A 288,358-nucleotide genomic window follows, 5' to 3' on the forward strand; every position below is an offset into this window, starting at 1 on the left:
GAGAAATGAAAAGACAAAAGAAGAAAAAATAGGAAATAAAAAAGGAAAAAAAATTAAAAAAATAATAAAAAAATTAAAATTAGAAGAAAAAAAATTGTAAAAAAAATTTAAAAAACAACAAGAAAGAAAAATGAAAATGAAAGAAAAACCCAAATCAAAAAAAAAGAGAAAAGAAAAAAAGAAAAAAAAAACTAATAAATGCAGTCTTAGAGTTTGATTAACTTCTCTTCCAGTAGGTGGCGCTGTGCCCACCAGGCCAAATTTCTCCTGTCAATACGCGGGAACCAATCACTGTGCAGCAGCTCCTCCCAGACTGGGTGAGTCTCCAATCCTGAGTGCCTAGGGCCTCCTCTTTTGTCTAGTCACTTCCCACTTTTCCTCTAGCCAGGTCCCTCTCACGGGTGCCGCTCATCACAATACTGGCTACACGCCAGGTCTGCTGCTCCCTGGAGCCCTGTTTTCATGAATGACTGGGCACACTCTTCCAGTTTGCCATTCCCTCAGACCCTAAGTTTGTAGAGCTTGGGGCTGAGAATCCTCAGCGAATTTTACTTGCCCTCCGGTAGCCACTCCCCCGGTAGCTGGTGGAAGAGACCTCAGCAGTCAGCCCTGGTGGGAGCGGTAGTTCCGCGCCACGGGTCCCGCGCTACCTCTGATTCCCTCGGGCTGGCTGTCACGCTCATGGAAGAGCTGGGAGGGGCCCTTATGGGAGAGCTGGGAGGGGCCCTTAAGGTTTCCCCGATGTGTGGAGAGGGAAGGCTAGGGGATTACACACCTGTAGGCGCAGGTTTCAATGAAGTTACAATGAAGTTATCTCCTCCGCTGCAGTCTGATGACGTCAGTTCTCTGCCATAGTGGTGTCTCTTGCAAATGGCGACAGTTTGTTTCCCTTTGCTGAGCCACCAATGCAACGGGTGGGTCCTTACTGTTTCTCCCAAGCCCTGTTTCGAACCTGTGGCCACTACCTATGAAGGCTCGGTAGGCATTTACCTCCGTAGGAACTGAAGGGCCGACCAGTTGTTTCAGCTGGATGGATTAGTGCTGAGTCACAGCTGTTTGTCTGCGGGAAGCAGGTGAATGGGCACTTAAATTCAGCTGATCCGGGCTCAGTGTGTGTTCTGAGAGGCCCAGACTGTTCGCCAAAGATCCACGTCAGCTCAGCATTGCCTAGTGATCCTGAGCAAACAGATTTAGGTTGTTTACGCCTCCCTATGCCCGCACAGCTGAAGAGGTCAGAGACTTGATCTTTCCGAGCCCACCGCCATGTTGGAATCCCCAAGTGGACCTCTTTTAACCCAGAAATAATTTTAACCAGAAAAAAACAAGAATTTTTTTTTAAATTTTGCTTTTACAGACAATAAATGCTAAGCAAGCACCACTAATAAAGTGCCAATAGATCATGGCTAAAATTGAATCAGACCACACTTAACAAAAATAAAGATAATACTATGGGTCTATGACCATGGTATTCACTGTATTATCACCTACAAAAGAAACAACAAGCTGCTGGCCTGGTAGAATTCTGGAACAGGTGATGGTGTTGCTGACACTTCTTAAATTTCTCATCAGTATATCGGGTTGTGCTACCAAGAGATAGACTACATAGATCCAGGAGCTAGAGTGTCAAAGTTGAAGAGTCTTCACTCACGATCACTCCCATTAACCCACTTTGCAATTATTTTTTTTTTTTTACGCCATGCCTCTGCATCCTCGAGTTTCAGAAATCCTAATTATTTAAGAGGACACTTTTCCAACAGGATGTCTAACAAGATTCCAACTAAAATTTAAACTGCACATGAGGACTCTAAACTGAATTCTCTGTACAAAAATAAAAAAAAAAGGAAAGCAAGAGGAGAAATTACAATCCTAGCTAGGTCAATTCACTCTTGTTACCAGAAGGACATTGATTCCATGACGCAATGGAGATAAAAATCAGATGATTCAATTTGCAAACAGATGATCCAATTCTCTACTTTTTAGTACTCACTTGCCCTGCAGGAATTGTAAAAGGACCAGTACAGTAGTTGTGTCTTGAGAAAGTTATGGTGAGGAGGCTCAAATGATTTGGGGATGAGTATGAATTTCACTCCATCAGGTAAGTTGTAGAGACCAAAAGAAGTACATTTAGGGGATCTCAAATGAACAGCAAAGAGACACAAGGTGACCATTAATTTGACATTCAGTCTACAGAGCTGTCAAAACTGTAATTAATTGCACTATTTTCCCTTCTTGTAAGTTTTCTTCAGGAAGAGAGTCTCACCAGTACCATAAACTAAGTACAGAACTTAGACTGAAAAGTGAATTTTTGTGGTGTCACTATAGGGAACTGTGTTTTATGGTACCATTAGGACCAAAGGATTCATTTCCCAGACAATTTCTGAAAGTGGCCTTTTCAAATTTTTTTCATCAGTAGAAGAGAGTGTTTCTGGCTATGACCATTCAAGGCTTTGTACACCCAAGACATTTGAAACGCATGTAAATCACACTCCTTGTCTCAAGTAGGAACAAATATGAGAGTGCAAGACAGCTCCAAAATTTCACTTTCAGTAAGCTGTAGCCTTTTTTGAGATTAGACTACAACCCCAAATTTTGTGTGCCCAAATGTGCTTCCTTCCCTTTATTTCTTTATATATATATATATATATATATATATATATATATATATATTTTTTTTTTTAAGAGAGGGAGAGAATTTTTTAATATTAATTTTTTTTCAGTTTTCGGTGGACACAACATCTTTATTTTATTTTTATGTGGTGCTGAGAATCGAACCCAGCGCCCTGCGCATGCCAGGCGAACACTTAACTGCTTGAACCACATCCCCAGCCCCTCCTTCCCTTTATTTCAATTGTGCTGATCTGAAGCACACTAACTTACAGACATCCAAGATGCCTAGTCATGGTCTTAATCTACCTCCTGGGAATCCCTAATTAGAACTCAAATGCATTCTTCATCTACTTCCATACTTTCTGTTTTCCAGAAGTTCTTTGAAGTCTTTTGTCACTGGAGATCACCTCCTCTTTTTATGTGGATGTTTATCTCATTCTATGCTTCTCTTTGTTCCTTTAATTCACTGTGGGTAAGATAGCCTTGTATATTTGAAGATCCAGATCTCTAAGTAAAATAGTTAGCTTAGTTCATGGGCTGATAATACACAATCAAAAATGTCCAATACATTTTAATATGAATTTAGATCCATGACTAAAATTGGAGGAAATAAAATAGGCTTTATAAGGATGTAATTCTGCACTACAAAGTTATCATTGTTTTTCACAAAGGATAAGAATTTTGGAAGATAACATGGCACCAAGAAAAAGAATCACTATTTTCTATATATAGTTGTGCTTAAAAGAGAATAATAATGTTACTATAAATTGATGATATAATATAAAACAAAAAGCTTTATGACCAAGTTCTGTTTATTTTTAACAAAATATATTTGAAGCAAAAATACCAAATCCATGATTCTCCCCCAAATACTATAAAGATACAGTGAACAGTATTTCTACACAAATCATGTAATTTTTATGATATTATGTAAATTTTCTAGACATAGATGTAGAAGATAAATACACTAATATTCTCTCTCAAGGCACATTTATTTTGAAGCATAGTTCCATAAATCTGCAAATACAAATTTTACTTATTATACACAGATCAGTACCTCAAATGACCAAATTCCTGAAAATAATTTCTTTCAAATATTTCTATTTCCTAGACAATAAGGTCAGCTTTAATATATCTTCTACCTTTTCAGTGACACAGAATTTTAAAATTTTAAATAAACTTCCCCTGTAGGCTCAAAATTCACCATATCACTATGGTACTAATACAATTAGTGTTGGATGTTACAAGAAAAATTCTTAGTACTTTTAAGACAGCTGTTTGAAATGAAACACTAGATCAACACAATCCTTCAAACAAAGTATAATAATGCATGCACAGCAATAAATTTGGAATAAAGAAGGTACCGACATTTATTAGCTACAGGACTTTAAAACCACATGCTTTGGACCTAAAAGACAATAATTTTTCTTTGTAATTACAGCACTTTTCATAGCTGTATGAGGAGTTTTAGGTCCAAGTTTTTGTTTTGTGATCTCACGTGCTTTATTTATTCAGATGTATTAATGTAATATATGCTTATATGAGTACTTTGCAGTTATTTGCCTCCTTCTAATTATAGAATATTTTTTAGAAATTGTTGGTAATCACACAGTTTCTAAATTAAAGAGCAATCACCATGCAAGCTAGAAAATACACAATGGCTTAAATTACTCCTCATCCCAGAATCTAGCCTTAGAGTTTTCACATAGTTGATAGTCAATAAATCTATATGGTTCATAAAGTTAAAATATGTTGAATCTTATCTTGACATTCAAGATGGTCAACATGAAAGCACAACATTTAAGACTGTATGTTCCTTGAATATTATATGAAATACCCAATGAAAGAAGATGAATGGCCAAATAAGAATTTAGCATTTATAGATTTATATTTAAAAAAATCTTCTAGGTTGTATTCTTAAATGAAAACTGATGTTTTAAGCCTATGTTCTATACTGCATGTTTTCACTTAAGTTTTGTCTGTGGTAAAACATGAAAACAGTCATATGAAAAGTAGGCACTTTGCCTATTACTTACCATTTAACCACAAATCACAGTTTGGGACTGTACATACTAATTGAATGGACCAGTGTATGCCAATGTCATATTTCAGGGAAAATGCCTTGTATGGTGTAATAATTGTTAATACTCCTGTCTTTTCCAGGACAGTAATCTGGTAGGTAATATCTCCTACTAAGAATATAATGTTGTCCATAACATTAATTTTCTAGCATATTTTAAATATAGTCTCCAAGGCAAATTTTTATTTAATGTGAACAATTCTTACATTTAAGAAAAGAGAGCTAGGTTAGGGCAGTTATGTAATCCTAAACACTCAAAGGAAAATAAAGTTGAATTTCTAAAGGGTTTCCTTGTTCCCTGGAGAGAGTTCATGCCCTTCTCCTTCCTTCCTTCCCTTCTTCCTTCCTTCCTTCCTTCTCTCTTCCTTCCTTCCCTCTTTCTTTCCTTCCTCCCCTCCTTCCTTCCTTCCTTACAGCTCTGCCTCACACAAACACACAGTGTCTCTGTCTCAACCTCCCTGCCAAAACTGCCCTGCCTTCCCTTGCTTCCTTCCTTAGAGTCTCCTGCACTGAATGGGGAAGACACGTCCCATCTTGAGAAGGATACTCTGCATCTCCCTGTTTGCTCTCTGAATGATGCCACTTCCTGTGATTGTTGGTTTTCCAATTCCAGACTGATATTGATGTTAGGAATTTAGAAACAAAAGACCAGAATTGGCACCCCTAAATACCCACCTAAATCACCAATTGCTGTTAAAATGCTTCTGACACTCTTCGTGTGCTTAACTTGTTATGAGACAGTAAAATTGTGTAATTAGTTTGATACATATGTATGTTTGGTACTATTCACAGAGAGCTGTAGCCTGGGTTGAATATGCAAACATAGGCACACACCTGCAGGTATTGCTGGGTGGTTTTTAACTAATGTAAGGTTTAAACTTTTAGCAGGACTAGCTCTGCACAGAACCCCATGTAGAAATGTCAGGGAAGGGCTTGTTTTGCTTCAGAGCCTGTTATTTCTTGGAGCACCACCATGGAGTGGAGTAAAGAGTGGTATGTGATTAGCACAGCGCTGACTTTGGAAGATGTCACCCTTAGCAGCAGACAGGGCCAATGACATGTGTTTATCATGTGGTCACGGCTGCCCACAACCTCCAAAAGAGCAAGCATGGTGGCCCCTTCTCTCCTGCCCTGGCTGGAACCAGGACACTGACATTCAGTTCTGCCTGTTGGCACCCCCTGCTGTCTTTTCTTCTTGCACAACTGGGTCTCTTTGAGGAGCAACATCTCTGTGTGGAATGGTGCTCTTTTGTTCTCAGTGGAAAACTGTAATTCTTTTTCCTATTTCTCTCACTTCCCAAGCTCAATTTCTTAGGATGTGGGATTCAAAAAATACACCTATATCATTTTCCCAAGAAATGCTGGAAGGAAATCCCCAGCTGGAAGCTAGTATCATCATAAATAGCTATTGCTTTAGCCTAGCCAGGAATTATCTTTCCTACTTTCAGAAGACACACCACGGATTTTGCTTGTGGAACTTTCCCTGTCCTGCTCTGCCAGGGTCGGCCATGGTGCCTGCTTCTCCATGTTTTTTTCCTGTTCTACTCCTGGCTGCATCCTGATTCAGGGGTGTGTGCACAGTGCCACAGCTGACCAGTCAGAGCCACTGTCCTCTCACTAACTGAGGGCACAGAACCCCAGAGAAGGTGCCCAAGATGGTGTCAGAGAGTTGAGTCTTTTCATCAGTACCATTCAGGTTCCAGAGTCTTTCTTTCTTTGTCTCCAGTCTTCCCACAATCCAAAGTTGTAACATTCTAGCAAGTTATTAGTTTTGCATGTTTTATTTATATATGTTTCCTTGGAACCAAGAAAAACTTGATCTAATGACCACATATGTGTATGGACGTAGTAGGCATATGTGTGTGCATGTGCATGTATATATATGCATGTGTGTATATAGACCTATATAATAAATACATATCTATTTATATATTTTATATTTATGCTAATTATATCATTTCATTTACACATTTATACATAAAATATAATATATTTAATATCTATTTTTTATATTTATATGAATAAAGTGTATCTTTTCATCAGTGGCCCACATAGTGCTGCTTCAGACGTTGGGCCAGCTGTCACTTGCTTTGGGGCTTGCACCTTCTTCCTTCCTATCTATTTGCATGTGTCCAGGAACTGACTTATCTTACCAACAAAATCATTACATTAGATGCCTTGTGTTTTAGTATGGGACTTCACAGGGACTCAAAAGAAATCCTACAAATCATAGAGCTTTAGCATAAATTATGTTTTATGCCAAGAGACAGCAAATTTCCCTGAGCCTTTAGGGCCTTATCATGCAGATTTTGTCTATGTGTAGGAGCATGGTGGTGGTGCACACATGAGTCAGAATTCCCCAAAGAATCAGAGTGGATGTGAGAGTGAGGGAGAAAGAGGAGAACGAAGGATGAGAAGGACTAGGGGAGGTGAGAAGGGAGGAGAGACAGCATGAAGCACTGGTTCACATAAATATGCAGTCTGAGAAGAGCCACGGTCAAGCTGGAGGCTTGATGGCAGGTGGTGTGGATCAGAGGCCTGAGAGCTGCAGAGCCAGCAGTGAAGACCCCAGTCCAGACCGTCAGCCTGTGCACTCAAGGAAGGCACAGAGGGATGCAAAACTGCAACATTCTGGGTCCAAGTTGAACTTCAGTGTCTTATCAACCCAACAGGTTATGATCAGGGTAGAAAATAAATTGCAAAACAAAGAAAGTAGGAACACAATAGCAACTAGAAAAGTAGCTGAAACCAACCAGAAGTAGGCTTCTCTTTCTGGAATATTCCAGATGTAGGCACATTGTCCAGGGTGTCAGTAGCTGCCCTCCAAATATTGTGCCAAGCCCCCATACTCCTCCTGCTGCTCCCTGCTGCTCTCTGGCCCTCTAGCAAGGTTCCTGCCAGTGCATGCATGTGGCTCACACTGCTCACCCACATCACCACTCCCAGGAGGAAAAGGAGGGGAGGTACATCTGAGGAGGCCACTCAGAAGCACTTCTTGCCAGTGCTTGCCCCACCATGACAGCTTGTCCCATGGCCTCAGTTGGCTGTGTGAAGCAATTGTAACTGGCAACCATGTGATCCCCCAAAGTAGGAAATTGTCATCACCAAAAGGAGGAAAAAGCCAATGTTCACTGGAGATCAGTGACTGTTCACTGCTCCCTGGGCCATTAAGAGAGGGCTGGGAGACTCCATGGTATTTCTCTTTGGGGACCACATGTGCACACCCCAGCACCACCTGAGCTATGCCAGATGCCTGAAAACCTGGATATGCCCTAGACACCCTTTTAAACAGAGACCACCAGTGAAATAAAGGGGAAATTATCTCCCTCTCAGCTGTGGGTTAGACACCAAACTCTGGCTTTTAGCATCTCTTTAACGTTCTTCCTTTTATTTATCCACCTGACCAATAAGACTTCTTGTTTTGTTAGTGTAGAAATTATATGCTTTCTGAAGTCTACACAGTAGAAGAAACCCTTCTACACCCAATTTTGATTTCAAAGCACTAAAACTTGAAAAAAAGAACTAAACTTCATGTCATGAATAAAACCCTCTGTGTGTGTGTGTGTGTGTGTGTGTGTGTGTGTACATGTGTATACCTTCATGGATGTGCTGTGCCATACTGCCGCAGTCTGGCTGGGCACAGAATCACGAGCCACTCGAGCAGGAACAAAACATTTTTTTTGAAAATGCTGCCAATACCCCGTTCGCCCCGGCAAGCAAGCCGGTCCACCCACGCGGTCCTGTCTACTGGAATCGGAGCCCAGGACCTCCCCTGGAATTCCCTCCTACTATCCTTCCCCATCCAATGGGAACTCTCCAGGAGTCCCGTAACATGAGTCCCGTAGCAGGCCAAGGTGAACAGCAGGAGTCCAATTTCCATATGAATGTAAATCTTAACATAATCATATCATCTCAATGGCTAGCTGGTGTCACCTTACAACCAAAAGTGCCATGCATCATATTATTTGGTTGTGGCTCCTAGCACCATACCCAGTGTTTTTGTGGGCCTTTGCATCACTGTGACCAAAATACCCAAAGAGAACAACTTAAATAAGGGGAAGTTTATCAGGGGCTCATGGTTTCAGAGGTCCCAGTCCATAGATGGCAGACTTCATTTCTCCAGGCCTGAGGTGAGACTGGAGGATATCATGGGGGAAGGATCCCAGAGAAGAAATCTGCTCAGTTTATGGTGGGATCAGGAAGCACAGAGACAGAGAGGGAGGGGAAGAGGCTGCAGGAAGGCCCAGCTCCTTCAGCCATGCCCCACCTGCCAACAGCTACCACCCAGCCTGTCCATTCCAACTGGGATGGACTGATTAGGTACCAACTCTCACAGTCCCATCACTTCACCTCTTAATATTTCTGCATTAACCCAGGAGCTTTGGGGAGACACCTCACATCCAAACCATAACACCCATCATCATATCCATCAGTGCACAGGGTAGAGAGAAAAGGGTGTGGCTGCCTGGTGATCTTGCCCCCCTGGCCCCTTGAAACCTTGGATCAGGGTTGCCTAGAGTGCCTGGAACAGAGGCATCCTCATGCCGAAGAATGCTGTGCCCACCATCTACCTTTAAAGCTGCCCCTGGAGGCTTTAATTCCATTGGGAACATTTTCAGAAACTTTACATTTAAAGTCAATTTCTAAGTTCTACTTTATTATTATTTTTTATCAATTTGTGTAATGGTGCTAGGGACAGAAGCCAGGGCCTTGGGAGTACTGGACCAGTGTCCTACCTGAGCTAAGTCCCTGCCCTCAAATGTCTCTGTTTACTCTTCACAGGGAGAGCCCCCACTTTCACTCTTGGTGAAACATGGTGCCAATCCCAGAAATCTCATTTACAAAGTCCTTGTGGGGCAGACACACGTCCTGGTGTCCTGGAGAGCAGCCTGGAGTTCCAGCCAATGAGCTCCCTGTCACCTATGGCAAAAATCTCTATATCTTTTTGCAGAATCCCTGGTCACTCTTTGAGTACTGTCTGAAAATCACACTCCAGTGTCTCTTTGTTTGGCCTGAGGCTCTGGGGTAGGATAAAGAGAAAAAAACAACCAGAAAATTGTGCAGGTCCTCTCTGTCCTGTCAGTGTGTCTGGCTCTTACTCCATTGGCCCCAGAGAGCAGAAGAGCTCAGCCACCCTGGGCAGTCTCCCGGCAGGGTACTGGCATTAAGAGACTGGCCTAATGTGTGGGGTTGCAAGCAGAGCTGCTGGCCCCATGTGGTCCCAACTGTCCCCCACCCATATCTGTTTGCTCTGGGAAGCAGATGACATGTTGGGATGTAGTAGGATCATCACCTGTTAAAAAACAAGAGACACTGGAGCTGCTGGGTATCCCTCCATAGAAGGGGCCATCTGCTGCTCTCTCTGCCTGGACCTGGGACTCAGTCTCTTGCTCTTTGCCCTCACCAGAGGTCTCTCTGAATACCCTATAGTGTCCACCTTTCCTTCTGCCATTCTCACTTCCCTGGCCTGCTTGGTTTCTACCTACAGGCCTCATGAACACCTGACCTCATGTAAATGCATCTACCATCTCTCTCCTTTACCAGGATGCAACCCATATCAGCAGAGACTTGGATTGATTTTCTTGTTGCTTATGGCCTGAAGCCCAAGAGAGTTTCTGGCATGCAGTAGGTGGGCAATAAAAATAAATGAGCTGCTTAATGAATTATGAGATTGTTGTGAAAAAGAGAGGGAGATGTGTCTGTCAAGGATTTCACAGGGTACCAGGCCTGTGCAGATTCTCCATACAAATTAGCTATTTGTATTGCTGTCATCAGACTCCAGGGGAAAGACTGAGCTGGTGACTCCACTCAAACCTTAGCTCTGTAGGATGCTTCCCAGGTTACAGCAGAGATGCACACACCACCCAAGGCATTTGCCGTGGGTGTAGTCTCAGTATTTCTAAGATCAGCACATGGAGTGGAAAACCAAACACAGTTTGAATTACAAATTCCTGTGGTTCCAATGTGTTCCCCAAGTTTCATGTATAGGGAACTTGGTGACCATTTTCACAATGTTCAGAGTTGTGGCCTTTGGGAAACAGAGCCCTCATGCATGGGTTAATCCATTCCTGAATTAGTGAATTAAACCATTCCTGAATTAATGGTTTAATGGGTTAGCCTTGGAGTGAGCTCTCTCCAGCACCTGTCTTGCCTGGGAAGCCATCTTCCATGTCGTGTTGCAGCCAGAGAGGCACCAGATACCACACCTGGGAATTTCTGGCCCCTGGAACTCTGAGATAAATCAACTACTGTTCTCTATAAAGTGCTCAATCTGCGGTATTCAGTTACAGCCACAGAAAACCAACTCAGTCATGCTTAAAGCATCTTGAAGAAGAACTTACTGAAGACTCACCTGATAATTTTCTCTAGTACCAGCCCAGGTGTTCCTCCATATTAAGATACTGGTGGTTCTTCTGTTGAGTAACAGATGGAGCAGTGGGCCTGTGTTAGGACACGGATGTACCAAAAGTGGTGACAATAGTTGAAGCCATTATCATGGTTATTTTGGTCTGTTTAAGTATCAGAATGGTTCTCAGTTGGGCAAAATGTGGTCTTGGACCCAACGTGGGAGATGAGCAGTCTGTGTCTTCTAAGGCACCTTGGTTGGTGTGCTCTCATAGATGTCAGGCCCAGTGGCCATGGTGGCTTCACTTGTGCTCATTCTGCCTGCTGTGTCCCTCTCCACCCTCCCTACTCTTTCTACCACACATGTGGTTAAAGTGCTTGTGTTTGTGGAGTCATAGCAGTGACATGAGACTGTCCTGCTCAGGTTGTTCCCCAGCTGGAAGAATCGTTAAAGCCTTCCTATCCAACCTTCCTGTTTTGCACCGGGTCTGTAAGGAAAGCAGAGGTGGCTAGTCTCTAGCACGCAGTTAAAAAGCTCCAGGACTAAAACCCAGCAGTGTGGCCCTCTGGTCCAGTGACTTTTCTGACCCTTACTCAGCTGCCTTCCAAGTCTCCAAAGTCACACTGCCATTCTCCTGTCTTCTTATCCTGCTCCTAAGCCAGAGAAGAGGACTGTGTCCTTCAGCCCCCCTACTCTGAGTGTAGGACCCACACATCCTCTGAGGAAGGCAGTGCTGTCCTCCACTCTGGCCCTGCCTCAGTCTCCACCCCAGTGCTTCCCCAGGAGTGGCTAGATTTCCTCATGGCCTGCAGGAACTGCCCCACTGCTCTGTCAAGGAACCTGTGTCCCCCGTTCCCATCCTCCAGCAGCCACCATCATGCTTGGTAGGGAACATTACCCTGGAAGCCCCTGTCATGGGAATCAGGACAACACAGGCCACGGGAGTCTCCTATTTTCTTTTGGAGTGGGGTTGAGCAGGGGCAACTTCATCACAGACCAGGAGACACATCCAGACAGACAGCCCAAGTGGGATAGGAGGAGGACTCTGAGACTCCAGCCATGTAAACACAAGTGCATTTTTAAAATAATCAGCATTCACATGGTAGATGGTAGATGATTGTGGTAGATTAGATTGTGGTAGAATAGAGTGTGGCTAGGAATGGCCTCATATCACAGAGTTGCCCAGAGGAGGCTTCTCACAGGGCAAGACATAATACAGAGCAACAGTGTGTTGCTGGAGAGCCAGCAGAGTTCTAGAAAATGTCTGACCACTGATGAATTGGGTTCTGCTTTTGTGTTTAGACTGGGGCCATTGGACCACTTTTCCATTCCTTCAGGCACAAATCCACCAAGGCCACCACCATCCACCTCACTCCCCCCATTCACAACTGCCACACGCCACACACACACATATGCATGTGTGTGCAAACACACACAAAATCACACACAACAAACACAAGCATTTTCTTTCCTTCTCCTCTGGTTTTGGCCTCTTCAGTCTTCTCAAGGGTTATGACCATGTAGGAAATGACACTAAGAAAGAGACACCAAGAAGTGAGAGCCAGTTGGAACAGGGCTGCTCATGGATTTCCCCAGGTCCTTTGATGGTGCTAGGTGTTAGTTACCCAGCATCCTCTTCCCCCTGAGTTCTTTTTCTTGGGGATCCCATTGGAGACAAGACCTCCACATTTCACTTACAGCTTCCCTGTTTTACCCTGAGAGTCATTCAAGTAGGGAAGCAGGGAGAAGGACAAGGGAACCTTACAAGGTTTGTATCTGTCTGAGTCTTTGCCTTCTAAGGCCTGAGTTGGCTGTTCTCACCACCTTGGGGTTGAAAGTAAAGTCAGTGTGTTTCAGCAGGTCCCTCTCCAGGGTGACTGACAATGACATTTTGTGTTTTGAATCAATCTGGCTCCAGGGGTTTCTTCTCCAGCCATAATATTGGGGAATCTTGATGATAAAGAGCAGGGACACAGACAGCTGTAGGAATCCCCTGTGCATGGTTCTATAAGAGTATCATGATATAATTTGTCTTAGAAGCATTTCTGAGTGTGAGGAGCTGAGGCTCTGCCATGATTTACTGACACCACAGGGGACATATGTGACTTTCTAGTTTTCAAAATGACATGACATAGAAACCCTTGATTATTTCCTCCCCTTTTAGTTACTTACTGGATTCCTGCTTCAAACCAAAAGTCCATCATATATTCTTCCTGGTACCCTGCTGTCCCTGATCAAAGGCTTGGAGCCTGGGGTTTACATGATCTATGCACCAAGGTGCTGTTCTAACAGAAATAAATTAGGCCCCAACATCTGAGAGTCATCAAGTCTATGCATACGTGGCAATTTTCAGGAAAATTACAAGAGGATCAAAAGCAAGATTAAACTACATCTGTTTGGGTTTAAAGGACATTGTCTGTGTAGTTAGTTGTTTCCGTGTGTGTGTGTGTGTGTGTGTGTGTGTGTGTAAACCTGCCCAGCTGTTTTTTTATCTTAAATCTTTAGTCTTTATTAATGAAGTGTTTCCATTGGCTAGCCAGTGTTATTTCTAAAAGTTAAAGTATTTCGGAAAAGGGGCTAAGGAAAAAATCCTATCCCAGGAGTCCTTTCTGGCTTCACAGAAAACTGATACAAAAGTTTCATTGAATTCTAAACAGAAAGGATTTTCTCAACTGTGTGTCTTTGGAGATAAATTAGGTCCTTCCACCTTTTTCTACAATTGACTGATTACAGTTGATGTTGATAAGAAACTCAAAGCAAAAGAATCCCAAAAGACACATATGATATAATAAACAAACATTTATGTGAACGTGTGTGCCATTGAATGGGAATGGGTTACTTTTGAAAACTGCCATCTATCAGTGCATAATCTCATTTAACAGGGGTAGGGGTGTGACTACCCCACACAGTGTTTCTTTTGGACATCTGACACCTCCATCTATTAAGAAATCACATCTGATTACAAAATCCTCTGATTTTTTCCCTCCCTTTTTAGTTTCTTAACTGGAGCTGTACTAGTTGGTTCATTAGACTGACACTCAAAAGCAAAAAGAAAAGAATGAATCAAAGGAATGGGACACAACAACCAGACCCTTCTAATCCCTTGCTCAGCTGCTTCCTGGGAGATGGTCATTTGTGCAGTTTCTAGCCATTTGGAAAAGCCACCAAAATGTTTACACGCATGCATGCACACTCGCCTGTACGCCCACATGACTGCCCGCCTGCACACACATGCAGAAGCTCACACAAACACAGGCATCGACTCTTGTTCTCACCACATGTCAACCAGCAGCAGGCAATGGGAAATCGGATGTTGTCATCAAATAAATAAGTGTTCATTGTGGCGCCTGCAATCGGTTCTTTGTTGGACACAAGCAGGGGGTTCACTTTCTCTTTCAGACAAGGATGTCCTAGAGTTTTGGGGCTTGGTTCATGTGCTTCCCCCTGCTAGGAGGCCAAAAGAAGTGGTTCCACTCCTCCTCACTTTTGATGGCCATAAAATTCTGTGTTTGAAAATAAGTGACTATTAAGTCCATTGCATTTTTAATTCACGGGGTGCTTGTGTGATAACTGTGTCTTTCATGTGTTCAGAAGGCTCTGTGTGGGCAGTGCTGGGCTTGGCCATCCTACCTGCCTCACCTCCAACACTGAGGAACACGGCTGCCTTTGGCTCATTCTCCTGTTCACAGGCTGGGGTTGTGCCGTGGCTAACATCACAATTGTGCAGTCAGGATTAAATGAGAAAGCTCATGGATGTGGCTCACAGTGTGCCTGCCACAGAAGAAGGCTTCAAGAAATATTTGGAATTGCTGTGTTTGGATCTGGAATGTATCTCCAAGGCCCATGTGTTGACAGCTTCATCCTAGTGTAGGGGGATCTGGGAGGGTGGGGGGTAGAGCCAGTTAAAGCTGGGGCTGATGAGAGGCTTTAGGTCAATGAGGCATGCCCCCAAAGAAGATTGTGGGGCCCTGCTGTATTTCTCCCTTGTGATTACCCAGGAGGTGAAAAGATCTTCTGTGCCATGTTCCTGCCATGATGTGCTGTCACCTGCTAGGGGGGGGGGTAAAAGAAAGATTCCAACCACCAGCTGACTAAAAACTTCAAAACTCTATGCTAAACTAAACCCTTCCTCTTTGTAAGTTGATCATCTCAGGTATTTTGTTACACGATGGACCATTGTCTAACACAGATTCTTTGGAGACTGGCCTAAATCTGTCTGCTCCTCACCTGATATTGCTCCATTCTATCCTGTGTGCTTAGGTCAGAGGCCAGGTTTCTTTTCTGAACACGGAATTGAGAGTATCTGGTCTTTCCATCTTGAGATTTCTCACTCAATTCCCTCTCTTTCTCTTTTTTGTCTCCCACTCCTGGAAAAGCCATGGTCTTTCCTTCTGGAACCTATCTCCTCTAGAGAGAGCACATGGGTGGTGCCAAGTGTCAGTCAAAGGCAGTGACCCTTACATGCTCACTCAGTGGAAAAGACTGCAATGACTTGGTCATGCTGCCCTTGTTGGCCCAGGGTAAATTCCCGAGCAGAGTGGGCTGTGGATATATAACAACAAGTCCTGTGTTCTTGGACTGGTCCTTCTGGCCTTGCCTGAGCCTGCACTCCATCACTGTGATCTCTCATGGCCCTTCACATACCTGCCCTTGGGGGTGATTAAAATACTGCTTTTCCTGAGCCTCCTAGCCAGAGCCTCCCCTCCTTGTCTTCCTTTCCCACATTCATCTTGCAGTCACTCCTGTTCAGGAACCTTTATGGCTCTTGTTAGAGCTAGGTTGGGGACAGTCAGAGTGAGTCCACTCTTCTAAAAGCAGAAAGAGAAGATATCAGGATGTTACTATCTATGGAGGAAAAAAAATTTAAATTGTCTTCTAAAATACAGATAAAATTTACAGAGCTTACTGTGTGCCAGACACGGGGCTCAATGCTTTGTCCACATATATCTCTCAGTGTTCCTGAAAATTCCATGAGGTGAGTCCTATTCTTCCCATTTATTAATAAGGAATCAGCTTTAAGAAGTTAACCTTGGGGGCTGGAGTTGTGGCTCAATCAGTAGCGCGCTCGCCTGGCATGCGTGCGGCCTGGGTTCGATCCTCACCACCACATACAAACAAAGATGTTGTGTCCACCGAATACTAAAAAATAAAAAATATTAAAAAAAAGAAGTTAACCTTGCTAAGCACATGTGGTCTGGGTGCGTACCATGGCCTAATCATTTTTCTTGCCCCTTTGTCTGTCTATGAGTTCATTGGCACCAAAACAAGCATGCTAAATGCAGAGTAGGTTCCCTGCTAAATTCCCCCAGAAGCCAATCAGGCCATGCATTGCATACTAATGTCTCTCAGGCCCAAAGTGCAGCCACATAGCTCCCGGGCATACCTTGGTTTTACAAGGATTCCAGTTATGTGGGGTCTCCCACTCATCCCCACAGCCTGTTCTTTGATCCTCAAAACCACCCTAGGATCCCAAACTGCATAAGTCCGAATTTGAAGCTGTAGAATGAGCAGGGGTGTTGCTGGAGCAATTAGCCAAGGCTGTGGGGTGCATATGTGGCTGGACTGAAAAACAGACCCATGTTCTCCCAGTTTCTGAAGGCCTGCAAGCGTCACTCAGAGGCTACAAAACTGGAAAGTCACATTATTTTTTCAGCACACATAGCCATTGAAGATCTAAATCCTGAGCTTATAATGGAACAGTGAGAACTCCATGTTTTGTTTGTCTGCTCACATCTTTCCCAGGAGCTGACTTGAGGACAGAGTCCTGCTTTTAATAAACACAGAATGATGGAAGTTGGAATTGCAATGCCTATGTATATATAATTAGAGGAACCACCCTCATTCTTGTATTTTAGTCAATATTTAGATTCAATATATCTCAGAGCATTTGAGAGCCTTACAGTGACTATTAGAATCAACTGGGACAATGTAACAGAATTAGTCCATTGGGACTTACATGCAAGACAAATTTATAAATGTCTCAACCCTATCATACCACTTTATTTTGACTATATTGTAATTTTAATATCCCTGGGTACATTTCAAACACTTTGGCCTTAACCAGATGTAATTCAACTATGGTCACTACTGGTGATTATGGAACAATGCAACAAACCACAATGAGAAGTGACTTTTGGACATATGTGAAGTCCAGCCTTTGGCCAATGGAATGGATGATTCACAGTGCCAAGCTTAGGCACCACTTCCCCAGGAAGTACAATGTGAATCCGGTGGGTGAATGATGAGAATGGCCTTAGGCCTGAGCCTAAGCAACTCCATTTTAAAAACACCAGTTTGAAACCTGCAGTCTCACCCAGGCACACCCCACAGATCCCTCCAGATGACCTCAGACAATTACTTCCCCTTACTCTGATAAACAGAGTGAAGCCTCTGTCAGGCTGCACTCTCCTGATAAGAGGATAAAGAGAGAAGATAAGGGTGGAGACCACCAGACCAGATGTTTCTGACCCCAGGGTAAATGATATCCTGGAGAAGTCTGGTGGTGGCTGATAAGGATTTCAAGGGGGCTCATAAAGCCCCAAAATTTAGTGTAAAAAATAGAGCTAATGAACAGGGATTCAGCCAACTGAAACAAGGATGCACTCAGGCTGGAAAGCCTGGTGAGGAACTGGACTGACATCTCATTACTTGTCATCATTCTCCTGACCCTCTGTGAGATCCTCCTCACTCTCAAACTCTATAACCTCATCTGGACAGTGAGAGCCTCGACTTCTTTCTATGACCCTCTCCTCAACAGGTCATCCACTCCATGCCAAGAAAAATCTGCCTTGGTTCTGAACCTGATTACTGCTGTTTGAGTGAGTGTGCATCTGCTGGACATAAAGCCTAAGGCTTGAGACTTTTGAACTTAGCATGCAGAGGGAATGTCTGTAACTAGCCTGTCATCATTAAGTGTGTTTTTCAGTTCCTAGAATAAAACTGCAAAATAATCTAGAATTTTTTTCTGTGATTAGTTACTCTGAATTATTTGCTGTGAATTTGATAGACCCAACCTGATTTTCTCTCAAAATTTGGAGCCATCTCGCCACAAAGCCATGAAAAGCTAATTTTGGCTTTACTATAAATTTCTGCAAATCTGAACCTGCTTGGAATGCCTGCCCATGCCTTGAACTCACCCATGCCTGGCTCTCTGACCAGATAGCAGCCTTCTCTGAAACTTTAGTGACTCCTCACAAATCTTGGCCTTCCCTGGCCCGACAACAACCCTTTCTGAGGCTCTAATGACCTTCATAAATTCTGATGTCGAGGCCAGCAAAAATGTAAACTACCGTTTGTGTGATGCTCGTCAGAGTTCTGTTATCTGTAGCCCCCCCTTTGTGTAACTTTCTGGACTATAAAGCTGGGCTGCAGGAAAGCTGGGGTGGCTGTCTTGTTCCCGCGGTTTTGGGAGGGAGAGGCAGCCCCGCCAGTCAAAATAATAAGCTTGCTTTAATTTGATTTTAATTGGAGTCGGTGGTCTTTTCTTGCATCCTGGTCTAACATTTTGGAGTTCCCCAGGAAGATGACTCTGCCAGCCCAGACCACAAGAGCAGACTGCTGGAAATTCTGAAGCCAGCCTTCACTCTAGGGCTCGGGGCTGCAGAGCCACTCTAGGGGGTGCACACCTTGAGACGTTCCAAGGCCTCAGAGTGAGCCTTGGTCCCCGGAACCCTGCAGTGAACTGCTGCACTAAAACTATCAGCAAGCACCTGGTGGAGGAGGCCTCCATAGGTAAGTGGCACCTTTATAACATCTGGTATCCAGTTAAGGGAGATCTCTTCTGATGACAGAGAGGTGTCCTGGCGAGGTTCACATATACTCATGTCTGGACACTAACGAGAAATCGTTCTGTCCTCTGTTCTGTTCTGTAGGAATTCCTCTGGAAGGGTAGAGCAGTGATGATGGGCATTCCGTTTTTTTTTTTTTTTTCACCAATTTTGAATTGGGTAGCCTGGGAAAATGTCACTGTGTGTACCAGTGCATTAATTTGGACAAGGATAGTAAATCATAGTATGGTATTGGTTGGCAAAACAAGATGTAAAGATATAAAATTTTGTGAATTATATCTTAAACTTGTATCATAATTTTCAACATCCAAACCTGAAAATGATGGCTTATGTTTAAAATGCCTTAGGCCTGATGTGTCTGCTCAGAATAGGAGTTTTTCCCTGCTCCTTCCAGACCTCATCCAGGAGTTATGTTGAAATGCAAATGAAAGAAGCCTGCAAGCTCAGTAGGAGACTGATCTGAGGCCCAAGGGGAAAAAAATAAATTTTATGGTATTTACTAATTACTGGCCAGTCATTTTTTCTAGGACTCTTGTTTTTTTCTTAGATTCTGTATTTTCTTGAGCTCATGATTTTGATCTTACAGACCTAGGTTAATTTTTTCTGATCAGTTATATCTTTGATCAATTATGGAGTTTTTAAACATTGAAATGGACATTTCACCTTCAAAAAGCTACAAGGCCTTTACTATTGTGTTATGTGTGCACACTTGTGTTATGTGTTGTATGTCTATATGTCCATATGTCCGTATATCATATATATGATATACAAATTAACATATATAATAGCGCTCATAAAAACAAATTTTTAAAAAATAGATCCAAAGATCTTTAATTCATGTGATTTAAATGGTTCAATACAAATTGGATAAACAGATAAAAATAAATTTCTTTACATTTAATTTTACAAGTTTTTCTAGGTGTTCAAAAACCTAATAAAATATTAATGTCTATAAAATGTGTAATATGTCTTGGTTCTAGGACTTTTCCTTCAACAAAAAAAAATGGCTAGCATTGTTCAATACACTTGTGTAATATTTTGATAAAATAAGTAAAGTAAGTTTAAAATCGGATTACTCATTCATGAGTACTTTTGTTAAATATCTGATTGATTTACTAAGGTCTGTATAAGTTTGTTTTTACAATGAGTCATGTGTTAAATAGACAAAAATTTCTTAAAATGTAAGTTTACTCATAACATTGTGTTTATTAAGTTTTATTTTTTTCTAGAGCAAGCAACCATAAAAATTAAACAACTGGTTAAATAAGAACTGTTATTTTAGAGCATTGTACTGTCATTTCTTTAAAAGCTAAACTTGGTTAATATAAAAACATCAATGTAATTGTGGTGCTATTAATGTGCTCATAACTTCCAGGTATACAAGTCTGTAAGGTAGAAGCTTTAAAAGATCATTATATCAAGCTGGTGTTCTAAAGTTGTATGATAAAAATATATTTTGGGGATTTATTTACCTGTTATCAATAAGATATGTAAAGTTTTATGTTACTTTTTACATTGGGGAACAATTTAAATGTATTTTTAAGTTGATGAGAGCCTAATCTATGTAAAGGTTAATACTGTAAAGCACAAAGTATTTTGCTACTTTTCACAAAAGGTTAAAAACTTTCAGCCTTTCTTTAATTCATGTTTTAAATGTGATATCATATGGTGTTAGCTAGTGTTCTTGTGACCTGAAAAAATTTATGTAAACTTTGTAAAATGATATTTAAAAGGCAAAGATTAGCTTTAGAACTAGAACACTTAAGATTTAAAAGAGCCCTGTCTTACCTGAGATAAGGTTCTGTGTCCCATCTTACTACATGCTAGAATGACTATGAAAGCCGTAGGCCAGATATTAGTTCATTTAAAGTTATGTTCAAAAGTTGTTGGGTTTTTTTTGGTCAAGATTACTAGGATCTCAAACAGGGGATATAATGTATACCATATTCAGGGTACCTATTACACAAACTAAATGTTTTTACTCTTGTTAATTTTATTTTGTAATTTCCTTATAAGTGATCTAAAGATTCCCTGTGTTTACAGAAGTGTTGCTTTAAGAACATAAACTGGGTTAATTTAAGATATTAAGCCATCATCTACAAGACAGATAAGATAATACAGATCCCAATTAATAAAAAAGATATATAATTGTAAAGTTATAGATATTAAAGCCCAATACTCTTAATATAAGGCTGTTAAAATTTATTTGCTGGATGTTTAAGATTAAGTTTTAAAATTAAAGTTAAATTAAAAGGACCAGAAAAACCAATATTTGGCTCTTGCCCTCAGAGTCAGTCTGAATCCAGGGAACAGGGGACTTCTCTAAAGAGCTTTGCAACTCTGGGCTCCATAACCTCCTGATCAGGGAGACTAATGAGACCACTAAAGAGCAGAAAGACAATCAGTGCATTTGCTATGAAGAGGAGAGTCATCAGAGAAGGGAGACATCCCTGATGCTTCCAAGGGAAGCCACATGGTCAAGCAAAACCTGGACCCATCCTAGCGCAAATGGCACTAGCAGAACTGAGAAGGTGCTCTCAAGTTTCCCCAGGAAAGACTCCCATAAAAGCTCAGCTAACTGTTAACAATAGATAGAAACAAAAGTCAGTTTGATTGCTTCATCTTAAACACTTAGCAAAGACATTAAAACCAAAACACAGCCATTCCTGGGCATTTTAAATAATAATAATAATAATAATAATAATAATAACAATAATAATAATTATAAAATAATAATAATAATAATAATTTAAGGTATACACTTTATGTTAGCCTCCCAAAATAAGTAAGACTGGAGACTACAAAGAAGGAATCTCAGACAGAAATGCCTGGTAACTATAAAAAGAGACTATCAAGAGGAGTTGCCAGAGACAGAAGTTTTTAGTTTAAGGCCTACAGATATTCCTAACCTACACAGGTAGACTTAGTGTTTGCTAGTATTATTATCCAGCCCTGAGTAACAGAATTAAAGGTTTATCTATTAGACACTGAGGTCATACTAATAAAAGGGTTTTGCAAGATCAGATGACATTAAATTATTAATCTGTATCTTATGGGGAGGGACAACTGTAACACTAAAAGTTAAATGTTATGATTACAGTCCTGATAATTGGGGATGTTAAAGCCTGGTGAGGGAACTTCTATAGAGTGACATGTTCCAGCTGCTGCAACATTTATTCAGTACTCATGGTTTTTGTTTCTCTCATAGAAGCACCCATCCCCAGATGACTTTACAACCTGTTCTTCCCCAACCAGACTTCAAACTGAACTGACATTAAAGGAAACTCACATCCCTCATGCTATGCCCCCTCAGGTCACCCCCTCTCAGTGCAGAAGAAGCCAAAATGAGCGACAACCCTCTTCTTACAACAATGGAGCCCAAAATAAATAGACTGTCAATATAAATATTTAATTGTCAGGTCAAATCAGGGAGACTGGTTTTGGGTGTGTTCAAAGAAGTTGGAGACTGTTAACTGAGGTATTAAGATTCCCTCAGTGCTCTTCCCCTACCCTATCAAATAATTGAAAGGGACACATAAGAAAAGGGGGAATGATAGACCCAACCTGATCTTTTCTTAAAATTGGGAGCCATCTCACCACAAAGCCATGAAAAGGTAATTTTAGCTTTACTATAAATTACTGCAAATTCTGAACCTGCTTGGAATGCCTGCCCATGCCTTGAACTCACCCATGCCTGGTTCTCTGACCAGATAGCAGCCCTCTCTGAGACTTTAGTGATGCCTCACAAATCTTGGCCTTCCCTGGCCAGATAATGATCCTTTCTGAGGCCCTAATGGTCCTCATAAATTCTGATGTTGGGGCCAGCAAAAAAATGTAAACTACCATTTGTGTGATGCTCGTCAGAGTTCTGTTATCTGTAACCCCCCTTTGTGTAACTTTCTGGACTATAAAGCTGGACTGCAGGAAACCTGGGGTGGCTGTCTTGTTCCTGCGGGTTTGGGTGGGAGAGGTAGAACAGCCGGTCGAAATAATAAGCTTGCTTTAATTTGATTTTAATTGGAGTCAGTGGTCTTTTCTTGCATCCTGGTCTTACAGTTATGTGCCCCTAAATTCAAAGCATTGTTAAAAAAAAGAAAGAAAGAAAGAAAAGAAAAAAAAATAAAGAAGATTGTGTTTTTTTTATATTACATATTACAATTTTAGCATTCATTTTTACCTGTTGTGGAGACTGTGAAAATTCAGTCTCTCACACATATGTCCATGCCCATACCTGACATTTTGCTGTCAGGCTATTGTTTGATGTAAAGGTCTATACTTTACCTGCCACCTCACTTTAATTGGAAATTTTGTCAAATCTTAAATTTATCTGAAGGTAGGGTTCTTCGCCAGCCCTTGTACCTGGACTTCTTCCTTCTGTGCTCATTTAGATTCAAGTATTTTTTGGAGCAGACCCACTTCAAAACTGGGAACAATAAGTCTTGCTAAAAGTCACTTTTCCAATAGCCCATCAGTGCAGGAATTGAGATTGGGACCAGTGTTAGACTGTTGTGGAGACAGTTCTAAGGAGAGCCATGGGAGCCCTGAGATTTTGAACTTGAGTGTTGGTATCAAGAGGAAAGATACTCACTCTCTATGAACATTCTGGGGCAGGTGAGGGATGCTGGAGATGACTCAGGCCTAATTCTGCCCCAAGTGCTCAGATTAGGTACTATAGAGGTTTTGTGTTGTACTTCCATCCCATCCCCTGAGACCTGAAATAGAATTAGTGACAGATGGCTGGTTCTCTTGAAGTACATTGTTCCTGAACCTGACGACAATGAATAGAAAGTAGAACAAGGAGGAAAATCAATGCATCTGTCTTTCCACTAATAGAAAAATATACCCATCAAATACTGAAAAAATTTCCTTTTACTTGAAAATCAAAAAATCCAGTGGTTGGTAGTCTGAGCTTCTATGGCTATCCAGTCATGATATTGTGGCCCAGAACACTTTCTGTTTTTCATTCTGCCATCCTTTTGATACAGCTATCAGGGGAAAGGGAAGAAAAAAAACCAAAGAGCTAGAGGCCCAATGACTTCCACTGATATCTCATTGGCTGGCACAGAATCATAGAGACTTCTACCTACAAAGGATACTGGGGAATGCAGTTTGTTTTTCACTCTTAGTTTGGGTTTGGTTTTCTTTTTGGTTGTGGGGACTAAATGTAGGGTTGCTTAAGCACTTAGCAACCATTGCCAACCCTTTTTATTCTTTAGAGACAGTGTCTCTCTAAAATTTTTAGGGTCTCACCATGTTGCTGAAGCTGTCCTTGGATTTGTGAGCCTCCTGTCTCAGCCTCCATAGCCACTGGGATTATAAGCATGTGCCACCAGGCCTGCCTGGCTTTTTTTTTCTTTTTTAAGGTTCTGGGTTTGGAACCCAGAGCCAGGCACATGTGAAACACTTGTTTACTACTGAGCTGTACCTTCAGCCCTAAACCTGTCATTTTGAAATGTTAGCAACCCATTTAAAAAATATAAGGTCCCAGTGGAATGAATGAAAGATACCTGCACCTGGACCTTAGCAACCAGTTGAGCTGAGGTGACTCTGTGCAGAGCCAGTGCAGGCTCATGGTTGCATGGAAGGATAGGCATCAATTGAGGATAGACACAGATCTGAATGGGTCCTTGTGGACTGTTAAAGGAGAACTGCTGGATAGGTGGCCATGCTGAGACATTGTTCTTTCATATGTGTTGGGTTGGGCATCCCAGGTGGAGAAGAGGTAGAGGGTGAGTGCTGAGAGCCACGGCCGAGTCTGTATGGCCCCTGGCATTTTGCCAACAGTATTGATTGACAGGCGAGGCATTACTATCCACCTCTGCCGCTATTTTGAGTTCTCCCACTATTTTGGAGTTCTCGTGGGGATTTCCAGGGATTCCCCGAGAGTTCCCATTGGTTGGGGAAGTGCAGGAGGAGGGATTTTCGGGAGAGATATTTCTGACTGGGGGTTTCTGGACGAGCCACTTGGCATTCGGGAGAATTCCCCAGGAGCGTGTGTGAGGTTTTTTCTTGCAGTTCAAAAATAAAGTTTGTTCCTGCTTCAGTGGCTCGGGATTTGTGCCCAGCCAGACTGCGGCAATTGGTGGCCTGAACGAGGAACGTCTGAAGCTTTGGGGTAAGTGAAATTGCTTGCCCCTAAGGGAAGGTGAGAGAATGGGTGACCATTTTAAAAAACAATGTGTTCTTGTTTTGATTTGTTTTGTGTTTGTTTCAAGCTGCCTATCCCTAGAATTTTCTCAGGCAGACTGGAAAAGATGGTTGGCTCAAGTTTTGAAGTTGTTTGCCCCTGAGGAAGAGATAGAAATAGACCACAAATGCACATGTCAAGAAAATAGGAAAATTGATACAACGATTTTTTGTTTCATTCTGTTTTGGTTTTGTTTTGTGTTATCTTATTGGGTTGTGTTATCTTTATAACAGATTAGAAATTAGTAAAAAACAAACTGAAAGAGTGTTAAGTAAATTGTTAGAGGTTCAGACCATGGAGAAAGACATTTTAGATCAAGCAAAAGAGAAGGTCTCTCAAGCTAGTCAGACAGAGGAAGAAAATTTAAAGGAAGAAAGCTTAGAGGAGAAACAGCTATTATGGAAAAAGCTACAATAGGAGGCTGCTACTAACACCGTTCTATCACCAGAGGGCGTAATTCAACCAACAGCTCCACCTATGGAGATAGCTGAGTGGCCCTCAACCCCCGTAGTTGATAGATGGGATCCTGAGACAGGACCTCAAAGATTAGCATGCCCTGTACTTGAGCAGGCAGGAGGGCAGCGAATTCACTGTGCTTTAGATTTCAAAACAGTGAAGCAGTTAAAGGAGACTATAACAACCTATGGTCCTCAAGCACCCTTCACTGTAAGCATGGTCGAATCCATTACCAACTTTGACATGACGCCAGCAGATTGGGCTAGTATGTGTAAATCTGTGCTAAATGGAGGACAATATTTGTTATGGAAGGTTGCCAACTAGGAATTTTGCAACTAGGCGAAATGCAGCAGCCAGTTACCCTCAAAGAAATCTAGATATGTTGTTAGGAAAAGTACCTTATGAGGGTCAATGGCAACAAATTGAATATGATCTTGGCGTATACGCACAAATTGCTGTAGATGTGGTTAGGGCATGGAAAACTTTACAGGGGCATGGAGATTTACAATGTCAATTATCTAAGGTAATACAAGGAACTAATAAACCTTACGCTGAATTTGTAGATAGGCTTATTCAAGCAGCTTCCAGAATTTTTGGGGATACAGAACAAGCAATGCCATTTATAAAACAACTGGCTTATGACCAAACAAATCATTGCTGCAGAGAGGTCATTAGACCATGGAGACATGAAGATTTAAACACATATATTAAATTACGTAGAGACATTAATGAACAAGGACAAGTCTTGGCAGAAGTACAACAGGCTTTAGATGCCAGGCCAAAAACATGCTACAATTGTGAACAAACAGGACATTTTAAATGGAGTTACTCAATAGGAGGAGGGTTTCATAAAGCTAGGTATCAAAGGAATAGAATACTGGGTATTTGCCCACAATGCCGTAGAGGGAGACATTGGGCTAATGAATGCCATTCTCAAACCACCATAGAGGGTACTCCGTTATCAAAAAATGGACAAGGACCAGGTGTTTACCCACGATATCGTGGAGAAAGTCATCGGGCTCCATTGCCAAAAAACGAACTGGGGGGCCCTATGTTCCGGGGCCCATGACCACAAATGTATGGGGCACTGGAGGAACCCAGAAACACCATGGAGGAACCCAGCAACACCATCAGGGTAGTGCCCAGGACACATTATCCATCAGATCTCTCTTCAGACGAACCAGAGGGAGCGCAGGGTTGGATATCTGTGCCTCTGCCAGAGCAGTACTAACTCCAGAGATGGGAGTTCAAATCTTTCCCACAGGAGTATAAGGACGTCTTCCCCAAGGAACAGTAGGCTTATTGTTAGGATGCAGTTTTTCTACGCTAAAAGGACTTATGATAAGTCCCAGGGTAATTGATCCCGATTATGAAGGTGAAATAAAAATTATAGCTAGTTCTCCAAAGGGTATATTAGTAATTTCACCAGGAGATAGAATAGCACAGTTATTAATAATACCCAGCCTACATGATAAATTTTCCAGTAGTACTATGGAAAGAGGTTCCAGGGGATTAGGCTCCACAGGTGTAGATTGGGCTATGCGGTCTTTGAGTTTAGATTCTCGCCCAATGCTAAAACTAAATATTCAAGGACATGAATCTAATGGGCAACTGGATACAGGTGCAGATCTTAGCATCATAGCTCGTGAAGAATGGCCAAAACATTGGCCATTACAACAAGCCACTCAAATGCTTCGAGGCCTAGGAGTGGGAACTAATCCCCATAGAAGTGCAATGGTATTAGATTGGAAGGATCCTGAAGGATGTGAAGAAACCATACAGCCATATGTATTGGATAATCTTCCTATACATTTATGGGGATGAGATGTCCTAGATCAATTAGGTTTGACATTAACAAATAACATCAATACAAATGTGCCCACTATTAGGTCTAGACAAGGTTTCAGGAAAGAAAAAAGATTAGGAGAACAAGGTATAGCAGCACCAATTCGAATAGATCAAGGAATAAATACACATGGACTGGGTTTTCAGAAGGGGTCACTGAGGCAATAAAAATTACTTGGAAATCAGATAGACCAGTATGGGTTCCTCAGTGGACCCTGACTAAAGAAAAGATACAAGCAGCCCGTGACCTGGTCAAACAACAATTAGCGGAGGGACATATACAACCTTCTGTATCTCCCTATAATACTCCCATTTTTGTCATTAAAAAGAAATCTGGTAAATGGAGATTATTGCAAGATTTAAGAGCCATTAATAATGAGATGGTTATTATGGGACCTGCTCAATCGGGGATTCCTCAATTATCTCCTTTGCCGAAAACCTGGTACATTTTAGCTATAGATATTAAAGATTGTTTTTTTTCAATTCCAATTCATCCTGAGGATAGTACACGTTTTGCATTTACTATCCCTGCACTGAATCATGAAGGTCCTGATCAGAGATATGAATAGAAAGTACTCCCTCAAGGGATGGATAACAGCCCAACTATGTGTCAAATTTATGTTAACAAAGCAATCCAGACACTTAGAAATCAAAATCCTGAACTACAAATATTTCACTATATGGATGGTGTATTGTTAGCACACAAAGATAAAAACACATTGCTAGAATGTTATGCTACATGTACAAATTTATTAAAAAATTATAATCTAGAGATAGCAATAGATAAAGTACAATTAAATTTTCCAATTAATTATTTAGGAGTTCTATTATCCTCAACCATGGTCCATCCACCAAAAATTCAAATACGAGTAGATCAACTCAAATCACTTAACAACTTTCAAAAGTTATTAGGAGACATAAATTGGATAAGGCCTTATCTAAGCATACCAACAGGAGAGTTGGGACTTTTATTTGATATCCTAAAAGGTCCATCAGATCGAAATTCACCCCGCATGTTAACGCCTGAAGCAAGAAAGGCATTAAAAATTATTGAAACATATATGGAAAATATGCATTTGGATAGAATTGATATAACTTTGCCTTTATTATTTATTGTACTACCAACAAAAAATATTCCTACAGGAGTATTTTGGCAAGAAGGTCCATTATTGTGGATACATGTATCTTATTCTCCTAACACTATTCTTACTAGGTATCCTGAGGCTATAGGACAATTAATACTCAAAGGAATAAAAGCAGCAAAGAGAGTGTTTGGAATTTCTCCCAGTAAAATTATTACTCCATATACTATGGATCAAATTGATGAGTTAGCTAATGAGTTAAATACTTGGGCAATAATCATGTGTAAATCTAATGTTTCATTTGATAATCACTTACCATCTAATCCTTTGTTGTCTTTTTGATCTAAGCATCCTGTAGTTTTTCCAAAAATGACAAGAAAAACCCCTATCATGAATGCTCCAAATATATTCACTGATGGGTCAAATAATGGTACAGCAGCAGTAGTTACCCCTGATCAAACTTTTACATTTTTAGTACCCAAACAATCAGCTCAAAAGGTAGAGCTTAATGCAGTTTTACAAGCTTTTGTGATGTTTACAGATTCTGTATTTAATTTATTTTCTGATAGTCAGTATATAGTTAATGCTACAGTATCCCTTGAAGATGCTGGTAGGATTTCCCCTTCCTCTACTGTTTTCTGCTATACAAAGTCTAATCTGGGACAGAAAAGATCCATTCTTTATAGGACATATCAGAGCACATACAGGATTGCCTGGAGCCCTTAGTTTGGGCAACGATTTAGCAGATAAAACTACACATGACATACATATTTTCTCTACACTAGAAGAAGCTACACATTTTCATAAAAGGTTCCATGTCAATGCTAATACTTTACAAAAGCATTTTAATATAACTAAGGAACAAGCTAGACAAATAATAAAACAGTGTCAAAATTGTGTGACCTTTTTACCACAAGTTACAAAATTTTGCCACTGTGTGCGTTCCAAAACAGTTAAAAACAGATAATGGTCCTGGTTATACTTCTACCTCTTTTAAACAATTTTGCTCATCATTTGGCATTACTCATATAACAGGAATCCCATACAATCCTCAGGGACAAGGCATAGTTGAAAGAGCTCATCAAACTATTAAGATGTACTTATTAAAGCAAAAAGAGGGAATTGGAAAGGGGTATATATCCCCCAAAGATAAACTTAAAAAAAAACCCTTTTTACTCTAAACTTTTTAAATTTGGATTCATCAGGGCTTAGTGCTGTGGAAAGGCATATGTGTCCAAAAAATGTACATAAGCCTAAGGTACTTTGGAAGGATATTCTAACAGGACAATGGAAAGGTCCTGACCCAGTGATTGTCTGGAGTCGGGGTTCTGTTTGTGTGTTTCCACAGGGAGAATAACAGCCGATTTGGATTCCAGAGAAACTAACCAAAGCGAATTCTACGGACCAAAAAAAAAAAAAAAAAGGTGATTTGACTCAAATCCATAACAGCTGATATCCATAGTTCCAGTTTGTCTATTCTTACATCTGTGACAGTGATTAACCAGGATGCTTTTTTCAATATTTATTTTATTATTGACTTTTCCCACATCATAAAGTTCTAATTATTTTTGAGCTCATACAGACCTAGGTTAATGTTTTTCTGATCAGTTTTATTTTTTGAATGTGGAGTTTTTAAACATTGCAATGGAGATTTCACCTAGGTAAAGCTACAAGGCCTTTACTATTGTCTTATGTGTTGTATGTTATGTGTGCACACTTCTGTTTTGTGTTGTATGTCTGTATGTGCGTATGTCCATATATCATATATGAGGAGCACTCATGAATAAATGGATCTGAATTTTTTTTATTCACGTGATTTTAATGGTTTAATTTAGATTGGGTAAACAGCTGTTGAAAATTGTTTTAATATGTGAACAAATAAGGAGGTTAACAGATCTGTTTGTTTACTTTCACCTTTCCTTCTCATTATATTTAATAATTCTGTTCAGGATAATGTAAATTGTTCAAAAATTGTTTTCTTAGTGCCTGTTGGAATGTTACATAATGTTTTTCTTAGCATCATTACCAGAATTCCTATCTTCATCCCAGTGCCGGTGAAGACAAAGATAAAGCCAAACTACAGCTTCTTTGATAGTTATCACAACAAACTGTATAAACTGATGCATCAATGAATAATAACAAGTAATGCTCAATCAAGGAGTCGATTTACTTTGGGGGAAATGGACATATTGACAGATTCCTCTGCTTTGAACTGCTTGCAGAACTTGCCTGGACTATGTATCACTTGTATGCATTGTGAACTATCTGTTGGTGCGCGAATTGTGGTAGTGCTGGAGTATTTTTGCTGATGGCGTCACTGGTGGTACAGTTTTTCAAAGGAGCCCTCATTTGGCTTAGTGTCATGGCATTTTGCATCCTCCTCCCTTCTACTAGTGATGGTCTAAAATTTGGGGGCCAACAGAGGTAAGGCAAAGAACCTCACCCCCCCACTGGCACCAAGGCCAAATTTGGGGGCCAACAGAGGTGAGGCAAAGAACCTCACCCCCCCCCACTGGTGCAAAGGCCTATCCACAAGTATGGCTGTATGCTGGACCAGTAGTCAGTGACGGGTGTGATCCAATTGCAGTGGTACCAACCTAAGACAGGAGGCTGACGCCTAGAGGTCAGTTCATCCGATGACGGGTAAGGACCATATGTTGAATTGGACTACCTAACAGGCACGGTCCCTAAGCCACATTGCTTGTTGTTTAATTAAACAGAAGGGGGGAGATGCTGAGAGCCACGGCCGAGTCTGTATGGCCCCTGGCATTTTGCCAACAGTATTGATTGACAGGCGAGGCATTACTATCCACCTCTGCCGCTACTTTTGAGTTCTCTCACTATTTTGGAGTTCTTGTGGGGATTTCTGGGGATTCCCCGAGAGTTCCCATTGGTTGGGGAAGTGCAGGAGGAGGGATTTCCGGGAGAGATATTTCCAGCTGGGGGTTACTGGACGAGCTGCGTGGCATTTGGGAGAATTCCCCAGGAGCGTGTGTGAGGTTTTTTCTTGCAGTTCAAAAATAAAGTTTGTTCCTGCTTCAGTGGCTCGTGATTTGTGCCCAGCCAGACTGCGGCAGGTGAGTGCATTTGGGTGGTTACCCACTGAGATATATTCCCAGTCTTTTTTTTAAATATTTTTTTCTTTGTTGATAGATCTTTATTTTGTTTATTTATATGTGGTTCTGAGAATCAAACCCAGTGCCTCACGCATGATGCAATTGTGCTACCACTGAACCACAGGCCCAGACTCATCCCCAGCACCTTTTATTTATTTATTTGATTTGGCCCTACTAGGATTGAACTCTTGGATACTCTACCACTAAGCAACATCACCAGCCCTATTTTGTATTTTACTTAGAGACAGAGTCTCACTAATTTGCTTAGCTAATCACCATTGCTGAAGCTGACTATGAACTCATGATCCTTCTGTCTCAGCCTCCTGAGCCACTGGGATTACAGGTGTGTGCCACTGTGTCTGGCTCCCCCTTTTTTTTCTTTCTTTTTTTTTATTCTGATACAGGGTTAAAGTGTTTCTCAGGACCTCACCAAAAATTAATGAGGCTGGTTTTGAACTCCCAATACTCCTGCCTCAGCCTCCACATCCACTGCAATGACAGGCCCATACCACTGTGCCAACTCTCATACAATTTAAAAAGTTATTTATTTCATGGTAAATGGATCTATTTAAACTTACAATACAAAAACATACATATAATATACTTATAAACAAATTTATAAAAATTAGCATATGCCATTTATATAAACATAGATGTCACAAAACTTACTCCTAGTGATCAAATGTGACCCATAAAATCTTGAACACATATGGACATTTGATTTATATCTTTTTATTCTTTTTCTAGACTTATTATTGTAGACAAGTTTAAAACACCGAATGAATGAATGCAACGAATTGTGCCAATTTCCATAGTTATTAATTGAAGATAATATTTTATTTTCCTACTAGTGGCATTAATTTCCCACAAATACTGCATGTGGCTTTTATGTGTTGAAGCTGAAAAGTTGATCACACAGAAACTGAGAACAGAAAAGTTTTCAGATTTATGATAAGAATGAGAAAGAGACTGATTGTGTGTAAGCAGCACCAAAAACAATTAAGACCAGAAAGTAGCTTGTAGGTTTTGTAGCAAAATAAGGTGACTGAATTCTATAATAACTACTTAAACAAATCAAAACATCCAGAAGTTTGCAGGTTTCAAACAAAAATGATAATTTTAATGAGATGAAAATTACCCTGGTCTGATAATTACACACTATATACACATGTTGAGTTATAATAATGGGTCTCATATCCAAGTACAAATAGTAGATTCAAGTTAAAAATTAAAATAAATAGAAATCAACTCTTTGATGTTTTAACCAAATATCTATATCATCTCAGATTTTTAAATGGTATCCTATGTTCATGAATGTTTCACTATTTTGGTTTCTCTTACTGTCATGTCTTTTAGATCTACAAGTTCTAAAGAGTCATGGAATGATTTAGCCTCATCTACATGGTTTTATGATGACTTATTTTTTTCAAAACTTGTTTACACTTTATTTTATTATTTTATTTTTTATGTGGTGTTGAGGATTGAACACATTCCTCACATGTGTGAGGCAAGCACTCTACCACTGAGCCACAATCTTAGCCCTGATGACTGGTATTTTTTAATATGTGACTGGAGACAATTTAAAATGCATACCTACTATTTCAGACACTTGACTTGAAACACAACATGCCTTGTATAAAAAATATTAACATCAAAATTTTTGTATCAAGTTTATGCATGGTTTCTTTACTGTAGAAATACATTGCTTACTTCAAGCAGATGAATATTGGGATTCTTATGGAAGATCGTCTTTTAGGCTTGGGTCTAATTTTTGTTCTTTAATTTAAAAACTTAGAGTGGAATGACTTTGAGTCTATCTGAACTGTGACTTTAATTACCACCTTTATTCCAGATGACTGAGGAGAAAACAATAATAATATATTTCTACTGATATTGAATAGCTGGATTTGGCCACTTAAGATAGTTTTTCTGGTCATGATAATAACATATATGTAAGATGGATAGCTTCATTAGAGATTCAAAGACAGTCCTAAAATACTGCCAAAGAGCTTTCTACACATAATGTTAGAATATTCTAACATCATGGAAAATATTCTGAAACAGCAACACATGTAGCCATTATTAAAACAAGAGATTTAAATCTCCCAAGTCACATATATGAGGAACTGCATAATTAAAACAGAATGACCAACATTTCTATTTAGGACTTTTTATGTCAGAAACACATCTATATTTTATAGTTGTTCTTCTTTCATACATAATAGCTCTAGAGTATAAGTAGTATGACCCCATCTATATCATATGAGATGATCAGATTTAGCATCACAGTAAAACTTGAACTCAATGGACGATCAAAAATACAAATTTAAAAGAACATCTTAGAGAGGATGCTTCTCAGTGTCATCTTAGATGATATATTAAAGACATTAGGTCTGATAATAAATGGTCAAAAATACAGCTCTGAAACAATACACCTATGGGCATACCTACTACATTGAGATTCATTTTGTGAGAAGGTTGCAATTCTTTACTTTTGTGCAATCATCCCATTTCAATTCATCAAAAAATGTAGAGTTCTCAATATGTTTCTAGTGTTTAATCAAGAAGAAAAAGACGAAATCAAAGTAACACACTACCCCAGAAAACCTCTGAGATTATACCAAGATAAAATTATATCAAGAACTATTTTGATAACATATGGTAATTTTGAATCTATAAAAAAGCCAATGTACAGGGGAAGCACAGATACCATTACATAGTCCAGACATGATTTGGTAATAATATGGGAATGGTACCTGGAGAGTGTTAGAAAGACTTGATAACTGAAGTGAAAAAAGGGCATGTTGGTTGAATCCACATCTATCCCTGGTAATAGCATAGGCTGAGATTGATGAAGATGATACTATTTGAAATGAAAACTTCTGCTTCATTTTCTCCTAAAATATATACTATTTATATGGAATATGAAAAAAGATGAAAAATACCAAGTAAACAATATTATTTTATTTGTATAAGAAACATGTTTCTCTGAAGTTCATCTTGAGGTCTCAGCTAACACCATCATTTTCTTCTACAACTTCACATTCCTTTTCTAGAACAAGAACATTACCATTGGTATCTTGGCCCTAATACACCTAGGGGTGCTGATAATGATGGGGTTTATAGCTACAGATGGGTTTTTTTTGTCTCAGAATTTTAGAGGTGACATCAAATGTAAATAAATAATCTACTTCCACAGTTTTTTTGGGGGGGGTTTCTCCATTTGTACCACCTGCCTGCTGAATGTCTTCTATGATACCACCATCAGCCCCAGAAACTCCTGCTTGGAAAAGATTAATCATGAATTCCCACATCAGAGCCTGTGATTCCTTGTTTCCTATGGGTATTCTACATGATCTTGAATGCTTGCTTCTCATCCTCTTCTACTGCCATCACCAATGTGACCTCACATGATCTTATATTTATTACTGTATGCTGAAGAATTGCACCATTGTGTTACTTCCCAAGGCATTTATTTTTTATATTGGGGGTATTCCAGGAAGTCTTCTTTCTAGGGCTCATGTCCTTAGTTCCGTCTAAAGGTCAATAAATAGATAAACCTCTCAGTAAAAAATAAAAGATGTTATCACTATTAATACCTGAACATTAAAATAAATAAACAATGTTTACAACTGTCAGCCCATAGGTATGAGGACTTATATTACATAGATCAATTTGTTAGAAGACACAGACTACCCAAATGCATTGTGTCCTTGGTGATCATCATAATGGGAAGAAATTATTGGTTTCAGCATTGGATCCTCACCAAGCCATGGGTTTATTAAGGGTAGAGTCATGACATGGTATCAATTATATGTCAAACGGAAAAAATAATTAAAATAAATAGAAAATGGTTCCCTCAGAAGAAGACAGAAGAAATTACAAGCACACTGTGGCAGTGCACAGAATATCCAAAATGTTGCCTCTGTCTACTGGGGAATCTACAGAATGCATGAACTCTATACCTGCTGGGAAAAAGAAAAGTCTTGTAATGCTCCAGCTAATTGGGCTTTATAATTTGGTATTATAAAAAAAATTAGCCAATGATAAAGCAATATTTATTGCAGGATTGAATGCTGATGAGGCATTTTCAAGAATATAAAATAGATTTCCAGAGCTATTCAGTACAGAAATGTTGTCCATAAATGAACTTCAGAAATAGCCCAAATGTCCATCATTTGATTAATTTCAACTTTGGTCTATCTACACCATGGAAGGTTAAGATCTTTGCATATGTGGAGTGTTTTCCAGGTTGTTTCATTGAGTAAAAAACAAGGGGCAGACAGAATATTCAGGAGCACTCCCTTTTGGGTAAGAAAGAAATTTACATAATAACATATCATTATTCTTGCCTCCTACCAGAACAAGAAACAGTAAGAATATATAATAGAAACAAATTAAAACAGATATTCATGAGGGGCAAAGGGAGGAGATTATTAGGGATGGGTAGAGGTGAGACTTTAGTGTATTTTAACATGGGTTTATATTTGAGCCACATAAACAATGACCATATTCAAAACATAGAATTAAATTAAAGGACAAAAATCAAGCCTGACAGGTGAAAATCTGACCACCCAAACATGAACATACTGTTCTGTGACTAAATAATTTCTTAAGCTTGCATAATTTCCAGAATCTTTTACTACAATGTGAACAAAATTTTTACCTAAAGTAGCAACCCTGGTTGTGGTGTTACAACTGGTCAGTACTTGGCAATAAATGATGTCAGAATTCATATGCTATGTTTATTGTCAGCACAGCAATGGATCATATGGGTTTCATGCTTTCTTCATGAGACTGTAGTTTACAAGGGCAGGGGCCACTTCTTATCTAGAGTGAGCAGCCTGCTGAATACACAGATGCTACTATTAACATACACTGAAGAATTCTTTAACAGTTTAATGCCAAGAACACAGAGAGGACTTGGCAGTTACTTCCAGGTCCAGATTTCAGAAGCTTGGCTATACACACTTGGCTATACACACTTGGCTATACACACTTGGCTATACACACTTGGCTATACACACTTGAGACTCAGCAGTTTCTCTGCTGCCCTGCCTTTGGTTCCAGAGAGAGCATGTCTTCCTCTAAGCTAAGACAGAAATACAGTCCTGAAGTACCTGGCATTTGATAATTTCCCTTTTGGGGTGGCTTTAGTCCTCAAAGTTGCTCCATTTTCTTGATAACAGCAGCCCTTGCACTGAAGGATCTCACAGAGAGTGCATTTGAATGCCATCTCCTCCCAGCCCTTGTGATACTCTCTTTCCCATCAACCAGGCACAGAAAGTGCAAAAGTGACAACCGAGGACAGAACTGGCAGGTGACAGTATAATGTGGGATTTCACAGATTCCATAATAAATTCCTTTTTACGTATCTATTTGTATATCCTATTGGTTCTGTTTCTCTGGGAAACACTGATACAGCATTGTCAGATTAAATGAGTTAGTGAGTGGACAGCACTTGGAGCTGTTGTAGGCACCATTAGCTGCCCCTTTGATGTGATTTCACCTCCTTACCCACTCCTTCAGCTGGTGGATTGAGTTGTGTTGATATTTAGAAGGGGACCCATATGCTCTGGCTCATACAGTAAAATCATTTCCTGGAGAGTGGACAATTTTGGAGGGTGAGTAGACCAGCATTTGCTAACAGATACAACTGCCTTAGCCCAGGTAGACCCCAACAAAGTGGTAAACTGGACCTTCAAGGCTCATGATTTTACAGAGGCTGACCCAGAAGAAGTAGCCTACACTGTCCTGTGGAACAGGATCAAACTCAGACTCAGGTTCAAATTCTGACTAACTATGAACACTTATGCTAGTTTCTTCATCTCCATGACTGGAAGAATATGTGCCTTCAATAAATGTTAGCCCCTCTTCTTTAGAAACAATTATTAAGATTTCCCCTGGGAAGAGTTCCATGTGTCTTCTCCTAACGTCATGTGTATTCTATATCCTGTATGCCATTCCATCGTACTTTGTATCAGCAAAATATCACCCAAGGAGATTAGAGAATTCAATACAGTCTCATGGTTTTCTGGTTCTTGCCCAAGAAATGGCACAGGGAGGCCTTAGGAAATTCGTGCAATGAAGCTGAAATATTTTATTGATAACAATTTTATCGAGACCAGGGGTATTGTAGCAAATGACCTCCTGGGCCTGTCTCTTTTCACCTTGGTGAACATTGGGGCCAGGGATGGGGTGGGGAGTGATGACTGGGGCTAAGAAGCAGTGCCCCTGGTGCAAGAAGGAACAGGGCCTGGGGGATGTCATGGAGGGTGCTGGTTTGAGCACCAGAGGACCCCAGATTCCAAAGTGGGTTCCTGCCACTTCCTAGCTGTGTGACTCAGAGCCCATTGCTTAACCTTGCCAGGCCATTTTTTTTCCAGTGGAATATGGAGGACGGTAATACCCTCTTAGGGCAGTTGTGAGGACCCAGGGGTGTCATTAAAGTTCTCAGCTGCTATGATCATTACTTTCTCCATGGTCCAAACCTGGGCTGAGGTGCCCGGGTCCAAGGCCCATGCAGCCGCAGGCGCACAAACTCCCACCAGCCAGGCAAGACCCAGACAGCTGCCTAGCCCCTGGATTTTAATCCTTCAGGGTCAAGGGGGTGGGCAGAGTGGATTCAGGGGCAGGAGTAATGATAGAAGGTCGGGAGAACTGCTCGTTCTGACCCTCCAGCCTGGTGGGCTGTGTAAATGGGAGCCCGCCAAGCTGGTTCCAGACCTGGTCTGAGCACCCTGCAGTGAGGGCAGGGGACTGAGAAGAGGAGCGGAGTCTCATGAGCGAGATCTCATGGTGGTCATAGTAGTGTTGGCGGCAGAGGCCCAGTGGCTGGTGAGCGGCCGGCTGTGGTGTTGGTCTTTCGGGGCTGAGGAGGGTGAGAGGCGCTGAAACCAAGGCCCTGGGCGAGGGGAGCGGGCAGGCAGGTGGCCCACATCTTTGGAGGAGCCCAGCACACCCCGTGGCTGCGGTGGCACCACCTGATTTGCCATACCTGGACCTGTGCCCAGCTGGTCAGCCAGGGCTGCGGGCTAGTCCTCCTGGCCAGTCAGACCTCACACTCGGGAGTGACCCCAGGTCCTGCCTCAGTTTCCCGGGTGGAGGGGTGGCGATGCTGGCCATGGCAGCTCCACTTTGCCATGTGCCAGGCACTTAACTTGCGTGCTTCCATGCTCGGACTGCACAGAGAGGTGCAGTGCCCTGCCCAAAGTCACACTGCTGGGACGTGGTGGGATGGGCTTCCAACACCCACGCGGGCCTGCACCCCTTCCTTTCCTCCAGTCCTTCTCCCAGCAGTGCTCACAGCTGGTTCCCTGGGGTCCTGGTGGGCTGCAGAGTGTGTGTCTGGGACCCACTCTGAAGTTGGATGCAGCATGGTATGTGAGTTCCTTGGGACAGGCTTTTTCCACGCCTTTTGTCCGATTCCCGGAAGGTCTTCCTCCCCTAAACTATCTATTGGCCCAGTGTGAGAGGGCAGAGGTGGGCTTAGAGTGACCCTTGTACGCCAGGGGTGGGATCACTAGCCCAACAAAATTGGAATACTGGAGCCGAAGCCTTGCCTCAGGCAAAGGAAAGTTTGATTCCCACTGAAGCACTGATTCTAGTCTGGGACAGTTGGTTGTCAACCCCAGAACCAAAGCCCCTCTCTCTCCTTGGTGTTGAACGTTTATCAAGTCACTTGCACACATCACTGAGGGGGGAGGGGAGGCCAAAGCTAAAGTCAGAGAGAAAATGGGGCCAGCGCTCCCCATCCCTGCAGCTGCCAAAGCCAGAAGGAGGAGAGGACCCCCTCCCAGGTTGGCCGCCCCACAGTGGAGAGGAGGGGCAGACGTCAGCCAGAGGACAATGTCCCCATGCACTACAGCACTGCTGCCCGGCCACCACTGCCTTCTGAGGCACTGCCCAGCGTCCTCCCTGGTCCTCGGGTAGGCGTGGCTCTCAGAAGAGCAGGGTGGTCATGCTGCCCACCTCACTTGGCTCCTTGACGAAGATCTCGAAAGACTGGGAGATGTTGGCGACAGCCAAGAGGATCCCCATCCCCAAGCCGATGGCACCCAGGAAGAGAGCCAGGACTAAGAGGCCCCAAGGCACAGGCCCCCAGAGTGAGGGGACCCAGCGAGGGGACCCAGTGAAGGGACCCAGTGAGGGGACTCCTGGAGTACCAGGTGGTGGCTGCAGGGCCCCCAGCCCCCCATGCTACCCAGGGTGCCCTGAGCTCCCCCAGCAGCTGGCCAGGCTTAAACCAGCTGCCCCCCAGGCTGCGGGCGGCACTTTCGCCCTGATCTTGTACAGTCACGTCAGGGGACTTGGGGGGACCACACAATGCTGCCCATGGGCCTGGGTCATTCCCTCAGATCCCAAGGACAAGGGATCAGCCAGTGGCAAGGACCCACAGGTGGCCTGGTGCTGTGGTCCCCTAGCTCCTGAGACGGGGCTTCTCCATCGAGAGCCACTGAATTCCCCACTGTCCATCGCTCAGCAGCCAGTCTGGGCAAATGGGGGGTCACTACTGGCTCTAGCCGTTCTGAGACACTTGGACCACAGGGTCCTTTTCTGATTCCTACCCCAGCATGCATTCTCGGGGACTCGTCCCCATGGCCCTCGGCTGCTGGTGGGGAAGAGGGCCTCCTGCCACCTGCACTGAGCAGGCCCAGGCCCAGCTCCTGTTCAACCAGGAAGACAGAAAATCCCAAGGACACTACCTGCCCACTTCGGCCACTGGGCCTGAGGGGAGGCTGGGATGCCTCCATCGCAGGGGCCCAGGGAGGGCTCAGGAGCCAAGGAACGTCACCCAGCTGTGGCACAGGTGGCAGGGCCACTGTGCTAAAGATGTGTCCATTCTGCATCTGACCCCCTGTCCCCACGGCCTGGAGCACCTATTCTCAAAGGCAGGTTGAGGCCAGGCAGGAGCCAGAGGCCCCACTGTGTCTCCAGGAAGGTCTTACTGTCCTTACTGGTTTTGTTCCTGGAGAGACCTGCGTTCTCCTCAGTGTTTAGAGCAGCTCAACTCACAGTAGCCAAGCTACAGAACCAGCATAGATGCCCCTCAGCAGATGGACTGATAAAGAAACTGTGGTCCCTATACACAGTGGAATATTACTCAGGCATAAAGAAGAATGAAATGATGGCATCTGAAGGTCAATGGATGGAGCTGGAGAGGATCGTGCTGAGTAAGTAAGCCAATTCCCAAACCAAAGGCTGAGTGTCCTCTCTGACATGCAGATGCTGACTCACCATAGGGGAGAAGAGAAGAGAATTTCATTGGATGAGACAAAGGGAAGGGAGGGGAGGGACTGGGAGAGACAGGGGAATGAATGGACGTCACTTTCCCATGTTCACATAGGAACACAACCAGGGACACCCCACAGCAGGGCCAGCCACAGGAATGAAAATCACACCCCATGGAGGTGACATGGCAGGATGCAGGCTCCTGTCACAGGGAGCTAAGAAGAACAAATTCAGAGACAAACCTGTGTTCCCACCTATGACAAGCGACAAGGCGCGATGTCAATCAGTGTCCTCATCAAAGATGAAGCGGGCTCTGCTGGCCTCTGGGAGCCAGTGTGAGGGAGCTGACACTCAGGTCACCAGAGTGGCCCCACCTCCTCAGGCCTTTGCTCCCCACAGAAATGTCGAGCCTCAGAGGCCCGTGGAGACCCTGCCCAGCAGGGACAGGGCAGCTGTGGCCTTCAGTCCCCCTGCTGTCTCCTCCCAGGGGCAACATGCACTCCCTTCTTCCCATCCTGACTTGTGACATCATGGGTGGGGACAGACCCGGGGAGCAGGGACAGCCAGCAGCACCTACCAGATAACACAGTGGCCTCGGTTGGAGGCAAAAACCACGATGGGGGCGATGGAAGATTTCAGAGCTCAGTGCAGGGAGGTGATGCCCTCGATGGCCAGCATGTGAACCTCGTCCACAAATAGCACGCTGGGGACCAGCTTGGACACTCCCTGGTCGATGTACTTGTTCACCACCTTGTTGATCTCGCCTTGGACAGGGTCCCAGCCAGTGCGGGAAATGTCACCTGCTCTCTTCTCCCCACCTCAATTCCCTCCAGACCCAACCCTGCAGCCTGGTTCTCCTACTGGCTCTCTGACCCCAGGCTGGGTATTGGACCCATTTCAGGTTTGGTGTCATCATTTGAAAACAAGAATCATGCCAGGTGTGGTGGCACACGCATATAACCCCAGCAGCCTGGGAGGTTGAGGCAGGAGGATTGCAAATTGGAGGCCAGCCTCAGCAACTTAGTAAGGCCCTGAGCAATTCAGTTGAGACCCTGTCTCTGAATGAAGTACAGAATTAGGCTGGGGACAGGGCTCAGGGGTCAAGAGCCCCTGAGTTGTATCCCTGTACCCTCATCTAAAAAAAAGAAAACAGGCATCATCGCCCCCAAATCCCACAAAAAGCCTTCTGTGGAGCTGTGTGGGGTGCAGTGTCCAGGAGCTGCCCCATCTAGCCCTGAGCCTGATGCTGAGACACCCCACTTGGGAGCCCCAGGGAGATGCGTTTTCATATGCAGATTCTCCTCTGCTGCACTCAGTCAAGGAGCCCTTGTGAGAATGCTCAGGTTCATGAACTTTCCATCCAGTGCAGTTAGAATCCTCTCTCCGGAAAACCTAAGCAATGAGGGTCAGAGCAGGCCCAGCCTCAGCTCCAGAACCACCAGCCCCTACAGAACGGCAGACCCACCTCAGGTCCCAGCCCTCACCTTCCAAACCAGCGCCCCCTGTCATCAGGATGGAGCTGTTCCCAAAGAACAGGGGTCTGAGGCCTGTCCTCGCCCAGAGCCATGATGCGGGGCTGTCAAAACCAAGTTCAGAGACAGATCTGCTCTTGGCCACTCATGGAGGAGCTTAGGCTGCTGCGAGGCCTCAAGGCAACAGTGGATTCATGTTGGACTTACGTTTTCAGGGAGTAAAGTGGTAATGGGCCCGAGAAGGACATAAAATTGGGGAAGAGCCGGGTGCAGTGGCACACGCCTGTCATCCCAGCAGCCGGGAAGGCTGAGGCAGGAGGATCACAAGTTGGAGGCCAGCCTCAGCAACCTAGCAAGGGCCTAAGCAACTCAGCCAGGCCCTGTCTCTAAATAAAAAATAAAAGTGCTGGGACGGGGCTCAGTGGTCGAGGGCCCCTGAGTTCAATCACCGGCATCAAAAAAAAAAAAAAAAAGTCCACAAAGGAGCAAGGGAGCCCCACTGACTGGTGTCAAAGTCGGCACCTTTCTGAAACCTCAAAGGAAGCTGATGCTGACCTTAGTGGGGCCAGAGCACACAGTGTGGCCATGGCTTCTAAAGGGAGTGAAGACTCAGAGCTGTGCAGTGGGGGGCGCTCAGAGCCCGGAGCATGTCAGAGGCAGGGCCTCAACTTAGCTCCGGGCCCAGGCTTCACCACGCATCCTCCCTGTGATCTCTGTCTTCTTTGGCTTCATCAACTGGCCCATCATGGACAGGATGTCTTGTCCCCCTGTAGGAGACAGAACTCTCTAAGGCTGCTACCAAGGCCCATCCTTCTGTCTCCTGTGGGTCCCTGATGTCACTCAACTTGGAAGCCTGAGGTAGACAGGCCCAGCACAGCTCCTCTGGGAAGGATGAGGGCTCCTGAACTCAGAGGGATCCCCTGGAGGTTTCCTCTGACCTGCAAGAATCAAGCAGAGTCATGCATGGTGGTACATGTCTTTAAAAATCCTGGCAATTTGGGAGGCTGAGCCAGGAGGACCGAAAGTTGGAGGCCAGCCTCAGAAACTTAGTGAGGTCCTGAGCAACTCAGCAAGACCCTGTCTCTAAATAAACATAAAAAGGGCTGCAGACGGGGCTCCATGGGTAAGCACCCCTGGGGTTTAAGCTTCAGTACAAAAAAAAACTCATATTGGTCTAGAAGTTTCTCGGTGGTGACAAGTAGACAGGGGAAGGCCCAGTGGACCATGGGCCCAGCTGGTGGCCAGGAGAGGGGCTGCAGGCACTGTTTCTGGCCATGACAGCACAAAGGACATGGGTTTCATCTGCTGGCTCTGGTATCTAAGTCCCTGACAGGGATCTTTATCACGTCAAGGGAGCAGCACAGACCAGGACAGATGACCCTCTCTCCCTCCTTCTGCAGCTTTGCAGGAATTCAAAGGTGCAGGGACAGAAGGCTCCTGTCTGAGGGGAGGCCACGGCTTGCCCTTTATTCTGTGGCAGGATCTAGAAATGTCTCCTCATCTGTTGCCATCAAAAGCCCCTGCTGTGTCCCCCACCCCCCACCCCAAGGGCAACTCCCATCAAATGTGCCCAGTGACCTCTACTTTTTCAAATTTTAAAGCATTTCAGTTCCCACTGAGCCGTTGAAACACAAGCAACTGTGTGAAGGCCAGTTTTATCAGGTTTTTGTCTCACAAAAATGGGGTTTTTAAAAAAATTTTTTAAGTGGTAAATGGACACAATTCCTTTATTTTTATTTTTTATTTTTTATGTGGTGCTGAGGATTGAACCCAGGGCCCCACACATGTTAGGTGGATGCTCTACCACTGAGCCCCTGCTTCAGCCCAGAAAAATGTTGTTGTTGTTTTTGTTTTTTAATTTAAGTTCTTAAATTAATATTCAGGTATTTGAAAGGTTGTGATATCTTACTGGTCACATTTATTTTTGATTCTTTTTGGTACCAGTAATGGAATTCAGGGGCCCTCAACCCCTGAGCCCCAGCCCCAGCCCCTTTTATATGTTATTTAGAGACAAGGTCTCACTGAGTTGCTCAGGGTCTGGCTAAGTTGCTGAGGCTGGCCTCCAACTTGTGATCCTCCTGCCTCAGCCTCCTGAGCTATTGGAATATGGTTCATATGTTTAATTAATGAGTTAAATAAAATCACTGGCACATATTTAAATAAGGAAAAGTAAGCCAGGCACCATAGCACACATCTGTAGCCATAATTACTCAGCATACTGAGGCAAGAGGATGGTTTTAACCCAGGAGTTCCAGGACTGCTTGGGAAACATAGTGAGACCCTGAAAAATAGAAAATGAAAAGGGAAAAGAAAAGGAGAAATGAAGAAAAAACAATAGAGAGAAAAATTTTAAATGTAAAACCCAGGTTTGGTTGTACACACGTATAATCCCAGCAGCTCAGGAGGCTGAGGCAGGAGGATCGAGAGTTAGAGGCCAGCCTTGGCAACTTGGCAAGACCCTGTCTCTAAATAAAATATAAAATGGGCTGTGGACAGGGCTCAGGGGTGAAGTGCCCCTAGGTTCAATCCCTGGTACCAAAAAATAAAAATAAAAAGCCTAAGTTCAATGTGTAGCTTGTGGACACAAGTTCAGAATTAGAACTCTTCATTTCAGCATTAGTGTCACACAGGGGCTGGGGGTGGCTCAGCGGCCATGGTCCCAAAAGAGGGAGAGACAGAGACAGAGAAAGAGCGACAGGGAGAGAGAGAGCGAGATAAGACAATTGAGACGAAGTCCCTGCTGATGTTGGCCCAGATCACTTGGCTGAGGTGTCTGTCACACATCTCCACTGTAAGTGACTCTTTTATTCCTCCATTGAGCACTGGTATGTCAGGCAGGATGACTGAGGGCAAAGCATTCTTGTGAGAATTCTTTGGCATGGGAATTGGGGCTTTTTCCCACACTTGCCTATTCATTCAGTCATTTGTTTACACCAAAATGGCCTTAAGACTGTTTATTTAGACTCTTGGCTACAATCCACCATAACTTCATTTGTTATTCAATTGCCCAATTGTTCCAGCTTTGGCCAATGGGAGCATGTCCAGTGCCTCCTGTGTTCCAGGGAGCAAGGTTCTTTACTGTGTGCTTTTTCTCTTTAAGCTCTGCCAAGCCCTGGGGAAACTGACGCACTCCAAGACCACTAGTGGATCTCCTGCTGCAGGCCTTTATCCAAGAAGCCCCATTCCTTTGATGTGAGAAAGCTTGTAGGAACCAAGAGCTGGCTCTGGCATCCTCAGGCTCCTTGCTGTGCATTATCACTTCTAGGCCTATCACACTCTAACCCCAAGAGCACACTGATTAACCACATTTTCCAAATGTACCCCATCTGGTGAGAATGAGGCAGATCGGGCATTCATGCTGTCCTCTCCTTCAGTCCTACCACTGGGTCCTTCTGGACTTGGATGACCTATTTGCACAGTAAGGAAGCTTGCTCAATATCCACTTTCCATTGTCCATTTCCAGTGTGCAGAGCCACAGAGCCAGGGTGGCACACAGTCACCACAGGAGCAACCAGGGAGCAGTTGCATGTGGACTCCTTCGGTGCTGCCAACTTGGCTAAGGTCCAGCGATGAGGAGGTCAATGCCTTTAGCTCCTGGCCCTAGATGTTTGGCAGCCCTGCGGTTTAGGGAAAACCTACATAAAAGAAACTCATCTAACGTTGATAGACTTCAGTATTTCTTAAATTTTGCAAACACAATCTTGGTTTTATTCATCTAGTATCAGTGAATATCACATGAACTACAGAGTATAATTTTTTTAGCTATTTGATTTTATACACCCTTTCCAATAGTATATTTTATATGATTTTATACAACCCATTTCCAACTAGTACCAAAACCATAAAATATTCAGAAGCATGAAAATATATTTTTTAATTGTGCAAGCTTTTTCACATATTAAACACAGAACTTCAATTTGTTCTTCAACATGCTGGACTGCTAAAATTTGAAGGTTATGTCACCTTAAAATTTACTTGTATGGACATGACTTTATTATAGCCACTCTCTTTAAGGTAAGAAGATTAAAGAAGTAGATTTTTTATGGTTTGCTTTAGTATATTATATATCTTTCTAAAATAGACTATAAGAAAGCCATTCTAATTCAGTGGAAGAGATGCTGAAAGATTCAAGATTAACATCCATTCTTAGCAATGGAAAACGGAGGGAAAGATCTGTGAATTGTGCTCATAGAATTCTGCCCCCATGGGAGATGGAAGGGCCAAGCCAAAAGCCATCAGTGGGAAAGATGAAGAAAGGTGGGCTTTCAGGGCAGGAGTTTCTGGCTAGAAGCTGTTCCTTGCTCACTGGGTCAATTTTTTCTCCAAGCTCCCTCAGGCTGATTCTCTAGGCTAAGATGGTGGGGATGGTGTTTGCTGTAGGAGAAAGAAAGTGGCAGGCTGAACCCAGGGGTAGGGCTGAAAAGCTTCCCAAGTCACGCTTGGCTCAGGCTTCTCCAGGGAAGATGGACAGAGGGAAAGGAGGTGCTGGCACCAAGCGAGGGCTCTGGTGTCGCGTCTACCCGCCAGCAGGAATGACGACAACAACAGGATTCTTCTTTAACACGCTTTATTGGGAGCATCCATTAGGTATAGATGAGAGGAAAGACCCCGAGCCCGAAAAAACCACCCCTTATATACTTCAACTGCAGCCCTGCTCGTACACCATTGGACAAAGAGCGCATAGCAACACAGCAGCAGCCAATAGAATGATAGACCCAGCACTTGCACACAAGGCAAGAGACACCCAGTTCCAGCTTGTGCTCAAAACAACAAGGACTTCTTGAAAACAGTTTGTTCCAGGAGCTGGACAATTGATACATTCCATTCTAGGGAGTGGCTGAAAACAAAGAGCTGGGTCTCAGCCCTAGAATTAGGCTCACACCCACACAAGGCAGCACAGCAAAATAGCTCACCACACTCTGGCAATTTCAGAGGAGCTGGAGGCCCAGGTGGCAGGACACACCTGGATAGCAAAGAGAGTCTGCAATGCCCATACAAAGGACAGCAGTCCAAACCCTATCATGCATAAGCAGATGGAGTCCGACAAAGACTTGCCCTAACCTGTCTCCCATGTGGGACTGACCTAGCCCTATTAAGCCCTTGGTGGGCAGCCTGGGAAAGTGGGGGTCAGGGTAGCCCAGTGTTGGACAGGACACCATGGGAGACAGACCCCATGTGGTTTCTGGCACACCTCCATCTCTCAAAGGTTTTGGACATGCACACAGATGGAGGAGGTCTCTCTGGCGGAGAGCTTTGGGAAGCTTCCTCTAGTGAGACTGGGCAGGGGTGGCAGGGTGGGGGTGGGGAATGCCTTGAGAAAGCAGCTGAGGAATGGAGGGATCAGGATTTTCCAGAGACTTCAGAGATGATGCCTGGTCTGATAGGAACCGTGATTCAATGCCCCAACTTGGGGCTATTTGCTGAATGAGGTAGCTCCATCCTGACCTCTCTGGGCAGGGTTGGTCAGGGATGACAGAAAACAGGCCTTCCCAAGACCCACGGGGATGAAAAGTGGCCAAGAAAAGCCAGATTTGGGCTCCCAGAAAGCAATGAGAAAAACAGAGAGAGGGCCATAAAGGATTCTAGGTGCAGGCTGAGCTGATGGCACCTTCTATCCAGGATTCTGATCCTGACATTGGCCTGGAGGCAGAGACAGCCCTTCCCTGACCTTCCAAAACCCCGGAGATAAAGGGACCAGCTGGAGGATGGGCTTTGGGGCATCCAAGGGCACAAGTGTGTGATGGCTACCCCTATGGAACTCAGCAGGGACCACAAAGTTCCAGCCTCAGTTTGTTCTGAGAGTAGCAAGCACGGCACGGGGTTTGGGGGTCTTCAGTCTTGGAGACAAGGGCGGGGTTGCAGGTCTGTCTTCTTGGCCTGGGAATATTTGGCATTTCCCAGTTGGGCCATCCAGATCACCCTTCTGGAATTGCCAGCCCTCTCCTCTCTCCTCATTGGACAGGAGAGTGGGTGGGAGGGCAGCTTCATTCAGCGGGAGCCCCCACCCCCTCTCCATGGGACCCCCAACCCCTCTCCTGGGCAGGACCCTGGGGCCGTACAGGCGTGTCTACATCTCCATGTCCACGGGGTGAATGTTGCCGTTTTGTGCTCTCTGACCCACAGCTCTCTGTCTTTGGTCGGGTCCACTTTTCGAAGCAGTTGGTCCACAGGCTCGACTGTGCTTTGGTTGAACATGTCTGTCTCATGCCACAGCTGTGTGTACTGACACAGATGTTGCTGGATCATCTCCACCCTCTCCACCTCCAGCCGCTCCAGCTCCAAAGTGGTGGTCACCATCTCTTCAAACCACTTGGACTGGGCCTGGTTGTAGAGGCCCACACAGCACATGAGGTCATTGCTAGCCTGTGTGGACTTTCTCCATGTCTTCTTGATGTCCTCCTCTGTCTTGCTGCTCAGCTTGATCTCCAGCTGCTGGGTCTTCATCTCCAGGTCTTTCTGCCACTCTGTGAGGGCTTTCTGGGCCTTCTCCACTGATGTGTAGTGGCTCGAGAGCTGCTTACGGAGGTCAGTGATATGGTGGTCACACTTTTTCATGTCTTTCTTGAAGTTCTCACAAAAGTTCATTAGGGGCTTCTCTACCTTGCTGTGAAGCTTGGCAGAGAACTTGAGATGAATGTCTGCTTCATCTGCCAGACTCTTCTTCACCTGGGCCCAGGTTTCTCTCAAGGAGCCTTCCTCTTGTGCAGCCAAGGAGTTCTGAGAGAGCTTAGCCAAGTTCTTTGCATATTTTTCTTCAATCTTTATCCTCTCTTGGGTGAAGTCAGACATTTCTTTCTGCATTTGTTTGCCTTTCAGTTGCTTTTGGAGCAGCAGTTTGAACCCAGCCAACTTGCCATTGCCTTGGGGATCCTTCTTTTCAGCCCAGAAGTAATCACAGTAGCTCCACTCAGTTGGCTTTAGCAGTTGCTATTCAGGCATGGTGTCTGGGTGAGGGAATGTCATGCAATTTATCATCTTCTCTGTGGGGTCAATTTTATTTTCAAGATTATATATTTTGTCTTCATTGTCTGAGGTTCTATCTTCCAAATGGTCTTGTCTGTTGGTGATACTTTCCATTGAACTTTTAAGTTGGTTTAGTGATTCCTTCACTTCAAGGATTTCTTCTTTATTTCTTTTCAGGACCTCTAATATATCTTTACAGAAGTGATCTTTTATCTCCTTAAGCGAATCTGTTATTTTACTGCTTAATTCCTGTGCCTGCTCTCTTATATTATTCTTTACGTTGTAGAACAGTTTTACTAAATACATCCTGAACTCCTTCTCTGACATTTCTTCGATGGATTCTCTTATGGGAGAAGCTTGGTTTGTTTGGAGCACTTTATTCCCTTGTTTTTTCATTTTGTTTGTGTGCCTTTCCATCTAGCCATGTGGATCTGAGGCAGGATAGTTTCTGCTCTGTAGATTTGAAGTGTCCCTGAAGGTTTCCAGAAACTGGCAGATCTAGGCTCTGGTTTCTGCAAGCTCTGCCACACTGCAGGACCCAGAAGGCTCACCAACCAAGGACAATGGATGAACTCTGGGCAAAGAAGTAGATTTTGAATGAGTCAAGAACATAAAGAATTGGGCTGCACAACACCCTGTACTCAAAGCAAGACAGTGAGGAATGTGAAGATTGAAGATCAAGGGTAAGGCAAGCCATGGGACAAATCAAGAAAGTCATCAAGGACAAAAGGAGCCAGTCACTAGAAAGCAAGTTAATGCAATAATAGATCAAATTCCAGAATCCTGGAAAACTATGAACCTAAAATATTAAGCAAGTTGATGGGGAAAGGCAGACATACAAAAGCACCAATATGGGAAAATGGGATTGGAGTACAAATATGAGCCCTAGTAAAAAAGCACTTGCCACAAATGTCTGCTATAATAAATACCTTTACAAATAAAAGTCTTTTTACTGGAACAGGTGGTAATTACAGGCAAGGTTATTCCAAAGTCTAAAGGCTTCACCTAGTAAATTGTTCATCTGAATAGAAAGCTAAATAAAAATGTAACAGTAAATCCACTCTCATATATAATATTAATATACCAATAAAAATCTGAATACATTAAGAAAATCACAAAGGAAGGAAGGAAGGGAAGGAGGAAGAATGTATTTTAGACAAATGCAATAATCATCTCAAAAGGCAGGAAACTTCCAAAAGCTCACTGAAATTTGGGAAAAGAAGGATTCGATTGTTTTGTATGGTGGGATCTCCATTTCCTTTCAATATGCCCATTTAAAATTTTTTTTAAATTTTTTTATTTAGTGTTTCTAAATCAGTAAATTTTGTTTGTGATTATTTTTCTATTCATTATATGTATCTAAAATATATACAGCAGAAACACTATACTTTACACTAAATAATCATGCATTTATTATTATTTATTATTAATATAATTCATAAAAATATTTTAAAAATTATTAGTTGTTGATGGATCTTTATTTTATTCACTTATGTGCAATGTTGAGAATTGAACCCAGTGCCTCACACATTCTAGGCACGTGCTCTATCACTGAGCCACAACCCTAGACCCTGTAAATATAACTTTAATGGTTAAAAATATGCATCAACTTTCAATATTGACCTTGAAAGTGAAATATATTTTCCTGGTAATATAGAGCTTATTTAGTCAATTTTTATATCATGTTTTGTAGTTTTTTAAACTCTAATTTTCACTTCCAATATGATAATAAAATCATTGGTTAAATATTGTGTTATGGCTTCTTTTTCTTTTATATTAAAGGATTGATTTTAAAAAATAGGATTCAAATTAAATAATACACAATAATCACAAATTATGTGGTAGGATCAAAATTATGGCAACTCTATCAGGATTACAAGCTGCTTTTAAAAAGCCAAACAAAATTGGAATAGAAGTTTACTTAACACTTAACTGTAATTCTTGTGAATGTCTTGGTAAAAGAAAGAAACTCATTCATTACTGAAGTGAAGCAGGACTTCGAGGTTGGAGTGTTTGTCCTCACTGGTGACAAGCCAGCTTCGCACTCTCCCTCCACTCATGGTAAGGCATCAGGTTTCCTTGGAGATGCAGCCAGAGTTACACTGCTCTGTGCCCTGACACCATCTGAGTTCACTTTGAAATGAAGAAACACAGAAGCTACAGCCATATGAGGTGGAGCCTCCTGGAGTTCTTGAGAGTTTTCTCTGTCATATACTAATGCATTTATTATGAGTAATTGGAAGTTTTTGAGGAACCATAATAGGAAATGTATTGACTATTGTTCCAGAGCTGTAACAGTGTTTGAAAGCTACCTACCCCTTGAATCCCCTTACTGAAAGACCAAAGTTTTTTTTAAAAAAAAAAATTTCAAATTAATTCTTGATTCTCCTTTCCTTTAACTCAATCTCTATAATTATGACATTCTTTATTATTAATAAAGAATTAAATTGGGCTGAGGTTGTGGCTCAGAGGTAAAGTGCTCTCCTAGCACACGTGAGACATTGGATTCAATACTCAACACTACATAAAGTAAAATAAAGACATTGTGACCATCTGTAACTAAAAAATAAAATATTTTAAAAGAATTAAATCTAATTAATTACAATTAAATCTAAATCTAATTATTTAAGCATATTACATAAAAGTTTTTTAAAAATAATTTTGTATTATATAACAAGAGATGGGAAAAACCTACAGTATGGTTACAGCCAATTTGTTATCCAGCAAAGACAAGTTTCTTCTTCATTCATAATTCTGCTCAAATTCCTTTCAAAGAAAGTAATCTTCAATATCTAATTTCTGGTTGTGATCCAAACTCATGAATACTTGTGAAAGACTGAAAGATTTGTAAGTGCATAAAATAACTATTCAGAGATACAACCTCTATTCAGTGTTCTTCAAATAATTTTAAAAATATCTAGTCACATTTTTTAAGCCTCATCTTTTACTAAGTACTTATCTTCACCAAGAGGGCATAGCATTATGCTTTCTAAAAAATGAAGAGGAAGAGGAGGGGGAGGAGAGGCAGGAGTGTGGACTTCAAAAATTTTGGAACTAGATTGAAAGAGAACATTGAAAAAGAGAAGAAATTATTGTTGAAATTTTGGATACCAATGTAAATAGAGTTTGCTAATAGGAACTATATGAATATAAGTTTTTAAGTGAAAATGTAAAAAGGAACAGAAAGACATGCAAATAATGAAAATCAGTTAGGGATTTCACCAAATTACAGATACAAATACTTTTATGATACATTTTTCAATTAAATTTTTGCTGAGTCTTTTCATGACCTCTGTTAATATTTGAGAATCATGGTTGAAAATGCCAGCTTTTGGCATAAGCATCCTAAATAAATAAATGATGTACAGTTTTATTTATTCTGTTATCAATTAAAGAAAACAATGGTCTTCCTTATGGGAAAACAGCCGCCTTTCCTTGTGTTTTAGTGTATGGTTGTCCCTTTGTATTCATGGAAGGGTGGCTCCAAGCCCATCCCCCCCCATACACAAAAAAATCTGCTGAATTTCAAGGTCCTTATGTACAATAGTGTTATATGTTTATATGACTTACTGCACATCCTCCAGTATACTTTCAGTCATTTTTACATTAATCATAACATCCTGATACATTTTATTGGGATTTTATATTTTATTGGGATGTTCAATATTGTTTAGGAACTAGTGTCTAGAATAAAGGTATGTACATGTATAGTGATTATTGCATTTATTTTCAGATTTCTTCAAACTCATCATTGACTGAATCTACTTGTATATAACCTGAAGGTATTCAGGACTGACTGTACTTCAAACGACATATAGGATTATAATTAAGATATTAAATGTTATAACTTTCTCCATAAATACAGTATTTTAATAATCCCAAGTTACTATATCACATTTTATTATCTTAAATCATACAATGTTTTATTTATCTGATCAGACTACTATAGAGAAAGTTATTAGTACATGGCCAACACTGCTAGATGCTTTGGATATGATGCCATATATTAAAGTTGATGCTAACATCTAACACCCACAGTTAAAGACTAAACAGTCTCTTAGTAAAATTTTATTAATTGTTAATGATACAAATGTACAAACAACTGTCAAGTTATACTTTTAATAAGAATATTAATGAAGAATGCTCAGTGTCAGTTACAGCATAGAATAAATGAAGTCAGAAAGATAAAAAAAACTTACTAGAAAAAATGCAAAGAAATTAAGACTTCATAGATTAGGAAGAACTTTTGGAAAAAAGGGGCAGGAAGGACATTCCATTGAGAGGGAAAAGCAACCTTAAAGGCCTCGGGAGAAAATGAATAAGGATAGATGTCAGGGATTGAAGTCAGCATACCTGCAATAAAGAGCTAGATAAAATGTGTAGAGTTGAGGAGGCTGGAGAATTCAGTAGGCAGGAGCCCAGTGAGGACACCATGCTAGAGTCCTTGAAACAGGGCGATTATAGGATGAGACTGAGATGAGGAAAAATAGAATCACATAAATGTTTCCACTTAAACAGATAGAACAAACCAGAGAGGAGGAAAGTTCCCCAACTCAGCAGCAGGAAGCTGTTGCAAAGCTGAGAGAGAGGTGCTGATGGTTCTGAAAGAGATAAAGAAAATACTGGATTCTGGGGTGATTCAGGAAATGAAAGGTTTTTGTTTGTTTGTTTTGTTTTGTTTTAACTTGTCATTATTTGGATATAGTATGTGAGAGGGAAAGTAAAATAAAAGCTAACCCTTTAGCTTTCAGTTGATTGTTTGGATTGTGGAATATAATATTCAGTGACAGAGGGATTTGGGAATAATCGTAATAATTTGGGGAAATAGAAATAATCCTCCAAATGTGACCCTCTCTCTCTCTCTCTTTGTCCCCCACCTTTCTCTCTCATTTGTAATCAAGAATTAAATCTACAATGATGCTACAGACACTATGGAAATTCACAGTAACCCTACATAAATTTTTTAAAAAAATTCTGTTTACTATACATGTCCCATTCTTGTTTTGTTTTTCACCTTGACACTTTTGAATTTGGGACACGTCTAACATCAGATAATCAACAGTATTATCCTAATATTTTTTTCTGTTGTAGTCATTGTTTTCTTCATTCCCCTGCTTTTTTTCCTGAAAAATTGACATCAAAGGATAAAATATCTTAAAAAAATGTGTCAATTGGGAACCAAGAAAATATGTTATTCATCAAATCATTCAAATAAGAACTGTTGGCAATAGAAATTTCCAACTATATTTTTTCGATGACATTTTGAAAAATAAATTTAATATTAACATCTATAGTATTACAAAATACATGTTATTGTAAGCTATGGTGATATTTGGAAAATTTAGAAAACTACCCATATGTTCATTACTGTACACTGTATTTAGGAATATGTTTTAAAATATTTTAATCTCAAGAAACTGGTTCTACATTTTTTCTTCTATTCGGGTAATGTCCAACTTCTTTAAATTTTTCTGATAAGTAATAATTCTACAGAGGTTAGACCCAATGCTTCTCTACTAACATACTTTTAATGCAGATGTGGTCCTGTAGCCAGACTGTTTTGTTTTGCTTTGCTTTTATTTCTATGCTCAGAATGCCTTGGTCTTGTAGAGTTATTTTCTTTGATATTATATATTGACTAATGATTATAGAGAAGTTCTATGTGTCAGGGATCAACCTAAGTGTTTTCCATTAATTAGGTCATTTAAAATACAGCATCCCTATTTTTCTTACTCCTGCCTTATAGAACCAAGGCAGAGGGAAGTCAAGAAATGATTTCATTTTTGTGTAGATAATAATACCAGAGTCAAGTAAGAGAAAAGAAAAAAAATCTCCTGTAGATGTAGCTTATTTCTTGACATATGCAGGAATTCTAATGTTCACTGTTTTTTTCTCTAAATTAGTAATTTGTGCAATATTCTTGAGCAGATTTTCTTCCACAACAAATCATGTCCCATTAACCTGCATCTTGTCTTTCCAACTTTCTATCAGTATCAGTAGTCAGCCCAATAAATAACACTTCCTCTGCATTCTCCACAATATAGCTCTTCCAAAGTGAATTCAAGCTTATTCAATGAAATCTCATCCTCACCCATTTTAAAACAGAGGAGTAAGTAAAAGTAAATGAAACAATGTTTTAGAGTTACAACTGCTCTCTGTTATCCAGTTTTGTCCCATGGCTTCAGTAAATATTCTTTGTATTTGCATTCTTAAGTTTCCAATGTTTCATTAGCTTTGGAAATTGTTTAAATCTGCTTTCTTTCTTCTGTATTTAACATTTATGCTAGAATTGCTTCCGATTTTTATGAACATGTTGTATTCTATTTTTCTTGGCCTGTCTCTAACATTTACATTTGCAGGTCACTTTTTCTTTCCAAGACATACATTATCCTCTGACCTTTTGCTGAGGGCCATTGCCAAGTAGGAATGACGCATCGAAATTTCCTTGCCAGCGTACCCCATGTTAAATGGCCTTGCCTTGGAATTTCGCTGTTGACATTGCATGTGTGTTTGAGAAAGGTGACCCTGCTCAAGGATGAGGGTGGATCGAGGATTAGGGTGTATCCTGCAGTTTCAGGAAGTATCCCGGTCCTTGGGTTTAGGGCGTTCCGGGTTTAAGACAATAGGGGTTTTAGGGAAGTTGGAGGTTGAAGATTATTGCTGCCTGGATTAGGGTGTTCCTGCTGCTTGTTCCCGTGGAGTTCTCGTGAGATTCAAAAAGTATTGGAGAAAAAAGCCTCATGGAGTAGGTGAATTGGGTGGCAGCAGAACGGGATTGCCCCAGAGCGTGTGTAGAGGCCGGTGTGAGTTCGGGAATAAAGAATTGCTGTTTGAATCTACAAAGCTGTGTGGTGGCTCATGATTCTGTGCCAAGCCAAGACATTGGCACCTTTGTTCCCATAATGTTCACTGTTGTAATCCAAAGTGCCATCACTACTTTCTGCAATGGCTTTGTAACTGGTCTCCTTTCCATTACATGAGATCACTGTTTTATAATTTTTTCCTAAAATTGCTGGATAAAGTTCTTTTTACCCAACATCTCAGAATGCCTCCTATCTCTTCAAAAGCCACTTGGATATATGTACCATTCTTAGTTTAAAACTAAGCAAGTGTTCTGAGTTCCCCCTGCCTCTGGAAGGTGATTATGTCAATAAATCCTTTCCTAAAAGGTCTTCTAGCAACCTGTTGTTGACATTTATACACTGAGAGAATTTCTAGCTTTTCTCTCAAGAATGCATAGTAGATTTAGTGATTCACTTCTAAAGAACAGTAAGTTGTGAAAGAAGAGTGGCTGGTTTATAAGACTGGGTTATAAAAGGCAAAACATACTTCTAAGTGCCTTCTTCCCATAGCCCCCAATTTGCACTAGAATTCCATTCTTTTACCTTAACGTTAAATATAACTCATGCTGTATTAATATGAAAATAGATTAATGGTCTGTAAGTATAGTTTATGCAATTAACACATACAATCTACTAAAATATGATCACCAAAGTAATGTAATGTATTTATTAAGAAAACTAAGAAAAGTCACCCTTGAAAACTTAAATTTAAAACTTAAAGTCAAATTTAATTCTTGCATTTCTCTGTCTGTGTGTGTGTGTGTGTGTGTGTGTGTGTGTGTATTCTCAATTTCACAGTGCTGGGAATTAAACCCAAGTCTCACACATGCTAGACAGGCATTCTACCAATGAGGTAAATATCCAGCCCTTTTAAAATCTTGAGACAGGGTCTGAGCTTGAACTTGAACTTGCAACCCACCTTGCTCAGCCTCCTGATAAGTGGGAGTATAGGAATGTGCCCCCATGTACTGATTATGTCCCAGTTTTAAAAATTTGTTTTAATTAGTTAAATGTGTCTAATTATTAACTATTTTTTTTTTACTTTTAATAATTAATGTGTGAAATCATATATAAAAATAACCTCATTAATATTGATTTATATGAACAAGCATACTAAAAAGTCCCTGTAAGTGAAAGGTGAATTTTCTGCTTCTCTTGGCGAGTGGGTTCCTAGTAAGTGGCAGGCCTCAGCAGCCAAGGTGCTCTTGATAGGAGCCTCTACTCACTGGCATTCCAGCAGACCACAGAAGCTCACCACCAACTTTTTTCCCCAGGAGTCCCAGCTTCTGATTTACAAAATGCCAACTACCTCCAAGCATTTCACAACAATTCTCCAGTTGAGTGTGCTCAGCTAGTGGTATATATACCTGTTGGGTCAATGCTGTTGGTTCATGTTTATGCTAACAAGGGTTTGGACATTGGTGGAAACTTAAGAATTGCTCATGGCCCCAAGCCCCCTGAGGGAAAAGCAGAAGGCAGGGCAGAGAACTTGTGCTTATCCAACAGTGAGTCCTCCAGTCCACGCTGCAGCTAGAGGTGGTGGGGGGGAAGGAGGTGGGGGGGAAGGAGGTGGGGGGGGAGGAGGTGGGGGGGGAGGAGGTGGGCGGAGGAGGTGGGGGGAGGAGGTAGGGGGGAGGAGGTGGGGGGAGGAGGTGGGAGGAGGAGGAGGGGGGAGGAGGTAGGGGGAGGAGGGGGGGGAGGTGGAGGGGAGGTGGTGGGGAAGAGGTGGGGGAGAGGAGGTGGAGGGGAGGAGCCGGGGGAGGAGCCGCGGCTGCCTCCCAGAAGGAGAATCCAAAATGGAGCCAGAGTAGCCAGAAGAGCCCGAGCAGCTGGAGGAGCCAGAGTAGCTACCGCTGCATCCCAGAAGGAGCGGCCATAGTGTCTAAGACAAAGCTGCAGCTGGAGCACGGGAGCCCTTGGAGCGCAGGTACCGCTGCGAAGCAGGAGCTAAAGCCGCCGCCGCCAGGAAAAGGGAGCCACCAGAGCACGCAAGCGTTGGAGTGCGGGAGCCGCCGCCACCTGCTGCCACGGCCCGCAAAGCCTTGAATTCGCTCCAATGCAGGAGGCGACTTTGCTGCTGTAGTGTAGGAGCCAATGACGCTGCCACCAGAGCGCGGTACCCAACATCACCTGGTTGGTGGCGTCCAGAATTCAGGATCCCACAGTGCCGCCAGCAGAGGACCAGAGATGTCGGAGGGCAGGAGCCAAGGCTGTTGCAGCTGGAAGGCAGGAGCTGCTGCCTCCGGAGCTCAGAGCCGCCCCCAGGGGACCCAGCCCAAGGACCCAAGCTGGGAGCCCCTAGGGAAAGGTGCAGGCACCGTGGGTCGGAGGACTGCAGCTTCTGGGGAGGTCCTCTTGGGCGAAGGGAGTCGCCACGTTGGAGGAGGTCTGACCCAGGGTGGGCGTCTTTCTCTGCTGGAAGTGTGACTGTGAGTCCCGGGGTTGCGGGGCTGGAGGTAAGCGGTACCTCTGGTGCATTAAACAGAGTCATGAGGTGGGAGGGAAAGGGAGAAAAAAAGGGAAATCACATGGACATGGAGGGAGCCCCTCATTGTTATGCAAAATTACATATAAGAGGTTATGGGGGGAATGGGATAACAAACATGGAGGGAAATGAATTACAGTAGATGGGGTAGAGAGAGAAGATGGGAGGGGAGGGGAGGGGGGATAGTAGAGGATAGGAAAGGTAGCAGAATACAACAGTCACTAATATGGCAGTATGTCAAAATGTGATGTGTAACTGATGTGATTCTGCAATCTGTATTTGGGGTAAAAATGGGAGTTCATAACCCACTTGATTCTAATGTATGAAATATGATATGTCAAGAGCTTTGTAATGTTGTGAACAACCAATTAAAAAAAAAAGAATAGACTTTGTGCAAGAGTAACAACAACAAAAAAAGAGTGTGTAGGGGTAGCTGAGCATGAGGATCCCTCAGGTGGGGGCATACCTTGTGGTGTCTGGGTGGGATCCCATTTTGTGGAGGTACAGGTCTCAGTGAGGAGATCTTAAAGGAAAGTCAAGCTCCTGGGGACAGGAAGGCCTGTTGTGGGGGGTGATGTGGAAAGGGGATGCCCAAGGGAGCCCAGCCTTCAGCAAAAAGGAGAGGCTCAATTTGGGGCCATGAAGACTTCCTCCCACAACCCAACATTCTCATTCCTGGGAGACAACTCTAGGAGTCTGAGGGCCCCTTCACTTAGTGTTCCAGGCCAGAGGGTATGGACTGCTCCTTTGGCATATGGGTCTCCCCACCCCTGGCTTTCTATGACAGGAAGATGACAGGTTTTTGCTTGCACTCTCCCTTGGGCCAACCTCGAGCTTATTCAGGCCTCTGGATTCATAGCTCAGTCCAGGTCCCTGTAGAGGTTGGGGATGTTTACGGTTGTGGAGACTAAGGATAGCATTTCCATGTCTGGACTGTGAATGTGTGGGTCCATGAATATGGCTGTGTGTGCATGAGTATATGTGACTGGAGTATGTGCATATGAGAATGTGTGTGCACCTGTCTGGAGATGTCCAAGTGTATATCTAGGTATTGTGTGTATGTGTATCTGTCTGTGTGCATGAACAGTTTTCGTGAGTCTGTGCTTGTATGATACATGAGTTCGTGGGAGTGAATAAGGCTATGACTGTGTGTGTGCTTGTGTGGTCACTGTGTATTACCCTTCCCTTGTCAGTGCCGCCATCACTCAGCCTGGTGCCACATTGCAGCTATGTTTGCATCTTGCAAGTTTTCAGCCCAAGATAAAGGGAATACAAAATAAAAGACACAGAATAGAGAAGTAAAAAAAAAGGCAGAGGGCAGAGTGTGGGGTAAAGGTGTGAACAGAAAGGGCCAGAGCATGCTCTTCCCAGCCCTCAGTGCTTCCATTTGGGAAGGTGCTGCAGCCACTGCCCAGAGGCAGCATATGACATGAGGCCACAGCTGCCTGCTGTCAGAGCACTCTTGGAGCTGGGAGTGTGCACATAGGGGCAAGTTGGTGCCATCTTGGATTCTGAGTTCTTCTTTGGTTTGCAAAGGTGGTAGTAGTGCCGCTGTAAAGACAGGTGATGCACAGAGGTGTGGCTTCCATCAGGAAGGACAGTGGCTAGCTGAACATGACCAAGAGATGGTGGAGCACATGACCTCAGCATTTTTGATAAGGCACACAGTACCTGTGTGAAGGCCACCTGGAGCTCACCTGCCAGGTAAGGGCTGCACTAATTACCTGATGCTCAGTCAAGTGAGTGGCAGTAGTGGATGACCTGGTTCTAAAGCTCCTTGCTAAAGGAGGAAAATATTTTAAGTGCTATAGGAAATGTTTTTGCTAGAGGAGTTGAAAGAAGGAAATTTGGAGGGAACAAAAGAGGTTGTTCTGTCAATTTGGGACTGGGGTCGGTTTGAACCTGAGAAGGCAGTCTGCTGCCTACAAGATTAGAAAATCCTCATGCTTGCTAACATTGAAAGAGATTGGCATGCCCACATTTTACCATTGTTTTCCTTTTCTATAGTTTATGTTCACTTAAATAGCTTAATTCTAATCTAATTACTAATGTAAAAAAGCACAAGGTACAGCTAAGAGATTGCATTAGGAAACTTTAATATTTAACATGGGATTTAAAAAAAATTCTATTTATCCAAAACCTGATTTATTTTGTGTAATGCCTTAAAGTCTGATGATTGATGTTGGTGGTGTGTTATACATGAACTGTCTTCTATAGTATTTTTGGTAATTTTGAAACATTCAGAGTTAACATATTGGTCAGAAAATGAGTCTTTCAATCAAGACTTTTATATTGTAGTTGTATGTCAATATTAATTAGTTTGATATTGCATCTTTTAACCAAGTTCAAATTCTTGCAGATTATACTTTGAGCAATTATTTATCTGCAGCAGATGGAAAAAAAATATTCTATGTTACTATTTTAGAAATGTATGTTAAGTAAAAATATACTGAAATGCATTGAGAAGTCTATCCAAGATTTTTTAGAATTTTACAAAATCTTGTCAAATTCATAAAGTGTAGCTTTAAAAACAAATTTTATGAGATATAACAAAACATTCTTTTAAAGTACTAGTCACAATCCTTTTATTTTGGTAGATGAAAGAGTGAAGGAAAGCTGGCACTTTTAAAAAAACAAAATTGGTGCAAGAAAATCTTTTTAGTAAAAAAAATATATAAAAATCTCATATATATATATATATATAGAGAGAGAGAGGGGGGGGGGAGGAGAAAGTGTTCACTTTAAAATATTTTCCAGATGGAAAAAATGCAAGAATTTTTCCTGCTTTATGTAAATTTTTGGTCTGGTGAGTTGCCAATTTTAACTTGTTTTTGTTTTATGTGAGATTCAGATACACAGTGATATCTATATGGTTCTTTGAAAGACCTTCAGCTGCTGAGGAAGTGTATTTATGCTTTCGGTTCAAAAGAAAGCACTGAAAAAAAAATGAGGACATTTCAGAATTATTTTCAGATTATTTTTCATATTCCTTTTTGATACCATAGGTTATTTTATCTGTTATAGGTGTTAAGTACTTTTTTATAAAGTAAAAATTTAGACTATATTTGGAAAAAATACCTAGCTATATTTGATATTTAAAAGATGTTTTGTCAAAAGCATAAATTAACAAAGGTGACAAGTTAATGGAGGTGGACAAGTTAATTGAACTCTTTCTCATTATTTGAGAAAATAGCATACGTTTGCTGACTTTAGGAATCATGGCTGGTGAGAAATCACTAAAGATTTACCAGAGGCGACTTTATCATAAACAAAATCTACTAAAATCTGCAGGTTCAAATTCATAATGGTTATAAATGTTTCTAGTATTCATACTGTCCAAAAGTTCTCCAATAGCAGCTGATTTGTTAGTTTTTAGGGATGGTTAAATATATGCCCATATTTTATTAATTCATACTATCCACAAGTCCAGATACAATGTAATAAAACATTTTCAGTGAATCACTTTCTTCCTTTTAAGTATTTACCTCTTTGACCTGGTCAAATTAGTGAACTGACTTAGAAGATAAAATCTAGAAAATACCACAGGTCTTACAATGTCAAATATTGATCATTGGTGGTACACATAGGTAGCTTTTGTTTTTGTTTTATGGAAAAATATGTTAGAAGTGTTGATGGGAGGCTAAACTATTTGATTCAAATCAACCTATATATTTTTAAGTTCTACATATTTTTAATTTCTTTACAAATATTTTAATACTTATTGTTAAGTACATATACACCAAGAGAAAATATTAAATAAAGGGAAACACTTGCTTGGGGAGTTTAAATTAGCTTAAAATATATATATATAGTGTAGTTTTTGACTATTTTAGATCATAGTTCATTGCCTCACTTGGCATGAAATAAAAACAACATATTTAACATGTTCCTATCAGTATTTCTTTATATTTTATAAACATCCTACATGCAAAATTGGTATTAACATAAAATTTCACTCAAAAATTATAAAGACTAAGTTAGATTACCAACTCAAGTAGTGTATGTGCTCTCACAACTGTTTGGCTGCCAAACATAGGTTAAAAAAAATTTCTTTACCGAAACTCTTTGCATTGTAATGAAATAAATTCTGACTGCTTGAAAAATCATGATCTACTGGAAATTTGCCTGTAAAATAATTCGTAAACATTAAATATTTTGAATATAGGATTCTTCACAATTGATATAAATAATTTTGTATGTACATTTTATAACATCAGTGTTGATTTTTAATGTTTATCATTATTTTCTGTGATATGTGTAATATATATTTGGTGATTTTTATTAAAGTATCGGGTACTTTCTTGTGGCGAGCCGCTTCTGCGGACTGTGGTCGCCATTACAAGATGGCGCTGGCCTTGTGGTGGTCTGTGATAAACAACTCCTTCTTTGGGAGAGTTGGCACATGGTTCTTTGACACCCTACGAGAAAGCTCCACGTGGCAGCTTCGCATTGGGTGTTTGGATACTTTATTAAGGCTGGGAGGGGCTTCTGGGAGATTAGAAGAACTCTCGAGAGCTTGAATAAACAGCTGTAAGAAGATTCCCGGTGTTGCGTCTTCCTTGCGGGCAAGGGGGTCGCGACAAGTGGTGCCGAGACCCGGGAAAATCAAAACTTGCAAGTCGTCAGAGGTGGTGCACTGAACAGTCCCGGTAAGTGGGACCCCATAGTCCCCGTGGGTGGGACCCGACAGTCCCGGTGAGTGGGACACGATAGTCCCGGTGGGCGGGACCTGATAGTCCCGGTTAGTGGGACCCGCAATCAAAGCGGAGTCAGCTCCTCTACAAAGACAGAGAGAGCCTCATATTTTATTGCAGCTGCACTGTGTACTTTTCTTTTGTTTCTGTGTACTTTCGTTTTGTCCTCTGTATCTGTTCTGTTGCTGTGTCATGGGTGTCACATCTTCAAGCCCGCTTCTTCTGGCACTAGACGGCCTGTTACGTTCCAAAGGCCTGAAAGTGAAACATAGTATCTTACAGAGATTTTTGCAGAAAGTAGATGTTGCTGCACCGTGGTTTGCATATTCGGGCAGCCTTACTATGCCTTGTTGGGATAAATTGGGCAAGGATCTTGACTTTGCTTGTGAGCAGGGCATATTGGAGGGTGGGGTGATTCCCCTTTGGAAGATAGTCCGTAGTTGCCTCACAGATGGCAGATGTCATGACGCACTTGCTAAAGGACAGGAGGTTTTAGAAAAGTTACATGAGGAGAAATCGGAGACAGCAGGCAGTGAGATATCTCAGGAGGATGGGAGTGTGCGGAGCGTGAAACAGGGGAGGAGACGATTATCTCTGACAAAAGGTGAGGTATCTCGGGAGGATGGGAGCGTGCGGAGCGAGAAGCAGGGGAGGAAACGCTTGTATCCAGATCTCAGTGCGCTGCGCACACCCCCATGTGGAAGCGGGTCAGAAGAAGAGGAGGATGAGGAGGAGGAGCTTGGGAGGCTGTCTCGCCAGCTAGGGAGTTTAGCTGCTGGAGAAGGGAACGAAGATAGACCAGGGCTCAAAAAATGTGATCCTCCGGACCCACCGCCGTATGGTGGGGGTGTTTCGGGGAGAGCTTTCCATGCTCAAACATGGAAGGCTGTTAACGCTGAGATGGGTCTTGCTTATCCAGTTTTTCAGGATGAGAATAGGGGAAGATTTTCGGAGCCTTTAGATTTCAAAATTGTGAAGACCCTGGCAGAGTCTGTACGCACTTATGGGGTGGATGCCGCCTTCACATTAACTCAGGTGGAGAGTCTGTCTAGATTCTGTATGACTCCCTCTGATTGGGCTAGCCTTGTTCGGGCTTGTGTTTCTCCGGGCAAGTATTTGGACTGGAGAGCATTTATGCTAGAGGGCGCAATAGAGCAGGCTGCCCAAAACCATGCAGCAGGACATCCTCATTGGGATAAGGACATGCTTTTGGGGCAAGGTAGATTTGCTAATCAACAGACAGGATTCCCTCCTGAGGTATATGATCAAATTAATAACATTTGCATTCGGGCATGGAAGTCACTTCCAAATAGATGAGAAGTGTCTGGTAATTTGACCAAGATTTTACAAGGCCCTACAGAACCCTTTTCAGATTTCGTAGCAAGGATGGTGGATGCTGCTGGAAAGATTTTTGGGGATCCTGATAGAGCCATGCCCCTTGTTAAGCAATTGGTCTTTGAGCAATGCACCAAGGAATGTAAAGCAGCAATCGCTCCTTATAAGAACAAAGGCATAGAAGTATGGATGAAAGTGTGTAGAGAGATTGGAGGGCCTTTAACTAATGCAGGTCTTGCAGCTGCTGTCCTTCGGATTGCAAAAGGGGGCAATCCTGCCGCCAGAACATGCTTCCATTGTGGTCAACCCGGTCATATCAGACGTGAGTGTCCCAAAAATGTCAATTTTACTGGACCTCCTCACGGTGGCCCTTCCACTGGCCTTCGATCACCGGGATTGTGTCCAAGGTGCAAAAGGGGGAAGCATTGGGCAAAAGAGTGTACATCAGTGAGGGACATCCATGGACAGCTTATTTCAGCTGGGCCAAAAAACGGCCGACGGGGCCCCCGACCCCAGGGCCCGCAAATATATGGGGCAGTGGAGAATGTCACACCCGAACCCGAGACATGGCCATCTCTACGCCATCCCATGAAACGCGGAGAGCCACTACAGGTGCCGCGGGATTGGACCTCTGTTCCACCTCCAGACTCGTGTTAACACCTAAGATGGGAGTCCAATTGGTGGAAACTGAGTTCAAAGGGCCTCTACCACCTGGCACTGTAGGTTTGCTAATTGGACGTGCATCTTCCATTTTGCAAGGTCTTCATGTTTTCCCTGGAGTCATAAGTCCTGATACTGTAGGGATAGTAAAGGTTATGGTGGAAGCTCCAAAAGGCATTGTGTCCATCTCCCCAGGAGATCGGATTGCTCAATTACTGGTTTTGCCTAGTTTACATGATCATTTCCCTGCAGACTCAAAGTCACGGACAGGGAATGAGATTGGTACCACCGGAGGGAATTGTGCTTATTTGTCACTAGATATGAGTAATCGCCCTACTTTGGAATTAAGCATAGAAGGTAAATCAATTGTGGGCTTACTTGATACAGGTGCAGATCGTAGCATCATTGCACTTAAGGACTGGTCTAAGGGATGGCCAGTGCAGACTTCTGATCAATCTCTGAGAGGACTTGGATATGCCCAGGCTCCTCAGGTTAGCTGTAGACATCTTTCCTGGAAGGACCCGGAAGGACATCATGGTACTTTTCAGCCTTATGTACTTAATTTACCTATCTCTTTATGGGGCCGTGACCTGATGAAAGACATGGGGTTCACTCTTAGTAATGACTATTCCCCAGTGTCCCAACAAATTATGCACAATATGGGGTATAGGCCAGGTTTAGGACTAGGAAAACATTTACAGGGACGTAAGCATCCTGTACAAGGTCATCAAAAGCTTGACAGATTTGGTCTGGGTTTTTCCTAGGGGCCGCTGAGGCTCAAATACCCATAACATGGCTCACCGAGGAGCCTGTTTGGGTGCCTCAGTGGCCTCTTCCCTCGGTTAAACTGGCAGCAGCCCATGCTCTAGTTAAAGAACAACTTGACTTGGGTCACATCCAACCCTCTACTTCTCCATGGAATACTCCCATATTTGTCATTAGGAAAAAATCAGGGAAGTGGCGCCTACTGCATGATCTATGAGCGGTTAATGCTCAAATGCAACCTATGGGGCCCATTCAGAGAGGGCTGCCTCTGCTCTCTTCTGTTCCTCAAGGCTGGCACATTATTGTTATTGACATTAAAGACTGTTTCTTTTCTATTCCTTTACATCCTAAAGACTCGCAGCGTTTTGCCTTTACCCTTCCCTCGTGTAACCACGAGGAACCAGATCAAAGGTTTGAGTGGATAGTGTTGCCGCAGGGAATGGCTAATAGTCCCACAATGTGTCAGATGTATGTAGGGAAGACACTTGTGCCCCTCAGACAAAAGTACTCCTCCATCAAGATCATTCATTATATGGATGATGTATTATTGGCTGCTAAATCAGAACAAACAGTTCATGAGGCCTATGACGACCTCGTGAAGTTGTTAGCACAATGTGGGCTGCATATAGCACCTGAAAAGGTTCAAACAGGAGATTCTATTAAGTATTTGGGAGCAACAATTGGGTATGACAAATTACAACCACAAAAAATCACCATACGAACTCAGGATCTTCAAACTCTAAATGATTTTCAGAAACTGCTGGGAGATATTAATTGGATACGAGGATATTTACATATTTCTAATGTTGTACTACAGCCTTTGTATGCTACTCTTAGAGGTGATCCAGATCTTACTTCCCCTCGTAGCCTCACCAAAGAGGCTAGAGCGGCCCTTATGACAGTAGAAGAAGCTATACAACATGCCACTTTATGCAGGCTCCAGAGTGATAAACCTTTTCAATTATGTGTGCTTGCCACTATGCGGCAGCCTACTGGAGTACTATGGCAAGATGGACCTTTGCTATGGATACACCCACATGTATCCCCAGGAAAATCCTTAGAATATTATCCTGATGCTGTTGCAGCATTAGCACTTAAAGGGATTCAACAAAGCATTCAATTTTTCGGACAATCACCTTCTTCTCTTATTATACCCTATACTAAAGCTCAACTTAATGTTTTGTGTGCTACTCTAGATAACTGGGCTATTCTATGTTGTTCGTTTCAAGGGGATATTGATAATCATTACCCTTCTCATCCGTTACTCCATTTTGTTAAGGAACATCCTATTATTTTCCCTAAAGTAACTTCATCCAGTCCAATTCCGGGGGCTGTTAATATTTTTCCTGATGGTTCCAAGTCTGGAATGGGAGCTTATGTCATTAATGATTCTCCCCCTGTCCAGCATCAATTTGCTCCTGGAAATCCACAATGGGTAGAACTGCAAATTGTTATTGAGGTGTTTAAACAGTGTTCTTTTCCTTTTAATCTCATTTCGGACTCCATCTATGTGGTGCAAGCGCTAAAAATCCTAGAGGCTGTGGGAGCTATTAGTGATGCCCGTAATGTATCTGCTTACTTTAATCAGCTTCGACAGCTTATCTGTAGCCGCACTGCTCCCTTTTATCCAATGCACATCCGGGCTCACACCTCTCTCCCTGGTCCATTATCACAGGGTAATGCCTGTGCGGACTCAGCCACTCGAGGTCAGTTGATCTGTTTGGCTTCCTCCTTAGAAGAGGCTAAATTGTTTCACCAAAATTTCCATGTTAATGCTTTAACACTGCGCAGGCGTTTTTCCATTTCTAGAGCAGATGCTCGGCAGATAGTATTGCACTGTCCCCATTGTGTCACATTTCTTCATCCCCCTACTTATGGAGTGAACCCACGGGGGTTGAAGCCACTGGTTGTCTGGCAAATGGATGTGACACATATACCTGACTTTGGTAACCTCAAGTATGTCCATGTTTCTGTTGATACGTACTCTGGAGTTATTCATGCTTCTGCGTTATCAGGAGAAAAGGCACGTAATGTCATCACTCATTGCCTGGAAGCCTGGGCGGCGTGGGGTGCGCCCACGTCCCTTAAGACTGACAATGGACCTGCTTATACTGGCAGACAATTCACGTCCTTTTGTTCTACTATGGGAGTGCAACTTACTCATGGTCTGCCTTACAATCCTCAAGGACAAGGCATTGTTGAGCGTGCTCATCGCACCTTAAAGGAAACTTTACAAAAACAAAAAGGGGGAATAGGAGCTGGACATACTCCTAAAGAATGCTTGTCCTTAGCTCTCTTTACTATTAATTTTTTGAATTTGGATATTCATGGTCGCTCTGCGGCCGATAGACATGTGTTCCCTCAGCCCTCTGTGATTGGCTATGTTAAGTGGAAAGATGTTCTTACGGGCCAATGGAACGGCCCCGACCCCGTGCTGACATGGGCACGAGGATCCGTATGTGTTTTTCCCCAGGATCGCACGGAACCATTGTGGGTCCCTGAACGCCTGACAAGAAGAGTCCTGACGCCAGCTACTCAGCAACAAGAATTACCACAGCAATCCCGTGATGAGGATCTTCATTCTGCTGAGTGCTCTGGCTCTGGTGCTGATGCCGATGACACAGACGACACCAATGCAATGGTGGGCGGTGGCACGGGCTTGGCCAATGCCGATGCCGGTTCACGGTAATTCCAGTGTCCTTCCCACTCTTTTCTCTACCTCGTGTGAGATGTCTGCGCCCTGTGCCTCTCCTAGAGGGGACGTGGAACGCATTTACAATCAATCTCAAGTTAATCTCACAGGAGTGTTTTGTTTTAGCCTTGGGAACGCTCATTGTATCCGTCTTAAGACCAAGAATTTGACTAACTGGGACAATCCATTGCAGTCCAGTCAAGTCTCAGGGAGCATTCTCAGTACTGTATTGGGCCAAGTAGTCTCAGGGGAACAATCAGGCTCAGGAACCTCCGTAAATAGCTCTGCTTTAACCATAACTACCTTGGCTAGTATCTCCGAGGTACTAATTCCAATGCCCCCATATTCTAGTGGACTTCCTTATGCCACTCATTTTAAGGCTTCTCCTTACTGTACCCCTAATCTTGGTTTCCCCCCAACATTCACGCCTTGTCAGGATTATTCTTGGGAGAAACGTCAAGTTGCTAAAGGTTTCTCCCTTTCCCCCTCTCTTAAGAGGTATGTTTATGACTTTAGCAACAGTGCCAACTCCTCTACAGGAGTGGGTTGGTCCTGGTTTCAATGGCTGATTTCCAACACAAAGGGGGCTTCAGCTGATATTTCTGCACTGGCTCAATTGCTGGGAGCCAAAAGTTGGTTGGCTAATGTTTCTGGCACTGTTTACGAGAGTGAGCGAGGTAGTAGACTCACATCTGTTTCGTTCAACTCTCTGTTGGATAATGCCACATTGCCCCCTGCAGCGGTTTGTGTTCAATCTCCGTTCTTACTCCTTTTGGCTAATGACACCTCGTCAGAAATGCTGGATTGTTTTAATGTTAATTGTTTCTTATCTGAATGTTGGGATGGTTCTTCGGCTGTAGCAGTGGTTATGAAAATTCCAACCTTTGTTCCAATCCCAGTTATTGCGGACCCTGATAAATTCCCCATTGTTGAGCTACTTAGAGTCCGCAGGGATTTTGGAATCACAGCTGCTATAGTGACAGCCGTGGCGGTATCTGCTGCTGCAGCGGTCGCGGCCGGAGTGGCCATGGCCAATCAAGTGCAGACTGCTGCCTCCGTTAATCAAGTTGTTCAACAAACTTCTATGATACTTGAGTCCCAAAATGCAATTAATCAACATATTTTGTCAGGGATCTTAGCTGCCAACCAAAGAATAGATTTACTCCAAGCTCAGGTAGAAGAATTGGCTGATTTGGTGCTTTTGGGCTGTGTTGATCAACGTGCACATTTATGCATAACCTCTGTCAGATTTAATGATTCCAGGAATGCCTCCCGTATCATCGGAGAATACTTGGCCGGAAATTGGTCCATGGCAGCGGAAGACATGATCCAGTCTCAACTAACCCAGATAGCTGTCTTGAATAGTACCCACGTTGATCCCATAACGTTGGGTCAATTCACTGATTGGATATCTTCTGCCTTTTCCTTTTTTAAAGAGTGGGTGGGGGTAGGCATTTTTGGCGCAATGTGTTGCTTCGGTATGGTTCTCTGCTTGTGGTTTCTCTGCCGCCTTAAGGCCCGCAATGCTCGCGATAAAGCTATGATTATACAAGCACTTGCAGCTTTGGAAACTGGCAACTCACCTCAAGTTTGGCTTGCACAAATTAAACAGTAAACCTTTGACATGGTCGTTGCACCCCAAGTTTTACGGACATTGCACTGGGACCGACATGTCCTTCCTTGTTATTCTCCTAGTGTTGGAAAGCCCTTGCACTCTGCCGGCTTTACTGCCATTGCACACAGATGGGTTTCCACGCTAGTACTTTTCTATCGCTCTATGACCCGTGCCTTTCTTTTAGGGTGTTGCCAACTTGTTTGTCGTTGTATTTCTATACAGCCACAGTTCAGCCTCAGAGACCTAATCATGACTGGCTGAGTAGATACCATTAAACGCCTTGGCAACAACGAGCTGATCTTGTAGTACCCAGAGACGGGCAACTTTCACGCTTGCACTGCAACCTAAGACAGGGGAATGGGGCCTCCCCAAAGACGGGTAAGCAATGTAAGGGCAGTGAACGACCTAAGACAGGGGCTACTTGATTCCCTTTGACGTGCTATAAACAGAAGGAAAAAACTGCTGGCAGTGGATTCCCCCCGGCCCCCAGGGCTTGGATCCAGCCCTGATTTGTATGCACGTCAAGGAGGCCAGCTCACAGGGCCTTAACAGCTTTGTGGTGTCTGTTTTCATATTCAGCCAATAACGGTCATGTGGGAACGTCCTGACCTGCTTGGGTCTGATGAGGTTCCTGGTTGAAGGCTTCGTATGAGTAATGGCGATTCACCTCTACTCTTGCCTGTTTTGTTTTTAGTAAACGAAAGGGGGAACTGTGGCGAGCCGCTTCTGCGGACTGTGGTCGCCATTACAAGATGGCGCTGGCCTTGTGGTGGTCTGTGATAAACAACTCCTTCTTTGGGAGAGTTGGCACATGGTTCTTTGACACCCTACGAGAAAGCTCCACGTGGCAGCTTCGCATTGGGTGTTTGGATACTTTATTAAGGCTGGGAGGGGCTTCTGGGAGATTAGAAGAACTCTCGAGAGCTTGAATAAACAGCTGTAAGAAGATTCCCGGTGTTGCGTCTTCCTTGCGGGCAAGGGGGTCGCGACACTTTCTCCAAGACTGAAATGTCAATATAAAGTGTACTTGATTGTATTAAAAATGTGTTGCAGGAATTGAGCAAGCAAAGAAAATTATAAAGGCCTTTTATGGTCTTTTTCTAAACCTAGTGTAGGTTCTGCTTATCTGTAGCTCTTTATTGATGCTATAGATAAGATGGTGCTGCTATGTTAGTGAAAGATAAAATACAAAACATTTCACTTACTTCAAAACTTGAACAGAAAGGCTATTTTATTTTTTTATTTATGCATTTAAAGTCCAAGTTTGTTTTCTCTTTTTTAAAATCCTGAGTGACACTTGAAATGTCTCAACAATTTTCAGACTTCTTGATGATGGACTATTTGTGGCAATTTTAAGGAAAATCTGTTTTATAGGTAGCATAAAACACCTTTAAGATTGTGTCTCTAGCACAATTTGTGATACTGGAGGAGTATCTTAAAGACAAAAGACTTAGGATAATACAGACCTTACTGGGTAGATATAATCTACTTTCAACTTCAGATTTTAACACTTGCAGTGTGGTATATCATAAATGTGGGTTTCTTAAGAGATTTTCTTACTAGAAATCAAATCCTTGGTGACACACATTTGTGTTAGTCTTTTCAACAGTGGCCGTAGCCTGAGGGAGAATCTCCTGATCATTGTAAACTGCAATAGTGAAGACTCTGTTTTTGACAGGTGCAAACCATAAAAATTACCCTGTCATTTTTCCTAACTTAATAAAGCTTAAAGACCAATCACATCTAAGTTGTCTTTTGGTGTTTTATTATTTACCATTTTAAAACAGAAAATGGTTCCTTTGGGCCAATTTTATGGGGTTAATGCATTGTCAGATTCTAAGAACTCACTTAAATAAACAAGATTAGCACTAGCAATCTTATTATTTTTTTTCACAAGCAGTAATTCTGACAATAATAGTATGTCTATCAGTTAGGTAAGAACTAGCCAGTGCAGCACCACTGTGAATTCTAGCAAGAAAGATAATGTGAGATGTTTTGGTTTTATGTTTCTCAAGCTAAAAGACAAAAAGGAGTGTTAGTGAACTAAACTTGGACTCCTTTAGCCCTGACACTTGTATTCAGTGAGCTTCCAGTATACAATTATTTGGTTTAATATCTAAAGTATATTTTCATATAAGTGCCAATAGCACAGTATTTTATAGTAATTGCTTTCAATTATTTCATCAATAAAGCTAAGTCCCTAGATATCCTGGAAAAAAATTGTGTATACTTTATAAATTCTTGTTTGTGGATGATTCAAAAGATAGACATTATAAAACTGTGTTTTCTAATTTCTACATTTTATTCTCATAAGATTGTCTTTTTTCTAATTTATTGAATATATCAAGATTTGTTTACAAAAACTTATCTAGTAAAATAATTTTTTTTAAATTGATAATTTCAAATTAGAAAGAATGTCTAGTTTCTCTCACAGTCACCACAAACGTTTACTTGTGAGTCTGCTTAATCTGTTTTTACTACATATGCACACTCTAATAAAATCGTGTCAAGAAATAATATAGCTAACACCTATGAACAATTTTTTGGCAGTTTGTAACTTTTGTAGCATGTTCTTTGGGAATGTACCTTGTCTGCACTTCCACAAAGGCTAATTTGTCATTTATTAATGGAAAAAAAATCATAGAGATACAAGGGTACTTTGAAATCATTTGGAGAACTTATACCCCCTTAAATTAATAAAGGAGTTGCTTTGTGATACCTCTCAGAGATAGCAATACATGTCCTGCTTGAACATGGAAAGTGACAAGAGTACACTATCTCACCAAGATAGCAACTTTAATTCATGAACATCTCTTCTTTTGTTGAGCAAAATTAATTCTTTATATATATATTTTAAATCTCCTGATACCAATGTGGCTATATAGAATTTTTTTATCTATTACATTTGAGCTTGAAAATCTCATGTGCCTTGGTTTCCAAACCCTAAACTCTCCCAGTTCCCCTCACCTAAATAGTTTTTCCATGTTAATCTTTATGTGTGGTATGCATCTGAATGTGATCCACTTTACGGTCTTACTATGAAAAGACATCTCTCTCTTTTAAACAGATGTTCCGCTTGTCTAAAAGATTTCAGGATTATACTATTTTTAATATGGAATTTACACTTGTCTTTTATGAATTTAGATCTTGCACACTTCTCTTTTTGAGGTTTATGATTGGTTAACTTGCTCCTTGCTGTCAGTGTTCATTCTTTTAGCTGCTTAAGATTTTCTAATCTAAGGAAGCCTGGCATGTGCAAGTACAAGTTAAAAATTTTGTCTTCAGCCCTATTGCATATACATTTTTAAACATTTATTTATCTATCTATCTATTTATTTATTTATATGTGGTACTGTGGATTGAACCCAGTGCCTCACACATGAGTGGCGAGTGCACTACCACTGATCTACAACCCTAGCCCACATATATTTTAAAGACCTCTTGACACCATTTAATGTAATTGAAAAACACTATCAAACAACAAAAACAACAAAACACTATTAAACAAATCTTAAAAATAGCTAGTGTTCTTGTTGCTTTTAGATATTTTGAATAATTTTGCTCATCAATAATTTATGTAGATTCATTATTTTTATGCTTAAATGAGTCTTGCTTCTAAATAGCCTCCCACTTTTCCAAACACCACACCCTTCTCCCAGAGGGAAGAAATGCATAATTGCAAATTTTCATACCACAATGGGAAATCCAGAGTTACTGAGAATTCCAAGCATTCAACTTGACATTTAGCATATTTAGGTGAGACCTATGTAGAGCCATATTTGGGGCAGGATTAGGAATAAGAAAGAACTTAGTTATTTGTGTCATCTTTATTGCAGGTGAAGAGTTAAGAATTATATGCATTGTGCATTATATATAAAATTGAAGTGGCAGCCATAGTGTATTGCTATGTATTGTATTATAGATCTTCAAATCTGTGAGAAATAGGTGGTATAAACCTGATATTCTTGAGGAATCCATACATAAAGGTGCTCCTGAGTAATTAAGTTTCAAAAGTACTCAATTAATTTCCAATCACCTTGAAAGTTGAAAATATCATAAGTCAAAAATGCATTTAGTACACCTACTCAACAGTCCAGCCTACCAGTGCAGTACAATGTAGAATGTTGGTTGTTTATTCTTATGAGGATGTGGTTCACTGGGATCTGTACTTTTGCTGCCACTGGACAAAAAGATTATCATACCACATATGATTAATCTTGGAAAAGGATAAAATTCAGAATCGGAAGTTTGTTTACTACTGAATGCATATCACTTTCACACTAATGTAAAGTTTAAAAACAAGTCAAACTATCATTATGTCAGTGCCCATGTATATATTAATTTTTTTTTGAGCACCAGGGATTAAACTCAGGGAACTTGAACACTGAGCCACATCCCCAGCACCTATCTTTTTAAAAATATTTTTTAGTTGTTGTTGGACATTTATTTATTTATTTGTATGTGGTTCTGGGAATTGAATGCAGTGCCTCACACATGCTAGGCAAGCATGCTACCACTGAATCACAACCCCAGCCCCCCAGCCCTATCTTAGATTTTATTTAGAGACAAAGCTTCACTGATTTGCTTAGTGCCTCACTTTTGCTGAGGCTGGCTTTGAACTCAAGATCCTCCTGCCTCAGCCTCCAGAACAGCAGGGATTAGAAGTGCATGCCACTGCATTCAGCTTATATTAAGTTTAAAATGTTCAGCAGTTACTCACTATTATATGTCAGGCATAATTCTTGTGAGTATGAGGAATATAGACTTGCATCCATTCAGAAAGACTCTTATTTATCTCCCATACAATTTTTATTCATAAATAATTATATTGTTTATTTTATTGTTGTGAAAATCTACAACCAAGAAATATAAGTTAAATTAAATTTTGTTTATTGTAATTTTAGTATGGATGATGGATGTAAGGGCAATGAAAACATTACAGAAGAAAAACATATCTGGAATAAATGAGGAGAAATAAGTTGGAGATAAGTACCAAATTTCAAAGTGCGTATCATACAGCATGGAAAAAGAAGTTTATGCTTTAAACTTAATGGTATTCTTTTGAACAAAGATACAACAGCATGCTTAATGCTGGACAAGGAACAATTTATTATTTAGAGGCTTTATATCATATAAGGGTTTACATATTGATTTCCAAAAAAGCAATAAATTGGTCCCAGACCACAGGATGAAATCTTACTTTAAAATAAAATGATTTTGCTTCCACTTAACACTGAAATATTTTTTGCTGGAATAACTTTCTACGATGAAGGTACCTATTATTCTTATCCACTTTTTTTACATTTATCATATGCTAAGACAAGAACATAGCCAACTTATTTTGAGAGTGTTTCTTAGAATATTGGTTGAGACGTGAAAAAAAAATCCTTCAAGAAGGAAAATGTAAATAAAACTAATTTAAAACTTTATATCATGTATCAGATACTCTCAATTTCACATGAGAAATATTTTAATTTAAAAATTTGCTGGTTTAGCTTAGTTAAATATAATACTATTTAATGAGTGCACTGTGAAAGTGCTAAGCACCTTGCATGATGTTTTCCCAAAACTCTATAAAATAAAGTCTTCTTCCTGTTTACACATAAGTACATCCAGGATCAGAAAAGTTAGTTAACTTGCTCAGTTTAATGTATCAAGTAATAAGTGAAGTCTACATTCAAACTCAGGGACACCTGATTTCAAAGCACTTAACTTCTCTAATTCATTTTTATTTTTATTTGTACTGATTTTTGGCTATTTTATGCTATTGATTAGGTAATATTTTACTAGGGATAGAAGAAACAGAAAGATGATAGATGTGAAAGCTCTTTTGGATTAAGTGGTGGTAGTACAGGAAGAAATTGGACATCTTGTATGCTGTCAAGTGGTGGAGTTTTAGGGAAATATTGGGAAATTTTTGTTTACTTGCTGATATAACATTGGTATTACCTTCTGATGTTTTCATACTTTCTTAAAGCATTATTCCACCTTCAATGGTTACCTTCCTGTTTCCCTCATGGCAATTATCCACCATGGACATTGCTGGAGCTGCTGTGCTCCCTTCAGCACATCCCCACTCAGTATGTTTAGTACTTTCTTGTGACACTATTATCTCATTGCTTAACTGTGTGCAAGAAATCAAAGGAAAAAAACTCTCAATTTAGTAGTTTTTTTTATTGCTGCCCTAGCAATTTATTGCAAATGAATGGCTAAAACATCACAAATGTATTACATTTTTTAGTCATAAGTTTGGTGTTGGTCTCAGCAGTCTAAAATCAACGTGTCTGCAGGGCTGAGACTGTATGGGGGAATCTGTTTTCTGCTCATTACTATAATTGACCACATTCAGTGCTCTCTGACTGTAGTACTGAGGTCCCTTTCTTCTTGCTAACTGTAAGCTGAGGAACAGTCTCAGCTTCCAGAAGCAGTCTGCATTCCTTGGCTTGTGGTTCTCTTCTTCCTTCTTTAAAGCCAATAACAGCTCAATGAATCCTTTTCAGATTTTCTTCTGACCCATTCTTCTTTCAATTTTATGGATTCAGGTGATTAGATGGATCCATTTGCATAACATAAGGTACTCTCCCCAAATCAAGATCCTTAACCTTAATCAAATATGCAATATCTCCTTTGCCATGTAACAACATATCCATAGTTTCCTGGGATTAAGATATGGGTATCTTTGGGAGGCCATTATTCTGTTTAATGCATCTTCATCAAACAGAATCATTTTAGGCTTACACAAGCACTTTAAGAAATTGTTCCAATTAATCGAAGCAGTTCTATAAATTTTACTTTCTTATAATTAAACTGTATTTATTAATCTCTTGGCCTCTAGTTTTGTTCTTGCAAATCAAAGTAGTTTAACTATTAAAAAGGCATTTCTCAAACCCTTGCAACAATGATTTCCTGGAAAACCTTTTATTAGTTCATTGAAGTTATACATAATATTAGAGTTAATTTTGACATAAAGATAGAAGCATGGAATATAATTTGCTCCAGTGCAGTCCACAGAATTTCCCTTTCCCTCCCTTCCTTTCTCCCTCTTTTCCCTTTCCTCTACTGCATGGGATCTTTTTTCTATTTATTTATAGTTGTTTTTTAAAAGTTTTAAATCCTTGTAAATATATATAAAGGTGATATGATCCAAGTCTTTTTAAGTTAATAAGTTGTAGTACCACATTTTTAATATAATCATGGAATTCTTTTTCTTAATACACTGTGGTATGTTCACATATGTACATAGGATAGTTTGGTCAGCTTCATTCCACCATTCTTTTCTTTTTCTGTCTCTTTCCTCTTCCTCTCTCCCTCAATCCCTTTCCTCTACTCTACTGATCTCTCTTGTATTTTACTGGTACTCCCCCATCACTTTTACTTTTTTGAGGGGGTAGGAGTACCAGGGATTGAATTCAGGGGCACTTAAACCTTGAGCCACATCCTCAGCCCTTTATACATTTTAGTTTGAGACAGGGTCTCACTGAGTTGCTTAGGGACCCGCTAAGTTGCTGAGGCTGGCTTTGATCTTGTGATCATACTGCCTCTGGTCTCCTGAGCTGCTGAGAGTAAAGGCATGCACCACTTACTTGTTCCCAGGAAGTACATTGATTTTGCATAATCACATAAAATGCAGATATAAGTAAATACTATGATGCTAGTCATTTAAAAAAGGTTTCTTATTTCTTTGCTTTTTAAAATGTAGATTGTTTTATGATAATTTGTATGATCCAAATCTTTTTTAAGTTAATAATTAGTAGTGTCACATTTTTAATAAAATCATGGAATTCTTTTTCTTAATAAAATTTGATGTAAAAAATAGAATTTAAAATGACTCCATTGACATCAGAACTGTTAAAAAGTACAAAAGTGGGCTGGGGATGCGGCTCAAGCAGTAACACACTCGCCTGGCATGCGCAGGGCGCTGGGTTCGATCCTCAGCACCACATAAAAATAAAATAAAAGATGTTGTGTCCACCAAAACTGAAAAATAAATATTAAAAAGAATTTTCTCTCTTCTCTCTCTCTCTCTCAAAAAAAAATGTATAAAAGTGAGTGCATAATATAAGTTGGTCGGTGTTAATTACATTGAACAATTGAAGGACTCAGCTGGGTGTAGTGGAACACACAAGTTATCCTAGTGACTCAGGAGTTAGGAAGATCAAAGTTTAAGGCCTACCTCAGCAACTTAGTGAGTCCCTGTGTCAAAATAAAGATGGATGGTGGTGATGGGGATGTAGCTCAATGATAGAGTACCCCTCTCTTCACTTTTGGTTTTTATCTTAAAACATTTTCAGTTTGTTCAAAGGAGTTCAAAATCAGATAAAATATAAAGGCTGCTATGTAAATTACAATAGCCAAATTATGGAACCAGCACAGGTGCCCATCAATGGAAGAATGGATAAAAATATATAGTATATATACACAATAGAATTCTTTTCAACCATACAGAAAAATGAAATTATGATATTTGTTGGCAAAGGACTGGAACTGGAGAACATCAGGCTCAACACAATAAGCCAGACTCATGAAGTCAAGTGTTGGATATTTTCTTTTATGATGAGCTAGAGAGAGGAAAAAAGGAATTAGAAAAGAGGGATATTATGAAAATAGAAGTGAGACCAATAGATGAAGGTTCTTGAGAGGGAGGGAGAAGGAGAGAGTATGGGGAAATACTGGTGAACAAAATCTACAAAATTTTTCTTTGTTTGTATAAATGTACCACAGTAAGGGCTGGAGTTGTGGCTCAGTGGTAGAGCACTTGCCTAGCACGTGGAAGGCATTGGGTTCCAGCCTCAGTACCACATAAAAATAAAGAAATAAAATGAGTATTTTTAAAAGGTATCATAGTAAATCCTGCATGTATACATGAAATTGGTGCATTATATATGCATATATAATGCCTACATATATTTATAATGTATTGATTTAAATAATAATGATAGAAGGGACATCAATAGGGGAGAGCAAGCAGATCAGGGGTACTTGGGAATGAGATTGATCAATTTATGAAAGTATGAATGTGGCATAATGAATTCCACTATTATACATAATTATAATGCATCAATAAATAATTGTAAAGAAACAAAGGCCACCATAAAATAACACTTTACAACTGGAAGGTCCTCAAATGTCTCTGTAAAGTCAAATGGCATAAATTGTTGAGAACCCTTTAAAAATCTTCATATGTGTCAGTTTAAAAATAAGTTTAATTTGAAAATAAAAGAAATTCAATAACCTTAAAAATATTGCAGAATTAGGGGCTGGGGTATTGCTTAGAGGTACAGTGCTCACCTAGCGTGTGTGAGACACTGGGTTCAATCCTGAGCACCACATAAAAATAAAATACAATATTGTGTCCACCTATAACTAAAAAATAAATTATTAATAAAGAAAATTGGCTTTTTAAAAAATTATACAATTAGGTAACAGTGGCAGACAACTATGTGGTTTTTGGCTTTGCTAATGCTGTTCAATACTTGATCTTTGGCAGATGAGTGGAGAGAATATTAAAATTTGGGTTGTTACTTAGTTAATGTTGAATAAAATAGGAGCTGTAAAATAACAAGTGATGAGCGACTGTGCTACTGTTGTTGAGCTTTAAACCTGATTCACCAGGAAGTGACTCTAGCCTTAAAAGTGGCATTTCTAAACTTGGAGTTGAATGTAGGAAAGTTCTGAACTCAGTTTGCATTACCTACCTCCAAACACTGTTTCTAATTGTGGAAAGTGCATGGGTTGATTACAATCGAAAAAAGTTCAAATACTGTATTTTTGAGCACCAAGTTTAAGAACCAAACATGAGGAGAATGATGGATGGAGTGGAAGCGGAGTCTAGGGCATGTGGACAGTTGTGCTCAACTTGTGCTTATGCTCTCCCTCAGTCTCTTCTCTCCCTTCTTCCTTCCCACATTTAAATTCCTCACTGCAGGTGTTTCAAAACTTTTAGATGTTATTTTTAATCATGATTTCTTGTATCATATCCTATTTTAAATTTTTATTTTTCTGGTTTAAAAAATGGAGTGTTTCACTGATCAGTAAGACCTTGAAATCTTGAAAAGTTCATAATAATCTTGTTAAGAGTTCCTTGAATCCCAAGAGCTCAAAGAGACTTTAGAAACCACTTTTTTAGTTGTCTCATGTACTTTGAAATACCTCATCACTTTTCCTCCACGTAGGTACAATCTTCGTTTATATTTTCTTAGTTTATATTTTCTTAAAAAAAAACCTTCTATTTCATCAACTGTATTACAAATTAATGTTAAATATCAGTTTACTGTAAGATTCAACTATGTCTCTCTCCAAGGTGTGATTACATCAGAACTTTCCTCATGTTCTATGGTGAAACATGTTCCTAAATAATAGGTTGATCTAGCTAAAGATACAAAATATTCAAAATGGAAATTTGAAAATTCTGTGGATGGAATAGGTTGCTAATAGATAATACAGTAGATAATTCCTTAGCATCACCTGCATTAATCAATTTTTATTTATTATTGACATTTTTCCTACAGAGAGGATGTGTGCCTAATCATTTCTGAATGATTCACAGATAAACAGAAATATGGGTAACTGGAACCAAAATATTGGTATTAAGCAGACCAGAGACCTGGCTCATTAACATATTTTTCATAGATATGTTGCTGAAGTATATAAATAGATGCAATTAAACATTGCTTTTTTTGGAATCATCATAAATTTTGTCTATCTTTAATATAAGTGTAGTTGCAGTTTAATTTTTGAATCGTAGATATTGTTTGATTGCTGATCCAAACTTACAGATAGCCTGATCCAGATGAAAATAATCCTTTAATACTATAGTAAGGGAAATCTGTGACTTTGTTGCTTAATGTTCTGTAAGGGTCCGGCGAAGCGTCGGAGAAGGAGAGACCACACGAGACTAGCTCCATGCAATGGCAAGGGGGATTTATTAGGGATCCGTTCCAGGGCGCTGGGGCTCCATGCTCACTCAATAAGGGAGAGCAGCCCAGAGTGCAGAGCAGAGGTCAAGCAGAGCTTAAGTACACTTTTTGGAGAGGGTGGGGGGCTCAGAACAAATCATCATGAGGTGCGGGAAAATTGAACAACAACTCTGATACATGATTAGTCCATTCATTGGCGGGAACAGGCTGGGCAGGGGTGATTGGTCACTTCTAAACTGGGTACACATTCAAACTGATTGGTTCGGGCTCTGTGACAAACTGCACAGGGCCCTAGGCTGAATGGCCAGTAGGGCGTTGTCTTAACTATCTCAGGAATCTGGGTGTAACAGAGGAACTTAATACCTAATCTTTTACATTTTAATTCAAGCTTTCCAGCTTAGAAACTTTACCCTTTCATTCCCCACTCCTTTTTCTGACTACTTTTAATCTTAAAAGTAATGAATCATAATTATTGGGGAGTCTCATTTTTCATCTCTGTCGGTGGAGCATATTGCCTTCTGATTACCATGGGTTGTCCTGTGTTTCCTGGAATCATTTTTAGCATGGCCTCCATTTTAGATTTCACTCGGTATTAGACCCCGATTTATCTAACTACACTGACTACCTAACTTTAAATCTGGCTTCATTCCCCCCTCTAATTTGGGAACTCCTTACTGCTGTGAGGAAGGGGGACGAAGAGGATCTCTCTGGCTACTTCAGGCTGAAAAGGGACGGTGTGGGGCAAGCAGTTTGGAGTCCCCCTTAAAAATATCGGGTCTATCGAGTGGTCCATGCTAAAAGTCCAATTGAGAAGTAATAGGCTGGTGGGCCATTTGAGTGATAGGTGGTCTATAAGAGAAACAAGAATTCATTAGTACTGGAACCAGATTGATGCAGCAAGAAATGCCACAGCACAGAAATATGCCAATGAGTATAATGGCCAAGACAAAGATCAACAATGTTTTCTATCAGGCAGTACCAGGAACTAGGAGTTAAGATACTGTCTCCACGACAATGTTGCTGAGGACATGGCTTCTATCTGAGCATGTAAATCTTTAAGGATATTTGTCACATTGTCAGAAATGTCAGGGATGTCAACACAACATTTAGGGTTACAGATGTCTTTTCCTTTAAGATATAGTCTAATAATTTAATGCCATCTGGTCCTGCAAAATCCTTTTACTAGTATGACCTCTGTGTCTAATAGAAAAATCTTTAATTCTGCTACACAGGGCTGGATAACCACACTAGCAAACATCAAGCCTACCTGCGTTGGTTAGAAATAAAGGCCTTAGACTAAAACTACTCTAGCAGTCCCTTTGACAGTTATCAGGCATTTCTGTCTAAGAATCTCTTTTGTAGCCTCCAGTCTACTTATTTATGGAAGTTACATTTAACTATTATCATTTAAGATGTCCAGGAACAGCTGTGTTTTGGCTTTGACTGTCTTTGCTAAGTGTTTAAGATGAAGCAAGTCAAACTGACTTCTGTTTCTACCTATTGTTAACAGTCAGCTGAGTCCCCTGGGAGTCCTCGGGAACTTCACAGCAGCTTCTCAGTTCTGCTAGTGCCATTTGCGCTGGGATGGGTCCAGGCCTTGCTTGACCATATGGCTTCCCTCAGAAGCATCAGGGATGTCTCCCTTCTCTGATGACCCTCCTCTTTATAGCAAATGCACTGATTGGCCTTCTGCCCTCCACTGGTCTCATTAATCTCCCTGCTCAGGAAGTTATGTGGCCTAGAGTTGCAGAGCCCTTTGAAAAAGTTTCCTATTCCCTGATTCAGACTGACTCAGAGGGCAAGAGCCAAATTTTTAATTTTAAAACTTAATCTTAAACATCTAGCAAATAAGTTAATAGCCTTATATTAAGAGTACTGAACTTTAATGTCTATCTCTCTATCCTGTAGGTGGCAGCTCCCTATAACTCATTATCTTAAATTAACCCAGGTTGTGAGTTCTTAAAGCAGTACCTCTTTAAAACATTAACAGGCAATTCTTAAACCATCTATAGGCAAACTACAAAACAAAACTAACTAGGGTAAAAACATATTTAGTCTATGTGATAGCTACCTAGAATTTTGGCAGAGTACATCCCCTGTTCGGTATCCTGGCAATCGTGACAAAAACCAACTTTTGGGCACAACTTTAAATGCACTGAAATCTGGCCTACTTCTTTCATAGTCACTTTCACATGCAGTGAGTTGGGACATAGAGCCTTATCTCAAGTAAGGTGGGGCTCTTCATAAATCTTAAATACTATAGTTCTAAAGCTGATCTTTGTTTTATTAGACATCATTTTACAAAGCCTATATAAATTGTTGCTCAAGTTTACATGAATATTAGCTAACACAACATAATATCACATCTAAAACATGAATTAAAGGAAGGCTAGAAGCTTCTAACCTTTTGTTGGAAAGTAGCAAAGTATTTCTGTGTTTTACAATAAAACTTTCACCCAGATTAGGCTCTCATTAACTTAAAAATACATTTAAATTGTGTCTCATAGAACTTTACATCTTACTGATAACAAGTCCAGTTATAGAACACAAATGATATAATTGAATCTCCAACATGTTTTTTTTTCTTTGAACCTAAAATTACCATACAACTTTAGAACACCAGCTTGTAAAGCTTCTACTTTACAGACTTGTATACCTGGAAGATATGAACACATTAGTAACATCACAATTACATTGATGATTTTATGCTAACCAAGTTTGGCTTTTAAAGAAATAACATAGCACAATTCTCTAAAACAACAGCACTTGTTTAACCAGCTGCTTAATTTCTTTAAGATTACTTGCTCAAAAACTTACTTATAACCAACTTGCACAGACCTTTTTTATCACTTACTTAAACCCTCTTAATTACTTAATCACATAGACTCTCTTATCCAGAAACACATTTTCCCTCTATTAAATCCATACCTAGAACCTTCTAGTTTCTCTATCTGTTAACCTCCTTCTGTTCACATCTTGAAACAATACTTGTAAACTTTTTAATTTAAGCAGATTTAACATTTTATTAGGGCCTTTTTGAACACCTAGAAAAACTTATAAGCTTAATTTAAGACCTCTTTTTTATCTATTTACCAAATTTAAATTGAGCCATTTGAATTACGTGAATCAAAGATATTTGGATCCATTTTTAATTTTTTTTTTTCATGAGCGCTCCTCATCTGTCAATTGTTATATCACTGCAGGATATATGGACACACACACATACAGACATACCGACATACAACACATAACAAGAGTAACACATAACACAAAAGGCCTTGGAAATCTCATTGCAATGTTTAAAAAAAAAAACTCCAGTTGATCAAAAATAGAACTTATCAGAAAAACATTAGCTTGTCTGTAGAATAAAAATCATGAGCTCAAAAAAACATAGAATCTAAGAAAAGGCAAAAGTCCTAGAAAAAATTGACCGGCCAGTAATTAGTAAATGCCATACAATTTACTCTTTGGTTTAATCTAGTTTGAGTTCAGGTAAAAGACACCTTTATTTTTTTTCCCTTGGGCCTCAGATCTGTCTCCTACTGAGTGCTCCAGGCTTCTTCTATTTGCATATCAATTTAAGTCCTGGCTGAGGTCTGGAAGGAACTGGGAAAACTGGAATTTTGAGCAGAAACTTCATGCCTAAGGCATTTCAACCATAAGTCACAATTTTCAGGTTTGGGAGTTGAAAATATGGTAAAAGTTTAAGATACAATTTACAAAATTTCACATCTTTGTACCTTCCCATACTAGAAAAAACTTGCTCACACAAAACTGAAAATAGGATCTTTCTTGATAATATAAAAGCCACCATCAGAAGAAGTTCCTTCAGGATCATTAAGCTACATTCTTTGTTCTGAAGTTTCTAAAGTAGCATTAAGTTACATTAAATTTGCCCACACACTACCATGTATATCTGAAATTAAGCTTTGAGAATTTCCAAGACTGTTGTTATTTAATTATTTAAGGTTATTTTAATGAGCCAGACCAACGTTTTAATTTAACACGTTTTTCTTCCCTGAATCTTACACGCTGAGGGAAACAGATATCATATCATAATTTATTATTTTTATCCCAGTTAATGTACTGGTACACCTTAGTGAAATCTTCTCAGGCTACCCAATTTAAAATTGAAACTCTTTAGAACTATCTGAAATCAAACTAAACAATTGCTTAAACCCAACTTTTAACTGCAAGATAGTGCAATGCTTTAGAAACCCATTCAGATACCAGATTGTTACAATAAGAAATTATTTTTTTAGACACACATTTAACCTAGTTTATCTTTAAGAAACAATCAGACAACCAGATAAGAATATATCCCTCCAGGTTTTGAACTTTCATTTAATTATGACTCCCATCAGTGGCACCATAGACTTTCCCACGAGTGGACCAGATGTTTCCACATAGGGGCAACTATAGGTATAAAATCAAGGGTCTCAGTGTGACTGGCTTTATTGCATTCAGTGTCCCTTCTTTTTAAGTAAACAAAGGTGGAGTAATCCTTAAGTGCAGGGAGAGGAAATTTCCCCAAAGCGAAAATGGCTTTGGCAGCTGCTGGGAATTCCTCAGTTTCCCTTTCACTTGCAAGATTAGCTCCTCCAGTTTGGTTTGACCTTAGGCACTAGGCATTTTTTTTTTCTAACTTTTTAGTAGCCAGCTCCCAAAAAGCTCATCCTCTGCTTACAGTTGTTTCCAGTGCTAGGCTTCCCCAAGAAAGCTGAGTGGAGACTCCTTAGAAGTCTCCTCGGGAGTGTTAAAATTTGTGACTGAAAATTTGGTTCCCATCTCTAAAACCAATTAACACCAATTTAATAATGAGGACAGGGCTTTGAGAAAAGTCAAAGCGAGATGTCAAAGTTGTTAAATCCCCAGCAGGCATCTCTATTTGCATTCAAGCTGATTAAGGGAGGGAAAGAAAACATTGCTTTCCTAGTCTCAGTATTTAGCCTTAGATGGAATTTATCATCCGCCTTGGGACCCGTTCGCTTCTTCAGCCCCGTGATCACTGTGGCCGGGAGGGCTGTAACACTCGGGGGGTTTGGGGACCCGGTCCCTTCTACCCCCACGAAGGAGGAAGAGGGCCGGGTACTCCAGAGCCGCTTTTTCTGCTCGCCGGGAGCACGGAAGGGGGGGGCAATCCCCCGCCAACTCCGCCCGCTCTGCTGTGGTGCGAATGCGCCCAGTGGCAACTGGTTACCGGCAGAGGAGGGGGAGGAGGGGCGGTCCCCCGCGAACCTCACCCCTGATTCCGTCCGCCCGTCCCCCAAACCTGCGGGAGCATTTCTCCCCCCCCCCCCGGGAGGGGAGACGGCCACGGGCGGAGAGGACAGATGGGTGGAGGGGCCAGGAGGAACAGGGACAGGACAGATCCGCCATGCCGCGGGTGGAATCCTCCCGGCAGACTGCGCGGACCCCACCCATACAGGAGGAGATTCGCAGAGGTCCTGAAAGGTTAGATCACCATGATCTGGATGGCCATGTGGCCCGGCTGAAACGGGAGGGACTCTCCTGGGGGCCATTCAACTCTGAGGGTGGGCCACTCTGAAGCGCAGGGAGACAACACAAACGTGACGCAAACGCGGACACACAGTAAACGTTTAACACAAATTCAGAAGCAAAAATTAAAGACAGACAGTGAATTCAACAGAAAGAGTTGCCGGCAAAACCAGACGGGTTGGCAGCAAAATACACCGACGAGGGTTCATCCGCCCCTCTACCTGATGGGGGGCACCTCCGTCCCCCGAGTCCCCCAAAGCGTCCCTTGGGGGCTGGCCTGTGGCTCCCTAGACAAGTCTGCCTGCCACCGCCAGGGGGAGCTTACGCTCTCCACTGACAGCCACACACACACACTGCCAACCCCACCCGAGGCTCTGAGAGCTTATGCCCTCTTCTGGGGACTTACGCCCACCATTGAGCCGCCAGAGACCAAACCTGAGCGATCACACCTGAGAGAAGAAGGAGGGGAGAGAGAGAGAAAGAGAGAGAAAGAGAGAGAGAAAGGCGCCTTACTTACCCCCGAAGCAGTTCGTTGGGTCTCCCTGTCCGGAGATGCGCAGTTCCCGGCCAACGCACCAAATGTAAGGGTCCGGCGAAGCGTCGGAGAAGGAGAGACCACACGAGACTAGCTCCATGCAATGGCAAGGGGGATTTATTAGGGATCCGTTCCAGGGCGCTGGGGCTCCGTGCTCACTCAAGAAGGGAGAGCAGCCCAGAGTGCAGAGCAGAGGTCAAGCAGAGCTTAAGTACACTTTTTGGAGAGGGTGGGGGGCCCAGAACAAATCATCATGAGGTGCGGGAAAATTGAACAACAACTCTGATACATGATTAGTCCATTCATTGGCGGGAACAGGCTGGGCAGGGGTGATTGGTCACTTCTAAACTGGGTACACATTCAAACTGATTGGTTCAGGCTCTGTGACAAACTGCACAGGGCCCTAGGCTGAATGGCCAGTAGGGCGTTGTCTTAACTATCTCAGGAATCTGGGTGTAACAGAGGAACTTAATACCTAATCTTTTACATTTTAATTCAAGCTTTCCAGCTTAGAAACTTTACCCTTTCAGTTCTGCCCAAAACCATCAGTAAACTTCTAAGATGGCACACCAAAATGAGTTTTTCTAGTATCATTCCCCTTTCCACATGGTGGGAATTCTATTTCTTCTTGCTTAAATAAATAAATTTTATTTTTCAAAATTTCTGTGACAAGCATCCAGATACAATTGGTAAAGTGAGAAATTTTGTTTCATCTCAAAATTCCACTTTCAACATAATCAATTATTTTTACCCCATGTTTCTTAAAAATAGGCTTCGGAAAAAGCATCCTATCATATGGATTCACTTTCATTCTTTCTGGAATCACCCCAGGAACAAAGGACTTTGTTGGAGGTGTTCTCCCAAATGGGTTTCAAGGGTCTTTACATTTGAAATAGGCCTTAATGGTGCTCATTAACTAATCTTCCAGTTAGCCTTGAGGTGTGGTACAATGAAGCCCATTATCCTCATTACAGGGTCATTTCACTATCTATTCTATTTTATACTTATTCACTGTGAACAGAGAAAAACACTACAAACAGATATGTGAACAAAGATCTAGAAAACTTGGGGTTTATTCTCAGACCTATGAAGACCTCAGCTGAAGTTCTGGATTTCAAATTTTTGTTTTGGATTTGAGATAAAGCTTCCCTTTCATTTAAAAAGCTCTGGCGTCCTGAGGAGCATGAGTTAAAAGCCAGCATCAGCAATTTAGTAAGGACCTAAAAATCTCAAAGGGACCCTGTCTGTAAATAAAAATACATAAAAGGGCTGGGGATGTAAATCAGTGGATAAACACTTCTGGGTTGCATTTTTAGTACCAAAAAGAAAACAAAAAACAAAACACAAAACAAAACAAAAACTCATGACTAACAAGCCCTAAAATCTACAGTCTCTCTCATGCATGAATACATCAAATGGAGTTGGGATTCTCTCCTGATAATTATCCCAGGCTTCACCACTGGGATAATAATCTGGGGACATGCCAGACTTGTGGCACATGGATGCCCACAAAGGGTTTCAGAAAGAAGCTGAAAAATCCATACAATCATGGAACAAAATCCCCAGGTTGTCAACTGCTGACCTAAGCTTCACTAGGACTAGTCAGAGGCGGTGAACCCTGAGCTGCCTCCAAGAGTCCCTCTGGCCCCAGAGTCTGGAGAGAACGATGAGGAGCCCCTAGCCACAATCTCCAGTTTCTACCATTGCCTCTTCCACCAGCTTCAAACAACCTTTCTACCCAGTCCCAGGATAACAAGCACACTTACATTTCCTGGCTTTCAGGTCTCTTAACGTTTTCCCTGTGATTTGTTTTCAGCTTCTGTGTAGCAAAGAAACCTAGGCTCCTGATCCAGGACAGAAAGACTACAAAAAGATTGAAAGAATGGTGGGCTCCAGACAGGAAGAGAACACAAGATTGTGGAATCCCGCCCCCTCATCACTGGTCGTGTGAGGATGGACAGTCCTCACCTAAGAGACTGGTTGGAAAAGGCTTCAGCACTTCCCCATTTTCATTGTTGAAAGATTAAGGATCAGAGTTGGGGATATAGCTTAGTCAGTAGAGTGCTTGTTTTGCTTATTTAAGGCCATGGATTCAATTTCCTGCAACACACACACACACACACACACACACACACACACACACATATGTCTTCAGAGAGGGTATAAATTTTTCCTGTAATGCCTTTTCAAGTAACATATTATAGGTGTGCTTCACAAACCTAGAATCCCCCTACCCTTCTTCTTATTATTATTTTGAGTGGCTGTGAATTGCATTAAATGCCTTGGGTGTAGTTACTTTGAGGGAGAATTTCCTTCCAATAATAGGACCTAACCCAGACAGAAGTGCATTGACACTTATCACTGTATATAAGGTTAAAGCAATTTGTGATAAATATGTATATATTTTTATTTATGGAAATGATATCACAGTTAGTTTAAATTTTTATTTAACTTTTTCTGTTCTCTGATCCTATGAAAAACAGCTTGAGGTTTAAACTCATTAGCAATTTCCTTAGGCATCAATGTCCCCATATCTCTCACCCCTAAAAGAGACTCACAAGTATAATTTTAAAGTTTTTACTATTCAAATTAAAAATGAAAAACAAAAGTCAGGCCCAGTGACATACACCTGTAATCCAAGTGGCTCAGGAGGTGGATGCAGGAGAACTGTGAGTTCAATGTAACCTTCAGCAAAAAGTAAGGCACTAAGAAACTCAGTAAGACCCTGTCCTTAAATGAAAAAGAAGGAGGAGGAGGAGGAAAAAGAAAGGGAAAGAGGAGAAGAAAATAAGATCTTAAACAAATTGTAACTAAAAACACTATATTCAATATATTATCATTGGTTGACATTATGAATTTATTAATACATACATGCACTTTTGAAAACCATCTTAATATTCACTATTTACCTGAAGTCTCAGGCATATCTCAGTTTACTGTATCCAAATTTCACATTGAGAGGTATGGATTCATTGACATCAGCAAGATGAAAGGCCTGAACCACTCATTTTTATGTCCTAGGTGATGGAATACACTTCCTGGACATATTCTCAACAGGGCCAAAGAACAGGAGAGACAGTGCACATTGAGACCGCTGGCAGCTGCAACCCAGAACTGTACAAATGTGGGCATTGTTTCTCACTAGATTCTAAGAACAGATTCATTCCCATTTCAGATCCCACATGGTCATAAAGAATTGGTTTCCCAGGAGGTGGATGGTGCCAGGTCTTCAGATTTTTCAGTAGCCCAGACTCTACAATATTAATTAAAGGGAAACTTATTTGCAATTTTACCTTGACCCTAGAGGCAGGATTGAGATATTTGGCTTTTATAATTGTGCTAATATTCATACCAAATTTATAAGGTACTGGGAGAATATTTTTACAATTAAAGGCATATATGTCTATGAATATTTTTCTTAGTTCAATTCAGTTTATTAAGAGAGTCAACAAAATTTTAATGAAGAAAAAATAAATCACTATCTATAAGATGACTGCTGTTCTTCATACAACCTCTGCACATCATGTGATTGAATCCTGGCATCCAGCCTATAGTGAATAAATTAATTATCTGTCACTAGTTAACTCATTCTAAAACTTATTAGCTCATATTTGGGATGGTCGTCAATTTAGGCTTGGTTCACCTGGAATCTTTGCTGCATATGATTAGCTGATGGTTGGTAACTTTAGAGTGTAATCTGGATGCCAATAAAACACCCTGATATTTTTTCCCAAAATAACTCATGATTAAAAAAGTATTGTGGGCTTGTTCTCATGGAGGTAACAGTGTTCTGAAAGCAAAACAAACACATTCAAATGTTTCTTGACCAGATACCTAATACTCTTTCATAGCCACAGCATTATATAATCCATAAAAAATAATAAAAGACCATATTCAAAGCTTTGGAAACACATTCTACATTTTTCTAGAGAAGGAGTAAAAGCATATCATCTACTTTCTGTATGTAGATGAAGCTGAAGAATTGTTACATGTTGGCATTTTATGATTATTGTATCTTTTATAATAGATGAGGTTCACATAGGTGTACAGTGTGAAAGAATATTTACTAAGTCTCACAACTACTAAGTAACTTTACTGGAATTCAGGTTCAACTCTACCTTATCTCAAAGCCAAAACTCACCTCTTCTAGGCTACATGAGTTATCAATATTTTCATATTCTCTTGGATGTTAGATAGTGACACTTATTCAAAAGAGCAGAATTTTTGTTTCTTTTGTACCAGAGATCTTACCCAGGGGCATTTAAGCACAAAGTCACACCTCCAGCCCCATTTTATTTTATTTTATTTTATTGTACCAGGGATTGAAGCCAGGGGCACTTGACCCTGGGCCACATCCCCAGCCCTATTTTGTATTATACGGTAGAGACAAGAGTCTCATTGAGTTGTCTAGGGTCTCACTTTGGCTGAGGGTGACTTTGAATTTACCATCTTCTTGCCTCATTTTCCCATCCTTCTGGGATTACGGTTGTGTGCACCTTGCCCAACACAATCGTGGTTATTTTTGTTTGTTTCTTTGTTTTTTTGCTTTAGTATTTACTCAGTTGCTGAAGCTGGCCTTGAATGTGAAATCTCCCTGCCTAAATCTCCTGAGTCACTGAAATTATAGAAACACATCACCATACTGGTTCTTTTCAGTTCATACAAAGGCAGAATTGGGATGTCAAACAGAGAGAGAGAGAGCTGTTAAAATCACCCCATCTTAAATGGTGTCTTATTTCCTAATATTTAAACATTGGACTTGTTTTGACACATAATGAGGAAATATTATTTTAATCAGGAGTCTGTTCATTCTCATTTTATCTATACAATTTCTTACAGTTCAAAACTTGATTTAATTTGAAAATATAATTCATCCTGTAAAATTTCTGTGCTTTCTCTGCTTTCTGTTAGAACACTGGTTTCAATGCCTGTGCAAAATTATGATGAATTTACAGCTAGACAGAAGTCTATATAATAAAATATCAATAGTATTAATTTTAATCATACTTTTGTTTCATATTTCTAACTTAGTTAGCAATATGAAGAATTGAACTCATAACTCCTCTATCACTGAGTTATACTCCCAGTTCTTTTTCTTCTTTGTTTTATGACAGGGTTTTTCTCAGTTGTCAAGGCTAATCTCAAACTTTTGATTCTTAAGCATCAGAAACCTGTATCACTGGTATTGAAGTGCATGACCCTGTACATGGCTATTTTGTAACATTCTTAAAGTTGAGTATACAAACTCACCTAATGGTGCATTCCTGTAAGTCTAGTTACTCCCAATGATGAAGTACTTTCTTTTTTTTTCTTTTTTTAAATTCATCTATGGTGACTAAGATTCAGATAATTGCTTTGAGAGAGCATACAACACAAACCTTAAGTCATAGACTAAAGGATCTATTTCTAGTGAATGAAAAAAATTTCAGATATATAATATCGTGTTGCATAATCACAAGACATTTTGTTTGTTAACAGCAGCACTTTGTTGAGTATGTAACATATTTAGTTGCATATGTATTCTAGATGATTAAAATAATATTAGTATGGCTTCAGCACATGTGCTTTCTGAAGTTGCAGCCACAAAGCAACTGACCAATGATCATTTGCATGAATGATGAGCTTGTCTGGGTACCATCTGGAGGTGGCTTTTAGTAATCCTAGGCAGGGATCTTGTGTTCTGGTCACATGAATTTGCAGCATATGTTGTTTTGGTCTGGGGATGCAGAACTCTGGCCTTCTTACTAAGGGATTATTACAGAAGACTTCAGATGTTTGGATTTCATGATGAGGGATCCTAAAACTGTGGATTGTTGGTCAGGCCCAAGATGGCTATAGATATGCTGTCTTGCTGATGCTTCCAGCAGGTTGGTTTCTATTATGTATTTGTGGGGAGCCATTCTGACACGTGATTGGGTGACTCCCGTTAAGGGCCTGAGGCACTCTGGCTGTGTCGGAGTTATCCCGACCCTTTCCTGATGAGAGAGCCCATCCGTGTGGGGGTGTGCGTAACCACTGACCCTGGAGACCCAATCACTGACCCTGACCTTGGAGTACAGCCCCCCCTCAACCTTCATTGGATGGAATTCTCCCCTGAATCTCTTGTTTCCCCCAAATAAAAGGCTGATCCCCGGCGTGTTCGCTCTCTCTCTCTCCTGCTAGCCCAGAGTAATCCTCGCTGCCCTGCTGAGCGGCTGGAGGCAGGGAAACAGGGAGACCGAGCCGTCTCGGACCTAGCATTAAAATAAGGTACTGTCTGTGTGTTTTATTTTGATCTCTTCTAACTAACTGAATGCCAGAACCTCATTAATGAAACCACTGCGCAGGCCGCGTGGTAGAATTGGCGCCCAAGAGGGGGGCATTCTGAATTAGTTAGATTGAGTGGGAGCGCGCGCTAAAAAGATTAAGGAAATAGAAATAAAGAAATAAAGAGAAAATAGAGGAAATAAGGAAGATAAAGAAATAAGAGAAAGGAAGAAGTGACATTTGGGTCACAAAAGTAATAAAGAGAATAAAGAAAATAAGAAATAAGAGAAAGGAAGAAGTGACATTTGAGTCACAAAAGTACCGGAAAATATTGAAGGAAAGAGACGTTAATTTACTTAAAATGGGAAATTCTACTTCTTCGGATAAGGAAATGTATCTAACTATTTTAGACAGTATAATTAATCAGAAAGGAAAACAGATAAAGAAAACTCAGTTATTGCAATTCTTAAAGATTGTAGGTGAATATTGTCCTTGGTTTTGTGACCAAGAGTCTCCAAATTTACTTACTTGGGAGAAATTAGGAAGAAAGTTACAGAGAGTTTGTCTTTCTACTGAAATACCTGGAGGCATAGAGAATATACAGAAAACTTGGACGGCCCTAGAAATTTGTCTCTTTGAATACATGGACCAGAGTCCGTGGCCACCAGAAGAGCTTCTGAGAGGTATTCAAAGAGCCATTAAGTCTATTCAAATGGAAAATCAGCCTGAGGCTAAATTAATTTCCTTTCCTTTGAGCCGTTTTAAAACAAAAGCGCTAGGAGCTAAAACAAAGGTTAGAAATGTGCAAGCTAGCCCGCAGACAGATTATACAGAACAGCATGATAAAGAAGAAGCATCTCTAATCTTGGAGAGCCCTCCAGAAGTGGTAACCAATCTTCCTGGAGAGGAAAATACAAAGGAAACTCCTAGCGGGGCTCAGGTTTCTTCTCAGCCACGTGAGTTAGAAACCCAAATTCCAAATGGCGATAGTACAGAGTCTGATAGCAGCTCGCAGTCTGAGGAAGAAGAATTAGACATAGAAACTCAGGACTTAGAGAGAAATTTTAATAGATTGCATTTAACACCACCTGCCCAAGCCCTAAAAATTCAGCCGATACCTGCTAGAAGAACCAAATTTAACAGGTGTGCTAAATTAAAGATGACTTTTCTTACCCCAGTTCAGCAAGGTATTAAGAAGGCTCAAGAAATGGGGGAGGATACTACTGGTTTTCACCTCTTTCCAGTTTTTGAGCAAACTGATGAGCAAAATCAGAGAGTTAGAATTCATGCTGTAATTCCATTTAAAACTATCAAGGAATTAAAAAATGCATGTGAAACGTACGGCCCAAATTCGCCTTTTGTTCAGAGTCTGATAGAAAATATCTGCTCACAACCCCTTCCTCCTAGTGACTGGGTTTTTTTAGCCAGATCTTGTTTGAGCGGGGGAAATTACTTACTTTGGAAAACTTACTGGACTGATTTTTGTAATGAACAGGCAGAAAGAAACAGAAGACAGGGCATAGAAACGCCAGTAGCGATGTTTTTAGGGACTGAAGATTTTGCTGATTTAGAAAGACAGTTAAATTATGATTTTGTAGTGTACAATCAAATAACTGATTGTGCAAAACGTGCCTGGAGGCAAATTGTCCCCAAGGACCAGTCCAATTTAGTTCTTACCAAAATCAGACAAGGTGCCAGTGAGACTTATTCAGATTTCGTAGCCCGACTATATCAGGCTGCGAACAGGTCCATCGGAGACCCAGGAGCTAGCGAATTTATTGTTAGACAATTGGCTTTTGAGAACGCAAACAAAATTTGCCAAGATGTTCTCCGCCCCCATCGTAAGAAAGGAACAATTTCTGAGTATATTCGCTTGTGTTCTGACTTAGATTCCACTCAGTTGCAAACGGTAGCCTTAGCAACAGTATTAAAGGAAACTTTGGGGCCACAAAATTCAGTTCAGAAGTCCCGCAGCAAGTGTTACGTTTGCGGAAAACCCGGTCATTTCGCCTACGAATGTCGCCAACGCAAATTTAGGTTTAGGGCTCCATCTACTGGCGATAATAGATATTGCAGGACTCGGCGCCACGTGGTTGATTCGGGTGGCGCGGATGAGCCCGCCTTCTCGCCACAAGTATTTCCTCCTAGCGAGGGGACAAAAAACTTCCGTTCGGCCCCTCCCCGGGCCCAGAAACAATATGGGGAGACGTCGCACAGTGTGACGTCACTAGCGGCGCCGACCAGGACAGTCCGCGATTTTTACCAGAGCAGAGACATAAATCACAGACAGTTTTCTTAGGACCTTCAGAGACAGTTGAATTAGATCCTGAAACGGGACCAACACAAATCCCTACTGGGATTTTCGGGCCGCTTCCTGAAAATACTGTAGGTTTAATTTTGGGGCGTAATAATTTAAAGGGAGCTATTGAAGTAATACCTGGTGTGATAGATTCAGAATTTAAAGGGCAATTATATGTTACTGTAAGATCCAATTATGCCCTAAGACTCACCCCAAAGGATATTTTTGCTCAATTAATATTATTGCCTTGTGTCTCAGAAAGGCACCTGCCGGCAGATTCAGTTTCTAAACCGCCGGACAGAGTATATTGGTCCCAGTTAGTGCGACAAGAACGCCCTTTATTAAAACTTAGAATTAATAATAAAAATTTCCTAGGAATAATTGACACAGGGGCTGATAGCTCAATATTATCCAGCCGGTTTTGGCCCAGGCAATGGCCTCTACATACAGCCTCAGCTAATCTAGAAGGAATAGGAAAAATTTCACAGCCTGCTCAAAGTGCCAACTATCTCCGTTGGGAAGATTCTGATGGGAACAGTGGAATATTTAAGCCTTATGTGTTAGAGTCTTTACCAGCTAATCTATGGGGAAGAGATATACTAGCCAAAATGGGACTGCTACTAGTCACCCCAAATTCTATAAGGTCAGTTGAAGAAATTAATCAAAGGTATTTTCCTGGAGATGATAGGAAAAACTTTCAGGAGAAATATCTGTTTACAAGCCAGTCTACACGGCAAGGATTAGTAAATACTTCAGGACAAAATTTTTATTAGGGGCACTGAGTACTTCCCCGATCCTTAAAACAGCTGAAAAAATTACGTGGCTCACAGAAGAGCCTATTTGGATTTCTCAGTGGCCCATCTCAGGGGAAAAACTTAAAATAATTCATAGATTAGTTGAGGAACAACTTCAGGCTGGTCATATTGAACCAACACTTAGCCCTTGGAATACACCTATTTTTGTTATTAAGAAAAAGTCAGGAAATTGGAGATTATTACAGGATTTAAGGGCAATAAACCAGGCAATTCGGCCTATGGGATCATTACAGCCAGGACTTCCCTCCCCCACAGCCATTCCTTTAGATTACAGCTTGATGGTAATAGATTTAAAAGACTGTTTTTTCTCTATAAGGTTACATCCTGAAGATTGTGAAAAATTTGCTTTCACTGTCCCAGCAGTTAATTTTAAGGAACCTGTTAAAAGATACTGCTGGAAAGTCCTCCCTCAGGGAATGCGTAATAGCCCTACCCTGTGTCAAAAATATGTTGATCAGGCAATAGATCCCATTAGAAATAGCTTCCCTGATGCATACATTATTCATTTTATGGATGATATATTATTGGCCCATGCTAATTCAGAAGTACTTTCAGAAATTTTTACTCAGTTAGAGACCTCACTTACAATTATGGGTTTAAGTGTAGCTCCTCAAAAAATTCAAAAGGTATCTCCTTTTCAATATCTAGGTCAGATAATTCAAGGGAGTACAATCCGTCCTCAAAATCTTCAGATAAGAGTTAAGGAGTTACGTACCCTTAATGATTTTCAAAAACTATTAGGAGATATTAACTGGCTAAGACCATCCTTAAAATTAACTACTTCTGAGTTAAGTCCTTTATTTCAGATATTACAAGGAAATCCTTCTCCAACCTCTCCACGTCAACTAACTTTGGAGGCCAAAGCAGCCTTAAGGAAAGTGGAAATTGCAATTAAAAATGCACAGCTTACTAGAATAGATCCTAAAGAAATAATATATTTATTAATATTTCCAACTGAACATACCCCAACAGGAGCCATATGGCAAAAATTAGGAGTTATTGAATGGATTTACTTATCTCATTCCCCTCAAAAGACATTAACACTTTTTCATGATTCTACAGCTCAATTAGTGATTAAGGGTAGAACTAGGATTTTACAATTAATTGGATCTGAGCCTGATATCATAATTATTCCATTTTCTGTTCAACAGACTAATTGGCTTTTTCAAACTTCTAGTTCATGGCAGATAGCTTTTGCAGATTTCCCTGGCCAGATAGATAGCCATTATCCTCGTGATAAGATTGTACAATTTGCATCATTAACATCACTTATTTTTCCAAAGATTGTACTTTCCCATCCAATAGAGGGAGCTTTATCGGTGTTCACAGATGGTTCCAGCTCTGGTAAGGCAGGTTTCTTCAGCCGTGTTCACACAGAGGTAATACAAACTTCTTATACTTCAGCTCAAAGGGCAGAACTTCAAGCCCTGATTTTGGCCTTAGATTATTTTTCAAATGAGCCTATTAATATCTATTCTGACAGCTTATATGCAGTCAGAGTTACCAAAAATATTGAAACCTCAGTTATTGGGTTTACTTCATCACAGGAGTTATTTGAATTATTTCATAATTTACAAAAGACAGTGCTAATGAGGAAGTACCCATATTTTATTGGACATATCCGAGCACATTCTAGCCTCCCTGGACCTTTGGTTGCAGGTAATGATAATATTGATAAATTAGTAGCTTTTTGTCAACAGATGTCTTCATATGACTGTGCCCTAGCTTCCCATTCCTTGCATCATCAAAATGCTTCTAGCTTACGTAAAAAATTTAGTATTACCAGAGAACAGGCTCGTCAGATTGTAAGCCAATGTCCTAAGTGTGTTATTTACACTCCATCTCTGCCATCAGGGGTAAATCCCCGTGGATTAAAACCAAATCAAATATGGCAAATGGATGTAACTCATATTCCTCAATTTGGTAAGCAATGTTATGTGCATGTCATAGTGGACACTTATTCTAGATTTATTTTTGCCACAGCACGTACTAAGGAAAATACTCAACATGTAATTTCTCATTGCTTAGCAGCTTTTTCTGTTTTAGGGTGTCCTATGCAGATTAAAACAGATAATGCTCCAGCTTATGTAAGCTCTGCTTTTCAACAATTTTGCCAAGAGTTTCAAATTAATCATAAAACAGGAATTCCTTATAACCCCCAAGGTCAAGCCATTGTAGAACGAGCTCATTTATCTATTAAACTTCAATTACAAAAATTAAAAAGGGGGAATAAGATAATGACTCCCCAAAATAGCCTTAATCATGCCTTATTTGTTTTAAATTTTTTAAACTGTGACACAGAAGGTCACACTGCTGCTGAGAGGCAAATGTCTCCCTCGGTGACAGGCCCTTTAGGCAGAGTTCTATGGAAAGATTTACAGACTGGTCAGTGGAAGGGCCCAGATCCGGTAATATCATGGGGCCGAGGGCATGCTTGTGTTTTTCCAGAAGGTGCTTTCCGTCCCATCTGGGTGCCTGAACGTGCCATCAGACATGGAGGAAATAGAACCCAGACTCAAGCGACTGAGGATAGACACGGAGGAGCCACAACCCAGAAGGAGGAGATACCGGAAAAAGATGAAGAAAGACCAGATTGAACCAGCTGAGAAGCTGATTTCATGGAAAGATGTGAAGAAATTGACAACCCAGGCTTCCCAAATACTTCGACGCCTAGGAAAGAACAGGACACCAGTCTTGATGGTAGCGACAGTAATTGCCCTACTGGGCTGTCAGGTAAAAGGGAATCAAATAGACACTTATTGGACATATTTCCCAGATCCACCCCTGGTACACCCAGCTGTGTGGACTGGAGAATCTATTCCAGTATTTACTAATGACTCATTCATGATGGGAGGATTTACAGATACTCATATTACTCCCAGTCATGTGACTAGATTTAATTATTCTGGCTACAGTGCCCAATTACCTTTATGTTGGTCACATGATAAACATGCTGGCTGTCTGAAAGTATCATTTGAAGAAAAGACAGCGATTGGTAAACCTAGACTGACAAATAATTCTATTTATGGAGACTTAAAACCTAATACTAGATCAGTAATTAAGATGGGACTTTCCCATAACAAGCCAGTCATTTCTGCAAAACCTCCACCGGTACCCCACTGTCCAAATAGTTCTATAATTGAAGTTGGCACCTTTCCTAAATGGATGGATTGTGTAAATACCTTTCCTGTACAACATAAGGTGTCTAAAGCTAGTGGGTATATTTTAGATTGGTCTCCAAAAATTGATAAGAGACAATTACGAAGAAATTCTGCTATGACACCTGCAGGATTTGTTAGTAATATTTTGACTTATAGTGAAGGAGGCATTCAAAGAGATATTTGGCGTTTAATTGCTGCCTCAGAGTATTTACATTTTTCAGACAAACCTTTACCAAAATTTGTCGGCAAGAACTGTAAAGAGGGATCTTGCTATGGCCTAAGAGCCTGTGTCCAATCTCCTTATGTTTTAATTATTGGAAATGTAAAAGTTAGATGGATAGATGATAGATATTTTGTTACTTGTAATAAGTGCAACCTAACCAATTGTATTTCTAGGTATAATGGAGGAAAAGGAGTGCTGATACTTCATCAGCCCTCTTTTGTTTTATTACCTGCTAATATTTCAGAGCCATGGTATGCTGATGCTGGTTTACAAGTTTTACAGCAAATTCATGCCCAGCTAACAAGACCTAAACGTGCTATTGGAGTCATAATTGTTGGTGTCTTAGCACTGGTCTCATTTATTGCCTCAACCGTCTCTGCATCTCTGACATTGTCTCAGAATATTCAGCATGCAAAATTTCTTAATAATTTAGCTCAAAATACTTCCAAGGCTCTGCGTAATCAAGTAAATATTGATGAAAGGATTGAAACTAAATTAAACGCCTTAGAGGCGACTGTTATTAACATTGGTAATGAACTTTCAGCCTTAAAATTTAAGGAAAGGCTTAAATGCCATGCTAATTATAAGTATGTATGTGTTACAGCTGCCAAGTACAATGCTTCTCTCTGGGATTGGGAGAAGGTTAAAAACCATTTATTAGGTATATGGCAAAATAGTAATAATAGCTTGGATATTCTGGAACTTCATCACCATATCCAAGACATTCAAAATAATAGAGCTGATTTTTCAGATCCTTCTTCTTTGGCTAACCAAATATTGAAGGAGTTAAATGGATTCAACCCTGGAAATATTCTTAAACACTCCGCTTGGTACATTATTGGATTATTCTCTTTGCTGTTAATTCTCTTTTGTATTGTAACTATAGGATGGCGAGTCCTCCAATCAAGAATCCGGGGACTCCAGAGAGTGAACCGCCGCCTCATTGTTAAGAATAAAAAGGGGGAATATGTGGGGAGCCATTCTGACACGTGATTGGGTGACTCCCGTTAAGGGCCTGAGGCACTCTGGCTGTGTCGGAGTTATCCCGACCCTTTCCTGATGAGAGAGCCCATCCGTGTGGGGGTGTGCGTAACCACTGACCCTGGAGACCCAATCACTGACCCTGACCTTGGAGTACAGCCCCCCCTCAACCTTCATTGGATGGAATTCTCCCCTGAATCTCTTGTTTCCCCCAAATAAAAGGCTGATCCCCGGCGTGTTCGCTCTCTCTCTCTCCTGCTAGCCCAGAGTAATCCTCGCTGCCCTGCTGAGCGGCTGGAGGCAGGGAAACAGGGAGACCGAGCCGTCTCGGACCTAGCATTAAAATAAGGTACTGTCTGTGTGTTTTATTTTGATCTCTTCTAACTAACTGAATGCCAGAACCTCATTAATGAAACCACTGCGCAGGCCGCATGGTAGATGTATTCAAGGTAATAAACATCCTGATTCAGTATATGGATTCAAAGTCATAAATATTTGTTTTTCAGCATGTATTCACTATGTAAAAGTTTTGAATTTGGCCTTCTTTTATATAGGATATATATATATCCTATATAATGATGCAGGAGGCTATGTCCACCTGCATAAGCATGACTACTATGCCTACTGTGCCTGATATATTTCAACTGCTAGAGACCCAACCCTTGCTTCCTGGATCTGATCTGCCACAAAGCAACTGGCATAGTCTTTAGGATCTTTTGCAGGTGAGGGATACCTGAGTCCTGATATATTAGTGGTGATGGTTTGGGGAGCAGGGAGCATATATGGCAATCAAGAAACATATAGCACTCAGTGTCCACAATCCTATTAGAATGTACCTCTATGGAGAGTTAAGATATGATGGGATGCATTTCTTGTAAACTTAAGGAAGGCTTCTGATTGCACTGTGTGTTTACAAGAACCCAGCAAGTTTAACTGTCAAGAACTAGATTAAGCAAAGGCCTTAGTCACTGGTGATGGAAAAAAGTGGCAGGAGTAGTGCTGATGACTTGTAGAAATAGCCTAAGGACCATATGCAGGTGCTAGGGCCACAGTATGAGTGATTTCTATTTATGTGACAGAAAAAACTGACACAAAGCTAGATGTGGTGGTTCACACCTGTAATCCCACCTGCTCAGAAGGCTGAGGCAGGAGGAACCCAAGTTCAAAGCCACCCACAGTAAAAGTGAAGTGCTAAGCAACTCAGTGAGACCACACTTCTATATAAAATACAAACCAGGGCTGGGGATATGGCATAGGGGTTAAGTGCCTGAGTCCAATCCCCATTACCAACAAAACAAAACAAAAGAAAACAAATGAACAACAACAAAGAAAAAAAGCTGACAAAAATGTATGAGAGATTGACACAATTAAAAAATCATAAGACAAACAAGAAGCCTATAAAGCCAGAGCACAATCAGTAGAGGAGGATCTCTGTACTTTGAAAATAACCATCAACTTTCCCCATAGTGTTGATTGAGTCAGGGAAGGAGAGGGAGGATAAAGGCCAGCAAATCCAGTCAGTGGTGATGCATAAAATGAAACAAGAGCAGCCAATGGCTCCAGTGAACTACTGGCAGGGCCGTCCCAGGTATCCAATTTCATCACATTTTACCAATCAAGTGGAATTTGTGGACTTATGAAAATAAGTTAAACATGGGGCAAGAGACCCCCTGACTCTTTTGTTTTTATGTCTGTATGGTTTAGAGATGAATAGCATTCTGTGTAGTGCCTTGCAAATGGAGAAGTTAGCACTGCTCTTTACAGCAGAAGTTGTAAAATACTCAATGCCATGAGGTTTTTATAGGGCCAAGTGTGACTGAGTGTGTTACAAGGTGGCAGGGCTTTCAGAGGGCTATGATTTTAGTAGATAGCAAAGGTCATAAACACATTTGTTCACTGTATAAACTCAAGGCCATAAACATTTGCTTGAGTTTATGTACTTACTTTGGTAAAGTATTGGCAATATGCCTTCTTTGACCAGCAGTTAAAAAAAAAAATGTTCTATGGAATAATGTAGGGGACTGAGGTCTAGAAGCTAGAGTCTGGCTAGAGACAACTGTTGCCTTCAAATAAAGCAACCCTACTATATCACACCTTCTCCTTACATCTTTTTTTAAATTTCTGGAGCCCTAAACCTTGTTTACTGGGTCTCAGCCCCTGCACAGCAGCCAAAGACCTGAAAACAATTTGTAATTTGAGGCTAATACAAATCCTCTGATTTAAAGCAAGTTCCAAAAAAGTATCACGTTTTTTTTGTATTTTTGTTGTTGTTGTTATACTCCCAGATGATATTCTTATAGTGAAGATTTGTGTATCATTTGTTTTATAGATCACAAACATTGCCGTATTTACTTCTCCCTTTCATTTTCTTATGTGGAATTTCATATTTTCAACTTGAAAAACTCTTTTTTTTTGGACCATGGATTTAACTCAGAGGCACTTGAACTCTGAGTCATATCTGAAGACCAATTTTGTATTTTATTTAGAGACAGATTCTCAATGCATTTCTTAGCACCTCACTCTTGCTGAGACTGGCTTCGAATTCACAATTCTGTTGCCTCAGCCTCCAGAGCCACTGGGATTGCAAGCATGTGCCACTGCACCCAACTTCAATTTACAAGAATGTTGTGATACAGATACAATTTTCTGGTTGAAGTATCCATAGCATGTTGCATTATTAATATGTGTGTAATAAAACATATCCATTTTAAAATTTCTTCTCTGATGAGAAATTAAAAATATATTTTGTTTCTTAATTTCTATAATTCAGTTCTCAGCCTTTTTTCTAGTTTACTTCAACTTCATGCTAGAAGTTTTGTAAATCTTTGCTCAAACATATTATTCCAATGGGGGGGGTCAAACAGTATGAAATGAATGAAAATTCTGCTTTTAACTTATTTATTTTTTTAATAATATTGAGTATTTAATTCAGGGGTGCTTAACTACTGAGCTATATTTCCAGCTTTTGTGTATTTGTGTGAGTGTGTGTGTGTGTGTGTGTGTGTGTGTGTGTGTGTTTGAATGTGTGCTTCTTCTGGGTATTGAGCCCAGTGTCCTGTGCACATGAGGCAAGCACTATACTAATGTAGCTTTATTCTCACCCCTTTTTCTCTTTTCATAAGTTTTTAAATTTCTTTCTTTTTTAGATTTGTGATTTCTTTATTCTGTGTTGGATAACATGTGCATGCACTCCTGTGCCTCTTTTTTTAATTAATTTTGAGACGAGATTTTGCTGAGGTTCTTAGAGTCTTTGTAAGCTGATAAGACCAGAGAAAATGCCACCAAACTGTAGCTTTGTGTTTTGTTTTGTTTTTCTTTTTGAACCCTGCCCTAACATTAGTAGGGGCCACTCTTTGTTCTTGAGTGAGCCCTGGCCAGTAATAAAGGCTTCCTATTGGAATACTGCTGACCATGTGTAGACTATTTTATTATTCAGGGATTTACTCAACTGGCGGGATATAACAGAACATAATTGATGTCATCATAGCCTGATGGTAAAATATCTTTAGGTACATTCAAATATATCTGATTTCTATGCAAGTGGAGGCCCCCAAAGGTATCAGAGACTGAGAATAAGGTAGAGGTTCAGGGTGCTGTAAAGAAGAAAAGTAAGGACTCCACACCTCATCTCCATTCATCCAAGGAAAAGGAATCACAGGAAGCAAGAAGTCTGAAGGCCTCCCATGTTTAATTAGGGCAAAGAGAACCTGGAAGCATTTTAGTAAATTAGTAAGAGTCCTGATAGATTTATTTATTGTCAAGTCTATAGAGTTTTTTTGCAAAATGAGAAAATCTGGGATCAGCTTTCTTGATCTCACAATGAATGCCATTTTTTTTTCTTGAAGAGAGAGACCGTTGAGTCAGTCTCTCTCTCTCTCTCTCTCTCTCTCTCTCTCTCTCTCTCTCTCCACAAATCTTTCTATATATAATTTCTTTTTGTCTTATGTAATAATAGCCAACATTTATTGACTTTTTACTAGATGGCCAGTTGTTTTATGTGCATCATTTTATTTAATAATCAAAACAACTCTGTGGGAAGTTACTATTATTACCCATGGTTTACAGATGAAGAAAGAGTTTCAGAGAGTTGAAGTAACTTTCCCAAAGTTACATAATAATGGAGAATAACAGAACTGTATTTGGACCCCAGAAGACTAATCTCAAAGTTCTCTTTTTTAACATTTTACTTTCTTGCCTCTCTTCTGTGTTTAAAATGTAATATACCATTATAACTCACTGAGCAACTTATCAAAGTGGATCTCTAATGAGAATGTTTAAAAGAAAAAAAAATCTAACATTACACATGCTAAATTCTGTTATTGTAAGCAGTATCTCATCCAAGAAGGATATATTTACTGCAAAGTTATAAACATCCATAATTTTATACTATTTTCACTTTTTAATGAGCCTAAACTAAAAGACTAACCCTTTTTCTTGAACCATGAAATGTCCTTTATTCTTGAGATAAACATGAAATAAAATATCTGTACAAATAGTCCTCCTTTGCAAGCACTTTGTATTCTTTTATTAGATCTCTCAGTGAAATCATAATCCTATGTTTTATACAAAGAGCTCTCTGGGGACAACCACACACTTTAACATCAGAATTTCACTGCTATTTTTGGTAAAGACTGAATATTTTCATGGGTATTTAAGAAAAGATAACTTAATTTGGAGGGGGTGGTGTAGAGTAAGCAAAGAAATTTGTAGAGGGGAGAAGCATAAACACAGGAAAATGCAAAAAATGAATCTTCTTTGCAGCTTTTTTTCTTTTTCTTTTTTTTTTTTTAAAGAATGGACTATTCTGAAAAAAAATGGAAGTTATTTTGTTAATCATAAGACTGTGTTCTCCTTCCAACCTAAAATGTTAACTTTATGAGCTATCAAAATATTACCCAACAATATTATCCCCAAACTCCCCAAATGTTCATCAGCTGAATGGATAAATAAATTAGGTATATTCAACCAAACAAATAAAAAAGAATTGTTGCTATTTTTATCAATTCGGACATATTAGGTGGCATTATATTGAGTTAAAGAAGACACCAAAAATGACATCTTATGTTTGATTGAATTTAAATTCAGTCCAACAACAGATTAACCTATGACATTAGCAGTCAGAATGGTAGTTAACCTTGGGACAAGGACTGTGACAATACAGTGAGGTTTTTTGTTCCTTGACTTGGATGCTAATTACCCAAATGTAATCACTTTGTGCTGAATGCTTCTGATTTGTGGATTTTCCTGGCTATATGTAATAATTGAAGAACAAATTTGAAGAAATAACATAAGGAGTCCCCACCCTCACAAAGAAGGAGGAGGAGGAGGCAGGGCAGGAGGAGGAGGACATCTACTGAGATGATATACCACAAGTGCTGCCACCTGTGGGGAGAAAATTCATTATGTATCATTTAATGTGACCAGAAAGAGAACCACTTAGAAAGCTAAAAATGCAACTTCAATCCATTTCTTAAAATCTTCTTCCAGAATTCATTCTTGCAATGAATTCTTCTCTCACATAAAACTATGGCTATCAATTAATATAAGGTGTTGTTTTATATAAAATTTAAAAAAAAACCAGGAAAACATCTGAAAATACCTGGAATACTAAGGGTCTAAAAATCATCCCAACTATCACCACATTAATGCAAGGACCTCAGTAATGACCCAATCTCTACCAAGTTTTCTGCTGTAGAGATTGAACTCTACTGTAAGCCCACAGGTGGGGAAAAACATTCAAGAAAATGCTATAAAACTCAAAGAAATGTCCAGAAAAGCACTGCCTTCTCCTTAGGTATATAGTGGGTTCATCTAGGAATTTGTTTAGGAGATTTTTATCTTGATAAGGTAATAGGATCAATTGTCAGATCAATTAATTATTTGTCATTCTCAGTATTCTGTAGTCCCTTTTTGATCAATATGGTATACTGCATGATTGCTCAATATGATTCATATAAAAAGTGAGAGTATACAAACTTCCATCAGAAATAAATATACCCTAAATTACATAAGATGATGAGAAATACAGATTGCTCATTTTTACTCAAAACTTTATAATAACTTCACCTGTTACTGCTGTAGAGTCCCTTTGGTCCCAGAGCATAGGAGGGAGGAGGCATTGGCAGCTTCTCCAAATGCTGGGGGACTAATTAAATATTGGTATTTATTTCATCATTAGCTCTTAGACAAAATATGTTCCCAATCTTTGAAACAGAAACTGACTTTTGGTAGAGGTAGGGGACAGAAATAAACACCCAGTCTCTGTATATTATTTAACATCAAACTAGTGATTCAACACAACACTGAGGCAGACAAGGTTTCCAAGGCAAATATCAACCAGAGACATATTCCATGCTTATAGGCAGCTCAATTCCAATCATTTAGTCCTTTTTACTCAACTAAAGAAGACCTCAATCTTTAATTCCCACATCTAAATTAAAAGTTCTCCCTACCTCAGCCTTGTTTTAAATACTTATCCTTCTAAGTTTAAATTTTCCTTTCAACCCAATGCCCAGTATTCTACTTCCTCCTTCATCTCAAATTATCTCTTTAACTTGTTTTTACTTATTGTTATAGCCCCCTCCCAAGTCTCTACCCCAGGATAAGGTAAAATTTAAAGAGACTACACCCTACCTTGAAGTTTAACCACAGAGGCCCACAATACCATTTTCCTTGCTTAGGTTTAGGAAGGATATATTTTAACTAAAATTTCATTATCATAAATTTCTTTCCAATATTTCTCCAATTCCTCCTTCTGTTTTACACACAACCACAATGTAGCTCTCAAAATGTGTGTGTATATCTATATATATCTATATATATCTATATCTGTATATATATATATATATATATATATATATATATATATATATATATATTCATACAAAGACTTCCTAAAAGTATATAACTGTAAGTATGCCACAAATACCATTTAGAATTCCAATGTTAGGGACACAGATTAAAAAATACACTGAAGTTTTCTTATGTTCTCTTTGTTGTTTGTTTTCAGGGGTAAGAAGGCCATAGAGGAATGAGGGCCTTCATACAAGAACCAATTGCTTCACCTGAAGCTACAAACTGTATTGCAGCAAAATTCCTTTGAAGACTAAAACCTTTTTTATCTGTAAAAGAAAAAAGTTGAAATTGCATAAATAAAAAATAAAGTCTCCATACCTTGCCCATAAAGATACAAAATGTTAAATAACTCATTTTTCCACTTGAGAAACAGGCTTCATGTACCAAACTAGAGCATTATGAAGTAGGTCTTAATAAATATTAGAAAAAAAAAATCTTCACTTTCTACATTTTAAAGACTTAAAATCATGGTAAAATGGTTTTAGAAAATGCCCATAAATTTGGTTATCAATTCAGAATACAACCTAAGGAATAATTTGTGAGTGTCATCTGGGATCCAGGCAGCCTCATCAACAAAAATAAAAATTGTTGAGATCATCCAAATTTAAAATTCACATATATTTTTACATCTGGATTGAATTATTTTTCTTGGTAGTGGCTTCCATGAAATAAAGAATTGTTTTGCAGGTTTTATTTAAAAAAACCCACATCTTTAGAAATTAAAATGTGCAATATTCCAATTGAAAATCACAAAAAGAATTCCTTTATCAAAAAAGTTGTGAGACAGGATTCATTTGCATTAAACTTTAAAACTGACAGCTCAGTCAAAAACAATTCTGTTTGAAACTCTCATTCCAAGTATCTGCCACAAAAGTGTACAGAGTCTATTATGTCATAAGTTCTGAAATCCAAAAGCTTTATAAACATAGTTAAAGGTGGAATTAGGATCCAGAATCTAGAAAAAGCTTTAATTCACCCCTAATTCAGCTAGCCCAGTCTAATGATAATTTTAAGAAACCTGGAGCTAAAAACTGTTACCTGGCACACTGGAATTTGTCTTCAAAAGCAGTGTCTGTATCATAGCCCACGTTGTTTTCAGGCATTTTCCTGTAGAACCAGCAGCATCTTAAATTTGCAAGTTCAAATTGTGTACTTACTCCTGATACCCACCAAAAGGAGAGATGGGATATAAAGAAAGATTTCCTGTCCCCTAAAATGTTTTGAGCACTGCAAGAACTGCTGCTTACTGTGTCCTATCAATGTCAAATCTCAGGGATTCTTACAAGCAATTCAAAGGAGCATATGGCAGAGTGGGTTAGTTCATATTATACCCAGTCTGCTTTCTGAAGAAGATATCCTGCAGATAACCTGATATGAGATATCCCCTAAGGGACCCTTTACATCTAATAATCCTACCAAAAGTCCATTTTAATATGAAATATGAATCCAATATATTCACAAACATACTCAAAAGGCCTTCAAATGTCAATTGTCTCATATTGTGAAGTATTCTCTTTTAAACATAAAACTTTTATTTCCCAAAACTAAACCCAAAGAAAATGATAAGTGCTACAAGTTTTTTACTACAAAGGACAAAAGCAAAGTCATCTGTTTTCCTGCCCTTTTCTGGTCTTCTCCCCTCCCCCACTCTACATCTTTTTTTTTTTTTAAAGAGAGAGAGGGAGGAGAGAAAGAATTTTAATATTTATTTTTTAGTTTTCGGCAGACACGACATCTTTGTTTGTATGTGGTGCTGAGGATCGAACCCGGGCCACACGCATGCCAGGCGAGCGTGCTACCGCTTGAGCCACATCTTCAGCCCCCCCACTCTACATCTTGCAGACCATTTGTAGGTCTTGGTTGTTAAAATTTATTTCTACAGTAGTCTTATAATGCTCTAGATGCTGAAAAACTTCTTATCCTTTAACATTGCTTGGCTTAAATTTATGCACTGCTCTTAGGAAGAAAACCCAAAAGCCTTTTTAATGACCGATGTATTATGGAAAATTTTCCCCACAAAGTTCTTATGCTGTGAAATATCAACTCCCTGAAATCACAGAAAGGAAATGACTTACATTCTTGGAAAATGAAGCCACTAGCAGCTTTCTCCAAAAACATTTTCTAATCCCCAAACTACAGTCTGTGGCAACTGGGAGTATTTCATACAAAAACTACATTTAAATACATGCTTATAAAACCAATAAACAAATATCACTGGGTCCTTGAAGATAAGGGAAGGAATCATACATAACATACAGCAAGAAATGATTTTCCTCTACATTTAGAAGTGCTAGAGCACAGACTTGAAGTCAAAAGCAACCTGAGAATTGTAAGTTTGTCTTCCCTGCTGTGGGTAATGCTCAGCTCCTGAGGAAAATGCTGGCAAAACAGATTCTTTGCTAAAATTAAAAAAAAAAAAAAAAACTAAACGGGTAGAAGGGAGTCAATGACCGAACATTTCTTTAGGCACAAGGTACACAAGTGTAGGGTCCCAAAATTTTGCAAGCTTTCATTTCAACTTTAGAATATACTAGTTTTGACCATCTTCCATCTCTTCATATCTTTTAGAAAATGCCCCTCTCTTAGGCTCTGCCATCCCGGGACTGGAGGTGTTGTTTTCATCCTTTTGACCTCCCATGGGTGGCCCAGGTGTCCCTACCTGACAGTGCCTGGCCGGCCAGCCCAGAGGGTAAACTGGGGTCTTCTTTGCTGTTGCCTGGCCTAAGGCCGCATACTCCTCCCCAAACCCACATTCTGCAGGCCGCGCCCCACCTCACATGTTCCCTGAGATCCCTTAAGGTGCCCAGGAGCTCCACACTGGAGTCGGTTTCCCCAATGAGGCACTTTCAGGGTCGTGGAGCAGAGGCTGCGCTCAGGTCCTTTCTGAAAGCCTGGCAGCCTGGCCTCACAGGGCACACAGCAGGTGGCACCCACAGCCCCCAGGAATGCGGCTCCAATGCTGGTCCCTTCATAGTGACAGAAAGTGACAGACCAGAGCCCTAGAACAGAGTGCCAGAGACACCACCAAGCCTGGAACCTGCAGAGCTCAGCGATCTGGGAGATGAGGCCTGGTGCATGGAGCCCGGAGCGCAGCCCGCAGTCACTACAGGCCTCCCGCCCTGGCCACAGAGGTGGCCCGGGAGCTCCGGCCCTAGACCCCAGTGAGCTAGATGAAGAAGAAAGACCGAGAGGGGCACACTGCCTTCACAGGCTGGCAGGGGACCCAGACGGCACCAGGACACGGTTCCCAGGGAGGCGCTGGGTTCCTTTTCTTCCCTCTAGAAAGTCCTGAGCGCCAGGAGTCAGACCCTCCTCAGCTGTGGACTTCTTCCTGCTGGCACCCCCTGCCGGCCCCTTCCTTGAGTCTCTCTTAATGATAAGGCTTCTCTGGATTATGTGACTTTTTGCACCACTGATCTGGGGGAGCAAGACAGAACACTTAGCCTCTTTTTTAAAAATAATTTTTAGTTGTGGATGAACACAATACATTTACTTATTTATCTAATGTGATGCTGAGGATCAAAACCAGGACCTCACACATGCTAGGTAAGTGCTCTACCACTGAGCCTCAATCCCAGCCCCACTTAGAACAAGCAGGCTGGGGTGAGCAGTCATCTTTGCCGCAGTCTGGCTGCAGCAAAATAACTGGGGGTGACGAGCAACTTGTGTACATTGATACAGCAGGAGTGGGAGCCCTTTATTGTAGGACAGGAGGGGTATTTATACATTCCACACAGCTTATCTTAATTAGCATAAACTAGATACATCAGTCAACCAATAAGGAATCTCCACACTTAATGGCTCGCTGGCCTTACTTCACAAACCACTCCCTCTGGCAATATGCCAGGTGCCATCCAGACTTGTTTACAGACTCTAACATTTCTCTGGCAAAATGCCAGGTGCCATCCTGACTTGTTTACAGACTCTAACATACCTTGGAGAAGGAAGCAGCTCGCTACCATTCAGAAGACCCGCCACCTCTCAGGACCCTGCCACACCTCCCTCCTACATCCCTCCTGCCTTTTGTGCTCCAGCCCTTCAGGGGCCAACTGCCCCCTCAGATATTTTTTCTCCACTTCCCTTGCCTAACCTGGTTCCCTTGTGAGAGTCTCTCCAACATAGATGGGAACAGATCCAACTCTTAAAAGAATTAAGATCCCTTGATTCTGATCTTTGCTCATTAGCCTTAGGCACGGAGTCAACCCGAGCTGGCCCAAGGCGGTCTACTACAAAGGCTAAGCCCTGCCATCAGCCTGTTCTCTCCTTCCCAGTCACCCAAAGTCAGACAGATAAGCCCGCCCTGGCTGAGGACAAAGAGGAGGGTCAAGAGGAGGAAGTGGGGGAATGGCAAGAGGAAGATCAGGACTCAGAGGATGAGGAGTTCACCCTTAGGCAGGAAGGAACCCAGAGTGTTTACAAAAAATTAAGCCTGAGTTTTCTTGAAAAACTTAAAAAGGCTTGTGCTCACTATGGCTCACTGCACCTTACACATTGGCTTTAGTAGAGAGTTACAGCGCACAATGGCTTACTCCTAATGATTGGAAATTTTTAGCCTGAGCTACCCTCAGTGCCGGAGACTTCCTGTTATGGAATGCAGATTTCAAAGAGCACTGCTGGTAGCAGGCCTTCCCTGGCCCCCGGGGCCCAGCCCCCAGTTCCTTGTTCTGCATGTCTAAGTGGCCAGCTCACAGGGTTGTGATGCAGGCTTGCGGTTTCATGATTATCTGCCTCAGACATATGTGCCTTTTTGGGAACATCTTGGCCTTCTCGGAGCTTCCTGATAAGGGACGGTCACGGTAACCCAAGAGTAGCAGGTGTTATTCCTCCCCTGTTTTGGCTAAATTTCCACTGCAGTTATAGAAAGTATATAAGGGAACAAACTTTGATAATAAAGCGCGCGCACGCTTCCTCCTGGATGAAGAACCTTGGTGTCCTGTGTATTTTTTAACCTCTACGTCCCTCGCCGGACTCGGTTCCTGAGGCCGTACGCGGCATCTGGAGGTTCCCACCGAGGTCCAGAAAGCAGGGGTAAGCGGATGGGGCTCACCTTCTAAGGAAGAAGGGGGAGGATTGGTTTAAAGATAATTTAAAGAGACAGGGTACATACCATGGGTAACTCAACAGTGAAGCTTCGTCTGGCCAACGAAGTTAAAGAACTGTTAAGCAAACAAGGAACAGGAATAAAAACCAAGACAGCAACCGAATTCGTTGAAATTATAGCCCAGGCTTGTCCTTGGTTTCTGACAGGAGGCTTTCTCAATAACAGTGATTGGCAACAGCTTTGCAGGGCTGTGTTGTCCGGAGGGGAATTTTTGTTGTGGAAAAGTGAAAATCAAGAGAGGTGTCGTGAGCTAGCCTGAGTCAATCAGGATGCCGGCTTCCCATGGTGTAACCTTGAAATGTTAACAGGCTCGGGACAATATGCTGTCATAAATCAGCAGATTAATTATGATCCTGGGATCTATGCTCAGATAGCCACAGCAGCTGGGAAATGGGAACAGGGGCCCGCCCCGGGCCCTGGAAGCCAAGGTGTACGGGGCAATCCAGGGATGGAATGGTGCCCCCGGGAGTGGGCGACTTTGTCACCTCCCACGGACCAACCCCTTTCTATCTGTAGACTCCCCAGGGGAACGCCAGGAAATGCAGGATGTACACGAGCTGCAACCGCAGGTCGCAGAGACAGAACAAGCTGCTACCGCAGTAAGATCTTGGCCAGGTGGGGGAAAATGCAGACAAAATCAAACAAAATGCAATCGGCTAGGAAAACTTGGGGAACTTTTGCCCCGAAAATGGGCAGGGACTCCATGTTGTTTACATCACCATGGTAACCATGGGGTGCCTGGCCGGAAGAGCGGCTTCCTGGTCCCACCTCCCACACTTTTGCGGGCTTCCGATTGGTTCTTCCACAGTCACTCAGACAGGACTTCTAGTCCCGCCTTCCAGCCACTAACCTGTACTACTGTGTTTCAGATTTCTACCGGAGCTGCTCAGAGCCTGTATTTTAAAAAATGCCTACCTGTAAATGTTAACGAAAGATATCGTTTTCAGACAAAATTTAATTCCACAGGTTTCTATGTTACAGTCCCAAATTTAAGTTAGTTCTAAGTTAAATAACCTGACTTTTCTCTATAGTTGTGTTACTAAATAATGTTCTATTGATGAGAGATATCAAATATGCTTCTTTATATTTTACTTTTAATTTTGGAGGTTATGAGGATGCATTTGCTCGCCACAGGAACAAGCCAGCAAAGTTCCTGTGATGACCAAAAAATCCTTATTCTCATTGTTAACTATAAAAATAAAAATGTATACTCAAGGATCTTATTTCAGTTACTTCAAGTGACGTCACATAGAAGAGTGCACTCCTAGTTAAAAATAAATTAAAATGGATCCAAATATTCTAAGACCATGTGGTTACATAAAGTTAATACAATTATAAATTAAGTTCTTATTCTTAATATTTTTTTAGATATTTAGATAACCTATATTTGTTAATCTATAAATTAATTAGCACATGCCTAATTGATTAGTTAATATATATTTGCCTAATTGTTTTTCTTCAACAGAAAACCCATAATTTATGTTTTATATTTACATTTATCAGATACTCTGCCTTTTCAGTTACAGATATTTGAGATAAATGTGTTTACTATAAATTTGCTTTTAAGTGAAAATACAATCAAGTAGTTTCTAATTCTCAAAGTTACTGTTTAAACTCATAAGATGATAAATAATTATAATTATTTCTACAAAATATCTAAGGGTTTTAACTATATTTTCATTGATATTTCTTATCAAAGTATAATAATTTGTTTATAGATTCTAAGGTTTTCAGAAATTGTTCCAAAGTATAAGCAAAAAAAATATCTACAAAAGAGTTTAATGTAGATAAACTTCCACTTTTCATGTTGCCCCGTTTTACTTGGCCATTGTCTGAAAAAATCAGCACTCCAGGTGCTGGACACCCCCTTACTAGTTTTTCACAAAAATATGTAAACAAGGCCTCTGGCCTTGAGTTGGGCTTCACAGTGCTGACTACATTTCTAAGATAAGGGAGTTACTAACTGGGCTCCATGGTAACAGCTGGCAGAAAAAAAAAAAGGAAGAAAAAGCTCTCCCCCTCTCAAGTGTCCTTGAAGGGTTAACTTGCCCAGAACAAAAAAAAAAAAACTGCCTTTTGTGAACTTCTGCAGACTGTGAACTTCTAAGCCCCTCCCTTTTACATGCTAAGTGCAAAATTCTGAAACTATCTAAATTTGGGATTCAGGGAATTGGAATCAGGCCCCCAGTAGCTGGATCCAGACTGCCAATTGTGTAACCAGGGTAGCCTACTTCCGGGCTGAAGTTCATCAACAAATTGGGGGATTTCACCACCCTGAGTGGGTATGCATGAACAAACCAAAGATTAACCCCCCTGGTCCCGAAAAAACCCTCAGTAACTGCTCCACAACTTGCACTTATACTTCAGCAGTTCATGTCTCTTGCTATGAGACGGCCTCGATTTGTGTACACAAGGGATGACAGTATTTTGAGGCCAGATTGACAGAGACCGGTCAGGGGAAGGGGTGGGAGTGACTTTTCACTTCACTCCATTTCTTTTTGGCCAAGGGGGAGTTGAATCTAAACTTCGGTCGGCTGGGTGCCAGGGTCAAGTCGGTAAGCCCTCCTGTTGGCCCACTGAAGCCCCCACAGGGATCTCTGACGGGGGGGGGCACGGATTCTGTTAAACATCTTCAAGTTATCAAGCTTTTGAAACCACAGGTCCCTGACCTCATATACTACCCCTTGGTGCTGCCTAAGTCTCAGCTCCCAGATCTGGATGCCAATACGTGGGATATCTTAAAAACCACCCTTTTCTTACTTAACAACTCTGACCCCACGCTTGCTAGTGACTGCTGGCTCTGCATGACAACTGGGGTGGTCATGCCCGTGGCGGTTCCTATCAATGCCACCATATCTGATGATGAGACCTGCCAGCCCGGGCTGCCTTTCAAGGTCCAACCTATGGGCACTTTTACAGAATGTCTCCTGGGTATGATAAAAAACAACATCTATGATGTTGATGTTGGAGTTACTTCCTTTGGAAATTGCTCAACAGTAAAAAATTATTCCCCACCCATTCCAGCTCTCTGTCCCCCTAATGGCACTGTTTTTATGTGTGGTGGGAACTCTGCCTTCCCCCAACTCCCTGCCAACTGGACAGGTGGCTGTGTTCTCGCCTTGCTCCTCCCTGATATAACCATTGTCCCTGGGGATGAGCCCTTACCTATTCCCAGTCTAGACACCCTAGTAAAAAGGCACAGGCAAGCTATACAGGCTTTACCACTACTCGCCACACTGGGGATAATGGCTGCTGTGGGCACAGGCACAGCTGGACTGGCTACAGCGATACATTCTTATCGCCGTCTATCTCAGCAGCTTATAGATGATGTGCAGACCCTATCTGGCACTATTGGGGACCTACAAGACCAAATTGACTCTTTGGCAGAAGTAGTCCTTCAGAATAGGCGAGGCCTAGATCTGCTGACTGCCAATCAGGGAGGGATTTGCTTAGCTTTGGGAGAAAGGTGCTGCTTCTATGCCAATAAATCGGGCATAGTTTGCACTAAAATCAAGGAGCTTCAAGAAGACCTAGAGAAAAGGAGAAAAGAATTATTCAAGAGCCCTCTTTGGACTGGGATGAATGGGTTCCTGCCCTACCTTCTTCCCCTCCTGGGGCCCTTACTGAGTCTTCTTTTGATTGCAACCTTGGGACCTGGTGTTGCAAATAGGATAACTCAATTCATTAAGGACCAGATTAACATTTTAACCTCCAAGCCAATACAGGCTCACTACCAACGCCTGAAGATGGATGACTCCGCCCACGAGGTGTACTTACGACCCATCTGGAGATGAGATGTAACTGGACAGGAGCCAATACCCGAGCCCTCCTATGTGCCTGCTTTTGCCCAGGTCCCTAATTACCCTGCTGACTTGGTACCATCATCCCAGACCCTTACGTTCAGAAAGCTTCCTGGTCATAGCTATCCCACTGGCAAAGATGATGACTGGGATCCGCAGTTGTGTCCTGCTGGCCATGACACCCTAACTGAAAAGTGTCCGTTTACATAGGACAAGAGCTGATCTTGTAGTACCCAGTGACGGGCAACTTCCACGCTTGCACTGCAACCTAAGCCAGGGGAATGGGGCCTCCCCAGAGACGGGTAAGCAGTGCAGGGGTGGTGGACGACCTAAGACAGGGGCTACTTGATTCCCTTTGACATGCAAAAAACAAAAGAGGGGGACTTTTTGGTAGCAGGCCTTCCCTGGCCCCTGGGGCCCAGCCCCCAGTTCCTTGTTCTGCATGTCTAAGTGGCCAGCTCACAGGGTCGTGATACAGGCTTGCGGTTTCATGTTTATCTGCCTCAGACATATGTGCCTTTTTGGGAACATCTTGGCCTTCTCGGAGCTTCCTGATAAGGGACGGTCACAGTAACCCAAGAGTAGCAGGTGTTATTCCTCCCCTGTTTTGGCTAAATTTCCACTGCAGTTATAGAAAGTATATAAGGGAACAAACTTTGATAATAAAGCGCACGCACGCTTCCTCCTGGATGAAGAACCTTGGTGTCCTGTGTATTTTTTAACCTCTACGTCCCTCGCCAGACTTGGTTCCTGTGGCCGGCCGCGGCAGAGCACTGTTGGGAAACTGCTCAAAAAAATTTAACTAAGGCCTCCTCTAAATCCTGGACTTATGTTAACTAGTGGGCAATGCGCCTTTTGACACTAACCCTAAACAGGCGCGTTTCCCTGCTGGACTTTTGGCGCAGATTCAGACGGCTGGCTTACATGCTTGGAGATGCCTCCCTCAAAAGGGCTCGGCTACCACTTCCCTGGCAAAAATTCGACAAGGGCCTGAGGAGCCTTATAGCGACTTTGTTGCCTGGCTTAACCTAGCCGCAGAGCACCTGCTTGGACCAAACGAAAGCACCTTTGTAAAACATCTTGCCTTTGAAAACGCCAGCCCGGCATGTCAGGATGTTCTTCGACCACATAAGGATAAAGGGAAACTTTCTGACTTTATTAGACTCTGTGCCGGGGTGAGTGCAGCCCATGCCATGGGTCTCGCCATAGGTGCCGTCTTTACCAAGGCCTTTCGCAATCCTGGCTCACGTACTTGCTTTACTTGTAAGCAACCTGGCCATTTTGTGTTAAGGTCTGTAAACAAGTCAGGATGGCACCTGGCATTTTGCCAGAGAAATGTTAGAGTTCATAAACAAGTTTGGATGGTGCCTGGCAAAATGCCAGAGGGAGTAGTTTGAGAAGTAACAAAAGCGAGCTATTAAGTGTGGAGATTCCTTATTGGATGACTGATGTATTTAGTTTATGCTAATTAAGATAAGCTGTGTAAAATGTCTAAATACCTCTGTTGTCCTACAATAAATGGCTCCCTCTCCTGCTGTATCAATCTATGCAAGTTGTTCGTCCCCCCCCCCCCCCCGTTATTTTGCTGTTGCCAGATAGGCTGCAGCAATTTTGCACGCGAGTGTCCAACAGGCAAACAAAGCCTAGGGATAGCGTCTCCTCAAAATGGGGCTAAACCGCCCCCAGCCACCCTTTGCCCTAGATGTGGTAAAGGTCGTCACTGGGCCAGTGAGTGTAGATCTAAGACAAATACCCTTGGACAGCCTATTTCTTCCCGCTTCTCGGGAAACTCCTTTCGGGGCCAGACCCTGGCCCCGACCTCCCCGAGGTCAAACCCAGGGGCAATAAGGTTTGTTCCCTCCCAAACTCCCAACCTACCTCAAAATCCTCCTCCACAATTACCTCCCTCCAAGGAGCCACCCCAGGCAGTGCAGGATTGGACCTCTGTGCCACCACCGATACAATATTCGACTCCATGCAAGGGCCCCAGATAATACCCACTGATGCTGTCAAGCATCTTCAGATAATCAAACTTTTAAAACCCCAAATCCCTGAGCTCACATATCATCCCTTAATGCTGCCTAAATCCCAGCTCCCAAATTTAGATACCAATACATTAGATATTTTGGAAACTACCTTCTCCTTGCTTAATAATTCCAACCCCACCCTTGCTGGTGATTGCTGGCTCTGCATGACAACAGAGGCAGTCATGCCTATGGCAGTTCCTATTAATTCTATCATAGACAATGATAATACATGCCAACCCAGATTTCCTTTTAAAGTACAGCCTACAGGCACTTTTACATCATGTCTTTTAGGCGCAATGCAGAATAATACCTATGATATTGATGTTGGAGTTACTTCCTTTGGAAATTGCTCAACAGTACAAAATTATTCCTCACCCACCCCATGGCACAGTTTTTATGTGTGGAGGAAACTCGGCCTTCCCCAGGCTTCCAGCGAATTGGACCGGTGGCTGTGTTCTTGCCTTATTACTCCCTGATATAACTATTGTCCCAGGAGACAAACCTCTACCCATTCCTAGCCTAGACACCCTAGTCGAAAGACACAGGAGGGCAATACAGGCCTTACCACTCCTTGCCAGCCTTGGAATAACAGCTGCTGTGGGCACAGGTACAGCTGGCATAGGCACGGCTATACACTCTTACCATCGCCTGTCTCAACAACTTATAAATGATGTACAAACTCTTTCAGGAACTATTAAAAATTTACAGGACCAAATAGACTCCCTGGCAGAAGTGGTCCTTCAAAACAGACGAGGCTTAGATTTGCTGACAGCTAACCAGGGAGGTATTTGTTTGGCCTTAGGGGAATGATGCTGCTTTTATGCCAGTAAATCAGGCATAGTACGCACTAAAATTAAGCAGCTTCAAGAAGATCTAGAAAAGAGACAAAGGGAACTATTTGAAAATCCCCTCTGGACTGGGCTTAATGGATTTCTATCCTACCTTCTTCCCCTATTAGGCCCTTTGTTGGGTTTACTTTTAATGGTGTCCATAGGACCCTACATTATAAACAGGCTGGTACAATTTATTAAAGAACAGATTAATATTTTGGCCTCTAAGCCCATACAGGTCCACTATCATCGTCTGGAGATGGAAGACCGCGCTGCCAACATTTAAAAGGATGTTTCACCCTTCTCACAGGCTTATTTCTTAAGTTTACATCCCCACAGATCTCTTTCTTATATAAAAGTATAAGTAACAGCTCTGACCAACCATCTTCTGCCCTTGCCATAAGGGTTAAGTTATCCCTCCTCCATGGACCCCTCCGCTTGGGGGAGGACGCACCATGGAGTGAGGACGTTAGGCCATAATAACGAAGGGAGCAGGAAGGACTGCAAGAGGATGGATCCACGGATCCCAAAACCCAAGACCTCTGAGTGACATGCTCTGGTGCATGGCAGTTGGCATGCTTCTCCCTCAAAACCGTCTCCTCCAAAAACATGCCAAGGCCACGAAATCTCCTAGTAAAGATGCTCGCTCGGATCAGGAGATATTCTAAGGCCTCCTAGAGGAACAGAGCCTCTATCACCCCCTAAAAAACATGGCCAATAAGGTATGGTCAAATATTTTATATAAGAAAGGGGGAAATGTCAGGGGCTAGGAGGAAATTCTCCTTCAAAGAATAGACTGACACAAGAAACAGCCCCCTGGGAGACATCTTGCCTGGGAGACACCCTGCAGCCATCTATCCCCCTGAGACATCCTGTGGCCACCTATCTTCCTGAAACATCCTGAGGTTATCTCACCTTGTGGAGACATCCAGCAACTGCTGATAAGAGAGCTTCCCCATCCCCAGCATATAAACACCCCTGTGTGAACAATAAAAGTTTGCAGCTTGATCATACTCCTGTCTTGCTGTCATCCCTCGTGTCTCTTGTCTCTTCATTCCTCCCCACCTAGGTTCGCCGCCATCGTTGATGTGTCCTGCCGGTCGGGACAGAAAAATATTCTATATTAAATGTAGTTAAAATAGTTGTCTTTGTAATGATTAGTTTTATTTACACACATGGTATTTTATGTGTTTTTGTAAATTTTTATTTAGTTTTTGATAAGTTCTACATATTTTCCTCAAAAGCCATTATACATGTAATGTATTTGACAGATGTAACTTCAATATAAAACTTATGGGGTATTTTGTACTCTAATTAAACCAAAAATCTTTCTGGGCTCTAGAAACCAATTTTTCTCAAACTTTATTATTTTTATTTTTTATTTTTTGAATGTACCTCCTCTTTCCTCCCAGGCCATAGATTTCCACTGTGTTGACAAGTATAGCTCTAACCTTATGCTATCCTGTAACTGTACACTGTCATGGTAACACATACTATAATTTCTACAGGTCTATGCTGCTTGGTGAGGAGTACTTCATATATACATAAACAGTTTTCATGAAGAAATAACAGCAATTTCAACTCCATCTTTACTTCATGAGAATTTGTTTTGTGTCCTCATCAATACTCTGTATTCTTTTGGTTGTTGTTGTTTCTTACTGGAAATTTAAATCAGGGGCACACAGAGACGGGTCACACATAGATGCTTAGGGCTTTGCTAAATTTCTGAGGCTGGTTTTGAACTCAGGATTATCTTGCTTTAGCCTCCCAATCCAATGGGATTAGAGGTGTGTGTCATGGAACCTTGTTCTATTTATTTTTATATTGAAATATATATTACTTCTGAAAATAATTTATTCTTGATATTAAGAAAGCATAGAATATCATTTTTTCCCACAAATACCCCCCCCTTTTTTGGAATAGATGTCATTTTTTGGGGGGGGGGAGATGTCAGTAGTACCAGATGTATACTTTATTGTTTTTTAAATGCAAAGTTTATTATTATTATTATTATTAGTAGTAGTAGTAGTAGTAGTAGTAGTAGTAGTATGCTATGTATTAGTTATAAAAGTTTATCTGTTCATATTATTATAAGGTATATACTCTTTTCTATAACTTCATAGCATACTTCAGTGTGTGTCAAAATGACCTGTTGAGGGTTGGGAGGGAAGGGAAGGGCTCATAGGGTTAGAAATGATAGTGGAGGGCTGGGATTGTGGCTTAGTGGTAGAGTGCTCACTTAGCATGGGTGGGACTTGGGTTCAATTCTCAGCACCACAAAAAAATAAAGGCATTGTGTTGTGTCCATCTACAAAAAAAGATTCTCTCTCCATCTCTCTCTCTCCCTCTCTCTCAAAAAAAAACTTTATTAAAAAAATGATGGTGGAATATGATGTATATTATATAAAGTACATGTATAAAGAAGTGAATTTGTGTAAATATACTTTGTATAAAACCAGACAAATGAAAAATTGTGCCCTATATGTTTAATAAGAATTGTAATGAATTCTGATGTCATATATAATTAAAAAGTAATTAAAAATAAAAATAAAAGATGGTATTATGTTCTAATTGGAAATAAATACTACTCCTTTCAAAAATTGAAAAAAAAGGTCTATTGGTCAGTGATAAATTTTATAAAGTATAAAATGTATCCTGAATATTTGGTAATACATAAACTCAGATTTAGGTATTTATAGTGGTTTGGCAAAATTAAAAAAAATACTGTAGAATTCATTTCTTGCAACATATACCCATAATTATATCAGATGCATTTGGTACATGTATATATATATATACTACCATTATATATAATTAATAAATGATTACTACATCTCACATTAACCACATTGATTTCAAATTAATTTGTCTTTTGAAAGCACCAATATATGACACTCTTTGGATATATATACTTGGTGTGTCTTCAAATTTGTCACTTTATGTATTATGTTCTTTTCTTTACTCTCCTGTTTGTAGAATTTCTTTTTCCAAATTATTGAGATTAGTGAATTTTAGGCACTTCAGTTTAACAGTGCAGTCTGTAGATTTTCTTTTTAACCTCAGCTAAAATACATCCCACTTTTTATAGGCTTATTGTTATGTAAATGACTTCTAAAAACCTGCATCTATAACACCCTAACCTGACCTTACTCTGGACTATTGATATCTGAGTGGAGGGGATCTCAAAGTGATCCATGGAAAAGGCAGGATCGGGATGGGTCAGGATGTGAGATTGGTGGATGCTGAGTATGTAGTAGTGAATATTCATGAAAAAGTATTGGTGGAGTAGATAGGGGAAGAGAACAAAAGTGCTGAGAAGGAAAGAGGGAAAGAATGACAAGCTCAAGGGTTCAGATCTAATAAGTCTAGTGGTGGATCAATAGTAGCATGAGGGTAAGGGGTAGTTTCTTTGGAGGCAGAAATAAGGTAGAAGCAAAAGAAGAAGGCAACTCTGTCACAGTCCCCAAAAGAAAGAGTCAGATGAATGGATTATGTGTTTATTTCTTCCCACCCTGGAGTGGAATTGATAATTCACAGAGTATGTTTAAGTAGGTATTATAAAACGATTTCCAAGTAGCTTTACAAATTTGTGTGGCCACAATCAACATTTGAAAATTCCAGTCACATAAAATCTTTGTACTTTTTCATCTATTTTATTTATTTATTTATTCATTCATTCATTCATTCATTCATTCCATTTTTTCATTCACTTTTGCTTTACTGTTATTTTGTATGTTCTCCTGGTGAGTATTCAATGATACATACACACACAAACTCACACACACAATTGTATGTATGTATGTATATATATATATATATATATATATATATATATATATATATATATATATATATATATATATAATGCTAACTTCTATAACATTATATTCTAAAACATTAAAGTCAGCCAGCCTCAGCAACTTAGTGAGGCTGTAAGAAAATCAACAAAACCCTTTTTCTTTATAGAATATTTTATTAAAGACTGAGAGTGTTTCTTAGCAAAAAAACATATCTGATTTCAATTTGTAATATGAGAGAGAGAGAGAGAGATCTTGCAAAAAAAATAATCAGTGACACTCTTAGTGTCAAGGATGTAAATAATTTAAAAGTAATAGTGAGCTAGTTGGAAAACACATCTAGGTTATTAACTGCTGCTTTGGAAAGTTAGTCTGCTCTCCAAAATATAAAAGTGAGAGAGGAATTCTTTACTAAGGTGTGTATAAGAAAAAAAAAGGAGTTTTGACAGCTTTTAGTTGACCCAGACTGGGTCAACTTTAGTGGGTGATTAGGGTTCTGCCAAGATGATAAATCCTTGAGTTATTTGAAATAATGTGATTTTATCTAGCCTTCATAAACAAAGATTGAGGTCTAATATAAATCAGGCTTGGCTAAGGAAAAACATTTCAATGAAAAGTAAATGTATGAATAAACACATAAAACAATATTTAACAAAAAGTCAACATTCAGAATATTTATGCAATCATGTAATCACCAGTAATGTAAAAACAATGACAACTAAAGAAAAAGTGAATTAATAAAAAAACAAATAAATAATGTAATGAATGAATTAATTAATGAATAACTAACCAGTACAAAGATGTAATGTGACTGGAATTGTCAAAGTCAGCTTGTAGCCATGAAAAAGTGTAAAGGTACATAGAAATGGTGTTTTACTACTTACTGAGACATACCCTGTGAACTATAAATTCCACTCCTAGGTGGGAAGAGTTGAACACAGAACCCATTCACCTGGCTCTCTCACTTGGGAACTGTGCAAAAAAATTACCTTTTTCTTTCCCCTCAAATTTTATTGCTGCTTCCAAGAACACTACCCTCTATATTCACGCTATCATTGTAGACTTGTAGCATCTGAACACATCTACTGTTCAAGTTTTTCTTCTTTTTTTTCATTGCTCTTTTTCTCCCTACCCCCATATCGTCCACCAATACTTATTTTGTATAGCAAAATCTACATACTCAGCAATCACTAGTCTTATATTTTACTGTATCCATTTCCTACCTTGTGCATGACCACTTTGAGATCCCCTCCATCAAAACGTCAAGTCCAAAGTGATCAGAATCGGGGTTGGAATTTGCAGAATATTAAAGGTCAGTTACACAACAAGAAAGCTATAAAAAGTGGGCTTCATTTAAAGATGAAAATAAAAAGAAAATCTTCAGACTTCACTAGTTAAAATAAAGGATCCAAAATTTATGAGTCTCAATAATTTGAATTATACCTGTGAGTCACTTTTTTGAGGGGGTGGGGAAGGGATATAAGGACATTGCTAATGAGTTTAAAGCTCAAACTGGTTTTTTTGTTTGTTTGTTTGTTTTATGAGACAAAGAACAGAAAAGTTAAAAAAATATCAAAGTAATTGTGATATCATTTTAATAAATAAAATATATACATATTTATTCACAAATTGCTTTAACCTTACAATCAGTTATAAGTGTTAATGCAATTCTCTCTGGGTTAGGTACTATTATTGGAAGAAAACTTTGCCTTAAAATAACCCCATACAGAGACATTTAATGCAATTAACAGGCCATCAAATAATAATAATAAGTGAGGTGTGGCGGATTTCAGGGTTGTGAAGCATACCTGTAATATAAGTTACTTGAAAAGCCATCACAGGAGAATTTTATACACTGTCTGAAGACATATATGCAAATATTATTTATAAAAAGTGTTTATGGGTTCTGTAGTCGGGGTGCACAAGTCCAATACACAGTCTTTATTGTTTCTTGAATAGTTTTTGTTGTAGATAGACACACTACCATTAGTAGTTTGTCTGTTGGTTGGCTTTTTAATGTGGTGCTGGGTGTTCAACCCAGTACCTCATGCATGCTAGGGAAGCACTCTACCACTGAACCATAACCCCAGGCCCCAAATCCTTTACTTAATTCATTTTTTTTTTTTTTCGGCGGGAGTGTATGTGTGTAGTGCAGGGCATTGAATCCATGGCCTTATATAAGCAAAACAAGCACTCTACTGACTAAGCTATATCCTCAGCGCTGATCTGTAGTCTTTTTTTAAAAGATTAAAAAAAAATAGAGAAAGAGCATGTGTAGAAACTTCACATGCACTTCATCTGTTAGTCTTGGTGAGATCGAACCCGGGCCGCACGCATAACCAAGAGAGCGCGCTACCGCTTGAGCCACTTCCCCACCGGCTGCCTTGTGTTCTTTTAACACTGATAACGGAGCAGCCTGTCATTCAGACTGATTCTGCGCCCACTTGGCTCAGGTTGGAGGCAGTGCCTGAAGCCTTGGCCAATCAGTCTCTTAGGCGAGAACTATCCAATCCGCACGCAGCCGGTGATAAGGGGGCGGGCTTCCACGAACTTCCTCCCTTCCAGTCTGGAGCCGGCCATTTTTTCAAACTTTTTTAGGCTTTCTGCCCTGGATCCAGAGCCCAGGTTTCTGTGCTATGGAGAAGCTGAAAACAAACCACAGGGAGACCGCTGAGAACCCTGAAAGCCAGGAAATGGTAAGTGTGCCTTGTATCTTGAGACTGCGGAGGAAGGTGGCTTAAGGCTGACAGGAGTGGCAATGGTGGAAACTGGCAGTCCTGGCTAGGGACTCCTCCTGGTCCTCTCCAGAGTCATGTGGCCAGAGGGTCTCTCTGTAGCAGCTTAGCCTTCACCTCCCTCTTACTAGTCTAGTGAGGCTTACATCAGCAGTTGAAATCCTGGGCATGTTGTTTCATTATTGTATGGTGTTTTCAGCTTCTTTCTTTTTATTTGAATTTTTTTTTTTTTACTTTCTAAAATGGAACCATTGTACATTGTACAAACCATCTACTGATGGAATAAATAAGTGAAAAATTGTACTGCTGTACCACACACCAAAGAAGAAAATCATTTAAGAGGGAGGAAAATTAGGTAAAGATGAAAAAAGCTCTTTATACCTCTAACCAGGTCCTCTGCCATCATGAACATTCCAAACCATGACACCTTTGATGATGGGAAGTCACCACCCGTATGAATCCCTCATCAGCCTTCCGGGTTATGGGTGTAAGTGCCAGCACTTTGTGGAATGTGTAGCCACAGCTCCCCCACCTTCAAGTTTTGTGGGGGAGTTAAGTTTGCCCTGGGAGCCCATTAGGCCACGGGGCCTGATGTCCATGGAAGGCAATCGCTTAGGATCCCCCACCCCTGGCTCCGTGGGCTAAAAGGTCTTAGATTCCGTGGTGGGGACTAGGGCGTGGGGTGCAGGGTGGGGGGGGAGCAGCAGCTCCCAGGAGCAGACTGCCTCAGGGAAGGAAGCACATTGGGTTTCTGCAGTCTAACCATGCCACAGGGAAGGCCTTTCCGGGCAGCGTGGAGTGCAGGGCTGCTGGCGCTCTGCCTGGCGTGGCCTTGTCAGGGCCCAGCTGGTCCCAACTGCTGGCCCATTCCTACCTTCAGGCACTTCAGAGAAAAACTAATGACAGCCTTGGTACAGTGGACATTTTCATCCTCCACCGGCTGGGTCCCCTCGCCTGTCCAGGTGAGGAGAGGAGGCCTGGCTGCCTTCCTGTCTCCATGGATGCTGTTGGAGTCTCCTTCAGCTGTCTGGGTTGTAACTTCTCCGGTTTTCCAAAACAGAAATAAATATCCAGATTCATCTTTCATCAAAATGGAGCTTTGTGCAAAGAAAAAACCTTACCCTAACTCTACAGGATCTGAAGGTAAAGCCGCCTTGAGATACGTTGAGAGGTGGCGCCTGGGGTCACTTCCATGCTGAGGCGCAGAACACAGTTCTCAGCAGAACTGACCGCCTGAGGGGCAAAAGTGATAAGTACAATGATTTTTTTTTTTTTTTTTTAAGACAGAACCTTTCGGCATTGCTCACTTCAACATTTAAGATTTTTCAAAGTGTTGTTTTTTTTTTTTCTTCCCTTATTTCAGGAGACATTTTGCATGAGGTACTTGAAATTCAGGAACATTTTGATTCTTCTTGAAGTGCAGGAAATATATACGCTCCCTTAAAACAAACAAACAAACAAAAAAAAAAACAATAGGAGCTTCACCCTCAGAAACTCTTAGAAAATGGAACCTGGCAGATACTTCCCATGGTGGTCGGGAGAAAGATCCACATGTCAAAGTGGTACCTGAATATGCACCAATTAGCCCAAACACAAACAAAAACAAAAACCCCCAATAAAACCCGAAGTCCCCCTCCCACCCCCCAGTAACACACAACTCAAAGGGAGTCAGAACTCCAGTGCAGTAAAGAAAGCTGAGGAAAAGGTTTATGGTCTGAGGAGTCCGTATGTTAATTAAGAGCAAACCAGGCCTCAAAACTCAATAGCTAGGCAGTTCATCCAAGGGGGCATCTCTGCTTTGAGAGGACCATCCCAGCGCAGGCCGGTCACAGGGAGGGGAATTCAGTCGCTCCTTTCTGGAGGGTGTGCAAATCTTTCCAATTCCTTGGCGCCTTGATTCTGGCCTTTAAGGCCCAACCATCAAGGCCTGATCCCTGGTGGCATAAATGTCCTGGGAATGAGATTCCATCCAACTGTGGGCTCTGGGAGTCAGAACATTTTGCAGAAGTGAGTGGGTTTCCTCGATTGCAATCTGCCTCTGGGGGCTGGATGGGGGTGGGGGCTGGTCAGAGGGCAGCAGGTTTCTATGGATTTGAAATCCAAGCAACATCCCGTGAGAAAGTTCAGCAGCAGCTGCTCCTGCTGCCTGCTCCCACCTCCTGGCCCTGCTATCCTCTTAAGGAGACCAACACGCAGTCAGCCAGAGAAGCCACTTGGTCTTCGGAGGTCCAGGAGGAAGCAGTGACGGAGGTGGTGGTGACAGTAGGGGTAAGAGGGTGGAAATGCCAGAAAAATCTAAGGGCTGCTGGGAACTTGGAAATACCCAGCCCCCAAGGCCCCGAGGAGGCCAGCCCTTGAGGACTGGGCCCTGGCACCTATAATTCCTGGAGTCCTGGAGGCTGGTGCCAACCCCACCCAGGGCTCAGAGGGGGCCCAAGTCCCCCTTTCCAAAACTGGGCCAGCTGAGGAGTGTCTACTGTCCTGCAGCTCCAGCCTGCCCACTCCACAGCAGTCCTGGGCAGGAAGGAGCAGGGCGAGGAAGGTGCTGGCCGCTGCCTAGGACTGAGAGGGCACTTTATAAAGGGAGATGCAAAACAATCAGGAAATGCCAGAGGTCACCTCAAGGGCACAAGGCACAAAAAAAAAAAAAAGTGGAAGGAATTGGTAGAACAGTGAAAAGCCCCCGACAGAAAAGCGAATTCCTGATGGGTACCACCCTCCAATAGCTGATATCGATAAATAGAGAAGTGGGGGGGAAACAGCAGCAACACCAATGTGACCTTGGCTTCCAAGACAGTGTGGACGCTCCTGAGCGGTCAGCCCGCCTCCCAGGACAGCCGCTTCGGGGGTTCGGGTGTTTCGCTTCACCCCAGAGTTCTTCAGTGTCTGAGAAGTTCGCCCTTCTGGGTTTTCTTGGATTTGCACTTGGTAAACTTGAAAGGTTAGGAGTCCTGTTCGCGCCCAAGAGGAATGGCGCTCACAGCGCTTTCTAGGGTGAGCCGGGGAGCGAGCTCGGCGTCTAGGTCTCTTCCGAGTTCTGGTGAGAGGCTCCAGCTTCATCTGTTTAGAGGGTGGCACTCCTTCCAAGTCCTGAGAGATTGTGGACGTCTCCGCCGCCAGCCTACTTTCTCTGAACTGCTCCTGGAGCTTCCATCCAAGACTAAGTTCTGCTCATCAGAAGCAGCTTCGGCCCCAGGGTGCTCCTTCCCCTCTCCACTTTGGCTTCCAAGCCCTCGCTGGGCGTCTGGGGTTGGGCTCTGGTGCCGGGCTGGAGTTGCTGCTGTTCTCCTGTGGGATGGGGGAGGCATCTGCTAGGGAGCTCTGGTTGCTGTTATCGTCGTGCATGTCCATCATCCCGGGGAGGAGCTGTTCTCTGGGGTGGTGGCCTGGGAGCCACACTTCTCCTCTTGGCCTTTTTTCTTCTTGTTTTTATCATCAACTTTTGGCTCCGTCACAGGGACCCATTTGTAGATTCGTAGGGACTTGTCACCCACAGTCACCCACTTCTCCCATTTGCGCACTTTCTCCATAGCTGCCATGACCCTCTTGACATCATCTTTGGCCCAGCTCCTGGTCTCCGCTGGAACTGACCTGCCTGACATGGTTCCGGCAGGGAGAGAGGCTGGGGGAGTGCGCTCACTCACTCACACACAGACCACACACTCTCTCTCTCACACACACACACACACACACACAAAGCCTGATGCCACCACGTGCCGGGGCCCAGTGCCTTTAGCTTCTTTCTAAAGCCCTTTATGGGGTTCCAGGTCCCAGCAGTCCAGCATGACTCCAGATTGCACAGTGAAGACTGAGATGATCATCAAGAGAACCCCAAATCCATTTGTTGTACTCATGCATGAGAGAGGCTGCTGATTTTAGGGCTTGTTACTCATGAGGGTTTGTTTGTTTGTTTATATATTTATTTATTGTGTGTGTGTGTGTGTGTGTGTGTGTTGTTTTCTTTTTGGTTCCAGAAATTCAACTCGGAGGTGTTCATCCACTGATTCACATTCCCACCCCTTTTTTACAAAATATTTTTATTTAGAGACAGGGTCCCTTTGAATTTCTTAGGGCCTCACAAATTTGATGATGCTGGCTTTTAACTCTTTCTCTTCATGAGTCCTGAGATTTTTAAATGTAGGGGAAGCAGTATCTCAAATCCAGAACAAACATCTGAAATCCAGAACTTCAGTTTAGCTCTCCATAGGTCTCAGAATAAACCCCTAGTTTTCTAGCTCTTTGTTCACATATCCAAATCTAGGATTCTCGGTTCACAGTGAGTAAGTATAAAATAGAATAGATAGTATAATGACCATGTAATGCGGATAATGGGCCTCACTCAAACACACCTGGCCGCTAACTGGTGTTCTGCCCAAAACCATGAGTAAACTTCTAAGATGGCACACAAAAATGAATTTTTTTTTCTGATATCATTCCTCATACCACATGGTGGGCGTTGTATTTCTTCTTGCTTAAATAGATTTTTTTTTCTTCAAAATTTATGAGACAAGCAGCCAGATTCAATTGGCAAACTGAGAAATTTTGGTTCATCTCAAAACTCCACTTTCAACATTATTAATCATTATTTCCCCATGTTTTATTTCAAATGTATGTGTCATTCTTAATGTTTTTCTTCAAGAACTGGAGGGCAGTTTTAAAATAATTTCTCATTCTGAGATTTTCACATGAGAAGAAAGCAGAATAAAATTAGGTGACATTAAAAAGAATGAATTTCTCCTAAATGAGGTTTATGTGTCCCATTTAAGGATGTTTAAAAAACTGTAATGGGTCATCAATTGAGGGTTTATTTATTTATTAATTAATTTGTTTGTTTATTTATTTATGGTCAGACCATTTTATTAAAATAACCCACAGAAGGGGCTGGGGTTGTGGCTCAGTGATAGAGCACTCACCTAGCACGTGCAGGGTCCTGGGCACCACATAAAAATAAGTAAATAATAAATAAATAAATAAATAAATAACCCACAGAAACATGCCAAACATTTCAGGAAATTCTTTTCTTCTGGTGCGGCAGGAAAAAATAAAAGTGGGACTAACTTGAATTTAAATTGCATGCAAGTTCAATCTCTCTCTCTCTCTCTCTCTCTCTCTCTCTCTCTCTCTCTGTCTCTCTCTTTTTCTGTATTGGGGACTGACCCCAGGGCCTCATGCTTAGAAGGCAAGTACTCTACAAGCTGAGCTATTTACTCAGCCCAATTTTTTTTTTTGGGGGGGGGAGACCAGCAATTAAAGTCAGGGGCACTCTACCACTGAGCCACATCCCTACCCCTATTTTGTATTTTACTTAGAGACAGGGTTTCACTGAGTTGCTTAGTGCCTCACCATTGATGAGACTGGTTTTGAATTCATGATCCTTATGTCTCAGTCTTGTAAACAGCTGATATTACAGGCATGAACCACCATGCCTGGCCAACTTCAAACATAAGGGCTAAAGTACACAGCAAATTAGATCAAAGTCCATGTCAATATCTTGGTACTATATATATAAAGTTGTTGATAGACCTTATATTTTATTTACTTATATGTGGAGCTGAGAATTGATTCCAGTGCCTCACATGTGCCAGACAAGTGAGCTCCACTGAGCCCCAGCCCCAGCCCCCTGGTACATTTTTTATGGGGGATATTGGAGATTGAACTTAGGAGCACTTGACTACTAAGACACATCCCCAGGATTTTTTTTTTTTTTTACTTTAGAGACAGGATGTCACTGAGTTTCTTAGCACCTTGCTTCTGCTAAGGCTGGCTTTGAACTTTTGATACTTCTTCCTCAGCCTCTTCAGCAACTGGGATTACAGGCTTGCACCAACACACCCAGCCCCTGGTACATTTTTAATACCTGTTTTACGTAGATTTTAACCAGTAGCCTTCACTTTTTTTCTAATATATATTTGATTTGAATCCATAACCCAGAAATCAGTGAAACAGAATCTATTTTTTATCTTCAACACTGCTTTTGGTTATGACAGTATCTGAATTCAGGTTCCCCATTAAAGAATTTACTATGTCTTCTGTTCTCATTCTGACCTCCCATATGACCTAGTTCTGAGTTTTAGAATATCTGAAACAAGGTTCCCAGAGATTCCAAACTTTTTGGAGTATTTAGAAAACACCACTCTCTGAGTCTTGCCTTCTAGGGACCAGTTTGAATTTTAAGTGTGCAGCTTCTGAAGGGATGGACTAATTGGATGCTTTGCAGCTGGAAGGCATTTTCTGATATACTTTCTATCTAAAAGGTACTTTATTTGTTTCCTTTTATTAGATTCTGTGAATAAAGGTACAATAAAAATAGACGTGTGGCAATATATTTAGCAAAGGGATTCCAAATTTTTTACATATATACCCAGAGTTATTATTACTGGATTGAATTATTCTTTATATCTTTTTTATTTATTTAAATACTGGAGATTAACCCCAGGGCACTTAACCAGTGTGCTACATACCCAGTCTCCAACACTTTTATTTATTTATGTATTTTTGAGAGAGGGTTTTACTGAGTTTCTTAGGACCTTGCCAAGTTCTTGAGGCTGGTCTTTAACTTGAGAATAAACCCCTAGTTTTCTACCTCTTATCCTCCTAAGCCACTGGAAGTACAGGCATATACGACCTTGCACTGCTACCCCAAATTATGACTAGTGGATTATGTGGCATTTTTATTTTGGGCTTTTAAAGAACCTTAACACTTTAATAAAATATATATTTATTAAATTTATATTGTCACCAACATTTTTACATATTTGTGTACCTGGGAATCCCTATGAATTATGAGATATTTGCTTGGTTTTGTATGGTTTGGTGCTCAGTATTGAACCCAGGGGTGCATACCACTGAGATACATCCACATTCTTTTTTATGTTATATTTTGAGACAGGCTCTCATTAAGTTGATTGTAGCCTTGTTATGTTAATGAGGCTGCCTTTGAACTAATAATTCTCCTGTGTCATTTTTCATAGCTTCTAGAATTTCAGGCATATGCCACCATACATGACAATCTTAGATTTTTATAATAGCCATCCCAACAGTACTGCATAGGCTGCAGAAAATTAGTAGTAATTAATATTAATAATTTAATTCTCATACTTGTTAAAGTGTGAAACATATACTTTGAAAGCTATGGCTATAGCAAGTGAAAAATACAGCCTAATTTCCTTTTAAGATTGGAAGCCATCTCATCGTAAAGGCATGAAAAGTTAATTTCTGCTTCATTATAAATTACCATGATTTGTAAACTTGCTTGAAATGCCTACCAGTGCCTTGAACTCACCCATGTCTGGTTTTCCCTGATGAGATAACAACCCTCCCTGAAACTTTAGTGATGACTCATAAATTCTGGCTTTCCCTGACCAAATAACAACTCACTCTGAAACTTTAGTGGTGCATCATACATTCTGATGTTGTGATCTAAATTTACTCCCTAAGTGCTAAACCATTTAGACCATTAACTTACTACATGCCTTTGTATTATGCTTGTCAAAACCCTGTTATCCATGTAAGTTCTCAAGTCACCCCGCTTTTGCAACTTTTTGTGCTATGAAACTGCAGTCCTAGAGAACTGGAGTGCTGTCTTCTTTTCCCATGGGTTTCAGGAGAGACTGTTATGCTCAAATGCGGGACCCCCAAAAGACCACCAGAGACCAAGATTGATGTAAGTACCAAAGAGGTTTTTATTGCAAGTTAGCTCAGTCCTCTACATACACAGCAACTGGTGGCTTAGAGGCCCTGAGCCCGGGGTTTACAGCAGTTTTATAACTCTTTGGGGAAGGCAGGTACACCACATACATCATAGCATCTCTTAGCAAATCATCACACACCTTGGGAAAATCATAAACAACTCTAAAACATGATTAGCACATTCACTGTTGGGAACAAGTTGGGTAAGGGTGATTGGTTAGTACAAGATGGGGATTCATTTGAACAGATTGGCTTAGGCCATGAGGGGAGTATGTGCTGAACTATATGGTTTCCCAAAATGTTATTAACCACCATAAACTACTGGAAGGGTCATTTGGAATCCCAGGAATTTTCCCTGTCTCATGCTGATTGGTGGGTGCTAGTGGGTTGCTATGGGTCCCCACCTAGCCTGACTGAGTCAGGGACACCTGGCACAGCAGATCTCTCCTGTTATTTGTAGATAAACAACCCAGAAGGGTGGGTATGAGCCTAGGAGTGCTCTGTGGGTCTTTGCAAGGACAAGAGTCATGCCCCCTTCCTTGGACAGTCTTTGCTCTGAGGTAGAGGTTGGTTTCTCACCTTGTACCTTTTTTTTTTTTTTTAGCTGTAGCTGGACACAATACCTTTATTTCACTTATTTATTTTTATGTGGTACTGAGGATTGAACCCAGGGTCTTGCACATGAGAGGTGAGCACTCTACTGCTGAGCCACAATCCAGCCCCTTATGTGTTGTTTTTATTGGGCATTTTTACTTTAGGGGGTTTCTTCCCAGTTCAAAGTTCAATCTGTCACCTAAAAAGAACAGAGATAAAAAAAATTTAAATAAAATTTGATAGTTATTGTCATTAATTTATATTAATTCCTGAATAATATGTAAGCATATATAATCCATAAACTGAAATGACCTTATATGTAAGTTTAAATGAAAATGTTCTGTTGGTTGGGTTAGTTCCCACTTATGGAAAAAAAACTTGCCTTAAAATAACAGCAGCCTGGGGTACATTTCTCAGATTTAAAAAAAAAAAAAAAAAAAAAAAAAAAAAAAAAGCAGCACTCAGTGACCTGAGATTCTAGCCCTTATTCATGCCTGAATTGGATAATATTCCCTGTCACTCAAAAAAAAGGCTCACTTCTCTCACATTTAATGTTCATGATCTGAAGCTCCTTCCAATCAAGAGCATTTTGTGGGAACTGTCCAATCCTGTGTGTCATCAGGTAGGAGGAGGGTGGGCTTTCACTTCTTATCTCCGGAGTCCTCCATTTTTTTCCATTTGAATCTCACACTTCCGAGTCACAGGTTGTTCTGCTGTGCAGGAATTGAGGATCCCAAGTAGCCCTACTCCTGAGAACCAGGCAATGATGAGTGTGCATTGGCCTAGCAAGGGAGGCTGGGGCAGAAAGACTATTGGAACCACAAGACTGGCTGTGTTGAAAACAGGAGCTAGCAGATTGGGACTCTGGGCAGTCTCTGGAGTCTGCAGGCTTAAGTCCTCCACTGGGCCACTATGTCCTCAGTCCTACTGGCCAACCAGGTGGGGAACATGTCAGTGGTAGAGACTCTTTGCTGCCTTCCTTATGCTCAAAGGGCATCCTCAGCACCTGCATAAAATACTATGTGGCAGGGGTGTTCCTGCAGCCCAGATGCTGGAGATTGACAGGTGGAATAATTATCAAAATCAAATCTCCAAGGGCCATTTCCTGCAGGAGAGGAGCTGTCATTTTCGGGTACCTAATTTCCTCTTGAGCCAGCTAATTTTCATTTTGACTTTCTTTTATTTTTACTTTCTTCATTGTTATTATTTTGTTAAAGTTAGGTGAACTGAGGGATACTGTACTACTTAGCCATATCCTTGGTAGTGAAGCCAGATTTACAGATAGGTAGTTAGTGTAGTTAGGTAAATTGGGTCTAATATTCAATAAAATCAAGAATGAACACCATATTGAGAATGGAGTCCAGGAAAAGGGGAATTGAAAATGTCCCAAGGCCCTGAGCCCATCCCAAGGAAATTTTAATAAAGCAGCTCACAGCAAACATGGAGATGCTAATCCAAAAGCCCTTTCTGCCCAGATAACTCCTTCAGCCCACCTGTCCCCCACATTTTGGGCCTTCCCACCTACATTCCATCACTGCAAGATAACAGAACAAAGGACAGCAATGTGACAGGAATGCAGGACAGCTGAAGGAAGACCTTAGCTATAAAAAAAGCTAAAAAGACCTTACTTAAAAAAAGAAAAATCCCTTTCATGGATTCCACCTCTTAGGTCCCCTTTTTCCTCTGGGGAGAAGTCTTTTCTACTGTCCTTTAATAAAGCTTCTACTTTCCACTCTAAACTTGCCTTGGCGCACTTCTCTGGTGTTATGCTTCAGCATTGGGGAAGCAAGGACTATTCACCAGTAAACAGCCCTAAGAGGTATAAATTTATTTTGAGAAAGGTCCTATCTAAGTTGCTGAGATTATTTTTGTTATGGTTTGATTTATCTAGAATTTGCTATTACAATAAAACATACTGTTTTTACATACATATGCATTCATATGGGGATCTTATTTATATTGTGATGTTTTGATGATTATTGTAATATTATAATTTCATAATATATATGAATAGTAGTAGGTTATGATGAGTTCTTTTGTTGCTCTTATAATTGAAAAGGTTTTTGGCTAAAGTTACATATAACTTTGTAGATGAATTTTGAAAATTTATGCTTTGGTTTCTTATTTCATTTAAAGTAAAGCTTGTTTTTTTTTTCTTTATTATTATTGCATCATTGTTGTATTTAATAGTCAGGTTTATTTTGACATAACCATAATACATGGAATATAATTTGCTCTCCTTCAATATCCAGTAGTTCCCCTTTCCTTATTCTCTTACTTCTTCTATCATATATTTATTTATAGTTTTATTTTAATTATTGCTTTATAGAATACAAATAAAAGTAGACTTCACTGTGATATATTCATATTTGTACATAGCAATTTTGGTGAGATATATTGTGGGTTAATTTGAAGGAAAATTATCACCTTTATAATGATTAGTTTTATCATCTATACATGGGATGTATAATTCAGTATTTTATGTGCTTTTTGTGACTTTTATTTTCTCATAAGTTCTACATATTTTGTTTCTAAAAATGTACACATGTGAAATACCACTTGCATCAGGCACCTATGTAAAATTATACATAGTGTTTTATGCTCTTTTTTAAACTGGATATATTATGAAATGAGACTGGCCCTAGCGACCATTTTTCCTACAGATTATTATTTATCTCTTCCAAGATGTATACTGTATTGTGCCATGCCCTTGGGCTTCAAGTGTTTGGGTGACTACCATTGCATAGTTACATGTTATCAAGGTCCCATATGCTCTAATTTCAGTAAGTCTCTGTGATGGGGAGAATCATGTATATTCAATAGCAAAATAGTTTCCACAAATAGATACTAATTTAAACTCCTTTTGAGTTAAAGATTATTAATTTGTTTTAAATGTCCATCAATATTACTTAATTTTTCCCATGATGGGTGTTTATTTTGTATTTATTAAATTTCTAAAGATTTTGAATTTTTATAGTTAATAAACATATTTCATGTATAAATTTGCAGTTCAAACTTCTGTCCTTTATATCTTTTTGGCTTAAAAGATGAGAAAATAATCCAAAAATGCAGCTAGGGATTGATTTTAAGAAAAAGAAAAAGGTTTAAATTATTTTTTTAAATTGACTTTTTTCTACTCATCATTTATTATAAGTTTCTTGTATGTTTGTAAGGGTAGGTTATTTAAAGTGGATTCTAGGGCTTATCTTTGTTAATTACTATGGGAAAATTAAATAAGAAATTTCTCTACACTATGGCTGCAGGAAAACGAATAAATTTCTTTAACATCATATGGTAATAAAATTATTAAATGGCATATTTACTAAACATCCACTCCTTAAAAATTTTTTTTTTCTGTAATGTTTTTGGCAGTGAATTATGAATTCTATTTCTGGATTTTGGGGTTTAATATAAAATCATATGGAATAAAATTTGGCCAATCCTAGAAATATTCATACATAATTTGTTGTTTACTTAATGATATGTTGTGGAGATAGCAACTAATGAACATATTTATTTTTAGAAATAGTTACTTTTTTTCTTTTCAGTTTCTAATAAGCCTTTTAGATTTATTTCCTTACTGAGTCACTCAGGGCCACTGATGTGTTTCTTTCATTTTGTAATCTCCAAGCATTTATCCTTCTAAGAAATCTGTCTTGTGAGCTCTGTTTCTGAAAAGTTTCTTAACATGAAAAAAAAAAGTATTTATGTTGCCCTGAAATGTATTCTCAAGGCACTCTCTTCAAAATGGAGAGAAAATAATATTTCCCCAGACTGACATCCCTGTGTCAGGAGCTAACAATACATTGATGGTCTTTGAAGAAATTTCTACAGTTCTGTCTCTGGGTAGTTTTCTGTGGGCTGCTGAATTGCCATTTAGTATCCAGATACCCATGTTTTTTCATCTCTACTATGGGAATAATTTTAGAGGGCACAGATGAATAATGCTCTCCGTGGAGGCTATGAATACCTGTATGTTCTGTGGTGCACAGCTGACAAAGCCCCTGGGAGCCACTGTGCAGATCCTAATTGGTTAACAATTATCTGCCACTCACATGAATTTTCTTTCAAAAGCTTGTAATAACCTTTTCACTTTAGGCATCCATGTCATCCACATTCCCAAGTATAAAAGTTTGAATCTTTCTTTTCTGAATTCCAGGTTTCATTTCTCTTATGGTTCAATGTGATGCAAATATATATATATTTTGTCTTGCATTTACACAGTGTTTCTAATAAAAAAATGTTCTCTGCTCCAAGCCTATATTTCCCATGTCCAGCTATGTTTAGAAAATGACATAGAAAATTGTATTTGATAATTTATGAAGGAGAATTGAGAATACTTCTTGCTCGTGTCTCCCTTCCTTAGAAACTGAACCAGAACTATGCTTGGCCCTGTAAAGGGAGCACCACAATCAATCAGATATATAGAAAAAATGTTGATTGATTGTATATTCTCTTCTAAGAATTCTCTGTAAAGATCCTTGGCCCACTTCTTGATTGGGTTGTTGTTGTTGTTGTTGTTGTTGTTATTATTATTATTTGCTTAGCTTTTTGAGTTCTTAATGTGCCCTAGAGATTAGTGCTCTATCTGATGTGTGAGGGGTAAAAAATTCATCCTAGGATGTAGGCTCTCTCTTCACCTCACAGATTGTTTCTTTTGCTGAGAATAAACTTTTTAGTTTGATTCCATCCCATTTATTGATTATCTGTTTTAATTCTTGTGTTATAGGTGTCTTATTAAGGAAATTGGGGCCTAATTCCACATGATGATGACTAAAGCCTGCATTTTACTCTATTAGACACAGAGTCTCTGGTTTAATTCCTAGGTTCTTGATACACTTCCTTTTCAATGACCACTTCCCCCTTTCCCAGTATTATCAGTTACTGTTTTGCAGTATTATCAGTTACTTCACCCATATTATATTTCAAATGAACATGGTATTTTCAATTGTTATAACAAAACTAGATGAGACTTTTAAAGTATTTTTTTTCTCTCTGGGTACAATGATACATGCATATTAATTATAGAGATTCAAGTGGCTAAGCCAGTAAGATTGTAATTTCAAGGTAAACATCTGTAACTTAGACAATTAGAAAAACCTGTCTCAAAATTTTAAAACATGGCCGGGTATGTAGCCCAGAATTAACATGCTCCTGTTTCAATCTCCAGTATCATAAAAAAAAAAATCAAAAGCAAATTTTTGTTGTTGTTGTTGTTTATGAGCATTTTACATGATTGAAAGGTAAAGAAAAATCCCTTGATCTTGGCAAAATCATGTGTTTCTATTCTTCCTTTGTGTCTCCAAGGGCAGACCACCTTTCAGAGTGTTTTTATGCTCTGATTTCCTTTTGTGGAATGTATATGAGAGCATTCTCATTCCCTACTCTAGTATTTTCCTGGAACTGTGTTTCAGAACTATGTAATATGAGGATCCCACAGCTGGCACATCTAATGCCTCTTGTAAGCCCAGACCAGTACTTGGGGCTTTTCTTGTTCAAGAGCAGTATAAATGTAGACGGTTTAGTTTGTCAAAGAAGTAACTGAGAGAACTCTCAATTTCCATTTTTTTAAAATGTCTTCACTAATTTTATAGTCTAGCACAGTGTTTCTTTCTTCCATATTCATATAATTGGAGTACTACTTACTATTCCACTTTTTCAGAGTAGCCATTCTAACAGCTGTGCTCAAGCTGCAGAAGATCTTATAGTTGGCTGGTGCACTAAAATTCTGATGCAAGCTTTTTAGATTCCAGGGTGCCTTATGCTCACTGGAAAAAAATTTATGTACACCTCTTTTAGAAATAAAGAGGGATCTGTGATTCTAATAATTTTTCTTCACTAATATTAGAGATTTTAGCTCATTACAATGTTTGCACACCAATGTGAAACCACTCCTTTTTGATCTAGGAAGATTTGCACCTGCACAGTTGACAGTGCTTTCCATGCTTTAAGGTTTCAGATGTAGTCCATTGAATGTAAAATGTTAATATCGGGACAAATTACTTACAGAAAGAATTGGTTAGGTCTGGTGTTATTACTGAAGTGAGCTGGGTGCGAGAGCTCAGGAAGTGCTAAACTGCCCCTTTGGATTTTAGTGGTGGTCTGTATTTCCCTGTTAATTTTTTGGTACTGTCTAGATAAACGTTCAACTGTCAGCAACAGCTCTTTGCATTTTTAGAGAATGTTGGCAAATCCCTCTAAGGGATTAAAGGTTCCCTTAAGATTTAACACCTCTTCCACTCTGGTCTAATGGAAAAAAGCTCATGGATCTTGCATGGCCTTAGAAAACCACTTACATTTTTCCCCCTGGAGTTGATACTCATATACATCGTATTCCTTCCTCTGTGTGTATAGATAAATTAGCATTCAAACCTGGAATCTAAAAAGCTTGCATCAGAATTTTAGTGCACCAGCCAACTATAAGATCTTCTGCAGCTTGAGCACAGCTGTTAGAATGGCTACTCTCAAAAAGTGGAAGAGTAAGTAGTACTCCAATTATGGATATGGAAGAAGGAAACACTGTGCTAGACTATAGGAAATTTAGAGTTAAATATGCTGTATTTCAAACCCAAATCAGTCTTCCTTTATTCCTATTAACACTGGATTTGGGCATTTTGTTCTAGTAATATGGCTTATTGTTCAAATCAGGATGATGCTCAAGTGCATTCTACTCATCTCTTGGTAGATTTTTTTTTTCCGTTTTCCAACGTGTGTGCCTCTAATTCCTTTACAGTTTTAAGAAGGACTCAAAACAGGAGTATATATTTATTTGGTGTATCCATAAATGGAAGGAGGTTTGTATTCTGCTTTTATTTTTATTTTATCTTTTTAAAAATTATCTTTCTTTATATCTACTGTTTGGTGAATGCTTGTGTATAATTCCAGTATTACACACATTCTGCACATAAGTCCCTATTGTGACCTGTGTCTCTTGTTTTAACATCTACTGAGGTTGGATTGTAGCATTCATTCACATTAAATACTTTTATTGATATGTTTTGATTTATATACTTACAAGACTTAACAATAAAAATGATATTTGCATACATATGAATTACCCTATGTAGTTTTCTGTATTGTGATTTCTTTATCTTAAAATTACTACACTGTTGTAATATTATAACATGTATTAGTGTCAGGTAACGATCACTAGTACATTTGCTCTTATATATGAGAGAGTTCTTGGCTAATTTTATATACATTTAAATTTCCAGGAGAATTTTAGAAGTTTTTGTTTTGATTTCTTCTTTAACAAAAAGTAAATCATGGTAAAATTTTGACCAGTTAGTATTATAGGTTAAATTAGGGAAAATGGTCATTTTTATAATAGTTTTCTTTGTAAATATGTTGAATATTTGAGTCTTTTATGTGTTTTTTCTGTATTTTTATTTTCCCTAATACTGCATATTCCTTTTTTAAATATACTTGCATATGAAATGCAATATTCATGTGACATCAGCATAAAACATACATGGTATTTTATACTGTTTGTCAAACTGGATATAATATATCAAAAAAATTCTAGCTTCTAGAATTTACTATTTATAAAATTTAATAATTATTTCTTCCTCTTTAACCATGCCCCTTTGTTTCAACCTTGGAAGAATATGGCTGTATTCTCATATGTACAGTCGCTGTAATTTTAGACTCTGTTTCTTGTGTGGGTGTATCATATACATTTGATTACAAAACAGTTTCTACAAATGGATAATAAAAGCTTAAATTTTTATTTTCCTCTTTTGTGAATGCATTTATTCCACATATTCATCAATACTATTTAATTCATCTATATGATGTGATTTTATTCAATGCTACCTAATTTCTAAAGATTTTGAGTTTTAATGATTATTGAACACTTAGATATATCCTTTTTTAAAGTGGCTCTTCAAGAAGTTATTCTGCTTTTCTTTTGCAATGTTTTATTTTTTCTTTCTTCTTATAAGTGAGGAAATTAGTTTTTTTTTACCTTGTCACTTTTGCACCTTTTAATGTAATAGTTTGATGAATAGATTTTGTATATTAATATTTTGTAATTCATAAGTTTAAACATATTATATTGTATAATTTTGAAAACAAAAAACTATTTTTTTTTCTTTTGTGATATTAGGGATTCAACTAAAGTGTCCTATTGCTGAGCATATCCTCAGCTCTCTTTTAAATTTTATTTCCAGATGGGGTTTGCTCAATTTCTTCAGCTGGCCTTACATTTTGAATTTCATGCCTTAGACTCCAGAATAGAAGATATTTCAGGTGTGAAACACCATATGCACCCTATCTTTTGTATGTAAACTTTTGAGCTTTGTACTTTCTTATATATTTCAGTATTATTTATTAATAACTTATATTCAGCATTTAATGTGTCAAAATAAGTTGTTATGTTTTATGAGTGAAGGGATAAAATAGCATTTTATTATCACACTGTTTTCCCAATATCCTAGCATCTTTCTTTGGAATGAAAGCCATTTTTCCTCTTCCCTGCACTGTAATCTTCATTATGTATCACTGCCTAAATAACAAGAGACTTACCAAGAGTTTTATTGTTGTTGTTGTTTTCTGTAATTCCACCAATTATTTTTATTATGAGGTCTACCCTGATTGATTTAACTGCATAACATCAATCATGTGGCATCATGGTATTTTGGTCAGCAGTAGACTTTATGTACAACAGTGGATATAGCAAATGTCTTAGCAATGTACTAGTCTATACCATCTAGATTCTTGTCATTACACTCAGAGAATTGAAAAATCGCAGAATATTCTTTGGATAAATTTTTCAGAGTGTATTTCCATCAAGTGAGAAATAATTATATATGTATATATTTGCAATTATGTATTATATAATTGACATAATTTTTATTTGTTAAATTTTCAAATTTGCTAGTGCTTTTTTAATGGTATCTGCTTTTTTTGAAAATTTGTACTGAAGATTGAACCCAGGGGTGCTTAACATGAAGCCACATCCTCAGTCTTTTTTTTTAAATATAGTTTATTTAGAGACAGAGTCTTACTGAGTTGCTAAGTGCCTCATAAATTCTAAGACAATATTATATATAATATTGTCTTAGAAATTATGATCTTTTTCTCTTATCCTCCTCAGTCACTGTAACTACAGTTGTCCATCACTAGACCTGGCCCATTTGCTTTTTAAAAGCACCAACATTGATATTGGTAACCCTCTCTGTGTTATGTTCATCTTCAATAGCTTCTAATTTTGCTCTTTTGCTTAATATTTTATTTACTTTTAGTTTATAAAATTTACTTTTCATTGGGATAGATGACTTGATAATAAATTCTTAATCATTTTATGGCTTACTAATTTTTTTTCTGTATGTTTTATTTTCAACCTCAGGTTTAGATGAATTCCAATTATTGCAGCTGTATGAAGATCTAAGTGAAAGATAATAAACTGTATGCCTATTGTTAAAGTAATGAAACCACAATTTAACTCAATTTTTTGACTGCACTGTATATACCCAAAGGATATAAAATCAGCATACTACATTGACACAGCCACATTAATGTTTATAGCAGCACAATTCACAATAGCTAAGCTATAAAACCAACCATTCAATAATGAATGGATCCATTCAATGATGACAGGATAAAAAACTGTTGCTTATGTATACAATAAACTATTAATCAACCAGAAAAAAGAACTACTTTATGATATTTGCTAGGAAATGGATGATTCTGGAGATTTTATGCTAAAAAAAGCAAACCATTTCTTTAAAACCAAAGGTTGAAAGTTATTGCTGATATGTAAAATCTAAAGTTCATAAAATGAAGAAGGGTAAAAAAAGAAGATCAGTAGATTGCACAATGGTTAAAAAAATAAATGAATAAATAATTAATGATTAAATAAATAAATAAAAGGGAAGGGGATAAAAATATTAAGGATATATATATATACCTGAGTGAATCCTACCATCATAGCCACCAACAAGAACAGGATTTTAATTAGGATAAGATATATTCCATGCTTGCTTCATACCCTAAAAATTGATTTTACTATCAGGCAGAACTAGAAAGAACCAATAAAATATATTAAAAAAAATATATTTGTTTGAAGAGGTATATGTATATTCTATTATAAACATCATACAATATATACGTCAATCAAAGTTTATATATATAGTATGTGAAAAAATGTTAAAATCATAAAAAGGAAAATCCAAACAGGATTGTTGTTGCTATTTTGTATATTAATAACATACACAAATACCATAAAATGTTTGAACTTAAATTCACTATTAAATATTTCCATTAACTGGTCTGTCTACCTTGTTACATTTCAAAATTTTTCTTATACCATTGGTATTGAAATTATTAGAGATCTCACTGCATATTAAGAACAGCCAGCTTTATCAGAGAAATAACAAATAAGATTTTACACTTTAGTAAATGTCTGATTAGTGGTTGTACAATTAGAATGTGAGGATTCCCTTTCTTAATTACCATAATTTTCTTATCCGAACCGTATGCATAATTTAGATCATGATATAAAAATTATAAAATATATATTTTTGTGGTAATGCCTGAGTTTTATATTGTGTTTCATAAATGTGGAGTATATATACTTTTTTGAACTTAAATCACCTTTTCTGCAGAAGTAGATAATGGTATCTTTGTGTTCCAAAACACCACCTACATGATAGTCTACTAACTCTCATTTCAACTTCAATGACATTACAGACTGTGCAAATGTTCATGTGGTCAATGTGTTTATTTATCTACCTATTCTTATTTCAGGTACTGTTAACATTCAGGGATATAGCCATTGATTTTACTGAAGAGGAATGGGAATGCCTTCAACCTGCTCAGAAAAACTTATATAAAGATGTGATGTTAGAGAACTATAGAAACTTTGCCTTCCTGGGTAAGTTTAATTTCCTTTTAAATATTTTAATTACTAATTATTATTTAATTTACTTCTGTTATATCTTCTGGGAACTTCTCTGTAAGAATGAGTTTCAGATTTGTGTTTCAAAGAAAAAGGGCATTTTTCGTACAGATATTTTACTCTTTAATATATATTATTTTATTCTTTAATCTCTCTCTTTCTTGGTGTGTTATACATCCTTCACTTTAGATAAGTAGTACCTAACATAATTTAGTGAGGTAAACTATTGTAGCCTAGACATAGCAGGGGACACAGTTGAGATGTTCAAATGGAGAAAACCAAACTAAAAAATGTAGACAGAGTCGTTATTCAGCAGAAAAAAAGTTTCAGAAGCTTTTGTTTATTTCTTTTTATTGTAATCATTGAACACATACTGCCCTATATTTATTACATTTTCAAATCCTTTGTAGTCCTCTGTTTTCTTCTTTACTGATGTCCCAGGTTATTCATATTAACCACCCAAACTTACCTTTTGTTGTGAGGACCAGCATGGTCTCTTACAAATTTTCTTGTGAGGAAAACTGTAAAGAAGCAAACAGAAGAGAGAGAGACACACACACACACACACATTGAAAAGAAAAAAAGAAAAAACTGGCCACTCCTCTTCTTGGCTGCACATAGTATACCCCAAAATCACATAGCTTCTGTTACCACTCATACATTGTAACCCAGCCTTATTTTAACCCCAAGTGCTAGCTAACCAAGATAAGGTACAGTTAATACAAACATAGAGCCCCTTCTCCCTAAGGACATTACCACAGAAACTAGATAGTGCACCTGTAGAGTTGTCTTAATAGCTTCAGGGAGAAACTGCTGGGCATTAACATTGTGGGACTCAGGGTGCCAGTTACCATCACCCCCACACTTTCTAGTCTATTTCCAAGGTAAGAATACCTACAGCCCCACCTCCTTTTTTAAGGCCTTTTGAATAAATAATATTACTTATCTCCTTAATACTGGTGGGGGCAAATTTGGGCAGGCGTAAACAATAGCAAGTGCCAACATTAGTAAACATTCACCTATGAATATTTTTTGACCCAGATGAAATTGAGTAAACATGAAGTTAGCTATTCCTACAAGTCTAAACATCCATCATCTTGTTGGACCTTACTAATGATATATTTAATTTAATCTAACTCTTTTTAAATAAAATTACTGTTATCACTTAATTTGAAGGAACACATTTTATTAAACTTCTGATATCTTTTATGATGTAGCAATAACAGACAATCAATTGCAGCATGATTGTCAAGTATGGCTTGACAATGTTTTTGTTCTTCATGAAGCATTTAAACAGCCATGGAAGCATGACTAATACTTTTTATGGTAGCATAGGCGAGTTTCATAGTAGTTTTGTAAGCCCGTTGAGCTAATCCAGGAAAACCCATTAAGGAGAATGTCAAAGCAACAAATTCTGCCTTAGAGAGAAGATTCACTGAATCATTAGAGTTTTTATCAAGAGGAATAGACATTTTATGAATAAATTGTGCAGGATGGTGACCTATTAAATACTATGTGGATGGTAAGGACACAGTTATTCTGCTAAGACAACAATGAATACCATGAGACGTTTTTGCAGGTATGTAACAATTTCATCCAAGTTAGTCAAGATATTGTAATGGGTAGTAGAAGTCCAGGATCTGACAGTACTGAATTTCCCACAGCTGGTGTACAAAAACGGAGCAACATTGTTACTAAGACCAAAGCATTTACAGAGTTTTGTGTGAGTTTAGCAATCAAAGCAGTAAGAAAGTTATCTAGAGCACATTCTAACCTCATTTTAGCCAACACCTGTTGAGCTGAGGTTGTTAATGGTTTTATATCACCCCAAGTAACTGAAATTATAGTATCTTGGGTTCCTCTTTTAACATTTCTCCTCTTTTGAAGGGAATGATTATTCTCTTGTTTGGAGGGACTCTTCTCTTCCAGGGTTAAATGAAACTTAGGAATCAGCTTGTGAAGTCCCTGATGCACATTTGTAATTGCTATATTTCATACATCAAGCTAGAGTCCAAACAGGAGATGTTGGCATAAGTGTAGCAGTCTATGCTTTTCCCCATGTGATCAAAGGCATAGGATCATGTCATGCTGGTGAGGTGGAGTCTTATATATTACCTAATTTTTTTAGCAATGGATGTTTGTGAATAAAATGTCTATTCACTGCAGATGACCAATTTTGAGTATTTAACTTTATGTTGTGTATTGAGCACATTAACTGTAAATAAAACAATATTTAATGCATATTAATATGAGAGAGGCTAGACCTTTGTTTCTGTTTTAAAAGGCAAGTATTAGGATACCACTCAACAAAAGCTTGTCCAAAAGGATTATGGGAAATTTCATGATTTAAAACTGTGTCTTATTGATTCAAAATTGTGCAAAAGGATGAGATGTAAAGGGAGGGGCATTATCCACCTTTAAACAAATAGGGCCTCTAGGAGCAGATCATGCTTGTTTTCTTTCCATGCTCTCTGCTGGAACTGACTTGGCAGTTCTTTCTTTAGATTCAATTCTGTTAGGAAATTTTTTTCTTTTGTTTTGTGTTTTGCAATATTGCATTGATAATCATAAATATTTTGAAGTGAAAAATTCATTATACTTATACTTTGTAAGTTGTTTTCTATATTTCTTATTATTTTCTATTTTCATTATTGATTTAATTTCTGGATCATTGCTTTTTATTGTGGCATGCTTAGATTCTTTTCATTCATATATATATAATATATATATATATATATATATATATATATATTATATATATATATATATATCCCACTTCTCTTTATATATCCTTTAGGTTTTTAATTTTTACACTATTTCACAAGTTGCTTAGACTCGTCTTAAACTTGTTTCTCCTTGATAAGCCTCTCCCATATTGGTAGAATTTCAGCTTTGCACACTAGGAATGCTCCTCTCATTTTTTCCTAAAGAATTATTCACATATACAATTTGTGCTTATTTATATTAATATTTTTGGTCTCAATTTCACTCTCTAAACTTTCTTTAAATAGTTTTTTAATGTTTTTTTTAATATTTATTTTTAGTTTTTGGTGGACACAACATCTTTATTTTATTTTATGTGGTGCTGAGGATCGAACCCAGTGCCCCATGCATGCCAGGTGAGCGCGCTACCACTTGAGTCACATCCCCAGCCCCATTATTTAGTCTTCTTTGAGTTATTCATAACAGGCAGTATCCTTTTTTGTCACTTGGATTGAGCCATGCTTCTCTTTGTTTATATTTGCTGTATTATTTTTATTTGTTCATTAAAGGAGCCAACCATAGATTATATAGCCCATTGTGGGAAAAAAGTATAAAAAACTTTTAAATAAATAAAAATAGGCAAGAACAGTGCTACATCCTTGTAATATTTGCTAATTGGGAGGCCATGCAAAAGTACTTCATGTTTTAGGGAGGTCATAGAAATTTAGAAACAACATGACTCAAAACAATTTTAAAAAGGCTTGTGTTGTAGTTCAGTGATATAGAATTTGGGGGGTTAATCTCAAGCACTACACATGAAGAATTAAAAGTTAGATGACCTAAAGATCCAGAAATGCCAGTTCTAAATATGTATCCATGAAAATTTAAATCAGAAAATTGAAGAGATACTTCTGCTTTTGTGTTTAGTGCACATATTGTTTTCATTTAAAGCTAGGGATTCAATCAATGTATGTGCCCATCAATGATCAAATGAGTAAAAATATTGTACTTATATACTATTATTATTCAGTTGTAAAAATATTTTATCTTTTAAAGTGTTATAAGAAATAATTGCAGGACTTTGCATTAAGTGAAATGTGGCATGCAGAGATTAAGTTGCAGGAGCATTTGATTCACATGTGGAAGTCTGGAAATCAGAAATTTAGTGAGTAAAATTTTGCTCACCAGGTACTGTGTTTTGTGTAGGGTTGATATTATAGTCAAAGTCTCATATTTTTTTTAATTTTACTGCACATAAGAGGCTTAAGAGTTTTGTTTTACCACATGGTGAGTGTATTGTGTTCTTTATAAATACTATTAGAAGGAATACAATACCTTGTAATAACAAAACTGATAATTATATGAAAAAATGATTATGTTAATTCATTCTTTTTTTGTGCATTATTTCGTTCTATTTAGTCATTTTACCTTGTACATATAGTATAAAATACATGATATATATAGGAAATAAACAAAGTTGTATTGGTCAATGGAAGAAATCATCATATCACACAAATTTAGAAATATCAAAATCAATTTATTATACTTGATTGTTATGTGTTGACTTCATCCAAGTATTATAGCCATAGGCTATGCAAGGTTTTTTTTTTTTAAGAGAGAGTGATAGAGGGAGAGAGAGAGACAGAGAGAATTTTTCAATATTTATTTTTTAGTTCTCGGCGGACACAACATCTTTGTTGGTATGTGGTGCTGAGGATCGAACCCGGGCCGCACGCATGCCAGGCGAGCGCACTACCGCTTGAGCCACATCCCCAGCCCAATGCAAGGTTTTTATAGTCTTTTAAAATGTTTTTATGGAAAATTTTATAGACATATATGTGTATATTTCTTAGTAAGTTTTTTGTTCATATTTCTTTTTAAGAGTCCATAGCCTCTTTACCCTTGTTGAATATTTGTGGTATTATCACTTAAAATATACTAGTTATTTTCATGTCTGTATGTCATGGTAGACCAAAACCAGTTTTTGGACACTCTTTGAAAAATCCACAAATGTTTGTATATGTTTTATATTTTTCTTATTCTACTGAGAGTGAAGGTAGCTGGTAGATATTTCCTTAATACACAATACTATCTTATGGAGGACAAAAGGCTGTGGATGATAAGAGTAACATACTTACCTTCTCTTTATTATATTACTTTTCTTAATGATGTACTCATCTTGGATACTGTGGTCTCTACAAGAATTGGGGTAATATTCTCAAGGTAATTTTGTCTATACATTTTTATTAAAGTGATATATTTTTTTCTTTATGATGATTTGGGCTTACTCCTGATGTATTTATTTTATCTTAATTTCATGTTATGTATGCAAAATATATTTATCCCTATCTAATAGACATTGTTTTCTCATTTTTGTTTATTTCAGCTATGACTCTTCATGATACCCAAGAATATTCATCAGAAAAGGGCATAAAACATATATTTCACAAAGTGGTAAGTGGGAAATATAAAAGTTATGATCTTGACTATTTACAACAAAAGAAAATATGGAAAACTACAAGTGAGAGTGAACACCAGAAATCATATAAAAAATTAGGCCTTATTCACCACCAGAGAATTCACACTGGAGAGAAGCCCTACAAATGCAAAGAATGTGGCAAAGCTCTTAGTCTAAAAACAAGCCTTATTCGCCACAGAAGAACTCACACTAAAGAGAAGCCCTACAAATGTAAAGAATGTGGCAAAGCTTTCAGTCGAAAATCACACCTTAATCGCCACAGAAGAACTCACACTGGAGAGAAGCCCTACAAATGTAAAGAATGTGGCAAAGCTTTTATTCAAAAAACAGACCTTTTTAGGCACAGCAGAACTCATACTGGAGAGAAGCCCTACAAATGGAAAGAATGTGACAAAGCTTTCAGTCAAAAAGCAGGTCTTATTTACCACAGGAGAAGTCACACTGGGGAGAAGCCCTACAAATGTAAAGAATGTGGCAAAGCTTTTAATAATAAAACAGACCTTTTTAGGCACAGCAGAACTCATACTGGAGAGAGGCCCTACAAATGTAAAGAATGTGGCAAAACTTTCAGTGTAAAATCACACGTTATTCGCCACAGCAGAACTCATACTGGAGAAAAGCCCTACAAATGTAAAGAATGTGGCAAAGCTTTCAGTCGAAAATCACACCTTATTCGCCACAGCAGAACTCATACTGGAGAGAGGCCCTACAAATGTAAAGAATGTGGCAAAACTTTCAGTGTAAAATCACCCCTTATTTGCCACAGCAGAACACACACTGGAGAGAAGCCCTACAAATGTAAAGAATGTGACAAAGATTTCAGTCAAAAAGCAGGTCTTATTTACCACAGGAGAAGTCACACTGGGGAGAAGCCCTACAAATGTAAAGAATGTGGCAAAGCTTTCATTCTAAAATCACTCCTTATTTGCCACAGCAGAACTCATACTGGAGAGAGGCCCTACAAATGTAAAGAATGTGGCAAAGCTTTCAGTCGAAAATCACACCTTATTCGCCACAGCAGAACTCATACTGGAGAGAGGCCCTACAAATGTAAAGAATGTGGCAAAGCTTTCAGTCGAAAATCACACCTTATTCGCCACAGCAGAACTCATACTGGAGAGAGGCCCTACAAATGTAAAGAATGTGGCAAAGCTTTTCGTCAAAAAACAGACCTTATTCACCACAGCAGAACTCATACTGGGGAGAAGCCCTACAAATGTAAAGAATGTGGCAAAGCTTTCACTCGAGTATCATACCTTGTTTGCCACGGAAGAACTCACACTGGAGAGAAGCCCTACAAATGTAAAGAATGTGGCAAAGCTTTCAGTCAAAAAGTAGGCCTTATTTACCACAGGAGAACTCACACTGGGGAGAAGCCCTACAAATGTAAAGAATGTGGCAAAACTTTCAGTCGTAAAGTAGGCTTTATGTGCCACAGTAGAACTCACACTGGAGAGAAGCCCTACAAATGTAAAGAATGTGGCAAAGCTTTCAGTCAAAAAGTAGGCCTTATTTACCACAGGAGAACTCACACTGGAGAGAAGCCCTACAAATGTAAAGAATATGGCAAAGCTTTCAGTCAAAACTACACACTTGCTTAGGGTGCGCATCATTCATTGTTAAAGAATCTTTAGCTATATAAAATTTTAATACTCTATGTCACATTGTGAATTAATAGAATTTTAATAAAATATACATTAATAATGCTGAAGTCTTTTATTGAATCTTATATCAGTTTATGAAATAAACATGCTATATGTGATTTCCTCAATTCTAAGTGTCTTGTGTTTTAAGAAACTGTATGGACAATGCAAATTAAAGTTAACATACTAATATGAATAGCAGAAGCATCACGGGAAAGATGAGAATGAAGAATTGGGAGATTCCATCATTATAGGTGTAATTTTCTCAACATCTTTTCAATGTACCTAACCCAGTATTGATACCAAAATTAATGAGCAACCTCTTCTCATGCTGAATGTGCAAGAGGCTTTTATATAAAATGAAAACAATTACAAATGTGTCAGAGATGCATTTTACACCATTAGTTGAAAATACACTTCATTGATCAGTATCTCACTGTGTTTGTGTTCAGTGTGCAAGAAAAATGGGTAAAAAAAATCCACGTTACAGAATAACAACTTTTTTTTCATAAGGAAACTGTCAATGTCATTTTGAAACAACATGACAATAAACTTTCCCCATCACATAAAGGAAAGCAACAATTCTGGTAAACTTCTTCATTTTATTCTTTGAATATGCCAAGTATTCTTTGTCAAACTGCCACATATATTGTTTTAATTTCACGGTGTAAATTATATCTGCTTTTGTCTAAATTGCTACTTAATACAAATTTGTTGAGAAATTAATTCTGCATTAGGTGATTAGTGAAATATAGTGAGGAATGGAAGTCATTGAAAGCTCTATGATTTGCAATCCCAGAATGGTGGGAGGAAGCTGTATATAATCATGAGAAACATATTGAGTACTATTAGTATGTCCACATATTTATTTTCCTTAATATCCACTTTTCACATAAACTAGTGCTTTTATTTTTTTTTATTCCACCATTTAGCATCTCTTTAATTCTTTTTTTTTTATTGGTTGTTCACAACATTACAAAGCTCTTGACATATCATATTTCATACATTAGATTGAAGTGGGTTATGAACCCCCAATTTTACCCCAAATGCAGATTGCAGAATCACGTCGGTTACACATCCACAATTTTACATAATGCCCTATTAGTAATTGTTGTATTCTGCTACCTTTCCTATCCCCTACTATCCCCCCTCCCCTCCCCTCCCATCTTCTCTCTCTACCCCATCTACTGTAATTCATTTCTCTCCTTGTTTATTTTCCCATTCCCCTCACAACCTCTTATATGTAATTTTGTATAGCAATGAGGGTCTCCCTTCATTTCCATGCAATTTCCCTTTTCTCTCCCTTTCCCTCCCATCTCATGTCTCTGTTTAATGTTACTCTTTTCTTCCTGCTCTTCCTCCCTGCTCTGTTCATAGTTGCTCTCATTATATCAAACAAGACATTTGGTATTTGTTTTTTAGGGATTGGCCTGCTTCACTAAGCATAATCTGCTCTAGTGCCATCCATTTCCCTGCAAATTCTATGATTTTGTCATTTTTTATTGCTGCATAGTACTCCATTGTGTATAGATGCCACATTTTTTTTTATCCATTCATCTAATGAAGGGCATCTGGGTTGGTTCCACAGTCTAGCTATTGTGAATTGTGCTGCTATGAACATCAATGTGGCAGTATCCCTGTAGCATGCTCTTTTAAGGTCTTCTGGGAATAGTCCGAGAGGGCAATAGCAGGGTCAAATGGTGGTTCCATTCCCATCTTTCCCAGGAATCTCCAAACTGCTTTCCAAATTGGCCGCACCAATTTGCAGTCCCACCAGCAATGTACAAGTGTACCCTTTTCTCCACATCCTCGCCAGCACTTGTTGTTTGACTTCATAGTGGCTGCCAATCTTACTGGAGTGAGATGGTATCTTAGGGTGGTTTTGATTTGCATTTCTCTGACTGCTAGAGATGGTGAGCATTTTTTCATGTACTTGTTGATTGATTGTATGTCCTCCTCTGAGAAGTGTCTGTTCAGGTCCTTGGCCCATTTGATGATTGGGTTATTTGTTATCTTATTGTCTAATTTTTTGAGTTCTTTGTATACTCTGGATATTAGGGCTCTATCTGAAGTGTGAGGAGTAAAAATTTGTTCCCAGGATGTAGGCTCCCTATTTACTTCTCTTATTGTTTCTCTTGCTGAGAAAAAACTTTTAAGTTTAAGGAAGTCCCATTTGTTGATTCTTGTTATTAACTCTTGTGCTATGGGTGTCCTATTAAGGAATTTGGAGCCCAACCCCACAATATGTAGATCGGATCCAACTTTTTCTTCTATCAGATGCAGAGTCTCTGATTTGATATCAAGCTCCTTGATCCATTTTGAGTTAACTTTTGTGAAACTAGTGGTTTTAAATGGAGCTGACTCTTAAATATCAGGAAAGGCCATCAGAGCAATCAGAAGAAGAAATTTTAAAAATCAATCAAATCATAAACATCTGGTTGAAACGAGAAAGTGGCCAACTGTTGGATTTTAGCTTTTGACTTTACTATCTTGCTTTTGATGATGACTAAGAGGAAGGTACTTCCAATAATAGCATAACCAGAACAATGTGTGGCAATTTGTTTTTCTAAAACATATAAAATTGACTTGCTAACTCAGAATAGAATCTAATGAGTATATTATGATATGGTCAAAAAAAAAAGCATAACTACTCAACATGAAGATTGGCCTTTTCAAGAAAAGAATATTAGGGTGAAAACCAATTTGGAACGTTAGTATTGAATATTTTATATCAAAGAAAAGACAGGAATATTTAAAATAGTTTTGATTATTAGATGTGTGTAAAAAATGAAAAGGCAGTGTCCAGGCCTGATGTGATGGTACATATCTGTAATTTCAAAAATCATAGAGGCTGAGGCAGAAGAATCACAACTTCAAGGCCAGCCTCAGTACCTAAGTGAGACCAGGTCTCAAAATGAATATTGAAAAATGTGAATATATATGAGTGATAAAGCACCCCTGGTTTCAATCCCCACTACCATATAAAACAGTAGTTTCTAAAATTTAGACCCAAATCAGCAGCCTCCACTCTGTCTACAACTATGTAAAGTTCTAAAAGGAAACTAAATTTAGCCATACCTACTACTAGTTGTCTGATATTGACCATAATCTTGAAATATGTACATAGAAGACCCTTCACAATGTATTAGGCGTTCCCATTATTTTTTTTTTTCCAATTGCAATGGGAGAAAAATGAATTTAGTTTATGGGGCCACTTCTTTCTCTTCAGGCCTAATGAATCAAATATTAATAGGTTTTAGTGTTTAATTGATTATCATTTATGTAATCATAATAATATGTGTTCTGTGATTTCATGCTTAATCTACATTGGACACTTTATTATTTCTGAGTATCAGCATCTGTAGAGACCACCATACCTCACTCTATTTTTTAATAGTTCAAGTCCCTGTGTTCATGCTTCATCAGTTACTTATTCTCTTTTAAAAATAATTATGTGTTGCATTCTTTGTCTACAGAAAATTTATGAAGGTTAAAAACCAGTATGCATTTTCACAAACTTTACTTTAAAATAGTTTTCATCGCAAAACACACACCAGAAGTAAGAATGATTTCTTTCTCTAATTTATTAGCCTTTCTGACATCCAATATCAGAACATGAATGCAGCTCATGGAGGGATGTTCTTACCACCAAGAACAATCAACACCACTTTCTTATATCTCATTAATTGTTACAAAATGCACATTTTACTGTATTTCATATGCAGAACTTGACTTTTAATTTTTTGTGTTTAGTGGGTTTTTACTTTCTTTTTCATCACTTTGTTTTTCCTGTATTTTCTAATATTCATTTTTTTTTGTGGTGAGAAAAATAGATCACTAGAATCTTCTAACTTTTGCTACATTCAATCACTTGACTACTTACTAGCTAATATTACTATTAAACCATCATTTTAAAGGTAGGACTGAGTTATGCTAACACAACTATTTTCAAGGTCTACTGCAGAATCAGAAGAACTTTATTGAGCTCTGTAGTTAGAGCCACTGTTTCTGTCCACAAACTCTGCTCCCTTTGTTTTATTTTTCTTCTGTATTGAGTAACTCTCTTTGAAATGAGGCATAGAAAATTGCTTTTTCGAATTTTATCATTTATGAAAATCTATTTTTATTTATCATTGAAGGACAGTCTGCTTCAGTTTAGAATACCAGGTTGAATACTAGTTTTCCTTTAAATGTTGAAGTTATTCTGTATGTATCATCTATAAACCATCATTAATGATAAATACTTGGGTTCTATTCTTGCTTTATTGAAGGTGACCATAGTTTTTCTTTTCAGGATATTCTCTTTGTTTTAAGCATAGCTACTTGAGAAATTCTGTAGATATATTTAACATATTAAAATTTTATTTTCTTTCCAGTGTATACATGTAGGAAACTGGATAAAATATGGAAAATAATATGTCTGTATTTAAGACACCAAAAACAGGCATAGCAGGTGAGTGAAACCATAAGCAATAAATGCAGACTGGTGAGGTTAACTATAACTTTATTTTAAAAATTGTTTTTAATAAGTGCAGTTTGATAAACAGCTGTTAAAAATTATGGGTAAAAGGGAAGTACGAATAATGAAAGTATACCACTGTGAGAAAAACTTGAGGTCTGGCAGCTGAGAGCAGACTGTGGGGGAAACTTCATGTCATAATAGGAAAGAACTCCCCACATTCCTTCACCCTCTCACTCAATCTCACCAGAAACCACCAAGACACCCAGAATAAAAGTTTCAAGTTCAATAGTCACACTCTCTCCAAATACAAAAAGCAGTTACAATTCAACTGAACACAGAAGCTTGTGTGCAAAGTTACGGGGATCTGAGACATTGTATAAAAAGTTAGGTTAAAGATGATTCTGTGTTTTTTTGTTGTTGTTGTTGTTGTTTTTTTGTATGTGTGTGTTTTGTTTTGCTCTGAGGGTGTGGCTATTCCTTGGTCATGTAAACTTGACAAAGAAACTGTTATTATGATGAAGTATCAGTGACTGACCCACATTAAAAACAGACAAATGTTAAATAAAAATTTAAAAAGCCTAATTACAAAAAAAAGAAAAAATGTGCTGCTTTCTCTCTCCACATTTTGCTTTTTAAAGTTTTGATTTTTTTTTAGTTTTTCATTTTTTTTTTATTCCTGAAAAGTAGACAGTTAAAAAGCTTCTGGAAAAATTTATAACCAACTGCATGAGGGTCTGGGAACCTGAGAGTCTGGAGCAGGGCTGGGAGGAGCAGACAGGAAGGGGTCTTTCCCCAGATTATCAAGTTATTATCAGTTATAAAAAATTCATATAATCAAGAAAATAGAGAAATCATGAACAGGATTATAAAAAATAGGTGTAAATTTTATTTTTAGAAGTTTGTGATACATAAAAATATAGATGAATTTTATATTTTGATTTTAAATGGAAGGCAGAGAGATATGCAAGTCATATAGTACTTCAAAAACCTTACTTCAGTTACAAAAGTATAATCAATTGATAGCTTCTACTTATTTTATTCTCCATCTTCCTTGGCATTTCACCTGATATCACACATGTAGAGTATGACCAATAACTAAGCAAATAACTAACCAAGAAGATAGTCACAAAGTTTCACTCTTTCTCAGAAAACCCCAATCAATTTCAGAGCAAAGAACTGATACAACACCTATTCATTTCTTCTTTGGGAAAAGGTCCCTTTGTGAATCAGATAGAAGGGGAAATTGGCCAACCTGTATCAAGAAGTTACTAGAAATAAATATGAGTTAGCTTCATTTAAAAGTAAACGGAAACAAAATAGCACCATTGTACAGTATCTTTCAGGGTTAGCCTTGAAAAATGAAAAAAAATGAAAAAAGCTCTTTCCAAAGAGCAGAATACTTGGCAGCACACTTCATCCTTAATTACACGTGGAAAAAGAAGTTACCTCAGGTAAGAAGGTACATAAACAAATAGGAAGAAATCAAGACTTGTCAAGGGTCTAGAAGGAACTTTTGAAGACTATAAAATTTGGGAGTACAGTAACCAGGATGGATCTCTGAGAGAAACAATGCAGTGTAAATATTATGGGACTTCATGCTATCACATACCAAAGCACAAACATCATGGACATTGTACAAGACAACAAAATTGACAACTTGACTTTACTAGTTGTTTTTATCCAGCCTAGGATGATGCACAGGATGAATGAGGACTGAGTACCATAGTGGTTTCCAGTCACTGCATTTTATCTACCCAATGCTTCTTCCAAATATCCAGCCAGCTAGGAGGAGAGGTCTATCTCTAGGTTCTTGTGACAGCATCATTCTTTTCATCATTCTCTCATAATAAATTAACAAGTGGAACTCTTTTAACCCAGAAATAATTTTAATCAGAAAAACCCAAGAATTTTTTTTTTAATTTTGCGTTTACAGACAATAAATCCTAAGCAAGCACCACTAATAAAGTGCCAATAGATCATGCCTAAAATTGAATCAGACCACACTTAACAAAAACAAAGGTACTACTACGGGTCTATGACCATGGTATTCACTGTATTATCACCTACAAAAGAAACAACAAGCTGCTGGCCTGGTAGAATTCTGGAACAGGTGATGGTGTTGCTGACACTTCTTAAATTTCACATCAGTATATCGGGTTGTGCTACCAAGAGATAGACTACATAAATCAGTCTAAGTGTCAAAAGTTGAAGAGTCTTCACTCACGATCACTCTCATTAACCCACTTTGCAATTATATTGTTTATGCCATGCCCCTGCATCCTCCAGTTTCAGAAATCCTAATTATTTAAGAGGACACTTTTCCAACAGCATGTCTAACAAGATTCCAACTAAAATTTAAACTGCAGGTGAGGACTCTAAATTAAATTCTCTGTACAAAAAAGGGGGGGAGCAAGAGGAGAAATTACAATCCTAGCTAGGTCAATTCACTCTTGTTACCAGAAGGACATTGATTCCATGACGCAATGGAGATAAAAATCAGATGATTCAATTTGCAAACAGATGATCCAATTCTCTACTTTTTAGTACTCACTTGCCCTACAGGAATTGTAAAAGGACCAGTACAGTAGTTGTGTCTTGAGAAAGTTACGGTGAGGAGGCTTAAATGATTTGGGGATGAGTATGAATTTCACTCCATCAGCTGAGTTGTAGAGACCAAAAGAAGTACATTTAGGGGATCTCAAATGAACAGCAAAGAGACACAAGGTGACCATTAATTTGACATTCAGTCTACAGAGCTGTCAAAACTGTAATTAATTGCACTATTTTCCCTTCTTGTAAGTTTTCTTCAGGAAGAGAGTCTCACCAGTACCATAAACTAAGTACAGAACTTAGACTGAAAAGTGAATTTTTGTGGTGTCACTATTGGGAACTGTGCTTTATGGTACCATTAGGACCAAAGGATTCATTTCCCAGACAATTTCTGAAAGTGGCCTTTTCAAAATTTTTTCATAAGTAGAAGAGAGTGTTTCTGGCTATGACCATTCAAGGCTTTGTACACCCAAGACATTTGAAACTCATGTAAATCACACTCTTCTCAAGTAGGAACAAATATGAGAGTGCAAGACAGCTCCAAAATTTCACTTTCAGTTAGCAGTAGCCTCTTTTGAGATTAGACTGCAACCCCAGATTCTGTGTGCCCAAACGTGCTTCCTTCCCTTTATTTTTTCTAAACTTATTTTTTAAGAGAGAGAGAGAATTTTTTAAATATTTTTTTTCAGTTTTCAGTGGACACAACATCTTTATTTTATTTTTATGTGGTGCTGAGGATCGAACCCAGCGTCCCGCGCATGCCAAGCAAGCACATAACCGCTTGAGCCGCATCCCCAGCCCCTCCTTCCCTTTATTTCCATTGTGCTGATCTGAAGCACACTAACTTATAGATATCCAAGATGCCTAGTCATGGTCTTAATCTACCTCCTGGGAATCCCTAATTAGAACTCAAATGCATCCTTCATCTACTTCCATACTTTCTGTTTTCCAGAAGTTCTTTGAAGTCTTTTGTCACTGGAGATCACCTCCTCTTTTTATGTGGATGTTTATCTCATTCTATGCTTCTCTTTGACTGTTCCTTTAATTCACTGTGGGTAAGATAGCCTTGTATATTTGAAGATCCAGATCTCTAATAAAATAGTTAGCTTAATTCATGGGCTGATAATACACAATCAAAAATGTCCAATACATTTTAATATGAATTTAGATCCATGACTAAAATTGGAGGAAATAAAATAGGCTTTATAAGGATGTAATTCTGCACTACAAAGTTATCATTGTTTTTCACAAAGGATAAGAATTTTGGAAGATAACATGGCACCAAGAAAAAGAATCACTATTTTCTATATATAGTTGTACTTGAAAGAGCATAATAATGTTACTATAAATTGATGATATAATATAAAACAAAAAGCTTTATGACCAAGTTCTGTTTATTTTTAACAAAATATATTTGAAGCAAAAATACCAAATCCATGAATCTCCCCCAAATACTATAAAGATACAGTGAATATTATTTCTACACAAATCATGTAATTTTTATGATATTATGTAAATTGTCGACACATAGATGTAGAAGATAAATACACTAATATTCTCTCTCAAGGCACATTTATTTTGAAGCATAGTTCCATAAATCTGCAAATGCAAATTTTACTTATTATACACAGATCAGTACCTCAAATGACCAAATACCTGAAAATAATTTCTTTCAAATATTTCTATTTCCTAGACAATAAGGTCAGCTTTAATATATCTTCTACCTTTTCAGTGACACAGAATTTTAAAATTTTAAATAAACTTCTCCTGTAGGCTCAAAATTCACCATTTCACTATGGGACTAATACAATTAGTGTTGAATGTTACAAGAAAAATTCTTAGTACTTTTAAGACAGTTGTTTGAAATGAAACAGTAGATCAACACAATCTTTCAAACAAAGTATAATAATGCATGCACAGCAATAAATTTAGAATAAAGAAGGTACAGACATTTGTTAGCTAAAGGACTTTGAAACCACATGCTTTGGACCTAAAAGACAATAATTTTTCTTTGTAATTACAGCACTTTTCATAGCTGTATGAGGAGTTTTAGGTCCAAGTTTTTGTTTTGTGATCTCACGTGCTTTATTTATTCAGATGTATTAATGTAATATATGCTTATATGAGTACTTTGCAGTTATTTGCCTCCTTCTAATTATAGAATATTTTTTAGAAATTGTTGGTAATCACACAGTTTCTAAATTAAAGAGCAGTCACCATGCAAGATAGAAAATGCACAATGGCTTAAAGCACTCCTAATCCCAGGGTCTAGCCTTAGAGTTTTCCCATAGTTGATAGTCAATAAATCTATATGGTTCATAATGTTAAAATATGTTGAAACTTATCTTGACATTCAAGATGGTCAACATGAAAGCACAACATTTAAGACTGTATGTTCCTTGAATATCATATGAAATACCCAATAAAAGAAGATGAATGGCCAAATAAGAATTTAGCATTTATAGATTTATATTTTTAAAAAATCTTCTAGGATGTATTCTTAATTGAAAACTGATGTTTTAAGCCTATGTTCTATACTGCATGTTTTCACTTAAGTTTTGTCTGTGGTAAAACATCAAAATAGTCATATGAAAGTAGTCACTTTGCCTATTACTTACCATTTAACCACAACTCACAGTTTGGGATTGTACATACTAATTGAATGTGTATGACCAGTGTATGACAATGTCATACTTCAGGGAAAATGCCTTGTATGGTGTAATAATTGTTAATACTCCTGTCTTTTCCAGGAGAATAATCTGGTAGGTAATATCTCCTACTAAGAATATAATGTTGTCCATAAGATTAATTTTCTACCATATTTTAAATGTAGTCTTCAAGACAAATTTTTATTTAATGTGAACAATTCTTACATTTAAGAAAAGAGAGCTAGGTTAGGGCAGTTATGTAATCCTAAACACTCAAAGGAAAATAAAGTTGAATTTCTAAAGGGTTTCCTTGTTCCCTGGAGAGAGTTCATGCCCTTCTCCTTCCTTCCTTCCCTTCTTCCTTCCTTCCTTCCTTGTCTTCTTCCTTCCTTCCCTCCTTCCTTCCTTCCTTACAGCTCTGCCTCACACAAACACACATTGTCTCTGTCTCAACCTCCCTGCCAAAACTGCCCTGCCTTCCCTGGCTTCCTTCCTTAGAGTCTCCTGCACTGAATGGGGAAGACATGTCCCATCTTGAGAAGGATACTCTGCATCTCCCTGTTTGCTCTCTGAATGATGCCACTTCCTGTGATTGTTGGTATTCAAATTCCAGACTGATATTGATGTTAGGGATTTAGAAACAAAAGACCAGAATTGGCACCCCTAAATACCCACCTAAATCACCAATTGCTGTTAAAATGCTTCTGACACTCTTCGTGTGCTTAACTTGTTATGAGAGAGAGTAAAATTGTGTAATTAGTTTGATACATATGTATGTTTGGTACTATTCACAGAGAGCTGTAGCCTGGGTTGAATATGCAAACATAGGCACACACCTGCAGGTATCGAGGGTGGTTTTTAACTAATGTAAGGTCTAAACTTTTAGCAGGACTAGCTCTGCACAGAACCCCATGTAGAAATGTCAGGGAAGGGCTTGTTTTGCTTCAGAGCCTGTTATTTCTTGGAGCACCACCATGGAGTGGAGGAAAGAGTGGTGTGTGATTAGCACAGCGCTGACTTTGGAAGATGTCACCCTTAGCAGCAGACAGGGCCAATGACATGTGTTTATCATGTGGTCACGACTGCCCACAACCCCCAAAAGAGCAAGCATGGTGGCCCCTTCTCTCCTGCCCTGGCTGGAACCAGGACACTGACATTCAGTTCTGCCTGTTGGCGCCCCCTGCTGTCTTTTCTTCTTGCACAACTGGGTCCCTTTGAGGAGCAACATCTCTGTGTGGAATGGTGCTCTTTTGTTCTCAGTGGAAAACTGTAATCCTTTTTCCTATTTCTCTCACTTCCCAAGCTCAATTTCTTAGGATGTGGGATTCAAAAAATACACCTATATCGTTTTCCCAAGAAATGCTAGAAGGAAATCCCCAGCTGGAAGCTAGTATCATCATAAATAGCTATTGCTTTAGCCTAGCCAGGAATTATCTTTCCTACTTTCAGAAGACACACCATGGATTTTGCTTGTGGAACTTTCCCTGTCCTGCTCTGCCAGGATCGGCCATGGTGCCTGCTTCTCCATGTTTTTTTCCTGTCCTACTCCTGGCTGCATCCTGATTCAGGGGTGTGTGCACAGTGCCACAGCTGACCAGTCAGAGCCACTGTCTTCTCTCTAACTAAGGGCACAGAACCACAGCAAAGGTGCCCAAGATGGTGTCAGAGAGTTGAGTCTTTTCATCAGTACCATTCAGGTTCCAGAGTCTTTCTTCCTTTGCCTCCAGTCTTCCCACAATCCAATGTTGTAACATTCCAGCTAGTTATTAGGTTTCTTGTTTTATTTATATATGTTTCCTTGGAACCAAGAAAAACTTGATCTAATGACCACATATATGTATGGATTTAGTAGGAATATGTGTGTGCATGTGCATGTATGTATATGCATGTGTGTATATAGATCTCTATTATAAATACATATCTATTTATATATTTTATATTTATGCTAATTATATCATTTAATTTACACATTTATACATAAAATATATCTTAATATATTTAATATCTATTTTTATATTTATATGCATAAAGTGTATCTTTTCATCAGTGGCCCACATAGTGCTGCTTCAGACATTGGGCCAGCTGTCTCTTGCTTTGGGGCTTGCACCTTCTTCCTCCCTATCTATTTGCATGTGTCCTGGAACTGACTTGTCTTACCAAGAAAATCATTACATTAGATGCCCTGTGTTTTAGAATGGGACTTTACAGGGACTCAAAAGAAATCCTACAAATCATAGAGCTTTAGCATAAATTAAGTTTTATGCCAAGAGACAGCAAATTTCCCTGAGCCTTTAGGGCCTTATCATGCAGATTTTGTGTATGTGTAGGAGCATGGTGGTGGTGCACACATGAGTCAGAATTCCCCAAAGAATCAGAGTGGATGTGAGAGTGAGGGAGAAAGAGGAGAACGAAGGAGGAGAAGGACTAGAGGAGGTGAGAAGGGAGGAGAGACAGCATGAAGCACTGGTTCACATAAATATGCAGTCTGAGAAGAGCCACGGTCAAGCTGGAGGCTTGATGGCAGGTGGTGTGGATCAGAGGCCTGAGAGCTGCAGACCCAGCAGTGAAGACCCCAGTACAGACCATCAGCCTGTGCACTCAAGGAAGGCACAGAGGGATGCAAAACTGCAGCATTCTGGGTCCAAGTTGAACTTCAGTGTCTTATCAACCCAACAGGTTATGATCAGGGTAGAAAATAAATTGCTAAACAAAAAAAAAAAAGTAGGAACAAAATAGCAACTAGAGAAGTAGCTGAAACAGACCAGAAGTAGGCTTCTCTTTCTGGAATATTCCAGACATAGGCACATTGTCCAGGGTGTCAGTAGCTGCCCTCCAAGTATTGTGCCAAGCCCCCATACTCCTCCTGCTGCTCCCTGCTGCTCTCTGGCCCTCTAGCAAGGTTCCTGCCAGTGCATGCATGTGGCTCACACTGCTCACCCACATCACCACTCCCAGGAGGAAAAGGAGGGGAGGTACATCTGAGGAGGCCACTCAGAAGCACTTCTTGCCAGTGCTTGCCCCACCATGACAGCTTGTCCCATGGCCTCAGTTGGCTGTGTGAAGCAATTGTAACTGGCAACCATGTGATCCCCCAAAGTAGGAAATTGTCATCACCAAAAGGAGGAAAAAGCCAATGTTCACTGGAGATCAGTGATTGTTCACTGCTCCCTGGGCCATTAAGAGAAGGCTGGGAGATTCCATGGTATTTCTCTTTGGGGACCACATGTGCACACCCCAGCACCACCTGAGCTATGCCAGAGATGCCTGAAAACCTGGATATGCCCTAGACACCCTTTTAAACAGAGACCACCAGTGAAATAAAGGGGAAATTATCTCCCTCTCAGCTGTGGGTTACACACCAAACTCTGGCTTTTAGCATCTCTTTAACGTTCTTCCTTTTATTTATCCACCTGACCAATAAGACTTCTTGTTTTGTTAGTGTAGAAATTATATGCTTTCTGAAGTCTACACAGTAGAAGAAACCCTTCTACACCCAATTTTGATTTCAAAGCACTAAAACTTGAAAAAAAGAACTAAACTTCATGTCATGAATAAAACCCTCTGTGTGTGTGTGTGTGTGTGTGTGTGTGTGTACATGTGTATACCTTCATGGATGTGCTGTGCCATACCCAGTGTTTTCGTGGGCCTTTGCATCACTGTGACCAAAATACCCAAAGAGAACAACTTAAATAAGGGGAAGTTTATCAGGGGCTCATGGTTTCAGAGGTCCCAGTCCATAGATGGCAGACTTCATTTCTCCAGGCCTGAGGTGAGACTGGAGGATATCATGGGGGAAGGATCCCAGAGGAGAAATCTGCTCAGTTTATGGTGAGATCAGGAAGCACAGAGACAGAGAGGGAGGGGAAGAGGCTGCAGGAAGGCCCAGCTCCTTCAGCCATGCCCCACCTGCCAACAGCTACCACCCAGACTGTCCATTCCAACTGGGATGGACTGATTAGGTACCAACTCTCACAGTCCAATCACTTCACCTCTTAATATTTCTGCATTAACCCAGGAGCTTTGGGGAGACACCTCACATCCAAACCATAACACCCATCATCATATCCACCAGGGCACAGGGTAGATCTTGCCCCCCTGGTGATCTTGCCCCCCTGGCCCCTTGAAACCTTGGATCAGGGTTGCCTAGAGTGCCTGGAACAGAGGCATCCTCATGCCGAAGAATGCTGTGCCCACCATCTACCTTTAAAGCTGCCCCTGGAGGCTTTAATTCCATTGGGAACATTTTCAGAAACTTTACATTTAAAGTCAATTTCTAAGTTCTACTTTATTATTATTATTATTATTTATTATCAATTTGTGTAATGGTGCTAGGGACAGAAGCCAGGGCCTTGGGAGTACTGGACCAGTGTCCTACCTGAGCTAAGTCCCTGCCCTCAAATGTCTCTGTTTACTCTTCACAGGGAGAGCCCCCACTTTCACTCTTGGTGAAACATGGTGCCAATCCCAGAAATCTCATTTACAAAGTCCTTGTGGGGCAGACACAGGTCCTGGTGTCCTGGAGAGCAGCCTGGAGTTCCAGCCAATGAGCTCCCTGTCACCTATGGCAAAAATCTCTATATCTTTTTGCAGAATCCCTGGTCACTCTTTGAGTACTGTCTGAAAATCACACTCCAGTGTCTCTTTGTTTGGCCTGAGGCTCTGGGGTAGGATAAGGAGAAAGAAACCACCCGAAAGTTGTGAAGGTCCTCTCTGTCCTGTCTGTGTTTCTGGATCTTACTCCATTGTCCCCAGAGAGCAGAAGAGCTCAGCCACCCTGGGCAGTCTCCAGGCAGGGTACTGGCATTAAGAGACTGGCCTAATGTGTGGGGTTGCAAGCAGAGCTGCTGGCCCCATGTGGTCCCAGCTGTCCCCCACCCATATCTGTTTGGTCTGGGAAGCACATGCCATGTTGGGATGTAGTAGGATCATCACCTGTTATTAAACAAGAGACACTGGAGCTGCTGGGTATCCCTCCATAGAAGGGGCCATCTGCTGCTCTCTCTGCCTGGGCCTGGGACTCAGTCTCTTGCTCTTTGCCCTCACCAGAGGTCTCTCTGAATACCCTATAGTGTCCACCTTTCCTTCTGCCATTCTCACTTCCCTGGCCTGCTTGGTTTCTACCTACAGGCCTCATGAACACCTGACCTCATGTAAATGCATCTACCATCTCTCTCCTTTACCAGGATGCAACCCATATCAGCAGAGACTTGGATTGATTTTCTTGTTGCTGACTGCCTGGAGCCCAAGAGAGTTTCTGGCTTGCAGTAGGTGGGCAATAAATAAATGAGCTGCTTAATGAATTATGAGATTGTTGTGAAAAAGAGAGGGAGATGTGTCTGTCAAGGATTTCACAGGGTACCAGGCCTGTGCAGATTCTCCATACAAATTAGCTATTTGTATTGCTGTCATCAGACTCCAGGGGAAAGACTGAGCTGGTGACTCCACTCAAACCTTAGCTCTGTAGGATGCCTCCCAGGTTATAGCAGAGATGCACACACCACCCAAGGCATTTGCCGTGGTATTTCTAAGATCAGCACATGGAGTGGAAAACCAAACACAGTTTGAATTACAAATTCCTGTGGTTCCAATGTGTTCCCCAAGTTTCATGTATAGGGAACTTGGTGACCATTTTCACAATGTTCAGAGTTGTGGCCTTTGGGAAACAGAGCCCTCATGCATGGGTTAATCCATTCCTGAATTAGTGAATTAAACCATTCCTGAATTAATGGTTTAATGGGTTAGCCTTGGAGTGAGCTCTCTCCAGCACCTGTCTTGCCTGGGAAGCCATCTTCCATGTCGTGTTGCAGCCAGAGAGGCACCAGATACCACACCTGGGAATTTCTGGCCCCTGGAACTCTGAGATAAATCAACTACTGTTCTCTATAAAGTGCTCAATCTGCGGTATTCAGTTACAGCCACAGAAAACCAAATCAGTCATGCTTAAAGCATCTTGAAGAAGAACTTACTGAAGACTCACCTGATAATTTTCTCTAGTACCAGCCCAGGTGTTCCTCCATATTAAGATACTGGTGGTTCTTCTGTTGAGTAACAGATGGAGCAGTGGGCCTGTGTTAGGGACACGGATGTACCAAAAGTGGTGACAATTGTTGAAGCCATTATCATGGTTATTGTGGTCTGTTTAAGTATCAGAATGGTTCTCAGTTGGGCAAAATGTGGTGTTGGACTTAACGTGGGAGATGAGCAGTCTGTGTCTTCTAAGGCACCTTGGTTGGTGTGCTCTCATAGATGTCAGGCCCAGTGGCCATGGTGGCTTCACTTGTGCTCATTCTGCCTGCTGTGTCCCTCTCCACCCTCCCTACTCTTTCTACCACACAGGTGGTTAAAGTGCTTGTGTTTGTGGAGTCATAGCAGTGACATGAGACTGTCCTGCTCAGATTGTTCCCCAGCTGGAAGAATCGTTAAAGCCTTCCTATCCAACCTTCCTGTTTTGCACCGGGTTTAAGGAAAGCAGAGGTGGCTAGTCTCTAGCACGCAGTTAAAAAGCTCCAGGACTAAAACCCAGCAGTGTGGCCCTCTGGTCCAGTGACTTTTCTGACCCTTACTCAGCTGCCTTCCAAGTCTCCAAAGTCACACTGCCATTCTCCTGTCTTCTTTTCCTGCTCCTAAGCCAGAGAAGAGGACTGTGTCCTTCAGCCCCCCTACTCTGAGTGTAGGACCCACACATCCTCTGAGGAAGGCAGTGCTGTCCTCCACTCTGGCCCTGCCTCAGTCTCCACCCCAGTGCTTCCCCAGGAGTGGCTAGATTTCCTCATGGCCTGCAGGAACTGCCCCACTGCTCTGTCAAGGAACCTGTGTCCCCCTTTCCCATCCTCCAGCAGCCACCATCATGTTTGGTAGGGAACATCACCCTGGAAGGCCCTGTCATGGGAATCAGGACAACACAGGCCACAGGAGTCTCCTATTTTCTTTTGGAGTGGGGTTGAGCAGGGGCAACTTCATCACAGACCAGGAGACACATCCAGACAGACAGCCCAAGTGGGATAGGAGGAGGACTCTGAGACTCCAGCCATGTAAACACAAGTGCATTTTAAAAATAATCAGCATTCACATGGTAGATGGTAGATGATTGCGGTAGATTAGATTGTGGTAGAATAGAGTGTGGCTAGGAATGGCCTCATATCACAGAGTTGCCCAGAGGAGGCTTCTCACAGGGCAAGACATAATAAAGAGCAACTTGTGTTGCTGGAGAGCCAGCAGAGTTCTAGAAAATGTCTGACCACTGATGAATTGGGTTCTGCTTTTGTGTTTAGACTGGGGCCATTGGACCACTTTCCCAGTCCTTCAGGCACAAATCCACCAAGGCCACCACCATCCACCTCACTCCCCCCATTCACAACTGCCACATGCCACCCACACACGTATGCATGTGTGTGCAAACACACACAAAATCACACACAACAAACACAAGCATTTTTTTTCCTTCTCCTCTGGTTTTGGCCTCTTCAGTCTTCTCAAGGGTTATGACCATGTAGGAAATGACACTAAGAAGGAGACACCGAGAAGTGAGAGCCAGTTGGAACAGGGCTGCTCATGGATTTCCCCAGGTCTTTTGATGGTGCTAGGTGTTAGTTACCCAGCATCCTCTTCCCCCTGAGTTCTTTTTCTTGGGGATCCCATTGGAGACAAGACCTCCACATTTCACTTACAGCTTCCCTGTTTTACCCTGAGAGTCATTCAAGTAGGGAAGCAGGGAGAAGGACAAGGGAACCTTACAAGGTTTGTATCTGTCTGAGTCTTTGCCTTCTAAGGCCTGACTTGGCTGTTCTCACCACCTTGGGGTTGAAAGTAAAGTTAGTGTGTTTCAGCAGGTCCCTCTCCAGGGTGACTGACAATGACATTTTGTATTTTGAATTAATCTGGCTCCAGGGGTTTCTTCTCCAGCCATAATATTGGGGAATCTTGATGATAAAGAGCAGGGACACAGACAGCTGTAGGAATCCCCTGTGCATGGTTCTATAAGAGTATCATGATATAATTTGTCTTAGAAGCATTTCTGAGTGTGAGGAGCTGAGGCTCTGCCATGATTTACTGAAACCACATGGGACATATGTGACTTTCTAGTTTTCAAAATGACATGACATAGAAACCCTTGATTATTTCCTCCCTTTTTAGTTACTTACTGGATTACTGCTTCAAACCAAAAGTCCATCATATATTCTTCCTGGTACCCTGCTGTCCCTGATCAAAGGCTTGGAGCCTGGGGTTTACATGATCTATGCACCAAGGTGCTGTTCTAACAGAAATAAATTAGGTCCCAATATCTGAGAGTCATCAAGTCTATGCATACGTGGCAATTTTCAGGAAAATTACAAGAGGATCAGAAGCAATATTAAACTACATCTGTTTGGGTTTAAAGGACATTGTCTGTGTAGTTAGTTGTTTCCGTGTGTGTGTGTGTGTGTGTGTGTGTGTGTGTGTATGTAAACCTGCCCAGCTGTCTTTTTATCTTAAATCTTTAGTCTTTATTAAAGAAGTGTTTCCATTGGCTAGCCAGTGTTATTCCTAAAAGTTAAAGTATTTCGGAAAAGGGCTAAGGAAAAAATCCTATCCCAGGAGTCCTTTCTTGCTTCACAGAAAACTGATACAGAAGTTTCATTGAATTCTAAACAGAAAGGATTTTCTCAACTGTATGTCTTTGGAGATAAATTAGGTCCTTCTACCTTTTTCTACAATTGACTGATTACAGTTGTAGTTGATAAGAAACTCAAAGCAAAAAAAAATCCCAAAAGACACACATGATATAATAAACAAACATTTATGTGAACATGTGTGCCATTGAATGGGAATGGGTTGCTTTTGAAAACTGCCATCTATCAGTACATAATCTCATTTAAAAGTGGTAGGGGTGTGACTACCCCACACAGTGTTTCTTTTGGACATCTGACACCTCCATCTATTAAGAAATCACATCTGATTACAAAATCCTCTGATTTTTTCCCTCCCTTTTTAGTTTCTTAACTGGAGCTGTACTAGTTGGTTCATTAGACTGACACTCAAAAGCAAAAAGGAAAGAATGAATCAAAGGAATGGGACACAACAACCAGACCCTTCTAAGCCCTTGCTCAGCTGCTTCCTGGAAGATGGTCATTTGTGCAGTTTCTAGCCATTTGGAAAAGCCACCAAAATGTTTACACGCATGCATGCACACTCGCCTGTACGCCCACATGACTGCCCGCCTGCACACACATGCAGAAGCTCACACAAACACAGGCATTGACTCTTGTTCTCACCACATGTCAACCAGCAGCAGGCAATGGGAAATCGGATGTTGTCATCAAATAAATAAGTGTTCATTGTGGCGCCTGCAATCAGTTCTCTGTTGGACACAAGCAGGGGGTTCACTTTCTCTTTCAGACAAGGATGTCCTAGAGTTTTGGGGCTTGGTTCATGTGCTTCCCCCTGCTAGGAGGCCAAAAGAAGTGGTTCCACTCCTCCTCACTTTTGATGGCCATAAAATTCTGTGTTTGAAAATAAGTGACTATTAAGTCCATTGCATTTTTAATTCACGGGGTGCTTGTGTGCTTACTGTGTCTTTCAGGTGTTCAGAAGGCTCTGTGTGGGCAGTGCTGGGCTTGGCCATCCTACCTGCCTCACCTCCAACACTGAGGAACACGGCTGCCTTTGGCTCATTCTCCTGTTCACAGGCTGGGGTTGTGTCGTGGCTAACATCACAATAGTGCAGTCAGGATTAAATGAGAAAGCTCATGGATGTGGCTCACAGTGTGCCTGCCACAGAAGAAGGCTTCAAGAAATATTTGGAATTGCTGTGTTTGGATCTGGAATGTATCTCCAAGGCCCATGTGTTGACAGCTTCATCCTAGTGTAGGGGGATCTGGGAGGGGGGGTAGAGCCAGTTAAAGCTGGGGCTGATGAGAGGCTTTAGGTCAATGAGGAATGCCCCCAAAGAAGACTGTGGGGCCCTGCTGTCTTTCTCCCTTGTGATTACCCAGGAGGTGAAAAGATCTTCTGTGCCATGTTCCTGCCATGATGTGCTGTCACCTGCTAGGGGGGTAAAAGAAAGATTCCAACCACCAGCTGACTAAAAACTTCAAAACTCTATGCTAAACTAAACCCTTCCTCTTTGTAAGTTGATCATCTCAGGTATTTTGTTACAGGAATGGACCATTGGCTAACACAGATTCTTTGGAGACTGGCCTAAATCTGTCTGCTCCTCACCTGATATTGCTCCATTCTATCCTGTGTGCTTAGGTCAGAGGCCAGGTTTCTTTTCTGAACATGGAATTGAGAGTATCTGGTCTTTCCATCTTGAGATTTCTCACTCAATTCCCTCTCTTTCTCTTTTTTGTCTCCCACTCTTGGAAAAGCCATGGTCTTTCCTTCTGGAACCTATCTCCTCTAGAGAGAGCACATGGGTGGTGCCAAGTGTCAGTCAAAGGCAGTGACCCTTACATGCTCACTCAGTGGAAAAGACTGCAATGACTTGGTCATGCTGCCCTTGTTGGCCCAGGGTAAATTCCCGAGCAGAGTGGGCTGTGGATATATAACAACAAGTCCTGTGTTCTTGGCCTGGTCCTTCTGGCCTTGCCTGAGCCTGCACTCCATCACTGTGATCTCTCATGGCCCTTCACATGCCTGCCCTTGGGGGTGATTAAAATACTGCTTTTCCTGAGCCTCCTAGCCAGGGCCTCCCCTCCTTGTCTTCCTTTCCCACATTCATCTTGCAGTCACTCCTGTTCAGGAATCCTTGTAAATATATATAAAGGTGATATGATCCAAGTCTTTTTAAGTTAATAAGTTGTAGTACCACATTTTTAATATAATCATGGAATTCTTTTTCTTAATACACTGTGGTATGTTCACATATGTACATAGGATAGTTTGGTCAGCTTCATTCCACCATTCTTTTCTTTTTCTGTCTCTTTCCTCTTCCTCTCTCCCTCAATCCCTTTCCTCTACTCTACTGATCTCTTGTATTTTACTGGTACTCCCCCATCACTTTTACTTTTTTGAGGGGGTAGGAGTACCAGGGATTGAATCCAGGGGCACTTAAACCTTGAGCCACATCCTCAGCCCTTTATACATTTTAGTTTGAGACAGGGTCTCACTGAGTTGCTTAGGGACCCGCTAAGTTGCTGAGGCTGGCTTTGATCTTGTGATCATACTGCCTCTGGTCTCCTGAGCTGCTGAGAGTAAAGGCATGCACCACTTACTTGTTCCCAGGAAGTACATTGATTTTGCATAATCACATAAAATGCAGATATAAGTAAATACTATGATGCTAGTCATTTAAAAAAGGTTTCTTATTTCTTTGCTTTTTAAAATGTAGATTGTTTTATGATAATTTGTATGATCCAAATCTTTTTTAAGTTAATAATTAGTAGTGTCACATTTTTAATAAAATCATGGAATTCTTTTTCTTAATAAAATTTGATGTAAAAAATAGAATTTAAAATGACTCCATTGACATCAGAACTGTTAAAAAGTACAAAAGTGGGCTGGGGATGCGGCTCAAGCAGTAACACACTCGCCTGGCATGCGCAGGGCGCTGGGTTCGATCCTCAGCACCACATAAAAATAAAATAAAAGATGTTGTGTCCACCAAAACTGAAAAATAAATATTAAAAAGAATTTTCTCTCTTCTCTCTCTCTCTCTCAAAAAAAAATGTATAAAAGTGAGTGCATAATATAAGTTGGTCGGTGTTAATTACATTGAACAATTGAAGGACTCAGCTGGGTGTAGTGGAACACACAAGTTATCCTAGTGACTCAGGAGTTAGGAAGATCAAAGTTTAAGGCCTACCTCAGCAACTTAGTGAGTCCCTGTGTCAAAATAAAGATGGATGGTGGTGATGGGGATGTAGCTCAATGATAGAGTACCCCTCTCTTCACTTTTGGTTTTTATCTTAAAACATTTTCAGTTTGTTCAAAGGAGTTCAAAATCAGATAAAATATAAAGGCTGCTATGTAAATTACAATAGCCAAATTATGGAACCGGCGCAGGTGCCCATCAATGGAAGAATGGATAAAAATATATAGTATATATACACAATAGAATTATTTTCAACCATACAGAAAAATGAAATTATGATATTTGTTGGCAAAGGACTGGAACTGGAGAACATCAGGCTCAACACAATAAGCCAGACTCATGAAGTCAAGTGTTGGATATTTTCTTTTATGATGAACTAGAGAGAGGAAAAAAGGAATTAGAAAAGAGGGATATTATGAAAATAGAAGTGAGACCAATAGATGAAGGTTCTTGAGAGGGAGGGAGAAGGAGAGAGTATGGGGAAATACTGGTGAACAAAATCTACAAAATTTTTCTTTGTATAAATGTACCACAGTAAGGGCTGGAGTTGTGGCTCAGTGGTAGAGCACTTGCCTAGCACATGGAAGGCATTGGGTTCCAGCCTCAGTACCACATAAAAATAAAGAAATAAAATAAGAGTATTTTTAAAAGGTATCATAGTAAATCCTGCATGTATACATGAAATTGGTGCATTATATATGCATATATAATGCCTACATATATTTATAATGTATTGATTTAAATAATAATGATAGAAGGGACATCAATAGGGGAGAGCAAACAGATCAGGGGTACTTGGGAATGAGATTGATCAATTTATGAAAGTATGAATGTGGCATAATGAATTCCACTATTATACATAATTATAATGCATCAATAAATAATTTTAAAGAAACAAAGGCCACCATAAAATAATACTTTACAACTGGAAGGTCCTCAAATGTCTCTGTAAAGTCAAATGGCATAAATTGTTGAGAACCCTTTAAAAATCTTCATATGTGTCAGTTTAAAAATAAATTTATTTTAATTTGAAAATAAAAGAAATTCAATAACCTTAAAAATATTGCAGAATTAGGGGCTGGGGTATTGCTTAGAGGTACAGTGCTCACCTAGTGTGTGTGAGACACTGGGTTCAATCCTGAGCACCACATAAAAATAAAATACAATATTGTGTCCACCTATAACTAAAAAATAAATTATTAATAAAAAACATTGGCTTTTTAAAAAATTATACAATTAGGTAACAGTGGCAGACAACTATGTGGTTTTTGGCTTTGCTAATGCTGTTCAATACTTGGTCTTTGGCAGATGAGTGGAGAGAATATTAAAATTTGGGTTGTTACTTAGTTAATGTTGAATAAAATAGGAGCTGTAAAATAACAAGTGATGAGCGACTGTGCTACTGTTGTTGAGCTTTAAACCTGATTCACCAGGAAGTGACTCTAGCCTTAAAAGTGGCATTTCTAAACTTGGAGTTGAATGTAGGAAAGTTCTGAACTCAGTTTGCATTACCTACCTCCAAACACTGTTTCTAATTGTGGAAAGTGCATGGGTTGATTACAATCGAAAAAAGTTCAAATACTGTATTTTTGAGTACCAAGTTTAAGAACCAAACATGAGGAGAATGATGGATGGAGTGGAAGCTGAGTCTAGGGCATGTGGACAGTTGTGCTCAACTTGTGCTTATGCTCTCCCTCAGTCTCTTCTCTCCCTTCTTCCTTCCCACATTTAAATTCCTCACTGCAGGTGTTTCAAAACTTTTAGATGTTATTTTTGATCATGATTTCTTGTATCATATCCTATTTTAAATTTTTATTTTTCTGGTTTAAAAAATGGAGTGTTTCACTGATCAGTAAGACCGTGAAATCTTGAAAAGTTCATAATAATCTTGTTAAGAGTTCCTTGAATCCCAAGAGCTCAAAGAGACTTTAGAAACCACTTTTTTAGTTGTCTCATGTACTTTGAAATACCTCATCACTTTTCCTCCACGTAGGTACAATCTTCGTTTATATTTTCTTAGTTTATATTTTCTTAAAAAAACCTTCTATTTCATCAACTGTATTACAAATTAATGTTAAATATCAGTTTACTGTAAGATTCAACTATGTCTCTCTCCAAGGTGTGATTACATCAGAACTTTCCTCATGTTCTATGGTGAAACATGTTCCTAAATAATAGGTTGATCTAGCTAAAGATACAAAATATTCAAAATGGAAATTTGAAAATTCTGTGGATGGAATAGGTTGCTAATAGATAATACAGTAGATAATTCCTTAGCATCACCTGCATTAATCAATTTTTTATTTATTATTGACATTTTTCCTACAGAGAGGATGTGTGCCTAATCATTCCTGAATGATTCACAGATAAACAGAAATATGGGTAACTGGAACCAAAATATTGGTCTTAAGCAGACCAGAGACCTGGCTCATTAACATATTTTTCATAGATATGTTGCTGAAGTATATAAATAGATGCAATTAAACATTGCTTTTTTTTGGAATCATCATAAATTTTGTCTATCTTTAATATAAGTGTAGTTGCAGTTTAATTTTTGAATCGTAGATATTGTTTGATTGCTGATCCAAACTTACAGATAGCCTGATCCAGAAGAAAATAATCCTTTAATACTATAGTAAGGGAAATCTGTGACTTTGTTGCTTAATGTTCTGCCCAAAACCATCAGTAAACTTCTAAGATGGCACACCAAAATGAGTTTTTCTAGTATCATTCCCCTTTCCACATGGTGGGAATTCTATTTCTTCTTGCTTAAATAAATAAATTTTATTTTTCAAAATTTCTGTGACAAGCATCCAGATACAATTGGTAAAGTGAGAAATTTTGTTTCATCTCAAAATTCCACTTTCAACATAATCAATTATTTTCCCCCCATGTTTCTTAAAAATAGGCTTCGGAAAAAGCATCCTATCATATGGATTCACTTTCTTTCTGGAATCACCCCAGGAACAAAGGACTTTGTTGGAGGTGTTCTCCCAAATGGGTTTCAAGGGTTTTTACATTTGAAATAGGCCTTAATGGTGCTCATTAACAAATCTTCCAGTTAGCCTTGAGGTGTGGTACAATGAAGCCCATTATCCTCATTACAGGGTCATTTCACTATCTATTCTATTTTATACTTATTCACTGTGAACAGAGAAAAACACTACAAACAGATATGTGAACAAAGATCTAGAAAACTTGGGGTTTATTCTCAGACCTATGAAGACCTCAGCTGAAGTTCTGGATTTCAAATTTTTGTTTTGGATTTGAGATAAAGCTTCCCTTTCATTTAAAAAGCTCTGGCGTCCTGAGGAGCATGAGTTAAAAGCCAGCATCAGCAATTTAGTAAGGACCTAAAAATCTCAAAGAGACCCTGTCTGTAAATAAAAATACAGGGGCTGGGGATGTGGCTCAAGCAGTAGCGCGCTCGTCTGGCATGCGTGCGGCCCGGGTTCGATCCTCAGCACCACATACGAACAAAGATGTTGTGTCCGCCGAGAACTAAAAAAAAAAATAAATATTAAGAAAAAAAATTCTCTCTCTCTCTCCCTCTATCACTCTCTCTTTAAAAAAAATACATAAAAGGGCTGGGGATGTAAATCAGTGGATAAACACTTCTGGGTTGCATTTTTAGTACCAAAAAAATTTTTAGTACCAAAAAGAAAACAAAAAACAAAACACAAAACAAAACAAAAACTCATGACTAACAAGCCCTAAAATCTACAGTCTCTCTCATGCATGAATACATCAAATGGAGTTGGGATTCTCTCCTGATAATTATCCCAGGCTTCACCACTGGGATAATAATCTGGGGACATGCCAGACTTGTGGCACATGGATGCCCACAAAGGGTTTCAGAAAGAAGCTGAAAAATCCATACAATCATGGAACAAAATCCTCAGGTTGTCAACTGCTGACCTAAGCTTCACTAGGACTAGTCAGAGGCGGTGAACCCTGAGCTGCCTCCAAGAGTCCCTCTGGCCCCAGAGTCTGGAGAGAACCATGAGGAGCCCCTAGCCACAATCTCCAGTTTCTACCATTGTCTCTTCCACCAGCTTCAAACAACCTTTCTACCCAGTCCCAGGATAACAAGCACACTTACATTTCCTGGCTTTCAGGTCTCTTAACGTTTTCCCTGTGATTTGTTTTCAGCTTCTGTGTAGCAAAGAAACCTAGGCTCCTGATCCAGGACAGAAAGACTACAAAAAGATTGAAAGAATGGTGGGCTCCAGACAGGAAGAGAACACAAGATTGTGGAATCCCGCCCCCTCATCACTGGTCATGTGAGGATGGACAGTCCTCACCTAAGAGACTGGTTGGAAAAGGCTTCAGCACTTCCCCATTTTCATTGTTGAAAGATTAAGGATCAGAGTTGGGGATATAGCTTAGTCAGTAGAGTGCTTGTTTTGCTTATTTAAGGCCATGGATTCAATTTCCTGCAACACACACACACACACACACACACACACACAGAGAGAATAAGTGAAGGACTGTGGGGAATGGGGTTATCATTAAGTGGTAGAGTGCTTTTCTAGTATGTGTGAGGTACTGGGTTGAACACCCAGCACCACATTAAAAAAAAAAAAACAAGAAACAAACAAACTAATAAGGATATTGTATCTATCTACAGCAACAAATAAAAAATTCAAGAAAAAAAGGACTGTGTATTAGACTTGTGTACCCTCACTACTTGTGTACCCATTAACATATATATATATATATATATATATATATATATATATATATATAGAGAGAGAGAGAGAGAGAGAGAGAGAGAGAGAGAGAGAGAGTATGTATAACTTGTGCACCCTCACTACTTCTGTACCCATAAAACACACACACACACACACACACACACACACACACACATATATGTCTTCAGAGAGGGTATAAATTTTTCCTGTAATGCCTTTTCAAGTAACATATTATAGGTGTGCTTCACAAACCTAGAATCCCCCTACCCTTCTTCTTATTATTATTTTGAGTGGCTGTGAATTGCATTAAATGCCTTGGGTGTAGTTACTTTGAGGGAGAATTTCCTTCCAATAATAGGACCTAACCCAGACAGAAGTGCATTGACACTTATCACTGTATATAAGGTTAAAGCAATTTGTGATAAATATGTATATATTTTTATTTATGGAAATGATATCACAGTTAGTTTAAATTTTTATTTAACTTTTCTGTTCTCTGATCCTATGAAAAACAGCTTGAGGTTTAAACTCATTAGCAATTTCCTTAGGCATCAATGTCCCCATATCTCTCACCCCTAAAAAGAGACTCACAAGTATAATTTTAAAGTTTTTACTATTCAAATTAAAAATGAAAAACAAAAGTCAGGCCCAGTGACATACACCTGTAATCCAAGTGGCTCAGGAGGTGGATGCAGGAGAACTGTGAGTTCAATATAACCTTCAGCAAAAAGTAAGGCACTAAGAAACTCAGTAAGACCCTGTCCTTAAATGAAAAAGAAGGAGGAGGAGGAGGAAAGAAAGGGAAAGAGGAGAAGAAAATAAGATCTTAAACAAATTGTAACTAAAAACACTATATTCAATATATTATCATTGGTTGACATTATGAATTTATTAATACATACATGCACTTTTGGAAAACCATCTTAATATTCACTATTTACCTGAAGTCTCAGGCATATCTCAGTTTACTGTATCCAAATTTCACATTGAGAGCTATGGATTCATTGACATCAGCAAGATGAATGGCCTGAACCACTCATTTTTATGTCCTAGGTGATGGAGTACACTTCCTGGACATATTCTCAACAGGGCCAAAGAACAGGAGAGACAGTGCACATTGAGACCTCTGGCAGCTGCAACCCAGAACTGTACAAATGTGGGCATTGTTTCTCACTAGATTCTAAGAACAGATTCATTCCCATTTCAGGTCCCACATGGTCATAAAGAATTGGTGTCCCAGGAGGTGGATGGTGCCAGGTCTTCAGATTTTTCAGTAGCCCAGACTCTACAATATTAATTAAAGGGAAACTTATTTGCAATTTTACCTTGACCCTAGAGGCAGGATTGAGATATTTGGCTTTTATAATTGTGCTAATATTCATACCAAATTTATAAGGTACTGGGAGAATATTTTTACAATTAAAGGCATATATGTCTATAAATATTTTTCATAGTTCAATTCAGTTTATTAAGAGAGTCAACAAAATTTTAATGAAGAAAAAATAAATCACTATCTATAAGATGACTGCTGTTCTTCATACAACCTCTGCACATCATGTGATTGAATCCTGGCATCCAGCCTATAGTGAATAAATTAATTATCTGTCACTAGTTAACTCATTCTAAAACTTAATAGCTCATATTTGGGATGGTCGTCAATTTAGGCTTGGTTCACCTGGAATCTTTGCTGCATATGATTAGCTAATGGTTGGTAACTTTAGAGTGTAATCTGGATGCCAATAAAACACCCTTATATTTTTTCCCAAAATAACTCATGATTAAAAAAGTATTGTGGGCTTGTTCTCATGGAGGTAACAGTGTTCTGAAAGCAAAACAAACACATTCAAATGTTTCTTGACCAGATACCTAATACTCTTTCATAGCCACAGCATTATATAATCCATAAAAAATAATAAAAGACCATATTCAAACTTTGGAAACACATTCTACATTTTTCTAGAGAAGGAGTAAAAGCATATCATCTACTTTCTGTATGTAGATGAAGCTGAAGAATTGTTACATGTTGGCATTTTATGATTATTGTATCTTTTATAATAGATGAGGTTCACATAGGTCTACCATGCGGCCTGCGCAGTGGTTTCATTAATGAGGTTCTGGCATTAAGTTAGTTAGAAGAGATCAAAATAAAACACACAAACCAGTACCTTATTTTACATTGCTAGGTCCGAGACGGCTCGCCTCCCTGATTCCCGCCTCCAGCCGCCCAGCAGGGCAGCGAGGATTACTCTGGGCTAGCAGGAGAGAGAGAGAGCGAACACGCCAGGGAGTAGCCTTTTATTTGGGGGACAAGAGATTCAGGGGAGAATTCCATCCAATGAAGGTTGAGGGGGGCTGTACTCCAAGGTCAGGGTCAGTGATTGGGTCTCCAGGGTCAGTGGTTACGCACACCCCCACACGGATGGGCTCTCTCATCAGGAAAGGGTCGGGATAACTCCAACACAGCCAGAGTGCCTCAGGCCCTTAATGGGAGTCACCCAATCACGTGTCAGAATGGCTCCCCACACATAGGTGTACAGTGTGAAAGAATATTTGCTAAGTCTCACAACTACTAAGTAACTTTACTGGAATTCAGGTTCAACTCTACCTTATCTCAAAGCCAAAACTCACCTCTTCTAGGCTACAAGAGTTATCAATATTTTCATATTCTCTTGGATGTTAGATAGTGACACTTATTCAAAAGAGCAGAATTTTTGTTTCTTTTGTACCAGAGATCTTACCCAGGGGCATTTAAGCACAAAGTCACACCTCCAGCCCCATTTTATTTTATTTTATTGTACCAGGGATTGAAGCCAGGGGCACTTGACCCTGGGCCACATCCCCAGCCCTATTTTGTATTATACATAGAGACAAGAGTCTCACTGAGTTGTCTAGGGTCTCACTTTGGCTGAGGGTGACTTTGAATTTACCATCTTCTTGCCTCATTTTCCCATCCTTCTGGGATTACGGTTGTGTGCACCTTGCCCAACACAATCGTGGTTATTTTTGTTTGTTTCTTTGTTTGTTTGCTTTAGTATTTACTCAGTTGCTGAAGCTGGCCTTGAATGTGAAATCTCCCTGCCTAAATCTCCTGAGTCACTGAAATTATAGAAACACATCACCATACCGGTTCTTTTCAGTTCATACAAAGGCAGAATTGGGATGTCAAACAGAGAAAGAGAGCTGTTAAAAATCACCCCATCTTAAATGGTGTCTTATTTCCTAATATTTAAACATTGGACTTGTTTTGACACATAATGAGGAAATATTATTTTAATCAGGAGTCTGTTCATTCTCATTTTATCTATACAATTTCTTACAGTTCAAAACTTGATTTAATTTGAAAATATAATTCATCCTGTAAAATTTCTGTGCTTTCTCTGCTTTCTGTTAGAACACTGGTTTCAATGCCTGTACAAAATTATGATGAATTTACAGCTAGACAGAAGTCTATATAATAAAATATCAATAGTATTAATTTTAATCATATTTTTGTTTCATATTTCTAACTTAGCAATATGAAGAATTGAACTCATAACTCCTCTATCACTGAGTTATACTCCCAGTTCTTTTTCTTCTTTGTTTTATGACAGGGTTTTTCTCAGTTGTCAAGGCTAATCTCAAACTTTTGATTCTTAAGCATCAGAAACCTGTATCACCGGTATTGAAGTGCATGACCCTGTACATGGCTATTTTGTAACATTCTTAAAGTTGAGTATGCAAACTCACCTAATGGTGCATTCCTGTAAGTCTAGTTACTCCCAAGGATGAAGTACTTTCTTTTTTTTTTTCTTTTTTTAAATTCATCTATGGTGACTAAGATTCAGATAATTGCTTTGAGAGAGCATACAACACAAACCTTAAGTCATAGACTAAAGGATCTATTTCTAGTGAATGAAAGAAATTTCAGATATACAATATCGTGTTGCATAATCACAAGACATTTTGTTTGTTAACAGCAGCACAGTGTTGAGTATGTAACATATTTAGTTGCATATGTATTCTAGATAATTAAAATAATATTAGTATGGCTTCAGCACATGTGCTTTCTGAAGTTGCAGCCACAAAGCAACTGACCAATGATCATTTGCATGAATGATGAGCTTGTCTGGGTACCATCTGGAGGTGGCTTTTAGTAATCCTAGGCAGGGATCTTGTGTTCTGGTCACATGAATTTGCAGCATATGTTGTTTTGGTCTGGGGATGCAGAACTCTGGCCTTCTTACTAAGGGATTATTACAGAAGACTTCAGATGTTTGGATTTCATGATGAGGGATCCTAAAACTGTGGATTGTTGGTCAGGCCCAAGATGGCTATAGATATGCTGTCTTGCTGATGCTTCCAGCAGGTTGGTTTCTATTATGTATTCAAGGTAATAAACACCCTGATTCAGTATATGGATTCAAAGTCATAAATATTTGTTTTTCAGCATGTATTCACTATGTAAAAGTTTTGAATTTGGCCTTCTTTTATATATATATATATCCTATATAATGATGCAGGAGGCTATGTCCACCTGCATAAGCATGACTACTATGCCTACTGTGCCTGATATATTTCAACTGCTAGAGACCCAACCCTTGCTTCCTGGATCTGATCTGCCACAAAGCAACTGGCATAGTCTTTAGGATCTTTTGCAGGTGAGGGATACCTGAGTCCTGATATATTAGTGGTGATGGTTTGGGGAGCAGGGAGCATATATGGCAATCAAGAAACATATAGCACTCAGTGTCCACAATCCTATTAGAATGTACCTCTATGGAGAGTTAAGATATGATGGGATGCATTTCTTGTAAACTTAAGGAAGGCTTCTGATTGCACTGTGTGTTTACAAGAACCCAGCAAGTTTAACTGTCAATAACTAGATTAAGCAAAGGCCTTAGTCACTGGCGATGGAAAAAAGTGGCAGGAGTAGTGCTGATGACTTGTAGAAATAGCCTAAGGACCATATGCAGGTGCTAGGGCCACAGTATGAGTGATTTCTATTTATGTGACAGAAAAAACTGACACAAAGCTAGATGTGGTGGTTCACACCTGTAATCCCACCTGCTCAGAAGGCTGAGGCAGGAGGAACCCAAGTTCAAAGCCACCCACAGTAAAAGTGAAGTGCTAAGCAACTCAGTGAGACCACACTTCTATATAAAATACAAACCAGGGCTGGGGATATGGCATAGGGGTTAAGTGCCTGAGTCCAATCCCCATTACTAACAAAACAAAACAAAAGAAAACAAATGAACAAAAACAAAGAAAAAAAGCTGACAAAAATGTATGAGAGATTGACACAATTAAAAAATCATAAGACAAACAAGAAGCCTATAAAGCCAGAGCACAATCAGTAGAGGAGGATCTCTGTACTTTGAAAATAACCATCAACTTTCCCCATAGTGTTGATTGAGTCAGGGAAGGAGAGGGAGGATAAAGGCCAGCAAATCCAGTCAGTGGTGATGCATAAAATGAAACAAGAGCAGCCAATGGCTCCAGTGAACTACTGGCAGGGCCGTCCCAGGTATCCAATTTCATCACATTTTACCAATCAAGTGGAATTTGTGGACTTATGAAAATAAGTTAAACATGGGGCAAGAGACCCCCTGACTCTTTTGTTTTTATGTCTGTATGGTTTAGAGATGAATAGCATTCTGTGTAGTGCCTTGCAAATGGAGAAGTTAGCACTGCTTTTTACAGCGGAAGTTGTAAAATACTCAATGCCATGAGGTTTTTATAGGGCCAAGTGTGACTGAGTGTGTTACAAGGTGGCAGGGCTTTCAGAGGGCTATGATTTTAGTAAATAGCAAAGGTCATAAACACATTTATTCACTGTATAAACTCAAGGCCATAAACATTTGCTTGAGTTTATGTACTTACTTTGGTGAAGTATTGGCAATATGCCTTCTTTGACCAGAAGTTAAAAAAAAAATGTTCTATGGAAGACTCTAGAAGCTAGAGTCTGGCTAGAGACAACTGTTGCCTTCAAATAAAGCAACCCTACTATATCACACCTTCTCCTTACATCTTTTTTAAATTTCTGGAGCCCTAAACCTTGTTTACTGGGTCTCAGCCCCTGCACAGCAGCCAAAGACCTGAAAACAATTTGTAATTTGAGGCTAATACAAATCCTCTGATTTAAAGCAAGTTCCAAAAAAGTATCACGTTTTTTTTTTTTGTATTTTTGTTGTTGTTGTTATACTCCCAGATGATATTCTTATAGTGAAGATTTGTGTATCATTTGTTTTATAGATCACAAACATTGCCGTATTTACTTCTCCCTTTCATTTTCTTATGTGGAATTTCATATTTTCAACTTGAAAAACTCTTTTTTTTTTTTTTTTGGACCATGGATTTAACTCAGAGGCACTTGAACTCTGAGTCATATCTGAAGACCAATTTTGTATTTTATTTAGAGACAGATTCTCAATGCATTTCTTAGCACCTCACTCTTGCTGAGACTGGCTTCGAATTCACAATTCTGTTGCCTCAGCCTCCAGAGCCACTGGGATTGCAAGCATGTGCCACTGCACCCAGCTTCAATTTACAAGAATGTTGTGATACAGATACAATTTTCTGGATGAAGTATCCATAGCATGTTGCATTATTAATATGTGTGTAATAAAACATATCCATTTTAAAATTTCTTCTCTGATGAGAAATTAAAAATATATTTTGTTTCTTAATTTCTATAATTCAGTTCTCAGCCTTTTTTCTAGTTTACTTCAACTTCATGCTAGAAGTTTTGTAAATCTTTGCTCAAACATATTATTCCAATGGGGGGGGGGGTCAAACAGTATGAAATGAATGAAAATTCTGCTTTTAACTTATTTATTTTTTTTAATAATATTGAGTATTTAATTCAGGGGTGCTTAACTACTGAGCTATATTTCCAGCTTTTGTGTATTTGTGTGAGTGTGTGTGTGTGTGTGTGTGTGTGTGTGTGTTTGAATGTGTGCTTCTTCTGGGTATTGAGCCCAGTGCCCTGTGCACATGAGGCAAGCACTATACTAATGTAGCTTTATTCTCACCCCTTTTTCTCTTTTCATAAGTTTTTAAATTTCTTTCTTTTTTAGATTTGTGATTTCATTATTCTGTGTTGGATAACATGTGCATGCACTCCTGTGCCTCTTTTTTTAATTAATTTTGAGATAAGATTTTGCTGAGGTTCTTAGAGTCTTTGTAAGCTGATAAGACCAGAGAAAATGCCACCAAACTGTAGCTTTGTGTTTTGTTTTGTTTTTCTTTTTGAACCCTGCCCTAACATTAGTAGGGGCCGCTCTTTGTTCTTGAGTGAGCCCTGGACAGTAATAAAGGCTTCCTATTGGAATACTGCTGACCATGTGTAGACTATTTTATTATTCAGGGATTTACTCAACTGGCGGGATATAACAGAACATAATTGATGTCATCATAGCCTGATGGTAAAATATCTTTAGGTACATTCAAATATATCTGATTTCTATGCAAGTGGAGGCCCCCAAAGGTATCAGAGACTGAGAATAAGGTAGAGGTTCAGGGTGCTGTAAAGAAGAAAAGTAAGGACTCCACACCTCATCTCCATTCATCCAAGGAAAAGGAATCACAGGAAGCAAGAAGTCTGAAGGCCTCCCATGTTTAATTAGGGCAAAGAGAACCTGGAAGCATTTTAGTGAATTAGTAAGAGTCCTGATAGATTTATTTATTGTCAAGTCTATAGAGTTTTTTTGCAAAATGAGAAAATCTGGGATCGGCTTTCTTGATCTCACAATGAATGCCATTTTTTTTTCTTGAAGAGAGAGACCGTTGAGTCAGTCTCTCTCTCTCTCTCTCTCTCTCTCTCTCTCTCTCTCTCTCTCCACAAATCTTTCTATATGTAATTTCTTTTTGTCTTATGTAATAATAGCCAACATTTATTGACTTTTTACTAGATGGCCAGTTGTTTTATGTGCACCATTTTATTTAATAATCAAAACAACTCTGTGGGAAGTTAGTATTATTACCCATGGTTTACAGATGAAGAAAGAGTTTCAGAGAGTTGAAGTAACTTTCCCAAAGTTACATAATAATGGAGAATAACAGAACTGTATTTGGACCCCAGAAGACTAATCTCAAAGTTCTCTTTTTTAACATTTTACTTTCTTGCCTCTCTTCTGTGTTTAAAATGTAATATACCATTATAACTCACTGAGCAACTTATCAAAGTGGATCTCTAATGAGAATGTTTAAAAGAAAAAAAAATCTAACATTACACATGCTAAATTCTGTTATTGTAAGCAGTATCTCATCCAAGAAGGATATATTTACTGCAAAGTTATAAACATCCATAATTTTATACTATTTTCACTTTTTAATGAGCCTAAACTAAAAGACTAACCCTTTTCTTGAACCATGAAATGTCCTTTATTCTTGAGATAAACATGAAATAAAATATCTGTACAAATAGTCCTCCTTTGCAAGCACTTTGTATTCTTTTATTAGATCTCTCAGTGAAATCATAATCCTATGTTTTATACAAAGAGCTCTCTGGGGACAACCACACACTTTAACATCAGAATTTCACTGCTATTTTTGGTAAAGACTGAATATTTTCATGGGTATTTAAGAAAAGATAACTTAATTTGGAGGGGGTGGTGTAGAGTAAGCAAAGAAATTTGTAGAGGGGAGAAGCATAAACACAGGAAAATGCAAAAAATGAATCTTCTTTGCAGCTTTTTTTCTTTTTCTTTTTTTTTTTTTTTAAAGAATGGACTATTCTGAAAAAAAATGGAAGTTATTTTGTTAATCATAAGACTGTGTTCTCCTTCCAACCTAAAATGTTAACTTTATGAGCTATCAAAATATTACCCAACAATATTATCCCCAAACTCCCCAAATGTTTATCAGCTGAATGGATAAATAAATTAGGTATATTCAACCAAACAAATAAAAAAGAATTGTTGCTATTTTTATCAATTCGGACATATTAGGTGGCATTATATTGAGTTAAAGAAGACACCAAAAATGACATCTTATGTTTGATTGAATTTAAATTCAGTCCAACAACAGATTAACCTACAACATTAGCAGTCAGAATGGTAGTTAACCTTGGGACAAGGACTGTGACAATACAGTGAGGTTTTTTGTTCCTTGACTTGGATGCTAATTACCCAAATGTAATCACTTTGTGCTGAATGCTTCTGATTTGTGGATTTTCCTGGCTATATGTAATAATTGAAGAACAAATTTGAAGAAATAACATAAGGAGTCCCCACCCTCACAAAGAAGGAGGAGGAGGAGGCGGGGCAGGAGGAGGAGGACATCTACTGAGATGATATACCACAAGTGCTGCCACCTGTGGGGAGAAAATTCATTATGTATCATTTAATGTGACCAGAAAGAGAACCACTTAGAAAGCTAAAAATGCAACTTCAATCCATTTCTTAAAATCTTCTTCCAGAATTCATTCTTGCAATGAATTCTTCTCTCACATAAAACTATGGCTATCAATTAATATAAGGTGTTGTTTTATATAAAATTTAAAAAAACCAGGAAAACATCTGAAAATACCTGGAATACTAAGGGTCTAAAAATCATCCCAACTATCACCACATTAATGCAAGGACTTCAGTAATGACCCAATCTCTACCAAGTTTTCTGCTGTAGAGATTGAACTCTACTGTAAGCCCACAGGTGGGGAAAAACATTCAAGAAAATGCTATAAAACTCAAAGAAATGTCCAGAAAAGCACTGCCTTCTCCTTAGGTCTATAGTGGGTTCATCTAGGAATTTGTTTAGAAGATTTTTATCTTGATAAGGTAATAGGATCAATTGTCAGATCAATTAATTATTTGTCATTCTCAGTATTCTGTAGTCCCTTTTTGATCAATATGGTATACTGCATGATTGCTCAATATGATTCATATAAAAAGTGAGAGTATACAAACTTCCATCAGAAATAAATATACCCTAAATTACATAAGATAATGAAAAATACAGATTGCTCATTTTTACTCAAAACTTTATAATAACTTCACCTGTTACTGCTGTAGAGTCCCTTTGGTCCCAGAGCATAGGAGGGAGGCATTGGCAGCTTCTCCAAATGCTGGGGGACTAATTAAATATTGGTATTTATTTCATCATTAGCTCTTAGACAAAATATGTTCCCAATCTTTGAAACAGAAACTGACTTTTGGTAGAGGTAGGGGACAGAAATAAACACCCAGTCTCTGTACATTATTTAACATCAAACTAGTGATTCAACACAACACTGAGGCAGACAAGGTTTCCAAGGCAAATATCAACCAGAGACATATTCCATGCTTATAGGCAGCTCAATTCCAATCATTTAGTCCTTTTTACTCAACTAAAGAAGACCTCAATCTTTAATTCCCACATCTAAATTAAAAGTTCTCCCTACCTCAGCCTTGTTTTAAATACTTATCCTTCTAAGTTTAAATTTTCCTTTCAACCCAATGCCCAGTATTCTACTTCCTCCTTCATCTCAAATTATCTCTTTAACTTGTCTTTACTTATTGTTATAGCCCCCTCCCAAGTCTCTACCCCAGGATAAGGTAAAATTTAAAGAGACTACACCCTACCTTGAAGTTTAACCACAGAGGCCCACAATACCATTTTCCTTGCTTAGGTTTAGGAAGGATATATTTTAACTAAAATTTCATTATCATAAATTTCTTCCCAATATTTCTCCAATTCCTCCTTCTGTTTTACACACAATCACAATGTAGCTCTCAAAATATGTGTGTATATCTATATATATATCTATATCTATCTATATCTATATCTGTCTATCTATCTATCTATATATATATATATATATATATATATATATATATATATATATATATTCATACAAAGACTTCCTAAAAGTATATAACTGTAAGTATGCCACAAATACCATTTAGAATTCCAATGTTAGGGACACAGATTAAAAAATACACTGAAGTTTTCTTATGTTCTCTTTGTTGTTTGTTTTTAGGGGTAAGAAGGCCATAGAGGAATGAGGGCCTTCATACAAGAACCAATTGCTTCACCTGAAACTACAAACTGTATTGCAGCAAAATTCCTTTGAAGACTAAAACCTTTTTCATCTGTAAAAGAAAAAAGTTGAAATTGCATAAATAAAAAATAAAGTCTCGATACCTTGCCCATAAAGATACAAAATGTTAAATAACTCATTTTTCTACTTGAGAAACAGGCTTCATGTACCAAACTAGAGCATTATGAAGTATGTCTTAATAAATATTAGAAAAAAAAATCTTCACTTTCTACATTTTAAAGACTTAAAATCATGGTAAAATGGTTTTAGAAAATGCCCATAAATTTGGTTATCAATTCAGAATACAACCTAAGGGATAATTTGTGAGTGTCATCTGGGATCCAGGCAGCCTCATCAACAAAAATAAAAATTGTTGAGATCATCCAAATTTAAAATTCACATATATTTTTACATCTGGATTGAATTAATTTTTTCTTGGTACTGGCTTCCATGAAATAAAGAATTGTTTTGCAGGTTTTATTTAAAAAACCCACATCTTTAGAAATTAAAATGTGCAATATTCCAGTTGAAAATCACAAAAAGAATTCCTTTATCAAAAAAGTTGTGAGACAGGATTCATTTGCATTAAACTTTAAAACTGACAGCTCAGTCAAAAACAATTCTGTTTGAAACTCTCATTCCAAGTATCTGCCACAAAAGGGTACAGAGTCTATTATGTCATAAGTTCTGAAATCCAAAAGCTTTATAAACATAGTTAAAGGTGGAATTAGGATCCAGAATCTAGAAAAAGCTTTAATTCACCCCTAATTCAGCTACCCAGTCTAATGATAATTTTAAGAAACCTGGAGCTAAAAACTGTTACCTGGCACACTGGAATTTGTCTTCAAAAGCAGTGTCTGTATCATAGCCCACGTTGTTTTCAGGCATTTTCCTGTAGAACCAGCAGCATCTTAAATTTGCAAGTTCAAATTGTGTACTTACTCCTGATACCCACCAAAAGGAGAGATGGGATATAGAGAAAGATTTCCTGTCCCCTAAAATGTTTTGAGCACTGCAAGAACTGCTGCTTACTGTGTCCTATCAATGTCAAATCTCAGGGATTCTTACAAGCAATTCAAAGGGGCATATGGCAGAGTGGGTTAGTTCATATTATACCCAATCTGCTTTCTGAAGAAGATATCCTGCAGATAACCTGATATGAGATATCCCCTAAGGGACCCTTTACATCTAATAATCCTACCAAAAGTCCATTTTAATAAGAAATATGAATCCAATATATTCACAAACATACTCAAAAGGCCTCCAAATGTCAATTGTCTCATATTGTGAAGTATTCTCTTTTAAACATGAACCTTTTATTTCCCAAAACTAAACCCAAAGAAAATGATAAGTGCTACAAGTTTTTTACTACAAAGGACAAAAGCAAAGGCATCTGTTTTCCTGCCCTTTTCTGGTCTTCTCCCCTCCCCCACTCTACTTTTTTTTTTTTTAAAGAGAGGGAGGAGCGAAAGAATTTTAATATTTATTTTTTAGTTTTCGGCAAACACAACATCTTTGTTTGTATGTGGTGCTGAGGATCGAACCCGGACCACACGCATGCCAGGCGAGCGTGCTACCGCTTGAGCCACATCTTCAGCCCCCCCACTCTACATCTTGCAGACCATTTGTAGGTCTTGGTTGTTAAAATTTATTTCTACAGTAGTCTTATAATGCTCTAGATGCTGAAAAACTTCTTATCCTTTAACATTGCTTGGCTTAAATTTATGCACTGCTCTTAGGAAGGAAACCCAAAAGCCTTTTTAATGACCGATGTATTATGGAAAATTTTCCCCACAAAGTTCTTATGCTGTGAAATATCAACTCCCTGAAATCACAGAAAGGAAATGACTTACATTCTTGGAAAATGAAGCCACTAGCAGCTTTCTCCAAAAACATTTTCTAATCCCCAAACTACAGTCTGTGGCAACTGGGAGTATTTCATACAAAAACTACATTTAAATACATGCTTATAAAACCAATAAACAAATATCACTGGGTCCTTGAGGATAAGGGAAGGAATCATACATAACATACAGCAAGAAATTATTTTCCTCTACATTTAGAAGTGCTAGAGCACAGACTTGAAGTCAAAAGCAACCTGAGAATTGTAAGTTTGTCTTCCCTGCTGTGGGTAATGCTCAGCTCCTGAGGAAAATGCTGGCAAAACAGATTCTTTGCTAAAATTAAAAAAACAAAAACTAAACGGGTAGAAGGGAGTCAATGACCGAACATTTCTTTAGGCACAAGGTACACAAGTGTAGGGTCCCAAAATTTTGCAAGCTTTCATTTCAACTTTAAAATATACTAGTTTTGACCATCTTCCATCTCTTCATATCTTTTAGAAAATGCCCCTCTCTTAGGCTCTGCCATCCCGGGACTGGAGGTGTTGTTTTCATCCTTTTGACCTCCCATGGGTGGCCCAGGTGTCCCTGCCTGACAGTGCCTGGCCGGCCAGCCCAGAGGGTAAACTGGGGTCTTCTTTGCTGTTGCCTGGCTTAAGGCCGCATACTCCTCCCCAAACCCACATTCTGCAGGCCGTGCCCCACCTCACATGTCCCCTGAGATCCCTTAAGGTGCCCAGGAGCTCCACACTGGAGTCGGTTTCCCCAATGAGGCACTTTCAGGGTCATGGAGCAGAGGCTGCGCTCAGGTCCTTTCTGAAAGCCTGGCAGCCTGGCCTCACAGGGCACACAGCAGGTGGCACCCACAGCCCCCAGGAATGCGGCTCCAATGCTGGTCCCTTCATAGTGACAGAAAGCGACAGACCAGAGCCCTAGAACAGAGTGCCAGAGACACCACCAAGCCTGGAACCTGCAGAGCCCAGCGATCTGGGAGATGAGGCCTGGTGCATGGAGCCCAGAGCGCAGCCCGCAGTCACTACAGGCCTCCCGCCCTGGCCACAGAGGTGGCCCGGGAGCTTCGGCCCCAGACCCCAGTGAGCTAGATGAAGAAGAAAGACCGAGAGGGGCACACTGCCTTCACAGGCTGGCAGGGGACCCAGACGGCACCAGGACACGGTTCCCAGGGAGGCGCTGGGTTCCTTTTCTTCCCTCTAGAAAGTCCTGAGCGCCAGGAGTCAGACCCTCCTCAGCTGTGGACTTCTTCCTGCTGGCACCCCCTGCCGGCCCCTTCCTTGATTCTCTCTTAATGATAAGGCTTCTCTGGATTATGTGACTTTTTGCACCACTGATCTGGGGGAGCAAGACAGAACACTTAGCCTCTTTTGTAAAAATAATTTTTAGTTGTGGATGAACACAATACATTTACTTATTTATCTAATGTGATGCTGAGGATCAAAACCAGGACCTCACACATGCTAGGTAAGTGCTCTACCACTGAGCCTCAATCCCAGCCCCACTTAGAACAAGCAGGCTGGGGTGAGGAGTCATCTTTGCCGCAGTCCGGCTGCAGCAAAATAAAGGGGGGGGGGGTGACGAGCAACTTGTGTACATTGATACAGCAGGAGTGGGAGCCCTTTATTGTAGAACAGGAGGGGTATTTATACATTCCACACAGCTTATCTTAATTAGCATAAACTAGATACATCAGTCAACCAATAAGGAACCTCCACACTTAATGGCTCGCTGCCCTTACTTCACAAACCACTCCCTCTGGCAATATGCCAGGCGCCATCCAGACTTGTTTACAGACTCTAATACCTTGGAGAAGGAAGCAGCTCGCTACCATTCAGAAGACCCGCCACCTCTCAGGACCCTGCCACACCTCCCTCCTACATCCCTCCTGCCTTTTGTGCTCCAGCCCTTCAGGGGCCAACTGCCCCCTCAGATATTTTTTCTCCACTTCCCTTGCCTAACCTGGCTCCCTTGGGAGAGTCTCTCCAACATAGACGGGAACAGATCCAACTCTTAAAAGAATTAAGATCCCTTGATTCTGAGCTTTGCTCATTAGCCTTAGGCACGAAGTCAACCCGAGCTGGCCCAAGGCGGTCTAATACAAAGGCTAAGCCCTGCCATCAGCCTGTTCTCTCCTTCCCAGTCACCCAATGTCAGACAGATAAGCCCGCCCTGGCTGAGGACAAAGAGGAGGGTCAAGAGGAGGAAGTGGGGGAATGGCAAGAGGAAGATCAGGACTCAGAGGATGAGGAGTTCACCCCTAGGCAGGAAGGAACCCAGAGTGTTTATAAAAAATTAAGCCTGAGTTTTCTTGAAAAACTTAAAAAGGCTTGTGCTCACTATGGCTCCACTGCGCCTTACACATTGGCTTTAGTAGAGAGTCACAGCGCACAATGGCTTACTCCTAATGATTGGAAATTTTTAGCCTGAGCTACCCTCAGTGCCGGAGACTTCCTGTTATGGAATGCAGATTTCAAAGAGCACTGCTGGTAGCAGGCCTTCCCTGGCCCCTGGGGCCCAGCCCCCAGTTTCTTGTTCTGCATGTCAAAGTGGCCAGCTCACAGGGTTGTGATGCAGGCTTGCGGTTTCATGATTATCTGCCTCAGACATATGTGCCTTTTTGGGAACATCTTGGCCTTCTCGGAGCTTCCTGATAAGGGACGGTCACAGTAACCCAAGAGTAGCAGGTGTTATTCCTCCCCTGTTTTGGCTAAATTTCCACTGCAGTTATAGAAAGTATATAAGGGAACAAACTTTGATAATAAAGCGCGCGCACGCTTCCTCCTGGATGAAGAACCTTGGTGTCCTGTGTATTTTTTAACCTCTACGTCCCTTGCCAGACTTGGTTCCTGTGGCCGGACGCGGCAGAGCACTGTCGGGAAACTGCTCAAAAAAATTTAACTAAGGCCTCCTCTAAATCCTGGACTTATGTTAACTAGTGGGCAATGCGCCTTTTGACACTAACCCTAAACAGGCGCGTTTCCCTGCTGGACTTTTGGCGCAGATTCAGACGGCTGGCTTACATGCTTGGAGATGCCTCCCTCAAAAGGGCTCGGCTACCACTTCCCTGGCAAAAATTCGACAAGGGCCTGAGGAGCCTTATAGCGACTTTGTTGCCTGGCTTAACCTACCCGCGGAGCACCTGCTTGGACCAAACAAAAGCAAAAGCACCTTTGTAAAACATCTTGCCTTTGAAAACGCCAACCCGGCATGTCAGGATGTTCTTCGACCACATAAGGATAAAGGGGAACTTTCTGACTTTATTAGACTCTGTGCCGGGGTGGGTGCAGCCCATGGCATGGGTCTCGCCATAGGTGCCGTCTTTACCAAGGCCTTTCGCAATCCTGGCTCACGTACTTGCTTTACTTGTAAGCAACCTGGCCATTTTGTGTTAAGGTCTGTAAACAAGTCAGGATGGCACCTGGCATTTTGCCAGAGAAATGTTAGAGTTCATAAACAAGTTTGGATGGTGCCTGGCAAAATGCCAGAGGAGTAGTTTGAGAAGTAACAAAAGCAAGCTATTAAGTGTGGAGATTCCTTATTGGATGACTGATGTATTTAGTTTATGCTAATTAAGATAAGCTGTGTAAAATGTCTAAATACCTCTGTTGTCCTACAATAAACGGCTCCCTCTCCTGCTGTATCAATCTATGCAAGTTGTTCGTCCCCCCCCCCCCCCCCCCCCGTTATTTTGCTGTAGCCAGATAGGCTGCAGCAATTTTGCACGCGAGTGTCCGACAGGCAAACAAAGCCTAGGGATAGCGTCTCCTCAAAATGGGGCTAAACCGCCCCCAGCCACCCTTTGCCCTAGATGTGGTAAAGGTCGTCACTGGGCCAGTGAGTATAGATCTAAGACAAATACCCTTGGACAGCCTATTTCTTCCCGCTTCTCGGGAAACTCCTTTCGGGGCCAGACCCTGGCCCCGACCTCCCCGAGGTCAAACCCAGGGGCAATAAGGTTTGTTCCCTCCCAAACTCCCAACCTACCTCAAAATCCTCCTCCACAATTACCTCCCTCCAAGGAGCCACCCCAGGCAGTGCAGGATTGGACCTCTGTGCCACCACCGATACAATATTCGACTCCATGCAAGGGCCCCAGATAATACCCACTGATGCTGTCAAGCATCTTCAGATAATCAAACTTTTAAAACCCCAAATCCCTGAGCTCACATATCATCCCTTAATGCTGCCTAAATCCCAGCTCCCAAATTTAGATACCAATACATTAGATATTTTGGAAACTACCTTCTCCTTGCTTAATAATTCCAACCCCACCCTTGCTGGTGATTGCTGGCTCTGCATGACAACAGAGGCAGTCATGCCTATGGCAGTTCCTATTAATTCTATCATAGACAATGATAATACATGCCAACCCAGATTTCCTTTTAAAGTACAGCCTACAGGCACTTTTACATCATGTCTTTTAGGCGCAATGCAGAATAATACCTATGATATTGATGTTGGAGTTACTTCCTTTGGAAATTGCTCAACAGTACAAAATTATTCCTCACCCACCCCATGGCACAGTTTTTATGTGTGGAGGAAACTCGGCCTTCCCCAGGCTTCCAGCGAATTGGACCGGTGGCTGTGTTCTTGCCTTATTACTCCCTGATATAACTATTGTCCCAGGAGACAAACCTCTACCCATTCCTAGCCTAGACACCCTAGTCGAAAGACACAGGAGGGCAATACAGGCCTTACCACTCCTTGCCAGCCTTGGAATAACAGCTGCTGTGGGCACAGGTACAGCTGGCATAGGCACGGCTATACACTCTTACCATCGCCTGTCTCAACAACTTATAAATGATGTACAAACTCTTTCAGGAACTATTAAAAATTTACAGGACCAAATAGACTCCCTGGCAGAAGTGGTCCTTCAAAACAGACGAGGCTTAGATTTGCTGACAGCTAACCAGGGAGGTATTTGTTTGGCCTTAGGGGAATGATGCTGCTTTTATGCCAGTAAATCAGGCATAGTACGCACTAAAATTAAGCAGCTTCAAGAAGATCTAGAAAAGAGACAAAGGGAACTATTTGAAAATCCCCTCTGGACTGGGCTTAATGGATTTCTATCCTACCTTCTTCCCCTATTAGGCCCTTTGTTGGGTTTACTTTTAATGGTGTCCATAGGACCCTACATTATAAACAGGCTGGTACAATTTATTAAAGAACAGATTAATATTTTGGCCTCTAAGCCCATACAGGTCCACTATCATCGTCTGGAGATGGAAGACCGCGCTGCCAACATTTAAAAGGATGTTTCACCCTTCTCACAGGCTTATTTCTTAAGTTTACATCCCCACAGATCTCTTTCTTATATAAAAGTATAAGTAACAGCTCTGACCAACCATCTTCTGCCCTTGCCATAAGGGTTAAGTTATCCCTCCTCCATGGACCCCTCCGCTTGGGGGAGGATGCACCATGGAGTGAGGACGTTAGGCCATAATAACGGAGGGTGCAGGAAGGACTGCAGGAGGATGGATCCACGGATCCCAAAACCCAAGACCTCTGAGTGACATGCTCTGGTGCATGGCGGTTGGCATGCTTCTCTCTCAAAACCGTCTCCTCCAAAAACATGCCAAGGCCACGAAATCTCCTAGTAAATACACTCGCTCGGATCAGGAGATATTCTAAGGCCTCCTAGAGGAACAGAGCCTCTATCACCCCCTAAAAAACATGGCCAATAAGGTATGGTCAAATATTTTATATAAGAAAGTGGGAAATGTCAGGGGCTAGAAGGAAATTCTCCTTCAAAGAATAGACTGACACTTACAAGAAACAGCCCCCTGGGAGACATCCTGCCTGGGAGACACCCTGCAGCCATCTATCTCCCTGAGACATCCTGTGGCCACCTATCTTCCTGAAACATCCTGAGGTTATCTCACCTTGTGGAGACATCCAGCAACTGCTGATAAGAGAGCTCCCCCATCCCCAGCACATAAATACCCCTGTGTGAACAATAAAAGTTTGCAGCTTGATCAGACTCCTGTCTTACTGTCATCCCTCGTGTCTCTTGTCCCTTCATTCCTCCCCACCTAGGTTCGCCGCCATCGTCATGTGTCCTGCCGGTCGGGACAGAAAAATATTCTATACTAAATGTAGTTAAAATAGTTGTCTTTGTAATGATTAGTTTTATTTACACACATGGTATTTTATGTGTTTTTGTAAATTTTTATTTAGTTTTTGATAAGTTCTACATATTTTCCTCAAAAGCCATTATACATGTAATGTATTTGACAGATGTAACTTCAATATAAAACTTATGGGGTATTTTGTACTCTAATTAAACCAAAAATCTTTCTGGGCTCTAGAAACCAATTTTTCTCAAACTTTATTATTTTTATTTTTTATTTTTTGAATGTACCTCCTCTTTCCTCCCAGGCCATAGATTTCCACTGTGTTGACAAGTATAGCTCTAACCTTATGCTATCCTGTAACTGTACACTGTCATGGTAACACATACTATAATTTCTACAGGTCTATGCTGCTTGGTGAGGAGTACTTCATATATACATAAACAGTTTTCATGAAGAAATAACAGCAATTTCTACTCCATCTTTACTTCATGAGAATTTGTTTTGTGTCCTCATCAATACTCTGTATTCTTTTGGTTGTTGTTGTTTCTTACTGGAAATTTAAATCAGGGGCACACAGAGACGGGTCACACATAGATGCTTAGGGCTTTGCTAAATTTCTGATGCTGGTTTTGAACTCAGGATTATCTTGCTTTAGCCTCCCAATTCAATGGGATTAGAGGTGTGTGTCATGGAACCTTGTTCTATTTATTTTTATATTGAAATATATATTACTTCTGAAAATAATTTATTCTTGATATTAAGAAAGCATAGAATATCATTTTTTCCCACAAATACCCCCCCCTTTTTGAAATAGATGTCATTTTTTGGGGGGGAGATGTCAGTAGTACCAGATGTATACTTTATTGTTTTCTAAATGCAAAGTTTATTATTATTATTATTATTATTATTAGTAGTAGTAGTAGTAGTAGTAGTAGTAGTATGCTATGTATTAGTTACAAAAGTTTATCTGTTCATATTATTATAAGGTATATACTCTTTTCTATAACTTCATAGCGTACTTCAGTGTGTGTCAAAATGACCTGTTGAGGGTTGGGAGGGAAGGGAAGGGCTCATAGGGTTAGAAATGATAGTGGAGGGCTGGGATTGTGGCTTAGTGGTAGAGTGCTCACTTAGCATGGGTGGGACTTGGGTTCAATTCTCAGCACCACAAAAAAATAAAGGCATTGTGTTGTGTCCATCTACAAAAAAAGATTCTCTCTCCATCTCTCTCTCTCTCTCTCTCTCTCTCTCTCTCTCTCTCTCTCTCAAAAAAAAACTTTATTAAAAAATGATGGTGGAATATGATGTATATTATATAAAGTACATGTATAAAGAAGTGAATTTGTGTAAATATACTTTGTATAAAACCAGACAGATGAAAAATTGTGCCCTATATGTTTAATAAGAATTGTAATGAATTCTGATGTCATATATAATTAAAAAGTAATTAAAAATAAAAAATAAAAGATGGTATTATGTTCTAATTGGAAATAAATACTACTCCTTTCAAAAATTGAAAAAAAAAAGGTCTATTGGTCAGTAATAAATTTTATAAAGTATAAAATGTATCCTGAATATTTGGTAATACATAAACTCAGATTTAGGTATTTATAGTGTTTTGGCAAAATTAAAAAAAATACTATAGAATTCATTTCTTGCAACATATACCCATAATTATATCAGATGCATTTGGTACATGTATATATATACTACCATTATATATAATTAATAAATGATTACTACATCTCACATTAACCACATTGATTTCAAATTAATTTGTCTTTTGAAAGCACCAATATATGACACTCTTTGGATATATATACTTGGTGTGTCTTCAAATTTGTCACTTTATGTATTATGTTCTTTTCTTTACTCTCCTGTTTGTAGAATTTCTTTTTCCAAATTATTGAGATTAGTGAATTTTAGGCACTTCAGTTTAACAGTGCAGTCTGTAGATTTTCTTTTTAACCTCAGCTAAAATACATCCCACTTTTTATAGGCTTATTGTTATGTAAATGACTTCTAAAAACCTGCATCTATGACACCCTAACCTGACCTTACTCTGGACTATTGATATCTGAGTGGAGGGGATCTCAAAGTGATCCATGGAAAAGGCAGGATCGGGATGGGTCAGGATGTGAGATTGGTGGATGCTGAGTATGTAGTAGTGAATATTCATGAAAAAGTATTGGTGGAGTAGATAGGGGAAGAGAACAAAAGTGCTGAGAAGGAAAGAGGGAAAGAATGACAAGCTCAAGGGTTCAGATCTAATAAGTCTAGTGGTGGATCAATAGTAGCATGAGGGTAAGGGGTAGTTTCTTTGGAGGCAGAAATAAGGTAGAAGCAAAAGAAGAAGGCAACTCTGTCACAGTCCCCAAAAGAAAGAGTCAGATGAATGGATTATGTGTTTATTTCTTCCCACCCTGGAGTGGAATTGATAATTCACAGAGTATGTTTAAGTAGGTATTATAAAACAATTTCCAAGTAGCTTTAAAAATTTGTGTGGCCACAATCAACATTTGAAAATTCCAGTCACATAAAATCTTTGTACTTTTTCATCTATTTATTTATTTATTTATTCATTCATTCATTCATTCATTCATTCCATTTTTTTATTCACTTTTGCTTTACTGTTATTTTGTATGTTCTCCTGGTGAGTATTCAATGATACATACACACACAAACACACACACACACAATTGTGTGTGTGTGTGTGTGTGTGTATATATATATATATATATATATATATATATATATATATATATATATAATGCTAACTTCTATAACATTATATTCTAAAACATTAAAGTCAGCCAGCCTCAGCAACTTAGTGAGGCTGTAAGAAAATCAACAAAACCCTTTTTCTTTATAGAATATTTTATTAAAGACTGAGAGTGTTTCTTAGCAAAAAAACATATCTGATTTCAATTTGTAATATGAGAGAGAGAGAGAGAGATCTTGCAAAAAAAATAATCAGTGACACTCTTAGTGTCAAGGTTGTAAATAATTTAAAAGTAATAGTGAGCTAGTTGGAAAACACATCTAGGTTATTAACTGCTGCTTTGGAAAGTTAGTCTGCTCTCCAAAATATAAAATTGAGAGAGGAATTCTTTATTAAGGTGTGTATAAGAAAAAAAAAAAAGAGTTTTGACAGCTTTTAGTTGACCCAGACTGGGTCAACTTTAGTGGGTGATTAGGGTTCTGCCAAGATGATAAATCCTTGAGTTATTTGAAATAATGTGATTTTATCTAGCCTTCATAAACAAAGATTGAGGTCTAATATAAATCAGGCTTGGCTAAGGAAAAACATTTCAATGAAAAGTAAATGTATGAATAAACACATAAAACAATATTTAACAAAAAGTCAACATTCAGAGTATTTATGCAATCATGTAATCACCAGTAATGTAAAAACAATGACAACTAAAGAAAAAGTGAATTAATAAAAAACAAATAAATAATGTAATGAATGAATTAATTAATGAATAACTAACCAGTACAAAGATGTAATGTGACTGGAATTGTCAAAGTCGTAAGGTACATAGAAATGGTGTTTTACTACTTACTGAGACATACCCTGTGAACTATAAATTCCACTCCTAGGTGGGAAGAGTTGAACACAGAACCCATTCACCTGGCTCTCTCACTTGGGAACTGTGCAAAAAATTACCTTTTTCTTTCCCCTCAAATTTTATTGCTGCTTCCAAGAACACTAACCTCTATATTCACGCTATCATTGTAGACTTGTAGCATCTGAACCCGTGTACTGTTCAAGTTTTTCTTCTTTTTTTTTCATTGCTCTTTTTCTCCCTACCCCCATATCGTCCACCAATACTTATTTTGTATAGCAAAATCTACATACTCAGCAATCACTAGTCTTATATTTTACTGTATCCATTTCCTACCTTGTGCATGACCACTTTGAGATCCCCTCCATCAAAACGTCAAGTCCAAAGTGATCAGAATCGGGGGTAGAATTTGCAGAATATTAAAGGTCAGTTACACAACAAGAAAGCTATAAAAAGTGGGCTTCATTTAAAGATGAAAATAAAAAGAAAATCTTCAGACTTCACTAGTTAAAATAAAGGATCCAAAATTTATGAGTCTCAATAATTTGAATTATACCTGTGAGTCACTTTTTTGAGGTGGGGGGAAGGGATATAAGGACATTGCTAATGAGTTTAAAGCTCAAACTGGATTTTTTGTTTGTTTGTTTGTTTTATGAGACAAAGAACAGAAAAGTTAAAAAAATATCAAAGTAATTGTGATATCATTTTAATAAATAAAATATATACATATTTATTCACAAATTGCTTTAACCTTACAATCAGTTATAAGTGTTAATGCAATTCTCTCTGGGTTAGGTACTATTATTGGAAGAAAACTTTGCCTTAAAATAACCCCATACAGAGGCATTTAATGCAATTAACAGGCCATCAAATAATAATAATAAGTGAGGTGTGGCGGATTTCAGGGTTGTGAAGCATACCTGTAATATAAGTTACTTGAAAAGCCATCACAGGAGAATTTTATACACTGTCTGAAGACATATATGCAAATATTATTTATAAAAAGTGTTTATGGGTTCTGTAGTCAGGGTGCACAAGTCCAATACACAGTCTTTATTGTTTCTTGAATAGTTTTTGCTGTAGATAGACACACTACCATTAGTAGTTTGTCTGTTGGTTGGCTTTTCAATGTGGTGCTGGGTGTTCAACCCAGTACCTCATGCATGCTAGGGAAGCACTCTACCACTGAACCATAACCCTAGGCCCCAAATCCTTTACTTAATTCATTTTTTTTTTTTTTTTGGCGGGAGTGTATGTGTGTAGTGCAGGGCATTGAATCCATGGCCTTATATAAGCAAAACAAGCACTCTACTGACTAAGCTATATCCTCAGCCCTGATCTGTAGTCTTTTTTTAAAAGATAAAAAAAAAAAATGTAGAGAAAGAGTGTGTTTGTGCAGACGCAGCAGCTTCACTTGTTGGTCCTGGTGAGGATCGAACCTGGGCCGCACGCATAGCCAGGCGAGCGCGCTACCGCTTGAGCCACATCCACACCGGCTGCCTTGTGTTCTTTTAACACTGATAATGGAGCAGCCTGTCATTCAGACTGATTCTGCGTTCACTTGGTTCAGGTTGGAGGCAGTGCCTGAAGCCTTGGCCAATCAGTCTCTTAGGCGAGAACTATCCAATCCGGACGCAGCCGGTGATGAGGGGGCGGGCTTCCACGAACTTCCGTAACCTTCCAGTCTGGAGCCGGCCATTTTTTCAAACTTTTTTAGGCTTTCTGCCCTGGATCGGAGCCCAGGTGTCTGTGCTATGGAGAAGCTGAAAACAAACCACAGGGAGATCGCTGAGAACCTTGAAAGCCAGGAAATGGTAAGTGTGCCTTGTATCTTGAGACTGCGGAGGAGGGTGGCTTAAGGCTGACAGGAGTGGCAATGGTGGAAACTGGCAGTCCTCGCTAGAGACTCCTCCTGGTCCTCTCCAGAGTCATGTGGCCAGAGGGTCTCTCTGTAGCAGCTTAGCCTTCACCTCCCTCTTACTAGTCTAGTGAGGCTTACATCAGCAGTTGAAATCCTGGGCATGTTGGTTCATTATTGTATGGTGTTTTCAGCTTCTTTCTTTTTATTTGAATTTTTTTTTTTTTTTTTTTTTTTACTTTCTAAAATGGAACCATTGTACATTGTACAAACCATCTACTGATGGAATAAATAAGTGAAAAATTGTACTGCTGTACCACACACCAAAGAAGAAAATCATTTAAGAGGGAGGAAAATTAGGTAACGGTGAAAAAAAGCTCTTTATACCTCTAACCAGGTCCTCGGCCATCATGAACATTCCAAACCATGAACCTTGTGATGATGGGAGGTCACCACCCTTATGAATCCCTCATCAGCCTTCTGGGTTATGGGTGTAAGTGCCAGCACTTTGTGGAATGTGTAGCCGCAGCTCCCCCACCTTCAAGTTTTGTGGGGGAGTTAAGTTTGCCCTGGGAGCCCATTAGGCCACGGGGCCTGATGTCCATGGAAGGCTATCGCTTAGGATCCCCCACCCCTGGCTCCGCGGGCTAAAAGGTCTTAGATTCCGTGGTGGGGACTAGGGCGAGAGGTGCAGGGTGGGTGGGGAGCAGCAGCTCCCAGGAGCAGACTACCTCAGGGAAGGAAGCATATTGGGTTTCTGCAGTCTAACCATTCCACAGGGAAGGCCTTTCTGGGCAGCGTGGAGTGCAGGGCTGCTGGCACTGTGCCTGGCGTGGCCTTGGCAGGGCCCAGCTGGTCCCAACTGCTGGCCCATTCCTACCTTCAGGCACTTCAGAGAAAAACTAATGACAGCCTTGGTACAGTGGACATTTTCATCCTCCACCGGCTGGGTCCCCTCGCCTGTCCAGGTGAGGAGAGGAGGCCTGGCTGCCTTCCTGTCTCCATGGATGCTATTGGAGTCTCCTTCAGCTGTCTGGGTTGTAACCTCTCCAGTTTTCCAAAACAGAAAGAAATATCCAGATTCATCTTTCATCAAAATGGAGCTTTGTGCAAAGAAAAAACGTTACCCTAACTCTACAGGATCTGAAGGTAAAGCCGCCTTGAGATACGTTGAGAGGTGGTGCCTGGGGTCACTTCCATGCTGAGGCGCAGAACACAGTTCTCAGCAGAACTAACCGCCTGAGGGGCAAAAGTGATAAGTACAATGATTTTTTTTTTTTTTTTAAGACAGAACCTTTCGGCATTGCTCACTTCAACATTTTTTTTTTAAAAGAGAGTGAGAGAGAGAGAGAGAGAGAATTTTTTAATATTTATTTATTTTTTTAGTTCTCGGCGGACACAACATCTTTGTTGGTATGTGGTGCTGAGGATCGAACCCGGGCCGCACGCATGCCAGGCGAGCGCGCTACCGCTTGAGCCACATCCCCAGCCCTCACTTCAACATTTAAGATTTTTCAAAGTGTTGTTTTTTTTTTTCTTCCCTTATTTCAGGAGACATTTTGCATGAGGTATTTGAAATTCAGGAACATTTTGATTCTTCTTGAAGTGCAGGAAATATATACGCTCCCTTAAAAACAACAACAACAACAACAAACAATAGGAGCTTCACCCTCAGAAACTCTTAGAAAGAACCTGGCAGACACTTCCCATGGTGGTCGGGAGAAAGATCCACATGTCAAAGTGGTACCTGAATATGCACCAATTAGCCCAAACAAAAACAAAAACCCCCAACAAAAACCAAAGTCCCCCTCCCACCCCCCAGTAACACACAACTCAAAGGGAGTCAGAACTCCAGTGCAGTAAAGAAAGCTGAGGAAAAGGTTTATGGTCTGAGGAGTCCGTATGTTAATTAAGAGCAAACCAGGCCTCAAAACTCAATAGCTAGGCAGTTCATCCAAGGGGGCATCTCTGCTTTGAGAGGACCATCCCAGCGCAGGCCGGTCACAGGGAGGGGAATTCAGTCGCTCCTTTCTGGAGGGTGTGCAAATCTTTCCAATTCCTGGGTGCCTTGATTCTGGCCTTTAAGGCCCAACCATCAAGGCCTGATCCCTGGTGGCATAAATGTCCTGGGAATGAGATTCCATCCAACTGTCGGCTCTGGGAGTCAGAACATTTTGCAGAAGTGAGTGGGTTTCCTCGATTGCAATCTTGACTCTGGGGGCTGGGGGAGGCCAAGGATGGGGGTGGGGAATGGTCAGAGGGCAGCAGGTTCCTATGGATTTGAAATCCAAGCAACATCCCGTGAGAAAGTTCAGCAGCAGCTGCTCCTGCTGCCTGCTCCCACCTCCTGGCCCTGCTATCCTCTTAAGGAGACCAACACGCAGTCAGCCGGAGAAGCCACTTGGTCTTCGGAGGTCCAGGAGGAAGCAGTGACAGAGGTGGTGGTGACAGTAGGGGTAAGAGGGTGGAAATGCCAGAAAAATCTAAGGGCTTTGCATGTCCATCTGGGCTGCTGGGAACTTGGAAATACCCAGACCCCAAGGCCCCGAGGAGGCCAGCCCTTGAGGACTGGGCCCTGGCACCTATAATTCCTGGAGTCCTGGAGGCTGGTGCCAACCCCACCCAGGGCTCAGAGGGGGCCCAAGTCCCCCTTTCCAAAACTGGGCCAGCTGAGGAGTGTCTACTGTCCTGCAGCTCCAGCCTGCCCACTCCACAGCAGTCCTGGGCAGGAAGGAGCAGGGCGAGGAAGGTGGTGGCCGCTGCCTCGGACTGAGAGGGCACTTTGTAAAGGGAGATGCAAAACAACCAGGAAATGCCAGAGGTCACCTCAAGGGCACAAGGCACAAAAAAAGAAAGTGGAAGGAATTGGTAGAACAGTGAAAAGCCCCCGACAGAAAAGCGAATTCCTGATGGGTACCACCCTCCAATAGCTGATATCGATAAATAGAGAAGTGGGGGGGAAACAGCAGCAACACCAATGTGACCTTGGCTTCCAAGACAGTGTGGACGCTCCTGAGCAGTCAGCCCGCCTCCCAGGACAGCCGCTTCAGGGTTCGGGTGTTTCGCTTCACCCCAGAGTTCTTCAGTGTCTGAGAAGTTCGCCCTTCTGGGTTTTCTTGGATTTGCACTTGGTAAACTTGAAAGGTTAGGAGTCCTGTTCGCGCCCAAGAGGAATGGCGCTCACAGCGCTTTCTAGGGTGAGCCACTTTCTAGGGTGAGCCGGAGGAGCGAGCTCGGCGTCTAAGTCTCTTCCGAGTTCTGGTGAGAGGCTCCAGCTTCATCTGTTTAGAGGGTGGCACTCCTTCCAAGTCCTGAGAGATTGTGGACGTCTCCGCCGCCAGCCTACTTTCTCTGAACTGCTCCTGGAGCTTCCATCCAAGACTAAGTTCTGCTCATCAGAAGCGGCTTCGGCCCCAGGGTGCTCCTTCCCCTCTCCACTTTGGCTTCCAAGCCGTCGCTGGGCCTCTGGGGTTGGGCTCTGGTGCCGGGCTGGAGTTGCTGCTGTTCTCCTGTGGGATGGGGGAGGCATCTGCTAGGGAGCTCTGGTTGCTGTTATCGTCGTGCATGTCCATCATCCCGGGGAGGAGCTGTTCTCTGGGGTGGTGGCCTGGGAGCCACACTTCTCCTCTTGGCCTTTTTTCTTCTTGTTTTTATCATCAACTTTTGGCTCCGTCACAGGGACCCATTTGTAGATTCGTAGGGACTTGTCACCCACAGTCACCCACTTCTCCCATTTGCGCACTTTCTCCATAGCTGCCATGACCCTCTTGACATCATCTTTGGCCCAGCTCCTGGTCTCGGCTGGAAGGGACCTGCCTGACATGGTTCCGGCGGGGAGAGAGGCTGGGGGAGTGCGCTCACTCACTCACACACAGACCACACACTCTCTCTCTCTCTCACACACACACACACACAAAGCCTGATGCCACCACGCGCCGGGACCTAGTGCCTTCAGCTTCTTTCTAAAGCCCTTTATGGGCTTCCACGTCCCAGCAGTCCAGCATGACTCCAGATTGCACAGTGAAGACTGAGATGATCATCAGGAGGACCCCAAATCCATTTGTTGTACTCATGCATGAGAGAGGCTGCTGATTTTAGGGCTTGTTACTCATGAGGGTTTGTTTGTTTGTTTATATGTTTATTTATTGTGTGTGTGTGTGTGTGTGTGTGTGTGTGTTGTTTTCTTTTTGGTACCAGAAATTCAACTCGGAGGTGTTCATCCACTGATTCACATTCCCACCCCTTTTTTACAAAATATTTTTATTTAGAGACAGGGTCCCTTTGAATTTCTTAGGGCCTCACAAATTTGATGATGCTGGCTTTTAACTCTTTCTCTTCATGAGTCCTGAGATTTTTAAATGTAGGGGAAACAGTATCTCAAATCCAGAACAAACATCTGAAATCCAGAACTTCAGTTTATCTCTCCATAGGTCTCAGAATAAACCCCTAGTTTTCTAGCTCTCTGTTCACATATCCAAATCTAGGATTCTCGGTTCACAGTGAGTAAGTATAAAATAGAATAGATAGTATAATGACCACGTAATGCGGATAATGAGCCTCACTCAAACACACCTGGCCGCTAACTGGTGTTCTGCCCAAAACCATGAGTAAACTTCTAAGATGGCACACAAAAATGAATTTTTTTTTCTGATATCATTCCTCATACCACATGGTGGGCGTTCTATTTCTTCTTGCTTAAATCGATTTTTTTTCTTCAAAATTTATGAGACAAGCACCCAGATTCAATTGGCAAACTGAGAAATTTTGGTTCATCTCAAAACTCCACTTTCAACATTATTAATCATTATTTCCCCATGTTTTATTTCAAATGTATGTGTCATTCTTAATGTTTTTCTTCAAGAACTGGAGGGCAGTTTTAAAATATTTTCATTTCTCATTCTGAGATTTTCACATGAGAAGAAAGCAGAATAAAATTAGGTGACATTAAAAAGAATGAATCTCTCCTAAATGAGGTTTATGTGTCCCATTTAAGGATTTTTAAAAACTGTAATGGGTCATCAATTGAGGGTTTATTTATTTATTAATTTGTTTATTTATTTATGGTCAGACCATTTTATTAAAATAACCCACAGAGGGGCTGGGGTTGTGGCTCAGTGATAGAGAACTCACCTAGCACGTGCAGGGTCCTGGGTTCGATCCTCAGCACCACATAAAAATAAGTAAATAATAAATAAATAAATAACCCACAGAAACATGCCAAACATTTCAGGAAATTCTTTTCTTCTGGTGTGGCAGGAAAAAATAAAAGTGGGACTAACTTGAATTTAAATTACATGCAAGTTCAATCTCTCTCTCTCTCTCTCTCTCTCTCTCTCTCTTTCTCTCTCTCTCTGTCTCTTTTTCTGTATTGGGGACTGACCCCAGGGCCTCATGCTTAGAAGGCAAGTACTCTACAAGCTGAGCTATTTACTCAGCCCCATTTTTTTGGGGGGTGGGGGAGACCAGCAATTAAAGTCAGGGGCACTCTACCACTGAGCCACATCCCTACCCCTATTTTGTATTTTACTTAGAGACAGGGTTTCACTGAGTTGCTTAGTGCCTCACCATTGATGAGACTGGTTTTGAATTCATGATCCTTATGTCTCAGTCTTGTAAACAGCTGATATTACAGGCATCAACCACCATGCCTGGCCAACTTCAAACGTAAGGGCTAAAGTACACAGCAAATTAGTTCAAAGTCCATGTCAATATCTTGGTACTATATATATAAAGTTGTTGATAGACCTTATATTTTATTTACTTATATGTGGAGCTGAGAATTGATTCCAGTGCCTCACATGTGCCAGAGAAGTGAGCCCCAGCCCCAGCCCCCTGGTACATTTTTTATGGGGGATATTGGAGATTGAACTTAGGAGCACTTGACTACTAAGACACATCCCCAGGATTTTTTTTTTTTTTTACTTTATTTAGAGACAGGATCTCACTGAGTTTCTTAGCACCTTGCTTCTGCTAAGGCTGGCTTTGAACTTTTGATACTTCTTCCTCAGCCTCTTCAGCAACTGGGATTACAGGCTTGCACCAACACACCCAGCCCCTGGTACATTTTTAATACCTGTTTTACGTAGATTTTAACCAGTAGCCTTCACTTTTTTTCTAATATATATTTGATTTGAATCCATAACCCAGAAATCAGTGAAACAGAATCTATTTTTTATCTTCAACACTGCTTTTGGTTATGACAGTATCTGAATTCAGGTTCCCCATTAAAGAATTTACTATGTCTTCTGTTCTCATTCTGACCTCCCATATGACCTAGTTCTGAGTTTTAGAATATCTGAAACAAGGTTCCCAGAGATTCCAAACTTTTTGGAGTATTTAGAAAACACCACTCTCTGAGTCTTGCCTTCTAGGGAGCAGTTTGAATTTTAAGTGTGCAGCTTCTGAAGGGATGGACTAATTGGATGCTTTGCAGCTGGAAGGCATTTTCTGATATACTTTCTATCTAAAAGGTACTTTGTTTGTTTCCTTTTATTAGATTCTGTGAATAAAGGAATAATAAAAATAGACGTGTGGCAATATATTTAGCAAAAGGATTCCAAATTTTTTACATATATACCCAGAGTTATTATTACTGGATTGAATTATTCTTTATATCTTTTTTATTTATTTAAATACTGGAGATTAACCCCAGGGCACTTTACCAGTGTGCTACATACCCAGTCTCCAACACTTTTATTTATTTATGTATTTTTGAGAGAGGGTTTTACTGAGTTTCTTAGGACCTTGCCAAGTTCTTGAGGCTGGTCTTTAACTTGAGAATAAACTCCTAGTTTTCTACCTCTTATCCTCCTAAGCCACTGGAAGTACAGGCATATATGACCTTGCACTGCTACCCCAAATTATGACTAGTGGATTATGTGGCATTTTTATTTTGGGCTTAGAACCTTAACACTTTAATAAAAATATATTTGTTAAATTTATATTGTCACCAACATTTTTACATATTTGTGTACCTGGGAATCCCTATGAATTATGAGATATTTGCTTGGTTTTGTATGGTTTGGTGCTCAGTATTGAACCCAGGGGTGCATACCACTGAGATACATCCACATTCTTTTTTATGTTATATTTTGAGACAGGCTCTCATTAAGTTGATTGTAGCCTTGTTATGTTAATGAGGCTGCCTTTGAACTAATAATTCTCCTGTGTCATTTTTCATAGCTTCTAGAATTTCAGGCATATGCCACCATACATGACAATCTTAGATTTTTATAATAGCCATTCCAACAGTACTGCATAGGCTGCAGAAAATTAGTAGTAATTAATATTAATAATTTAATTCTCATACTTGTTAAAGTGTGAAACATATACTTTGAAAGCTATGGCTATAGCAAGTGAAAAATACAGCCTAATTTCCTTTTAAGATTGGAAGCCATCTCATCGTAAAGGCATGAAAAGTTAATTTCTGCTTCATTATAAATTACCATGATTTGTAAACTTGCTTGAAATGCCTACCAGTGCCTTGAACTCACCCATGTCTGGTTTTCCCTGATGAGATAACAACCCTCCCTGAAACTTTAGTGATGACTCATAAATTCTGGCTTTCCCTGACCAAATAACAACTCACTCTGAAACTTTAGTGGTGCATCATACATTTTGATGTTGTGATCTAAATTTACTCCCTAAGTGCTAAACCATTTAGACCATTAACTTACTACATGCCTTTGTATTATGCTTGTCAAAACCCTGTTATCCATGTAAGTTCTCAAGTCACCCCGCTTTTGCAACTTTTTGTGCTATGAAACTGCAGTCCTAGAGAACTGGAGTGCTGTCTTCTTTTCCCATGGGTTTCAGGAGAGACTGTTATGCTCAAATGTGGGACCCCCAAAAGACCACCAGAGACCAAGATTGATGTAAGTACCAAAGAGGTTTTTATTGCAAGCTAGCTCAGTCCTCTACACACACAGCAACTGGTGGCTTAGAGGCCCTGAGCCCGGGGTTTGCAGCAGTTTTATAACTCTTTGGGGAAGGCAGGTACCCCACATGCATCATAGCCTCTCTTAGCAAATCATCACACACCTTGGGAAAATCATAAACAACTCTAAAACATGATTAGCACATTCACTGTTGGGAACAAGTTGGGTAAGGGTGATTGGTTAGTACAAGATGGGGATTCATTTGAACTGATTGGCTTAGGCCATGAGGAGAGTATGTGCTGAACTATATGGTTTCCCAAAATGTTATCAACCACCATAAACTACTGGAAGGGTCATTTGGAATCCCAGGAATTTTCCCTGTCTCATGCTGATTGATGGGTGCTAGTGGGTTGCTATGGGTCCCCACCTAGCCTGACTGAGTCAGGGACACCTGGCACAGCAGATCTCTCCTGTTATTTGTAGATAAACAACACAGCAGGGTGGGTATGAGCCTAGGAGTGCTCTGTGGGTCTTTGCAAGGACAAGAGTCATGCCCCCTTCCTTGGACAGTCTTTGCTCTGAGGTAGAGGTTGGTTTCTCACCTTGTACCTTATGTTTTTTTTTTTTTTTTTTAGCTGTAGCTGGACACAATACCTTTATTTCACTTATTTATTTTTATGTGGTACTGAGGATTGAACCCAGGGTCTTGCACATGAGAGGTGAGCACTCTACAGCTGAGCCACAATCCAGCCCCTTATGTGTTGTTTTTATTGGGCATTTTTACTTTAGGGGGTTTCTTCCCAGTTCAAAGTTCAATCTGTCACCTAAAAAGAACAGAGATAAAAAAAAATTTAAATAAAATTTGATAGTTATTTCATTAATTTATATTAATTCCTGAATAATATATAAGCATATATAATCCATAAACTGAAATGACCTTATATGTAAGTTTAAATGAAAATGTTCTGTTGGTTGGGTTAGTTCCCACTTATGGAAAAAAACCTTGCCTTAAAATAACAGCAGCCTGGGGTACATTTCTCAGATTTAAAAAAAAAAAAAAAAAAAAGCAGCACTCAATGACCTGAGATTCTAGCCCTTATTCATTCCTGAATTGGATAATATTCCCTGTCACTCAAAAAAAGGGCTCACTTCTCTCACATTCAATGTTCATGATCTGAAGCTCCTTCCAATCAAGAGCATTTTGTGGGAACTGTCCAATCCTGTGTGTCATCAGGTAGGAGGAGGGTGGGCTTTCACTTCTTATCTCCGGAGTCCTCCATTTTTTCCATTTGAATCTCACACTTCAGAGTCACAGGTTGTTCTGCTGTGCAGGAACTGAGGATCCCAAGTAGCCCTACTCCTGAGAACCGGGCAATGGTGAGTGTGCATTGGTCTAGCAAGGGAGGCTGGGGCAGAAAGACTATTGGAACCACAAGACTGGCTGTGTTGAAAACAGGAGCTAGCAGATTGGGACTCTGGGCAGTCTCTGGAGTCTGCAGGCTTAAGTCCTCCACTGGGCCACTATGTCCTCAGTCCTATTGGCCAACCAGGTGGGGAACATGTCAATGGTAGAGACTCTTTGCTGCCTTCCTTATGCTCAAAGGGCATCCTCAGCACCTGCATAAAATACTATGTGGCAGGGGTGTTCCTGCAGCCCAGATGCTGGAGATTGACAGGTGGAATAATTAACAAAATCAAATCTCCAAGGGCCATTTCCTGCAGGAGAGGAGCTGTCATTTTCGGGTACCTAATTTCCTCTTGAGCCAGCTAATTTTCATTTTGACTTTCTTTTATTTTTAGTTTCTTCATTGTTATTATTTTGTTAAAGTTAGGTGAACTGAGGGATACTGTACTACTTAGCCATATCCTTGGTAGTGAAGCCAGATTTACAGATAGGTAGTTAGTGTAGTTAGGTAAATTGGGTCTAATATTCAATAAAATCAAGAATGAACACCATATTGAGAATGGAGTCCAGGAAGAGGGGAATTGAAAATGTCCCAAGGCCCTGAGCCCATCCCAAGGAAATTTTAATGAAGCAGCTCACAGCAAACATGGAGATGGTAATCCAAAAGCCCTTTCTGCCCAGATAACTCCTTCAGCCCACCTGTCCCCCACACTTTGGGCCTTCCCACCTACATTCCATCACTGCAAGATAACAGAACAAAGGACAGCAATGTGACAGGAATGCAGGACAGCTGAAGGAAGACCTTAGCTATAAAAAAAAGCTAAAAAGACCTTACTTAAAAAAAGAAAAATCCCTTTCATGGATTCCACCTCTTGGGTCCCCTTTTTCCTCTGGGGAGAAGTCTTTTCTACTGTCCTTTAATAAGGCTTCTACTTTTCACTCTAAACTTGCCTTGGTGCACTTCTCTGGTGTTATGCTTCAGCATTGGGGAAGCAAGGACTATTCACCAGTAAATAGCCCTAAGAGGTATAAATTTATTTTGAGAAAGGTCCTATCTAAGTTGCTGAGATTATTTTTGTTATGGTTTGATTTATCTAGAATTTGCTATTACAATAAAACATACTGTTTTTACATACATATGCATTCATATGGGGATCTTATTTATATTGTGATGTTTTGATGATTATTGTAATATTATAATTTCATAATATATATGAATAGTAGTAGGTCATGATGAGTTCTTTTGTTGCTCTTATAATTGAAAAGGTTTTTGGCTAAAGTTACATATAACTTTGTAGATGAATTTTGAAAATTTATGCTTTGGTTTCTTATTTCATTTAAAGTAAAGCTTGTTTTTTTTTTCTTTATTATTATTGCATCATTGTTGTATTTAATAGTCAGGTTTATTTTGACATAACCATAATACATGGAATATAATTTGCTCTCCTTCAATATCCAGTAGTTCCCCTTTCCTTATTCTCCTACTTCTTCTATCATATATTTATTTATAGTTTTATTTTAATTATTGCTTTATAGAATACAAATAAAAGTAGACTTCACTGTGATATATTCATATTTGTACATAGCAATTTGGTGAGATATATTGTGGGTTAATTTGAAGGAAAATTATCACCTTTATAATGATTAGTTTTATCATCTATACATGGGATCTGTAATTCAGTGTTTTATGTGCTTTTTGTGACTTTTATTTTCTCATAAGTTCTACATATTTTGTTTCTAAAAATGTACACATGTGAAATACCACTTTCATCAGGCACCTATGTAAAATTATACGTAGTGTTTTATGCTCTTTTTTACACTGGATATATTATGAAATGAGACTGGCCCTAGCGACCATTTTTCCTACAGATTATTATTTATCTCTTCCAAGATGTATACTGTATTGTGCCATGCCCTTGGGCTTCAAGTGTTTGGGTGAGTACCATTGCATAGTTACATGTTATCAAGGTCCCATATGCTCTAATTTCAGTAAGTCTCTGTGATGGGGAGAATCATGTATATTCAATAGCAAAATAGTTTCCACAAATAGATACTAATTTAAACTCCTTTTGAGTTAATGATTATTAATTTGTTTTAAATGTCCATCAATATTACTTAATTTTTCCCATGATGGGTGTTTATTTTGTATTTATTAAATTTCTAAAGATTTTGAATTTTTATAGTTAATAAACATATTTCATGTATAAATTTGCAGTTCAAACTTCTGTCCTTTATATCTTTTTGGCTTAAAAGATGAGAAAATGATCCAAAAATGCAGCTAGGGATTGATTTTAAGAAAAAGAAAAAGGTTTAAATTATTTTTTTAAATTGACTTTTTTCTACTCATCATTTATTATAAGTTTCTTGTATGTTTGTCCTTACAAACATAGGTTATTTAAAGTGGATTCTAGGGCTTATCTTTGTTAATTACTATGGGAAAATTAAATAAGAAATTTCTCTACACTATGGCTGCAGGAAAATGAATAAATTTCTTTAAAATCATATGGTAATAAAATTATTAAATGACATATTTACTAAACATCCACTCCTTAAAAAAAATTTTTTTCTGTAATGTTTTTGGCAGTGAATTATGAATTCTATTTCTGGAATTTGGGGTTTAATATAAAATCATATGGAATACAATTTGGCCAATCCTAGAAATATTCATACATAATTTGTTGTTTACTTAATGATATGTTGTGGAGACAGCAACTAATGAACATATTTATTTTTAGAAATAGTTACTTTTTTTCTTTTCAGTTTCTAATAAGCCTTTTAGATTTATTTCCTTACTGAGTCCCTCAGGGCCACTGATGTGTTTTTTTTTCATTTTGTAATCTCCAGGCATTTACCCTTCTAAGAAATCTGTCTTGTGAGCTCTGTTTCTGAAAAGTTTCTTAACATGAAAGAAAAAAAGTATTTATGTTGCCCTGAAATGTATTCTCAAGGCACTCTCTTCAAAATGGAGAGAAAATAATATTTCCCCAGACTGACATCCCTGTGTCAGGAGCTAACAATACATTGATGGTCTTTGAAGAAATTTCTACAGTTCTGTCTCTGGGTAGTTTTCTGTGGGCTGCTGAATTGCCATTTAGTATCCAGATACCCATGTTTTTTCATCTCTACTATGGGAATAATTTTAGAGGGCACAGATGAATAATGCTCTCCGTGGAGGCTATGAATACCTGTATGTTCTGTGGTGCACAGCTGACAAAGCCCCTGGGAGCCACTGTGCAGATTCTAATTGGTTAACAATTATCTGCTACTCACATGAATTTTCTTTCAAAAGCTTGTAATAACCTTTTCACTTTAGGCATCCATGTCATCCACATTCCCAAGTATAAAAGTTTGAATCTTTCTTTTCTGAATTCCAGGTTTCATTTCTCTTATGGTTCAATGTGATGCAAATATATATATATTGTCTTTCATTTACACAGTGTTTCTAATAAAAAATGTTCTCTGCTCCAAGCCTATATTTCCCATGTCCAGCTATGTTTAGAAAATGACATAGAAAATTGTATTTGATAATTTATGAAGGAGAATTGAGAATACTTCTTGCTCGTGTCTCCCTTCCTTAGAAACTGAACCAGAACTATGCTTGGCCCTGTAAAGGGAGCACCACAGTCAATCAGATATATAGAAAAAATGTTGATTGATTGTATATTCTCTTCTAAGAATTCTCTGTAAAGATCCTTGGCCCACTTCTTGATTGGGTTGTTGTTGTTGTTGTTGTTGTTATTATTATTATTATTATTTGCTTAGCTTTTTGAGTTCTTAATGTGCCCTAGAGATTAGTGCTCTATCTGATGTGTGAGGGGTAAAAAATTCATCCTAGGATGTAGGCTCTCTCTTCCCCTCACAGATTGTTTCTTTTGCTGAAAATAAACTTTTTAGTTTGATTCCATCCCATTTATTGATTATCTGTTTTAATTCTTGTGTTATAGGTGTCTTATTAAGGAAATTGGGGCCTAATTCCACATGATGAAGATTAAAGCCTTCATTTTACTCTATTAGACACAGAGTCTCTGGTTTAATTCCTAGGTTCTTGATACACTTCCTTTTCAATGACCACTTCCCCCTTTCCCAGTATTATCAGTTACTGTTTTGCAGTATTATCAGTTACTTTATCCATATTATATTTCAAATGAACATGGTATTTTCAATTGTTATAACAAAACTGGATGAGACTTTTAAAGTATTTTTTTTTCTCTCTGGGTACAATGATACATGCATATTAATTATAGAGACTCAAGTGGGTAAGCCAGTAAGATTGCAATTTCAAGGTAAACATCCGTAACTTAGACAATTAGAAAAACCTGTCTCAAAATTTTAAAACATGGCCGGGTATGTAGCCCAGAATTAACATGCTCCTGTTTCAAATCTTCAGTACCATAGAAAAAAAAATCAAAAGCAAAATTTTTGTTGTTGTTGTTGTTTATGAGGATTTTACATGATGGAAAAGTAAAGAAGAATCCCTTGATCTTGGCAAAATCATGAGTTTCTATTCTTCCTTTGTGTCTCCAAGGGCAGACCACTTTTCAGAGTGTTTTTATGCTCTGATTTCCTTTTGTGGAATGTATATGAGAGCATTCCCATTCCCTACTCTAGTATTTTCCTGGAACTGTGTTTCAGAACTATGTAATATGAGGATCCCACAGCTGGCACATCTAATGCCTCTTGTAAGCCCAGACCAGTACTTGGGGCTTTTCTTGTTCAAGAGCAGTATAAATGTAGAGGGTTTAGTTTGTCAAAGAAGTAACTGAGAGAACTCTCAATTTCCATTTTTTTAAAATGTCTTCACTAATTTTATAGTCTTGCACAGTGTTTCATATAATTGGAGTACTACTTACTATTCCACTTTTTCAGAGTAGCCATTCTAACAGCTGTGCTCAAGCTGCAGAAGATCTTATAGTTGGCTGGTGCACTAAAATTCTGATGCAAGCTTTTTAGATTCCAGGGTGCCTTATGCTCACTGGAAAAAAATTGATGTACACCTATTTTAGAAATAAAGAGGGATCTGTGATTCTAATAATTTTTCTTCACTAATATTAGAGATTTTAGCTCATTACAATGTTTGCACACCAATGTGAAGCCACTCCTTTTTGATCTAGAGAGATTTGCACCTGCACAGTTGCCAGTGCTTTCAATGCTTTAAGGTTTCAGATGTAGTCCATTGAATGTAAAATGTTAATATCGGGACAAATTACTTACAGAAAGAATTGGTTAGGTCTGGTGTTATTACTGAAGTGAGCTGGGTGCGAGAGCTCAGGAAGTGCTAAACTGCCACTTTGGATTTCAGTGGTGGTCTGTATTTCCCTGTTCATTATTTGGTACCTTCTAGATAAACATTCAACTGTCAGCAACAGCTATTTGCATTTTTAGAGAATGTTGGCAAATCCCTCTAAGGGATTAAAGGTTCCCTTAAGATTTAACACCTCTTCCACTCTGGTCTAATGGAAAAAAGCTCATGGATCTTGCATGGCCTTAGAAAACCACTTACATTTTTCCCCCTGGAGTTGATACTCGTATACATCGTATTCCTTCCTCTGTGTGTACAGATAAATTAGCATTCAAACCTGAAATCTAAAAAGCTTGCATCAGAATTTTAGTACACCAGCCAACTATAAGATCTTCTGCAGCTTGAGCACAGCTGTTAGAATGGCTACTCTCAAAAAGTGGAAGAGTAAGTAGTACTCCAATTATGGATATGGAAGAAGGAAACACTGTGCTAGACTATAGGAAATTTAGAGTTAAATATGCTGTATTTTATTTTTTTATTTTTTATTTTTTTTTAGAGAGAGTGAGAGAGGAGAGAGAGAGAGAGAGAGAGAGAGAGAGAGAGAGAGAGAGAGAGAGAGAAAGAGAGAATTTTTTTAATATTTATTTTTTAGTTCTTGGCGGACACAACATCTTTGTTGGTATGTGGTGCTGAGGATCGAACCCGGGCCGCACGCATGCCAGGCGAGCGCGCTACCGCTTGAGCCACATCCCCAGCCCAATATGCTGTATTTTAAACCCAAATCAGTCTTCCTTTATTCCTATTAACACTGGATTTGGGCATTTTGTTCTAGTAATATGGCTTATTGTTCAAATCAGGATGATGCTCAAGTGCATTCTACTCATCTCTTGGTAGATTTTTTTTTCAGTTTTCCAATGTGTGTGCCTATAATTCCTTTACAGTTTTAAGAAGGACTCAATACAGGAGTATATATTTGGTGTATCCATAAATGGAGGGAGGCTTGTATTCTGCTTTTATTTTTATTTTATCTTTTTAAAAATTATCTTTCTTTATATCTGCTGTTTGGTGAATGCTTGTGTATAATTCCAGTGTTACACACATTCTGCACACAAGTCCCTACTTGTGATCTGTGTCTCTTGTTCTAAATTCTACTTTGAGGTTGGATTGTAGCATTCATTCACATTAAATACTTTTATTGATATGTTTTGATTTATATACTTACAAGACTTAATAATAAAATGATATTTGCATACATATGAATTACCCTATGTAGTTTTCTGTATTATGATTTCTTTATCTTAAAATTACTACACTGTTGTAATATTATAACATGTATTAGTGTCAGGTAATGATCACTAGTACATTTGCTCTTATATATGAGAGAGTTCTTGGCTAATTTTATATACATTTAAATTTCCAGGAGAATTTTAGAAGTTTTTGTTTTGATTTCTTCTTTAACAAAAAGTAAATCATGGTAAAATTTTGACCAGTTATTATTATAGGTTAAATTAGGGAAAATGGTCATTTTTATAATAGTTTTCTTTGTAAATATGTTGAATATTTGAGTCTTTTATGTGCTTTTTCTGTATTTTTATTTTCTCTAATACTGCATATTCCTTTTTTAAATATACTTGCATATGAAATGCAATATTCATGTGACATCAGCATAAAACATACATGGTATTTTATACTGTTTGTCAAACTGGATATAATACATCAAAAAAATTCTAGCTTCTAGAATTTACTATTTATAAAATTTACTAATTTTTTCTTCCTCTTTAACCATGCCCCTTTGTTTCAACTCTGGAAGAATATGGCTGTATTCTCATATGTACAGTCGCTGTAATTTTAGACTCTGTTTCTTGTGTGGGTGTATCATATACATTTGATTACAAAACAGTTTCTACAAATGGATAATAAAAGCTTAAATTTTTATTTTCCTCTTTTGTGAATGCATTTATTCCACATATTCATCAGTACTATTTAATTCATCTATATGATGTGATTTTATTCAATGCTACCTAATTTCTAAAGATTTTGAGTTTTAATGATTATTGAACACTTAGATATATCCTTTTTTAAAGTGGCTCTTCAAGAAGTTATTCTGCTTTTCTTTTGCAATGTTTTATTTTTTCTTTCTTCTTATAAGTGTTTGATTATATGTGAGGAAATTAGTTTTTTTTTTACCTTGTCACTTTTGCACCTTTTAATGTAATAATTTGATGAATAGATTTTGTATATTAATATTTTGTAATTCATAAGTTTAAACATATTATATTGTATAATTTTGAAAACAAAAAACTATTTTTTTTTTCTTTTGTGATATTAGGGATTCAACTAAAGTGTCCTATTGCTGAGCATATCCTCAGCTCTCTTTTAAATTTTATTTCCAGATGGGATTTGCTCAGTTTCTTCAGTTGGCCTTAAATTTTGAATTTCATGCCTTAGACTCCAGAATAGAAGATATTTCAGGTGTGAAACACCATATGCACCCTATCTTTTGTATGTAAACTTTTGAGCTTTGTACTTTCTTATATATTTCAGTATTATTTATTAATAACTTATATTCAGCATTTAATGTGTCAAAATAAGTTGTTATGTTTTATGAGTGAAGGGATAAAATAGCATTTTATTATCACACTGTTTTCCCAATATCCTAGCATCTTTCTTTGGAATGAAAGCCATTTTTCCTCTTCCCTGCACTGTAATCTTCATTATGTATCACTGCCTAAATAAAAAGAGACTTACCAAGAGTTTTATTGTTGTTGTTGTTTTCTGTAATTCCACCAATTATTTTTATTATGAGGTCTACCCTGATTGATTTAACTTCATAACATCAATCATGTGGCATCATGGTATTTTGGTCAGCAGTAGACTTTATGTACAACAGTGGATATAGCAAATGTCTTAGCAATGTACTAGTCTATACCATCTAGATTCTTGTCATTACACTCAGAGAATTGAAAAATCGCAGAATATTCTTTGGATAAATTTTTCAGAGTGTATTTCCATCAAGTGAGAAATAATTATATACGTATATATTTGCAATTATGTATTATATAATTGACATAATTTTTATTTGTTAAATTTTCAAATTTGCTAGTGCTTTTTTAATGGTATCTGCTTTTTTTGAAAATTTGTACTGAAGATTGAACCCAGGGGTGCTTAACATGAAGCCACATCCTCAGTCTTTTTTTTTAAATATAGTTTATTTAGAGACAGAGTCTTACTGAGTTGCTAAGTGCCTCATAAATTCTAAGACAATATTATATATAATATTGTCTTAGAAATTATGATCTTTTTCTCTTATCCTCCTCAGTCACTGGAACTACAGTTGTCCATCACTAGACCTGGCCCATTTGCTTTTTAAAAGCACCAACATTGATATTGGTAACCCTCTCTGTGTTATGTTCATCTTCAATAGCTTCTAATTTTGCTCTTTTGCTTAATATTTTATTTACTTTTAGTTTATAAAATTTACTTTTCATTGGGATAGATGACTTGATAATAAATTCTTAATCATTTTATGGCTTACTATTTTTTTTTCTGTATGTTTTATTTTCAACCTCAGGTTTAGATGAATTCCAATTATTGCAGCTGTATGAAGATCTAAGTGAAAGATAATAAACTGTATGCCTATTGTTAAAGTAATGAAACCACAATTTAACTCAATTTTTTGACTGCACTGTATATACCCAAAGGATATAAAATCAGCATACTACATTGACACAGCCACATTAATGTTTATAGCAGCACAATTCACAATAGCTAAGCTATAAAACCAACCATTCAATAATGAATGGATCCATTCAATGATGACAGGATAAAAAACTGTTGCTTATGTATACAATAAACTATTAATCAGCCAGAAAAAAGAACTACTTTATGATATTTGCTAGGAAATGGATGAATCTGGAGATTTTATGCTAAAAAAAGCAAACCATTTCTTTAAAACCAAAAGTTGAAAGTTATTGCTGATATGTAAAATCTAAAGTTCATAAAATGAAGAAGGGTAAGAAAAGAAGATCAGTAGATTGCACAATGGTTAAAAAAATAAATGAATAAATAAATAATGATTAAATAAATAAATAAAAGGGACAGGGATAAAAATATTAAAGATATATATATACCTGAGTGAATCCTACCATCATAACCACCAACAAGAACAGGATTTTAATTAGGATAAGATATATTCCATGCTTGCTTCATACCCTAAAAATTGATTTTACTATCAGGCAGAACTAGAAAGAACCAATAAAATATATAAAAAAAATTATATTTGTTTGAAGAGGTATATGTATATTCTATTATAAACATCATACAATATATACATCAATCAAAGTTTATATATATATGGTATGTGAAAAAATGTTAAAATTATAAAAAGGAAAATCCAAACAGGATTGTTGTTGCTATTTTGTATATTAATAATGTACACAAATACCATAAAATGTTTGAACTTAAATTCACTATTAAATATTTCCATTAACTGGTCTGTCTACCTTGTTACATTTCAAAATTTTTCTTATACCATTGGTATTGAAATTATTAGAGATCTCACTGCATATTAAGAACAGCCAGCTTTATCAGAGAAATAACAAATAAGATTTTACACTTTAGTAAATGTCTGATTAGTGGTTGTACAATTAGAATTTGAGGATTCCCTTTCTTAATTACCATAATTTTCTTATCCGAACCGTATGTATAATTTAGATCATGATATAAAAATTATAAAATATATATTTTTGTGGTAATGCCTGAGTTTTATATTGTGTTTCATAAATGTGGAGTATATATACTTTTTTGAACTTAAATCACTTTTTCTGCAGAAGTAGATAATGGTATCTTTGTGTTCCAAAACACCACTTACATGATAGTCTACTAACTCTCATTTCAACTTCAATGACATTACAGACTGTGCAAATGTTCATGTGGTCAATGTGTTTATTTATCTACCTATTCTTATTTCAGGTACTGTTAACATTCAGGGATATAGCCATTGATTTTACTGAAGAGGAATGGGAATGCCTTCAACCTGCTCAGAAAAACTTATATAAAGATGTGATGTTAGAGAACTGTATAAACTTTGCCTTCCTGGGTAAGTTTAATTTCCTTTTAAATATTTCAATTACTAATTATTATTTAATTTACTTCTGTTATGTCTTCTAGGAACTTCTCTGTAAGAATGAGTTTCAGATTTGTGTTTCAAAGAAAAAGGGCATTTTTCGTACAGATATTTTACTCTTTAATATATATTATTTTATTCTTTAATCTCTCTCTTTCTTGGTGTGTTATACATCCTTCACTTTAGATAAGTAGTACCTAACATAATTTAGTGATGTAAACTATTGTAGCCTAGACATAGCAGGGGACACAGTTGAGATGTTCAAATGGAGAAAACCAAAATAAAAAATGTTGACAGAGTAGTTATTCAGCAGAAAAAAGTTTCAGAAGCTTATGTTTATTTCTTTTTATTGTAATCATTGAACACATATTGCCCTATATTTATTACATTTTCAAATTCTTTGTAGTCCTCTGTTTTCTTCTTTACTGATGTCCCAGTTTATTCATATTAACCACCAAAACTTACCTTTTGTTGTGAGGGCCAGCATGGTCTCTTACAAATCTTCTTGTGAGGAAACCTGTAAAGAAGCAAACAGAAGAGAGACACACACATACATTGAAAAGAAAAAAAAGAAAAAACTGGCCACTCTTCTTCTTGGCTGCACATAGTATACCCCAAAATCACATAGCTTCTGTTACCACTCATACATTGTAACCCAGCCTTATTTTAACCCCAAGTGGTAGCTAACCAAGATAAGGTACAGTTAATACAAACATAGAGCCCCTTCTCCCTAAGGACATTACCACAGAAACTAGATAGTGCACCTGTAGAGTTGTCTTAATAGCTTCAGGGAGAAACTGCTGGGCATTAACATTGTGGGACTCAGGGTGCCAGTTACCATCACCCCCACACTTTCTAGTCTATTTCCAAGGTAAGAATACCTACAGCCCCACCTCCTTTTTTAAGGCCTTTTGAATAAATAATATTACTTATCTCCTTAATGCTGGTGGGGGCAAATTTGGGCAGGCATAAACAATAGCAAGTGCCAACATTAGTAAACATTCACCTATGAATATTTTTTGACCCAGATGAAATTGAGTAAACATGAAGTTAGCTATTCCAACAAGTCTAAACATCCATCATCTTGTTGGACCTTACTAATGATATATTTAATTTAATCTAACTCTTTTTAAATAAAATTACTGTTATCACTTAATTTGAAGGAACACATTTTATTAAACTTCTGATATCTTTTATGATGTAGCAATAACAGACAATCAATTGCAGCATGATTGTCAAGTATGGCTTGACAATGTTTTTGTTCTTCATGAAGCATTTAAACAGCCATGGAAACATGACTAATACTTTTTATGGTAGCATAGGCGAGTTTCATAGTAGTTTTGTAAGCCTGTTGAGCTAATCCAGGAAAACCCATTAAGGAGAATGTCAAAGCAACAAATTCTGCCTTAGAGAGAAGATTCACTGAATCATCAGAGTTTTTATCAAGAGGAATAGACATTTTATGAATAAATTGTGCAGGATGGTGACCTATTAAATACTATGTGGATGGTAAGGACACAGTTATTCTGCTAAGACAACAATGAATACCATGAGACGTTTTTGCAGGTATGTAACAATTTCATCCAAGTGAGTCAAGATATTGTAATGGGTAGTAGAAGTCCAGGATCTGACAGTACTGAATTTCCCACAGCTGGTGTACAAAATTGGAGCAACATTGTTACTAAGACCAAAGCATTTACAGAGTTTTGTGTGAGTTTAGCAATCAAAGCAGTAAGAAAGTTATCTAGAGCACATTCTAACCTCATTTTAGCCAACACCTGTTGAGCTGAGGTTGTTAATGGTTTTATATCACCCCAAGTAACTGAAATTATAGTATCTTGGGTTCCTCTTTTAACATTTCTCCTCTTTTGAGGGGAATGATTATTCTCTTGTTTGGAGGGACTCTTCTCTTCCAGGGTTAAATGAAACTTAGGAATCAGCTTGTGAAGTCCCTGATGCACATTTGTAATTGCTATATTTCATACATCAAGCTAGAGTCCAAACAGGAGATGTTGGCATAAGTGTAGCAGTCTATGCTTTTCCCCATGTGATCAAAGGAATAGGATCATGTCATGCTGGCAAGGTGGAGTCTTATATATTACCTAATTTTTTTAGCAATGGATGTTTGTGAATAAAATGTCTATTCACTGCAGATGACCAATTTTGAGTATTTAACTTTATGTTGTGTATTGAGCACATTAACTGTAAATAAAACAATATTTAATGCATATTAATATGAGAGAGGCTAGATCTTTGTTTCTGTTTTAAAAGGCAAGTATTAGGATACCACTCAACCAAAGGTTGTCCAAAAGGATTATGAGAAATTTCATGATTTATAACTGTGTCTTATTGATTCAAAATTGTGCAAAAGGATGAGATGTAAAGGGAGGGGCATTATCCACCTTTAAACAAATAGGGCCTCTGGGAGCAGATCATGCTTGTTTTCTTTCCATGCTCTCTGCTGGAACTGACTTGACAGTTCTTTCTTTAGATTCAATTCTGTTAGTAAATTTTTTTTTTCTTTTGTTTTGTGTTTTGCAATATTGCATTGATAATCATAAATATTTTGAAGTGAAAAATTCATTATACTTCTACTTTGTAAGTTGTTTTCTATATTTCTTATTTTCTATTTTCATTAATGATTTAATTTCTGAATCATTGCTTTTTATTGTGGCATGCTTGGATTCTTTTCATATATATATATATATATATATATATATATATATATATATATATCCCACTTCTCTTTATATATCCTTTAGGTTTTTAATTTTTACACTATTTCACAAGTTGCTTAGACTTGTCTTAAACTTGGTTCTCCTTGATAAGCCTCTCCCATATTGGTAGAATTTCAGCTTTTCACACTAGGAATGCTCCTCTCATTTTTTCCTAAAGAATTATTCACATATACAATTTGTGCTTATTTATATTAATATTTTTGGTCTCAATTTCACTATCTAAACTTTCTTTAAATAGTTTTTTAATTTTTTTTTAATATTTATTTTTAGTTTTTGGTGGACACAACATCTTTATTTTATTTTATGTGGTGCTGAGGATCGAACCCAGTGCCCCATGCATGCCAGGCGAGCGTGCTACCACTTGAGTCACATCCCCAGCCCCATTATTTAGTCTTCTTTGAGTTATTCATAACAGGCAGTATCCTTTTTTGTCACTTGGATTGAGCCATGCTTCTCTTTGTTTATATTTGCTGTATTATTTTTATTTGTTCATTAAAGGAGCCAACCATAGATTATATAGCCCATTGTGGGAAAAAAGTATAAAAAACTTTTAAATAAATAAAAATAGGCAAGAACAGTGCTACATCCTTGTAATATTTGCTAATTGGGAGGCCATGCAAAAGTACTTCATGTTTTAGGGAGGTCATAGAAATTTAGAAACAGCATGACTCAAAACAATTTTAAAAAGGCTTGTGTTGTAGTTCAGTGATATAGAATTTGGGGGGGTTAATCTCAAGTACTACACATGAAGAATTAAAAGTTAGATGACCTAAAGATCCAGAAATGCCAGTTCTAAATATGTATCCATGAAAATTTAAATCAGAAAATTGAAGAGATACCTCTGCTTTTGTTTTTAGTGCACATATTGTTTTCATTTAAAGCTAGGGACTCAATCAATGTATGTGCCCATCAATGATCAAATGAGTAAAAATATTGTACTTATATACTATTATTATTCAGTTGTAAAAATATTTTATCTTTTAAAGTGTTATAAGAAATAATTGCAGGACTTTGCATTAAGTGAAATGTGGCATGCAGAGATTAAGTTGCAGGAGCATTTGATTCACATGTGGAAGTCTGGAAATCAGAAATTTAGTGAGTAAAATTTTGCTCACCAGGTACTGTGTTTTGTGTAGGGTTGATATTATAGTCAAAGTCTCATATTTTTTTTTTAATTTTACTGCACATAAGAGGCTTAAGAGTTTTGTATTACCACATGGTGAGTGTATTATGTTCTTTATAAATACTATTAGAAGGAACACAATACCTTGTAAGAACAAAACTGATAATTATATGAAAAAATGATTATGTTAATTTATTCTTTTTTTGTGCATTATTTCGTTCTATTTAGTCATTTTACCTTGTACATATAGTATAAAATACATGATATATTTAGGAAATAAACAAAGGTGTATTGGTCAATGGAAGAAATCATCATATCACACAAATTTAGAAATATCAAAATCAATTTATTATACTTGATTGTTATGTGTTGACTTCATCCAAGTATTATAGCCATAGGCTATGCAAGCTTTTTATAGTCTTTTAAAATGTTTTTATGGAAAATTTTATAGACATATATGTGTATATTTCTTAGTAAGTTTTTTGTTCATATTTCTTTTTAAGAGTCCATAGCCTCTTTACCCTTGTTGAATATTTGTGGTATTATCACTTAAAATATACTAGTTATTTTCATGTCTGTATGTCATGGTAGACCAAAACCAGTTTTTGGACACTCTTTGAAAAAGCCACAAATGTTTGTATATGTTTTACATTTTTCTTATTCTACTGAGAGTGAAGGTAGCTGGTAGATATTTCCTAAATACACAATACTATCTTATGGAGGACAAAAGGCTGTGGATGATAAGAGTAACATACTTACCTTCTCTTTATTATATTACTTTTCTTAATGATGTACTCATCTTGGATACTGTGGTCTCTACAAGAATTGGGGTAATATTCTCAAGGTAATTTTGTCTATACATTTTTATTAAACTGATATTTTTTTTCTTTATGATGATTTGGGCTTACTCCTGATGTATTTATTTTATCTTAATTTCATGTTATGTATGCAAAATATATTTATCCCTGTCTAATGACATTGTTTTCTTATTTTTGTTTATTTCAGCTATGACTCTTCATGATACCCAAGAATATTCATCAGAAAAGGGCATAAAATATATATTTCACAAAGTGATAAGTGGGAAATATAAAAGTTATGATCTTGAGTATTTACAACAAGAGAAAATATGGAAAACTACAAGTGAGAGTGAACACCTGAAATCATATAAAAAATCAGGACTTGTTCACCACCAGAGAATTCACACTGGAGAGAAGCCCTACAAATGCAAAGAATGTGGCAAAGCTCTTAGTCTAAAAACAAGCCTTATTCGCCACAGAAGAACTCACACTGGAGAGAAGCCCTACAAATGTAAAGAATGTGGCAAAGCTTTCAGTAGAAAATCACACCTTAATCGCCACAGCAGAACTCACACTGGAGAGAAGTTCTACAAATGTAAAGAATGTGGCAAAGGTTTTATTGAAAAAACAGACCTTTTTAGGCACAGCAGAACTCATACTGGAGAGAAGCCCTACAAATGGAAAGAATGTGACAAAGCTTTCAGTCAAAAAGCAGTTCTTATTTACCACAGGAGAAGTCACGCTGGGGAGAAGCCCTACAAATGTAAAGAATGTGGCAAAGCTTTTAATAAAAAAACAGACCTTTTTAGGCACAGCAGAACTCATACTGGAGAGAGGCCCTACAAATGTAAAGAATGTGGCAAAACTTTCAGTGTAAAATCACACCTTATTCGCCACAGCAGAACTCATACTGGAGAAAAGCCCTACAAATGTAAAGAATGTGGCAAAGCTTTCAGTCGAAAATCACTTATTTGCCACAGCAGAACTCATACTGGAGAGAGGCCCTACAAATGTAAAGAATGTGGCAAAACTTTCAGTGTAAAATCACCCCTTATTTGCCACAGCAGAACACACACTGGAGAGAAGCCCTACAAATGTAAAGAATGTGACAAAGATTTCAGTCAAAAAGCAGGTCTTATTTACCACAGGAGAAGTCACACTGGGGAGAAGCCCTACAAATGTAAAGAATGTGGCAAAGATTTCAGTCAAAAAGCAGGTCTTATTTACCACAGGAGAAGTCACACTGGGGAGAAGCCCTACAAATGTAAAGAATGTGGCAAAGCTTTCAGTGTAAAATCACACCTTATTCGCCACAGCAGAACTCATACTGGAGAGAGGCCCTACCAATGTAAAGAATGTGGCAAAGCTTTCAGTCGAAAATCACACCTTATTCGCCACAGCAGAACTCATACTGGAGAGAGGCCCTACAAATGTAAAGAATGTGGCAAAGCTTTTCGTCAAAAAACAGACCTTATTCACCACAGCAGAACTCATACTGGGGAGAAGCCCTACAAATGTAAAGAATGTGGCAAAGCTTTCACTCGAGTATCATACCTTGTTTGCCACGGAAGAACTCACACTGGAGAGAAGCCCTACAAATGTAAAGAATGTGGCAAAGCTTTCAGTCAAAAAGTAAGCCTTATTTACCACTGGAGAACTCACACTGGGGAGAAGCCCTACAAATGTAAAGATTGTGGCAAAACTTTCAGTCGTAAAGTAGGCTTTATGTACCACAGAAGAACTCACACTGGAGAGAAGCCCTACAAATGTAAAGAATATGGCAAAGCTTTCAGTCAAAACTACACACTTGCTTAGGGTGCCCATCATTCATTGTTAAAGAATGTTTAGCTATATAAAATTTTAATACTCTATGTCACATTGTGATTTAATAGAATTTTAATAAAATATACATTAATAATGCTGAAGTATTTTATTGAATCTTATATCAGTTTATGAAATAAACATGCTATATGTGATTTCCTCAATTCTAAGTGTCTTGTGTTTTAAGAAACTGGACAATGCAAATTAAAGTTAACATATTAATATGAATAGCAGAAGCACCACGGGAAAGATGAGAATGAAGAATTGGGAGATTCCATCATTATAGGTGTAATTTTCTCAACATCTTTTCAATGTACCTAACCCAGTATTGGTACCAAAATTAATGAGCAACCTCTTCTCATGCTGAATGTGCAAGAGGCTTTTATATAAAATGAAAACAATTGCAAATGTGTCAGAGATGCATTTTACACCATTAGTTGAAAATACACTTAATTGATCAGTATCTCACTGTGTTTGTGTTCAGTGTGCAAGAAAAATGGGTAAAAAAAAATCCACATTACAGAATAACAACTTTTTTTTTCATAAGGAAACTGTCAATGTCATTTTGAAACAACATGACAATAAACTTTCCCCTATCACATAAAGGAAAGCAACAATTCTGGTAAACTTCTTCATTTTATTCTTTGAATATGCCAAGTATTCTTTGGCAAACTGCCACATATATTGTTTTAATTTCACGGTGTAAATTATATCTGGTTTTGTCTAAATTGCTACTTATTTAATACAAATTTGTTGAGAAATTAATTCTGCATTAGCTGATTAGTGAAATATAGTGAGGAATGGAAGTCATTGAAAGCTCTATGATTTGCAATCCCAGAATGGTGGGAGGAAGCTGTATATAATCATGAGAAACATATTGAGTACTATTAGTATGTTCCACATATTTGTTTTCCTTAATATCCACTTTTCACATAAACTAGTGCTTTTATTTTTTTTTAATTTTTTTTATTCCACCATTTAGCATCTCTTTAATTCTTTTTTTTTATTGGTTGTTCACAACATTACAAAGCTCTTGACATATCATATTTCATACATTAGATTGAAGTGGGTTATGAACCCCCAATTTTACCCCAAATGCAGATTGCAGAATCACGTCGGTTACACATCCACAATTTTACATAATGCCCTATTAGTAATTGTTGTATTCTGCTACCTTTCCTATCCCCCCTCCCCTCCCCTCCCATCTTCTCTCTCTACCCCATCTACTGTAATTCATTTCTCTCCTTGTTTATTTTCCCATTCCCCTCACAACCTCTTATATGTAATTTTGTATAGCAATGAGGGTCTCCCTTCATTTCCATGCAGTTTCCCTTTTCTCTCCCTTTCCCTCCCATCTCATGTCTCTGTTTAATGTTACTCTTTTCTTCCTGCTCTTCCTCCCTGCTCTGTTCATAGTTGCTCTCATTATATCAAAGAAGACATTTGGTATTTGTTTTTTAGGGATTGGCTAGCTTCACTAAGCATAATCTGCTCTAGTGCCATCCATTTCCCTGAAAATTCTATGATTTTGTCATTTTTTATTGCTGCATAGTACTCCATTGTGTATAGATGTCACATTTTTTTTTATCCATTCATCTAATGAAGGGCATCTGGGTTGGTTCCACAGTCTAGCTATTGTGAATTGTGCTGCTATGAACATCGATGTGGCAGTATCCCTCTAGCATGCTCTTTTAAAGTCTTCAGGGAATAGTCCAAGAAGGGCAATAGCAGGGTCAAATGGTGGTTCCATTCCCATCTTTCCCAGGAATCTCCAAACTGCTTTCCACATTGGCCGCACCAATTTGCAGTCCCACCAGCAATGTACAAGTGTACCCTTTTCTCCACATCCTCGCCAGCACTTGTTGTTTGACTTCATAGTGGCTGCCAATCTTACTGGAGTGAAATGGTATCTTAGGGTGGTTTTGATTTGCATTTCTCTGACTGCTAGAGATGGTGAGCATTTTTTCATGTACTTGTTGATTGATTGTATGTCCTCCTCTGAGAAGTGTCTGTTCAGGTCCTTGGCCCATTTGATGATTGGGTTATTTGTTATCTTATTGTCTAATTTTTTGAGTTCTGTGTATACTCTGGATATTAGGGCTCTATCTGAAGTGTGAGGAGTAAAACTTTGTTCCCAGGATGTAGGCTCCCTATTTACCTCTCTTATTGTTTCTCTTGCTGAGAAAAAACTTTTAAGTTTAATTAAGTCCCATTTGTTGATTCTTGTTATTAATTCTTGTGCTATGGGTGTCCTATTAAGGAATTTGGAGCCCGACCCCACAATCTGTAGATCGAAGCCAACTTTTTCTTCTATCAGACGCAGAGTCTCTGATTTGATATCAAGCTCCTTGATCCATTTTGAGTTAACTTTTGTGAAACTAGTGGTTTTAAATGGAGCTGACTCTTAAATATCAGGAAAGGCCATCAGAGCAATCAGAAGAAGAAATTTTAAAAATCCATCAAATCATAAACATCTGGTTGAAACGAGAAGTGGCCAACTATTGGATTTTAGCTTTTGACTTTACTATCTTGCTTTTGATGATGACTAAGAGAAAGGTACTTCCAATAATAGCATAACCAGAACATTGTGTGGCAATTTGTTTTTCTAAAACATATATAAAATTGACTTGCTAACTCAGAATAGAATCTAATGAGTATATTATGATATGGTCAAAAAAAAAGCATAACTACTCAACATGAAGATTGGCCTTTTCAAGAAAAGAATATTAGGGTGAAAACCAGTTTGGAATGTTAGTATTGAATACTTTATATCAAAGAAAAGACAGGAATATTTAAAATAGTTTTGATTATTAGATGTGTGTAAAAAATGAAAAGGCAGTGTCCAGGCCTGATGTGATGGTACATATCTGTAATTTCAAAAATCATAGAGGCTGAGGCAGAAGAATCACAACTTCAAGGCCAGCCTCAGTACCTAAGTGAGACCAGGTCTCAAAATGAATATTGAAAAATGTGAATATATATGAGTGATAAAGCACCCCTGGTTTCAATCCCCACTACCATATAAAACAGTAGTTTCTAAAATTTAGGCCCAAATCAGCAGCCTCCACTCTGTCTACAACTATGTAAAGTTCTAAAAGGAAACTAAATTTAGCCATACCTACTACTAGTTGTCTGATATTGACCATAATCTTGAAATATGTACATAGAAGACCCTTCACAATGTATTAGGTGTTCCCATTATTTTTTTTCCAATTGCCATGGGAGAAAAATGAATTTAGTTTATGGGGCCACTTCTTTCTCTTCAGGTCTAATGAATCAAATATTAATAGGCTTTAATGTTTAATTGATTATCATTTATGTAATCATAATAATATGTGTTCTGTGATTTCCTGCTTAATCTACATTGGACACTTTATTATTTCTGAGTATCAGCATCTGTAGAGACCACCACACCTCACTCTATTTTTTAATAGTTCAAGTCCCTGTGTTCATGCTTCATCAGTTTATTCTCTTTTAAAAATAATTATGTGTTGCATTCTTTGTCTACAGAAAATTTATGAAGGTTAAAAACCAGTAAGCATTTTCACAAACTTGACTTTAAAATAGTTTTCATCGCAAAACACACACCAGAAGTAAGAATGATTTCTTTCTCTAATTTATTAGCCTTTCTGACATCCAATATCAGAACATGAATGCAGCTCATGGAGGGATGTTCTTACCACCAAGAACAATCAACACCACTTTCTTATATCTCATTAAATGTTACAAAATGCACATTTTACTGTATTTCATATGCAGAACTTGACTTTTAATTTTTTGTGTTTAGTGGGTTTTTACTTTCTTTTTCATCACTTTGTTTTTCCTGTATTTTCTAATATTCATTTTTTTGTGTGGCGAGAAAAATAGATCACTAGAATCTTCTAACTTTTGCTACATTCAATCACTTGACTACTTACTAGCTAATATTACTATTAAACCATCATTTTAAAGGTAGGACTGAGTTATGCTAACACAACTATTTTCAAGGTCTACTGCAGAATCAGCAGAACTTTATTGAGCTCTGTAGTTAGAGCCACTGTTTCTGTCCACAAACTCTGCTCCCTTTGTTTTATTTTTCTTCTGTATTGAGTAACTCTCTTTGAAATGAGGCATAGAAAATTTCTTTTTCAAATTTTATCATTTATGAAAATCTATTTTTATTTATCATTGAAGGACAGTCTGCTTCAGTTTAGAATACCAGGTTGAATACTAGTTTTCCTTTAAATGTTGAAGTTATTCTGTATGTATCATCTATAAACCATCATTAATGATAAATACTTGGGTTCTATTCTTGCTTCATTGAAGCTGACCATAGTTTTTCTTTTCAGGATATTCTCTTTGTTTTAAGCATAGCTACTTGAGAAATTCTGTAGATATATTTAACATATTAAAATTTTATTTTCTTTCCAGTGTATACATGTAGGAAACTGGATAAAATATGGAAAATAATATGTCTGTTTTTAAGACACCAAAAACAGGCATAGCAGGTGAGTGAAACCATAAGCAATAAATGCAGACTGGTGAGGTTAACTATAACTTTATTTTAAAAATTGTTTTTAATAAGTGCAGTTTGATAAACAGCTGTTAAAAATGATGGGTAAAAGGGAAGTACGAATAATGAAAGTATACCACTGTGAGAAAAACTTGAGGTCTGGCAGCTGAGAGCAGACTGTGGGGGAAACTTCATGTCATAATAGGAAAGAACTCCCCACATTACTTCACCCTCTCACTCAATCTCACCAGAAACCACCAACACACCCAGAATAAAAGTTTCAAGTTCAATAGTCACACTCTCTCCAAATACAAAAAGCAGTTACAATTCAACTGAACACAGAAGCTTGTGTGCAAAGTTACGGGGATCTGAGACATCATATAAAAAGTTAGGTTAAAGATGATTCTGTGTTTGTTGTTGTTGTTGTTGTTGTTGTTGTTTTGTATGTGTGTGTGTTTTGTTTTGCTCTGAGGGTGTGGCTATTCCTTGGTCATGTAAACTTGACAAAGAAACTGTTATTATGATGAAGTATCAGTGACTGACCCACATTAAAAACAAATGTTAAATAAAAATTTAAAAAGCCTAATTACAAAAAAAAAAAAAGAAAAAATGTGCTGCTTTCTCTCTCCACATTTTGCTTTTTAAAGTTTTGATTTTTTTTTTAGTTTTTCATTTTTTTTTTATTCCTGAAAAGTAGACAGTTAAATAGCTTCTGGAAAAATTTATAACCAACTCCATGAGGGTTGGGAACCTGAGAGTCTGGAGCAGGGCTGGGAGGAGCAGACAGGAAGGGGTCTTTCCCCAGATTATCAAGTTAGTATCAGTTATAAAAAATTCATATAATCAAGAAAATAGAGAAATCATGAACAGGATTATAAAAAATAGGTGTAAATTTTATTTTTAGAAGTTTGTGATACATAAAAATATAGATGAATTTTATATTTTGATTTTAAATGGCAGGCAGAGAGATATGCAAGTCATATACTACTTCAAAAACCTTACTTCAGTTACAAAAGTATAATCAATTGATAGCTTCTACTTATTTTATTCTCCATCTTCCTTGGCATTTCACCTGAGATCACACATGTAGAGTATGACCAATAACTAAGCAAATAACTAACCAAGAAGATAGTCACGAAGTTTCACTCTTTCTCAGAAAACCCCAATCAATTTCAGAGCAAAGAACTGATACAACACCTATTCATTTCTTCTTTGGGAAAATGTCCCTTTGTGAATCAGATAGAAGGGGAAATTGGCCAACCTGTATCAAGAAGTTACTAGAAATAAATATGAGTTAGCTTCATTTAAAAGTAAACGGAAATAAAATAGCACCGTTGTAGAGTATCTTTCAGGGTTAGCCTTGAAAAATTAAAAAAAAAATGAAAAAAGCTCTTTCCAAAGAGCGGAATACTTGGCAGCACACTTCATCCTTAATTACACGTGGAAAAAGAAGTTACCTCAGGTAAGAAGGTACATAAACAAATAGGAAGAAATCAAGACTTGTCAAGGGTCTAGAAGGAACTTTTGAAGACTATAAAATTTGGGAGTACAGTAACCAGGATGGATCTCTGAGAGAAACAATGCAGTGTAAATATCATGGGATTTCATGCTATCAAATAGCAAAGCACATACATCATGGACATTGTACAAGACAACCAAGTTGACAACTTGACTTTACTAGTTGTTTTTATCCAGCCTCGGATGATGCACAGGATGAATGAGGACTGAGTACCATAGTGGTTTCCAGTCACCGCATTTTATCTATTCAATGCTTCTTCCAAATATCCAGCCAGCTAGGAGGAGAGGTCTATCTCTAGGTTCTTGTGACAGCATCATTCTTTTCATCATTCTCTCATAATAAATTAACAAGTGGACCTCTTTTAACCCAGAAATAATTTTAATCAGAAAAACCCAAGAATTTTTTTTTTAATTTTGCTTTTACAGACAATAAATCCTAAGCAAGCACCACTAATAAAGTGCCAATAGATCATGCCTAAAAGTGAATCAGATCACACTTAAAAAAAACAAAGATACTACTATGGGTCTATGACCATGGTATTCACTGTATTATCACCTACAAAAGAAACAAAAAGCTGCTGGCCTGGTAGAATTCTGGAACAGGTGATGGTGTTGCTGACACTGTAAAGGTAAAATTTCTAAGCTGATTCTAAGCTGCAAAAGTCTGAGTTAAAGTGTAAAAGACTAGGGCATTGTAAAGCTTCTAGATTGCGAGGCCTGGGCTAAAAAGTAAACAATTCCCCTGCTATCCCCGGAACCTGTAATGTCTGTAAAGTTGTTAGGACAATGCGGGAGCTGCTCAGTAAATATCTCCATTGATTCCCTGGTTGTTTAATAACTAAGGGCTCCAGGTAACATGGCACGTAGGCATCCAGGTCCCAGAACCAATCAGTTTGAATGTGTACCCCACTTAGAAGTGACCAATCACCCCTGCCCAAACTGTTCCCGCCAATGAATGGACTAATCATGTATCAGAATTGTTGTTCAATTTCCCCGCGCCTCATGATGATTTGTTCTGATGTATGCAAAGCCCCCCACCCTCTCCAAAAAAGTGTACTTAAGCTCTGCTTGACCTCTGCTCTGGGCTCTGGGCTGCTCTCCCTCCTTGAGTGAGCACAGAGTCCCAGCGCACTGGAACGGATCCAATAAATCCCCCTTGCAATTGCATGAAGCTAGTCTCGTGTGGTCTTTCCTTCTCTGACGTTTCGCTGGACCCTTACAACACTTCTTATATTTCACATCAGTATATCGGGTTGTGCTACCAAGAGATAGACTACATAAATCAGTCTAAGTGTCAAAAGTTGAAGAGTCTTCACTCACAATCACTCCCATTAACCCACTTTGCAATTATATTGTTTATGCCATGCCCCTGCATCCTCCAGTTTCAGAAATCCTAATTATTTAAGAGGACACTTTTCCAACAGCATGTCTAACAAGATTCCAACTAAAATTTAAACTGCAGGTGAGGACTCTAAATTAAATTCTCTGTACAAAAAAGGGGAGGGAGCAAGAGGAGAAATTACAATCCTAGCTAGGTCAATTCACTCTTGTTACCAGAAGGACATTGATTCCATGACGCAATGGAGATAAAAATCAGATGATTCAATTTTCAAACAGATGATCCAATTCTCTACTTTTTAGTACTCACTTGCCCTACAGGAATTGTAAAAGGACCAGTACAGTAGTTGTGTCTTGAGAAAGTTACGGTGAGGAGGCTTAAATGATTTGGGGATGAGTATGAATTTCACTCCATCAGCTGAGTTGTAGAGACCAAAAGAAGTACATTTAGGGGATCTCAAATGAACAGCAAAGAGACACAAGGTGACCATTAATTTGACATTCAGTCTACAGAGCTGTCAAAACTGTAATTAATTGCACTATTTTCCCTTCTTGTAAGTTTTCTTCAGGAAGAGAGTCTCACCAGTACCATAAACTAAGTACAGAACTTAGACTGAAAAGTGAATTTTTGTGGTGTAACTATTGGGAACTGTGCTTTATGGTACCATTAGGACCAAAGGATTCATTTCCCAGACAATTTCTGAAAGTGGCCTTTTCAAAATTTTTTCATAAGTAGAAGAGAGTGTTTCTGGCTATGACCATTCAAGGCTTTGTACACCCAAGACATTTGAAACTCATGTAAATCACACTCCTTGTCTCAAGTAGGAACAAATATGAGAGTGCAAGACAGCTCCAAAATTTCACTTTCAGTTAGCAGTAGCCTCTTTTGAGATTAGACTGCAACCCCAGATTCTGTGTGACCAAACATGCTTCCTTCCCTTTATTTTTTTTAACTTATTTTTTTAAGAGAGAGAGAGAATTTTTTAAATTTTTTTTTCAGTTTTCAGTGGACACAACATCTTTATTTTATTTTTATGTGGTGCTGAGGATCGAACCCAGCGTCTCGCGCATGCAAAGCAAGCACATAACCGCTTGAGCCGCATCCCCAGCCCCTCCTTCCCTTTATTTCCATTGTGCTGATCTGAAGCACACTAACTTATAGATATCCAAGATGCCTAGTCATGGTCTTAATCTACCTCCTGGGAATCCCTAATTAGAACTCAAATGCATCCTTCATCTACTTCCATACTTTCTGTTTTACAGAAGTTCTTTGAAGTCTTTTGTCACTGGAGATCACCTCCTCTTTTTATGTGGATGTTTATCTCATTCTATGCTTCTCTTTGACTGTTCCTTTAATTCACTGTGGGTAAGATAGCCTTGTATATTTGAAGATCCAGATCTCTAAGTAAAATAGTTAGCTTAGTTCATGGGCTGATAATACACAATCAAAAATGTCCAATACATTTTAATATGAATTTAGATCCATGACTAAAATTGGAGGAAATAAAATAGGCTTTATAAGGATGTAATTCTGCACTACAAAGTTATCATTGTTTTTCACAAAGGATAAGAATTTTGGAAGATAACATGGCACCAAGAAAAAGAATCACTATTTTCTATATATAGTTGTGCTTGAAAGAGCATAATAATGTTACTATAAACTGATGATATAATATAAAACAAAAAGCTTTATGACCAAGTTCTGTTTATTTTTAACAAAATATATTTGAAGCAAAAATACCAAGTCCATGAATCTCCCCCAAATACTATAAAGATACAGTGAACAGTATTTCTACACAAATCATGTAATTTTTATGATATTATGTAAATTGTCGACACATAGATGTAGAAGATAAATACACTAATATTCTCTCTCAAGGCACATTTATTTTGAAGCATAGTTTCATAAATCTGCAAATACAAATTTTACTTATTATACACAGATCAGTACCTCAAATGACCAAATACCTGAAAATAATTTCTTTCAAATATTTCTATTTCCTAGACAATAAGGTCAGCTTTAATATATCTTCTACCTTTTCAGTGACACAGAATTTTAAAATTTTAAATAAACTTCTCCTGTAGGCTCAAAATTCACCATTTCACTATGGGACTAATACAATTAGTGTTGAATGTTACAAGAAAAATTCTTAGTACTTTTAAGACAGTTGTTTGAAATGAAACACTAGATCAACACAATCTTTCAAACAAAGTATAATAATGCATGCACAGCAATAAATTTAGAATAAAGAAGGTACAGACATTTATTAGCTAAAGGACTTTGAAACCACATGCTTTGGACCTAAAAGACAATAATTTTTCTTTGTAATTATAGCACTTTTCATAGCTGTATGAGGAGTTTTAGGTCCAAGTTTTTGTTTTGTGATCTCACGTGCTTTATTTATTCAGATGTATTAATGTAATATATGCTTATATGAATACTTTGCAGTTATTTGCCTCCTTCTAATTATAGAATATTTTTTAGAAATGGTTGGTAATCACACAGTTTCTAAATTAAAGAGCAGTCACCATGCAAGATAGAAAATGCACAATGGCTTAAAGCACTCCTAATCCCAGGGTCTAGCCTTAGAGTTTTCCCATAGTTAATAGTCAATAAATCTATATGGTTCATAATGTTAAAATATGTTGAAACTTATCTTGACATTCAAGATGGTCAACATGAAAGCACAACATTTAAGACTGTATGTTCCTTGAATATTATATGAAATACTCAAGGAAAGAAGATGAATGGCCAAATAAGAATTTAGCATTTATAGATTTATATTTTTAAAAAATCTTCTAGGATGTATTCTTAATTGAAAACTGATGTTTTAAGCCTATGTTCTATACTGCATGTTTTCACTTAAGTTGTGTCTGTGGTAAAACATCAAAATAGTCATATGAATGTAGGCACTTTGCCTATTACTTACCATTTAACCACAACTCACAGTTTGGGATTGTACATACTAATTGAATGTGTATGACCAGTGTATGACAATGTCATACTTCAGGGAAAATGCCTTGTATGGTGTAATAATTGTTAATACTCCTGTCTTATCCAGGAGAATAATCTGGTACGTAATATCTGCTACTAAGAATATAATGTTGTCCATAAGATTAATTTTCTAGCATATTTTAAATGTAGTCTTCAAGGCAAATTTTTATTTAATGTGAACAATTCTTACATTTAAGAAAAGAGAGCTATGTTAGGGCAGTCATGTAATCCTAAACACTCAAAGGAAAAAAAAAATGAATTTCTAAAGGGTTTCCTTGTTCCCTGGAGAGAGTTCATGCCCTTCTCCTTCCTTCCTTCCCTTCTTCCTTCCTTCCTTCCTTCTCTTATTCCTTCATTCCCTCCTTCCTTCCTTCCTTACAGCTCTGCCTCACACAAACACACAGTGTCTCTGTCTCAACCTCCCTGCCAAAACTGCCCTGCCTTCCCTTGCTTCCTTCCTTAGAGTCTCCTGCACTGAATGGGAAAGACATGTCCCATCTTGAGAAGGATACTCTGCATCTCCCTGTTTGCTCTCTGAATGATGCCACTTCCTGTGATTGTTGGTATTCAAATTCCAGACTGATATTGATGTTAGGAATTTAGAAACAAAAGAACAGAATTGGCACCCCTAAATACCCACCTAAATCACCAATTGTTGTTAAAATGCTTCTGACACTCTTCGTGTGCTTAACTTGTTATGAGAGACAGTAAAATTGTGTAATTAGTTTGATACATATGTATGTTTGGTACTATTCACAGAGAGGGGTAGCCTGGGTTGAATATGCAAATATAGGCACACACCTGCAGGTATTGCTGGGTGGTTTTTAACTAATGTAAGGTCTAAACTTTTAGCAGGACTAGCTCTGCACAGAACCCCATGTAGAAATGTCAGGGAAGGGCTTGTTTTGCTTCAGAGCCTGTTATTTCTTGGAGCACCACCATGGAGTGGAGGAAAGAGTGGTGTGTGATTAGCACAGCGCTGACTTTGGAAGATGTCACCCTTAGCAGCAGACAGGGCCAATGACATGTGTTTATCATGTGGTCACGACTGCCCACAACCCCCAAAAGAGCAAGCATGGTGGCCCCTTCTCTCCTGCCCTGGCTGGAACCAGGACACTGACATTCAGTTCTGCCTGTTGGCGCCCCCTGCTGTCTTTTCTTCTTGCACAACTGGGTCCCTTTGAGGAGCAACATCTCTGTGTGGAATGGTGCTCTTTTGTTCTCAGTGGAAAACTGTAATTCTTTTTCCTATTTCTCTCACTTCCCAAGCTCAATTTCTTAGGATGTGAGATTCAAAAAATACACCTATATCATTTTCCCAAGAAATGCTGGAAGGAAATCCCCAGCTGGAAGCTAGTATCATCATAAATAGCTATTGCTTTAGCCTAGCCAGGAATGATCTTTCCTACTTTCAGAAGACACACCACGGATTTTGCTTGTGGAACTTTCCCTGTCCTGCTCTGCCAGGATCGGCCATGGTGCCTGCTTCTCCATGTTTTTTTCCTGTCCTACTCCTGGCTGCATCCTGATTCAGGGGTGTGTGCACAGTGCCACAGCTGACCAGTCAGAGCCACTGTCTTCTCTCTAACTGAGGGCACAGAACCACAGCAAAGGTGCCCAAGATGGTGTCAGAGAGTTGAGTCTTTTCATCAGTACCATTCAGGTTCCAGAGTCTTTCTTCCTTTGCCTCCAGTCCTCCCACAATCCAATGTTGTAACATTCCAGCTAGTTATTAGTTTTCTTGTTTTATTTATATATGTTTCCTTGGAACCAAGAAAAACTTGATCTAATGACCACATATATGTATGGATTTAGTAGAAATATGTGTGTGCATGTGCATGTATGTATATGCATGTGTGTATATAGATCTCTATTATAAATACATATCTATTTATATATTTTATATTTATGCTAATTATATCATTTAATTTACACATTTATACATAAAATATATCTTAATATATTTAATATCTATTTTTATATTTATATGCATAAAGTGTATCTTTTCATCAGTGGCCCACATAGTGCTGCTTCAGACATTGGGCCAGCTGTCTCTTGCTTTGGGGCTTGCACCTTCTTCCTCCCTATCTATTTGCATGTGTCCTGGAACTGACTTATCTTACCAACAAAATCATTACATTAGATGCCCTGTGTTTTAGAATGGGACTTTACAGGGACTCAAAAGAAATCCTACAAATCATAGAGCTTTAGCATAAATTGTTTTATGCGAAGAGACAGCAAATTTCCCTGAGCCTTTAGGGCCTTATCATGCAGATTTTGTGTATGTGTAGGAGCATGGTGGTGGTGCACACATGAGTCAGAATTCCCCAAAGAATCAGAGTGGATGTGAGAGTGAGGGAGAAAGAGGAGAACGAAGGAGGAGAAGGACTAGAGGAGGTGAGAAGGGAGGAGAGACAGCATGAAGCACTGGTTCACATAAATATGCAGTCTGAGAAGAGCCACGGTCAAGCTGGAGGCTTGATGGCAGGTGGTGTGGATCAGAGGCCTGAGAGCTGCAGAGCCAGCAGTGAAGACCCCAGTCCAGACCATCAGCCTGTGCACTCAAGGAAGGCACAGAGGGATGCAAAACTGCAGCATTCTGGGTCCAAGTTGAACTTCAGTGTCTTATCAACCCAACAGGTTATGATCAGGGTAGAAAATAAATTGCTAAACAAAAAAAAAAAAAGTAGGAACAAAATAGCAACTAGAGAAGTAGCTGAAACAGACCAGAAGTAGGCTTCTCTTTCTGGAATATTCCAGACATAGGCACATTGTCCAGGGTGTCAGTAGCTGCCCTCCAAGTATTGTGCCAAGCCCCCATACTCCTCCTGCTGCTCCCTGCTGCTCTCTGGCCCTCTAGCAAGGTTCCTGCCAGTGCATGCATGTGGCTCACGCTGCTCACCCACATCACCACTCCCAGGAGGAAAAGGAGGGGAGGTACATCTGAGGAGGCCACTCAGAAGCACTTCTTGCCAGTGCTCGCCCCACCATGACAGCTTGTCCCATGGCCTCAGTTGGCTTTGTGAAGCAATTGTAACTGGCAACCATGTGATCCCCCAAAGTAGGAAATTGTCATCACCAAAAGGAGGAAAAAGCCAATGTTCACTGGAGATCAGTGACTGTTCACTGCTCCCTGGGCCATTAAGAGAAGGCTGGGAGACTCCATGGTATTTCTCTTTGGGGACCACATGAGCACACACCTGCACCACCTAAGCTATGCCAGATGCCTGAAAACCTGGATATGCCCTAGACACCCTTTTAAACAGAGACCACCAGTGAAATCAAGGGGAAATTATCTCCCTCTCAGCTGTGGGTTACACACCAAACTCTGGCTTTTAGCATCTCTTTAACGTTCTTCCTTTTATTTATCCACCTGAGCAATAAGACTTCTTGTTTTGTTAGTTTAGAAATTATATGCTTTCTGAAGTCTACACAGTAGAAGAAATCCTTCTACACCCAATTTTGATTTCAAAGCACTAAAACTTGAAAAAAATAACTAAACTTCATGTCATGAATAAAACCCTCTGTGTGTGTGTGTGTACATGTGTATACCTTCATGGATGTGCTGTGCCATACCCAGTGTTTTTGTGGGCCTTTGCATCACTGTGACCAAAATACCCAAAGAGAACAACTTAAATAAGGGGAAGTTTATCAGGGGCTCATGGTTTCAGAGGTCCCAGTCCATAGATGGCAGACTTCATTTCTCCAGGCCTGAGGTGAGACTGGAGGATATCATGGGGGAAGGATCCCGAAGGAGAAATCTGCTCAGTTTATGGTGGGATCAGGAAGCACAGAGACAGAGAGGGAGGGGAAGAGGCTGCAGGAAGGCCCAGCTCCTTCAGCCATGCCCCACCTGCCAACAGCTACCACCGAGCCTGTCCATTCCAACTGGGATGGACTGATTAGGTACCAACTCTCACAGTCCAATCACTTCACCTCTTAATATTTCTGCATTAACCCAGGAGCTTTGGGGAGACACCTCACATCCAAACCATAACACCCATCATCATATCCACCAGGGCACAGGGTAGAGAGAAAAGGGTGTGGCTGCCTGGTGATCTTGCCCCCCTGGCCCCTTGAAACCTTGGATCAGGGTTGCCTAGAGTGCCTGGAACAGAGGTATCCTCATGCTGAAGAATGCTGTGCCCACCATCTACCTTTAAAGCTGCTCCTGGAGGCTTTAATTCCATTGGGAACATTTTCAGAAACTTTACATTTAAAGTCAATTTCTAAGTTCTACTTTATTATTATTATTATTTATTATCAATTTGTGTAATGGTGCTAGGGACAGAAGCCAGGGCCTTGGGAGTACTGGACCAGTGTCCTACCTGAGCTAAGTCCCTGCCCTCAAATGTCTCTGTTTACTCTTCACAGGGAGAGCCCCCACTTTCACTCTTGGTGAAACATGGTGCCAATCCCAGAAATCTCATTTACAAAGTCCTTGTGGGGCAGACACAGGTCCTGGTGTCCTGGAGAGCAGCCTGGAGCTCCAGCCAATGAGCTCCCTGTCACCTATGGCAAAAATCTCTATGTCTTTTTGCAGAATCCCTGGTCACTCTTTGAGTACTGTCTGAAAATCACACTCCAGTGTCTCTTTGGCCTGAGGCTCTGGGGTAGGATAAGGAGAAAGAAACCACCCGAAAGTTGTGAAGGTCCTCACTGTCCTGTCTGTGTTTCTGGCTCTTACTCCATTGTCCCCAGAGAGCAGAAGAGCTCAGCCACCCTGGGCAGTCTCCAGGCAGGGTACTGGCATTAAGAGACTGGCCTAATGTGTGGGGTTGCAAGCAGAGCTGCTGGCCCCATGTGGTCCCAGCTGTCCCCCACCCATATCTGTTTGGTCTGGGAAGCAGATGCCATGTTGGGATGTAGTGGGATCATCACCTCTTATTAAACAAGAGACACTGGAGCTGCTGGGTATCCCTCCATAGAAGGGGCCATCTGCTGCTATCTCTGCCTGGGCCTGGGACTCAGTCTCTTGATCTTTGCCCTCACCAGAGGTCTCTCTGAATACCCTATAGTGCCCACCTTTCCTTCTGCCATTCTCACTTCCCTGGCCTGCTTGGTTTCTACCTACAGGCCTCATGAACACCTGACCTCATGTAAATGCATCTACCATCTCTCTCCTTTACCAGGATGCAACCCATATCAGCAGAGACTTGGATTGATTTTCTTGTTGCTGACTGCCTGGAGCCCAAGAGAGTTTCTGGCATACAGTAGGTGGGCAATAAATAAATGAGCTGCTTAATGAATTATGAGATTGTTGTGAAAAAGAGAGGGAGATGTGTCTGTCAAGGATTTCACAGGGTACCAGGCCTGTGCAGATTCTCCATACAAATTAGCTATTTGTATTGCTGTCATCAGACTCCAGGGGAAAGACTGAGCTGGTGACTCCACTCAAACCTTAGCTCTGTAGGATGCCTCCCAGGTTATAGCAGAGATGCACACACCACCCAAGGCATTTGCCGTGGTATTTCTAAGATCAGCACATGGAGTGGAAAACCAAACACAGTTTGAATTACAAATTCCTGTGGTTCCAATGTGTTCCCCAAGTTTCATGTATAGGGAACTTGGTGACCATTTTCACAATGTTCAGAGTTGTGGCCTTTGGGAAACAGAGCCCTCATGCATGGGTTAATCCATTCCTGAATTAGTGAATTAAACCATTCCTGAATTAATGGTTTAATGGGTTAGCCTTGGAGTGAGCTCTCTCCAGCACCTGTCTTGCCTGGGAAGCCATCTTCCATGTCGTGTTGCAGCCAGAGATGCACCAGATACCACACCTGGGAATTTCTGGCCCCTGGAACTCTGAGATAAATCAACCTCTGTTCTCTATAAAGTGCTCAATCTGCGGTATTCAGTTACAGCCACAGAAAACCAAATCAGTCATGCTTGAAGCATCTTGAAGAAGAACTTACTGAAGACTCACCTGATAATTTTCTCTAGTACCAGCCCAGGTATTCCTCCATATTAAGAGACTGGTGGTTCTTCTGTTGAGTAACAGATGGAGCAGTGGGCCTGTGTTAGGGACACGGATGTACCAAAAGTGGTGACAATAGTTGAAGCCATTATCATGGTTATTGTGGTCTGTTTAAGTATCAGAATGGTTCTCAGTTGGGCAAAATGTGGTCTTGGACCCAACGTGGGAGATGAGCAGTCTGTGTCTTCTAAGGCACCTTGGTTGGTGTGCTCTCATAGATGTCAGGCCCAGTGGCCATGTGGCTTCACTTGTGCTCATTCTGCCTGCTGTGTCCCTCTCCACCCTCCCTACCCTTTCTACCACACAGGTGGTTAAAGTGCTTGTGTTTGTGGAGTCATAGCAGTGACATGAGACTGTCCTGCTCAGATTGTTCCCCAGCTGGAAGAATCGTTAAAGCCTTCCTATCCAACCTTCCTGTTTTGCACCGGGTTTAAGGAAAGCAGAGGTGGCTAGTCTCTAGCACGCAGTTAAAAAGCTCCAGGACTAAAACCCAGCAGTGTGGCCCTCTGGTCCAGTGACTTTTCTGACCCTTACTCAGCTGCCTTCCAAGTCTCCAAAGTCACACTGCCATTCTCCTGTCTTCTTTTCCTGCTCCTAAGCCAGAGAAGAGGACTGTGTCCTTCAGCCCCCCTACTCTGAGTGTAGGACCCACACATCCTCTGAGGAAGGCAGTGCTGTCCTCCACTCTGGCCCTGCCTCAGTCTCCACCCCAGTGCTTCCCCAGGAATGGCTAGATTTCCTCATGGCCTGCAGGAACTGCCCCACTGCTCTGTCAAGGAACCTGTGTCCCCCTTTCCCATCCTCCAGCAGCCACCATCATGTTTGGTAGGGAACATCACCCTGGAAGGCCCTGTCATGGGAATCAGGACAACACAGGCCACAGGAGTCTCCTATTTTCTTTTGGAGTGGGGTTGAGCAGGGGCAACTTCATCACAGACCAGGAGACACATCCAGACAGACAGCCCAAGTGGGATAGGAGGAGGACTCTGAGACTCCAGCCATGTAAACACAAGTGCATTTTAAAAATAATCAGCATTCACATGGTAGATGGTAGATGATTGCGGTAGATTAGATTGTGGTAGAATAGAGTGTGGCTAGGAATGGCCTCATATCACAGAGTTGCCCAGAGGAGGCTTCTCACAGGGCAAGACATAATACAGAGCAACTTGTGTTGCTGGAGAGCCAGCAGAGTTCTAGAAAATGTCTGACCACTGATGAATTGGGTTCTGCTTTTGTGTTTAGACTGGGGCCATTGGACCACTTTCCCAGTCCTTCAGGCACAAATCCACCAAGGCCACCACCATCCACCTCACTCCCCCCATTCACAACTGCCACATGCCACACACACACACGTATGCATGTGTGTGCAAACACACACAAAATCACACACAACAAACACAAGCATTTTTTTTCCTTCTCCTCTGGTTTTGGCCTCTTCAGTCTTCTCAAGGGTTATGACCATGTAGGAAATGACACTAAGAAGGAGACACCGAGAAGTGAGAGCCAGTTGGAACAGGGCTGCTCATGGATTTCCCCAGGTCTTTTGATGGTGCTAGGTGTTAGTTACCCAGCATCCTCTTCCCCCTGAGTTCTTTTTCTTGGGGATCCCATTGGAGACAAGACCTCCACATTTCACTTACAGCTTCCCTGTTTTACCCTGAGAGTCATTCAAGTAGGGAAGCAGGGAGAAGGACAAGGGAACCTTACAAGGTTTGTATCTGAGTCTTTGCCTTCTAAGGCCTGACTTGGCTGTTCTCACCACCTTGGGGTTGAAAGTAAAGTCAGTGTGTTTCAGCAGGTCCCTCTCCAGGGTGACTGACAATGACATTTTGTATTTTGAATTAATCTGGCTCCAGGGGTTTCTTCTCCAGCCATAATATTGGGGAATCTTGATGATAAAGAGCAGGGACACAGACAACTGTAGGAATCCCCTGTGCATGGATCTATAAGAGTATCATGATATAATTTGTCTTAGAAGCATTTCTAAGTGTGAGGAGCTGAGGCTCTGCCATGATTTACTGACACCACAGGGGACATATGTGACTTTCTAGTTTTCAAAATGACATGACATAGAAACCCTTGATTATTTCCTCCCTTTTTAGTTACTTACTGGATTACTGCTTCAAACCAAAAGTCCATCATATATTCTTCCTGGTACCCTGCTGTCCCTGATCAAAGGCTTGGAGCCTGGGGTTTACATGATCTACGCACCAAGGTGCTGTTCTAACAGAAATAAATTAGGCCCCAACATCTGAGAGTCATCGAGTCTATGCATACGTGGCAATTTTCAGGAAAATTACAAGAGGATCAAAAGCAAGATTAAACTACATCTGTTTGGGTTTAAAGGACATTGTCTGTATAGTTAGTTGTTTCCGTGTGTGTGTGTGTGTGTGTGTGTGTGTGTGTGTGTGTAAACCTGCCCAGCTTTTTTTTTATCTTAAATCTTTAGTCTTTATTAATGAAGTGTTTCCATTGGCTAGCCAGTGTTATTTCTAAAAGTTAAAGTATTTCGGAAAAGGGCTAAGGAAAAAATCCTATCCTAGGAGTCCTTTCTGGCTTCACAGAAAACTGATACAAAAGTTTCATTGAATTCTAAACAGAAAGGATTTTCTCAACTGTGTGTCTTTGGAGATAAATTAGGTCCTTCCACCTTTTTCTACAAGTGACTGATTACAGTTGATGTTGATAAGAAACTCAAAGCAAAAAAAAATCCCAAAAGACACACATGATATAATAAACAAACATTTATGTGAACGTGTGTGCCATTGAATGGGAATGGGTTGCTTTTGAAAACTGCCATCTATCAGTACATAATCTCATTTAAAAGGGGTAGGGGTGTGACTACCCCACACAGTGTTTCTTTTGGACATCTGACACCTCCATCTATTAAGAAATCACATCTGATTACAAAATCCTCTGATTTTTTCCCTCCCTTTTTAGTTTCTTAACTGGAGCTGTACTAGTTGGTTCATTAGAGTGACACTCAAAAGCAAAAAGAAAAGAATGAATCAAAGGAATGGGACACAACAACCAGACCCTTCTAAGCCCTTGCTCAGCTGCTTCCTGGGAGATGGTCATTTGTGCAGTTTCTAGCCATTTGGAAAAGCCACCAAAATGTTTACACGCATGCATGCACACTCGCCTGTACGCCCACATGACTGCCCGCCTGCACACACATGCAGAAGCTCACACAAACACAGGCATTGACTCTTGTTCTCACCACATGTCAACCAGCAGCAGGCAATGGGAAATCGGATGTTGTCATCAAATAAATAAGTGTTCATTGTGGCGCCTGCAATCAGTTCTCTGTTGGACACAAGCAGGGGGTTCACTTTCTCTTTCAGACAAGGATGTCCTAGAGTTTTGGGGCTTGGTTCATGTGCTTCCCCCTGCTAGGAGGCCAAAAGAAGTGGTTCCACTCCTCCTCACTTTTGATGGCCATAAAATTCTGTGTTTGAAAATAAGTGACTATTAAGTCCATTGCATTTTTAATTCACGGGGTGCTTGTGTGCTAACTGTGTCTTTCAGGTGTTCAGAAGGCTCTGTGTGGGCAGTGCTGGGCTTGGCCATTCTACCTGCCTCACCTCCAACACTGAGGAATACGGCTGCCTTTGGCTCATTCTCCTGTTCACAGGCTGGGGTTGTGTCGTGGCTAACATCACAATAGTGCAGTCAGGATTAAATGAGAAAGCCCATGGATGTGGCTCACAGTGTGCCTGCCACAGAAGAAGGCTTCAAGAAATATTTGGAATTGCTGTGTTTGGATCTGGAATGTATCTCCAAGGCCCATGTGTTGACAGCTTCATCCTAGTGTAGGGGGATCTGGGAGGGGGGGTAGAGCCAGTTAAAGCTGGGGCTGATGAGAGGCTTTAGGTCAATGAGGAATGCCCCCAAAGAAGACTGTGGGGCCCTGCTGTCTTTCTCCCTTGTGATTACCCAGGAGGTGAAAAGATCTTCTGTGTCATGTTCCTGCCATGATGTGCTGTCACCTGCTAGGGGGGTAAAAGAAAGATTCCAACCACCAGCTGACTAAAAACTTCAAAACTCTATGCTAAACTAAACCCTTCCTCTTTGTAAGTTGATCATCTCAGGTATTTTGTTACAGGAATGGACCATTGGCTAACACAGATTCTTTGGAGACTGGCCTAAATCTGTCTGCTCCTCACCTGATATTGCTCCATTCTATCCTGTGTGCTTAGGTCAGAGGCCAGGTTTCTTTTCTGAACATGGAATTGAGAGTATCTGGTCTTTCCATCTTGAGATTTCTCACTCAATTCCCTCTCTTTCTCTTTTTTGTCTCCCACTCTTGGAAAAGCCATGGTCTTTCCTTCTGGAACCTATCTCCTCTAGAGAGAGCACATGGGTGGTGCCAAGTGTCAGTCAAAGGCAGTGACCCTTACATGCTCACTCAGTGGAAAAGACTGCAATGACTTGGTCATGCTGCCCTTGTTGGCCCAGGGTAAATTCCCGAGCAGAGTGGGCTGTGGATATATAACAACAAGTCCTGTGTTCTTGGCCTGGTCCTTCTGGCCTTGCCTGAGCCTGCACTCCATCACTGTGATCTCTCATGGCCCTTCACATGCCTGCCCTTGGGGGTGATTAAAATACTGCTTTTCCTGAGCCTCCTAGCCAGGGCCTCCCCTCCTTGTCTTCCTTTCCCACATTCATCTTGCAGTCACTCCTGTCCAGGAACTTTTATGGCTCCTGTTAGAGCTAGGTTGGGGACAGTCAGAGTGAGTCCACTCTTCTAAAAGCAGAAAGAGAAGATATCAGGATGTTACTGTCTATGGAGGAAAAAAAAATTAAATTGTCTTCTAAAACACAGATAAAATTAACAGAGCTTACTGTGTGCCAGACACAGGGCTCGATGCTTTGTCCACACATATCTTTCAGTGTTCCTGAAAATTCCATGAGGTGAGTCCTATTCTTCCCATTTATTAAGAAAAAATCAGCTTTAAGAAGTTAACCTTGGGGGCTGGAGATGTGGCTCAAGCGGTAGCACGCTCGCCTGGCATGCGTGCGATGCAGGTTTGATCCTCAGCACCACATACAAACAAAGATGTTCTGTCCGCCGAATACTAAAAAATAAAAAAAATATTTTAAAAAAAAGAAGTTAACCTTGCTAAGCACATGTGGTCTGGGTGAGTACCATGGCCTAATCATTTTTCTTGCCCCTTTGTCTGTCTATGAGTTCATTGGCACCAAAACAAGCATGCTAAATGCAGAGTAGGTTCCCTGCTAAATTCCCCCAGAAGCCAATCAGGCCGCGCATTGCATACTAATGTCTCTCAGGCCCAAAGTACAGCCACATGGCTCCCAGGCATACCTTAGTTTTACAAGGATTCCAGTTATGTGGGGTCTCCCACTCATCCCCACAGCCTGTTCTTTGATCCTCAAAACCACCCTAGGATCCCAAACTGCATAAGTCCCAATTTGAAGCTGTGGAATGAGCAGGGGTGTTGCTGGAGCAATTAACCAAGGCTGTGGGGTGCATATGTGGCTGGACTGAAAAACAGACCCATGTTCTCCCAGTTTCTGAAGGCCTGCAAGCGTCACTCAGAGGCTACAAAACTGGAAAGTCACATTATTTTTTCAGCACACATAGCCATTGAAGATCTAAATCCTGAGCTTATAATGGAACAGTGAGAACTCCATGTTTTGTTTGTCTGCTCACATCTTTCCCAGGAGCTGACTTGAGGACAGAGTCCTGCTTTTAATAAACACAGAATGATGGAAGTTGGAATTGCAATGCCTATGTATATATAATTAGAGGAACCACCCTCATTCTTGTATTTTAGTCAATATTTAGATTCAATATATCTCAGAGCATTTGAGAGCCTTACAGTGACTATTAGAATCAACTGGGACAATGTAACAGAATTAGTCCATTGGGACTTACATGCAAGACAAATTTATAAATGTCTCAACCCTATCATACCACTTTATTTTGACTATATTGTAATTTTAATATCCCTGGGTACATTTCAAACACTTTGGCCTTAACCAGATGTAATTCAACTATGGTCACTATTGGTGGTTATGGAACAATGCAACAAACCACAATGAGAAGTGACTTTTGGACATATGTGAAGCCCAGCCTTTGGCCAATGGAATGGATGATTCACAGTGCCAAGCTTAGGCACCACTTCCCCAGGAAGTACAATGTGAATCCGGTGGGTGAATGGTGAGAATGGCCTTAGGCCTGAGCCTAAGCAACTCCATTTTAAAAACACCAGTTTGAAACCTGCAGTCTCACCAGGCACACCCCACAGATCCCTCCAGATGACCTCAGACAATTACTTCCCCTTACTCTGATAAACAGAGTGAAGCCTCTGTCAGGCTGCACTCTCCTGATAAGAGGATAAAGAGAGAAGATAAGGGTGGAGACCACCAGACCAGATGTTTCTGACCCCAGTGTAAATGATATCCTGGAGAAGTCTGGTGGTGGCTGATAAGGATTTCAAGGGGGCTCATAAAGCCCCAAAATTTAGTGTAAAAAATAGAGCTAATGAACAGGGATTCAGCCAACTGAAACAAGGATGCACTCAGGCTGGAAAGCCTGGTGAGGAACTGGACTGACATCTCATTACTTGTCATCATTCTCCTGACCCTCTGTGAGATCCTCTGCACTCTCAAACTCTATAACCTCATCTGGACAGTGAGAGCCTCAACTTCTTTCTATGACCCTCTCCTCAACAGGTCATCCACTCCATGCCAGGAAAAATCTACCTTGGTTCTGAACCTGATTACTGTAGTTTGAGTGAGTGTGCATCTGCTGGACATAAAGCCTAAGGCTTGAGACTTTTGAACTTAGCATGCAGAGGGAATGTCTGTCACTAGCCTGTCATCATTAAGTGTGTTTTTCAGTTCCTAGAATAAAACTGCAAAATAATCTAGATTTTTTTTCTGTGATTAGTTACTCTGAATTGTTTGCTGTGAATTTGATAGACCCAACCTGATTTTCTCTCAAAATTTGGAGCCATCTCGCCACAAAGCCATGAAAAGCTAATTTTGGCTTTACTATAAATTTCTGCAAATCTGAACCTGCTTGGAATGCCTGCCCGTGCCTTGAACTCACCCATGCCCGGCTCTCTGACCAGATAGCAGCCTTCTCTGAAACTTTAGTGACTCCTCACAAATCTTGGCCTTCCCTGGCCAGACAACAACCCTTTCTGAGGCTCTAATGACCTTCATAAATTCTGATGTCGAGGCCAGCAAAAATGTAAACTACCATTTGTGTGATGCTCGTCAGAGTTCTGTTATCTGTAGCCCCCCTTTGTGTAACTTTCTGGACTATAAAGCTGGGCTGCAGGAAAGCTGGGGTGGCTGTCTTGTTCCCACGGTTTTGGGAGGGAGAGGCAGCCCAGCCAGTCGAAATAATAAGCTTGCTTTAATTTGATTTTAATTGGAGTCGGTGGTCTTTTCTTGCATCCTGGTCTAACATTTTGGAGTTCCCCAGGGAGATGACTCTGCCTGCCCAGACCACAAGAGCAGACTGCTGGAAATTCTGAAGCCAGCCTTCACTCTAGGGCTCGGGGCTGCAGAGCCACTCTAGGGGGTGCGCACCTTGAGACGTTCCAAGGCCTCAGAGTGAGCCTTGGTCCCCAGAACCCTGCAGTGAACTGCTGCACTAAAACTATCAGCAAGCACCTGGTGGAGGAGGCCTCCATAGGTAAGTGGCACCTTTATAACATCTGGTATCCAGTTAAGGGAGATCTCTTCTGATGACAGAGAGGTGTCCTGGTGAGGTTCACATATACTCATGTCTGGACACTAACGAGAAATCGTTCTGTCCTCTGTTCTGTTCTGTAGGAATTCCTCTGGAAGGGTAGAGCGGTGATGATGGGCATGCATGCGCTCCTACCCCAGAGCTTTAGCAAGACGTTGTATTGCTCCGCTGTTTTTCTGTTTAGGCGCTGGGTTTCTGTTTTCTTGTGTTTTGTTCTGTGTTCTATATGTTTTATGTTTGTTTGTTTTTATGCCTTTTGTTGTGTGACTTCTTTGGTAAAAACTTCAGGATATTGGATGTGAAAATGGGTAATAAAGCAAGTTAGCCTGACACCCCTTTGGACTGTGTTTTAAGGAACTACGATGAACTTTACCCCCTTTTGTTGAGCAGGATGAGAGAAGCCCCTAGCTGGCTGCTGGGGCACACCCACTGCAGAGGGCAATGCCTGCTGGGGATCTAAGAACTGAGTATCTCCCAGGTTAACAAGTGAAACTCCTTTAAAACCCCTTGTCCCTCCAGATGAAGAGAGTCACAACCTCTGGGAAGAGTCCCCTGTGTTTCTCCTTTGTTAGAAAAGCAATAAACCTCCCTTTTTCTTTTTCTCAAAACCCTGTCCTCATTATCAAATTGGCATTAATTGGCTTCAAGGTCAGGAACCGAACTTCCAGTTACAAATTTTTATACCACCCCCCCCAAACGTTTTGAGAGCTGACTATTGAAATGTTAGGAGATGGAACATTCCTGGGGTGGAACGGAACCAGAGAAGCTAATCCTGTAAGTAAAAGGAGGGACTGAGGGACTCCCAGCAGCTGCTGAAGCCCTTTTTTTTTTTTTTTTTTTTGCTTTGGGGAATTCCTGCCTTCCTTCCCTGCACTGTAAGGATTATGCCACCTCTTTCTACTTAAAAAAGAGAAAAAGAAATAGGGGACACTAAATGCAGTAAAGTCGCCACCGAGACCCTTGATTTTACATTTCAGGTTGCCCCTCTGTGAAAACATCTGGTCCCCTTGTGGGGACATCTATGGTGCCACTGGTGTAGGAGATTTTTCTCTTATCTGCTCTGTTTTAAAGGTTCCTGTCTGTCAGCCATAGTCTGGAGCTCCTTTCTGTCTGTCTGTCCTGTGTCTTTGTTTGTTTCTGGCCCTTTAAGACATGTGCAATAATGTGTTCATATTATAAATTGTTTTTGGGAATGATCTTGGCTGAATGTGTGTCTTAAAAGATGATGTTTTATTGTAACAATCTGGTACATGAATGGGTTTCTGAAGCATTGCACAATGTTGCAGTTAAAAGTTGGGTTTAGGTAAATGTTTAGTTTATGATTTCAGATATTTCATGCCAGAGAACTTAAATACTTAGAATGGAAAACTAAAGAACTCTACTTCCAAGTTAGAAAGTAACTCCCAGTCATTCCGTTTTTTTTTTTTTTTTTCACCAATTTTGAATTGGGTAGCCTGGGAAAATGTCACTGTGTGTACCAGTGCATTAATTTGGACAAGGATAGTAAATCATAGTATGGTATCGGTTGGCAAAACAAGATGTAAAGATATAAAATTTTGTGAATTATATCTTAAACTTGTATCATAATTTTCAACATCCAAACCTGAAAATGATGGCTTATGTTTAAAATGCCTTAGGCCTGATGTGTCTGCTCAGAATAGGAGTTTTTCCATGGTCCTTCCAGACCTCATCCAGGAGTTATGTTGAAATGCAAATGAAAGAAGCCTGCAAGCTCAGTAGGAGACTGATCTGAGGCCCAAGGGGGAAAAAAATAAATTTTATGGTATTTACTAATTACTAGCCAGTCATTTTTTCTAGGACTCTTGTTTTTTTCTTAGATTCTGTATTTTCTTGAGCTCATGATTTTGATCTTACAGACCTAGGTTAATTTTTTCTGATCAGTTATATCTTTGATCAATTATGGAGTTTTTAAACATTGAAATGGACATTTCACCTTCAAAAAGCTACAAGGCTTTTACTATTGTGTTATGTGTGCACACTTGTGTTATGTGTTGTATGTCTATATGTCCATATGTCCGTATATCATATATATGATATACAAATTAACATATATAATAGTGCTCATAAAAAAAAATTCTTAAAAAATAGATCCAAGGATCTTTAATTCATGTGATTTAAATGGTTCAACTCAAATTGGATAAACAGATAAAAATAAATGTCTTTACATTTAAGTTTACAATTTTTTCTAGGTGTTCAAAAACCTAATAAAATATTAATGTCTATAAAATGTCTAATATGTCTTGGTTCTAGGATGTTTCCTTCAACAAAAAAAATGGCTAGCACTGTTCAATACACTTGTCTAATATTTTGATACAATAAGTAAAGTAAATTTAAAATCGGATTACTCATTCATGAGTACTTTTGTTAAATATCTGATTGATTTACTAAGGTCTGTATAAGTTTGTTTTTACAATGAGTCATGTGTTAAAAAGACAAAAATTTCTTAAAATGTAAGTTTACTCATAACATTGTGTTTATTAAGTTTTATTTTTTTCTAGAGCAAGCAACCATAAAAATTAAACAACTGGTTAAATAAGAACTGTTATTTTAGAGCATTGTACTGTCATTTCTTTAAAAGCTAAACTTGGTTAATATAAAAACATCAATGTAATTGTGATGCTATTAATGTGCTCATATCTTCCAGGTATACAAGTCTGTAAGTTAGAAGCTTTAAAAGATCATTATATCAAGCTGGTGTTCTAAAGTTGTATGGTAAAAAAAATATTTTGGGGATTCATTTACCTGTTATCAATAAGATATGTAAAGTTTTATGTTACTTTTTACATTGGGGAACAATTTAAATGTATTTTTAAGTTGATGAGAGCCTAATCTATGTAAAGGTTAATACTGTAAAGCACAAAGTATTTTGCTACTTTTCACAAAAGGTTAAAAACTTTCAGCCTTTCTTTAATTTATGTTTTAAATGTGATATCATATGGTGTTAGCTAGTGTTCTTGTGACCTGAAAAAATTTATGTAAACTTTGTAAAATGATATTTAAAAGGCAAAGATCAGCTTTAGAACTAGAACACTTAAGACTTATAAAGAGCCCTGCCTTACCTGAGATAAGGTTCTGTGTCCCATCTTACTACATGTGAGAATGACTATGAAAGCCGTAGGCCAGATATTAGTTCATTTAAAGTTATGTTCAAAAGTTGTTTTTTTTTTTTTTTTTTTTGGTCAAGATTACTAGGATCTCAAACAGGGGATATAATGTATACCAAATTCAGGGTAGCTATTACACAAACTAAATGTTTTTACTCTTGTTAATTTTATTTTGTAATTTCCTTATAAGTGATCTAAAGATTCCCTGTTAGTGTTTACAGAAGTGTTGCTTTAAGAACACAAACTGGGTTAATTTAAGATATTAAGCCATCATCTACAAGACAGATAAGATAATACAGATCCCAATTAATAAAAAGGATATATAATTATAAATTTATAGATATTAAAGCCCAATACTCTTAATATAAGGCTGCTAAAATTTATTTGCTGGATGTTTAAGATTAAGTTTTAAAATTAAAGTTAAATTAAAAGGACCAGAAAAACCAATATTTGGCTCTTGCCCTCAGAGTCAGTCTGAATCCAGGGAACAGGGGACTTCTCTAAAGAGCTTTGCAACTCTGGGCCCCATAACCTCCTGATCAGGGAGATTAATGAGACCACTGAAGAACAGAAAGCCAATCATTGCATTTGCTATGAGGAGGAGAGTCATCAGAGAAGGGAGACATCCCTGATGCTTTCAAGGGAAGCCACATGGTCAAGCAAGACCTAGACCCATCCTAGCGCAAATGGCACTAGCAGAACTGAGAAGCTGCTCTCAAGTTTCCCCAGGAATGACTCCCATAAAAGCTCAGCTAACTGTTAACAATAGATAGAAACAAAAGTCAGTTTGACTGCTTCATCTTAAACACTTAGCAAAGACATTAAAACAAAAACACAGCCATTCCTGGGCATTTGAAGAAATAATAATAATAATAATAATTATTATTATTATTATTATTATTATTATTATTATTATTATTATTATTATTATTATTTAAGGTATACACTTTATGTTAGCCTCCCAAAATAAGTAAGACTGGAGACTACAAAGAAGGATTTTCAGACAGAAATGCCTGGCAACTATAAAAAGAGACTATCAAGAGGAGTTGCCAGAGACAGAAGTTTTTAGTTTAAGGCCTACAGATATTCCTAACCTACACAGGTAGACTTAGTGTTTGCTAGTATTATTATCCAGCCCTTAGTAACAGAATTAAAGGTTTATCTATTAGACTCCGAGGTCATACTATTAAAAGGGTTTTGCAAGATCAGATGACATTAAATTATTAATCTGTATCTTATGGGGAAGGACAACTGTAACACTAAAAGTTAAATGTTATGCTTACAGTCCTGATAACTGGGGATGTTAAAGCCTGGTGAGGGAACTTCTATAGAGTGACATGTTCCAGCTGCTGCAACATTTATTCAGTACTCATGGTTTTTGTTTCTCTCATAGAAGCACCCATCCCCAGATGATTTTACAACCTGTTCTTCCCCAACCAGACTCCAAACTGAACTGACTTTAAAGGAAACTCACATCCCTCATGCTATGCCCCCTCAGGTCACCCCCTCTCAGCACAGAAGAAGCCAAAATGAGCGACAACCTTCTTCTTACAACAATGGAGCCAAAAATAAATAGACTGTCAATATAAATATTTAATTGTCAGGTCAAATCAGGGAGACTGGTTTTGGGTGTGTTCAAAGAAGTTGGAGACTGTCAACTGAGGGATTAAGATTCCCTCAGTGCTCTTCCCCTACCCTATCAAATAATTGAAAGGGACACAAAAGAAAAGGGGGGAATGATAGACCCAACCTGATTTTTTCTTAAAATTGGGAGCCATCTCACCACAAAGCCATGAAAAGGTAATTTCAGCTTTACTATAAATTACTGCAAATTCTGAACCTGATTGGAATGTCTGCCCATGCCTTGAACTCACCCATGCCTGGTTCTCTGACCAGATAGCAGCCCTCTCTGAGACTTTAGTGATGCCTCACAAATCTTGGCCTTCCCTGGCCAGATAATGATCCTTTCTGAGGCCCTAATGGTCCTCATAAATTCTGATGTTGGGGCCAGCAAAAAAATGTAAACTACCATTTGTGTGATGCTCGTCAGAGTTCTGTTATCTGTAACCCCCCTTTGTGTAACTTTCTGGGCTATAAAGCTGGACTGAAGGAAACCTGGGGTGGCTGTCTTGTTCCTGCGGGTTTGGGTGGGAGAGGTAGCACGGCCGGTCAAAATAATAAGCTTGCTTTAATTTGATTTTAATTGGAGTCAGTGGTCTTTTCTTGCATCCTGGTCTTATAGTTATGTGCCCCTAAATTCAAAGCATTGTTAAAAAAAAGAAAGAAAGAAAGAAAAGAAAAAAAAATAAAGACGATTGTGTTTTTTTATATTACATATTACAATTTTAGCATTCATTTTTACCTGTTGTGGAGGCTTTGAAAATTCAGTCTCTCACACATATGTCCATGCCCATACCTGACATTTTGCTGTCAGGCTATTGTTTGATGTAAAGGTCTATACTTTACCTGCCACCTCACTTTAATTGGAAATTTTGTCAAATCTTAAATTTATCTGAAGGTAGGGTTCATCGTCAGCCCTTGTACCTGGACTTCTTCCTTCTGTGCTCATTTAGATTCAAGTATTTTTTGGAGCAGACCCACTTCAAAACTGGGAACAATAAGTCTTGCTAAATGTCACTTTTCCAATGGCCCATCAGTGCAGGAATTGAGATTGGGACCAGTGTTAGACTGTTGTGGAGACAGTTCTAAGGAGAGCCATGGGAGCCCTGAGATTTTGAACTTGAGTGTTAGTATCAAGAGGAAAGATACTCACTCTCTATGAACATTCTGGGGCAGGTGAGGGTTGCTGGAGATGACTCAGGCCTAATTCTGCCCCAAGTGCTCAGATTAGGTACTATAGAGGTTTTGTGTTGTACTTCCATCCCATCCCCTGAGACCTGAAATAGAATTAGTGACAGATGGCTGTTCTCTTGAACTACATTGTTCCTGAACCTGAGGACAATGAATAGAAAGTAGAACAAGGAGGAAAATCAATGCATCTGTCTTTCCACTAATAGAAAAATATACCCATCAAATACTGAAAAAATTTCCTTTTACTTGAAAATCAAAAAATCCAGTGGTTGGTAGTCTGAGCTTGTATGGCTATCCAGTCATGCCATTGTGGCCCAGAACTCTTTCTGTTTTTCATTCTGCCATCCTTTTGATACAGCTATCAGGGGAAAGGGAAGAAAAAAAAAACAAAGAGCTAGAGGCCCAATGACTTCCACTGATATCTCATTGGCTGGCACAGGATCATAGAGACTTCTACCTACAAAGGATACTGGGGAATGCAGTTTGTTTTTCACTCTTAGTTTGGGTTTGGTTTTGTTTTTGGTTGTGGGGACTAAATGTAGGGTTGCTTAAGCACTTAGCAACCATTGCCAACCCTTTTTATTCTTTAGAGACAGTGTCTCTCTAAAATTTTTAGGGTCTCACCATGTTGCTGAAGCTGTCCTTGGATTTGTGAGCCTCCTGTCTCAGCCTCCATAGCCACTGGGATTATAAGCATGTGCCACCAGGCCTGCCTGGCTTTTTTTTTCTTTTTTAAGTTTCTGGGTTTGGAACCCAGAGCCAGGCACATGTGAAACACTTGTTTACTACTGAGCTGTACCTTCAGCCCTAAACCTGTCATTTTGAAATGTTAGCAACCCATTTAAAAAATATAAGGTCCCAGTGGAATGAATGAAAGATACCTGCACCTGGACCTTAGCAACCAGTTGAGCTGGGGTGACTCTGTGCAGAGCCAGTGCAGGCTCATGGTTGCATGGAAGGATAGGCATCAATTGAGGATAGACACGGATCTGAATGGGTCCTTGTGGACTGTTAAAGGAGAACTGCTGGATAGGTGGCCATGCTGAGACATTGTTCTTTCATCTGTGTTGGGTTGGGCATCCCAGGTGGAGAAGAGGTAGAGGGTGAGTGCTGAGAGCCATGGCCGAGTCTGTATGGCCCCTGGCATTTTGCCAACAGTATTGATTGACAGGCGAGGCATTACTATCCACCTCTGCCGCTATTTTGAGTTCTCGCACTATTTTGGAGTTCTCGTGGGGATTTCCAGGGATTCCCCGAGAGTTCCCATTGGTTGGGGAAGTGCAGGGGAAGGGATTTCCGGGAGAGATATTTCTGACTGGGGGTTTCTGGACGAGCCACTTGGCATTCGGGAGAATTCCCCAGGAGCGTGTGTGAGGTTTTTTCTTGCAGTTCAAAAATAAAGTTTGTTCCTGCTTCAGTGGCTCGGGATTTGTGCCCAGCCAGACTGCGGCAATTGGTGGCCTGAACGAGGAACGTCTGCAGGTTCGCGGTAAGTGAAATTGCTTGCCCCTAAGGGAAGGTGAGAGAATGGGTGACCATTTTAAAAAACAATGTGTTCTTGTTTTGATTTGTTTTGTGTTTGTTTCAAGCTGCCTATCCCTAGAATTTTCTCAGGCAGACTGGAAAAAAATGGTTGGCTCAAGGTTTGAAGTTGTTTGCCCCTGAGGAAGAGATAGAAATAGACCACAAATGCACATGTCTAGAAAATAGGAAAATTGATACAACGATTTTTTGTTTCATTCTGTTTTGGTTTTGTTTCGTGTTATCTTATTAGAAATTAGTAAAAAAAAAAAAAACTGAAAGAGTATTAAATAAATTGTTAGAGATTCAGACCATGGAGAAAGACATTTTAGATCAAGCAAAAGAGAAGGTCTCTCAAGCTAGTCAGACAGAGGAAGAAAATTTAAAGGAAGAAAGCTTAGAGGAGAAACAGCTATTAGGGAAAAAGCTACAACAGGAGGCTGCTACTAACACCGTTCTATCACCAGAGGGCGTAATTCAACCAACAGCTCCACCTATGGAGATAGCTGAGTGGCCCTCAACCCCCGTAGTTGATAGATGGGATCCTGAGACAGCACCTCAAAGATTAGCATGCCCTGTACTTGAGCAGGCAGGAGGGCAGCAAATTCACTGTGCTTTAGATTTCAAAACAGTGAAGCAGTTAAAGGAGGCTGTAACAACCTATGGTCCTCAAGCACCCTTCACTGTAAGCATGGTCGAATCCATTAATAACTTGGACATGACGTCAGCAGATTGGGCTAGTATGTGTAAATCTGTGCTAAATGGAGGACAATATTTGTTATGGAAGGTTGCCAATTAGGAATTTTGCAGGGGTACAACTAGGCAAAATGCAGCAGCCGGTTACCCTCAAAGAAATCTAGATATATTGTTAGGAAAAGGACCTTATGAGGGTCAATGGCAACAAATTGAATATGATCTTGGTGTATACACACAAATTGCTGTAGATGCGGTTAGGGCATGGAAAACTTTACAGGGGCATGGAGATTTACAAGGTCAATTATCTAAGGTAATACAAGGAACTAATAAACCTTACGCTGAATTTGTAGATAGGCTTATTCAAGCAGCTTCCAGAATTTTTGGGGATACAGAACAAGCAATGCCATTTATGAAACAACTGGCTTATGACCAAGCAAATCGTTGCTGCAGAGAGGTCATTAGACCATGGAGACATGAAGATTTAAACACATATATTAAATTACGTAGAGACATTAATGAACAAGGACAAGTCTTGGCAGAAGTACAACAGGCTTTAGATGCCAGGCCAAAAACATGCTACAATTGTGAACAAACAGGACATTTTAAATGGAGTTGCCCCATAGGAGGAGGGTTTCATAAAGCTAGGTATCAAAGGAATAGAATACTGGGTACTTGCCCACGATGCCGTAGAGGGAGACATTGGGCTAATGAATGCAGTTCTCAAACCACCATAGAGGGTACTCTGTTATCAAAAAATGGACAAGGACCAGGTGTTTACCCACGATATCATGGAGAAAGGCATCGGGCTCCATTGCCAAAAAACGGACTGGGGGGCCCTATGCTCTGGGGCCCACGACCACAAATGTATGGGGCACTGGAGGAACCCAGAAACACCATGGAGGAACCCAGCAACACCATCAGGGTAGTGCCCAGGACACATTATCCATCAGATCTCTCTTCAGACGAACCAGAGGGAGCGCAGGGTTGGACATCTGTGCCTCTGCCAGCAGTACTAACTCCAGAGATGGGAGTTCAAATCTTTCCCACAGGAGTATAAGGACGTCTTCCCCAAGGAACAGTAGGCTTATTGTTAGGACGCAGTTTTTCTACGCTAAAAGGACTTATGATAACTCCCGGGGTAATTGATCCCGATTATGAAGGTGAAATAAAAATTATAGCTAGTTCTCCAAAGGGTATATCAGTAATTTCACCAGGAGATAGAATAGCACAGTTATTAATAATACCCAGCCTACATGATAAATTTTCCAGTAGTACTATGGAAAGAGGTTCCAGGGGATTAGGCTCCACAGGTGTAGATTGGGCTATGCGGTCTTTGAGTTTAGATTCTCGCCCAATGCTAAAACTAAATATTCAAGGACATGAATCTAATGGGCAACTGGATACAGGTGCAGATCTTAGCATCATAGCTCGTGAAGAATGGCCAAAACATTGGCCATTACAACAAGCCACTCAAATGCTTCAAGGCCTAGGAGTGGGAACTAATCCCCATAGAAGTGCAATGGTATTAGATTGGAAGGATCCTGAAGGATGTGAAGAAACTATACAGCCATATGTATTGGATCATCTTCCTATACATTTATGGGGACGAGATGTCCTAGATCAATTAGGTTTGACATTAACAAATAACATCAATCCAAATGTGCCCACTATTAGGGCTAGACAAGGTTTCAGGAAAGAAAAAAGTTTAGGAGAACAAGGTATAGCAGCACCAATTCGAATAGATCAAGGAATAAATACACATGGACTGGGTTTTCAGAAGGGGTCACTGAGGCAATAAAAATTACTTGGAAATCAGATAGACCAGTATGGGTTCCTCGGTGGACCCTGACTAAAGAAAAGATACAAGCAGCCCATGACCTGGTCAAACAACAATTAGCGGAGGGACATATACAACCTTCTGTATCTCCCTATAACACTCCCATTTTTGTCATTAAAAAGAAATCTGGTAAATGGAGATTATTGCAAGATTTAAGAGCCATTAATAATGAGATGGTTATTATGGGACCTGCTCAATCGGGGATTCCTCAATTGTCTCCTTTGCCAAAAACCTGGTACATTTTAGTTATAGATATTAAAGATTTTTTTTCAATTCCAATTCATCCTGAGGATAGTCCACGTTTTGCATTTACTATCCCTGCACTGAATCATGAAGGTCCTGATCAGAGATATGAATAGAAAGTACTCCCTCAAGGGATGCCTAACAGCCCAACTATGTGTCAAATTTATGTTAACAAAGCAATCCAGCCACTTAGAAATCAAAATCCTGAACTACAAATATTTCACTATATGGATTAGCACACAAAGATAAAAACACATTGCTATAATATTATGCTACACTTACAAATTTATTAAAAAATTATAATCTAGAGATAGCAATAGATAAAGTACAATTAAATTTTCCAATTAATTATTTAGGAGTTCTATTATCCTCAACCATGGTCTGTCCACCAAAAATCAAATACGAGTAGATCAACTCAAATCACTTAACAACTTTCAAAAGTTATTAGGAGACATAAATTGGATAAGGCCTTAACTAAGCATACCAACAGGAGAGTTGGGACTTTTATTTGATATCCTAAAAGGTCCATCAGATCAAAATTCACCCCGCATGTTAACGCCTGAAGCAAGAAAGGCATTAAAAATTATTGAAACATATATGGAAAATATGCATTTGGTTAGAATTGATATAACTTTGCCTTTATTATTTATTGTACTACCAACAAAAAATATTCCTACAGGAGTATTTTGGCAAGAAGGTCCATTATTGTGGATACATGTATCTTATTCTCCTAACACTATTCTTACTAGGTATCCTAAGGCTGTAGGACAATTAATACTCAAAGGAATAAAAGCAGCAAAGAGAGTGTTTGGAATTTCTCCCAATAAAATTATTACTCCATATACTATGGATCAAATTGATGAGTTAGCTAATGAGTTAAATACTTGGGCAATAATCATGTGTAAATCTAATGTTTCATTTGATAATCACTTACCATCTAATCCTTTGTTGTCTTTTTCATCTAAGCATCCTGTAGTTTTTCCAAAAATGACAAGAAAAACCCCTATCATGAATGCTCCAAATATATTCACTGATGGGTCAAATAATGGTACAGCAGCAGTAGTTACCCCTGATCAAACTTTTACATTTTTAGTACTCAAACAATCAGCTCAAAAGGTAGAGCTTAATGCAGTTTTACAAGATTTTGTGATGTTTAAAGATTCTGTATTTAATTTATTTTCTGATAGTTAGTATATAGTTAATGCTACAGTATCCCTTGAAGATGCTGGTAGGATTTCCCCTTCCTCTACTGTTTTCTCTTTGTTTTCTGCTATACAAAGTCTAATCTGGGACAGAAAAGATCCATTCTTTATAGGACATATCAGAGCACATACAGGATTGCCTGGAGCCCTTAGTTTGGGCAATGATTTAGCAGATAAAACTACACATGACATACATATTTTCTCTACACTAGAAGAAGCTACACATTTTCATAAAAGGTTCCATGTCAATGCTAATACTTTACAAAAGCATTTTAATATAACTAAGGAACAAGCTAAACAAATAATAAAACAGTGTCAAAATTGTGTGACATTTTTACCACAAGTTAATCTTGGAGTCAATCCTAGAGGACTGATACCTAACCATATTTGGCAGATGGACGTCACACACTTGCCAGAAATTGGAAAATTAAAATATTTGCATGTTACAGTTGATACTTCTTCCAGATTTTTGATGGGCTCCATTCATGCTGAAGAAAAAACTAAAGATGTTATAGCTCATTGCTTACAAAATTTTGCCACTGTGTGCGTTCCAAAACAGTTAAAAACAGATAATGGTCCTGGTTATACTTCTACCTCTTTTAAACAATTTTGCTCATCATTTGGCATTACTCATATAACAGGAATCCCATACAATCCTCAGAGACAAGGCATAGTTGAAGGAGCTCATAAAACTATTAATATGTACTTATTATAGCAAAAAGAGGGAATTGGAAAGGGGTATATATCCCCCAAAGATAAACTTAAAAAAAAAAAAAACTTTTTACTCTAAACTTTTTAAATTTGGATTCATCAGGGCTTAGTGCTGTGGAAAGGCATATGTGTCCAAAAAATGTACATAAGCCTAAGGTACTTTGGAAGGATATTCTAACAGGACAATGGAAAGGTCCTGACCCAGTGATTGTCTGGAGTCGGGGTTCTGTTTGTGTGTTTCCACAGGGAGAATAACAGCCGATTTGGATTCCAGAGAAACTAACCAAAGCGAATTCTACGGACCAAAAAAAAAAAAAGAAAAGGTGATTTGACTCAAATCCATAACAGCTGATATGCAGAGCTCCCGTTTGGCTATTCTTACATCTGTGACAGTGATTAACCAGGATGCTTTTTTCAATATTTATTTTATTATTGCCTTTTCCCACATCATAAAGTTCTAATTATTTTTTAGCTCATACAGACCTAGGTTAATGTTTTTCTGATCAGTTTTATTTTTTGAATGTGGAATTTTTAAACATTGCAATGGAGATTTCACCTAGGTAAAGCTACAAGGCCTTTACTATTGTCTTATGTGTTGTATGTTATGTGTTCACACTTCTGTTTTGTGTTGTATGTCTGTATGTGTGTATGTCCATATATCATATATGAGGAGCACTCATGAATAAATGGATCTGAATTTTTTTTATTCACGTGATTTTAATGGTTATTTTAGATTGGGTAAACAGCTGTTGAAAATTGTTTTAATATGTGAACAAATAAGGAGGTTAACAGATCTTTTTCTTTACTTTCACCTTTCCTTCCCATTATATTTAATAATTCTGTTCAGGATAATGTAAATTGTTCAAAAATTGTTTTCTTAGTGCCTGTTGGAATGTTACATAATGTTTTTCTTAGCATCATTACCAGAATTCCTATCTTCATCCCAGTGCCGGTGAAGACAAAGATAAAGCCAAACTACAGCTTCTTCGATAGTTATCACAACAAACTGTATAAACTGATGCATCAATGAATAATAACTCAACAAGTAATGCTCAATCAAGGAGTCGATTTACTTTGGGGGGAAATGGACATATTGACAGATTCCTCTGCTTTGAACTGCTTGCAGAACTTTCCTGGACTATGTATCACTTGTATGCATTGTGAACTATCTGTTGGTGCGCGAATTGTGGTAGTGCTGGAGTATTTTTGCTGATGGTGTCACCGGTGGTACAATTTTTTCAAAGGAGCCCTCAATTGGCTTAGTGTCATGGCATTTTGCATCCTCCTCCCTTCTACTAGTGATGGTCTAAAATTTGGGGGCCAAGAGAGGTAAGGCAAAGAACCTCACCCCCCCCACCGGCACCAAGGCCAAATTTGGGGGCCAACAGAGGTGAGGCAAAGAACCTCACCCCCCCCACACTGGTGCAAAGGCCTATCCACAAGTATGGCTGTATGCTGGACCAGTAGTCAGTGACGGGTATGATCCAATCGCAGTGGTACCAACCTAAGAGAGGAGGCTGACGCCTAGAGGTCAGTTCATCCGATGACGGGTAAGGACCATATGTTGAATTGGACTACCTAACAGGCACAGTCCCTAAGCCACATTGCTTGTTGTTTAATTAATCAGAAGGGGGGAGATGCTGAGAGCCACGGCCGAGTCCGTATGGCCCCTGGCATTTTGCCAACAGTATTGATTGACAGGCGAGGCATTACTATCCACCTCTGCTGCTATTTTGAGTTCTCGCACTATTTTGGAGTTCTTGTGGGGATTTCCGGGGATTCCCCGAGAGTTCCCATTGGTTGGGGAAATGCAGGAGGAGGGATTTCCGAGAGAGATATTTCCAGCTGGGGGTTCCTGGACGAGCCACTTGGCATTTGGGAGAATTCCCCAGGAGCGTGTGTGAGGTTTTTTCTTGCAGTTCAAAAATAAAGTTTGTTCCTGCTTCAGTGGCTCATGATTTGTGTACAGCCAGACTGTGGCAGGTGAGTGCATTTGGGTGGTTACCCACTGAGATATATTCCCAGTCTTTTTGTAAAATATTTTTTTCTTTGTTGATAGATCTTTATTTTGTTTATTTATATGTGGTTCTGAGAATCAAACCCAGTGCCTCATGCATGATGCAATTGTGCTACCACTGAACCACAGGCCCAGCCTCATCCCCAGCACCTTTTATTTATTTATTTGATTTGGCCCTACTAGGATTGAACTCTTGGATACTCTACCACTAAGCCAGCCTCTATCACCGGCCTTATTTTTATTTTATTTAGAGACAGAGTCTCACTAATTTGCTTAGCCAATCACCATTGCTGAAGCTGACTATGAACTCATGATCCTTCTGCCTCAGCCTCCTGAGCCACTGGGATTGCAGGGGTGTGCCACTGTGTCTGACTCCCCCTTTTTTTTCTTTCTTTTTTTTATTATTCTGATACAGAGTTAAAGTGTTTCTCAGGACCTCACCAAAAATTAATGAGGCTGGTTTTGAACTCCCAATACTCCTGCCTCAGCCTCCACATCCACTGCAATGACAGGCCCATACCACTGTGCCAACTCTCATACAATTTAAAAAGTTATTTATTTCATGGTAAATGGATCTATTTAAACTTACAATACAAAAACATACATATAATATATTCACTTATAAATAAATTTATAAAAATTAGCATATGCCATTTATATAAACATAGATGTCACAAAACTTACTCCTAGTGATCAAATGTGACCCATAAAATCTTGAACACATATGGACATTTGATTTATATCTTTTTATTCTTTGTCTAGACTTATTATTGTAGACAAGTTTAAAACACCGAATGAGTGAATGCAACGAATTGTGCCAATTTCCATAGTTATTAATTGAAGATAATATTTTATTTTCCTACTAGTGGCATTAATTTCCCACAAATACTGCATGTGGCTTTTATGTGTTGAAGCTGAAAAGTTGATCACACAGAAACTGAGAACAGAAAAGTTTTCAGATTTATGATAAGAATGAGAAAGAGACTGATTGTGTGTAAGCAGCACCAAAAACAATTAAGACCAGAAAGTAGCTTGTAGGTTTTGTAGCAAAATAAGGTGACTGAATTCTATAATAACTACTTAAACAAATCAAAACATCCAGAAGTTTGCAGGTTTCAAACAAAAATGATAATTTTAATGAGATGAAAATTACCCTGGTCTGATAATTACACACTATATACACATGTTGAGTTATAATAATGGGTCTCATATCCAAGTACAAATAGTAGATTCAAGTTAAAAATTAAAATAAATAGAAATCAACTCTTTGATGTTTTAACCAAATATCTATATCATCTCAGATTTTTAAATGGTATTCTATGTTCATGAATGTTTCACTATTTTGGTTTCTCTTACTGTCATGTCTTTTAGATCTACAAGTTCTAAAGAGTCATGGAATGATTTAGCCTCATCTACATGGTTTTATGATGACTTATTTTTTTTAAAACTTGTTTACACTTTATTTTATTATTTTATTTTTTATGTGGTGTTGAGGATTGAACACATTCCTCACATGTGCGAGGCAAGCACTCTACCACTGAGCCACAGTCTTAGCCCTGATGACTGGTATTTTTTAATATGTGACTGGAAACAATTTAAAATGCATACCTACTATTTCAGACACTTGACTTGAAACACAACATGCCTTGTATACAAAATATTAACATCAAAATTTTTGTATCAAGTTTATGCATGGTTTCTTTACTGTAGAAATACATTGCTTACTTCAAGCAGATGAATATTGGGATTCTTATGGAAGTTCATCTTTGAGGCTTGGGTCTAATTTTTGTTGTTTAATTTAAAAACTTAGAGTGGAATGACTTTGAGTCTATCTGAACTGTGACTTTAATTACCACCTTTATTCCAGATGACTGAGGAGAAAACCATAATAATATATTTCTACTGATATTGAATAGCTGGATTTGGCCACTTAAGATAGTTTTTCTGGTCATGATAATAACATATATGTAAGATGGATAGCTTCATTAGAGATTCAAAGACAGTCCTAAAATACTGCCAAAGAGCTTTCTACACATAATGTTAGAATATTCTAACATCATGGAAAATATTCTGAAACAGCAACATATGTAGCCATTATTAAAACAAGAGATTTAAATCTCCCAAGTCACATATATGAGGAACTGCATAATTAAAACAGAATGACCAACATTTCTATTTAGGACTTTTTATGTCAGAAACACATCTATATTTTATAGTTGTTCTTCTTTCATACATAATAGCTCTAGAGTATAAGTAGTATGACCCCATCTATATCATATGAGATGATCAGATTTAGCATCACAGTAAAACTTGAACTCAATGGAAGATCAAAAATACAAATTTAAAAGAACATCTTAGAGAGGATGCTTCTCAGTGTCATCTTAGATGATATATTAAAGACATTAGGTCTGATAATAAATGGTCAAAAATACAGCTCTGAAACAATACACCTATGGGCATACCTACTACATTGAGATTCATTTTGTGAGAAGGTTGCAATTCTTTACTTTTGTGCAATCATCCCATTTCAATTCATCAAAAAATGTAGAGTTCTCAATATGTTTCTAATGTTTAATCAAGAAGAGAAAGATGAAATCAAAGTAACACACTACCCCAGAAAACCTCTGAAATTATACCAAGATAAAATTATATCAAGAACTATTTTGATAACATATGGTAATATTGAATCTATAAAAAAGCCAATGTACAGGGGAAGCACAGATACCATTACATAGTCCAGACATGATTTGGTAATAATATGGGAATGGTACCTGGAGAGTGTTAGAAAGACTTGATAACTGAAGTGAAAAAAGGGCATGTTGGTTGAATCCACATTTATCCCTGGTAATAGCATAGGCTGAGATTGATGAAGATGATACTATTTTAAATGAAAACTTCTGCTTCATCTTCTCCTAAGATATATACTATTTATATGGAATATGAAAAAAAGATAAAAAATACCAAGTAAACGATATTATTTTATTTGTATAAGAAACATGTTTCTCTGAAGTTCATCTTGAGGTCTCAGCTAACACCATCATTTTCTTCTACAACTTCACATTCCTTTTCTAGCACAAGAACATTACCATTGGTATCTTGGCCCTAATACACCTAGGGGTGCTGATAATGATGGGGTTTATAGCTATAGATGGGTTTTTTTTTGTCTCAGAATTTTAGAGGTGACATCAAATGTAAATAAATAATCTACTTCCACAGTTTTTTTGGGGGGGGGCTTCTCCATTTGTACCACCTCCTGCTGAATGTCCCCTATGATACCACCATCAGCCCCAGAAACTCCTGCTTGGAAAAGATTAACCATGAATTCCCACATCAGAGCCTGTGATTCCTTGTTTCCTATGGGTATTCTACATGATCTTGAATGCTTGCTTCTCATCCTCTTCTACTGCCATCACCAATGTGACCTCACATGATCTTATATTTATTACTGTATGCTGAACAATTGTGCCAATGTGTTACTTCCAAAGGCATTTATTTTTTATATTGGGGGTATTCCAGGAAGTCTTCTTTCTAGGGCTCATGTCCTTAGTTCCATCTAAAGGTCAATAAATAGATAAACCTCTCACTAAAAAATAAAGGATGTTATCACTTTTAATAACTGAACATTAAAATAAATAAACAATGTTTACAACTCTTAGCCCATATATATGAGGACTTAGATTACATAGATCAATTTGTTGGAAGACACAAACTATCAAAATGCATTGTGTCCTTGGTGATCATCATAATGGGAAGAAATTATTGGTTTCAGCATTGGATCCTCACCAATCCATGGGTTTATTAAGGGTAGGGCCATGATATGGTATCAATTATATGTCAAAGGAGAAAATAATTAACATAAATAGAAAATGGTTCCCTCAGAAGAAGACAGAAGAAATTACAAGCAGACTGTGGTAGTGCACAGAATATCCAAAATGTGGCCTCTGTCTACTGTGGAATCTACAGAATGCATGAACTCTATACCTGCTGGGAAAAAGAAAAGTGTTGCAACCCTCCAGCTAATTGGGCTTTATAATTTGGTATTATAAAAAAATTAGCCAATGATAAAGCAATATTTATTGCAGGATTGAATGCTGATGAGGCATTTTCAAGAATATAAAATAGATTTCCAGAGCTATTCAGTACAGAAATGTTGTCCAGAAATGAACTTCAGAAATAGCCCAAATGTCCATTATTTGATTAATTTCAACTTTGGTCTATCTACACCATGGAAGGTTAAGATCTTTGCATATGTGGAGTGTTTTCCGGGTTGTTTCATTGAGTAAAAAATAAGGGGCAGACAGAATATTCAGGAGCACTCCCTTTTGGTTAAGAAAGAAATTTACATAATAACAGAACAAGAAACAGTAAGAATATATACTAGAAACAAATTAAAACAGATATTCAAGGGGGGCAATGGCAGGAGATTATTAAGGATGGGATAGAGGTGAGACTTTAGTGTATTTTAACAAGGGTTTATATTTGAGCCACATAAACAATGACCATATTCAAAACATAGAATTAATTAAAGGACAAAAATCAAGCCTGACAGACAGGTGAGAATCTGACCACCCAAACATGAACACACTGTTCTGTAACTAAATAATTTCTTAAGCTTGCATAATTTCCAGAATCTTTTATTACAATGTGAACAAAATTTTTACCTAAAGTAGCAACCCTGGTTGTGGTGTTACAACTGGTCAGTACTTGGCAATAAATGATGTCAGAATTCATATGCTATGTTTATTGTCAGCACAGCAATGGATCACATGGGTTTCACACTTTCTTCATTAGACTGTAGTTTACAAGGGCAGGGGCCACTTCTTATCTAGAGTGAGCAGCCTGCTGAATACACAGATACTACTATTAACATACACTGAAGAATTATTTAACAGTTTAATGCCAAGAACACAGAGAGGACTTGACAGTTACTTCCAGGTCCAGATTTCAGAAGCTTGGCTATCCACACTTGGCTATACACACTTGGCTATCCACACTTGGCTATACACACTTGGCTATACACACTTGGATATACACACTTGAGACTCAGCAGTTTCTCTGCTGCCCCACATTTGGTTCCAGAGAGAGCATGTCTTCCTCTAAGCTAAGACAGAAATACAGTCCTGAAGTACCTGGCATTTGATGATTTCCCTTTTGGGGTGGCTTTACTCCAAGATATTCTCCAATCCCTGGAGTAATTAAAGTCCTCAAAGTTGCTCCATTATCTTGATAACAGCAGCCCTTGCACTGAAGGATCTCACAGAGAGTGCATTTGAATGCCATCTCCTCCCAGCCCTTGTGATAATCCCATTCCCATCAACCAGGCACAGAAAGTGCAAAAGTGACAACCGGGTACAGAAGTGGCAGGTGACAGTATAATGTGGGATTTCACAGATTCCATAATAAATTTCTTCTTACGTATCTATTTGTATATCCTATTGGTTCTGTTTCTCTGGGGAACACTGATACAGCATTGTCAGATTAAATGAGTTAGTGAGTGGACAAAACTTGGAGTTGTTGTAGGCACCTTGTAGCTGCCCCTTTTATGTGATTTCACCTCCTTACCCACTCCTTCAGCTGGTGGATTGAGTTGTGTTGATATTTAGAAGGGGACCCATATGCTCTGGCTCATACAGTAAAATCATTTCCTGGAGAGTGGATAATCTTGGAGGGTGAGTAGACCTGCATTTGCTAACAGATACAACTGCATTAGCCCAGGTAGACCCCAACAAAGTGGTAAACTGGACCTTCAAGGCTCATGATTTTACAGAGGCTGACCCAGAAGAAGTAGCCTACACTGTCCTGTGGAACAGGATCAAACTCAGACTCAGGTTCAAATTCTGACTAACTATGAACACTTATGCTAGTTTCTTCATCTCCATGACTGGAAGAATATGTGCCTTCAATAAATGTTAGCCCCTCTTCTTTAGAAACAATTATTAAGATTTCCTCTGGGAAGAAGTTCCACATGTCTTCTCCTAACGTCATGTGTATTCTATATCCTGTATGCCATTCCATCGTACTTTGTATCAGCAAAATATCACCCAAGGAGATTACAGAATTCAATACAATCTCATGGTTTTCTGGTTCTTGCCCCAAAAAATGGCACAGGGAGGCCTTAGGAAATTCGTGCAATGAAGCTGAAATATTTTATTGATAACAATTTTATCGAGACCAGGGGTATTGTAGCAAATGACCTCCTGGGCCTGTCTCTTTTCACCTTGGTGAACATTGGGGCCAGGGATGGGGTGGGGAGTGATGACTGGGGCTAAGAGGCAGTGCCCCTGGTGCAAGCAGAGACAGGGCCTGGGGGATGTCATGGAGGGTGCTGGTTTGGGCACCAGAGGACCCCAGATTCCAAAGTGGGTTCCTGCCACTTCCTAGCTGTGTGACTTGGAGTCCATTGCTTAACCTTGCAGGCCAATTTTTTTCTCTGTGGAATAGGGAGGTCGGTAATACCCTCTTAGGGCAGTTGTGAGGACCCAAGGGTGTCATTAAAGTTCTCAGCTACTATGATCATTACTTCTCCATGGTCCAAACCTGGGCTGAGGCGCCCTGGTCCAAGGCCCATGCAGCCGCAGGCGCACAAACTCCCACCAGCCAGGTGAGACCCAGACAGCTGCCTAGCCCCTGGATTTTAATCCTTCAGGGTCAAGGGGGTGGGCAGAGTGGATTCAGGGGCAGGCGTAATGATAGAAGGTCGGGAGAACTGCTAGTTCTGACCCTCCAGCCTGGTGGGCTGTGTAAATGGGAGCCCGCCAAGCTGGTTCCAGACCTGGTCTGAGCACCCTGCAGTGAGGGCAGGGGACTGAGAAGAGGAGCGGAGTCTCATGAGCGAGATCTCATGGTGGTGGCGGTAGTGGTGGGAGCAGAGGCCCAGTGGCTGGTGAGCGGCCGGCTGTGGTGTTGGTCTTTCGGGGCTGAGGAGGGTGAGAGAGGCTGAAACCAAGGCCCTGGGCGAGGGGAGCGGGCAGGCAGGTGGCCCACATCTTTGGAGGAGCCCCACAGTGGAGAGGAGGGGCAGACGTCAGCCAGAGGACAATGTCCCCATGCACCACAGCACTGCTGCCCGGCCACCACTGCCTTCTGAGGCACTGCCCAGCGTCCTCCCTGGTCCTCGGGTAGGCGTGGCTCTCAGAAGAGCAGGGTGGTCATGCTGCCCACCTCCCTTGGCTCCTTGATGAAGATCTCAAAGGACTGGGAGATGTTGGCGACAGCCAAGAGGATCCCCATCTCCAAGCCAATGGCACCCAGGAAGGCAGCCAGGACCAAGAGGCCCCAAGGCACAGGCCCCCAGAGGCGGCCACCATGGGGATGTACCTGGGGGAGGGCAGGCGGTCAGCCCTGGGCCACCACCACTGCCTTAGATGTGTGGAGGTAACTTTAGCTAAATTGTAGCCTGAAAATGTCCCTAGTTTACTTCTCCTGCTTCCCTGAAAGGGACCAAAAGTCAATAGAACTGCCATCTTTTCTGTTCTCACCTCTTAACACCCCTTTGAGCTATGTTTTAAAGAACTTTGATAAACTTTACTCCCCTTTGTTAACAAGATTAGGGAGGCAATGTTTTCTTTTCTTCCCCCAGTTGGCTTGAGTGCACCCACTACAGAGGGAAATGCCTGCTGGGAATGTAAAAACTTTTATATCTCCCTTTTTCTTTTTCTCAAAACCCTGTCCTCATTATTAAATTGGCATTAATTGGCTTCAAGAACAGGAACCAAACTTTCAGTTACAAATTTTGACACCCCAGATGGGAGTCTAGAGGAGCCCCCACTTTACTTTCTTGGGGAAGCATCATACTCCAAACAATTGCATGTGAAGGATTAACTTTTTGAGAGCTGCCTACTGAAAAGTTAGGAGATATGGAGTATGCTTGGTGCCTGGGGTTGGACCAAACCAGAGGAGCTAATTCTGTAAGTAAAAGGAGGGACTGAGGGACTCCCAGAAGCTGAAGAAGCACTTTTGCTTCTGGGAAATCCCTCCTTCCTTCCCTGCACTATAAGGATTACTCCACCCCTGTCTACTTTAAAAAAAAAAACGACATTGAATGCAGTAATGTGTTGATATTATAGATTGTTTTTTGGGAATGATCTTGGCTGAATGTGTATCTAAAAGATGTTGTTTTATTGTGACAATCTGGTATCTGAATGGGTTTTTGAAGCATTGCACAATCTTGCAGTTAAAAGTTGGATTTAGATAATTGTTTAGTTTATGATTTCAGATAATTCAAGCCAGAGAACTTAAATACTTAGGATGGAAAACTAAAGGACTGTACTTCTAAGTTGGCAAGTAACTCCCAATCATTCAGTTTTTTCACCAATTTTTGAATTGGGTAGCGTGGGAAGATTTCACTAGGTGTACCAGTGCATTAATTTAGGCAAGGATAGTAAATCATGGTATGATATCTGTTCCCCCAAGTTGTGTAGAATTAGGAAAGGTAAGTGTTGGGTTGGGACATTGGTCTGGATTATTGGAATGACATTGAATAGCAACAGTTTTGGGAATTTTTAAAGCTTAATTTTGGGTATTCATGGTAGGGTGTGGTTCTCTTTTGGAACTTAATACTACTATAGGAACTTCAGAGCAAAGAAAGTGGCTTAATAATCCTGAAGGGATTTCTTCTGATGGTAGCTTTTATATTATCAAGTAAGATCCTATTTTCAGTTGTGTATGAGCAAGTTTTTCTAGTGTAAGAAAATTTTTCCTTTGACAAAACAAGATGTAAAGTTATAAAATTTTGTGAATTGTATCTTAAACTTGTATCATAATTTTCAACATCCAAACCTGAAAATTATGATTAGGCATGAGGTTTCTGCTCAGAATAGCAGTTTTTCCTGCTCCTTCCAGACCTCAGCCAGGACTTAAGTTGAAATGCAAATAGAAGAAGCCTGCAAGCTCAGTAGGAGACTGATCTGAGGCCCAAGGGGAAAAAAAAAGTAAAGGTGTCTTTTTACCTGAACTCAAACTAGACTAAACTAAAAAAGCAAATTGTATGTTATTTACTAACTACTGGTCAGTCATTTTTTTCTAGGACTCTTGCTTATTCTTAGATTCTGTATTTTTTGAGCTCATGATTTTGATCCTACAGACCTATATTGGTGTTTTTCTGATCAGTTCTATTTTTGATCAACTGTGGAGTTTTTAAACATTGCAATGGAGATTTCACATGAGAAAAGCTACAAGGCCTTTACTATTGTGTTATGTGTGCACACTTGTGTTATGTATTGTATGTCTGTATGTGCATATGTCCTATATCATGCACATGATATGACAATTGGCAAATATATAAGGAGCCTCATAATTTTTTTAAATGGATCCAAATATCTTTGATTCATGTGATTTAAATGGTTCAATTTAAATTGGGTAAACAGATGAAAATAATGATGTCTTTAAAATTAAGCTTACAAGTTTTTCTAGATGTTAAAAAAAACTAATAAAATGTTGATGTCTATGAAATGTCTGATATGCTTTGGTTCTGGGACTTTTCTTCAACAAGGAAGAAATGGCTAACACTGTTAAATACACTTGTCTGATGTTTTGATAAAATAAGTAAAGTAGATTTGACATGGGATTACTCATTTATGAGTACTTTTGTTAGATATCTGATTGTTCTGTAGATTTGTCATGGGATTACTCATTTATTATTACTTTTGTTGGATATCTGATTGATTTACAAGGTTAAAATGCTAAATGTTAAATATACCATTGAATACTCTTAACTCCTTGAATTGCATTGGGTAACATTATTGATGTTTTTGTAAGTTAAAAAAAAAGTTTAAAGTTGTTTTGTCATCCCTGATACTTAGACGTTGTGTTTTAATGAAATGGTAAACAGATGTGATTCTATATACAAGGGTTTAAAGAAGATTTTTATATACAAAGGCCCAAAACTTTCAACTGTTCCAATTAAGAGTACTGTAAGTAAAATCAAGAACTTCCTTTTATTAAAATGAAATAATCTGCCTAAATTCAGAAATTTACAAGGATTGTTTCAAAATGTGAACAGAAAAGGAGGTTAACAGATGGAAAGGAGAAATTAGAAGGTTCTAGGTATGGATTTAATAGAAGGAAAATGTGTTTCTGGGTAAGAGAGTCTATGTGAAGTAAATAAGAGGGTTTAAGTAAGTGATAAAAAAGGTCTGTGTAGGTTGGTTATATGTGTAAGTTTTTTGAGCAAGTAATCTTAGAGAATTAAAAATTATACAACTATGGTTAACAACAACTGTTATTTTGCAATATTGTAATATGTTATTTCTTTAAGAACTAAATTTGTTTAATATAAAAACATCAATGTAATTGTGGTGCTATTAATGTGTTCATATCTTCCAGGTATACAAGTCTGTAAGGTAGAAGCTTTAAAAGAGCATTGTATCAAGCTGGTGTTCTAAAGTTGTATGGTAATTTTAGGCTTAAAAGAAAAGACATATTGGAGATTTATTTATATCATTTGATGTTCTATAACTGGACCTGTTATCAATAAGATATGTAAAGTTTTATGTTACTTTTTACACTGAGGTACAATTTATATATATATTTAGATTGGTCTTTTATTATATTTCTTTTTTATTATTAGTTATTCAAAACATTATAAAGCTCTTGACATATCATATTTCATACATTTGATTCAAGTGAGTTATGAACTCCCATTTTTAATATATTTTTAAGTTAATGAGAGTCTAATCTGTGTGAAGGTTAATATTGTAAAACAAAAGTACTTTGCTACTTTTCTACAAAAGGTTAAAAGCTTTCAGCCATTCTTTAATTCATGTTTTAGATGTGATACAATATTGTATTAGCTGATATTCATGTGAACTTGAACAACAATTTATGTAAACTTTGTAAAATGATGTTTAAAAAGCAAAGATCAGGATTCCAACATGGCGGCGGGCACGGAGAGATCAAGTCTCTGACCTTTTCAGCTGTGCGGGCATAGGGAGTCGTAAACAATCTAAATCTGTTTGCTCAGGATCACTAGGCAATGCTAAGCTGACGTGGATCTGGGATGAACAGTCTGGGCCTCTCAGAACACACACTGAGCCCGGATCGGCTGAATTCAAGCTCCCGTTCGCCTGCTTCCTGCAGACAAACAGCTGTGACTCAGCACTAATCCATCCGGCTGAAACAACTGGTCAGCCCTTCTCATTCTACGAAGGTAAATGCCTACCGAGCCTTCATAGGTAGTGGCCACAGGTTTGAAACGGGGCTTGGGAGAGACAGTAAGGACCCACCCGTTGCATTGGTGGCCCGGCAAAGGGAAACGAACTGTCGCCATTTGCAAGAGACACCACTATGGCAGAGAACTGACGTCATCAGACTGCAGCAGAGGAGATAACTTCATTGAAACCTGCGGCTACAGGTGTGTAATCCCCTAGCCTTCCCTCTCCACACATCGGGGAAACCTTAAGGGCTCCTCCCAGCTCTCCCATAAGGGCCCCTCCCAGCTCTTCCATGAGCACAACAGCCAGCCCAAGGGAATCAGAGGTGGCGCGGGGCCCGTGGCGCGGAACTACCGCTCCCACCAGGGCTGACTGCTGAGGTCTCTTGCACCAGCTACCGGAGGCGTGGCTACCGGAGGGCAAGTAAAATTCGCTGAGGATTCTCAGCCCCAAGCTCTACAAACTTAGGGTCTGAGGGAATGGCAAACTGGAAGAGTGTGCCCAGTCGTTCATGAAAACAGGGCTCCTGGGAACAGCAGACCTGGCGTGTAGCCAGTATTGTGATGAGCAGCACCCGTGAGAGGGGCCTGGCTAGAGGAAAAGTGGGAAGTGACTAGACACAAGAGGAGGCCCTAGACACTCAGGATTGGAGTCTCGCCCAGTCTGGGAGGAGCTGCTGCACAGTGATTGGTTCCCGCGTATTGACAGGAGAAACTTGACCTGGTGGGCACAGCGCCACCTACTGGAAGAGAAGTTAATCAAACTCTAAGACTGCATTTATTAGTTTTTTTTTCTTTTTTTCTTTTCTCTTTTTTTTTGATTTGGGTTTTTCTTTCATTTTCATTTTTCTTTCTTGTTGTTTTTTAAATTTTTTTACAATTTTTTTAAATTTTTTTTTCTTCTAATTTTAATTTTAATTTTTTTATTATTATTTTTTTAAATTTTTTTTTCTTTTTTTATATCCTATTTTTTTCTTCTTTTGTCTTTTCATTTCTCTTATCCCCCCTTCCTTGAATTCTACCTGCTTACTCTCATTCTCTTTAGTGACTTCTTCCCTTCCCTTCTAATACCTTTCCTCCCAAGCATCTAATAAATTTATAGGAGTAAACAGTAATTCAGCAGTCAAACAGAACAAGAAGTAACATGAGCAGCTTCAAAAAGCAAGGAAGAAAAGGAGTACAAACAATGCAGGACAGCCTAAATATTCAGGAGGACCTAGAGTCATCAGAAAAATGGTCATATAAAGAACTCAAGGAACACCTTAGACAGATGGAATGGAACCTTAAAGAGGATACAAGACAGCAAATTCAAGCAGCGAAAGAACACATTGAGAATGAATTACATAAACAGATAAAAGAAGAAGTTAAGCATCTTTATCAGGAGATAGAGATTATAAAAAATAATCAAACAATAATTCTAGAAATGAAGGAAACGATAAACCAAATTAAAAACTCAATTGAGAGTATCACTAACAGAGTGGAGCAAGTAGAAGCCAGAATGTCAGATAATGAAGACAAAATATATCATCTTGAAAAGAGTCTAGCCAACTCAGAAAGGCTGGTAAAAAATCACGAGAAAAACATCCAAGAGTTATGGGATAACATAAAAAAACCAAACTTACGAGTCATCGGGATAGAAGAAGGTACAGAGATTCAAACCAAGGGAATGAGTAACCTGCTGAATGAAATAATTACAGAAAACTTTCCAGAAATAAAAAAGGAAACAGATATACAAATTGAAGATGCATACAGGACACCGAGCACACAAAATCACAGTAGACCAACGCCAAGACACATTGTTATGAAGATATCCAATATACAGAACAAAGAGAAAATATTAAAAGCTACAAGAGAAAGGAGACAGATTACATTCAGGGGTAAACCAATAAGGTTAACCACGGATTTTTCATCACAGACACTGAAAGCAAGAAGGTCATGGAACAATGTATTTCAAACACTGAAAGACAATGGATGCCAACCAAGAATTCTGTATCCAGCAAAATTAAGCTTCAGGTATGACAACGAAATAAAAATCTTTCATGATAAACAAAAGTTAAAAGAATTTGCAGCCAGAAAACCAGCATTGCAAAGCATTTTGAGCAAAACACTACACGAGGAAGAAATGAAAAACAATAACCAAAACCATCAGTGGGAAGTGCCTCAGTAAAGACAGAGGGCGAGGGGAAAGATAATCATGGAGAAACAAACTAAATTTTTTTTTTAAAAAAAGGATAAACAATCAAACATGGATGGAAGTACAAACCATATATCAATAGTAACTCTGAATGTTAATGGCTTAAACTCTCCAATAAAGCGACATAGGCTGGTATCATGGATTAAAAAAACAAATCCAACAATATGCTGCCTCCAGGAGACACACCTGATTGGAAAAGACATACACAGGCTGAAGGTGAAAGGATGGGAAAAAATATACCACGCACACGGTCCTCGTAAGCAAGCAGGGGTGGCCATCCTCATATCGAATAAAATCGACTTCAAGACTAAGTTAATCAAAAGGGACAAAGAAGGTCATTATATACTGTTAAAAGGAACCATTCACCAACAAGATATAACAATTATCAATATTTATGCACCAAATAATGGTGCTACGACATTCATAAAACAAACTCTCCTCAAGTTCAAGAATCAAATAGACCACAACACAATAATCATGGGTGACTTCAACACACCTCTCTCACCATTGGACAGATCCTCCAAACAAAAGTTGAATAAAGAAACTATAGAACTCAATATCACAATCAATAACCTAGACTTAACTGACATATATAGAATATATCAACCATCATCAAATGGATATAATTTTTTCTCAGCAGCACATGGATCCTTCTCAAAAATAGACCATATATTATGCCATAGGGCAACCCTCAGTAAATATAAAGGGGTGGAGATAATACCATGCATTTTATCTGATCAAAATGGAATGAAACTGGAAATCAATGATAAAAGAAGGAAGGAAAAATCCTACATCACATGGAAAATGAACAATATGTTACTGAATGATCAATGGGTTACAGAAGACATAAAGGAGGAAATCAAAAAATTCTTAGAGATAAATGAAAATACAGACACAACATATCAGAATCTATGGGACACAATGAAAGCAGTTTTAAGAGGAAAATTCATCACCTGGGGGTCATTCCTCAAAAAAAGAAAAAAACAACAAATAAATGAGCTCACACTTCATCTCAAAGCCCTAGAAAAGGAAGAGCAAAACAACAGAAAATGTAGCAGAAGGCAAGAAATAATTAAAATCAGAGCGGAAATCAATGAAATTGAAACAAAAGAAACTATTGAAAAAATTAACAAAACTAAAAGTTGGTTCTTCGAAAAAATAAATAAGATTGACAGACCTTTAGCCATGCTAACGAAGAGAAGAAGAGAGAGAACTCAAATTACTAACATATGGGATGAAAAAGGCAATATCACAACAGATGCTACAGAAATACAGAAGACAATTAGAAATTATTTTGAAAACCTAATTCCAATAAAATAGAAGACAGTGAAGACATTGATAAATTTCTTAAGTCATATGATTTGCCCAGACTGAGTCAGGAGGATACACACAATTTGAACAGACTAATATCAATGGATGAAATTGAAGAAGCCATCAAAAGACTACCAACCAAGAAAAGCCCAGGACCGGATGGGTATACAGCGGAGTTTTACAAAACCTTTAAAGAAGAATTAATACCAATACTTTTCAAGTTATTTCAGGAAATAGAAAAAGAGGGAACTCTTCCAAATTCATTCTATGAGGCCAACATCACCCTGATTCCGAAACCAGACAAAGACACCTCAAAGAAAGAAAACTACAGACCAATATCTCTAATGAACCTAGATGCAAAAATTCTCAATAAAATTCTGGTGAATCGAATACAAAAACACATCAAAAAAATTGTGCACCATGATCAAGTAGGATTCATCCCTGGGATGCAAGGATGGTTCAATATACGGAAATCAATAAATGTTATTCACCACATCAATAGACTTAAAGATAAGAACCATATGATCATCTCAATAGACGCAGAGAAAGCATTCGACAAAGTACAGCATCCCTTTATGTTCAAAACATTAGAAAAACTAGGGATAACAGGAACTTACCTTGACATTGTAAAAGCTATCTATGCTAAGCCTCAGGCTAGCATCATTCTGAATGGACAAAAATTGAAGGCATTCCCTCTAAAATCCGGAACAAGACAGGGATGCCCTCTATCACCACTTCTATTCAATATAGTTCTCGAAACACTGGCCAGAGCAATTAGACAGACGAAAGAAATTAAAGGCATAAAAATTGGAAAAGAAGAACTTAAATTATCACTATTTACAGATGACATGATTCTATACCTAGAAGACCCAAAAGGGTCTACAAAGAAACTACTAGAACTAATAAATGAATTCAGCAAAGTGGCAGGATATAAAATCAACATGCATAAATCAAAGGCATTTCTGTATATCAGCGACAAAACTTCTGAAACGGAAATGAGGAAAAACACTCCATTCACAATATCCTCAAAAAAAAATAAAATACTTGGGAATCAACCTAACAAAAGAGGTGAAAGATTTATACAATGAAAACTACAGAACCCTAAAGAGAGAAGTAGAAGAAGATCTTAGAAGATGGAAAAATATACCCTGTTCATGGATAGGCAGAACTAACATCATCAAAATGGCGATATTACCAAAAGTTCTCTATAGGTTTAATGCAATGCCAATCAAAATCCCAATGGCATTTCTTGTAGAAATAGATAAAGCAATCATGAAATTCATGGAAAAATAAAAGACCCAGAATAGCAAAAGCAATTCTAAGCGGGAAGTGTGAATCAGGCGGTATAGCGATACCAGATTTCAAACTATATTACAGAGCAATAGTGACAAAAACAGCATGGTACTGGTACCAAAACAGGCGGGTGGACCAATGGTATAGAATAGAGGACACAGAGACTAATCCACAAAGTTACAACTATCTTATATTTGATAAAGGGGCTAAAAGCATGTAATGGAGGAAGGATAGCATCTTCAACAGATGGTGCTGGGAAAACTGGAAATCCATATGCAACAAAATGAAACTGAATCCCTTTCTCTCGCCATGCACAAAAGTTAACTCAAAATGGATCAAGGAGCTTGATATCAAATCAGAGACTCTGCATCTGATAGAAGAAAAAGTTGGCTCCGATCTACATATTGTGGGGTCGGGCTCCAAATTCCTTAATAGGACACCCATAGCACAAGAGTTAATAACAAGAATCAACAAATGGGACTTAATTAAACTTAAAAGTTTTTTCTCAGCAAGAGAAACAATAAGAGAGGTAAATAGGGAGCCTACATCCTGGGGACAAAGTTTTACTCCTCACACTTCAGATAGAGCCCTAATATCCAGAGTATACAAAGAACTCAAAAAATTAGACAATAAGATAACAAATAACCCAATCAACAAATGGGCCAAGGACCTGAACAGACACTTCTCAGAGGAGGATATACAATCAATCAACAAGTACATGAAAAAATGCTCACCATCTCTAGCAGTCAGAGAAATGCAAATCAAAACCACCCTAAGATACCATCTCACTCCAGTAAGATTGGCAGCCACTATGAAGTCAAACAACAACAAGTGCTGGTGAGGATGTGGAGAAAAGGGTACACTTGTACATTGCTGGTGGGACTGCAAATTGGTGCGGCCAATTTGGAAAGCAGTTTGGAGATTCCTGGGAAAGCTGGCAATGGAACCACCATTTGACCCTGCTTTTGCCCTTCTCGGACTATTCCCTGAAGACCTTAAAAGAGCATGCTACAGGGATACTGCCACATCGATGTTTATAGCAGCACAATTCACAATAGCTAGACTGTGGAACCAACCCAGATGCCCTTCAATAGATGAATGGATAAAAAAAATGTGGCATCTATACACAATGGAGTACTATGCAGCAATAAAAAATGACAAAATCATAGAATTTGCTGGGAAATGGATGGCACTAGAGCAGATTATGCTTAGTGAAGCTAGCCAATCCCTAAAAAAACAAATACCAAATGTCTTCTTTGATATAATGAGAGCAACTATGAACAGAGCAGGAAGGAAGAGCAGGAAGAAAAGAGTAACATTAAACAGAGACATGAGATGGGAGGGAAAGGGAGAGAAAAGGGAAATTGCATGGAAATGAAGGGAGACCCTCACTGCTATACAAAATTACATATAAGAGGTTGTGAGGGGAATGGGAAAATAAACAAGAAGATAAATGAATTACAGTAGATGGGGTAGAGAGAGAAGATGGGAGGGGAGGGGAGAGGGGATAGTAGGGGATAGGAAAGGTAGCAGAATACAACAATTACTAATAGGGCATTATGTAAAATTGTGGATGTGTAACCGACGTGATTCTGCAATCTGCATTTGTGGTAAAATTGGGGGTTCATAACCCACTTCAATCTAATGTGTGAAATATGATATGTCAAGAGCTTTGTAATGTTGTGAACAACCAATAAAAATAAATAAATTAATTAAAAAAATAAATAAATAAAAAGAAAAATAAAGAAACAAAAATTAAATAAAAAAAATAAAAAGCAAAGATCAGCTTCAGAAATATAGCACTTTACTTAAGATTTATGAAGAGTCCCGCCTTACCTGAGATAAGGCTCTGTGTCCTACCTCACTACATGTCAAAATAACTATTAAAGAAATAGGCCTGATTTCAGTACATTTAAGGTTGTGTCCAAAAGTTGTTTTTTTCAAGATTACTAGGATCTCAAACAGGGGATATGATGTATAACTCTGCCAAAGTTCCAGGTAGCTATTACAGGAACTAAATATGTTTTTACTCTTGTTGATTTTATTTTGTAGTTTTCTTATAAATGGTCTAAAGATTGCTTGTTAATGTTTTGCAGAGGTACTGCTTTAAGAAAACACAACCTGGGTTAATTTAAGATAATAAGTTATCACCTACAGGATAGAGAGATAGACATGAAAGCCCAGTACTCTGGTGAAATTAATTTGCTGGATTTTTAAGATTAAGATTTAAAATTAAAGTTAAATTGAAAGGGCCAAGAAAACCAATGTTTGGCTCTTGCCCTCTGAGTCAGTCTGAATCCAGGGAACAGGGGACTTCTCTAAAGAGCTTTGCAACTCTGGGCCACATAACCTCCCAATCAGGGAGATTAATGAGACCAATGGAGAACAGAAAGCCAATCAGTGCATTTGCTATAGAGAGGAGGGTCATCGGAGAAGGGAGACATCCCTTATGTTTCCAAGGGAAACCACATGGTCAAGCAAGACCTGGACCCATCCTAGTGCAAATGGCACTAGCAGAACTGAGAAGCTGCTCTAAAGCCCCAAGATTCCCATGGAAACTCAGCTGACTGTTAACAATAGATAGAAACAAAAGTCAGTTTGACTTGCTTTATCTTAAACACTTAGCAAAGACAGTTAAAACCGAAACACAGCTATTCCTGGGCATTTTGAATAATAATAATAGTTAAATGTAACTTAAGGTATACACCTTGTGTTAGCCCCCCAAAATAAGTAAGACTGGAGGCTACAAAGAAGGATTCTCAGACAGAAATGCCTGGTAACTATAAAAAGAGACTATCAAGAGGAGTTGCCAGAGACACAAGTTTTTAGTTTAAGGCCTACAGATATTCCTAACCTATACAGGTAGACTTGGTGTTTGCTAGTATGATTATCCAGCCCTGAGTAACAGAATTAAAGGTTTCTCTATTAGACACAGAGGTCCTACTAGTAAAAGGATTTTGCAAGATCAGATGACATTAAAAGTTAAATGTTATGCTTACAGTCCTGATAACTGGGGATGTTAAAGCCTGGTGAGGGAACTTCTATACAGTGAAATATTCCAGCTGCTGCAACATTTATTCAGTACTCATTGTTTTTGTTTCTCTCATAGAAGCACCCATCCCCAGATAACTTTTCAACCTGTTCTTCCCCAACCAGACTTCAAACCGAACTGACTTCTAAAAGGAAACTCACGTCCTCCACGTTGTCTCCCACGTCATCGAGCCCCCTCATGTTCAATGCCCCAAATCAACTCTGAAGTAACCAGAACAAGCCATCGCCCCTTCTCCTTACAGAAATAAAGAGTTTCTAAAATTAGAGGGGGAATGAAGCCAGAAATAGACAGTGTAGATAGGTAAATCGAGTAAGGAGGCCAATTTTGAGTGAGTCTGGAAAGTTGAAAACTGTCTCCTGATGGTTACTGTTTACTCTAAAATTACCCTAGTGTCAACCTTAGTAGGACCACTTGTGAACAAGCTAATGTCTTTCATCAAGGACAGAGTAAACACAGTTCAGATGTTGGTTCTGCATACACACTATCAAGTCCTAGACCCAGAAGGAGAATCCTACCAAGTGTAGGGCCTGCCCATATAGACCTCCAACTGAGGGAACCATGATTGGTTCCCAAGTTTCTAGACAAAGGGGGGAATGAGAAACTAATGTGACTCCATTTTTAAAAATAAATAAGTAACAGCAGCTTCTACCTCAAGTCCTGTCCTAAGGAAGGGGGCATGGCCCTTGTCCTTGGAAAAACCCACAGAGCACTCCTAGGCACATACCCACCCTGCTGAGTTGTTTGTCTACAAATAACAGGAGATATCTGTGGCACCAGGTGTCCCTGACTCAGTTAGGCTAGGTGATGACCCATAGCAACCCCCCTAGCAATCTCCAATCAGTATGAGACAGGGAAAATATCTGGAATGCCAGATGACCCCCAAGTAGTTTATGGTGGTTGATAAAATGTTGGGAAACCATGTAGTTTAGCATGTACACCCCTTGTGGCTTAAACCAATCAGTTCAAAGAATCCCCCTATTGTACTAACCAATCACCCTACCAAACTTGTTCCCAGCATTGAATGTGCTAATCAATGTTAAGAGTTGTTGTTTGATTTTCCCGAGGTATGGAATGATTTGCTGTGTGATGTTGTGATGCACGGAGTATCCCCCCAAAACCTATAAAATGTCACTGAACAAAGGACCAGGACTCACTCCCTGGGGCTGCTGCATTGGGAATGGTTGTGAGTCCAGGCTCAAGCTTCCAATAAAGACTCTTGTGTGCTTGCATTGGATTCGGCTCCTGGAGGTCTACTGGGGTCCCACAAATCTGGCATAACAGTTTAAGATTCTCCATGTCTTCTAATGACTTGTCTATGTAATTGGCTTTTTAATTATTTTCTTTACATTTAAGTCTTTAAATTCTAAAATCTACAATTTACCCAGATTTTTCATCAACTTATGATTTTCTTCATTTGTGTTATATTGCATTCAAAAGGCCAAGCTGCTTACTTCTTCAGGGTTGATTCTTAGCACTTTCTTCAAATAATGTGAAGACTTCTTTTGTAAATTTATGCTTTTGTTCAAGCATTTAAAAATGTCACTTACTTACTACATTGTTGTCATGTCTTTGCCAACTCAGTGTTCACCTGGTTTCTCTCTCTCCCTCCCTCCCTTCCTATTTCTCTCCATCCCTCCCTCCCCATTTCTCTTCTATCCCTCCCTTCCTTATCCTCTCCTTCTCTCTCTCTCATATCTCTCTCTCTCTCTCTCTCTCTCTCTCTCTCTCTCTTGAATGGATCAGAGGGATTTAATACCACATCACATGCTACAAAACAATGATGGATGTCAGGCAAATGTCCTGAATCCCTGGTGCTTTCTATATCAAGTAGTCATGTGTCTAACAGGGACTCAAGCATGGTGGGCCTCTGCTGATCTGTGACCCCTAATGCTGAGCCTGATGTAGGAGCAGCTCCTACCCCTGACCTTCTTCTATACAAGATACATTGCAGCCTATGTTGAGGCCTAGATTTCTTCTAGACAAAGCTTGGCACCAGGAGAAAACAGAAGCAGGAGGAGCAAGAATGCCCCCCCAAGCCCTGAACACCCTATGTCCTGTCCCTTGGCTCCAGATGGGTTACATTGAGTTCCATGAAACATCAGCACCAATGACTCCATCCTTGGGGACCCCCTCAAGCTACTTTTCCTGAGTCTCTGCTCAGGGTGGGTCTTTCTATGGCTCTTTATTTTCCTCCAGTTCCTGCCTTTTTCTCCATCCATGAGACATTTTGCATTTGGAAAATTTGGGTATGGAGGTGGAAACCTGCCCATGAGCATACCCAAATTATCTGTGGGGAAGCCTCAGGCCTGGCCTCCCAGGACCCTCTTTCCTTGGGACCTGCTGTTTCCAGGTGTGGGGACCAGCCACCCAAGAATCAGCTTGGGAAGTCTCCCAAGTCACAAGATTCAGCTTCATTTCAAAATGTGCCTAGGATAT

General features: G+C 39.4%; 1 protein-coding gene and 3 pseudogenes across 4 annotated transcripts; 1 reads left to right on the forward strand and 3 right to left on the reverse strand.

The window, feature by feature from the left end:
• Nucleotides 1–48,276: 48,276 nt before the first annotated feature.
• LOC308650351 (growth arrest-specific protein 7-like) lies at nucleotides 48,277–49,184 on the reverse strand (annotated as a pseudogene). The gene has a single exon. The product of its transcript is annotated as a growth arrest-specific protein 7-like (transcript).
• Nucleotides 49,185–125,919: 76,735 nt separating this feature from the next.
• Nucleotides 125,920–229,215, forward strand: LOC308650436 (uncharacterized protein; the record flags this gene model as incomplete). The annotated part of the gene is made up of 13 exons (XM_081296444.1): nucleotides 125,920–126,041; nucleotides 126,961–127,042; nucleotides 127,141–127,223; nucleotides 145,113–145,239; nucleotides 150,353–150,859; nucleotides 194,022–194,478; nucleotides 194,894–195,040; nucleotides 202,299–202,400; nucleotides 202,446–202,542; nucleotides 203,432–203,554; nucleotides 222,079–222,205; nucleotides 227,099–227,485; nucleotides 229,196–229,215. The coding sequence occupies exons 1-13, from the start codon at nucleotides 125,982–125,984 to the stop codon at nucleotides 229,213–229,215; spliced, it is 2,319 nt and encodes a 772-aa protein (XP_081152570.1). The 5' UTR covers nucleotides 125,920–125,981.
• LOC308650352 (B-cell CLL/lymphoma 7 protein family member A-like) lies at nucleotides 129,100–129,685 on the reverse strand (annotated as a pseudogene). Its single transcript has one exon. The product of its transcript is annotated as a B-cell CLL/lymphoma 7 protein family member A-like (transcript).
• Nucleotides 205,827–206,437, reverse strand: LOC308650353 (B-cell CLL/lymphoma 7 protein family member A-like; annotated as a pseudogene). The gene has a single exon. The product of its transcript is annotated as a B-cell CLL/lymphoma 7 protein family member A-like (transcript).
• Nucleotides 229,216–288,358: the final 59,143 nt, after the last annotated feature.

This window comes from Spermophilus citellus (assembly GCF_964194105.1).
Source record: "Spermophilus citellus genome assembly, chromosome: 5".
In the NCBI taxonomy this organism is placed as follows: Eukaryota; Metazoa; Chordata; class Mammalia; order Rodentia; family Sciuridae; genus Spermophilus; species Spermophilus citellus.